Below are 288,358 nucleotides of genomic sequence, written 5' to 3'. Positions count from 1 at the left end.
TTTTTTTTTCAATTTCGCCTTGTAAAAAGTGAAAGTTATAACCTAGAAATTGACTTCTAAAACATTTTATTGACTCATTTCACCTCATTTGTGTTACAAACAAAAGTTTTATGAGAGCAGGTTGAAGAAAGGGTGAACAAAATTTGGCTTCCAAGATCAAAGAGGAGGAGTTGAAGACTGATTTTTGAAGCTTCAACAAGTGTTGCAGCATCATTTCCATACATTTTCAAGCTTCCATTGGCTGCAAGAGGTAGGTTTTTAAACATTTTTTTCCAACTATTTTTGTTTCACAAATTGTCAAACATGAAACTTGAATTTTTTTTCATTATTTAGTTTTTTTTTTTTAATATGTTTATATTATTTCTTGCCGTAGGAACTAGAATGGCATCTACATCTTCCTCCATTGGCAATGAACAAATAATTGCAAAACAAAGAAATGATCCAAATTCTCCCTTATGGAAATATGTGGACATTATAAAACAACTTCCGAGAGGTAGGGGATTCCATTGGAAATGCCATGGATGTGATATTGAACATAATAGTTCATATTATCGGGTGGTAGGCTGTTTGTGTGGAATAAAAGGAAGAGGCATCAAAAAATGCCCAGGAAAAAATGGTAAACCTATACCAGATGAGATAGTGATGAAATATATTAGGGAGCATGAGGCGGCAGAAGAGAGGGAAGCCCGTAGATTGAACCAAACTGCATCAAAGAAAACAAAGGGAATGCAAGGCCCTTCTAATCCCACTATTGTAGTAGAAGACCACCCCTTCTTTGCCACAAATGAACCTTAAAGTGAACCACCCTTGACACATAAAAGAACAAAGAGGTCTTTAGAAACCGCATTCCAAAATGAGAGTAGAGACAATGCTGACGAAGATATAGTAAGGTGCGTTTATGCAAATGGGTTGTCATTCAAGGTTGTTCGCTCCCCATATTGGAAGCAAATGATAAAAAGTGTTAATGAGGCTCCAAAAGGGCATAAGGGCCCCGGTTATGAGAAGGTACCTGGAACATTATTAGAGAAAGAGGTGAAGAGGGTTGAAGATGCATTGAAACCCATAAGGGATTCATGGGTTGAGACAAGTGTAACAATTGTTTCAGATGGGTGGAAAGATGCTAAAAACCGTCCCTTGATCAATGTCATAGCAGTGTCCCCTAAAGGGGCAATGTTTTTGAGAGCTGTGGATTGTGAGGGCCAAATAAAAGATGGCCAATTTATTGCAGAAATTCTCATCTCTGCCATTGAGTCTATGGGATCCCACAATGTTGTCCAAGTCATAACGGACAATGCAAAAAATTGTAGAGCTGCTGGTTTGTTGGTTGAGCAACGCTATGATCACATCTTTTGGACACCTTGTGCGGTACATTCACTCAATCTTATGCTACAAAGGATTGGGCAAAAAATAAAATCGATCAGAGATGTGTATGCAGAGGCTGAGGACATCCAGATGTTAATCACAAACCACCACATGTCTCAAGGGATTTTTAGAACCTATTCGAATTTGGAGCTATTGAAGGTAAGTGAAATAGTAATTTAATTTTACATTTTCTGATTTTTTTTAATTTTCAATGTTCATAATATCATTGTGTAACCTATATTGTGTATTCTTCTTTAAAGTTTGGCTTTATTTTTTAATCATTTGGCATTAATTTGTGTTATAGGTTGCTGAGACCCGTTTCGCATCAAACACAATCGTCTTAAGACGACTTGTGAAAGTTAGAGTGGCACTATGCAATATGGTGATCAGCACCAATTGGACTGTATGGAAGCAAAGTAGCACTAAGAGGGTAGAAAAAATTAGGGATAGAATATTGAGTGAGAAATGGTGGGATCTTGTTACATATATCCTAAGTATCACTGAGCCCATCATGAGCATGATTCGCTATACAGACATGCATAGGCCTTGCATAGGTGAGATTTATGATGGCATTGACTCAAAGCTTGAAAAAATAAAGGTCACTATAAATGAAAAAGAGAATGATCCTCAGGAGAAATTCTTCAAAGAACCGGTAGTTATTGTAGAAAGGTGGAATAAGATGACCACTCCTTTGCACCTTCTTGCCTATGCCTTGACACCTAAGTACTATAGCAATCAGTTTCTTGATAAACCAGTAAGGATTCCACCATGGAGAGATCTAGAAGTATCTGATGGTTACAAGGCAGCATTTCTTAGACTATATCCCGATGATGATTTGCGAGATGTTGTTACAAATGAGTTCATAGAATTCGCAAATGGGAATGGTCTAAGTGTTGATGCACTTCGTCATAGATCCAAGAAGGATGCTCATAGCTGGTGGTACTTCCATGGCACATACTTCCAACACCTACAACCCCTCGCTATAAAAGTTTTATCACAAGTAAGTTTAATTAATTAAAATTTTAAATTTACAAGTTTTAGTTTATTTATAGTTTACTTTGTCTTCATAGGTTGCTAGTAATTTTATTTTTATTAATGTATAACTTTAATTGTTTACTTTATCTTCATAGGTTGCTAGTTCATCTGCTTCAGAAAGAAATCGGAGCACATAATCTTTCATCCACTCTATAAAGCGCAATAGGCTGCTATCAAAAAGAGCAGAGAATTTAGTATATGTGCATTCCAACCTACGTCTTATTTCACACAAACAACATGACTACACACAAGGGGAAACAAAGATATTAGGGCTTTTTCTTCATACCTTTCTTCATCTGATCCATCTTTAATAGCCACATAAACAACTTCCTCAGTATCAGTTTCATCAGATTTATCATCGTTGGATTCCTCATCAGCTACTAGGCATGTCTTTCTGTCTCTCCTTCTGAAGTCTCGGTGTCCTCTGTATTGGTTGTCTTTCTACCCGTTATCTCGGTATTCTCTCTTTTCACTAGATTCTTTGTCAAGGCGGTTAGAAGCCATATGTCCTATTTTATCACAATTGAAACATTTTAAAGGTAGCTTTCCTTTATACTTACCTTGAGAACTAAAACCATTTTCTCATTATGTTGCATGTTCATACCTTTACATAATCCACTTGAAATTTGGGATTATATCTATTGACTTACATAGATACATGATATCTATAGGCCAATCAAGTATAAGAACCCCAATATTGGACTATCAAGTGAACTAAGAGACTTGTACAAGATTCGTTTCATGATTGAATACAATGAAACTATAATTTGATTTGATGCAATTATAGAGATTAAGAAATAAATCAATTTTCTCATATAATATAATATCCCTTAATGACTTATTTGATTTGGATGCTCCTGCTTCTCAACTTCTTGCATTGACACTTGATGACTCGGAAATTGCGCCAACTTATAGTGCAAGTGCAAGTGGCATTGGCTCATCTAATGTCAATGTCAATGAGGAGGAGGAGGAGGAGGATGAATTAGATGATCCATTTGATGATTAAACTTTAAGTTTATATTGTTGAGAGTTGAAACAATGATACTTGAATATTTTGTCATTTTGATATTAAACTTGATGTATATGATGCTATTATGGTATGATCATGATGCTATGATTACAAGTTTATGTTTGTTTTGTTGTTTATATGATGCTATGTGACATGCAAATTTTAATTCATGCTTATAGGCTTCACAAATATCAAAAAAAATATATATATATATATATATAAAATTTACATGTTTTTGTACTAACGAACCCAAACCCCTTTTCAAAATTTTGCCGTACCGGCGTACCGGGTTCTTCGAACCCGAACCCGAACCGGCAACCTAGTTTCTTTTTAGAAACATTTTTTTGTAAATTCTTTAAATGAGCTCTCGATCATTTCATGTTAATACAATCAGTTTTTTACCAATTACTTTTCATAATAGAACTGCTACTAAAATGAATACCAAAATCAGACCTTTTGTCATACCTACTAGCAATAACTCCAAGGTTGTCCCAAGTCTCATGTGCCTCTCTATTACCAATTTCAGCAGTTAGTTGTGGATCCAAATCAACCAGCTCACTAAGCCTCTGCTCAAATTCAGCACCATGCAATATGCATTTAGATTTGTGTTCCCAGTTTATCATCAAACTTTCCAAAATTAACTTCTTCTATAGCATCCTCATGGCATGCATTATGCTCTAAGATTAGGACATCATCAAGATCAAAAGGAAATTTATCCCATACATGATCCTCATCATATTTAGGTGCCAACAACTAGGTCCCAAGTGCTAAAGGGCCAATTGCTTTGTTAAAAAAAAAAAGGTGTTTACTGTGCTCCTCAAAAGTGGTTTGCCTCTCTGAAAAAATCTCTCTCAAAGTCAAAGGGACTGAAATTATAAGTCACTCCTCTCCAAAGGCTTTGAATGGACATCCAACCAGTACTCATCTGGACCAACAACACTGGAAATATTTCAACTCGAACCCAAGGCTGCTGTTTTGTCTTTCCCTTCATGCACAAACTCATCAACAGTAATTGCATGCATCTCAAATGAATCATCCTGTGTTTTATCAACAATAGCTGATTTAGAAAACTCCAAATTAATATACCCACCAAACTCTACACTATCAGGAAGACTCATGCAAAATTCTTCACTTACAGATGTATCCCAAGGCTATTGTTTTGTCTTTCCCTTCATGCACAAACTCATAAACAGTAACAGCATGGATGTCAAATGAATCATCATGGGTTTTATCAACAGTTGCTGATTTAGAAAACTCCAAATTAGTATACCCACCAAGCTTTGCACTGTCAAGAAGACCCATGCACTCTTCACTTGCAGATGTATCAATTGAATCTTCTTGTTCCATTTTCTTTTCAGACTCTTCTTTTGGGCTAAATTCTTCATTTGTTGCAATTTTAAGTTCCTCATGTGTTCTTTGTTGCAGAGTATTTTGCCCATCTTTTGCATACTGGACTTCAAATGTTTGGGTCTTATCACTATCTTAAGATACTCTTTAATGTTTAGGTCCTTCATTAGATTAAGGAGTTATTGCATCATCTCACACACGGGCTTGTCAAATGTGAACATCTTTTAACTCTGTTATGCAACTGCTGAATAGCAACAAATGACCACTACCCAACAGGCTGGCAGAAAAAACTTGCTTAATACCACTGTAGTATGCACCCCTGGTTTTCTTTTAAAGTTCTTTGCTGATTGAAAGTTCATAAGAAAGCAAATGCACTGTTCGCTGATTGTCTCTAATGTTTTTAGATTTCATTAATGATCTCACTGCAATGTTATTTTAAAGCATTCAACAATAGCATAGTGAAAGGGCGATTCACCTGGAAATCTATTGCTTCATCAAATCCATATTTTATAGCATCAAAATATAGATTGATTACAAATATTGCAGACCTGTTAAAAGCAGTTTTGACTGAGATTTGTGATCAGCAACAAACAAGAAGTTTGAGGTCTCATTCATATGCCAAACCAAGGTCTTGGGAGAGTATTTTGAGTCTAATCCAATAGTATATCAACACCATTCACTTGCAGCAATGTGAGATCAGAGTAGAATTTCTCTAATGCTCTCCTAAGTGCAGAGATGCCTTCAGAAAACACTGCTGTAGCAATTCCAGCGTCCTCACACACCAAGGGCAATTCATATAAGAAATTCCAGACACTTTTTCAACTCTCCAAACTGGTTCAGATCTGAATAGAACCCTTAGGTGCCTCAATTAGGATGTCTTGCAGCCTTCAAAACACAGAAAATCACCTTATTGCTACCTCCCTGGACAATTTGGTGCTGGAAAAATAATACTAAACAAAAACCCACATATGACATGAATCCTTATCACCAAGACAATACCCAGAACCATTAAAAATTTCCTCCAAGGGTTTATGAGCATAAATGTGGTTCCCTATGTCTCTTAAAATGGTACTCCTGTATCTGGTATGCATTGTCATCTTTATTATTAATTCATGTATTTAATTTATCAGATATAGCACTAAACAGATAGGGCAGGATGCGTAGCCACCATTATTTACTGAAGATGAGATCCTTGATTTTGAGAGGCAGGCAGTGGAGGATGCGGGTACAGTATAAGCTATAGGATCGGATGACATTAATGAGGTGGAGATGTCATTGTTATCTTCTAGCAGGATAGAGATCCAGCCAAAGCCACAAGCACAATCTTATATGTCGAGCAAGAAGCCACAGTAAACTCCAAAGATTAGAACCTCAACCTCTCCCCAAGTTTTCACAAGATTAGGGAAGAGAAAAATGTAAAATGTTATATTTTGTAATATGTAATTTATGAATTATGATGATGATTTTCAAAGGCAATCATCATAGATTCATAATAGTTGTCAACTATCTATTATATCAGGATTTCGCATGATGATGCGATTTTGTACTCAATTTGTATTCAATTCAATCATATTTAATAGGAAAAATGTAATGTCCCCACTTTAGCAGTTGACCAAGTGTATGTGCGTTAGCCTAGCTCTACATGGTCCCGAGGGCTAACGAAGGGTTTAAGGGGATCCTGGAGTGTTTTGGCCTAGTCATTTCTAGTTTGGGCTAAAATGGAGTTGATTTACTTATTTTCAGGCATACTTACTATTTTTAGTAAATCAGCAGGACACAACGGAGGCTAGCTTTGGTGATTGGATTCGATACTCCTCGGCAAGAGCTTTCCAACGAGCTATCACTCGCGCTATTCGGAGTCCGATTTCTAATATATTTTAATGCCTGAAGTGTTATTAAAGTAACATTTAATTTAATTGTAAAATATTAAAGTGTTACTTTAATATTTATTTTATGGGGATGTATGCAAATCAAAGGGGCACCCAAGGGAGACATAAGTGAATATTTTAATATGTTTTATATTGCACATCTTTTATCCCACATTGTTCAAGTGAGTTGGGTCGAACATTGGAGAAAGAATAAAAGGAAGCTTTTGTGGCTTCACTCGGCAGGTTGAATATGAGAAGAAATTGATGTGTGAGTTCCAGATCCGTTCTTGGCATTAGGGGACGTCTATCCTCTCTTGTGACATTCTTGACATCATTCCTTTGGGGTTTGGCCTTTGGAATCCATTGCTATCAGCTTCATTAGCAGGCAGATTGGGTGCATCTCCAGCTATAGGCAGATTTGGTGTTTTACTCATACCTTCTTCGCTTCTTGTCCAATGCTTATGCCATTCTGAAGGGATGATTTTATGAAGATATTGGACTGATTGAAGACTAATTAATACTGTAGCAGCACTATTCACGCCACTATAGCGCGGCACTATTCATGTTACTGTAGCATGGCACTATTCATGTTACTGTAGCAGCAAGATGGGAAGTCATTGTTGGAACATTATGTCAAAAATGCTGGAGTATTTAGTGAGTTGAAAAATCTGCTATGTATTTGATTTTATTAATTCTGGAAATAATATCATATCAGCAATAGTTCAATCTTCATGTTGCATATTATTGTAATCATAGTTGAACTACTCGCGACTCGGCTCGACTCGCCAAGCCCCTGAAAAAAAAACTCGGCGAAAACTCGGGAAAAACTCGGAAAAACTCGGCGAAAAACTCGGCAACGTAAAAACACGCTTAATTTTAATAAAAAATGCATTTTTTTTGCAAAATTTAATGAGAAGATGCATCCAATGAGTCAATAAATGATAACACAAAAGAAACAAGCTGATTCTAGATATATTTAAATGCAAAGTGTCTACAAAATCGCATCCTCATGAGAAATGCTGATGGCTGGAAGCAAAATAGTAAATAGTTTTTGTAAAACCAAAAGTAAATACAACTTCCTCTTCCCAGCTCTAGCTAAAACTACTTTCAAACTTTCATCATATTTGAAATTTCATCATTCATACTCATAGTTTCAAACTTTCATCATTCATACTCATAGTTTCAAACTTTCAACTCTAAAATGTATAATACCAGGATTTCTTCAATGCTAATTATGTTGTTATATGGAGCCTAATCAAACTCGGAGGTTAAATTTTCCCTACTTCCATCAACGCAATTTCCCCCTATATTTTTTGACGGGGGTTTGGGGGCAGGGCCCCAAGTTGGGGTCAAGGGGCATCGCCGAAGGATCCTGAAATTTGACTAAGTCTGGAAAATTGAAGAATCCTCCAAAAACTAGATTTTGCATTATAACTCCTGGAGGTCCGAAACCACTCTCAAACATCCTGACAGTATATATGGAATATAACTTAAAGTATAAGAAAGAAGAAAGATATAAGGAAATGTCACTTATACTTAAATGTTATATTCCATATATGAATCCTGACGGATAGACCAAAAAACTCGGCGATTACTTGAGGGCATAGTGGGCTCTCAGCGTGGCCCTTCCAAGTGAGTTTCCCCCTTCTCAGCCCAAAACCATATAGAAAAACAAATAATGCATGTATTTTTGGCTGTTTTCTGCTGTTATGCTAACCTAGGCGAGTTTTTCTTTAAAACTCGTCGAGTTTTTGACAAAAACTCGCCAAAAACTCGGCGAGTTTTTGGCAAAAACTCGGCGAGTTTTCCTGGCGAGTAGAAGTCATTACTACTCGCCAGGTCCAAAAACTCGGCGAGTTTTTGTCACTCGCCGAGTTTTCGGCGAGTGTGCCATCTATGATTGTAATTTCCTTCTAGTTCATTTGATGTGATTTCAAATCTATGCAAAGACTTAAAAACAAACAAACATTTCATTTCCGAAGCCATAAAGGGGTTTAAACATTAAACGAAGAAATAAGGAGTTGGATGCAAACTGTTTGACTAAATTCCTATCAGCAGTTGGTTTAGTTTTTGGGCATTCTAGGGTGTCCATTACAAAAAACTTTTGTACTCATTTATGGAATCATTGGGATACACTTTAATAATTTAACATTGAATTTTGCCAAAAAAAAATGTGTCCTAAAGAAATTTAAGCAATTTTTTAAGTTGCCAAGTTTTTTTCCTAGTTTTTCACTTTTTCCTATTGTATATTTTGGTGAGGCAGAGTCAGCCAACTATACTTTTAGTAACATGCTATTTGATGGTAGCTAATCTGATTGTTGTATTTTGTACATCATTTCATGTGTATTTCAAAACTCATTGGTTCACATGTGGAATGATAGTTAAGAAATCTAGAGGAGTGATTCTGAAACTCTGAAATAAGCTTTGTAACTTTTTTATAAGCCTCTATCCCTTTTTGTCATATCCCCTCCTTGATCGTTATGTATATCCTAAATGAAGTAATTATTATTATTAATTAATGTAATAATAACAACGAATTACTATTTGAAATTTATTTATTTATTAAATGTATTATTTAATTAATATCTATTAATATTTATTACTAATGATATTCCTGAAATATTCAAATAAAAATAAATAATAAAACTATAATAATATAAATAAATAAATAAATAACAATAAATATAATATTTATTAAGACAACTAAAATGGAAGGAATCTGAACATAGACAGCGTCCAAGATAATCAAAAGCGATTAATGAACATTGGATCGACATCCAAATTAATACGTCTCCACAATAACATTAAGGATTAATTAGAGTTAATGGCACTAAACTAAAGGAGCGATTTATCTTTGAAGAGGTATATGAATTGTAAAAGGGACACGTCTCTTTTCCATCAGCCACCAGTTTGGGGGAAAGTCACAACCTTTCAACCCCAATGAAGAATTATTAATGAACCACACCAAGCGATAGCCGAGGGGGGAGGATTCACCAACCAGTCGTAGCATCGGAGGTAAAAGAACATGAAATAGAACGCCCAGGTAAGTTATGCTAAACTTTAACCAAATGAAATATTAATGGCACAGAAGGATGATATTGAATCAAACATAAGAAAAAATAATCAGTCATATTATATCAAGAATATATATGTATATATATATTCCTCACTAATAACTTCATAAAATACGTGGTATATATTAACGTGTCACACTAGATTCATAACAACAATGCACAGAGATGTGTTTAATACGTATGCTTAATATATAGGAAGTCTAATAAGGATTGAATGCAGAATATTGGTAGTAATATTAATATAGACTGCAACACATATGACAGTCATTCTTAATTTCTTAAATAGTGGCAGACCAGATCTGACGCATGGTCAGATCTGTCTGTCTTTAGCCCCCACAAGATATAATTATTTCTTTTTAGGTAGGGATGGTATTATTAATTTATATATTTCGTAATAAGAAGATACATAAATATTGTGTCATGTCCCCACTCTAGCTCAGTCTAGCAGAGACATGTGAGTCAGCTTATTATGGGGTCTTGTAGGCTGACAGGGTTGGACAGAGACCCGGTATGGTTATTCAGTGTTGGAGACTTGGTGTTCTAGCAGTTATTGATCAGTTGGGAGACATTCCTTGTTTTTAGGAGGCAGTTCCTACTTTTTAGGAGGTTTGATCATGCCCAAGGTTGGGTCTCCATGAGATGCCTCTTTGGGTTCAGTTTCAAAGAGATTGGGCTTTTTCCTAAATTTTAGGAGCATCCCTAGATTTTAGGGATGAGACTACCAGTGAATCCTTGATTTCCGACTTCAGTCACAGATAGGTGACAGGATGATTTTAGGGTTTGTAATGTCAGTTGGGCATTTTGTGGCTATTTGGGTTATATTTTTAATATTTCCTAAGTTAGCGTTTAATAATTAAATAAGGCTAAGTTGTTAGCCATTTTGGAGTAATAAGGGGATTTTTGGCCTCATCTGGATGCGCATCCTATTGTGTGATAGCTCGTTGGAAAGATCTTGAAATTCTTTAAATCTTTCTCTTTGCTCTCAGGGCAATTTAGTGAGCGGATTTCTGTCTATGAGGAAAAAGGTCATTTTCTAGTAACATGACCACTTTAAAATAAGAAATTATAACATTTCCACTAGACCACGCCACTTGGAGACAATTAGGGTTCGATTTGCAATTGAGAGGGGTTATAAGCGGATAGGAGCTTCATTCTATGATCATCTTTTGCATATTTGACAACTTGTATGAATTTGCTCTGGAGAGCGATTTCTAGACTGGGACGCAAACCCCAGGATTAGGATTGGCTGGGACGTAGCCCTCAGCAATCTTTGGCACCGGACTTATAAGGCATTGTGCGTGGTGATTAAGGACAGAGGCATCAATTCTCAATAGGGTTTCAACGTAGCCTACCATCTTTCCAATGGAGACGTGGTTCATTGCAGCTGGAGGAATGCCATTTGCAGCAAATACACCACGTGGTGTATAGGGTATTGCTTGTATTCACTTCCAGTGTATGTGGGGTTGGAGAACATTCTTCATCTTCCAGTTTGACTTCGAATTTGTATGAGAGCTTGGGAAATACATTGGATTCATTGTTTGGCTTTGTAATTCAGACAAATCTGCCTGGTACGATTTGCAATAATTCTGACTTTTGCTGTATACCTCATTTATTTCAGTATTGCTTCATATTTGCTGTTATCTATTCCTTCCTATGCTATAAAACAATCAAAAACACAAAAACAAACAACCCTTTCTGCACTTCTGTCTAGTTCTGTAAGAAAAACTTCAATAAACAGGAAAACAAAATTAAAAATAAAAAAATTACAGCAGGTTAACAGCAAAGATCTATCAGGGATCTTTCAATGGTATCAGAGCTATGTATTCTGCCAGCCTGTGGGGTTAATCAGACTTTATTTCTATGCATTCGGGTAGAGCGGATATAAATAGGTATTACACACGCAGAAGAGCTCAGTACGAGCGTGAGTTTGGGATAGAACAGGATCCAGTCATGGCTGAGGAACAGGTGGGCGGCAGAAGAAATCAGGATGAGGAAGAGAGAGAGATGATGAGGACTCTTATCACTACTCAGCCCAGCATCGCCCAGGCATTAGATAGGTTACAAGATACCTTGGATCGTTTGGATATGGATGGACACAGAGGTAGGCGTGGTAGGTCACCTTCAGTGGCTGGTAGTCACCGCAGCCATCAGTCCCAATCTTCAGTTGGGAGTTCCCATCATTCCAGCAGGAGCCACCGCCATCGTACACCTACTACGAATAGGCCATTGCTTCCTCAGTTCATACTAGGTGAACAACCAGCGCACGTGGAACCACCGGAGGTTGGGTTCCAGGAGTCAGTTTTAGCAGCCACAGCTGAGTGGAGAGCTCTACCCCCTGAGGTTAGGGACGTTTTCCCTCTTCCCCAGTATTGTGCACAGCGTAGAGATACAACCAGGTTCAGGGGAGATCGTGGTAATAGACCACACCAGCAGCAGCAGAATTATGATTTGAATAGAGCTACTGGGAAGATTACATTGGCCCCATATAATGGCACAAGAGACACTAGCGCACGGGCGTGGGTCCACAAGCTGGACATATATCTTTCATTGAGGCCCATGCCTGAGCGTGAGGCTATTCAGTTTGCTGTATTGCATTTAGAGGGGATTGCCTATGATTGGTGGCACCACGGATTGGTCACCCAGGATCACACCTTAGTTCACTCCTATACTGAGTTCACTGAGCGTCTCATTGCACGGTTTGATCGTAAGGATACAGAACTTTATTACAAGGAGTTGGCTCACCTTAGACAAACCGGTCATGCAGAAGCCTATATTAATGAGTTCCAACGTATTGCAGTGATGGTACCGGATATGCCCCAGAGACGTAGTGTGATGTTGTTCATTCAGGGCTTGCAGGATAGGCTAAAGGGACTAGTGCGTGCTTTCCAACCAGCAACTCTTAAGGAGGCTATTGAGGTGACATTGAGACTAGATACTGTTCCCACTTCTTATCAGGCAGATAAGAAACCATTTAGAGATTCACGGCCTGCACAGAAGGCCAATACGTCCCAGAACAAAGAAGGGACTTCAGCGAAAATCCCTTGGATGAATCAGGAAACGAGGAATGAATTGAGGAGGAAAAAGTTATGTTTTTCCTACAAGGAACCTTGGGAACCAGGACACCGTTGCATGGGTAAAGGAAAGGTTCATTTGATTGAGGTGACTTCTGAGTTAGGAGATGAGGAGGTTCTTGATACTGATATTGAGGAGGATACAGAGGATGTTGAGCAGGTTCAGACACAGTTGGAGCTAGACATCCCTGAGCCATTGGCGTCAGCCAAAGTAGCTATGGCTACTCTCTCCAGTTATCCTAAGTTTCATGCCTTCCGGTTGAAAGGTACACTTAAGGGTAAGTGGGTCACCAGCTTGGTAGACACAGGTGCTACGCATAACTTTATTGATCAGAAATTAGTTGAGAGGCGTGGCTTGCAGTATGAGGAGTTTGGTGGTTTTGGAGTGAAGGTGGCAGATGGTGCAGTTTTGGGTTGCACCAAACGGATTCCACAGCTTAGTATTCAGATGGGGAATTATCCTTTGACTGATGATTTTTATGTGCTTCCTATAGAGGATTATGATGTGGTTTTGGGCATGCAGTGGTTACAGGGTATTGGGCGTTACATTATTGATCACCACCGTATGCAGTTGGAGTTTCTATCTGGAGGGAAGAAAGTGATTTTGAGGGCAGCTTCAGACGGTGGACCTAGGGAAGTGACTTCTTGTAGGATGGAGACTATCCTCAGGCATAATGATGTACTCTGGGCTACGCATTGTTTGGTTAAGTCCAAAACACCCACACCCCAGGATGGCCGTGTGTTTCATGTGGACATTCAGTCAGTGATGGATCGTCATGGTAGAGTATTTGGTGATATACCTCCTGGAGTGCCACCAGATAGAAGTTTTGAGCATGGTATAGAGTTGGAGGAGGAGCAAAGCCAGTGATTACTACCCCATATCGTCATCCTAGAGCTTATAAGGATGAAATTGAGAAGACAATTCATGAACTATTAGATATGGGTTTCATTCAGCCGAGTTCTAGCCCGTTTGCTTCTTCCGTAGTGTTGGTTAAGAAGAAGGATGGGACTCTATGGATGTGTATTGATTACAGAGCCTTGAACAAGAAGACAATAAAAAACAGATATCCTATTCCGCACATAGATGAGTTGTTGGATGAGTTACATGGGGCTGTCTATTTCTCTAAGATTGATCTTCGTTCAGGCTACCATCAGATTCGTGTACGCGCTGAGGATGTACACAAGACTGCTTTCCGTTGTCACTATGGGCATTATGAGTTCCTGGTAATGCCTTTTGGCCTTACCAATGCACTAGCTACTTTCCAGTCCTGTATGAACCATATCTTCAACAAGCAGTTGAGGAAGTCGGTTCTAGTGTTCTTTGATGATATATTGATTTACAGTTGTACTTGGGAGGATCATCTCAGACATCTTGAGGAGGTACTTGGCATAATGGAGGATCAGTCTCTATTTGCTAAGCTTTCCAAATGTGAGTTTGGATTGAGGGAGGTGTTATATTTGGGACATGTGATCAGTGCTGATGGAGTGAAGGTGCATGAGGAGAAGATTCAGGCAGTTCAGAATTGGCCCGTCCCTCAGAACATTACGGAGTTACGTGGATTCCTTGGATTGTGTGTTTATTATAGGAGATTTGTGAAGGGGTTCTCTCAGTTGGCAGCACCTTTGACAGATCTTACAAAAAAGGGGGCCTTCAGATGGACAGAACAAGCGCAGGGGGTCTTTGATAGACTCAAGGAGGTGATGAGCACTTGTCCTGTCTTGGCACTACCTGATTTCTTGCAGCCCTTTGTTCTAGAGTGTGATGCCTCAGGATTTGGTATAGGAGCCGTGTTGATGCAAAACAAACATCCCATTGCCTATGAGAGCAGAAAGTTGCAAAATAATGAGAGGTTGTACTCTACCTACGACAAGGAAATGTTGGCTATCATGCATGCGTTAGCCAAATTCATACAGTATCTTGTTGGCAGCAAATTTGTGGTAAGAACTGATCACAATAGTCTGAAATACTTCCTAAATCAAACAGAGCTTAATGATAGACAACAAAAATGGATTAGCAAAATTCAGGCTTATGACTTCGATATCGAATTCATAAAGGGGAAGAATAATACTGTGGCTGATGCACTCTCTAGGAAACCTTCATTGGCTGCCCTTTGCTCATTGAGCGAGATTTCAGCAGATTGGAAGGCTCAACTCTTAGTTGAGTATTCCAAGGATCAGCATGCTTGTGAGATCATGGATGGTTTGATAGTGGATGACAGATATAGTGTGGTAGATGATATTATCTACTGCAAGGGTAGGGTTTATCTTGTTCCGAGTTCTCAGTTGAAGGAACAAATTTTGCATGCTCTCCATGATACTCCTACAGCAGGACATCCAAGATATGGTAAGACTTACAGGGCGGTTCGTGAGAGATTCTCTTGGAAGGGTCTCAAAGATGATGTTTTATGCCATGTCCGTGAGTGTATGACTTGTCAGCAGAACAAGTTGGAGCATACCTACCCAGCGGGGTTGTTGCAACCCTTACCTATACCGGAACAGAAGTGGACAGGGATCTCAATGGATTCCATTACAGGTCTTCCTCGGGTTCAGGGGAAAGATTGTATTTATGTTGTTGTGGATAGGCTAACAAAGTATGCCCACTTCTTTCCCATTGCACTAGATTTCACAGCATCACAGGTGGCTGAGTTATTTTTCAGGGAGGTATTTAGACTCCATGGTCTTCCCAAGACCATTGTGAGTGACAGGGACAGCAGGTTCATGAGTTCCTTTTGGCAGGAACTTTTCAGGCTTACAGGCACTGAGTTGACACCTAGTACTAGTTACCACCCTCAAACTGATGGACAGACCGAGATAGTCAACAAGTGGGTTGAGGGATATTTGCGTAACTATGTGTCAGGGCAACAAAAAGCATGGGTATGTTGGTTGTATTTGGGCGAGTATTGTTATAATACCACTCACCATATGTCCATTGGCATGACGCCTTTCAGAGCTCTCTATGGATATGAGGCATTATCTTTCACTGATTTGGCAATTACTGATAGTAGAGTTCCTTTGGCTCAGGATTGGTTACAGGAGAACCAGGATGTCATGAGATCTCTCAGGGAGAATTTACAGCAGGCCCAGAATCAGCAAAAGATGTACGCAGACAGGCACAGGATTGAGAGAGCATTTGAGGTGGATGATATGGTCTTTCTGCGCTTACAACCATATCGGCAGAGCACCCTAAAAAGGGGGGGAGCTGAGAAGCTCAAACCACGTTTTTATGGTCCATACAGGGTACTCAGGCGAGTGGGAGAGGTTACATATGAGGTTGAGTTACCACCTGGCAGCAGGATTCATAATGTATTTCATGTATCTTGCCTAAAAAAGGCACTTGGACAGCATATTACAGTTTCACCCGAGTTACCTCCTACGAATGAGGAGGGTAAATTGATTTTGGTTCCTGATGAGATTCTTGAGGTGAGGGAACGACGGCTGAGAAGCCGGGTGATTCGAGAGTATTTGGTTCGATGGAGAGATCTTCCCATAGAGGATGCCACTTGGGAAGGTGAGAGCATTTTACAGCATCCAGCATTACAGTTGCTTGTGGGCAAGCATCTCCGATAGGGGAGGACTGTCATGTCCCCACTCTAGCTCAGTCTAGTAGAGACATGTGAGTCAGCTTATTATGGGGTCTTGTAGGCTGACAGGGTTGGACAGAGACCCGGTATGGTTATTCAGTGTTGGAGACTTGGTGTTCTAGCAGTTATTGATCAGTTGGGAGACATTCCTTGTTTTTAGGAGGCAGTTCCTACTTTTTAGGAGGTTTGATCATGCCCAAGGTTGGGTCTCCATGAGATGCCTCTTTGGGTTCAGTTTCAAAGAGATTGGGCTTTTTTCCTAAATTTTAGGAGCATCCCTAGATTTTAGGGATGAGACTACCAGTGAATCCTTGATTTCCGACTTCAGTCACAGACAGGTGACAGGATGATTTTAGGGTTTGTAATGTCAGTTGGGCATTTTGTGGCTATTTGGGTTATATTTTTAATATTTCCTAAGTTAGCGTTTAATAATTAAATAAGGCTAAGTTGTTAGCCATTTTGGAGTAATAAGGGGATTTTTGGCCTCATCTGGATGCGCATCCTATTGTGTGATAGCTCGTTGGAAAGATCTTGAAATTCTTTAAATCTTTCTCTTTGCTCTCAGGGCAATTTAGTGAGCGGATTTCTGTCTATGAGGAAAAAGGTCATTTTCTAGTAACATGACCACTTTAAAATAAGAAATTATAACATTTCCACTAGACCACGCCACTTGGAGACAATTAGGGTTCGATTTGCAATTGAGAGGATTATAAGGGGATAGGAGCTTCATTCTATGATCATCTTTTGCATATTTGACAACTTGTATGAATTTGCTCTGGAGAGCGATTTCTAGACTGGGACGCAAACCCCAGGATTAGGATTGGCTGGGACGTAGCCCTCAGCAATCTTTGGCACCGGACTTATAAGGCATTGTGCGTGGTGATTAAGGACAGAGGCATCAATTCTCAGTAGGGTTTCAGCGTAGCCTACCATCTTTCCAGTGGAGACGTGGTTCATTGCAGCTGGAGGAATGCCATTTGCAGCAAATACACCACGTGGTGTATAGGGTATTGCTTGTATTCACTTCCAGTGTATGTGGGGTTGGAGAACATTCTTCATCTTCCAGTTTGACTTCGAATTTGTATGAGAGCTTGGGAAATACATTGGATTCATTGTTTGGCTTTGTAATTCAGACAAATCTGCCTGGTACGATTTGCAATAATTCTGACTTTTGCTGTATACCTCATTTATTTCAGTATTGCTTCATATTTGCTGTTATCTATTCCTTCCTATGCTATAAAACAATCAAAAACACAAAAACAAACAACCCTTTCTGCACTTCTGTCTAGTTCTGTAAGAAAAACTTCAATAAACAGGAAAACAAAATTAAAAATAAAAAAATTACAGCAGGTTAACAGCAAAGATCTATCAGGGATCTTTCATATTGGATAAGATAATCCAATTCCTTTATTTATACTCAGGTCTGAAAGGATAATAGATTTATCTATATAATAATTGTCAATAAGATTCTCCAGATCATATCAGAACTGTCATTAAGTTTTGGTGGCATGCACAGTGATGTGTTCAATATGATGAGTAAGATTGGAAGCCCAATAACATTCCTATGCCGAATTTAATAGTAATATAAATCTAGATAACAATAATAATAATATAATTATAATTATTATAATGTTTTATAAAGTTCTGCATCTGCAGTAATATAATGACAATATTTGAGAATAAATAATGTATATAAAACTATATGTATATTAATAATAAATATTAGTATATAAATCAAATGGATTGTTTAAGATTATATCAGGAAGAAGCCTATGTTCTTGTTATCACTAATTGGATTCATGTTAAAGATAGTTTTGTCTCCTAATCAATTTAGTTTAAACCAAAGTATGTCGAGATGGACTAGTGATGTCTGTGGTTCACAAAGGATATATATGTGTGTGGACGTGGTGCCACACACACATATATAGTAATAAATATTTTAATACATGTTAATGAATAGTTCTAGATATATGTTAATGAATATTTGTGAATATACGTTAATGAATAGTCATGAATATATGTTAATTTTTAGATGTTAATGAATTTTCCTGAGAACATGTTAAGGAATATTTTCCAGTGTTCCATGGGCATTGGGGACGGGGGGACGGGGGGACGGGGGGACAAGGGGGACGCGTTTCCGGGACGGGGGGACCAAGGGCCTAAATTTGGGGACGGCGGGGGGACAACGGCGGGGGGGTGGCGGGGTGGTGGTGCTCATATATATACATATAGTACTTGAAAAACTAGTTTTGAAAAGATGTATAACAGTATAACAGTATAAGAATTAGATTTCAAATGAAACTATAGGAAATACCAAGATTAGTAGATTACTTAGATTAGTGATACGTAACTAGTTGCTAAATGCTAATTGCTAAAACTAAAAGTAAATAAAATTTGACAAATGAAATTGTCAAATTGGAGATTTCTCATTTCTATCATATGAATATCGAAAAAGGAAAACGAAAAATATGAATATCTAATGCCATTGCAAAGTCTATAATAATAAAGATGATTACATGATTCATCATTACAATGAGCAGCCAAATACAAATACGTGTAGCAATAGCATTACATAAGAGACGAGTCAAATACAAAATGACAAAACTGAAAAGTGAAAACTCAAACTATAGCTAATGGAGGCCTCTAATCATCTGCAAACTCCTCCTCACTGGAACTGCTGGACTCCTGAGGATCAAGGTCCCTCAAGCTCACACCAACTAGCCCTGCATCTGAAGTGGTAGGATCATCCTCATCAATCTGTGAAGGCTCCTCTGGCTCTACATCCCATCGTGCCGCTGGACTCTCCTTGTACATAAGTGTCTTGCGGTCAATGAGACGCAAAGCACTGTGTACAGCCACAAGCTTCTCTGCTCTCTTAGAGGTAAGTCTGTTCCTCTTAAGAGAGTGGATGAAGCTATATGTAGACCAGTTCCTCTCAGCAGCTGAAGAACTGGAAACCTGGGATAGCAGACGGATGGCTAGAGTGGTGGTCAAAGATTTCGGGCCATGACATTTCCACCACAAAAGTGGGTCCTCCTGTGCCATAGTGTCTATATCCATCTTTGCCGCATCTGAATAACCTCTAAGAGTGGCAAATCTTCCCCACTCAGTGCACATTGTGCCTGCATCTCTGGAATCAAACATCTTCTCTATGCACCTAAAGAAACCCGCCTTCACCTCATCATCCTCAATCGGTGTCATTCTACCCGGTCTAGCCTTGTACCACTTAGGATTCAAGGCAAAGGCAGCCATATGCAAAGGAGTGTTCAACTTGTCCCATCTACTCTGAATGATAGGCCGGATTTGCTCATTGTAGAATGCTAGAGAGGGGTCCTTCACTCGCACAGCAGCCCTCATCTGGCCAAGCATAGAGTCAATGCACTCATACACCTCTCCAAGGTTAGGTGCATCCCCATCCCCATATCTGATCACCTGGAATACTGGAGAAATGATGGAGACAATGTAATTCGCATCAGTCCAAAACACATCACTCTTCACTATCTCCTTCACCCTTCTCCCCTGCTCTGTCTTGGCCTCAGCCCACCTATTCCACTCATTAGTCATAACCATGAGTTGCAATGCCTCTTGCAACTCAATCATTCTCTCCAAGAGAATGAAATAGAATGCATATCTAGTCTCAACTGGTTTCAAGAACTCCTTCGTGAAGGTCCTGAAGAGTGCATGTGAAATGTGGTGGTTGCAGATAAACATCTGCACATCTCTCGCATCAGTGACCACTCCTCTAATCCAGTCAATCTTCCCCATGTCCTTGAGTGCATTGTTCATGGCATGCACACAACATGGGGTCCACCAAATGTGTCTATAGGCTGCCTCAACGAGTCTCCCTGCTGCTCTACACACATAGGCTGCATCTGTCACTACTTGGACCACATTTTGTGGCCCAACCTCCTCAATAGCCTCCCTGAGGACCTGAAACTGGAAATCAGCATCTTTACGATGCCCTGTACAATCAACTGCTCTAAGGAAGTATGGGCCCTCTGCACATGTGACCATGACGTTGATGAGTGGACGATGGCTAATGTTCGTCCACCCATCCATAACTATGTTGCACCTCGATGCCACCCAACATGCCTTCATCTTCTCCATCAAAATATTGATCTTGGAATAGCTTTTATCCAAGATCGAGGTCCTCATTTTCGTCTCCCCTGGTGACACATAAGATGGTCCTCCCTTGGCCACCATATCTATCATCTTCCTATAATAAGGAGACCGTGTAACATGAAATGGAATGCCATTGGCAAAGAAGAAATTGCCAATGGATTCATCTATCTCATCTCTCAGCTGCACATTAAACATATCAGCAATGGGGTTGCTCTGTGGTGTATGCAACTTACGTTTCCCAGCCCTGGCAGCAGTAGAAGTGGAAGTAGATGGAGATCCAAACATCATTCCTCCCGCCTGCGAAGCATGATAAGTATGTGGCACTGGCACATTCTAGCTGTCGTGAAGTGATGCCCTAGCAGACAAAGTAGTAGGCATTGAAATATTTGTGTCATCTGGAACCCCCCAAAGCCTGTTAAACTCAATTCTGTAATGTATATTTTTGGGTTCCTCCAAAAACTTACAATGTTTCACGCCTTTTCCTCTCCAAAATAGAAAGTGTGCATTCACCCTGCTAATGCTACTGAACCATTCTCTATCACAAATATTGCACTTCCACTTCCTTGTTCCCCCACTTCAATGTGATGCAGTGCCTTGTACTGATATTTGTGAAGCAAACTGTTTTAGAGGAGACTTAGGATCAAAATGACCCCTAGCATATGGTGCCAACAACTCTGAAGGGCAACCTGTACTAGCTGCTGCACTTGCCATAGAACTAGATTGGGCTCCAGGATCAGCCCCATGGTCACCCCCCTCATTTTCAGGTTCATATTCTGAATCATTCTCACTATGAGAATGGATTTCCATGTTATCTTCACTCGTGCCTTGGGAGCTTATTGTGAAATTTTCAAATTGACACTGCATTTCACAAAATAAAAATAAAATCAGCCTTGTTTAACAATATATTTTAAAATTTTTTTCCTATTCATCTCAAAATGAGATTTGATGTTGAATCTTGAGGGCAAAATGATGAATCATTTTGCCCTCAAGATTCAACATCAAATCTCATTTTGAGTCTTGAGATGAATAGGGAAAAAAAATTAAAAAAACCAAAAATGACATAGAACAATGAAAATCAGAAAGTAAAACAAAAGAAAAACAAGAAGAAGTTGAAAAACCCTACCTTGTGCTTGAAAAATCTCTCCAAAATGTAGAAGAATCTTCTTCTTCCTCTTTTTCTTGCTTCTTCTAGCTCCTATCACGCTTGTAGTCACTTTTCTCACCCCTTCAATCAATCTTCTTCAAGTATTTCCTCCTCTTCAAGCTGCTGGAAAAAAAATCAGTTTTGCAAAATGAGAGTGAAATCCAAAATAAATATGCTTTTGTGTTGTTTTGGGGGGTAGGGTGGGGCCCACGTCCAATTAGGGTTACCCCTTAACCCCCCCCCAAAAGCACATGTTATAAAAAACTTTAAAAAATAAGCAAAAATGTCTTTTTTCGCGTGGGAACGCGGGAGACGCCTGGGCGTCTCCCCGTCCCTCGAGAGACGCCTGGACGTCTCTTGAGGGACAGGGAGACGCCCAGGCGTCTCCCACGGAGACGCCCAGACGTCCCCCAGGAGATGCCCAGACGTTTCCACGTCTCCCTGGGAGACGCGGAGACGCGGGGACGTCTCCACGTCCCGGCGGCGTTTGGGTGGCGGTGGCGGGACGGCGGGGGACGTCGCGTCCCCGTCCCCGCGTCCCCGAGACGTCTCTGACGGGGGGATGCGCCCAAAAAGGGGGGGAACGCGTCCCCGTGGTTCGCTGATATTTTCTGAATATATGTTACCAAATACATGTTAATATAGGAATATGTAAATGTAGATTATGGAATGAAAATGATAATGAATTATTGAATGTAATTTGAATGATGTGGCTATATGATGGAGGCTATTGGGAAGAAATTCCCTTAGTCTAATGCAGGGGTTATGGTAATCCCTGGTAGGCAGTATATACTGAATATCTATATGCATATATGTTATGGCTTGGTTGACAAAGTTCATCCAAGAAGAGACGGATCTGGCCGGTCCTCTCTGGTAGACTTGGATGATGAAATGCATCATCCAAGGTAAGGAGTCGATCATATATGATGGTCTTCCTTGGTATGGCTTGGGTGTAAGAAATTACATCCAAGATAGGAATGGAATTACCTTCGATGTTTTGGATGGCTTGGGTGTAGGAAATTATATCCAAGACAGGAATCAAATTAACCTTCGATTTCCTGAATGGCTTGGAACCAAGATGGGTTCCAAGAAGGCGAGCTTCACAGCCACCTAAGGACATGTCCCAGTGTTGCACTCGTATCCTTTTTAAGAATTGAAATTAGTGTTAATTAAGTAATTGAGCTTTAATTGCAAATTAGATTAGTTATGTATATATTTTTTGCTGTGTTCTAACAATCTGTTTTGCAGGACAATGATCTCTAACTAGTAGGGACATTACACTTTTCTTCATTTCAATTTTATGATGCAAAATGAAAGTGTACATTAATTGTATAAAAGTGTGTATTATTAAAAAAAACTGCTTCTTTTGGAGTTTTCAGTGTTTTGTTTGACTAAACTCTAGAAGGGTGGTAAAGCAGCTCATGTTGGATTTGAGAAGCAATAAAATGAGAGAAATATTTTCACTTACTATGATATCCATAAAACCCAAATCAACAATGGCATTAATTGTTTGGGTGATGAATTCCATGGGTAGCAATGAAAAGCCACTTTCCTCATTGTAATTGTTGGTGAGCCAAGTAAAAACAGAGGAAACTTGCAGCTTCTACAATGTCCTTTGTGAAGCGCTTTTAAGGTTACGCTCAATGCAGCTGTGAAGTGCTTTTAAGGTTACGCTCAATGGAGTTTTCACATTGTTTGCTTGGCATTTGTCACAGGATACCATTTCCACAAGCCCCTTTATCATGCAAGACGCCTTCTAGCATTTTCTAATAGGAGGATTCCATTGAATATATCCAGCATTAGTTTGTACTATTCAATTAACCAACTGTCCATTCTTTCAATCTCTTCATTCTGCTTCAAGATATTATGTAGCAGCCTAGAAAAAATAATTTCAATTTAGAGGTTTTGGACTCCTTTTTTTCCTCTATTCATGTCAGTTTTTTTCAGCATATAAGCAATTTCCAAGATTGCAAAAAGGGTGGCTTGGTCAAAAGTGGTAGGAGTCACTTTGGGATTAGTATAGGCATGAGGGTCATGATTAAACTTGGGGGACCTTGAGTAGTGTCTTTCCTTAAGGTGTTTTCCACAACAAACGTTATTGGAGTTGCGAATGTGTAGGAGGTGAAAGGCCATGAGTCTGTTATGAAGGAGGTGATAGGCCATGAGGTGGTGAGGTGTGATATGTCTAGAGATGTGGAGCTGAGAGAGATTAATCCCCAAAAATATTAAGGATGAGAATTAAGGAGGGAAAATTCAGCCATTTTCAAGACAAAGATTGACACCTGAAATTATTTTTGAGACAGCTAAGAGTCTAAGACTCTTAGAGGTTTGGAGGAGAAGACATCTAGCCCTAGTAATCTCTTGACTGTGTAGTCCATCACATGGGTGAGATTAAGTTTGTCAATGAAATAATTACCTAGATTACTGCACTAATTCCTGGTATTTACAAGGAGATTAGATTTGTTATCTTCAATGCAGATTCAACTGCTACAGTCCAACATTTTTTCCTTGTTCTTCTTTCCTTGGTGAAGTCCTTCTAAGTTGAGTCCATTAACTATATTTCCTCTTCTGATCTGAGACCCAAGATGGTCTCCAGTAGATAGACATACTTAGCCGACTAAATGTGCTATGGTAGACTTATAGCTATATCAGAATACAAAAACCTAAGGGAAGATGAATAACAAAACAGTTAGACACTGCAATAAGAGATGTGATATGCAATGTTTTAGCTTGCAATAGTTCTATGCAAAATCCAAGAGGTCAATCTTCTTATTGCCTTCCCTATTCTCATGTTCTATCATTATGCAAGCTAACTTACCCCTATTACAAAGAATAATATACATGTAGGAGGGTGAGAAGTAGCTTGGAAGCTTCATGGATATGTGTTGACGTGGCTAAAGTCACGTCGCCACAACTCTATCCAGCCAACGCAGAATAGAATGTTCTTGCCGAGTATCCTATCCTCTCTTGTGTAAGGAAGCCCTAATGTTGCTTTCAATTGATCAAAGGGGACAACCAAAAGGTTCCAAATGTCAGTTCTTGACTGCGGGATAACTCAACGGTCGATGTGTTTTGCTGGGAGCACAAGGGACCTTACGTTTTGCAACAAGCTGGTTTGCATCCTACGATGCTACGATTCTCAAGCTGCGAAATAAAAGCAAAAGAGAAGGGTTTAGGGATCCTAAGGACAGCGATAAGAATGACTAGTGTAGCGGGTAGAGATATTTCCATTAATAGATTCTTATTTCGCCAGAGACACCCTCACAACTAGACAAGAACACTACAATCTCCAAGGGATGAAGGATTTTCAGACCGGAGACACTCATTTAAGAACCCAATTCTGGCGCAGCCTAAGACGAACACCTACAATTGAACTAAGCACAGTTTGGGTTCAGACTAACCATGCACAGTGACCTACAATCAGCAGGTCCCCAATGGTATGAACCTAAAATGCATCAAATACCCCTCCACATTTTGCCATTAAAATCACTGAACTATAATTCTAGCTAGCTGAAAGAAACCATGCAAACAGAAGAAAACAAAGACAACAAACACCATATTCAATGTTCATATATTTGCTTCAACTGCCATTACAACAATTTCAGCAACATTTCTATGCTACTCCTAATTTGAAAATTGCAACTACTTCTAACTCCTAAAAATCTAACTAGAATCTAACTATCTAACCCTTTACAAAAGAAAGGCCTCTGGGTTTTATAGAATTTACAATTCGAACCAGTGGCCAGGATGGATTGCATCCAAGGTCCTCGGTCTGCCTTCTAGAAGCTTGGCAACTTTAACCCATGCCCATTCAATTCTCAGTTATCCCCCCAACCATATTCTCAACTACCTACAATAGTTTGGCTTCAATTTGGTCAATCGAGTAGTTGGAAATAACTGATCGGTGTTCCTTTGTTTTGAATACATTAGGTAGGGCCCACAGGCAGTTGTCTTTTTTACAATAAACAATTTCAGTTTTTCAAACTGATTTTCTGGAATTAATTCCAGCAGTGTATTTCCAAGAATGCACATTTTGCAACATCCTACGTGTTCGTTTGCTTTTTCTCTTCAATCTTGTTGGTGGACTTCAACTCTGTGGTTCAAGTGGTGGCGCGCTTCTCTATGCTTGGTTTTACATTCTCTGCAGTGTGCTCTTGCATCTTTGCTAGTCGGCGTTGATCGCGATTGTGTCTCCAATTTGCATTTCAAGTTGACGTTCTAGCTCTTCTCGATGTCGTTGATTCTACAAGGAATCAATTTCAACCCGGATTAATTACTTCGAAAGATTAAATAAATTGATTTAAAAAATATCAAATTTACGCGATGTCGGGCTTTGTCTTGACGAAGAATGAAGACGAAAGATGTTTGTTTTAAAACAATATAAGTCCCCTCCTTTGTGAGTTTAGGGTTTCTAGCCTAAACATGAGATTTTAGCTCAAGTCAAAGTGCCTTTGCTCATGATTTTCAGTCGAGTTTGGTCTTTTGCAAGACTTTCTTCTTAATGTTTATTTGCCTTTTTACCAAATTTTTGTTTACCCCGTGGGGTGTGTTATTAACATTGCATATCAACAGTCAGATGATAACCATAGGATACAATAGTAACCAGAAACTCAGAGCAAGGCTTTCATTAATGCCAAAATGTCTAGTACAATAATCATTCTCTGCATCAGTGTATCCAACAACAAGTACAAGAGCATATATAAAGACACGGTCGAAGGTTTCGGTTACCACCCGTGGGGAACCGTTGTGCAACAGACAACTACCCTCGACAACACTAACATACTTAACCAACATAGCTTAACAAGTAGTACAAAGCCCATTTTACGACCAACATCATCCCCCCCCTAAGAAAAGTCGTCTCCGATCGACAAGGACAAAAATCCGGAACTAAAACAACAAAATGGGGATGAGTACAATGCAACACAGAAGAAAATCAAGGAGGAGGAGGAGGAAGCGTCCCTGATGAAGAAGGCCTGGACTGCTGCTGCTCAGTAAATTGCCTCAAAGTATGCCGCCAACTGGCGTTCCCGAGATCTCTTGACCATAAACACAGCCTCCAATAGTTTCTTCTCCTTTGCATCCAATGTCTCTTGAGTTGTCCCCAACTGGGTCTCCAACGACAACCGAAATTCCCTCTCCTGAACCAACACAGCATCCAACGCCAACCTGGATTCCCTCTCTCTAGCCAACTTTGCCTCTAGCACCAATCTGGACTCCTTCTCACAAGTCAACTCAGTTTCAATAGACTGCCTCGCCTCCACCGCAGCTAGTCTCTCAACCTCTACAGAAGCACCCCGATGCTGAGCCTGCTACAGGGCTAAGTAAGTATCTCGAAACTGCTGCTCCATCTCCTGCACTAAGGAGTACAGCTGGTAGCTACCCGGAAGCCGTGGAGCCTGCCAAGCACTTACCATCTCCGATGTCTCCATTGCGGGCCATCCCTGAGAAAGAAAACATCGCTCAAACTCCTCACACTGCCCAGTAAGGACCTGCGCTTGCCTGGCTAAGGCTCCTGCAGCAACATCCATCCCGGTTGCCTGCATACTCTCGGCCAACTTATGGCCCTATTCCAATAGTGACTCTCCCACCTGAGTAATGTGTGCCATGTATGCACCCATGGAAGCCAATCCACTGACAACCTCTGGCCCGACCTCAATATCTAATGGAGACCTCACTCCGGAGCGGCCATCCACCCTATCTGAGACATGCACCTCGCCCCCCATGAGCTCCAGACCTGCCCTATCCTCCAACTCCACAACCTCATCGAGAATGTGACAGCGTCCCAATAAAGGAGGAACTCCGAACGGGTGCATAGGCTACATTGCCCACTCACTAAGCCAAGCATCCGTGGCTGCATCCATAGGCTCTCCCAACATCCGGCTACCCTGCCCCACGGCGACACTCTCAATGTGTGGAATCTCCTCCGTTTCCACATGTCAAACTGGCTTTGTCACTCCTCTGGTACTAACTGGCTCCCCTGTATGCACGGTTGAGGCTGGCGCTACCCCTGATGGTGTCTCCTAAGGTGGACTAAGGGTGATGGTCGGCCGTAGTTCCCCAAATGCAGGGCCAGGGGTCCGTGTCCTCGCATCCACAGGCAAAGTACCCGAAAGAAGGGCAAATGAAAAAAGAATCTTCCCTATGGGAGATGCAACCTGTTGTGTGCCAGCTTGCGCCATGCCCCCACAACCGTGTCCCTGCTCTCCCATAGCTAGTCCCAAACTCTCTAACTCCTTGTGCTCTGTACCCTCCGTGTAGAAGGCCTCCTCTGCATCCTCCTCTGAGCTGTCACTTTCCATACCATCGTCCCCATCAGACTCGGAGACTACCACCTGTACTTTTCTTTTCTTTGAAGATGGTAGAATGATGCTGGGCCCAGAGCCCAAGCTATCCAAATGCATCCAATAGCAGACAGGTGGGTGTGTGTCATCCGTTGGTAGCTGTGGTTTAAACTCATTGTCCTCCAATGGGACCTGGTCCATCGTGGCCACAAGCAACAAAGCAATGGCATGGTTCGGCATATAAAAAGTTGTGTCGTAACAAGAGAAATTTGTCCAACTTATCTGCTAAGACAGCTGCATAGTCATACTGTATCCCATTGCGCAGCCCGTCCATGAGAAATATGTGCTTGGTAGAAATGTCTGAGGCACGGCTAGAACCGGTGAGCCTGCTTTTCACCACGTCCATTAAGCAACGCATGTCACCCTCAGTAATGAAGTCCTTCTTCACACCCCTCTTCTTCTATGCGTGAGCTACGTCTTCCCATTCCTTCTGCAAAAGCTGACGACAAACTAAACCCAGCATCTTTTCCCTGTCCTGCTGTGAGGCCCTCTTCCCTACCTCATCGATTTTCGTGGCTCCTATGGCTGGCAGGCCAAAATCCCAAGCAACCTCTATTCTGGAGGACACAGTGAACTTCCTCCCACAATAATCAATCACCGAGCAATGCCCATGGCTATTATAATTCCGAATCATGGCTCTAAGATGCCCTTCGAACTCCTTTATCCGAAAGATTGGCATTCAGATAATCCATTGTATGCCCGCTCTCCTCAAATTCTCCTTCACCGAATAGTTTTCCGTTGTATCACTCCACCATTTTCTACAGTTCAACCCATGTAAACCCTCAAACATCACAGTATTCGTTGTTATCCGCCATGAGGCCTGCTGCAACCTTTGGTCGATGCTTCTTTTTACAAGTACTTTTGTCCATGCCTCCTGCAATCCTTACTCTTGATGGTAAAACCCTTGTCGTCTTGTCCAAGTCTGATAACTGTGCTCTCCACTGGTGCTTCCCCGCGGAATTCATTTCTCCACCAACGGTTATACCGTTACCTTTTCCTACGGTAGTTCGGCTCTGTCTCTATTCTCCTAGAGGCGTTGGCAGAGCTCTTCCTCTATTCCGGCCTTGGCTTCTTTTTATTCTCCCGCGGCTATGTTGTCTTCACAGGGTTGTTGTGGCTTCACGGGGCTGTTGTGGCGGTGGTTTTTGCAGTGGTTAGGGCAGTCCCACCGTACGGTGGTTCCACCATGGCCACTTTGTTCTTTTTCTTTTTTTTTTATTTAATTTTTTTTAATTTTTAATTTTTAAATTTTTTCCACTTAGGACTTGTTGGTGTGGCCGTCGCTTGTGGTACGGCTTCAATTTGGAGCCGTTCACAACCTGGGGCACCTCTTTTCCGTCCAACGTTGTCAGCCAGATCGCCCCGTTGGCCCCGACTTCGCCAATTCGGAAGGGTCCTAGCCATCTCACCTTAAACTTCCCTGGTTTAATCTTGTTTTTGTCGATGTATTTCAAAACTAGCTGTCCTTGGGTGAATTTTGCCCGTTTTAAATGTTTGTCATGCCATACTTTTCTTCTCGCTTGTGCAACCTCCGTGGCCCACTGCGCCACCATTCGATGCTCGTCCAACTTGTTCAAGTTGTAAAGCCTCTCCCGCAGGCTTTCCATGTCTCCGAGTCTATTTTAAATTGCTATTTGCAAACTTTGCACAATGAATTCGACAGGCACCACTGCTTCCTAACCATACATCAGTTGAAATGGAGTTTGACCGGTGGTCACCTTGTAAGTCGTTCTGTAGGCCCATAATACAGAGGGTAACTTCTCCTCCCAGTCTTCCTTTTCTACCCCGCAGGACTTGTAGATTACCAACACCAATATTTTATTAGTGGCCTCAGCCTGCCCATTGGCACATGGGTAGTACGGGCTCGATAATGAGTAGTATTAGTGGCCTCGATAATGGGTAGTATTCCCTCAATATTCTCAAAAAAAATGTTCCATTTTGGATTTATTTTGAGGCTTTTTTTTAATTTATTTTATTTAGATATTTCTTCATTTTGAATTTAATATTGAAATCTCTGTGGATTTTGTGACATCATGTTGACTTTGTTTGACCTTCCATGTGTAGGTTGATTTTCCGAATTTTATTTCTATTTTTTTCAAATTTTGGCGAATTTAGCCAACCTCTCCAAGGTATGGCAGACTTTGTCTAGAACTCCTTCGTGGCCTCTATTAACGTGAAAATTTGACTAAGGCATTCGGGCGGATTTTGATGTTGACTCCTCCATGGCCTCCTTTACCTTGGCAGACTTTAACCTCAGCACCCATGTGACCTCTCCAACCTTGGGCAGACTTCAACCCTTGCTCCTCCATGGTTTCCTTAGGTGGGGCAGACTTTAGACAAGGCTCCTCTTGCTTGACTTAGCATCTTGGGCGGACTTTAGACTACACTCACACCTTGAGCGGACTTCTAGCAAGGTTTGCACATGATTATGGCGGACTTTGGTGTCTTCTCCATCTTGGGCAGACTTCTAGTGCTTCTCCTCATTGGGCGGACTTTGGACTACACTCCCACCTTGAGCGGACTTCAACCTTAGCACCCATGTGACCTCTCCAACCTTGGGCAGACTTCAACCTTAGCCCCTTCATGGTCTCCTTCTAGCTGGGCGGACTTTACCTTGGCCTCTTCATGGTCTCTTCATGGCTGGGCGGACTTTGGCCCTTGGTCTCTTCATGGCCCCTTCAAACTTATTGCGGACTTTGGAGTAAGGCACCCACATGTGACCTCCCTTATGCCTTGGGCGGACTTCAAGCCTTGCACCCATGTGACCTCCTTTGATCTTGGGCGGACTTCAACCCTTGCTCCTCCTTGGTCTCTGTTGACGTGGACGAAATCGCATTGCTGCAAACTTCATACGGCCAACGCAGAATAGAATAGCCGACTGATTATCCTACTCTCTCTTGAGATAAGGAAGTCTCTAATGCTGTTTTCTAAGTTTGATCAAAGGAGACTACCTCAAGGTTTCTTTTGTCAGGTCTTGACTGCGGGATCTCTCAGTGGCTTTATGTGTTTATGCTGGAAACACAAGGGGGACTTACGATTTGCAACAAGCTAGTCTGTTGTGATTCTCGAATTACACAATAAAGAGCAAAAGGAAAGGGTTAGGAGATCTAAAACTAACAACATGGGTATGCGGGTAGACGGATTCCACATAACCAATTCCTGCTTGGCCAGAATGGCTCACAACCTTGCAGGAACGGTGCAATCTTCAAACGAACTTGGAAGATTTTCAGATTGGAGACGCACGGCTAAGCACCCAATTCTGGCGCAGCTCAGACGGACACCTGCAATTGAACTAAGCACAATCGAAGGCTCAGGTTAACCACACAAAAGGATACACAATCAGAATATCCTCAGTGGTATGAGCCCGAATCTATCAAATACCTGCACACCCAAAATAGAAAGATCTATCTAAAATGCTGAAAGAAACCATGCAAACAGGATGAAAACAAGACAATAAACACCAAATCAATGTTCATATATTGATCTCAACTGCCTATTACAACAATTTCTGCAGCATCTCTATGCTACTGCTAAGATCTAACCTATTCTAACTCTAAAATCTAACTATCTAGCAATTTCTAACAATCTAACAATCTCTCAATCTCTAACAATCTAACAATCTAACACTTACAAAAGAAAGGCCTCTGCCTTTTATAGATATTACAATTTTGAATCAGAGGCCAGGATGGACTGCATCCAAGGGTCCTGATCTGTCTTCCAGAAGCTGACAGCTTTGATCCATGCCGAATTAATTCTCAGTTATCCAACCAACAAATATCTCAACTACCTGCCATTATTTGGCTTAAATTCAGGTCTATCCAATCTTCTTGGTGGTTGGGAATAGTTATCCACAAAAATATCTTGCACGGGACCCATAGGCAGTTTACAATAAAGCAATTTCAGCTTTTTAGGAATTGAATTCCTGGAATTAAATCCATCTGTGCACTTTCTGAGAATGCATAAACTTGCAGCATTCAGAGTGTTCTTTTGCCTTTTGCCTTCAATTTCGCCAGTGGACTTCATCTATGTTCAACGACACGATTCCCAATGCTCGGTTGCTCTTGCGTTCCTGCATCTTTTCTTTTCCAATCTTCAGCGCCTGGCCTTGAATTGCAATCCTTCCTCGATTTGCGTTTCAGGTCTCTCTCCTGGTTCTTCGATGACGTCCTGCGATCAACCAATTTCACTTGATTAAATTAATTTGAAAAATTAAATAATCTAATTTTAACAAACATTAAATTTAGTTACGACGTCTGGCTTGAGAAGCTCTTTGCGGGATGTATCTTGAAAATGCTTCTCTTTCTCTTCGATTGTGAAATCTGATCCTTGGTCTTTTACCTCTGCGTGATTTTACCTTTCGAGTGTTGGACGTTTTAAATGGGTTTATGGCGCGATTCTGGAGGTTTGGAGAACTTCTGCAAATTTTAAAATCATAACACTCATGCTTTTCTGGTAAATTTTGGAGAACGGAGGGCACCTTTGAAATTTGCAAAAAATTTCGGACCCTTTGGCGTTTTTGCAAATTTGGAGCATTTGAACTTTTGAATTTTCAAAACCTTTCACTTTTGGCTCATGGGTCCAAAGTCTGAGGACTTAAGGCGAATTTCGGACCTTGCCATCCTTTTGCAAAATAAGTGAACTTCGGACCTAAACATGTTTACAAAATCGGAGTTTGAAGGCGTTTTACAAATTTCTGAGTTTTAAAATTTCGGGGCTGGGGTCCGAAAATGGGTGTCCAAGGCAAACTTCGGATCTGGAGGAGCTTTGTAGGATTTCGCACCTTTATACCTTTTTTTCGATTTCGCCCCATGGTCCGAAAATGGACACTTTAAACGATTTTCGGGGCTTGAAGCGCTTTTGGTAGATTTCGGATCTAAAACGCGTTTTTTTTTTTTTTTGTGTTTCCTAAACTCGACGCACTTTCCATTTACCTCCGAGGGTCCGAAAATGAGGGCGCTTAAGTGGTTTTCGGACCTTGTAACATATTTCGCAAAATCGCGTTTTCACTTTTCGAACCTAAAAACGCGTTTGGAAATTTAGAAGAAACTTCGAATTTCGGCCCTAGGGTCCGAAATTGGTGCTTTAAGTGAAATTCGGACCTGAAGGCACGTTTGCAACATTTCACTTATTCGGACCTCCTGCCAGTTTTATCAAATTTTTCACTTTTTGGCCCAGGGTCCGAAATTGGACAACTTAAGTGATTTTCGGACCTCTGGGGGCATTTTCGCAACTTTTGAACTTTTTCACATTTTGGCCCCAGGGTCCGAAATTGGGCATTTTGGGCGATTTTAAACGTTTCCTCAAGAAGTGCGAGTGACATTTCCATATGTCTTTCTCCTTTCTTATACTTTAAGTTATATTCCATATATACTTTCAGGATGTTTGAGAGTGGTTTCGGCCCTCCAGGAGTTATATTGCAAATTCTAGTTTTTGGAGGTTTCCTCAGTTTTCAGAGTTAGCCAAATTTCAGGATCAGGGAATTCCAGACTTAGCCAAATTTCAGGATCAGGACAGAAAGGCACAAACTGGGGGGTCCCTGTCCAAGACGGGGATGGGTGTGCGATTCGCACAACAGTCTCCTAAGCCTTGGGCGGACTTCAACCCATGCTCTTCCATGACCTCTTTAGCTAGGGCGGACTTTAAGCAAGGCACCCACATAGGCTCCCTTAGGCATGGCGGACTTTGAGTGTTGGCCACCATGGCCTCTTCAACCTATGGCGGACTTTGGAGTTGCTCCATGCAAGGTGGACTTTAGGCAACACTCCCACCTTGAGCGGACTTTGGAGACACCTCCTAGGGCGGACTTTAGGCATCTCTCCCACCTTGAGCGGACTTTGGAGACACCTCCTAGGGCGGACTTTAGGCATCCCTCCTCTTGGGCGGACTTCAAGCATCTCTCCCAACATGGCGGACTTTTGGTCTACCTCCCAACATGGCGGACTTTTAGACATCTCCAACATGGGCGGACGTCTAGACCTTTGCTCTTCAAGGCTGACTTTTGGAGGCTCTCAAGAGGGCGGACTATATATGAAATATAACATTTAAGTATAAGAAAGAGAAAAGACTAATAATGCAAAATCTAGTTTTTGGAGGATTCTCCAATTTTCCAAACTTAGTCAAATTTCAGGATCCAGATGACATTCCAGACTTAGCCAAATTTCAGGACATTTGAGGATTAGGATGATTTTTCGAGCTGATTATCCTTTGAAGGTGCCATGACCCCCTAAAATATAGGAACTTAGCTTTTTGGGTCAATACTTGAAAATTTTGGATTGCGGTTGAAGCAGGTCAGTGGTACAAGTGTAAACCCTAGGTTTGCATCCCGAAAAAGCAAAAAGCCTAAAATCTAGGGATTTAGCTTTTTTAGATCAAAACTTGGAATTTTTGAGTTCCGATCGAAGCTGGCCAATAGTACAAGTGTAAACCCTAGGTTTGCATCCCGGAAAAAGCAAAAAGCCTAAAATCTAGGGATTTAGCTTTTTTAGATCAAAACTTGGAATTTTCGAGATCTGGTCGGAGCTGGTCGATGGTGCAAGTGTAAACCCTAGGTTTGCATTCCGAAAAAGCAAAAAACAGACATCCCTAAAAAATGGGGAAAACTTTCTAAAAATAGCCATACCGGGGATCGGGCTAAAAAGGCCAAAAACAAAACTTCCTAAAAAATAGGAAAAAGCAAAAAAGCAAACTTTCTAAAAATGTCCAAATTCGTACAAATCAATTGCGATCTTCGTCCTTTGGCCTCTCTAAGCATTCTGGTGGTGTTCACACTTCGGAATCACATAACTTGCAAAAACTAACTTTCAGTCGTCAGGGCCTGAAATGCTCTGAACTGGACAAGGCTTGGTGAAACTGCAGCAAAAGGTCACAGGACACTAACAAAACCCTAGAAAGCAGGAAAAGAGAGGGTCCCCATTTGCAATGGGGCGATGTGCGAAAAAGGTCACAACATCTAGCGCCAACCCGAATAAATGTTCCTGAACATTCCTAAGATAAAACCCATTTCAAACTTAGAATCAAAAATTAATTATAGCTAACTTACCCACCGGCTTGGAAGGGCATTCAAAAAGGAAAGAGGAATCCTCAGTTGTATCAAGATCTTTCATCCTTCAATTATAAGTGTGTGCAAATGCGTTCATTCCCATCTCATAAGACCATTATGACTCTTCAATTCCATCATGGCAAGTCGCATAATTTAAGTGCTTTGCCTTAACTCCAAAAGCATCCTTGGATAGAGCCTCGCTGCCAGCGAGCGTCCATAGCCCCGGCAAGGTTATCTCTATAATCTCACGGAGATTGCTCTACTTCTAGCGATTTATACTTTGATTTGAGGGATACACCTATAGAGATTTCCGCACATTGTTGTGCGTTGCACACGCTCCCTGTCGCCGACAGGGTCCCCCTTTCCTGTTTTGAGTTTTCGGTCGTTGTCCTGAGGATCCAAGCAGAGTTTCTCGTGTCTCTTCGAGCGAGTTCGCGACCAATCCATAAACTGATTGACGTTGGAGTAATGGACCAGTGGGTCCTCCTGACGGGTCCAGCTCTCGGGCGTGAATGCCAAGAGCTTTGTTCCAAAATTTTGAAGATTGCCTTGGATGGGCGTAAGATGGTAGGAACTAACGGACCCCGCCAAGCCAGAGCTATAAGGCCGATTGCATAAAGTTTGCTACCCGACCCTTGCAAGGTTTGGGCAAGAGATGATTTTCGCCTCCTAAAAAGATCAAATTCTCGGCCGAGTGCCTTGGTATTCTGATGCCTCCCAAGTCCAGATTTGTGGAGTCTGGCGAAGCTGGGGGAAGGTCCGACATTCTGTACAAGTTTCCAAAATTCTCTAAGGAGCAGATTCCACCCCCCCCCCAAAAATCAATAAAAAACGATTTTCGGACCTCAGGTCCGAGTTTTTTAATGAAGGTGGAATGTTCTGAAAAGGATGCATTAGGTCCGAAAGTCCGAAAGTCAAATAAAAACCATTTTCGGACCCCCAGGTCCGAAGTTTAAAGTAAATCGCGAAATGTTTAAAACGGACCCCAGGTCCGAAGTTTAAAACTCAAAATCTTTATTTTCGGCCCCCCAAAGAAAGCTTAAGCAGAGGGCGAAAAGCAAAAAGGGACGCATAGGGTCCAAAAGCCCGAAAAGGTGCTTAGGCCCCAATTCTCGGACCCCAAGTTCGAAGTTAATGCGACGTCTTTTAGAAACACCCGAAATCACTTAAGGAGCTCATTTTCGGACCCCAGGTCCGAAGTTCGTAAAACACGAAGTGTTATTTTCGACCTCAAGTCCGAGGTTGCGAAAGGTGCGAAGTCTTTTAAGCACGCTGAGGTCCGAAAGCCCGATGAGCATTTGAGTCCGAATTTCGGACCCTTTAGGAGAAGCAAAAGTTAAAACGCGAAGCTCCTTTTCGGACCCCAGATTCGAAGTTTTAACGCAAAGCAAAAGTTTATATCGTGAAGCTCCTTTTCGGACCCCAGATCCGAAGTTTTAACGCAAAGCAAAAGTTAAAGCGCGAAGCTCCTTTTCGGACCCCAGGTCCGAAGTTTTAACGCGAAGCCAAAGTTTATATCGCGAAGCCTATTTTCGGGCCCTAGGTCCGAAATCGCGAAGTTAAAGTGTGCAAGCTTTTAGAGCAAACCCCCGAAGTTTGAACGGGCATCCAGCATAGACGGCAAGTCCTCCGAGTCTTCCAATTCGCCAAAGCTTGAGCGGGCTCCGAAATCTCCAAGGTTTGCCGAGGTTCGAAAGCATTCCCAGCTTCGAAAGTGTCTCCAGCCGGCCTAAACCCCAAGGACTTCCAAAATTCGCCAGCGGGTTGAGATCTCCAAGGTTGCAAATAACGTCCAAGCTCCGAATTTCGTGCAGGCCGAGTGAAGCCAGGTTGAATTCCGAAGCCTCCAAATTTGTCAAAATCCAAAATTGAAGAGAGAATGCAATTCAAAATTTGAAAGAGCTCTCCAAAATCCGAAAACAAGGAGGTAAGACGCCGCATCACCCTCCCCGTCGACCATTTAAATTCAGATTGCCAAGGATTGAACCATTTAAAATTGATAAATTCCCTTTCATCCGCCAAGCCGCGAAAATTTAAATCAAAAGGATAACCGTTGGGATTCAAACTTTGCAGGATCGTCCGTTCACTTCACGTGACGAGGTCGGGTAATCTCTCGCCATCCGCTCCCATCAAGTAAGTACGCTTTAACGCGTATGGTCATTTGAAAATGTGTAAATCAAATAGGTAAATGCGCGAAATTTGATCACAATGCTTGAATTCTTGAAGTCTACATCTCTTTTTTATAAAGTGTTATTCAAACATTCAAAATTTAGAATTCACTCCCGAGGTTTAGCCAGAAACTGCATCTCTTTTCAAATTCAAAATTTCTCATGTTTTGCCTCTATTGAAAATTAATCCAAAATCCGAAAGTGATAATGCTTAGTCGTAAATCTTCAGGAATATGATGCTGTTAAAGTTAATCAAGTTGTTAGCTAAAGTGATATTTAAACTAATCCCGGCCTGCTGAAACACTTCTGTTGTTATCTAACCCGCATTATCGTCCTTGTATCACCTTGTAATCCGCGACCGACTGTGCAGGATAGATGCCTAAATCGGCGGCGGAATCATCAAAAACACCCGCTGCAGCCGAAACTTCACGAGCATCCAAATCAGACATCCCGCGGAAAGTTGAAAGAATGAAGTATCAATATCAGAGGGGAGGATTAAGGGAGTCGAAGGTCCAGAGTGTCTGGGACAACATTGGTGACACCGACCTTGGCCACATTGATATTCAGGACTTCAGGAATCGGGTCTTCTCACCCAACGCATATGGCAGGCCTAGGCAAATGGTGGAAAGTGGCATCGCCCAAGCAGCAGGTTTTCCTCCAGCAATCCAGAACTATGAATTAGTAGTGGAGGCTGCTCGGCATTACGAACCAAAGTCCAGATTAGTGCTTCTGGAAAATATGACTATTGCCGACTTCTCCCCTGAGGCTATCGGTGATGCATTTGATATCCCCTTTACAAATAATCCCATAGCTACAACAATGGACGAAGCACAAGGGGCATATGATATGAATCCGGCCCGATGCAGGGCATTGATCAACGAAGAATGGTTCAAGGAGAAAAGGCCTCCGAACACCAGGATTGTGAAAAAGACCCCCAGAAGTGACTTTCATAATGAACATGGGGACATGGTCACCTTACTCAGTCGAGTCATGGGACTTCCTAAGTCCAGCTACTTTGAAGAGTGGATGTTCTATTTTACAGAGCAGGTCTTTGCCGGAAAGTCTAAGTTTGACTGGGCCCAGATCATAAGCGATAACATCCACGCTCAGCTGATTGAGCTCGAAACAAAGAAGTACTTCACCATGACCTCCTATTTGGTCTATATGTTCGCAAAGAACCAGCCACTGCCAGGGTTAATAATGAAAGGTGAGATCGGGAATGGGCCTGGTCAGGTGAAGGTCTATGATTGCTACCCGCAGCTGCATTACCAGGATATAGCTCAAAGGGAAAAGAACAGCCCGACTTACGCGGTTGGTCAGTACGAACGCGTCAACGATGCCTTCACAATGCGCCTAGTCAAGCTAATGCAAGGAGGGTTACACATAAGGCTCTCAGAGCAAGCTACCACTTTAGTGCAGAGGTATGGGGCCTGGTTCATTCAGTTCCCAAGGTTCTCCTACATCCGAATAGCTGGCTTCGATGGTGCCCCCCTTCGACTTCCGCGATACCCAACCGATAAAGCAATCCTCATGGAGGTGGCAAGCCCCGCCGGCATATTACTACGAGAGAGCAAGCAGGCTGGATTCACATTTCCTATGATCATAGGCAGCCATGATGTCCAATTGAGAACCCCCAACCTAGCAGAGGAGTCCCTTACAGAGCTAGCCTCTTATGGCCTACAGGAACATTTCCCAAGGAAATGTCTTGATCATGACAATTTGGCGAAGAGAGCCTACGGTAGGTGCTACAGAGCAAAGGAGTCAATAGAAGACTATTGGAAAAATTGCTCCAATGACTACGAAGTCAGGTGACGGGAATATTCTAGGTTGAGTGTGCAGCAGATGCGACTCTTTGAGTACCGTCAGGTCCCAGAACAGCTCACAGACTCAAAGAACTGCCTCCAAGTCCGAGAATTCGAGGCAATAAGGCACCTCTTGCCAGGCGTTGATTGGTCTCAAGACCCAATCACGGATTTCGAAGCAGTTATGGTAGCCCCAGCAAGATATACAGATCAATGGTTACATCACCAGATCGAGAGGCTAGTCCATGAGGGGGTCCAGTTTACTTACCATTTGATGGGCAGTCTCCACTCTCAGTCTTCCGAAGACGAAAGGACATCAGCTGAGAAACCAGAGAAAAGAAAGAAAGCTAAGGGCTGCAGAGGGACTCGGACGTCCAAAAGAACAAGAAGGGAGAAGATTCCCATAAGGAGGCCAGAGGCCACTTCATCTTCAAAGGACCCCAGTTCGTCCGACGACGCCATAGAATTGGATTACGTACCTGCTCCGCCTTCCCAGAGCGACATCGATGCATTCGAGGCCAATGATCCTCCTGCACCTGATATACCGGACACCGAGCCAAAAGGCCCCAAGTCGACCAAACTGGGTGACCAAATAAAGGAAGGAGAAATCCCATCCACCCAGGGGGTCGAAGTGCATGAACCTACCCAGCAGAGTCGTCACGAATTGCTACTCCTCAATACAGCCAAGGACGACTCGACCGTCGAAGGGGAACAAAGAACAGACGAAATTCATGAGCTCGAGAGAACCAAGGAGCAACCTTCACAGGAGGATGTCAGACAATTGTTCAGCGAAATAGGGGAGAACTCAGCTACAAGCAAGGAGCTTCCTCCTTCTTTCACCCCTCCGATGGCGGGGCAGCTGCTGATTTGTGGTCAGCCGGTTGAGAGTATAGGAGAACAGGGTGCTAACTTGACCCTATCCTCAACCCAGACGGTGCCTCAAGAGTGGCTGATCGCCAGAGCTCAGCGCAGGGCCACCACCAAGGCACCCATCGATCTAGAGGATATCTTCTCACGAATGGATCAAGCAAAAACTAAAGGGAAGAAGAAACCAAGGGCATACTCTAAGGTAACCAAGGATGAGCAAAGGAACCACACTCTTCATATTGCCACCCCGCCCGTGGACAAGCCAGCAGATCAAATAACACTGGCAGATTATAGCATTACGGCTGTTCCCATCGGACGAGCTACAAAAGAGCAGGAAAAGGAGGAATTTAAAGACTCAGTGCAGAACATACTCAGACAGCTCGACGAAATCACTGCCGAAAAGGGTATGTATCGGGCCCGTGCTGAACAAGCCGAGGGATACCTCGATAAGCTCCTACGGCCATTACACAACCCCTCTGAATCCCATATTCCCCCAATAGCATTGGCACAAATTACCACAACTGAATTTGAAGGAATTCGGGATACCGCAAAGGCCATCAAGGAATGGATGCAGGACATCAAGAAAAAGGGAGAACAGATCCTTAAGGAAGTGAAGGAAATGGCTCTCCATCGAGAGCTCACTCTAGTCAGGCTGTTGGAGGTAAAGAGGGAATCCCTTCACATGCACGAAGTAGCGGCCTCTACCCTTCCCCTCATAAGAGCTCTTTTCTGGACACATACACAGATTCCCACACTGCCTGACATCCTAGATCTCCATGGCATCAGTGTTCTCAAGGAATGGTACTGGACCGTCACCATGAAGAACGACGCCCAAGAAATTATTGACAAAGAAAATGACGCATGTGAGGTAATTCTGGGGAACATGCAAGAACTAGGCAAGACCATCCTCCGATCAATGGTTTCAGGGTGGATAAATGACCTATCCGACAGTGTAATCCGGCCGGACTGGGAAGAAAGGTTGGGAGCAGATAAGGTTTCTTATTCCGTTGAAGACTTGAGTTTTGCTGGTCAGTTCCATTCAGACATATTGTGCTTCGAGCGTAATCGCTCCAGCTGGAAGGACGGTTTAAGGCACGTGGACCAGTATCTCGAGGGCATGCAGTACAAAATTCACCACCCTCCCATGCCACCTTTTAGCCTCCTCTTCCAGTTATGTATCAAATTTCAAGAATATGTTCGCAAGGAACGAGCGGCAGGTCGTGATTTATGGCGGGAATACCTGCATGACGAGGACCAGTTTCTAAAGAAAGAATGTGAAACCAAAATAGAGAAAGTAGTTTCTCAAAAGCGCCCTTTTCCCTCCAAATCTTAAAAAATGCACTTTTGTCCCAAAAAGGTGACAGTTGACTTCTGGTCAACAAATTGTAAAGCTTTTTATGCACCTTTTTTGGATTATTCCAATTGTTGTAATTATCCTTTTTTGGGTAGTTATTACCCCCTTTGGGGTGGTTGTTGATATTTGCCTCCCATTTATGGGTATGGGCAGCCCTACTTTATGAATGAATCTGGGCCGCTTATGAAGATTTAATCCAAGCCATTCATCTTTTTGAGGCCTATTTAAGGGACTGGTTTTCCTTCTTTTGTAAGAAGTTATTGGATTGTTGCGAAAGCTCTAAAGGAATTTGCCAGAATTAATACAATGGATTAAAACTATTTTCAAGTTTCCTTGTGAGTGCATGGTCTCCTTCTTCACTTAATTTTGAAAGCTTTTAATTATGTCTATTCATTTTGCACAGCAGTTTTTTTAATCAAGCATCTGATAGAGCCTTCACAGTCCATACCATTAGAGGATAGCTGATTGCTTTTCCTTTCCGCATGGTTAATCTGGACCATTTTATGATTCAGTTCGATTATCAAATATATATATCATGAATGTAGAAGTTCTAATATCGTATTTGGTAATATGAAAATCTGGTTTCTCCTTTGAAGATTGCACTAAGTTTATGCAAACATTGCGTCTGAATGACTGGTGATGCCTAATTTAGTTTCCTGGAGGTGTTTGTCTGTTTAATTGAATCTGCTGTCCTAGTTAGAATTTACAGTTCTCTCTCCCTCTCCCTATCCTTCCTTTCTTTCCTCCCTATTTTATCTTTTCGGAAAATCTGCAGTCCTGCTAAATCAGCTTCAAATTAACCAACATCACCTGAAAGAAAAACTGTAAAAGGTCCCCGGGAATTTATACATAGAGTTGCCAATTAAACATAAGTCCCCTTGTGTTTCCAGCATAAACACATCAAGCCACTGAGAGATCCCGCAGTCAAGACCTGACAAAAGAAACCTTGAGGTTATCCCCTTTGATCAAAACGTAGAAAATAGCATTAGGGATTCCCTTATTTCAAGAGAGGGTAGGATACTCAGTGAGTTTATTCTATTCTGCGTTGGCCGTATGGAGTTTGCAGCAATGCGACTTGATCCACGTCAACACACACCCAAAAGCGAAGTATTTTGATTTTCTTTCTTTTATTCTTTCTTTTGATATTCTTTTCTTTTCACATATTTCCACACTTCGGCTTGCAAGCAAAGAAGCTTACCATGGGCTTGAGCATTATAGTGGCACTGAAGTAAGACTTTTGACGTATTTCCTTATGTTTTCTTGCCATAACTTCACTGTGGGAGACCAAAATGACTCGGAGGATTCTTTAAGTGTATAGGATATAATGACTGAAAGACTCAGTGTCAAGATACAATTGATGATTCCCTTTCTAGTCAAATGCTCATCCTAGCTTTGAGATACTTTAGAAACAATTAATCTAAAACTTAGAAGTTTTCCACAAAAAGTCATCCAAGGAATACCTCAAACATAACTTAGCGAGGTCAAACCAATGTGTGCACTTAAGCAACATCACCCTTTTGTTAATAGGAATCCTCTTTTATTACTAAACTAACACACGTGGAAGCAGGCGAAAGCAAAACAACTAAGAAAACAAGGACAACTAAACTAAACACACAAAACGAAAGGAAAACTACTCTAACCAAAAAAAATTTAAGCGAACCACACTCAAAAGACCTAAGTATATACCACTCCTAGAATGATTTCTCAAGACGTGTAGGAACAACAAAGCAGCAGTCACAGTCCGAATTTTTGCAAACTTATCTTTAAACTCGGAAAAATATTCTTTCACAGTACAAATTTGAAACTCAAGCAAAACTTTGGAAAAGATTAGTAACTGGGGTAATTCATCCGGACCATGATTAATCCATAAACAAGTTGTCTTTCCTGAATCTCCATAATGAAAATGATATTCTTTGTAGTCAATAGTAGGGAAAGATACAGCCTGGTGGTCTTCATTCGTAGAAAGGAAATCTTGCTCATCATCCATTGATTCATCAGGAGGTCAAAGTTGATGACGAACCATACCACTTGCATCTGAAATATGCAGATCAACATCACGTTCCAAACTGGGTGGAGTGCAGCAGGGATTAGATTCAAAAGGGAATTCGGAAATTTGGAATACTTCATGTGTTGGCCCCTTTTGAATCCCTAACACTGGACTGAGCCCCAACCCGAATTGTTCTTCATCTTCTACCTCTATTATCGTTACTTGTTCATCAGGTAGCGTTCCATTTGCTTCGATTTCATCTAGCAATTCCTCCATGACCGTGCCCTTCGACATCTCTCCAGGCACTCCCTGAGGGCCTTTAGGTGGATGTCCTGCCCGCTGTAAATAGACCAATCGTCCAAGAAAGCTTTGAAGTTTCCTACCGACATCTTGTCGAAGATGTGCAAGATGATGCGGTGAAAAGTCGTCGATGCATTACATAGGCCAAAGGGCATTCAGTTGTATGCATACACACCGTCCTCCACCATGAAGGTAGTTTTCAACTTATCTTCCTCCGCAATGAATATCTAGTTGTACCCAGAGAACCCATCCAAGAAGGAGTATATTTCATGTCCAACCACTTCCTTGAGGATGCTGTAGGTTAAGGGTATGGGAAATGGGTCTTTAATAGTGACAGCGTTCAGACCCCGGAAGTCTACACAGATCCAGATCTGATTGGCCTCTTTCTTGAGGGAAATCACAATGGGAGACACCCATTCGCTTGTCTGCACCTTGAAGATTATGCCCGCTTCCAACATCCGCTCAATTTCGTCATTCACTCGTGTAGCATAATTTTTGTTCATACGGTAAGGCTGCTTCCTTACCGGTTGGGCTCCCAGTACCAATGTTATGCGGTGTACACATAGCTCTGGGGGCAAGCCCTCCAGGTCCTTGTAAGTCCATGCAAAAACATCCTTGTACTCTAGGAAAATTTTGAAGGCTACGGCCTTCAACACTGGGTTCCAGTCATCTTCGGCATGGATGACCTTGGGATCACTTGCCTTTCCTAGATTTGTCTCCTTCAAATTGGCTTCTTGGTATTTAATAGGTGCGCCCTTTGGGAACTGGTGTGCGGGAGTGTCATTCACACAGGCCTCCCCTTCCTTGTATTCCCCGTATTTGGGAGGGAATGTATTTGGTTCTTCCTCAATACTCAATACATTGCACGAGGGTGTAAACAACTCATAATCTTCCAATTGGCAATGGAAGAGGCCATTCATGGAGTCCCTGTCATCCCCCGAGCATGCTTCGAGCTCTAATACCCCTTCGTCAGTGGGCTCCATTTCACGTCGGTCTTCATCCCCACCCAACTGGTCTCCTTCAGATTCGGACTCGGAGGAGGATGCCAACTCCTCGCTCACCATCTGCATACAGAGATCGATCACGTACTTCCTCCCAACGCTTTCCAAGGAGAGCGTATTCCGCTTCCAATTATGGTTTGCCTTTGCTGCAATTAGCCACCCACGTCCGAGAATGGCATCATACCCTTTCTGCTTCAGTAGAATCCGATTATCACCCGCTGGCCCATGAGGGTACCGAGGGGTTTAATCCCATGTTGATCTGCCCCTAGCAGATTGAACGTGGGGAGCCACAATGTAGGCTTTCCTAGTTTTTTCCATGTCTCTTCTGGGAGCACATTTACTCCTAACCCTCCGTCCACAATGGTGTCCGTCAAGGTAGTCTCCAGGATGCCCATTTCTACCACCGCAAGGTGGCGTCCGCTGTTGACTACTAGCAACATAGGGTCAACCGTGGAACTTACAACCTCCTTCGTTTTAGCTTGTGTGGGTACGGAGTTTAAGATAGCCGTTTTCAACTGTGGTATGGTTTCAAGGAGGTCTTGAACCTTCACGAGTACCTATATTTGCAATATTTGTCATAGGATTCTCTCTTCTCCCTTCGTCCGTGACGGACTTGTGGCCTCGTGGTTGTTTTGCCCTTTTGCGGCCATTTCCTTTGTGATCTTGACCCTTGCTTCCCACACTCTCTCGGTCTCTGTGCGAGGATCTGGGTATGCGGCCTTTTGGCCTATGCCCTTGTGATTGCCAACACTTCTGCCTTCGTGGGTTCGATGTTCAAAAGGTTTACTCCTGGCTTTGGGCAATTTGCATCCTCATGGTCCCCTGGCCCACACCATCGGCAGATGTGCTGAGGGGTGGCTTCCTTCGTGCAATCCCTAGCGAAGTGCCCCCACTGATTGCAGGCCCTACATTGGATCATTGGTCGGCCATTGGCGTCATACTGGACACGGCTTCGGGTATTGTTATTGTTGTTGTTGTTCCTTCCACCGCCGTGTCTGTTGTCCTGGTAACCTCCAGATGATGTCATTGTGTTGGTTTGTTGGGTCGTACCCAGTGGTGCAGATGTTGTGGCCTGCTCAATGAACAGCACTTGCATATTTCAAGACTTCATATTGTATGGGAACTCCTTGATGGAGTGTCCCATTACTTGGCAAATTTCAAAAAAAGGCCTTCTTTGGGCATGTACCCTTCGTATGTCCTTCCTCCTTGCACTCTATGCACCACATGTCTCCTTCGGTCCAGCTAGTAGAGCATTTCATCACTTTAAATTCCCTCATCATACGCTCCATGTCCCTCTGCAAGGTCGTCACTTTCTTTTTCGACCCCTCATTACCACTCTTATCAGAGGAAGAGTCATTTTCCTCAGAGGAGGACTTCCCCTTTTTCTTGAACGTTTTGTATCCACTTTCTAAGTCCGTAGCCCTATTGTTTGCATCATCGTATGACGAAGGAGATACTATCTTCATTTTCTTCTTCAAACTGGGTTTTAGGCCTTCTACGAACCACCTCTTCTTGAGTCTGTCAGCCAGCTGACTCTCCATTTTCCCAATTAGCTCCTTCAGGTGCCTTCCGTAGGCACGAACTAATTCATTTTGTCCTTGTTTCGTACTGTATATCTCCGCCACTATTTCATTATCATCCCGGAGTAGGCGGAACTCCTTCTCGAAGGCTCTCTGCAACGTGTCCCATGTGGCCACTGCAGTTTTATCAATATCCGAGTACCAGTCGATGGCAACTCCCCGTAATGTCATTGGAAATTACGTCGTCCATTCGTCTTGGTCTGTGACACCATTGGTCATCCATATGGTTTCGCAGGTTCTGCAGTGCCTTACGGGATCCTCCTTCCCGTCACCGGTGAACTTCGGCAGCTTCTGCCTATTGGCCATTGATGGGGGTCGTGCACCCGCGCCACTCCCCCCCGCGTCGGTGGTGTTTCCTGTTTGAGTGACCGGGGGTACGGTGTTTTGTACCCGCATGCTTGGTGTGATGGGTCCCAAGAGGGGTCCTGTTTGTCTTGTACCTGTGCCTCCTCCACACCTACTGTCGTACAGTTTCCCTCTCCTCCGTTCTCACCCTCGTCCTTTGTTCACTCCCTTCGGTGGTCCTCCGTGCACAGTGTAAGGGATAAATTTCTAAACTGATCCTGGGTCTCTTCAACCAGATTTCTTCGTAGCCTTGTTTCTTCCAAAAATTCTTCATGGCTTCTCACCCTACGGTGTTCTGGCAACACGTAGAAATCTCCTTCCACTTCTGCTCCTGCACTCTCCGTGACACCTCCTTGGTTCCCTTCGGGCAACCCTTCGTCAGGTCGTCCTTCAGCAAGTTGCCTCAGCCTCCATCTACGTTCTACTTGTTGTTCCAGAATCAAGGCTCTCTATGTGGCCTCCCACTCCTCACTTTGTGCCTTCTTATTTCTGTCCTTATTTAATAAGTTGGGCATCAATTCCCGTACATCTTCGTAAATAGCAACAACACATAAAAAATAGAACACTTGTTTATTAATTCATCCCGTCAGATACAATTTATGTCAGTAGTATGACACCATTATTAAAGTATAGAATGTTCTTTATTCCTCCTGGAGGTTCAGGGTTTAATTTCCCCTTCGCCTCTTACCATCACGCCTGCTTCCCAGCAATGATTGTTTTCTTCGTACTGTCGGAGGACCTGTTGGCGTCGCTCCTCACGGGCAATCTCCTCCAGGCGGGTTCATTGTGCCAATGATGCCTGTGCAAGCAACTGGGGGAGGTGGTTCATCAACAGATTCACTGCAGGGCAAACTTCCAGTGCGGTCCACATGGCACTTGTTGGGACTTCAGCCTCCGTGGCCTCTCTTCGGACGTAGGTCTCGATGACCACCTAAAGCAAGATTGAGAATTCCCTCATTGCAGTGTCTTCTCCATCGTAGAGCTCCGTTTGTGTGTCGTCGGCCTCTAGGTTAATCTCACCAACGGTTAGGCCCATCGTGTCCATACGCCATCCACTCCTTCCTTTCCCGAGTATGTCAAGGCAACGGCGCCAGATGTTTACCCCGTGGGGTGTGTTATTAACATTGCATATCAACAGTGAGATGATAACCATAGGATATAATAGTAACTAGAAACTCAGAGCAATGCTTTCATTAATGCCAAAATGTCTAGTACAATAATCATTCTCTGCATCAGTGTATCCAACAACAAGTACAAGAGCATATATAAAGACACGGTCGAGGGTTGCGGTTACCACCCATGGGGAACCGCCATGCAACGGACAACTACCCTCGACGACACTAACATACTTAACCAACGTAGCTTAACAAGTAGTACAAAGCCCATTTTATGACCAACAATTTCGAGCCTAAAAGGCCTTTCAAGAGATTTGCTTTTAGGTTGAAATGCCTTGCACCTTGGTTTTCGGCCGATAGAGGTGAAATGTGAGATTTTATTTTAAATGTTCATTTGCCTCCCTTTTGTTTTTTCAGCTAAATGAATTTTCGGGTCAATGGGGCATTTTTCAAGTTTGGCTGCCCTTTAAAATGTCTTGCTTTTGACAAAATTCGGCCAATTGAGGCCTTTTGCAAGAACTTGGTTTGAAACGCCCTTTGAAGACTTTCGGGCTACCTAGATGAATTGTGCAATGTTGTTCCTTCACCAATTCCGGCCTGGAAGCCGAATTTACAAACTTAAGGTATTTTTCGCTAAAAAGATCATTTTGTAAGTTCAAACTTTGTTCCATTTTTCAGCCTAAAATGGGTGAAATTCATGTTCTTTGCAAGTCACCGGAAAAGGGCCGAGTTTGGAATTTTCAAGTTGGTTGAACGATATTCGGCACTTTTCAAAGAAATGTGTGATTTTACCTTTCCCCCGCAACCTCACATTCGATGGTTTTTGGCCTAAGAAGGGTTGGAGGTTTCTCTCGAGGAATGAAGGCAAAATTGGAAGGGCGATTTCAAAAGTAGATCCGAACCTAATCTTTTCCCCTATTTCACGTTTCGACTCCTTGACAAAACTTGGCCATTTCAAGTAAAACATGTGACTTTCAAATGCTCTTCAATAGATTTTCGAACTTCTACCTCATTTCCCGCAACCTAGGGCCTAACACATTTCAAATTTTCGGGCATATAAGATGTTTGGCGCGATTTTAACTTAGCTATAGGTTTTCGGGCTAAGGAGTCATTTTGTGACTTTTCACTTCATGACTTCGGGCTTCTAACTGAGGAATGAGCAATTTTTACCATTCTGCAAACTCGGCTTATGGGCTGATTTGAGAGGTTTCCTTCATATTTCGGCCTAATAAGCCATTTTGCACGATTTTTGAAGCTTCCTTTGTTCTATTCGACTTTGATATTTTGCTCAATTTCGGCATATGAAACCTATATGGGGTGATTTTAACTTAACGTCTTCTTTCTCCTTTTCGGCTTATAAGAGGACTTTGCGCGATTTTAGTCTTTTATGATTGTCGGGTAATATGACCATTTGGCGTGATTTTCAACACCTTTTTTCATTTTCGGCTTTTGGGCCAATTTTGAAGCTTTTGAGATTTTTGGCATTTTCATGGGTGTTGCAGAGGGTTTGGGTTTCTTAGGTTTTTAGGAGGCACGGGGTACATTCATTTTGGTTTTGCTACCGCCAAAAACCTCTCATCTCTCCTGGGCGATGGGGGTCTCCTATCTCAGATGGGGTATAAGTGCAATATGTACAACAATATGCCACCCTGTCAAACTTTGGTTATATTCCTCCATATTATTGTCACTGCAATCGCATGAGTGAAATAGGTTCTCAGAATAGACACCCTCAGATCTAGGTGGCAAGATTGGAGAGTAGTTAGGCTATCAAGCAACCACCACATGTTCAGTTGGTGATGATTGTTGTGCGTTGCACACACTCCCCGTCACCGTCAGGGTCCCCCTTGTTTCTTTTCTGGTTTTCGTCTTGCCAAGTGTAGGATTTTGAATTTTATCCGCCATTTTGAGGTGGAACGGGTAGTAGTGAAGCAATGATCCTGCAGGAGAATAAGCCTGTCCGTTTCGTCCAGTCCTAAGGAGTTCGTAAGAGCTCAGCAATGGTCCCCTCTAGGATGAGGGGATTGAATCATGAACTCTGCAACCAATAAGTTTTGAGGCGCCTGTTAATTTAAGTTGCAGGGCCAAGCGGTGGATTTGTGGAGAGTCTCGCAACTTTAAATATTCAAAATCAATCCTAGCGAGACTAATTTTCGCGTGAAAATCGGCTAGGTAGACAAGAATGTCATTTGTCCATGGGTTTGCAAAATGGCCTTTTAGGCCGAATTTGGCTTTAACGTCAAACTTTTCATTTTGTCCTCCCAGCCCAAAAAATGGACAAGGGAAAATCGCGCAAGTTAGTGAAGGCATTATTTCTAGAACTTTGCAAAATCGCCTTTCAACCCGAAAATACCAATATGTAAAGAGCGTTAAAGATTAAACATTTGCAAAATCGCTTTTCAACCCAAAAATGCAAGTCAAGAAAGGCGTTTATATTTTAAAGCATTTTCACTTTTCAAAATCGCCCCCCAGCCCGATCATCACTATACATGGGGCATGGCATAATTTTTTATAAACACTTTTCAAAAGGCCTCTCCAGCCCAAAAATCGCAAGTTAGGAGAAAATAGAAAGACAGTAGTTTACCTTAGCAGCTTCCAAAATACCTTGCAGTCCAATATCGTGCAAAAAGGGAAAGGTAGAAAAGTGCTACACTTTGCAAAACCGCCCAAGTCTCCAAAGTTCATTCTATGATTGGGCGATCCGCCAGGTAGGATTCGATTCCCTCCTTTAAATCGTTAATTTATGCAAAATTGGCCATGATTTTTGAAAGTATCAAGCATAGCAAACAAAAGCTAAGAAAATTGATCGTTGAAATAAAATTCAGACAGAGATATTTTGAATATTTTAAAAAAAACTGAACATAGGCACAACTCTTTTCCAAGCACAAAAATTAGCAATTATTGAAACATCCAAGCCCTGGGCTACAAAATTGAGCATTTGCTCGTACCGTCGTAATTGGTCGGAAGTGGCACTTTTTGGAACCCACTCCGAGTAGCAAATTTTAAACAGAACCAGCTTAATTTTCTGTTTTAAATAGCATTTCATTTCCAATTAAACTCTTTTTATTGAAGCGTCATGCTTTTTTCAAATTCGATATTCCCATTGATCATTGGTTTTATGTGCTAACATCATCCTCCGTTTTGGCTAACCCGTTCACTTCCTTTATCTCGTCTCGTAATTCGAGTCCGGTTGTGTAGGATAGATGCCTAGATCAGCAGTTGAATCCTCAAAGACACCTGGTGCAACCGGAACGTCTCAGGTTTCCAAGTATGACATTCCCCACAGAGGCCAGAAAATAAAGTACCAATACCAAAGGGGAGGAGTTAGGGAGTCGAAGGTCCAGAGCATATGGGAGAACGTAGGTGACACTAATTTGGGCCACATAGACATTCAAGATTTCAGGAACAGGGTTTACTCTCCGAAAGCCTATGGCAAGCCCAGGTGGATGATGGAGAGCGGTATTGCTCAGGCAGCAAGTTTCCCTACGACTGTGCAAAATTATGAACTAGTGGTTGAGGCTGCCAGACACTATCAGCCAGAAACCAAAATAGTGGTGCTAGAGGGGATGGTGCTTGCTGATTTCACACCTAACGCCATTGGGGAGGCATTTGATATCCCATTTCTCAATAATCCTGTTGCTACAACTATTGATGAGGCGCAAGTCACTTATGACATGAATCCTGCTAAATGCAAGACATTGATAAACGAAGAATAGTATGTCCGATCATGAAGTGCAACCAAGCTAGGAGGATAGACTGAGAATTGATAAGGTTGCATGCTCCATAGAGGACCTAGAATTTGCCAGTGGGTTGCATACGGACATACTATGTTTTGAGGCTCATCGGCCCGACTGGAATGACGGGTTAAAGCATGTAGATCACCACTTGGAAGGTATGCAATATAAAATACGCCATCCTCCTATACCTGCAAGCATGGTGTTGTTCCAACTATGCATCAGATTTCAGGAATACGTTCGAGCAGAGCGTACAGCAGGTCCAAACATCTGGAAGGAGTATTTGCACAATGAGGATGATTTTTTGGAAAAAGGGTACAAAACAGAGAAGGAGAAAGTGCTTTCCTAAAATATAAGTTTCTTTTTAAATCTTAAAAAGCACTTTTTAGACATAAAGTTCATTCCTAACTACCAAAATAGTTGTAAATCTTGAGCTTCGTGCATGTGCACTTTTTGGAGCAGCTTTTTGGTAGTTATTGTTTCTCCTTTTGTTGTTGTTTACATTTTATCTCCCATTTATGGGTATGGGCAGTTTTGATAGAGGATGAATCTGGCCCACTTGTTTAAGTTTAGTCTTCACCATTCATCCATTTTGGAAACTCTATATAATGGAGTTAGTTTCTCCTTTGTTAGAGGCAGAAAACAAAGATTGTTCCAAAAACTCTGGCGAAATATATATAGAATTTAATGGATGTTAAAGTTGTCTGTTTTACTGTGAGTGCATGGTCCTCTTCTCCATTTATTTCATATTTCTGCAACTATATTTACTTTCAAACAGTTATTTATGCATGTATTTGATGGAAAATCTTGGTTCATACCATTAGGAAATAGTTGATTATTGTTTCCTCTGCATGGTTAGTCTGAGCCCCTTTTGTGCTAAGTTCGGTTATTAGATTTAGATGAATGGGTGTAAGATTCCATCATTTGTATTTAGTAGCTTGAAAATTCATAATCCTTAGATGATTGCACTGGTTTTTACCTAGTTGTGCTAATTAGCTAGCAAAGTAATTCCTAGTTATTTTAAGACTTCCGTCTATATGTTCAAATATGATGTCTTAGTTAAATTAGTTAGTTGTTCTTGTTCACTCTTTATCCTTATCCCTCCCTTTTTTCCTTTTTTATTAAAGAAGCGCATCAGTCAAGCTGAAATAGCATCAGTTAGAAGCAAATCAGATGAGATAGGGCTGTAAGATTTTAGGGAACCTGTACGAAACCAATTATGTCTAACCGTAAGTCCCCTTTGTGTTTCCAGCAAAACACATCAACAACTAAGCTATCCTGCAGTCAAGACCCGACAACCAAAAGATTGAGGTCATCCCCATTGATGAAATTAACACAGCATTAGGGATTTCCTTATCTCAAGAGAGGATAGGATTCTTAGCATTTCTATTTTGCATTGGCTAGATGAAGTCGTAGTTCCACGATTTTAGACACGTCAACAGAATTGGCGCTAGAAGGACGGCTAGCTTGAATGAATTGGATCCTTCTCTCCGGAGAGATTCGAAAGAGTCATGAAGTCCAGCCCAAAACGGGAAAGATTCGCTGGATTTCAATTCTATAGGCGTAAAAATTACCGCAAGGTTGTAGACCCTAGTGAGCCTAGTTCGTCAAACCAGCAATTTGTTGTCCCAGAGAGCACTGTTTTCACGGCCCTAGTTGCTACAACTCCGGTTACCCCTTTGGTTCCACTAATTCAGCCACAAATGACGCGAAATCAACCTGCTCCAAATGGTGCGACCTGGTTGTTGGACAACCCGTCCCCAATAGTTTTCACCAATTACCATGAGATGCCCAAAAGCTCGGATAGGTTTTGTTCGATCTTTCATGTAAATGATTTAAACAAAACAGCAGAGGAGCATATCAAAATATTTGAAGATGCGTTGCATAACAAGCGGATTGAGTATGCAGACGTTTCATGTAGACTCTTCCCTTACTCTTTAGGAGAAGACGCACTTTACTAGTTTATTCACTTACCAGTATCGTCTATTGATTCTTGGGAGAAGCTGAAGACGGATTTTACAAGAAAATATGGTATTCCCACAACTCCCACCGAGATATACAGACAGTAAGTAGAAGTGAAGAGACAGGGCCATAAGCCAACTAGTTCCTTCAATAACAAATTTCACAAGGCCTTCACCCAGTTGCAAGATCCATATGTGTTGAGCGATGCTTCGGCAAGAGAGATTTATTATTCTGCTCTACACCAGAAAGCAGGCCAACATACGAGGCATTTTTGGCAAAGACAGCTCTATCCAATTGGTGTAGGCTACATAATACCAACCAACACTCAAAGTTGCAGTGTGATGAATTTCAAGTGGCACCTAACATATTCCAGCGGGAGGTTGAAAACACAGTATCCCAATCAACGCTTCCTCCTATGGGATTTGAGATAGTTTCGTCACCTAGGTATGATACAGCCCTAGTTCTGGAAACCTACATTCCACCCTTCTTCCCTAATCAAGACGAAAATGAAGTGGCAGACCCAAATCAGCCCGCAGATGTAGATGCTTTCCAGCAGTACCAGCGCGGCAACCGAGGGTATTATAACCAGAGAAATGGGAATCGCCATGAATCACCTAAACTCGGCGAGTCTGAGTCTGAGTCATGCTCGTCGAGTCTCTCGGACTTGGACTCAAACTCGTCCGAGTCTGGCGAGCAGACTCGCCAAACTCGGCGAGTCCCGAGCCCCAAACTCGGCTACTGCCCCTCTCAAGTAAAATGACAAATAAAAACATTTAAAAAAAAAAATTTAAATGAATGGCCTAGTCTTTGTTCACTACAACCTCCGCCCGAGAATGAGAAAAATTAGGGTTACAACATGTCAGCCAATAGAAAAATAACACCCGACACCTTTATTAAATAATAAGGTTTTTTGGCCTCGCAGGGCGCTGCCCCTCGACCCCGCTTTGTATCCTGATAGGTGGCATGCAAGGGGCGCTACCCCTTGACCCCACCTTGGGGGTGCTGCCCCCAAACCACCGTCCAAAAATATGGGGGGAAACTGCGTTGATAGAAGTAGGGAAAATTTAACCTCCAAGTCTGACACTGATTGGATCGACCAGGTAGATATAGAGGTTGAGACTGTAGCCATGGCAGAGGAGGAGCAGAGAGCACGAGTACAGACAGGAGATTCAGAGGCAGATAGTGACACGAATGTTCCTGACGTTGGTGAGCATGGCATGGTGTCACGAGGAGCGGCTATGGCTATCGAATCATCTAGGACCTACCTTAGATGCCTTCGCAGGGGGCCGGGGCTGGAGGGTGCTGTCGTGCAGGCTCCTCTAAGCCATAGGCTTGTAGTTGTATTTACCTTTGGTATTTGTATGAAACATTTGATGATGATCAGATGATGACATGGATTTTTTATTCCATGAGTTTTGTAATATTGTCTACATTTGACAATATTTATATATCTGTGTTTGTTATTTCCTTCAGCTACAATTTGTGTTTATGTTTATGTGATTGATGTATACTTGTGTATGTAATCAAATGAGCTGAGTTTGATGATGTTATTGTGTCTTTAAGGTGTATTCAATAAAGGGTGCCTGAAACAAGTTTTAAATCTTTAAAAATCTCTAAATTTCTTGAGTTTTTCACTTTCCCGAGTCCAACCGAGTCTGGAGCCGAGTTTGACGCCGAGTCTTGAGTTCGAGTCCGATTCGGCCTTGCTGAGTCCGAGTCCCGTTTCTTTGGCTATAACAATAACAATCAGAATAGCAATAGTGGCCCATATACTACTTCCAGGCCTCCAAAGGATATTCAAGTTCCCCCAGACCAAAACGCTAATAATAACCCAGGTTATCCTAGGGCACCGCAATTGTACGCAAGCCAAGGTTAGCCGCAAAAGGCGCATGCTTCCCCTAAGGCACCTATTTTCCCAAACCAACCAACTGCCGCCGCAAACCATAGCCCAAATACTAAACCCTCTCAAATAGAGCAGCCTTCCAGTAATGCAGAAGTTATTAGGCTAGGCCAATTGGTGGTGGATGAATTCAGGAAGGTCAAAATCAGTTTGTCCCTTGTTGAACTAATGAAGGTTTCTGAAGTTAGAGATACGGTCTTGGGCAGCCTTAGAAAGTCATCACCAGCTCAATCCAAGGGAGCCAATGAGAACCCAGGACAAAGGGCTCCACTAGAACAACCTCTGAAAGTCAATAACGAGGTAAGAGAAAGAGGACCCACAAATCCTAGAGGTGCAACGGTGAATTACGTTGCACAGCCGGAATCCTCAGTTGATCAATCCATGGGAAATGGTCTTGGAGTGCATGCACAGGGAAGAGCTCAGGATATTTCAGTAATGAACAATGATACAATCCCAATAGAACCCACTATCAATTTGTTCACGAAAAAGTTGGAACCCCCACCTTTCTTGCTGACACTTAGAATCTTTGGCAAAAATCTACACAATTGTCTCATAGATTCAGGAGCTTCAGGTAATGTTATGCCCTTGTCCGTATGCACTGCTTTAGGCCTAACCCCCACCAAGACTAACCGGAAAGTCACAAAATTAGATAAATCTGAGGTAAATGTGGTGGGTGAGTTAAATAATATCCATATGCAGCTGATGGCAGATCCGTGCATCCAGATGTACATTGATATTCAGGTAGTGGACATTCCAAGAGCATATGGTATGTTGCTCAGCCGAGACAAGACCCGCATCCTTAACGGCTGACTACACTCAAGCTTTACCCATATGTGGCTGCCATGGAGAGGAGTAGCAAACCAAATCTGAATTGAATCTAAACCCAGGCTTAAACTAATGATTATTGAGTATAACCAGACCAATGAGACTCTGTTTTTGGAGTCTGATATGAGAACTTACAGAGCTGACATAAGTTCGACCAATCAAGTGTTATTGGTTCAATGATCGAATCCAATTCTGAATCTGGAAGAAATTGTGGTAAATCATGATGATGTGACATCATCACCGAAGGAAAATGAGTTGTTTAGCACCTTCAGGGACTTTTTTGGCAAATGCGCAGAACAAATACAGCACTTGAACTGCAGAATTTTCATTGAGGACCTGCTTCTACCCAACTAGTGCAAGGTCCACAATGCTGCCCATTCTAAAATAACATGTTCATTATGTAGGGCAGCATTAAACCAAGTATGCAAGAAACACCCAGAGGTGTTAGGAACCCATACATTTAGTCAAGAAGATACTGCTTTGCCCATAATTCCCGGAAAGGAGGTCCCTAAGCAAGAAAAGGATGGAATGCAAAGCCCGGAGACGCCAACCGGTAGGGTGACTGACCCAAATCAGACTTGGACATTAAGGTTTGACGGTTCGAAATCCAAGCGAGGAGCCGGGGCAGGAATAGAATTAATAAGCCCTATTGGCGAAACTTATTTGGCTGCCTACAAACTGCGATTTCATTGCACTAACAACGTAGCAGAGTATGAATCTTTGGTTCATGGACTGTTGTTGGCCATTAAAAAGGGAGCCCGGACACTGCATTGTTTTGGGGATTCAGAGGTAGTAGTCAAACAAGTTAGGAAGCAGTACACATGTCATGATAAAAGACTCAATGTTTATCTCAACCGTGTGTGGGATATAATGGAAAGTTTTGATGCTTTCAACATCAAAGCTATTCTCCGATCACAAAATCAGGTCCCTGATTCATTGGCACAAGCTGCAAGCTCATTGGAACCCCTATCCATGTAGAGTTTAAAGAAATTCACGATTGAGTTGACATCAGTCCTGTCTATTCCGGACAATGTCACTAATTTCCAGGTGTTCGATGATGATAAGCACATCATCGACTTCATCACGAGCTCAAATGTGTTTGCAACACAAATTATTGATGAGGAAGAACCTCAGAAAGTTGAAATCGACATCGAAGGGGTCTTGAATCTCAAGACAAACACTATTCCTAGGGGTATGGTGCAACTGGAAAGGATCTTTGACTGGGATTAGCTCAAGTCTCGTAAGGAAGATAATTCCGAAGGAGGCATCTGTGATAAGATCAACATTGGCATGAAAGAAAATCAGAAGAATGTGCCAATTGGGGAGATATGCACATCTCAGGAAAGAGATGGAATCCTCAAAAATATGAAGGAATTCCCAGATATCATTGCTTGGGGGTATGAGGACCTTAAAACTTATGATACTTCAGTCATAACGCATACTATACCACTGAGGCTAGATTCAAAACCATTTAGACAAAGGGAGCGACCAGTAAACGCCCTACTAGAGCCTTTGATCTATCAAGAAGTAAAAAAGTTGCTGGCTGTTTCTAGTAAGATATTCTACCTCGGTAGCCAACCTAGTTCCAGTAAGAAAAAAGAGCGGTGAAATCCGACTGTGCGTAGACTTCCGCAATTTGAATAGAGCATCAGAAAAGGATAACTACCCACTACCTTCGTTAGATGAGGTCTTGCAAATGGTCAATGGGTCCCAAATGATGTCATTTCTGGACGGATATTCCAAGTACAACCAGGTAATGGTTGAATACAAGGACAGGCTAAAACCTGCATTCACCACCAAGTGGGGAGTGTTTGCTTACAAAAGAATGCATTTTGGTCTGATCAATGCAGGGGCAACATTTCAGCGTGCCATGAACATCGCCTTCAAGGACCTGGCAAGCAGGTGCATAATCATTTATATGGATGACCTGACAGTGTTCTCCAAAAAAAGAGACGACCATGTGAATGATCTGCGGAAAGTTTTTCAGCGCTGCCGCCAGTTTGGGATATCTCTAAATCCCAAAAAATGTATGTTTGGAGTGACCGAAGGTAAACTTCTCGGTCACGTTATTTCAGAAAAGGGGATCTCAATTGATCTTGATAGAATCAAGGCCATACTACAATCAACCTCCCTACAAGCAAGAAAGAACTCAAGTCATACTTCAAGAAGATAAATTTTGCCAGAAAATTTATAACCGGATTTGCAAAGATAGTCTGCCCGCTCAATGACATGCTCAAGAAGGATGCCAAGATAGAATGGACCCCGGTAACCAAGATCAAACAAGCTATTGTCCAAGCACTAGTTTTGGTAAGCCCAGATTATCTAAGGCCATTCTACATTTACTTCTTTGCTTCTGAACACACCTGTGCAGCGATTCTAACTCAGCGAAAGGAGGAAGAAGGGGAACACCCAATAGCATTCATGAGTACTCCGCTGAAAGAAGCTGAGCTGAGGTACCCCAACATCGAGAAGCAGGCTTACGCTTTAGTTAAGGCCATTAAGAAGTTTTGGCATTATATACTAAGGAGTAAGATACATGCCATAGTGTCGGATGTTGCTGTAAAGACATTGTTGATGCAGAATGAGCTGGGCGAAAGGAAGGGTAAGTGGATGACCATCATACAAGAGTATGATATTGAGATCCAACCGATGAAGCTACTAAGAGGTCAAGCTCTGACGCAGACCCTCGCGTAGGAATCCTCAAGAATTGTACACCAGCAGTACCTCCTGGAACAAGTCTCGCCAAACGAATAGTATCATGACATAACGTTTTATCTCCTCAATCAAAAATGTCCATCACACCTCAATCTAGTGAAAAAAAGGGCTTTGAGGATGAAGAGCAGTTGTTTTATGCTGCAAGGAGCTATCCTGTATCGGAGAAATCATGAAGGGATTTGCTTGAGATGTGTAAATAGAGAAGATGCAGGTCACATCATAGAGAAGTTCCACGCTAAGTATGGAACAGGTCATGGGTCACGCTTGGCAACAGCCCATCAAATCCTAAGGGCGGGCTATTATTGGCCCACCCTATTCAAAGACACCCATGAACATGTGAAGACTTGTCATATTTGCCAAGTATCTGCAACCAAGGAGCGAACCCCAGCAATGTCGTTGCGGCCAGTCGTAGAGGTGAAACCATTCGCCCAGTGGGCGCTCGATTTTATCGGTATGATCAACCCACCCTCCTCTGCGTAGCACAGGTAAATTCTAACCACTTCTGATTACTATACAAGGTGGTCTGAGGCCCAATCTTTAAAGCAATGCAATGCTCATGTTGTTATCAAATTTCTAGAAGAGAACATTATTACACACTTTGGTTGTCCTCATGCGTTAGTCTGTGACAACGGTCCTGCATTTGCATCATTAAAATTTTCTAACTGGGCCTTTGATTATGGGATAACTTTAAAGTTTTCATCTAACTACTATCCCCAAGGGAACGGTCTAGCTATGTCCACCAACAAGAACCTGCTGCAGCCTGCAAGTGATCAAAAAACTTCTTGACAAAAACCCAAAAGATTGGCACACCCAACTTAGATTCGCACTTTGGGCAGACCGCACTAGATGTAAGTCGACCATTGGAACTTCACCATACCATTTGGTATATGGGCTTGATCCTATTTTTCCCATACAATTGAGAATTCCAACCCTACAGTTCATGTAAGAATATTTGGTGATTGATAACACTGTAGAGGCCAGGTTGTCTCAACTACTGTATTTGGAAGAGAAAAGAGACAATATCATTGATAACTTTGCCAAGAACCAGGAGGTGGTCAAGCGTTGGTTTGACAGGAGGGCAAAGGTGAAAGCCTTCCATATCTCTGACCTCATTCTCTGCTGGGACAAAGCACATGAGCGGAAAGGAGAGCACGATAAATTTGACAACCTGTGGCTCGGTCCATTCCAAATTTCTGAAATTCTGGGAGAGAATGCATTCCGATTGAGGACCCTAACAGGTGAGGACGTTCCCTTGCCTGTAAACGGTCAATTCCTTAAGCATTACTTCCAGCCTTAGGTTTCTTTTGAAACCTTTCCTGTGTAGATATTAGAGTAGTCTTTTAGCTTCCTCGTTTTAGTTAGTTTGTTTCCTGTTTTGGTTTGAGTTCGCTTTTTGAAGGTCCGGTCTCCTATCAATTTTGAAAGGGAGTTTGTGTTCTTTGTACGACATTGGTGTACAACGTCAGAGTTTGGCAACCTTTCGCTTCTAAGATCTTAGCTTGGGTAGGACACTTAATTGTTGGAGCACCCCATAGAGAGGTCGGATCGATTTAGATAGCCTTTCATCGCAAAATCTTGTTTCTTGTCAAAACCCATCCCCAGCATCATGATTACTGCACAATACATTTTATTAGTTGCATATAATTAGTTGTTTGTCAAAGGGACACTACGTCAATGATAAGATCTGAAGCTCTGCTTCAGCGAGCACTATTACACTCAATCCTATGTAGGCTTGATTGCCTACTATGCCAAAAAAAAAAATAGAAAAGGAAGATCAAGAGTAAAGAAACTTGGAATGCAATCTAATATCAAAAGAAATTTGGCAAAAGGACTGCAGGCATCTCTGCCAATATCGAACAAAATAAAAAATCCTTCTACCGAAAACAGAGCAATCTCTATGAGCTAACAGGCAATAACTCTGTCGAGGCTATGAACGCTTGCTGGCAGTGGGGCTCTATCCAGGTTGCTTTTGAAGTATCGGGCCGCTGGATGACTTGACATAGTGAAACGTTGATGCCTCAACTCTTTTTGAGCTGGAATGAACTTCACTTGCACACACTAGCTAATCCGATAAACGCGTGATTTGATTTGACCCGCAACATTATTTGGTTTTGAAAGACCTTTCTCTATCTTCTCGTCTAATTGTGGTGGTTAATCGAAGATTCTGGGTTCGATCCGGACTAACGTCCCTGAAATGACTGGAAGCATTTCTCCAACAGAGTCACCATTTGTTGTGTGTTGCACACACTCCCCTTCGCCGACAAGGTCCCCCTTGTTTCTTTTTTGGTTTTCGTCTCGCCCGGTGTAGGATTTTGATTTTTATCCACCATTTTGAGGTGCAACAAGTAGCAGTGAAGTAATGATCCTGTAGGAGAGTAAGCCCACCCGTTTCCTCCAATCCTAAGGAGTTCGTAAGAGGTCAGCAATGGTCCCCTCCGGGATGAGGGGATTGAATCATGAAATATGCAGCCATTAAGTTTAGAGGTGCCTGTTAAATTAAGTTGCAGGGCCAAGGGGTGGATTTGTAGAGAGTCTCGAAACTTTAAATATTCAAAATCAATCATAGCGAGACTAATTTTTGCACGAAAAATCGGCTAGGTGGGCAAGAATGTCAGTTGTCCATGGGTTTGCAAAATGGCCATTTAGGCCGAATTTGGCTTTAACGTCAAACTTTTCATTTTGTCCTCCCAGCCCGAAAATGGACAAGGGAAAATCGCGCAAGTTAGTGAAGGCGTTATTTCTAGAACTTTGCGAAATCGCCTTTCAACCCGAAAATACCAGTATGTAAAGGGCGTTAAAGATTACACATTTGCAAAATCGCTTTTCAACCCGAAAATGCAAGTCAAGAAAAATTGCCCCCCAGCCCGAAAAATCGCTATACATGGGGCATGGCATCATTTTTTATAAACACTTTTCAAAAGGCCTCTCCAGCCCGAAAAATGCAAGTTAGGAGAAAATAGAAAGACAGCAGTTTACTCAACAGCTTGCAAAAAACATTGCAGTCCAATATCGTGCAAAAAGGGAAAGGTAGAAAGGTTCTACACTTTGTAAAACCGCCCAAGTCTCCGAAGTTCATTCTACGAATCGGTGATTTGCCAGGTTGGATTCAATTCCCTCCTTTAAATCGTTAATTTATGCAAAATTGGTCATGATTTTTGAAAGTATCAAGCATAGCACGCAAAAGCAAAACTAGCTAGGAAAATTGATCGTTGAAAAAAAATTCAAACATAGAGAAATTTTGAATATTTTAAAAAACCTGAACTTAGGCAAAACTCTTTTCGAAGCACAAAAATTAGCAATCATTGAAACATCCGAGCCCTAAGCTGCAAAATTGAGCATTTGCCCGTACCGTCGTAATTGGTCGGAAGAGGCACTTTTTGGAACCCGCTCCGAGTAGCAAATTTTAAACAAAACCAGCTTAATTTCCTGTTTTAAATAGCATTTCATTTCCAATTAAGCTCTTTTTATTGAAGCGTCATGCTTTTTTTCAAATTTGATATTCCCATTGATCATTAGTTTTTTGTGCTAACATCATCCTCCGTTTTGGCTAACCCGTTCGCTTCCTTTATCTTGCCTCGTAATCCATGTCCGGTTGTGCAGGATAGATGCCTAGATCGGCAGTTGACTCCTCAAAGACACTTGGTGCAACCGGAACGTCTCGGGTTTCACAGTTTGACATTCCCTGCAGAGGCGAGAAAACGAAGTACCAATACCAAAGGGGAGGAGTTAGGGAGTCGAAGGTCCAGAGCATATGGGAGAACGTAGGTGACACTGATTTGGGCCACATAGACATTCAGGATTTAAAGAACAGGGTATACTCTCCAAACGCCTATGGCAAGCCCAGGCGGATGATGGAGAGCAGTATTGCTTAGGCCCCAGGTTTCCCTCTGGCTGTGCAAAATTATGAAATAGTGGTTGAGGCTGCCAGACACTATCAACCAAAAACCAAATTAGTGGTGCTAGAGGGGATGGTGCTAGCTGATTTCACACCTGAAGCCATTGGCAAGGCATTTGATATCCCATTTCCCAATAATCCTGTTGCTACAACTATTGATGAGGCGCAAGTCTATAATGTCCCCTTTTTAGCGCAACATGATATGGGGTGTTGTTAGCCTATTCTGACATGGTCCCGAAGACTAACAAGGACATTGGTGGGATCCTGAGGTGTTTTGGCCTAGGTGTTTTCAGTTTCAGGCCAATCGGTGCTGCTCTGACAGGGTTTCTAGACACTTACTATTTATAGTAAGTTAGTCCCCAAGCAATGACTTGAAATTTTTAGTGTTTCCCTGGTTGGCATAATTATCAGTAAAAATGTTTGAAGGCGACAATGATTTAAAGAGATTATCAACAATGTTTTAATATTTAACGATAAAGTGTAAAGTTAAATTAAATATTTAACTTTATCGTTATATTATAAGGTTGGGAATATAAAGTAATGTTTAAAATATTAAAAGTTCCCTTTAATGTGTACATTGTGGGAAATAATATTTTATTCTAAAATGTATTATCCCACATTTAGGAAATGAAGTGTTTTGCATCCAGGAAGAAGATATAAATGGAGGTTGAGAGCTCTCTTTTGGGGTATGCTGGGATGAGATTAATGTTATGCTATTGGATTTCGTAGAGACCTGATTATTGGGCTTGGAGGACGGAATCCCTCTTTGCTAGCATTCTCTTCGCTGTTGAAAGACACAATCAAGAGGATTAATGGTGTTTTCATTCAAGAAACACATTGGGCTTCATCTGGTGCTCTCGCATGAAGTTTTTACAAGGGTTTGAAAGTGCAGATTTGAAGATAGTGATTTTGCTACAGTACCGTGTGAATAGTGTTTTTGCTACAATACCGCATGAATAGTGTTTTTGCTACAGTACCACGTGAATAGTGTTTTGCTACAATGCCACATGAATAGTGTTTTGCTACGATACCGCGTGAATAGTGTTTTGCTACAGTGCCGCGTGAATAGTAAAAATGCTACAGTGCCGTGAATAGTGCAGCTACAGTGTGTGAACAGTGTTTCAGCAGGTTCTATACTTGTGGAGTTCAGGTTTGAATTTGTTTATTATCATATGGTCTGTAATGTTCTTCAAATCTGATTTGTATGCTTGAAGTTGGAATTAAATAAATACCATCAGCATTAATCTTCTTGTTTTTGGTATTTGATATGTCTGGTTGTTTTTATATTGAATAAACTTTGAAAGCTTTACAATAATATATCAGTTTATCCAATTTATCCTATTGCAAATCAAGAACCAAAAAATCCAATAGTCAGCTTGCAAGCCAACTGTTTGACAAAATTACACTAAGTAAAAAGGACATAAATTTAGTGCCGAACAGGGTGTGCCCATTACAGTGGTATCAGAGCTATAAGTCCTGCCATCCTGTGGAGGTCTTACAGAGACTTTGGAACAGCCGGATAGAGGGAAAAGTGTTTGACGAAATATCAAAACACTAAAATCAGAAATTAATGAATTAAAAAACATGCTAAGCATGTATGTTTAAGCATGCAACAGGGGCCTTATAACTTCCGCCATACCAAAGCAAGACAAAACAGAAATTTGAACTCACAGAGCGAGCAGTCTAGTTCATCCGTGCAGGTGGACATAGAATCCAGTCATATAGACATAGAGGAAATATTCTTTAATCAGGACAGCAGTATGGGTGACCGAGATGATAGGAATACCGTTCCAGATCAGGGGGAGGTAATGTTCAGACAGTTATTGGGTACGTTAGAGCAAGGGCAGCGTATGCAGCAGGAGCAGAATAGGCGAATGTACATGATGTTGCAGCTTATGGCTAGGCAGATGGGCGTCAATATTAATCTAGGTGATGCCAACAATGGAAACAATAACAATGGGGGAAACGATAACAATAGGGGCAATGATAATAATGGAGGCCGAGGCAACAACAATGGCCCTGAGAATAACATTAATGGTAATAATGGACATGGCAACAATGGGAATGAGGCAGATAACTTTAGACACGTTGCACGCCCAGCTTGAACAGCGAGCTCGAGACCTCTTTTACCCACCTTCCCACCTAGGGATCCGGTTCAACCAATGAATGAACCGCAGATTACTGAGTTACAGGGTCAGTTCAGGAGGGACTGGGAGGCCAGTGGACCCAAGTTTCAGGCAGATATTTCCCTCAGAGATTATATGGACTTGAGGATGAGACATATGCCTAGAGCAGGAGGGAGGAATCAGAATTTTGAGCTGAGAAAGAAAGTTGGAAAACTTTCCTTGCCTTATTATGATGCTTCAGGGAAGATGACCGCACGAGCTTGGGTGCAGAAGGTAGATACATACTTGCAGCTTAATCCTATGCCTGAGGAGGAGGCTATCAAGTATGCGACTATGCATTTGGACGGCGTTGCACATGAATGGTAGCATCATGGCATGGTGACTTTGAGGCATAATCAGATTACATCCTATGAGGAATTCATAGAAAGATTGATTGAGAGATTTGACACTAGGGATCCCGAGTTACATTTCAAGGAGCTAGCACAGTTAAAACAGTCAGGTTCAATGGATGCTTACATCGCCGAGTTTCAGCGTTTGTCTGTACTTGTTACTGATATCTCTCCTAGGAGATTGGTGGTGTTATTTTGTGATGGGCTTGCTGATCCATTACGTGGTTGGGTGAAGGGACATGATCCACTCACCTTAGCAGAAGCAACTAAAAAGGCACGAGATTTAGCCCCTTCGGTATACAAAGGAAAATACCATTCAACAGATTCTTCCTACCGCAAGGACAAAGACAAAAAACCATTTCAGAAAGAGTGTAACAAACCCAAAGAAGGATCAAAAGGACTAGACAGTGAAACCTTGAATGAACTTTGAAAGAAGAAACTGTGCTTCCAGTGTAGAGAGCCTTGGGACTTATCTCATAAATGCCCTTTCAAGGCTAAGGCAAATCAAATGGAGTATTTTTCAGCAGAGGAGTCAGAGTCAGAGGGGGAGAATCAGCACTCCGATTCAGATGAGCGTAACACGATAGAGGAGAGCAGCATTCCTAAGGATGATAGATCGTTGGCACGCTTGACAGGGTCCCAAAAGGCAATCACATTTAAGGTCAGGGGTACTATCCAAGGGCAGAAAGTGATATCTCTCATTGACACTAGGGCTACACATAACTTTATAGATACACAGTTGGTAGCCAAGAGAGGTTTACAGACAGAGGAGCATGATGGTTTTAGGGTCATGGTGGCTAATGGCCAAAAGCTATTATGTACTCAGAAGGTTTCAAATCTTCACATTAGATTTGGAGATGGCTATGAGTTGGAGGATGATTTCTACGTTGTGGACATGGGAGATTACGACGTCATCCTCGGTATGACATGGATGGCATCGCTGGTTGAGTTCACTTTCAACCTAGCGAAGTTGGAAATGAGGTTTCAACATGAGGGTAGGACTGTTGTTCTCAGGGGACTTTCAGATGGGAGTTGCAGGGTAGTCTCTTTAAAGAGAATGGAGAGACTTTTTCGACATAATGACATAGAGTGACTTTTTCGACATAATGACATAGAGTGGGCAACAGAGTGCTTAGTTATGCCAACTTCACCGGAGCCTCGGGTGAAGAGTCATCCATCAGATATACAGGAGATTCTTGACAGGCATGCCAAGGTATTCAGTGATATTCCTCACGGGGTTCCTCCTGACAGGGGTGCAAAGCATGTTATTGAGCTCGAGGAGGGAGCCAAACCAGTGATGATCACTCCCTATCGTCATCCTAAGAAACATAAAGATGAGATAGATAAGGCAATTAAAGAGTTGTTGGAAATGGGGCACATCAGGCCTAGCAAAAGCCCCTTTGCTTCAGCTGTAGTTTTGGTAAAGAAGAAGGATGGGACAATGCGCATGTGCATCGATTACAAGGCACTGAATAAGAAAACAATTAAAAACAAGTATCCCATTCCTAGGATTGATGAGCTGATTGATGAGTTGCATGGGGCATGCTTCTTCACCAAAATTGATTTGCGATCCGAATACCATCAGATCAGGATGAGAGCAGAGGACATTGAGAAAACAGCCTTCCGATGTCACTATGGCCACTTTGAGTTTATGGTTATGCCATTTGGACTAACCAATGCACCCGCTACATTTCAGAGTTGTATGAACCAGAGATTCAGGGAGCAGTTGAGGAGATTTGTCTTGATCTTCTTTGATGACATCTTGGTCTTCAGTAAGACCTAGGAGGAACATTCACAGCATTTGGAGGAGGTATTATCTACCCTAGAGAGAGAGTCTTTATATGCCAAGGAGTCTAAGTGTGAGTTTGGTATGACAGAATTACTATACCTTGGGCATATTATTAGTGCAGATGGAGTTCGAGTAGACCCTGAAAAGATTAGAGCTATAGTAGATTGGCCTACTCCCACGAACCTCACACAACTTAAGGGGTTCTTTGGTTTATGCGGGTTTTACAGAAGGTTTGTTAAGGGGTTTTCACAGACTGCAGCACCTTTGACAGACCTCACTAAAAAGGGAGCCTTCGTATGGACAGAAGCAGCGCAGCGATGTTTTGACCACTTCAAACAAGTGATGTCATCTTGTCCGGTTTTAGCTCTACCAGATTTCACGAAGCCATTTGAACTTCAGTGTGATGCTTTAGGTGATGGGATAGGGGCAGTATTGATGCAGGAGAAACATCCCATTGCATTCGAGAGTAGGAAGCTTCGAGGTGTTGAGAGGAGCTATTCTATCTATGACAGGGAGATGTTGGCCATAATGCATGCATTGGCCAAATTCCGATCATACTTAGTAGGTGGACGGTTTGTGATCAAAACTGATCACAATAGCATAAAATATTTCATGAGCCAGCGTGATCTTAATGACAGGCAGCAAAAATGGATCACTAAATTGCAAGCTTATGATTTTGACATAGAGTTTGTCAAAGGGAAGAAGAATGTGGTGGCCGATGCTTTATCCAGGAGACCACATGTTTGCGCTCTAGTTGAGATTTCAGGGGATTGGAGAGATCGGATTATAGCAGAGTATGCAGGGGATACTTGGGCTTCTAGGATAGTTGCAGGTACCATACATGATGATAGGTATATGGTGTTGGATGGGTTGATCAGATTTCAGGATAGGATTTATTTGATTCCTACATCACTGTTCAAGGGGGAAATTTTAAGGGCGTTCCATGATGCGCCTACAGCTGGACACCCTGGGATCTTCAAAACTTACAGGCAAATCCATGAAAGGTTTACTTGGAGGGGACTTAAGGATGATGTGCAGAGATATGTGAAGGAGTGTGCAGTATGTCAGCAAAATAAGGGAGAGCACACTTTTCTTGCAGGGTTGCTTCAGCCTTTGCCCATTCCAGATAGGAAGTGGGAAAGCATATCCATGGACTTCATCACCAGACTACCTAAAGTGCAAAGGCAAAATTGTATATATGTTGTGGTAGACCGCTTGACAAAGTTTGCCCATTTCTTCGCTATACCATCTACTTACACAGCAGCGCAAGTGGCAGACCTCTTTTACAAGGAGATATTCAGATTGCATGGGTTGCCCAGGTTTATAGTGAGTGATCGGTATAGCAGATTTTTGAGTGCTTTTTGGTAGGAGCTCTTTCGGTTGCGTGGCACGGAGCTCACACCCAGCACTAGTTATCATCCACAGACGGACGGTCAGATAGAGATTGCGAATTAGTGGGTTGAGGGTTATCTGCGAAATTATGTGACTGCACAACAGAGGGCCTGGGTGAGATATTTACACATGGGGGAATATTGTTACAACACGACATATCATATGTCTATCAGGATGACACCCTTCATGGCACTTTATGGCTATGAGGCGCCGAGCTTTGTTGACATAGTCTTGGGGGATAGCAGAGTACCCAAAGCCCGAGACTCATTGCAGGATAGTCAGGACATCTTGAGGGCGCTCAAGGAGAATATACAACAAGCACAGAATCAGCAAAAGTTGTATGCCAATCAACATAGGGTGGAGCGTAGTTTTGAGGTTGGTGACATGGTGTATTTGAGACTACAACCATATAGACAGTCATCACTCAAGAAGAGCGGAGCTGAAAAGTTGAAGCCTAGATTTTATGGTCCCTACAGGGTGATTCGCAGAGTGGGTGAAGTCGCCTATGAGCTTGAGCTTCCAGAGGGCAGTCGGGTGCACAATGTGTTTCATGTGTCTAGGCTTAAGAAAGCCATTGGTCAGAGTGTAGTGCCTTCTGCAGATTTACCCCCTTTGGATGAGGAGGGGAAGCTTGTGTTAGTACCCGAAGCTATTCTGGATGTCAAGGAAAGGACACTCAGGAACAGAATCGTTAAGGAATACTTGGTGAAATGGAGAGAACTGCCAGATGAGGATGCTACATGGGAGAATGAGCAGGTATTGCAACATTCAGGACCGAATTTGCTTGAGGACAAGCAATTTCAAGGGGGGCAGACTCTAATGTCCCCTTTTTAGCGCAACATGATATGGGGTGTCGTTAGCCTATTCTGACATGGTCCCGAAGACTAACAAGGACATTGGTGGGATCCTGAGGTGTTTTGGCCTAGGTGTTTTCAATTTCAGGCCAATCGGTGCTTCTCTGATAGGGTTTCTAGACACTTACTATTTATAGTAAGTTTGTCCCCAAGCAATGACTTGAAATTTTTAGTGTTTCCCTGGTTGGCATAATTATCAGTAAAAATGTTTGAAGGCGACAATGATTTAAAGAGATTATCAACAATGTTTTAATATTTAACGATAAAGTGTAAAGTTAAATTAAATATTTAACTTTATCGTTATATTATAAGGTTGGGAATATAAAGTAATGTTTAAAATATTAAAAGTTCCCTTTAATGTGTACATTGTGGGAAATAATATTTTATTCTAAAATGTATTATCCCACATTTAGGAAATGAAGTGTTTTGCATCCAGGAAGAAGATATAAATGGAGGTTGAGAGCTCTCTTTTGGGGTATGTTGGGATGAGATTAATGTTATGCTGTTGGATTTCGTAGAGATCTGATTATTGGGCTTGGAGGACGGAATCCCTCTTTGCTAGCATTCTCTTCGCTGTTGAAAGACACAGTCAGGAGGATTAATGGTGTTTTCATTTAGGAAACACATTGGGCTTCATCTGGTGCTCTCGCATGAAGTTTTTATAGGGGTTTGAAAGTGCAGATTTGAAGATAGTGATTTTGCTATAGTACCGCGTGAATAATGTTTTTGCTACAGTACCACGTGAATAGTGTTTTTGCTACAGTACCACATGAATAGTGTTTTTCTACAATGCCGCGTGAATAGTGTTTTGCTACAATGCCGCGTGAATAGTAAAAATGCTACAGTGCTGTGAATAGTGCAGCTACAGTGTGTGAACAGTGTTTTAGCAGGTTCTATACTTGTGGAGTTCAGGTTTGAATTTGTTTATTATCATATGGTCTATAATGTTCTTCAAATCTGATTTGTATGCTTGAAGTTGGAATTAAATAAATACCATCAGCATTAATCTTCTTGTTTTTGATATTTGATATGTCTAGTTGTTTTTATATTGAATAAACTTTGAAAGCTTTACAATAATATATCAGTTTATCCAATTTATCCTATTGCAAATCAAGAACCAAAAAATCCAATAGTCAGCTGGCAAGCCAACTGTTTGACAAAATTACACTAAGTAAAAAGGACATAAAATTAGTGCCGAACAGGGGGTGCCCATTACAAAGTCACTTATGATATGAATCCTGCTAAATGCAAGACATTGATAAACGAAGAATAGTATGTTCGATAATGAAGTGCAACCAAGCTGGGAGGATAGGCAGAGAATTGATAAGGGTGCATACTCCATAGAGGACCTAGAATTTGCTAGTGGGCTGCATGCGGACATATTAAGTTTTGAGGCTCATCGGTTCGACTGGAAGGATGGGTTGAAGCATGTAGATTGCCACTTGGAGGGTATGCAATATAAAATAAGCCATCCTCATATGCCTCCAAGCATGGTGTTGTTCCAACCATGCATCAGACTTCAAAAATACGCTCGGGCAGAGCGTACAATAGGTCGGGACATCTAGAAGGAGTATTTGCACAACAAGGATGATTTTTTGGAAAAAGGGTCCACAACAGAGGAGAAAGTGCTTTCCTAAAATATAAGTTTCTTTTTAAATCTTAAAAAGCACTTTTTAGACATAAAGTTCATTCCTAACTACCAAAACAGTTGTAAATCTTGAGCTCCGTGCATGTGCACTTTTTGGAGCATCTTTTTTGGGTAGTTATTGATTACCTTTTTGGTAGTTATTGTTTCTCCTTTTGTTGCTGTTGATATTTTGCCTCCCATTTATGGGTATGGGCAGTTTTGATAGAGGATGAATCTGGCCCAGTTGTTTAAGTTTAATCTTGACCATTCATCCATTTTGGAATCTTTATATAAAGGAGTTAGTTTCTCCTTTGTTAGAGGCAGAAAACAAAGATTGTTGCAAAAACTCTAGCAAAATATATACAGAATTTAATGGATGTTAAAGTTGTGTCTGTTTTACTGTGAGTGCATGGTCCTCTTCTCCATTTATTTCATATTTCGGCAACAGTATTTACTTTCATATAGTTATTTATGCATGTATTTGATGGAAAATCTTGGTTCATACCATTAGGAAATAGTTGATTATTGTTTCCTCTGCATGGTTAGTCTGAGCCCCTTTTGTGCTAAGTTTGGTTATTAGATTTAGATGAATGGGTGTAAGAGTCCATCATTTGTATTTAGTAGCTTGAAAATTCAAAATCCTTAGATGATTGCACTGGTTTTCACCTATTTATGCTAATTAGCTGGCAAAGTAATTCCTAGTTATTTTAAGACTTCCGTCTATGTGTTCAAATATGTTGTCTTAATTAAATTAGTTAGTTGTTTTTGTTCACTCTTTATCCTTATCCCTCCCTTTTTCCTTTTTTATTAAAGAAGCCTGCCAGTCAAGCTGAAATAGCATCAATTAGAAGCAAATCAGATTAGATAGGACTGTAAAATTTTAGGGAACCTTTACAAAACCAATTCCGTCTAACCATAAGTCCCCTTTGTGTTTTCAGCAAAACACATCAGCTACTAAGCTATCCTGCAGTCAAGACCTGACAACCAAAACATTGAGGTCATCCCCATTGATCAAATTAACACAGCATTAGGGATTTCCTTATCTCAAGAGAGGATAGGATTCTTAGCATTTCTATTCTGTGTTGGCCAGATGAAGTCGTAGTTCCACGATTTTAGACACGTCAACAATGACCAAGCTGCTGAAAGAGTCATGAAATCCATGTGTGGTTGCTGACAGATTTATGTCCCACATGCTCTTGGATCAATCAACCCTATATGTGGAGTAATGGTCCGCATCATGTGCATCTAGAAAATTAAATGTTGAAAATTATGAGGAAATTGCAATTTTGTGAACTATTTTTCTTGAGAAAGAACTTGAACCACTTTCACAATTTGGAATAAAGGAATCCCTCAGTGACACATTCATCTAACTCTGGTGTCAACTATCTGATCAGTCACTACTAGTACAATGAATTCTAGATTGATATCAACTGGTTATAGAATCTCTATGGTATCAAGAGAGTCCAACAAAGGTGGATGCTAGTGACACGAGGGTTCTATATTGAAAGTATGGTGTTGACTAAGGTAGGAGTTTTATCTCGTACTTGTTTGGTGATAGTGTAGGGCTCAAACCGAAGTCGATGAAGTTTTGTGTGAGTTCCTATAGGTCATTCTATCTGCAAATGTAAGCATTTCTTATCACCAACTTGGATGTTGTGCAATGTATGGTGTTTTCCACACATTGCTTGCATTTAGCATTTGAGTTCTAACTTCTAAAGGATAGTTTGCACCTATTGTTGTACCTACTTAATCTGCTCAATGAATTTGATGAATTTTTCAACTTCCTTTTAAGCTGACCAAGCTGCTGCTAAGGATGGTGGCATGAAATACCCTTTTCACCCCATGTGCACCACTTCCTAGATTTGTATATTTGAAGAAGGTGAACTATCATCCTACTGACTACATTTGTCTGTGGATGGAAGGAAGTATAACCATCCAATTTTGTGTCTACCAGTGAAAAGAGTTAGGGAGTGGATTTTATTACTTGTTTATGAACAGTAAGGTCTTCCTGCCTATTTTCTTACTTTGGTAAAGCAAAATGGATGCCAAGGTGTTGGTTTTTATCATCCTGTTTTTTAATGCATTAAGGTTCAACCCGATTTTGTCTGAGAAACGAAAAGTATTGATATTGTTTAAGAATGACCTTGGAAAAGAATCAGAAATTTTGCTAGCTTTGTGAAATGATTGATAATTTTATATTGTTGAAAAATTACCTTGGCAAAGAATCACAGACTTTGCTAGCTTCTCCAAATGAGTCTTTCCATTTCTCATGCAAACAGACAGGAACCACATGAGACAAATCACTAAATCTGGAAGTATACTTAGAGTCCTCACTCTCCTCTCTATTTCACATGACAAGGATTGATCTCAATCACAACAAGCTCACAGGAAGCCTTCCACATTTATGTTGGAATTTTATTTTATTTTTCTATTTAAAAGTTCCAGGAAAGGGTACTCCCAATTTTAGAAAATAATAAGGGACTATCTCCTCGATGTCCCTATTAGAACATGATTAAATAAGTGATGGTATGAATTTTCCACAGTCCATGAATTATAGAATGAAAAAAAATGGGTTAAACTGTTAAAAAATGGGTTAAACTGTTTGTGTTTTTCATTTTACATTTTGGATCACACTCAGTGGTCCATCATCAGAATGAGATGTCTGTGGAATTTGGTGTGCAGATAAGCGTTATAAAGGGTGCGGATGACAAGAGAAGCATTTAAAAATCCAATCTCTATATGAGGGGATGAACCTCTTTACAATTATTTAAAAGAATATTAAAATATAGTGTTCTATTAATTTTTACAGTAGGCTCAGTTTTGTAAGAAAAATAGGAGAGGGGAGGAGTTGGGAGGAGAGAGAAAGAGAAAGCCATCCCATCTCCAAAATGTCCGACACAAGTGCGAAGGCCCCAAGGCTGAATACCAAGGAACACAGGTAAGTCCTCCATGGAGTAGAATTATGAATCCCAATGTTTCACAGTCAAACTTGATTTGTTCACTAGTCTTCCAAGGAAAGAATTGTCTCTTTACCATTTGGAGCTGAAAACTTTCATGTAGTAGCCTTATGACATCATTGATATATCAGCTAGTCCAGCAGGGTTCTGATTTCCCTTCAATTATGTCTGAGTTTTGGGTTTTGAGTAAATTCCCATGAATCTACAGAGAATATCTTTCAGAGGAAAAATATTGTCCTTTTCAGTCAAAACAGATCATATTTTTCTGGAATATGAAGGATGTCTGTATTGTCTCCTAGGAAAATCAGATTAGCTAAGGTAATAGATGAGAATGTAATAGAACATTTGTGGGACCTGACAGATAAATACAAATCACTGATAAGTAATGAATTGACATTAATTTATGAAATATACCAAACTTATGGTTCATTGTATTTGAATGGTCCAGCTAATTCTATTGCCAATCCTTTTCTTTCTTTCTTTCTTATTTTTCAAAAATGAGGAAAACAGAATGTTCACAAATATGAACCTGATGCAAAATGTTATGGATCACGAGTATACATCGGGTATACTTCATCAAGCCGTACTCATGATAATATGCCTTTAGATAGACTGGCAAAAGTGCCGTATGCCAGTCATTTGCAACAAAGACAAGGTTTCCATCCCCATAACATACACCACCACATGGCACATGCCACGGAACCTGTCAAGAGGACTCAAATTCAGTATAATGTTAATGCATAATAATAATAAACTTCTAAGAGTGTACAATATTTATATGATGAACTCATTCTTTTGTTCTTAGGTAATCATATGTAGAAAGAGAGGCTATTTAAAAAGACCACAATAAGCTAAAATTAGTTAAAACATAGATGCAGAACAATTCTTCAAGCATAAACTAACTTTTGTTGTTTGTGTGATGAGCATAAGAAAAATAACAACAAAATATACCAATAATCATAGAGTTCAAGGGATTTAACCATACAAGCTTTTAGTATCTTGCACATTTCTTTTGGTAAATTTATTAGGAATAAGTATGAATCTCATCTATAAAATTGCCTGTTACCAGGTTCTTCAAACCCTCCACCTAAGATTGTAATGTCCCCAATTGAGATCTTACCTAGTTTACCCTAAAATTACAATTTGATGAGGATGGTTATGTCTAGGAATGCACAATTGCCAGCTTAACCCTTGATGTAGACACAAAATACTCTGATCAGTATATAGACTGCTGTCTTAATTTAATAATGATGAGACTGTAATTCCTTGCTTTTATTGAATGCTTATCTTTCTCCTTTGATGACCTTATTCCATACCAATTAATATTCAAGTCCACTGCAAATGATCTGACGTTATCTCTTCAGATATAAAAATCAGACTCAGACTTTCTCATTCCAATTTTCTGATCCCCTTTGCTATTTGACGAACTTACTTTATGATTGATTGATTTGAACTTATGAACTGGTCTGCTCTTATGAGCACCAATGCTAATTGAATTGCTTTCCTTCTGTTATTTCTGCTTTAGCTGATTTGCTCTCTACTAAATTAATTTTCCTTCCTTGCCCCCTTTTTAAATGACTGGATCTTCCTATTATATCCTTGATAATGGAAAAGGTCATGCCTTATTGTCTTGAAAGGACACACCTATTTGCAATTGCTGCCCTTTTTAAGGAGTCATGACCCTCTCTCTTAACCGCTAACTTTAACCTTAGTTATATTTTAATTAAATATATTTCATTGTAGGAAATCTCTGGGATTGATTACTGGGTCGGCCCTTTTTATGAGGCATCCTTGGTCGACCCTATTTTGAGTCAGCCCTCTCAGCAATGAAATGCTAGTATATCTTATTTTATATAGCCGGCCTCCTTTGCTTATCTGGAAATTTTTCTGTTGTTTTATCCTAGTCGTCCTCTTAAAGTCTTTTATTTAATCGCCTAGGTATTATTAATTGAGGAAATTATTCCCAGTCAGCTCTAAGCTTAGTGTTATCTTAGGTATTAATAAAACCCTACATTAGGTGGGGCATGACAGTCCGCCCTTCCCAAAAATGCTTGTCCTCAAGCAATAGTTTAATGATCATGGAGTCTAATTCATAATCCACCTTTTTCGATGTTATTCTCAATTTCTGTTATTATCACAAACCATATATGTTTTCTCTTAAATTCAAATGTGAGTTATAACCAATAATTGGAAACTGGCAAGGTTTAATTTAAGACAAGTTTTCTCTCATCTTCCAGAGAGAAGGATCAAGGCCATTTTGTATTTGCAAAAACTGATTAGGTTGTCCCAATGTTTGCATCATATCATAGACATCTCTCGAAGTTAAAGAGGAACTTAGAAGCATGACACACATCTATGAACTTAATTACAATGTTCTTTCCTAAATAAACTCATCAGTTTTGGTTTACTCTTGTTATTCTCATGTTCTAGGTCAACTGTAATGTCCCCTTCTCCATAGTGATTTGTTCAGTGGTCCATTGGCCTATTCCGGAGATCCGTAGGCTATTTGGAAAGGAGAATTAGGGTTTCCAACTTTTGTGGAGTTCTGCTCAAGCTTTTTAGGGTTTACCAAGAGGGAATTCTTCAATTCTGTCTATGGTTTCCTTTTGGGTTTTGTTGTCGGGAATAATCATTATGTTATGTTGTTATGTTTATGTTGTCGTCGGTAATAATGAGTTACGGCGGTCAGTTAGTTAGTCGACGGGTAGGTAGTTGGAGTCGCGACGGTTGTGTCGCACCCCTTCGGCTGTCATATATTGTGCCACCTCCGGGTGTTGGAGGACATGTAATGTGGACGACAGATTATAATATGAACATCTTTTGACATTAATGGAAAGCTTATTCTGGTACTTCCTTTGTAATTGCATTGTGCATTGCTGTTCAGTTTCTGTATTCTTCCTGTTTACCCAGTGAGGTAAACATTTGGCGTCGTTGCCGAAATTATTTCGGGAGGGACGGGAATATACTACATGGCACAGGGATAATGGGACAACCATTGCCCGAGGGGACGAGCAGTAACCCTGATGAAGATCACCAAGAATTGTTCGAAGGAGAACGAGCACTCACAAAAGATTTCTCTTGCATCCTTCAAGCGGCCATTGAAACACACGTACGGAAGGAAGCCACCATTGAGGCTGTTCCAGAGGATGCTGTGTGGAGCACGCTTGGTGTAAGCCCGGCGATGAATCGGTTGATAAGCAATTTGCCTAACCTTCTGGCTCAAGCATTTTTGGCTCTTCAAAACCGCAGAGAAGACACCTACCGTGAGAACCGACGACAGCAAATCTTACGAGAATTTCATGAGCGCCAAGATGACGGACGTAGAGAAGACCGACGAAGGACAAATAATCCTTAAATTGTGAAGGGAGAGAAATAAAGAACACTGTTAGAAGCAGAAGAATTATGTTGATTGTATACAAAAGAATGAATTAATAAAGACGTGTTGTGTTTTGGTTTATGTGTTGTGAAACATGAAATTTTACCACAATTAATGCCCAATTTACTGAATAAAGACAGAAATAAGAAATTAGAAACCGACGAGTGGGAGGCTGCGCAGAAGGCTTTGATTCTGGAACAACGTGTAGAACGTAGACGGAGGCTGAGGCAACTTGCCGAAGGACGACCTGCCGAAGGGTTGCCCGAAGGGAACCAAGGAGGTGTCACGGAAGGTGCAGAAGCCGAGGGGAATTTCTACGCGTCGCCAGACTACGGTAGAGCGAGAAGCCTCGAAGAGTTTCTGGAGGAAACTAGGCTACGGAGAGAACTAGTTGAAGAGACTCAAGATCGGTTCAAAAACTTATCTCTCACGCCACAAAGGGAGGATCACCGAAGGGAGCCGGGCACGGGTGACGACGAAGGGGAAGCTAACCGCACGGTAGGTACAAGGCAAAACACCGTACCTTCGGTCACCACCACAGGAGACATCAGCGGCATCGGAGGGAGCAGTGCCGGAGGGCAGACACAGCCACAACCACCTCCAAGTGGACGATTTCCATCAATGGTGACCAAACAAAAGTTGCCCAAATTCAATGGGGATAGCAAAGATGATCCCGCACGGCATTGCCGTACATGCGAAACCATCTGGACAGCCAACGGGGTGACTGACCAGGATGAATGGATGAAGCAGTTTCCCGCCACACTGAGAGGAGTGGCTATTGACTGGTATTCAGACTTGGATAAAACCGGGGTAACCATGTGGGATGAATTGAAGAAAGCATTCGAGAAGGAATTTCGGCTCCTCCGAGATGATAATGTGATAGTCACCGAAATTTATGGAACAAAGCAAGGAAAGAAGGAGACCGTACGGGCATATGGCCGCCGGCTGAAGGAATTAGTCGGAAAGATGGAAAGCCAACCGGCTGATGGCTTAAAGAAGCGGTGGTTTGTCGAGGGTCCGAACCCTAAGCTACGACGAAAGATGAAAATTGTGCCTCCGAAATCCTACGAGGATGCATACAACCGAGCCATGGACTTGGAAAGTGAAAATAAGACAGCCAAAAAGAAGAAGAATAGATCTTCGTCATCCTCGGAAGATGATACGTCGGAAGAAGAGAGTAGCAGTGATGAGAAGCCGAAGAAGAAAGTCACGGCCCTTCAGAAGGATATGGAACGAATGTTAAAAGAGTTTAAGACAATGAAGGGGACCACAGGCAAGGATGATGAACTGTGGTGCACAGATTGTAAGGAGAGCGGCCACGCAAAGGGTGCCTGTCCCAAGAAGGCATTCTGTGACATCTACCAGATCATGGGACACTCTACGAAGGAATGCCCATACAATCTGAAGGCACGTAACCAGCAAGTGCTCTTTGCACATGAGCAGCCCTCCACATCGGATTCAAACAATAATGCATCTTTCGAAGGCTACCGAGGAAACCGACGAGGCGGACGGGGGAATAATAATAATTCCACCAGAAACAGGGTCCAATATGATGCGAAGGGACGCCCGATGATTCAATGTAGGGCCTGCAATCAATGGGGTCATTACGCACGAGAGTGTAATAACAAAGACACCGCTCAAAAGCTATGTCAGTGGTGTGGGTCCGGTGACCATGAAGATGCCGATTGTCCGAAGTCTGGCATAGGGGCCAATCTGATTGATATAGAAGGCAACACACGGGGTAAAGAAGCCATCCTTGCTCTTACCCGAGGGCAGGCAAAGGAAGCCCGATACCCCCATCCCCGCACGGAGAAGCAGAGAATGACGGAGGCAAGGGAGGAAGTAGAAAGGGCTATGAAAGCCCAACGGGGAGAGACACACGAGTCGTCTGGACCCTACTGCACAGACGCGGAGAGGAACATTGTATGGCAGATGCTCCAAATGGAGGTACCTGTGAAACTAGAAGACCTCCTACACACCATACCGCAATTGGGGACGATGTTGTCGGGCACAAAGGTTGATAAACCCAAACCGAGAGACATGGACACTCTCATACTAGGAAGCTCGGCAACAAATCCAGTTGTACTTACCGTCAACAACGGCCGACACCCAGCCGTGGTGGAGATGGGCATCCTGGGCACCATCCTGACAGATACTATAGTAGACGGCGGTTCCGGAGTAAATGTCCTTCCGGAGGACACATGGAAAAAGCTAGGAAAGCCCACTTTGTGGCCACCTACGTTTAATTTGCTAGGTGCAAACCAGCACGGGATTAAACCCCTCGGCATGTTGATGGCACAGCAAGTCACCGTGGGTGCACAACCTTTTGTACTCGACTTCGTGGTCATTCCATTGAAACAGAAAGGGTATGACACCATACTTGGAAGAGGATGGTTGGTGGCAGTGAAAGCAAACCACAACTGGAAACGAAATACACTCTCGATGGAGAGCGGAGGCAAGAAATTCACTATTGATCTCCGGACGCAGTTGGTGAGCGAGGAACTTGCCTCTTCCTCGGGATCTGAATCCGAGAGGGAAAATGACCCACGAGACGAAGGGAGAGAGGGGATGGACCCAGATGCCGAAGGCATATTAAAAATCGAAGGTTGCTGTTCGAAGGATGACACAAATTCACTAAATGGATTGTTCCATTGGTAGCAGGAGGACTATGAGATGTTCTCACCCTCCTGTAACGTATTAAGCGTCGAAGTAGAGGAACCAGAGCAACCGACAAAGGTGTACCTGCCGGAATACAAAGAATATTCCAAGGGAGACGCCCCAAACCCTAGCGACATAGATAATCCGAAGAGTGTTGGCAACGATTGGAACCCTGTGTGGAAGGCCGCAGCCTTCAAAATCTTTATTATTCTTCTTCTTCTTATGTACGGGAAGGAGACCATGGTCACTGTAGAATTTGTGGTTCCAGGTCTTCGGATGGCCATGGAAAATAAACTTGCCACCAATAGGTTCAAATGGAAACCCTACCACGAGAAGCGTGTAGGGGACCCGAGAGGCCGAAAGGACACCCGGGAGTCCGGAGGGGGACCCGAGGGGATGGAAGGGGACTCAAGAGGCCGGGCAGGCGACTCGCCAGGTATAGGACCAAAACAGGAGACTCTCGAGCGAGGAAAACCGAGAAGGATGAAGGGCAATCCTAGAGACATGGGACCCGAGCAGACGACTCTCTAAGACATCTAAATTAGGAGATGAGGGAAAAAAAAAAACGTACGGTCGTATGACAGGCGACCGTACAGTCAAAAAAATAAAAAAAAAATTTTAAAAAGAGAGAGGAAAATGGCCACCGTACGGTGAAACCAACAACGGTGACACCACCGTGCGGTGGAATCACCACCGACGGTGACACCACCGTGCGGTGGAATCACCGACGTTGGCACCACCGGGCGGTGGAACCACCGTGCGGTGGGAGTCACCGAAGGCCGCGCAAGGATAAGACGCCGCACAACCCTGCGCAACAAGAAAGACACCGCACACCGCACAGCCCGACCACCGCACAACACTGAACACCGCCGCACAGCAAGGGTTACGCGCAGCAGCCGCAAAAGGAAAAAGAAAAAAAAAAGAGCCACACAGCCACATAAGGGCAAAACGACCGCCACAGGTAGACCAAGCAGCCGCACGATTGGAGGTGCCAGTGCTGTTATTGACCGTACAGAGAGGTTGTATGCCCGAGGTGCCATCGGGGACATTACCAGATTTAAAATGATTCGCTGGAGTTTGAAGCCAGGACACTAGAAATTCGGAGTGGAAAAGAAGGGTTTTGACATCATAAAATATCACAGAAATGATGCACGCCATGGACTTTCGTGGGGTTCTGAAGGTTGTAAATTGGTGTTGGCAGCGGGGGCGCTGCCCCTCGACCCTGCCCTGTACTGCGACAGGGAGCGCACCTGGGGCGCTGCCCCAAGACCCCGCGAGGGGTGCTACCCCTCGACCCTGCTGGGGTGCTACCCCAGACCCCACGAGGGGCGCTGCCCCTCGACCCCGCTGGGGGCGCTGCCCCTCGACCCCGCTGGGGGCGTTGCCCCCAGACCCCAGTTTATTTTGAGCTACAGAAGACCACAGGAAGTGTTGTGGTTGTTCGTCTTGTGAGAAAGAAGCCTGCAACTAAGCATTGGTGGGGAGGCCATAAGCCGTAGAGGGAGACGGATTTGGAGGTTGGGAACAAACAGAGTTTGAGGGAAGGCATTGCAGGTCCGCACAGTTGTATGACACCAGGGAGTTATTCAGTTCAGTTTTTAGCCTTTGGGGAGTGTGATGAAGGATTTGAGGTGTCTCCTAGCATTTGTGCCAGTGGATTGTGGCCACCTCCAGGCATGACTGGTATGCTTTGAGGAACTCGGAGGATGTCTCGGCTGGACGTGAGGTTGCCGTGGTGGATGCACAGAGGGCTCGGGAGGAGCTGACCACCAGGTTGGAGGCAATAGTCGCGTGAGACTTAGTTTAGCATACCCAGGAGAGCAGCACGGGTGGCTATCGAGGACAAATTGGCTAGGGAGACAGTACCATTTGAGTAGCAGTTGGTGGAAACTGAGACTGAAAAACATGTTTTGCAGACAAGTTTGGGTTAGGCACAGGAGGACTGTGATGGCAAAGGAAGCAATATTGGTGAAATCCACACTTGAGCATCGGATGGTAGCAAAAAAGGGTTTTCAGGCGAGGACGCAGCAAGTGTATAAGATCCGGGCCCGACTGGCGTCAGTAGTTCCTGCCGTTCATCTCTATTTTGTATTAAGTCATCGGAGTCGACTTCTTTTCTTGGGGGGGATGATGTTGTCGGGAATAATCATTATGTTATGTTGTTATGTTTATGTTGTCGTCGGTAATAATGAGTTACAGCGGTCAGTTAGTTAGTCGACGGGTAGGTAGTTGGAGTCGCGAGGGTTGTGTGGCACCCCTTTGGCTGTCATATATTGTACCACCTCCGGGTGTTGGAGGACATGTAATGTGGATGACAGATTATAATATGAACATCTTTTGACATTAATGTAAAGCTTATTCTGGTACTTCCTTTGTAATTGCATTGTGCATTACTGTTCAGTTTCTGTATTATTCCGAAGATCCGTAGGCTATTTGGAAAGGAGAATTAGGGTTTCCAACTTTTGTGGAGTTCTGCTCAAGCTTTTTAGGGTTTACCAAGAGGGAATTCTTCAATTCTGTCTATGGTTTCCTTTTGGGTTTTTCATGAGCTTCAGGGTGGCATAACACGCATTCGATTCTTTGGTGAAGTGAGAACTTACTATTTTTAGTAAGTTAGGGTTTGGTTGTTTGGATGATGTTGTCTTATTGAGCTTTCCAAGCTCTTTCTCTAGGTGCAAAGATCATGTTTTTCGGAGAAGTATTCCATGACTTACTATTTTTAGTAAGTGGTAGTATTGAGCAATTCTATTTTTAGCAGTTTGGACAGGGTCCTGTTCCTGTAGCAGTTCAGTGGTCTCCATTGCGCAGCTTCATCCTAGATTTTGTTGGTAATCACTATTGGAGCATAAGTGATTTAATTAAATATTATTTCCTTATCCTAAGGTTTAACATTTAATTATTTTATTACTGATTAATGATATATTGGGCGACTTAGGAAAAGACATTTTTATATCTAATATCAATGTTATATTTTCCTAAGTTAGGCGTTGAAATTTGAAGATGCATTAAGTTATTGTTGAAGACTTAGGCAAGTTCGAACTTGCTTAATTAATGGTTAAAACGCATCTTGGGCGCCCACCTTGGGAAACAAAATGAAATGTCATTTGGACGCCATATGATAGTGAAATGAAATGAAATTTGGAGACGTGAATTTGAGAGCATTTACATTTGAATTTCAAAGGCAAAAAACTATACATACATGTGCTTGGCCTCCCATTTGGACATATTGAAAATTGCATTGTTATGCTGCCGGTTTGACAATAGAAATATAAGCTTCAAAGTGAGCCTTCCCAGCTAAGTGCAGTTTCGTACTTGCAAGACAGTACCTAGCTGTTTTCCGTGTTCTCTCAATGTTCTTGGTGAATTTGTTGAAGTGTGGGATTGCTGTATTTGCTGTGGTTTGAATTTCAGTGTATTTCCAGGCTGCTGGGAAAGTCATGGCTGAAGCATACTTTCATTCATAAGTCTCTGATTGATCGCCTGCTGCTTTTGGATATTGGTTCTTTGATTTCTATGTCCCAGGCGAAGGAATTTGTAAGTTTCCAGCACTAATCTCTGAGTATTCAATTTAATATTGCAAATCCAAGTTCCCAGCTATGGCGCTTTTCTTTGTGTGGACATTTGGAAGTAAGTTGAGTTAAGTGGGATGTTTGGTGGTCATTTTATTGGTTGTTCTTGGTTAGTATTGATATATTTGCAGTTTGGGTTTGGTGTGGAGTGATTTGGGCGAGTTGTGAGAGTGTTCTATGCAATTTAGTGTGTCTTGGTGTTGTTGGTTATGCGTTTCCAACATGCTGTCAAAAATTACAGATTTCTAGACGTTAGTGTTTGGGTGTGCATTTAGGAATATGAGTAGATTAGTGTATTGGGGAGTGATTTGGAGAGATTTGGGTGATTTTGGGGAGAGATTTGAGTGTGTAATAGCTTCTTGAAGTTGCTGGTCTGCATGTCATTGCTCTTAGAATTTCATAATTTCATGTTGAAGGGCTTTTGGGGAGTTAGCACTTGCTTGGGAATATTTATCAACTTGGACAGCATTACTTCTCAATTCAATCTCTCTAATTCCTATATTTTAAAATTAAGTAGTACTACTACTAACCATTTCTGTTGTGTTGCTTGCCCACTACATAAGTGGAAGAGGTTGGCTTAGTCGCCTTCTTGCTTTGTAATTCAGTTTATGTACTCAGTCCTCCCACTGAATAAGTGGTCAAGTGATAAGTTTTATGCAATTGTCCTCCCGCTGAAATATGCGGTAGAGTGATAGCTTAATGTAATGTCCTCCCGCTGAAATACGCGGTAGAGTGATTGAGTTTCAGTTTCTTGTTATTTCCCTTGGCTGGTTTACCACCAAGAGTTTAGTTTCTATCCTGTTGGATAAGCAGAAGGGGTTGGCTTGCCGCCCGTGCACTGTAATTTCAGTTTGGTTTATGGTGTTAATGATTCCCAGAACATCGTATGCTCTCACCCTCCCAGATTGGGCTCTCGGTGAACAAAAGGTGGAAGGATTCCCTTTCAGTAGTTTGGATTATTTCTCTAACCTTAATGGGTTATGGTGTTTGCTTGTAACTCTTATTGCTAAAAAAAAAATAAAAAAAATTAAGAGGAATATTACATCAACAAAAATAGAATTCATGATGATAGAAATCAGTAATCATAAATATTCATGTAGTAGATACGCCAAACACAAAGTATACACATAAAAACACTAAGCATGCACATGAATATATGCAAACACGAAGTATACACACAAATAGAATTATTGTTAGATGCTTCTCAATGACTAGAATGCATCCATAGATTTATCCTAACACATTTTGGAATCAAGTTGTTTATGCCAAGAAACAACAATTCAACAATAACATGCTAATTGCTAAGTAAACTCAATCTACCATTAATGGTTTTAAGAAATAATGAGCATTTAGTGAATAAGCAAATTATGATATACATTATGACTAGCTAATTATCCTATAACCAATCATTGCTTAGTAAGGTAGGAGACTCGAAAGGATGTCGATAAACTGCCCAACCCAACTAAGCCCCAGAGCACACAACATCCAAGTCATGGCTATTTGCATCACATCCCACAAGGGGCAGAAACGTCCAACCAGAACCAAATCCATCCCTTGGGGTGATCAATTCATCTCTTAGCCGACAAGAGGCGGGAACATCCAACCAAGACCAGATCCATCCCTTGGGTTAATCAATTCATCACTTAGCCCACAAGAGGTAGGAACGTCCAACCAGGACCAGATCCATCCCTTGGGGTAATCAATTCATCGCTTAGCACACAAGAGGCACGAGCATCCAACCAAGACCAGACCCATCCCTTGGGGTAATCAATTCATCACTTAGCCCACAAGAGGCAGGAATGTCCAACCAGGACTAGATCCATCCCTTGCGGTAATCAATTCATCACTTGGCCCACAAGAGGCAAAATGTCCAACCAAGACCAAATCCATCTCTTGGGGTAGTCAATTCATATATCTAATTTTTATTAAGGGTGTTCAACCATAAAGGGTTAGGATAAGGAGGCATAATAGGGTACCCAAGAGATCCTCTATCCTAGGCCTAAGAGAAGGTATACCATCCCTCTTGGCCTCATGTGGCCTTTCGCCATCTCATATGAGATGGTGTACCTAGTGAGGAATCCTATAGCTGTTTCCCCCCCATCTTACCATCCGTTTTCTTCATCTCTTGTTTCTTTATTTGATATCACTTCAATATTATGGTCTTGGCTTCTCTTCCCACATTTATGCCCTGGCTCCCATCTTTCTTTACATTTCAAACACAAGTTTTTCTGCTTAAGGTCCTTTGGATAACAGATGTGCTTGTGCCTCCATTCATCTTTGCATTTGCAACACACCTTTTTCTCCTTGGTTTCATCTTGTTCACAAGTGTGTCCTCATTCCCATTTCTTCTGGCAGCCAAAGCATAGACCCTTCTTCCTTAGTTCCTCTTGTTCATCATGAGGAATGAATGTCCTCTTAAGGTGATCCCTGTCATGGAAGTGCTTATCCCTTGATGTTGTCTTCTTAGAGTGATCTCATCCCTTGGTTTGGGCAGCCTCCAACCGAGTAGCCTTAAGGATCGCTTCTTGGAGAGTAGAGGGATCCAAAGCACTCACTAGTCCTCCGGTTGTATCCGTTAGTCCCTCTATGAATAGGTAGGTGAGCCTTTCTTTAGATATCCTAGGAACCATAACGGCTAACCTTTGGAATTTTGTGATATATTCTTCAAGAATCCCCCTTTGCCCGATCCTTGTAAGTTCCTTGAAATATATTTGGGAATGTGTTTGATCAAAGCTTCCAATAAGTCTTTTCTTGAAGGTATCATAGGTTTTTATATTCTTGTGGTCTTGGGTAACTAGGCCATGATGCCACCAGTCACGTGCCATTCCTTCTAGGTGTAATATGGCGAATGTGATGGCATCCCTTTTTGTCATAGGGCAAAGGGTTAGATATGTTTCTAGTTTTTGTAGCCATGCATGAGCTGTAACTTTTCCTGATCCATCAAAACTTGGGATGGATAATTTCCCTATTTTATTTTGTACACTTAGGTTGGGTCGGTTATCTCCCTTCCAAAGAATACTCTTCATTCCATCCTCACAATATGCTGTGAAAGGAATACTGTTGTGACCATTTCACACATTACCCCATCATAAATGGGGACCCCCTCTTTTTCTTTCAGTTTTAGGTCTTAGATAGGTTTAGTAGCATTCTGATCCTTTAGTTTGAGTGGAGTTGAGTCGGTTAGCTCTTAAGGCATAAGAAATGAACAAATTGTGATGATCATTTCATTTGATCATCAACACCATATCCCTTCAAAATCAAAGATGAAATTATGAGTCTAAGTATGGAGAGGTATCAAACGAGGTGGAATGCTTGAAGAGAGGTAGTCAAGACATAAAGCAATGATGAATGAACCATGTCAAGCACTTAAGATGAATGAAGCATGTCGATGAAACAGCAAAATGGAAGAAATGAAGTCACTTCCAGTGACCCTTCAAATCCCTGACCAGTTTAACTATCACTTCCAGTGACACCTTAGATCTCTGACCTGCCTCCTCAAGCACTACCAGTTGGTGGTCAAATCTCCGACCTGCTTGGTGTCATTTCCAGTTGCCAGTCCAAAGTCCGATCAGGTTGAAAGACCCATATATTTGCAAAGATCAACATTTCTTGAAGTCAATGCTTAAGGGTTTTAAAGTTTAATGAAGTCTAAGATGAATGAAGTTGCTAAGGGTAAGTGGAAACATGTTGAAATGCTAAGTTGCACTCACACTTTAGTGTCACTGCCACTTGATCCTAAAATCTCTGATCTGCCTTATACACTTCCAATTCAATGCGAAATCCACAATCATTGCCAATAGTGCTTCAAAACTGGATCAGCTCATAAACCCTGCCAGTTGGAGATGAAAAGTCCGAACTTATTGCATGACTTCTAGTGAGGGGTGAAAACCACGACCACTGTCAGTGCACCCCCAAATCTCCACTACTGCCAGTAGGGTCCTAAACCTCTGACCATACTAATAGTGCTTCCAATGGGCATTCAAATCCCCGCCCAAGGACATCAATAAGTGATGTCGATGTTGATGAGAAGAGGACAAGTTCAATGTGTCAAACAAAACAAAGGTATGAGTGAATTGATGAGAGGATGCAAGAACTTGAGGTGACTTCCAGTTGCACACTAGATTTGCAAACACTGCCAGTGCCTTATGAAATCCACGATCAGTACCAATGCCTATCCAAAAGCCCGACCCTCTTGATAACACTGCCAGTGATGGGTGAAAAGACCGATCACTTATGACCATTGCAAGTTGTGCCTATGATCCACTAACTTCAAGTTAGAGGAAAATCGCGAACTTCCACTTGGAGGTAAAAATCACGACCTCCCTATGATCACTTCCCATGACCCTTAGAATCCATGACAAAGATGAATAAGGCCTGTGTTTAAAGCGCTGAATGAGATATAAGTAGAGGGGCCTGCTTAGATGATAGACGTTCTATTCAAAATTTTAAAAAACTAAGGCAAGTCGGCCTACCGACATTTGAATTTAAAATGTGTAAATCATTAAATGGGAAGTTGAAAGATCAAGTCAGCTTATGGAAAACAAATACCAAGAGACATCCTCTCAAGATCGATTCTTATTTAAGATGGTTGATCGTTCCATTGAAACAACCATCAATATCATGCGATTTATCTCTGATATTCAGCAGTGACCTTCTTCATTGCAAAGGGAACTTGTGTTTTCAAGCAAGCAATGAATTTCATCAGCAAGAACAGCGATTTCATCTCTCAATCAGGAGCAGCGATACCCTTCATCAGGATCAGCATTAAGACAACGAATCTACCCTCCAAGACAGAAAATTTGCCATCAAGGATAACGATTCTGATCAAGCAAGGCAGCGAATCACAGCAAACTCAATTGGCAATCAGCGAATCTAACATTCAACATCAGTGATTTTCATCTTTGCCACAGCAATATCTAATCAAAATAAGGATAATTTTTCCGAATTAACAGCATATCTGAGATTACCAGTGAGAGAAATATTCATTTGCAGGCCTGAGTTGAGTTGTTGTGATCATGTCTATTTAGAATCAGACCTAAGATTGATGCTAACACAGCTATAGGGCTAGCGTTTTAAAAAGTTGAGTAAATAAAATCTCTTATACATCATGCTTTAAAGCCCTTAATTTGTTCTTGTGCATACCTTGATAAAAGATTCATGATAATTTGATGATTATGACCAAGTATAGTCTGATTTTGACAGCTAGGGTTTTAGGATGAAAGCCTAGGGTTTTAGAAATTTGAGAGGATTTTAATGAATTATCAACCTTAGAGAAGGAAATTGCTAACCTAGTTGATTAATTTCAGCCTTGTAAACATTGATATCATATTAAAACCCTAACTTAGACAATTCTTGCAGGTAGAAAATGGCAACCCCGAAGGCAGGAGCAGTTCCAAGACAAACCCTCATCAAGGAGGACTCGAAGGGAGTGATGCCTGAATCAAAGATCACATCATTGTGGAGCAATGAAGGAGACACCAATCTGGACCAGATTGACATGAAGAAGTTTCCAGGTTCCCTATACACAAGCAAGCCTTCCGGATTTTCAAAGAAAATGATCGAGAGCAGGATAGTACAAGCAATAAACTTCCTTCCGGCTATCCAATGCAATGAGTTGATAGTCAAGTGTGCCAGATACTATGATGCCAGCACAAGAAAGATAGTAGTACCTGATGGCAAAGCACTTGCCTACCTATCCGAGACAGCCACCAGCAAAGCCTTCCACATACCTGATCACAAAGGCATGGTCTACAAGAGCAAAGGAGCACAACAGATCTTTGAGGATGATCCAACAAATGCCTTGGCATAATCAACAAGAATTGGATGTTGAAAAGCAGGCCTACATATCCAAGATGCCCAGCAAGCCTCATAGAATTGATTTTAAAGAAGAGTTTGGTGATTTGATCACTTCGCTCAACCAAGTTATGGGAACTTCTCAAGCATCTCAGTTTGACAATTGGATGTTCTACTTCATGGAAGCATTGTCAACCGGTGTAGAAAAGATCAATTGGGCAAGAATTATAAGTAACAACCTTGATCTACAGTTCAAGAGGCTTGAGGATTCTAAGACATTCTACATGAGTTCATACATCATATATTCACTTGCCAGAGCCCATGAATATGCAGGGTTGATGTATAGAGGCCCAGTTGGAACTGGAACTAGAGAGATAAGAGCATGTGAATCCTACAAACAGCTGCATTACCCTAGCAAGGCGCATTTCAGGAGGGTGAACGATGCTTTCACCATGCACTTGACAAGAACACTACAAGGCGGCATTCTTCAAATATTATCCCAGCTTAAGGAGAGATTAGCAAAGGAAGTCATAGTAGTACAAGACGAGCCTATAGATGATTTGGACAGCTTCCTAAATAGAGCTCAAGAGACGGTTGAAAAGAAGAAAGCCACCAAGTGTTGGAATAGTTGTCATTGATGTCAAAGGCAAGATGTTGAATTACATTGTTGGAAATGTTGTCATTGATGTCAAGTGTTCATGGTGCAAAGATTGATAGACATAACAGTAGTCATCATTATTATTGATGTCGAAGGAAAGAGTCCTATCTGTTCAAGAATTGTAATTAATAGTTATTGATGACATGGTCATTATGAATGAAGGAGATTGTTAGAATATTGAAGTCATAGAAATGTAGCAAGAACAGCTATGCAATTCAGATCACTATTTTGTCATTAATGTTGTTGAAATTGAGCCCCATATGATTCCAATCAACTAAGAGTCAGCAATCAAATTATTTGATCCATATTATATGAGGTTTACACTTGGTAAAGCAGCAGACTATCAGATTCATTATGCAGTGATCATATATTAAGACAGTGATATTATTAATAACAGAAGTCAGCATTAATCAGCGATAATCAAATATATTCCAGACCAACATGCAGCATTGGGACTATTATGTACAGCGATCAATCTGTATCATCCTACACTTTAACTAGAATAGCATGAAGGTCAAGTAAATTATTAGAAGCCATTTATTATGCGATTCATACAAAAACAAAGTTGTTAAGACAAGTCAAAAATGACAAAGTTACCACTTAACTAAAGACTAAAGGTGTGATCCATAAAGAAGTAATACAAATTACAAAGGATAATACGGGGTCTCAAGTTATATAAAATGCCACTCCAAGAGTAGACAAGCCCAAAGATGAGATCACAGCAGATGAGTATGACTTGGAGACTACTGACTTAGGTCTTCCCACCACTGAGTAGGAAATGGAAGATTTGAATGACACGGTGAAGACATTCATGATATGTTGAATGTTAAGGTAGCGAAGAACAAGAAGCTTGAGAGGGAGATGAATGCATTGAGAAATTACCTACAGCAACTCAGAGAACCAATAAAGCAAAATGATCCTGTTGTGACGTTTTCACATGTTGCCCCATCACAAACGAGGACCCTCTCTTTTTGCTAAATAAGCCAAGTCTTTTGCAGTCTGTGTCGCCTCCCAACCCTAAGGAATGAGCCATAAGGTCTTGTTGGTCTGTATTTTGATCTTTGAAAGTAATGAAATGACTATGTAGGGAATGGATTCTTAAGGAATATACAGCCTAGACAGGAAACAGTCTAAAAATTGTCATCAAGTCGAGAATTAGGATTTTGATTTATTGAGAAATGCATTGTGCTTATTGCTTTATCCTTTGAACTTTGCATTTTGCTAACTACGAACTTGATTGATACTTGTATTTCACAACGTTTCCTTGTCTTTTTCAGGTACATTGTGGGGAGTAGGACTTTGGATACTAAAAGGAGAACATCGTTGAGTGGATGATATCATCATCTAAGGAAGAGATTGCAGTGACAAAATAAAGAATGCACATACAAAGGAATGGAATGATGGATATTTGGCTAAGTGTTAGGAAAATCCTGAGAATTAATATGAAGAAATGAAAGAGAAACAACCAAATTTTGGCCAAGTCTGGAAGCATGTATTGTCTATTTTAGGATTTTTATCCTTCAAACTTAGAAATGAGGTTAGTAGCCTAGGGCATTGTGAAATCTGAGTGAAGCATTGAAAAGAGAACCCTTCAAGGAAGCTACCAATAAAATTTAAACGAATTCTAAGGACTTACTATGTTTAGTAAGTCTATTTTTTTAGTAAGTTTCACTACGGCCTGAATTGGCCTAATTTTGCGTTTAAACAAACTTACTATTTTTAGCAGTGTCTATTTTTAGTAAGTGTCATTGTGTCCCAGTTCGCCCTAATTTGGTGTTTGGAAGAACTTACTATTTTTAGTAAGTCTATTTTTGGAAAGTCTATCTCTGGCAACTGGCAAAGCATTGACAGCAGAATGTTTCTAAGCACCCAGTTCTAAATCTGGAAAAGCAAATGAGCAAGTGGGTGATCAAATTTTGACAAAGTCTAGAAATCCTCCTCGAAAAGACCAAGCATGAAGTAATCTATTCTTGGTCACAAATCCCAAGACAAGGAGGAATTTCCAAAATCAAAAAATGCTTCCCTAAGGATTTTTTCAAAAACTCCAAAATTCCTCCATGACCCCTGAAATGCGCCCATCCTCCCTCCTTGGGTGCAAATCCCAAGGTAGGGAAGTGTTGGTGTCTGCTTTATCATCTACCAAAAAATTAGAATAGGATACTCGAAGGTATTCTATCCTATCCTAAAAAATCACTACTGATTCCAAGGTCTATATGTGCGAACAAGCGACTTTGGTGGAATAGCTTCTTGGGTAGTGTATGCTGAAAATCTCAAGGGGGACTTACGTTTAACAACTATCTTGAACTGCTGGACTTAGATGGATATAGCAATTATAGGCTCTTCTTTTTTTTTGGATTTTCTGGGATTTAGACTTTCAAAAGAAAGGGAAAAAGGGATAGGGTTCTAGAAGGCTAATCTAATCCTACGAATTCTGGACACGGTATCAACTAGGTGCTCTCGAGAAACCAAACCTTGCTTCGCCACACTAGGGACAACTACACAAAGTCGGTGCGATCTTCGATGGGTTGTGCTTATGATCGAGATGTTGGGATGCACAGAGGACGGACTCAGACTAACTTTGCACAGTGAAATGGAAATCATCCATTCACCAAAAGTATGAGCGGAGATGCACCATTGATTGACACTTATCAAAATCCTTCATTCAAATTAACAACAATGAAAGCAAATCTAAATTAATTTAACTAAGTGTTGAGGAAATTGAAACCATGCAAATCATTCAAACAATAGGGATTACAAAGCAGCGCACATGCAATATATTATCTGGAATAACCTTAAGCAACAATACATCAAAAACCTCACACCCTCCAAATGACAGGAGGCAACCTTATATAGTTTTTCAAAATAAATGAACGACCGAGATCAAACAGCGATCAAGGGCCAAGATTGAAAGTCCTAAACCCTAATTAGGGTTTCCCAAAATACTATCAGCTTAAATGAATAAGAGAGTGACACGTGGCGCAACTGCTAATTTCACTGAGGTGCGTGTCCACTTTCTTCTTTCAGAGATTCAACGTATCTGGACACAATGAACTTGACCTCCTCCATGGTGACACTTGGCAAACCGCCAATCTGGAAGTCAATGATGTCCACATCATCGGTACATGTGGCAAGAATGCCTTCCCACTCAATTGCTTGGGTAACGAAGTTCTCATCGATGGAGAGGAAGTTTGCAATCTTTGAAAGATCGCCTTTGTCAATCATCCCTGAATCCTTGAAGAAGCTTGCCTGAATCCTGGCTTTCAGGTTCTCTGCTTGTAAATGTTTCTCCCTTAGGCTTTCCTTCTTCTAGATCTCTGACGCCACACGGAATACCTTGCCCAAGATCTCTCAAACACTTTCCTCTGTCTCAAAGCACTTAGTCTCAGATTTCTTCAGAACTTCAATCCGAGTGACCAAGGCATAATACCATGTGCTGAAGTCGTACCTGTCTCCTGTCTGTATGATACCTACATCCACTAAGCTTCTCTTTGACATGCCTTGGATAACCTTCAGATGTGGGAGTGTTTCATTCTGAATTTCATCCACCTCTTCCCAATTGGTGGCTAGATCCCGAATACGATCGATCAATAAAGAAGCTGACTCATGTGCCGATACTAAATTCTCTACCAGTGTGTCAACACGCACCGAAGTGTCTGAAATCCACTCCTTTGCTTGAGTGTACGAGCCCTTCATATCATCATAGTCCTTCATTGATCCCTACTGAAGAGGCTGTGGCGGAGTAACCGGGACCTCACGGTTGAGTGGGCTGGTAAGATGGAGAATGTACTTTCTCCACTACTGGTTCTCTTCTTCAACCTTCTTCCTCTTTTCTTTTTCATAAGCTAGACTCATCTTTAGAACGTTGCAAGAGTCATCAAAATATTCGACCTCTTGGTCCTGGGTGGGCTTACCCAGCTCTATGGTGGTAACCTTGTAATCATCTGTGGTGACATTGTCTCTAGTCTTCCCTTCTTTGGGCACCACTATCTGGACTGTCCTGAATCCTGCACTGACTCTCTGAATTAGGGAAAACTTCCTGGCGGGTTTGGGTGGTTTAGTTATAGTGGGCTCATTCACCTTCTCCAGAAATGTTGCAGTGACCTCTTCGGAGCAAGCCTCCTTGGGAACCTTGGCCTTTATTCTTTCTCTCAGCCAATCCGTAATGGTTGATTGCTCTACAGTGTTCCGGTCAAACTCATCATCTACCTCTCCTAGGTTTGCTGGCATGCCATCCAAGAAGACTGTAGGTGCTTCAGCTTGCTCTCTGTCTGAACTTTGGACAACCTCTTCCACTACTTCCCTAACTGGTTGAGAAGGCACTCTTACTTCCTCATCAATCACGCAGATGTTCATCTCTTGCTCCCCAATTGCATTTAGATTGGGCACAATGGAAGCAGCACTTAGGATGGAGTGGCCTTTGCTGGACTCTTTTCTCTCACCTACAACCCTTTTCCCTGTGACCTTTGTGGAGCTTCCAACCAACTCCTTCCTCTTTGGAGACCCAACACTTTCTGGATTTCGAGCATCACTAGCGGAGGTACAAGGATTGATGGACAGAGTATCATCTACTCCCATCAATTCGTAAGTCAAGGTCACACCTTTGGCCTTCAACTGCCTTGTCTTTTCAGACGTCCACCACCTCGAATACTCAACCACCAACCTCATGAGGTCTGCTAGATCTGATTTCTCTCCCTCTATCCAATCTATTAAAACTAGGGGTTCATTTTTCATTTTTTCAAAGCCCGGCTGCTGAAGTTCTAGGCCTTCTTCTACCTGATCGGCAACTCTGAATACTTTTGTTGCTCTCACCATGCTCAAAGGGATTCTTGAACAGAATCTCTTCCTGATCTTGAAGCTATCGGCTGCATTAGCCCAGTAGTCTTCTAGATCCAGTCTGTGCTCAAACGTTGTTCCTTCGACCTTCTTTATCCTATGGAATGGATCGAAATTCCTCCTTGCTTTGTATTGATAGAAGGGATACCAAGCTAGCTCCTTGTCAGCGGTCGCAACAGCTTGTGATGACGGACATGTTTCCAGCCCATTGCCAATCGTAAGTAAAGACGTTTCTGCCTTCTTTTACTTATCCCTTTGAATCACTATATACTCCTCCAATTGTCTCACAACCTCGAGCAACACCACTCGGTTGGTAGGGTAAGCTGGAAGCTTGTATGGAGGCTTGGAGAATCCCTGAATTCGGAGGTAAGTGAACTTTGGATATTGGATGTACCAATACCCGAACCAATCGATGAAGTCCATAGACTCTTGAGAGAGTCTCTGGTGCAGCCCACCTTGAAGTGTCCGAGTAATGTGCATAAGGAAAGTATCATTCACTCTTTTGAAATGGAATTTCTCTTCCATGTGGAGCTGGGGATAGCAATCATACATTGGGAACTGGTTCTCCTTGTTCCCAACTTCTCCTCTACAAGTGAGACCTTTGTACTTGTAGGTCCTGGCCAAGGAATAAAACATGTAAGAACTCATGAAGAAAGTTCTATTCGTCTCCAGGTTCCTCAATTGGCTGTCTAGGTTGTCACTGATCATCTTGGCCCAGTCTATCATTTTTACTCCATTGATTATTTCATTAATGAAATAATACATCCAGGGTTCGAATGGAGCTCCCTGAGGATTTCCCATTATTCTATTGAGCAGGACGATCATGTCTCTGATGTCTTCCTTGAAGTATGCTCGCACTAGGCTCTTCCTCTGAAGTTTGGAGGTGCCCTTCCTCAACTTGTCTAGCCAGGAATGGTTGACTTTGGCATCATATTCCTCCAGGTGGTCCTAATACAGACTGTCATCTTCGTCCTTTGTCATATACACTGTGTTGTGATACTCTGGGATCCTGAAGGCCTCTCTGATGGCCTCATCACTGATATTCGCCAACACTCTTCCATCAAGTGCAACAATGTCCTTACTAATGGGGTTATAGTGTTTGGCACATTTGACTACTAGTTCATTGCACTGCATGGTGGGGAGGAAGCCAACAGCATGCACGATGCCACTCTTCATCATCTTTCGCGCAATGGTGGTAGGCACAAGGTTGTCCAAACCAAACATTCACTTCTTAAATTCCCTCAGATTGATGTGTCCGAGGTTGGTGTCACTGATGTTCTTCCATTTTGAAGTCATCCTCGACTCTGGAGGAGCATCTTTATCTACTTGAAATTTCATAATGTCTAGGACCTGCAGACAAACAATGAAATTTTAAGTTAGAAAATAATTTGCAAAGTTTCGAAAATAACGGGGCTGCAATATGGTTAAGTGTTGGAAAATTTTCATTTTTATTCCCATACTTAGCCAAAAAAATTGAATATTCACCTCAAAAACCCTCATCTTAAGGCTGGTTGTGGTTACCACCAAGTGTCAAAACTTTCAAAAAATTTCATACTTAGCCAAAAAATGATTTTCTTTCTCCAAAATTTTCGAAAAAATCATTTATTAAATTCTGGAAAATATTCAGAAAATTCATAATTTTAATTTCACCTTCAAATTGGATAGAAGTAAGACTAGAATTTTCTCCAAAACATTCAGAAAAGTTTAGATAATCCTTACTCGTACTAGTTGCCTTTCTCCAAAAAATTCGTGAAACTTTTGTCAAAAAGGTTATCCAACCTCCAGCGATATCAAAAATTTTCTCCAGATGATCTTCAAACTGAAATACTTCACTAAGCTCTGCTTAGTAACTTCGAACTTCTTGGTGTAATAATGAAGTTGATAATGAAGCATTTGTAGACAAGGTTAAATCTTCAAGTAGAAACCCTTAAAATCTTCCAACTCATACTTCCTAATTTTAACTTCATGTTTCCAAGTTTTTTTCTCTTTCAAAAAAAACTTTCCATTTTGATTTAAGTTTGAAAATATCTAATAATCTTCCAATATTCTTTTCCAAAAAAGCTTTCCATTTTTTATTTAAGTTTGAAAATATTCAATAATCCTTAAATATTTTCTTCCAAAAAAAACTTTCTATTTTGGTTTCCAAGTTCGAAATCCTTATGGATTTTGATGACATCACTGGCATCTTGTTGATTTTGTTTGACTTTCGTGTGTAGGCGGACTTTTGAAGACTTACCTTCATCTTCTTCAAGTTTTGGCGGACTTTCCTTACCTCTCCAAGGCATGGCAGAGTTTAGGGGGTCTTCAACATATGGCGGACTTTAGGAGGTGACTTATGTATAGGGCGGAATTTAGACTAGCTATCTCACATGACCTAGGGCGGAGTTTAGAACACATCCCCCTTGGGCGGACTTTAGACAAGGCTCCTATGCACCCCACACACACATGGCAGACTTTTTGCACCCCTTGGGCGGACTTTGGAGGCTTCTCCACCATTTGAAGAACTTGGGCGGACTTTGAACACATCCCCTAGGCGGACTTCCAGAGGTGGTACCAAGGATATGGCAGAGTTTATACAAGGCTCCTACATGGCCTAGGCGGACTTTCCTTGGGTCCCCTTGGGCAGAGTTTGTTGATGGCTCCTCCTCCATGACTTAGCATCTTAGGCGGACTTTGAAGACTTCTCCAACATGGGTGGACTTTGATGAGATCACCCTTATGCTTTGCTAGGATAGGGCGGACTTTAGAGGTGGCACCAAGGAGGGCAGAGTTTTGGGCTCCCTCTCCTTAGTCTTCTTGACCTAAGGCGGACTTTAGGGGGTCCTCCTTCATGGGCGGACTTCTAGCAAGGCTTCTCATAGCCTTCCCAACATGTATGGCAGACTTTGGAATGTGTTGGTGGCACCCCTTGATGGCATCACACACATGGCGGAGTTTGAATGCACCCCTTGATGGCATCACACACATGGCGGAGTTTGAATGCATGTCTGGGATGGCGGACTTTGGAAGGTTCTCTAGTTTGGGCGGACTTTAGACAAGGCTCCTACATGGCCTAGGCGGACTTTGAAGACCACTCTCGAGGCTTCTCCTAGACAATGGCGGACTTTGGAGTGTTGGCCATCATGGCCTCTTCAACACATGGCGGACTTTAGGAGGGTCTTCTCTTCATGGCCTCCCGCATCATGACATCATTTGAACCTACAAAAACCCTTGTTAGCCAGACTTAGAAGAATTCTTAGAAAAATTTCAAAATTTCACAGCTTAATCAAATTTAACCAAATTAACTTGAAATTTGAAATCCATGCCTAGGTGGATCATCTGAAGCAATATGATCCCTAAAATCTAGGGATTTAGCTTTTTAGGTCAAAACTTGGAATTTTTGGATCCCGATCAAGGCAGGTCAGTGGCAGCAGTGTAAACCCTAGGTTCGCATCTTGAAAAAGCAAAAAAAGCCTAAAATCTAGGGATTTAGCTTTTTAGGTCAAAACTTGGAATTTTTAAGTCCCGATCAAAGCTGGTTAGTGGTGTAAGTGTAAACCCTAGGTTCGCATCCCGAAAAAGCAAAAAGCAGGGATCCCTAAAATCTAGGAAAAACTTTCTAAAAATAGCCACACCGGGGATCAGACTGAAAATGCCAAAAACCAAACTTCCTAAAAAATAGGAAAAAGCAAAAAACAAACTTTCTATAAATAGAAAGTTGTCCAAATTCGTCCAAATCAATTGCGATCTTCATCCTTTGGCCTTTCTAAGCACTCTGGTGGTGTTCGTATTTCGGAATCACATAATTTGCAAAAACTAACTTTCAATCGTCAGGGCCTGAAATGCTCAAAACTAGACAAGGTTTGGTGAAATTGCAGTGAAAGGTCATAGGACACTAACAAAACCCTAGAAAGCAGGAAAAGAAAGGGTCTCCATTTGCAATGGGATGATGTGTGAAGAAGGTCACAACAGGAAGATTTTCCTTGTAAGAGGAATTCCTCCTTCACCTCCAAAATGTGCCCAGGACTAGGAGGGCTCAAATCACTAGCAGTGGAGGGTTTTCCAAAAACACAAAATTCCTCCTTCACCTCCAAAATGCACCTAGGGAGGCTCCTGGGGTGCAAAATCCCAGCTGAGGATGATTTTTTCTTCATGACTAAAATTCTTTCCTTCAGGACAAAATTCTTGGAAACGGTAAAAAATTGGCTGTGTTGGAAATTCTTCTTCTCTGGACTCCAAACAGGACAAATTTCCTAGAGAATGGAAAAATGACTAAGTGTTGGAAATTTTCCTCCTCCAAACTTCAAGCATGCCAGGATTCTTGGAAAGTGAAAAAATGGTTAAGTATCGAAGAATTCCTCCTTCAAGTCCAAAATGCACCTAGGCACTCTCATAGCATGGAAATGACAAAATTTCACCAAGTGAGAAAAATCCTTCAGGTCATCCAAAATGCGCCCAAGCCAGGAGAATCCTTCCACCAAAATAGAATTGGTGCCCAAGCACTCATAATTCCTCCTATAACTCAGGAATGCACCCACCTCCAAGAAGGAAAAAAATGATAAATTTTGCTAAGTGTTGACAAATCCTCCTCCAAGATTGATATGCACTCAAGGATTCTGCAAAAGTGTGGAAACTCAAAACTTTGACCGAGTATGGAGAAATTCCTTCTCTAGACTCCAAATGCACCCATCTCCAAAATGGCAAGAAATGACGAAATTTGACTAAGTGTTGGGGAAATTCCTTCTCCAAGTGTCAAGTGGGCCCAACTTCATGAAGTCATGGAATGAACAGAAATTGGCTAAGTATGAAAAATCTCCTCCTATCCTTCTAGGATGCACTCAAATACTCAAGACATGGAAATTTGGCTAAGGCATTGAAAATTCCTATCACTTGTCTCACATGCGCCCAAGGTGGAGAAATGACACGATGCATGGAATTTAATGCTTAAGGAGGCATCTGGCAAGTCAAAGGACAAAAAAGGGGCATCAAATATTCATCTCTCCAATTCGAGGGCATCATTCCAAGGAAGTTCAAAAGTATAAAGGAATTCCACTTTCAAACAATGCTAGTTCAAATACCTCAAGATTCAAGCAAGTACAAATAAGAAGAATTTACAACTATCTTGAATTTCCTCTAGAAACCCAAGATCCCAGTCAAGAAAGAACAAGGAAGAATTCCAGACATTCAAGGAAGACATTCAAAGTTCCTGAGATCCAGTTCAAGTATGAAAGACTTCAAGAATGATAGAATCATCGACAAGGAAAGATATTCCAAGAAGGTGAATTCCCAAGCAAGTACATGGAAGAGAGATAATGATCAAGGAAGGATAATTTAAGAAGAAGCTGATCAAAGTTAGAACCTTGGTCCAAATTATGCAATTTGGGGATATACTCCATCACAATCAGTCAAAATGGAATATTCTTCGTGATGAGTCATTGGGTCCACATGGCGTCCAACATGCTGAGGTGGCACCCCGTCACCTTCTCCGACCAATCAAATGTCTCCCAACCGTCATGACCAAATTCATTGCATCGGCCGCCAAGGAAAGGGATAGTGGGTGTACTATTCTAAGTGATGGGCTATTAAATGCATAATGGACTGGTGGGCTATTTAATGCATAGTGGGTGCCTCATTTGGTGCGATGGGCCATTAAATACATGATGGGTGTGATGCCTTATTAATTGACAGGCCCACTACTTGGCACCACAAAGGGTTCATTTTGGTCAAAACCCTAATTAGGGTTTGCATGGTGTAATCTTGGCCCTTGATTTCAAATCAATCTTGGTCGTTCATTTGTGGGAGCATCTCTATAAAAGGCCCTACCTTCTCATTTGTAATTCATTAGATAGTTAGCTCACTAGAAGTGAAGAGCTCTTGCTCCTTAGAGTAGAAGTAGAGTAGGAGAAGGAGAAGACATTGTTGTAAGACTTGGAGAAATAAAATTTGATTTCATTGAAGATATGTTGGATTCATGTTTATTTCAACGTGTTGAATGGTGTTCTTCCAATTTCTCAATTGTTAGATAAAGTACTTCAATATTAATGAAGAATGCAATGGTGTTTGATGAATTTCCATGGCTCGGAATTTTTGCATCTTATTGATTATAAGTTCAGGTGTAAAATTAACCTGAGCCTTTTATATGGATGCTTAACTTCAATCATTAAATGTGCATTGTTCGTTATGATGGTGTTCATTGTGATATGAAAATTCTTTGCATAACCCTTGGAAGATTGCACCAATTCTTGTGGAGTTGTAGTTGATCTTGGCGAAGCAGAGCTTGGTTTATTTGGAATTTGTCCATTAGAGCACTATCCATTGATATCATTGTCCTTAGGAGTAGATATAGATCCTTCTAACCCTTTCCCCTTTAATTTCAGTCCATTCCAGCTCGGTTCATTCAAAGCAGAAGCATCACAAAATTGCTATATCCAATGATGAAGTTTCAGCCAAAGCAAAGAAGTGAAAGAATTTTCCAAACGTAAGTCCCTTTGTGTTACCAACATATCACAACAACCATTGAGCTTATCCACACGTCAAGACCTAACAAGGAAGAACCTTGGAGTCACCTGTATGATCTTTCACAATCTTAGAATACATACAATTTTGCTCAAGAGAGGATAAGATACCTTGGTATTTTATTCTGTGTTGGTGTGGTCATAAAACACCCATCAACAGATCCTTCAAACATACCTCCACCGTTGCTCCCTCCAACTCAGTTGATAATTTAGAAGAAATGAGGATTTCAACTCATGTGATGAAGAATTGGATAAATAAGTCTTTCAAAAAGGCAAATGCATTCGTGAAAGAACTAGTGAGAATATTTGATAAAGCTTCAAGCATTCTTGACAGGACTCACTTCATCATGGCTTCTTATGATGTTTTCACTTTCACCAAAGATTACACAATCCCGAGACTGCAAGCATTGATGAGCTTACCCAGGCAGACTTTGGTGAATAAAGGAGTATTGAAAAAAGGGTAATCATATGACTTCCAGCGTTGGTATAAGTTGCTCCGAATGAGAAAGATTGTGTTTGAAGATATCAGCAGTGGCTGCTCACAAGTGGAAAATGCAACGTGTGATACATGATAAAATTGTGGCAGTGGCTGAAATCATACTATAAATGGAGATGAATGAAGGAATTCATATAGATGTTGATCAGCTAGTAGAAAGAGTAAGGTTTATTTTGTTTGGGACAGCCGGTCCACCTTCAGAAAGACAATTGGAGGAAATACAATCATTCATGACACTTGCAATAAGACTAAGAATTTTGCACCGGAATGGGAGAAGATCTTTGTTACTGCCTGTTGTGACCTTTTCACACATCGCCCCATTGCTAACGGGGACCCCCTCTTTTCCGGCTTTCTGCGTTGTTAGGTTAGGGTTTTCGCTGCTTAGTGGGCAATTTTGCATTTCCCGTGCCGGAGCCTCGGAGTTTTGATCATGCCTAGTGCCATCTAGGGTTTTTGAAGTTATAGGATCACATTGCAAACGTTGATATTTTAATGATCCTAGGTTTTGTCTAGGTGTTTGACCTTTTGAGTGTTAAAGTGTCTTTAAACACGCGCATCAGTGATTTTAAAGCGCCAAGGTATTGCCAGACCTTTTGGAGTTGTTTTCTCGCTCCTAAGGTATTATTTAAATTGATTTCGCACTTTATTCCACTATTTTCCTAGCGTTTTGCTCATATTTTTGGAAAATTAGTCTAAGTCCAGTCTAAATTTAAAGTCTCGAAGTGATTTTGAGTGGTTAAAATGATAAAATCCTAAGGGAAATCCTTATTCCATGGGTTAAAGGGTCAAATTCCATGCTAGAGGTGCTTTTCCCCTCACATTCCAGACTACCCAACCCATTCCCCCACTCAAAATCCATACTACACATGGGTTTCCCCTGAAATCCATACTGGCTACTATTTTCCCCCACTGTTTATCCATACCCAAATCGATTTTCCCCTGGAAGTGCTAAAATTTGGCTAAGTGTCAGGATTTATCCAGACTGCCATCGATTTTCCACCAGGAGCGCGGACTGGAGTGTGGACTAAAGTGCGGACAACGTTGAGGATGATTCCATGCCTGGGTCGATTTTCCACCAGGATTTTTGTGACAACTAAGTGTGGTTTTTTGTTCGGATTTTCATCCAGACAGAAGTTGATTTTCCCCTGAGAGCATTTTGTCTGGATTTTCATCCAAATAGAGATCGATTTTCCACTAGGAGTATTTTGAAGAGTTTTGAGTCCGGATTTTCATCCAGACTGAGGTCAAAATTCCACCAAGGAGGATTTTTCCAAGTTAAGTGAGTTTGGAGTGTGGATTTTTCAATCCAGACTACCATCGATTTTCCCCTGGGGAGTTTTGTGTGCATTTTTGATGAATTTATGCATGGATTTTTATCCAAGCTAGGATCGATTTTCCCTTATGGGGAATTTTTGGCAATTTTAATAATTTTTAAAGGGATTTTTCAATCCCAACCCAAGTCGATTTTCCCCTGGAGGCTTAATTTGGATTTAAATTGCAATATTTTAATAAATAAGCCCCATTTAATTGCTTTCAAATAATTATTAACGATTATTTAAAATTTAAAAACAAAATTTAAATAACTTGCAATAATCATTTAATATTTTAACCTTCTAGAAGCAAGTTAGGTTTTTGCCAAGCAAGTATTTAAGCAAGTGTTTTATCCCACATTGCTTGTGTGTTGAAAGTAAGAGATAAAAGCAAGTATAAGAGAAGAGACTTAGCATTATTTTATTATTATTTCTGCCAGGTGTCTCCATGAAAGGCGTTTTTTCCAAGTTGGGCGAATTTTTTTAGCAAAGCGTTTTGAAGTGAAGTGTTGGGTTGAGGATTTATTTTCCTCCATTTTTTCCAGCTGGCTAATCTATTCCCCTTTGCTGCCATAAAAGACCAGTTCCAAAATTTTGATTTTTGCTTTGGCGTTTTTTCCAAATTTGACATTTTTTGGTGAAAATTGGCGATTTTATGTTTGGAGACTTGGGCGATATTTTCCTCCATTATTTGCTTGTTGTCCAGACCTCCATTGTTGCAGATCAAGGCTGCCATTAACAACATTTTTCATAATTCCATTTTGGCATAGCTAGGAAAATTTTGATTTTACTTTCGGAGTGATTTGGTGCCACATTTTGGTGATTTTCATGCATTCTTGGTGGTTGCCATCATTTCCATCCTGCTGATTCGCTTCAGATCTGAGGTTTGCTTCAGATTTTGACCTCCATTAATAGCTGCCATTAATTTTCAGACTTAAGTTTTTATTGCCCAGCCAATTCCAACTTAGGCAATTTGCATTTGGAGGTATTTTGTGGAGTTTTCTGTGCATTTTCAGAACCATCTTATCGCTGTTGCAAGTCTGAAAACTCCATTGTTAGGCGGTTGTCCTCAGAAATTTTCATTTCCAGCCACCTAACCATTTTGGCGATTTTGCTTGGAGCTATTTCCTTAGCCATTTTTCATCATTTTTAGGGATTTTTAACTACTTTGCAAGGTGCTGGTAAGTCTAAAGTAACCAATTTTCAAACTTGTCCTCAGTAATTAAATTTTTACCAGCCACACTTATATTCCTGAATATGATTATTTTCATCATTAGAACTGATTTTTATCGAGTTTATGCGCATTTTTGAAGTTTACAACATGTTTTAAAAGTCTGATTTTCAGGTTGTCTTCAGAATTGTTGACCTTCATTGTTGATTGTGGAAGGTGTCTTCAGACATACATTGTGTGAAAACACAATCTTTCACATCTTTCCTTAGTCATCATCAATCTGGTATACTCCTTTGCATTTTAGCTTGCATATTTTCTAAGCATAAGGAGGTATTCATGAATTTTATGGAAGGCTTCCATGCCTTAGTGTTGTCACACTTTGAACTCAATTGTTAAAATTTACCAAGTGTATGGATTATTTTCCTGACTTCATGCTCTAATTAGCTAAATCTTTAGAAAGTCAGGAATTTTATTAAGAACATTATTTATTTTCCTAAAGCCTAACTTCGAGCTTCGTATAGGTGTGATGTCAAAGTCTGGATATAAGGAAAGGAAAGAATTATTGAAGATGTTGGAGACTGGATTTTATCCAGAGCTTAAAATTTCATCCAGATGGAAGGAGATCATAGATACAAACATGCATTTCCTAGATTTCGACCAGATGCAACAATGGATGTTCGGAGTCGGAGATCAAGTTCCTTCCCCAGCATATGCAAATATTATGAAGAGTGGCATTTTCCATGCCGCTGGAATTCCACAGTCTATTCAGTGCAGTGAGCTGATCCTGGAGTGTGCACGATGTTACGATCCACTCACAAGAATGATCAAGACTGCTAAGGGCGTTGTCATCGGTTACCTTGCTAAGGATGCTATTGCAGAGGTGTTCGGAATTCCACGCAGAACAGACATGAAGGATGTGACCAAGGAGGATTATGCAGAAAGATACACGAAGAAGATGGGTGTATGCAAGAATTTAATTAACAAAGAGTGGATGATTGAGCCTAGGTCTCATCATTCCAAGGCTCCCAAGACACTCATGTGCATAGATTTTAAGGAGGAATATAGTGATTGATATTCCTACTCAACAGAGTGATGGGGATGCCGCAGGGAGCAATATTCGATGGATGGATGTTCTACTTCATCCAGGATTGTCTTAGAGGAACACTAATAAATTGGTCCAAGATTATAAGTAACAACCTGGATTTTCAGCTGAAGAATGTAGAGCGGTCCAAGTCATTCGCCATGACTTCTTACCTGGTATACTTGCTTGCACGACTTGTTTCATACAGAGGATTAATATGCAAGGTGAAGTCGGGAATGGGCAAGGACAATTCAAGAGTCATGAGTGCTACCCCCAGCTGAGCATGTATAGAATTGAAGACTATAAGAGAGTGAATGATGCATTCACTATGTACATCACACGGATGCTGCAAGGCAGAATCCACAGAAGATTGTCCAAGGAGGCAACGGAGTTAATAGAAAAGTATGGATCGTGGTATATACAATTTCCCACTTTCATGTACCTCAAGATTCATGGGTTTCAATCCGAACCCTACAAACTTCCTAGGTATCCGACTGACAAAATGATCTTGTTGGAAGTGGTGAGACAGCTTCTAGAGTTTGATGTTATTCAGAGAGAGAAGCACAGGACAGGCATGACATTCCCTATTTCAGTTGGGAAGACGTCAAAGGTTTGCCAGTCCGCCATAGCCGCCAACACTGCAAGTGAGGAGCTTGCATTCTATCGATTTGCTACATACAAGAAAAGAGAAAGATTTGATCCAGACAAAAAGGTCGGAAAGATCAAGGGAGAGAAGTTCATTCACAAAATTGGCATAGAAGATTATTGGGCTAACCTGATGGACGAGCAAGCAGTGAAGAGAAGAATGTGATCCAGAATGTCAGAGGATTTCATGAGGAAGTGTGGACTTTTCCTCATTCCTGATCAGGTATTAGATGACAGAGATCATACACATCCACAGTATGAGAGTGAAATGAAGATGGCAATCCTATTACCAAATTGGTCAGAGTCAGAAGAGATTGACCTGAATATATTGATGAGAGAGGTCTTGAATTTCTCCCGCCTATGGGTGGATATACAGATGAATAAGTTAGTTGACATGGGTGTTCCCTTCACTTATGAAAGGATGAAGCCGGAAGAGTCTACTTCCGAGCATGATTAGAGGACTATTAGTGATGGCAGGATTCATGCAGACGAAGAGAGTCAAGCTCCCAAGAGAAGGAAGAACACGCCAAGAGAAGTGAAAGCCAGAGGGAAGAAGATTGATGAGATGAAGAAGAAGCAGAAGACTATCATTTCGCATATCATTCCTTCACCCCCTCCCAATGTCTCATCAATCAAAGTGATTGAAGTAACAGAACAGAACAAGGAGACTCAGCAATGTTCCAACACAATGATACTACCAGAGAATATTCAGGAGTTCCATGCCACAGCGACATCTGCACCTCCGAATGATAATAATGATCAGTCGGAATCCCCTACTATCTGTTGTGCGAATCCCACACCCATCCCCGTCTTGGACAGGGACCCCCCAGTTTGTGCCTTTCTGTCCTGATCCTGAAATTTGGCTAAGTCTGGAATTCCCTGATCCTGAAATTTGGCTAACTCTGAAAACTGAGGAAACCTCTGAAAACTAGAATTTGCAATATAACTCCTGGAGGGCAGAAACCACTCTCAAACATCCTGAAAGTATATATGGAATATAACTTAAAGTATAAGAAAGGAGAAAGACATATGGAAATGTCACTTATACTTAAATGTTATATTCCATTAAATGATCCTCCGGGGAGATCTGGGCAAACTTGCCCAAGTGCCCAAGCTCGCACTTCTTGAGGAAACGTTTAAAATCGCCCAAAATGCCCAATTTCGGACCCTGGGGCCAAAATGTGAAAAAGTTCAAAAGTTGCGAAAATGCCCCCAGAGATCCGAAAATCACTTAAGTTGTCCAATTTCGGACCCTGGGCCAAAAAGTGAAAAATTTGATAAAACTGGCAGGAGGTCCGAATAAGTGAAATGTTGCAAATGTGCCTTCAGGTCCGAATTTCACTTAAAGCACCAATTTCGGACCCTAGGGCCGAAATTCGAAGTTTCTTCTAAATTTCCAAACGCGTTTTTAGGTTCGAAAAGTGAAAACGCGATTTTGCGAAATATGTTACAAGGTCCGAAAACCACTTAAGCGCCCTCATTTTCGGACCCTCGGAGGTAAATGGAAAGTGCGTCGAGTTTAGGAAACACAAAAAAAAAAAAAAACGCGTTTTAGATCCGAAATCTACCAAAAGCGCTTCAAGCCCCGAAAATCGTTTAAAGTGTCCATTTTCGGACCATGGGGCGAAATCGAAAAAAAGGTATAAAGGTGCGAAATCCTACAAAGCTCCTCCAGATCCGAAGTTTGCCTTGGACACCCATTTTCGGACCCCAGCCCCGAAATTTTAAAACTCAGAAATTTGTAAAACGCCTTCAAACTCCGATTTTGTAAACATGTTTAGGTCCGAAGTTCACTTATTTTGCAAAAGGATGGCAAGGTCCGAAATTCGCCTTAAGTCCTCAGACTTTGGACCCATGAGCCAAAAGTGAAAGGTTTTGAAAATTCAAAAGTTCAAATGCTCCAAATTTGCAAAAACGCCAAAGGGTCCGAAATTTTTTGCAAATTTCAAAGGTGCCCTCCGTTCTCCAAAATTTACCAGAAAAGCATGAGTGTTATGATTTTAAAATTTGCAGAAGTTCTCCAAACCTCCAGAATCGCGCCATAAACCCATTTAAAACGTCCAACACTCGAAAGGTAAAATCACGCAGAGGTAAAAGACCAAGGATCAGATTTCACAATCGAAGAGAAAGAGAAGCATTTTCAAGATACATCCCGCAAAGAGCTTCTCAAGCCAGACGTCGTAACTAAATTTAATGTTTGTTAAAATTAGATTATTTAATTTTTCAAATTAATTTAATCAAGTGAAATTGGTTGATCGCAGGACGTCATCGAAGAACCAGGAGAGAGACCTGAAACGCAAATCGAGGAAGGATTGCAATTCAAGGCCAGGCGCTGAAGATTGGAAAAGAAAAGATGCAGGAACGCAAGAGCAACCGAGCATTGGGAATCGTGTCGTTGAACATAGATGAAGTCCACTGGCGAAATTGAAGGCAAAAGGCAAAAGAACACTCTGAATGCTGCAAGTTTATGCATTCTCAGAAAGTGCACAGATGGATTTAATTCCAGGAATTCAATTCCTAAAAAGCTGAAATTGCTTTATTGTAAACTGCCTATGGGTCCCGTGCAAGATATTTTTGTGGATAACTATTCCCAACCACCAAGAAGATTGGATAGACCTGAATTTAAGCCAAATAATGGCAGGTAGTTGAGATATTTGTTGGTTGGATAACTGAGAATTAATTCGGCATGGATCAAAGCTGTCAGCTTCTGGAAGACAGATCAGGACCCTTGGATGCAGTCCATCCTGGCCTCTGATTCAAAATTGTAATATCTATAAAAGGCAGAGGCCTTTCTTTTGTAAGTGTTAGATTGTTAGATTGTTAGAGATTGAGAGATTGTTAGATTGTTAGAAATTGCTAGATAGTTAGATTTTAGAGTTAGAATAGGTTAGATCTTAGCAGTAGCATAGAGATGCTGCAGAAATTGTTGTAATAGGCAGTTGAGATCAATATATGAACATTGATTTGGTGTTTATTGTCTTGTTTTCATCCTGTTTGCATGGTTTCTTTCAGCATTTTAGATAGATCTTTCTATTTTGGGTGTGCAGGTATTTGATAGATTCGGGCTCATACCACTGAGGATATTCTGATTGTGTATCCTTTTGTGTGGTTAACCTGAGCCTTCGATTGTGCTTAGTTCAATTGCAGGTGTCCGTCTGAGCTGCGCCAGAATTGGGTGCTTAGCCGTGCGTCTCCAATCTGAAAATCTTCCAAGTTCGTTTGAAGATTGCACCGTTCCTGCAAGGTTGTGAGCCATTCTGGCCAAGCAGGAATTGGTTATGTGGAATCCGTCTACCCGCATACCCATGTTGTTAGTTTTAGATCTCCTAACCCTTTCCTTTTGCTCTTTATTGTGTAATTCGAGAATCACAACAGACTAGCTTGTTGCAAATCGTAAGTCCCCCTTGTGTTTCCAGCATAAACACATAAAGCCACTGAGAGATCCCGCAGTCAAGACCTGACAAAAGAAACCTTGAGGTAGTCTCCTTTGATCAAACTTAGAAAACAGCATTAGAGACTTCCTTATCTCAAGAGAGAGTAGGATAATCAGTCGGCTATTCTATTCTGCGTTGGCCGTATGAAGTTTGCAGCAATGCGATTTCGTCCACGTCAACACTATCCTCTTGGAAGTTAGTTTAGGAAATGAGGTATATGATTGGACCAAGAACAACCTTGATGATAATGAGGATGTTATCTCGGCATTCAGAGGACTTGATCGAGAAATATGTCTCGATGATGGTATGGAGATGGTCGCTATTCCTGAATGGTTGATGAGACGTATGGAAAAAAGTAAACAAATCATAGAGGTACAACCTATTGACGAAATTGATGACTACCTAGCTAGGAGTGTTAAGGAGAAGGAGCCCAAGAGAGTGAAGATTTTGTCGCACGTAGCTAGAGATGAGACAAGAATGCCGATTGCACAGATTGTTGTTCCTAGTGCAGGCGTGACAGCGGACATTGCTACTCCTATGGATTTCCAGATCACTTCAGTTGGCCTTGGTCGTACATCCAGGAAGCAAGAATTCCAGGAGATTGGTGAAAACCTCCAGGCAATTGATGCAAGGTTAGACAGAGAGGTTGCGGAGAAAGAAAGGTACAGAGAAGAAAATATTAGACTCAGAGAGTATATTGTAGGGACAAGGTGTGGAAATCCCACCCTTATTTCCCCTATTGCAGTTGACCATGGAATACATTCACACTGTGAAGTAGCGAGAGGTACACACTCAAAAGTGGAAAAGTGGATTGAGAGCACAAGAAAGCAGGCAGATGATTTCCTTACTCAGTTTGTCCATGCATATGATAGGACAACAGGGCTCGTATTCAGAATCCAGTATTTGGAGGGAGTTTGGAAAGAATTCTGGCCTATCCAAGACAAGACTATTCCACGCCTCCAGGCTTTGAAGAAGATTCCTAATTCCACCTTGGTCGGCGAGAGCATTGTGCACAGTGGAGACAGATATGATTTCCATGGCTAGTATTGTGCATTAGCCGTCAAGAAACCAACTTATGAGAACGCCCAGTTGAGTTGTATGGAGATGAAAGGATTAATTCAAGACATTCAGATGAAGATCCTTGCCTCGATTGAGGAATTATTGGGAGTTGATGTTAGTGATGCTAGTGGTTTACACTTAGCCGAATTAAGAGACGATGAAATTTATGTATTTTTGCCAATTGGACTCTTTGAAGAAGAGTCAGATAGATGACTTGGTCTCTTTGTTGATTCATGTTCATAGTTCGCAGAAGCTCATGCCAGAATGGGAGAACACTTTGAATGCTTGCTCGGATTCATTGGATGTGATTGATTTGCAGCAGGATACCTTGCCTAGCATTTCCATGGAGGAGTTAGATTCAGAATTGGCTAGATTCTTGGAGTATGCTAGGAGAGAGAGAGAGATGCAGGGAGGAATCTTCTGGAAGATTCCCTATTTGATGACTAGGTATCTTTTCATTGGGCCATATGTTGGTGGCACCATTTTTTATGTAACCCTAATTAGGGTAATTCTAGGGTTTTGTCGGCACGATCTCGGCCGTTGATCTTAGATCAATTTGGGCCATCCATTTTGTAAGAGACTCTATATATGCCTCCTTGTCTCTCATTTGTAAGAGAGATTTTTGTAGAATTGTTGGTATATGCTACAACTATTTGAATCCTAATCATTGTTCAATTGTTGGTGATTTTACTCTTCAAGTGTTGTATTCTCATTCATGGTTCTCAATTCCTCCAAGTTAGATTAGAATTTATTTTCATGTATGTTAGATTGAGTGGAAGATTTGTTGAATTTGTTTGTGTGGAATCCTTAATCCATACCAATAGCCTCTTGCCACTGGTAAGTGCGCCTTGTGTGGTCAACTGGAATTTGAGTAAGCATAACTTCAACTATCACTCGTCCCTTGACAAGCATCAACTTGGATGGTGTCAACGTTCGATGGTGATAGCCTGAAAATCTTAAAGTATACCTAAGACGATTGCACTAAGCTTGTGTCAATACCTGATTGTGAGACCTTGCCTGGTTTGATTCCACTAGATCCATTCATCATTTCCTACATTCCTAGGCTTAGAATAGATTTGCTGAACCCTATTCCTTTTGCCCTTTTTTAGTAAGCAGTAAATCCAAAGCCATATTGATAAATCTTAAGTTGTCAGCACACCTATTCTACATCATTCATGATAATCCAAACATTTGCGTAAGTCCCCAAGTGAAACACAGCATTCACATCGACCATTGAGTTACCCACTCGTCAAGACCTGACATGTAGAAACCTTGGAATCATTTTAGTTGATCTCATTCTTAGCATTTGAGGTGATTTTGTTCAAGAGAGGGTAAATTATCTTGGTAATTTATTTTGTATTGTTATATGCGTAAAATACACATCAATACTACCGCAAATGAAGTGAGCTTCATGGAGGATCAGTTGAACACTTGAACGTCATGTCTAATGCTCCAATGAACGAGATTGAAAGCATAGTGTACAAATTCGTTGAATTTGCATCAAAAGAAAGAGATAAGGAGAACAAGCTTCTAGAAGAAATATTATTATGATCCCATGTGGCATCTATTTTTCTCATTGGAGAATATTCCTCGAAGTTTGTGCCAAATGGATGTCATATTCCCATTGGCTAATTTTTTATAATTTGCAATAAATTAGGTATTTTGTTGTAACATAACCTAATTAGGGTTTAGGTGGCATGATCTTGGCCCTCGATTTTGATTTAATCTCGGCCATTCATTGTATTTGAGAGGACTATATAAGCTCCACTCATTTCATTTGTAAAGGATCAATTAGAAGAATTAGAAGAATTGTTGCTTTGATGCTGCCAGGAATAATAAAATCATTGAAGTGTTGGTGACTTATTGTGTTCTCCATGATCGTTATATATATATCCTAAATAAGCAGATGATAATTAAATTTATATAAAAATTACCAACGAATGAATATTTGAAATTTATTTATTTATTAAATATTATTATTTAATTAACATTTATTAATAGTTATAACTAATAATATTCTTTAAATGATAAGGATTGGTAAAAAGAATACATACAAAGCAATCATATGATTTCTCCAACAAACAAGAATAGCATTTAGACTAATTGACATTAACATTTAATTGGACAAAATTATGATAAGATCATTTATGTGAAAGCAAGAATTAGTTCCGATCATTCGTAAATAGACAATACCATATGACACGAAACTTATGGAAACTACAGCCCCACTAAAAGACAAAATAATCCCAATAGTATAATGTTTGACTTGTCAAACATTATTAAAACCAATACTAAAATGAATGTGTGGCAATCAAAAATATGAGTCACATATGGAAACGGTGCAAGGAAATACGATTATGACTAATGATAAAAAGTTAACAAACAAAATCACATTCCTAAAGGAACACAACCATTCGATGTGAAGAAACACATTTCTTGTAAAAAGACAAGAATATAATTACAAAAGGGCGTGATTAAAATAACGGATGCAAAGTCGCGTCTATTCATTTCAAGAGGCATGGTCTCACGAAATAGAAGATATATAAAGGAGGATATATCGAATTGATAGAAAAGGGGATATATATAGTTGGTGCCATCGATCAGATCATATGAGAACCGTTATTAGATTATAGGCTTATTCCTAGTGGTATGCAAGGGAATGTTTTAATACGTATGCTTAATCTATTAAGTCCAATAATGTTTTTCAGGGAGAATTTAATACTAATATTAATATTGACTAGAATACGTATGACAATGATTCTCAATTTTCATATGCAGTGGCAGACCAGATCTGACGCACGTCAGATCTGTCTGCCCTCACAGTCATTATGTATAGTATAGTAGGCAATGGGTATTAATAACTTATATAATAGGTAATATATAAATATTTTGATAATATAGTTTAATTTATTAATTTATTTATATTCAAATCAGAAAATAATAATATATTTATATATGATATTGATATCAGCAATATATATATATATATATACTTGACATTCTATCAATAAGATTATGTTTATATATATTTACAAAAGCATAAATTATAAATATACATATTATTATATAATAGATGGTTTTCAATAATTTATATAATAGAATTGAATATGATATAAGAAGGGAATTATACGAAGACAATGGAATACATCAAATAATTTACACGCTGCGAAACAAGTAAGCGGTTGATTTACACGCCACAAGGATATATATGTGTATGGACGTGTGTGCCACACACACACATATATATTTATGATGGTTTTGTCGTATGAATAGTATACCAATCTCCTTGATAGAGTTATAGTAAGATAATGATATTATCTCATGTGTATGTAGCAAAGGATATATGAATGTATGTAGAATATTTATGTATATCTAGGATCAATAAAGAGGATTAAAAAGTATATAAATGTAGACGTAAATTATGAAATGGAAAATGATAATGAATTATAAAATGTAATATGAATAATGTGACTATATGATGGAGGCTATAGGGAGGAAATTCCCTTAGCCTGATGGAGGGGTTATGATAATCCCTGGTAGGCAGTATATACTGAATATCTATTTGCATATATGTATGGCTTGGTTGACAAAGTTCATCCAAGAAGAGACGGATCTGGCCGATCCCCTCAGGTAGACTTGGATGATGAGATGCATCATCCAAGGCCTCATCATCCAAGGCAAGGAATTGACATATGGTCTTCCTTGGATAGCTTGGGTGTAAGAAATTACACCCAAGACAGGAATCGAATTAACCTTCGATTTCCTGGATGGCTTGGGTGTAAGAAATTACATCCAAGATAGGAATCGATTAACCTTCGATTTCCTGGATGGCTTGGGTGTAAGAAATTGCATCCAAGATAGGGATCAAATTAACCTTCGATTCCCTGGATGGCTTGGGTATAAGAAATTATATCCAAGACAAAAATCGAATTAACCTTCGATTTCCTGATATGGCTTGGATCCAAGATGGGTTCCAAGAAGGCGAGCTCCACAGCCGCCTAAGGACATATCCCCGTGATGCACTCGTATCCTTTTTAAGATTTGAAATTAGTGTTAAGTAATTGAACTTTAATTGCAAATTAGATTAGTTATGCATATATTTTGTTGTGTTCTAACAATCTGTTTTGCAGGACAAAGATCTCTAACTAGTAGGGACATGTTGTGACGTATTCACACATCGCCCCCATTGCAAATGGGGACCCCTACTTTTTTGCTTTCTAGGGTTTGCTTCCTAGGTTTTTAGGGTTTGTTTGTTAGCCTTTGCATGCTGAGTGTTGCTAGAGGGATCACTAAGATGGCAGGCTCTACTTGAGCCAGGGTGAAATCCTTTGAAACTACTATTTTTCACCTTGTTTGGGCCAAGCGAAGAGCTAATTGTGAAATAATGTTGAAGAAAGGTCTAAATTGGGCAAAATAGAAAATTTTGCTCCTGACCCTTCCGAAGGGTCCAGGGCGAAATTCTTATGGAGCCTGTCCCTGGAAAGAATCTTGAGCAAACTTCATTTTGATGTCTTCTTGTTGATGATTTAAGGTAGAAAATGCTATGTTAGAATAAATATATTACGTGTCCTTAATCATCTTATGGTTTGTTTTGCAGATGAAAGAAGACCAAGCCAGGGCAAGGACGACCTCTTCCAGTTCAGCATTTCAAGGAAAGGTACACCATCCATCCTGCACATCAAAGACAAAGGAGGTTAAAGCAAGGGTCCGTTGAGGAAGCAGATAGTTTCAAAAGAGTTAATTAAAATTATCTTCTCAGCATCATCAAATTGAACATCTACCAAGTTACAAGTGTCAGACTAGGTGGCATCCCAGTCATCATTCCTCCATTTGGATTGGTCCACCTCAGCGTGTCCAAATTCAATGTACCTAACTCATCGGGGATGACACAAACTTCGATGTACCTACCCCGGTTATCCATTGGTCGAAGATTCCAGAGAAGACACGTGTCCAAATAATGCAATTATTTCATTGGCCAGAATTGAGTTTGTTGTAACAAACCCTAATCAGGGTTTTCATTGTAAAATCTCGGCCATTGATCTCAAATTGATCTAAGCCATTGAATTGTATTGAGGGCGCTATATAAGCCCTGGCTCCTCATTTGTGAAGGCTAATAGTTAGTCAATAGTCAGTAGTGAGGTGAATAGTTAGAAATAGTGAATAATCAGTTGATAGAATAGCAATTAGAGTAGATTAGGAGGACAAGGCAAGAAATTGTTGCCATTGATTGTAAATAAACTCCATTTTCATTAAAGTTATGGTGAAGTGTGTTGTTTCTTTGCAATATGCATGGTCTCTTGTTGAATCATCATTTTAGATGATAGATAATTAAATTGAATGAAAGAAGTTATTGAATGCACTCACGTGGAATCCACCTAGTCCAAACCACTAGCCTTTTGCTGACTGTAAAAGGGCCTTGCGTGGTCAACTGGCATAGAACGAGCTTAATCCCGAGTCATAGCACCTCTGTTATTCACACATTATCTTGAATGGTGATCAGTATCTGATGGTGTACGATTTGGACATATTTGAAACATCCCTTAGAAGATTGCACTGAGTTGGTGTTGAATTGTTCAACCTGATGGTGAGACCCAGCCCAGTAGGATTCCACCTAGTCATTCATCCATCTTCTCACATTCCAGGTCTTAGAGTAGACTTCCCGAACCTTGTATCTTTTGCCATTTCTTTATCTTCCAGTCAGTAAATAGGACTTGTGATTCTAGCAAATCAGACATTCAGGTCATCTAGTGTAAGTCCCCTTGTGATTCTAGCAAATCACATCATACCTCGAAGAGCTTATCCATGAGTATAGAAACTACATAACAAAACCTTGGAGTTTCTCCGATTGATCCTTCTGCGATATCTTCAGCATTCAGAAACTTTGTTCAAGAGAGGATAAGGTACCTTTAGGTATTTTATTTTGTGTTTGGTCGTGTACAAAAGACACATCAATAGGACATTACAAAGCATTTGCTTGTTTCTTCATCCTTTTAAGATAGAATTTAAAACTAAAAGACCAAAAAAAAGATAGAGTAAATTTGCTTCAGTATTTAGATGAATGGAAGACTTATGTGCATGATTGATGGTGAAGATCTTATGTTCACACTACTAGTATTTCATTGATGTGAAGTATCTTGCGTAGTCAACTGAAATCATTTTAGCCAAGCTTAACTTCAATTGCTACTTCTTCATTGATATGCATCGTCTTGATGGTGTCTATGTTCGTAGTGGTGATTTGAATATTATTAGCTATCCTTAGAAGATAGCACTAGCTTTGTGGAGTTGTTCTTTGCATGTCAAAGCAAAGCTTACTTAAGCTTCACTTAAAATCGTCCATTATTCTTACATTCCTAGTGTTAGTCTAGTATTCCTAAACCCTCAACCCTTTTACATTTTTTTATCAAGCGATCATTAGTAGTAGTAGGAAAAGAACTTCATTGCAATATCATTCATAAGAATAGCATTCCTTGTGATTAAGAATCTCATCTCCTAGAAGAACAATTGTGTAAGTCCCCTCGAAAGAGAAGCAAACACATCAACCATTGAAGCTATCCGCACGTCAAGACCTGACATTATTAACCTTGGAGTCGTCTCAAGTGATCCTAACGTTCAGCACTAGAGAGATCTTTGTTCAAGAGAGGATAGAGTATTCAATACTTTATTCTGTGTTCGAGGTGTTATAAAACACACATCAACAAATACTTCTTTCGACTTCAGGGTCCAGTTCTGCATATTCTATGGTAAGTTCCCTCATAGTCAGGTTACTGATCCCTTCATTACCCCTTGCTGATCTCTCCTCGGTTAAGAAAGGGGGTCTATCTGTGCTTGGATTTGATCCAGCCATAGTTTCTTGGTTATTCTCAGATTAGCTGGGGGTGTTTTCCCTCTCATGTCTTTGGTTGGGCTTAAGAGTATTATTGATGTTTTGAAGGGCTTGAAGCAATGCTTGGGTTGTTTGTTCATTTCTTTCCATGAAATCCCTCAATTCATACTCCATTTGTGAGACCTTTGTATTGTTTTGGTGGGTTACCTTCCTCTTTTCCCTTTCTAGAGCCCTAATTGCTCGCTGACTGAGTTGCATTAACTGCTTTCCCTCAGGTTGGCAGGAACATGCTCTGATACCACTTGTAACATCCCCAATTGGGATCTTACTTATTTACCCTACAATTACAATTTGATGAGGATGGTTATGTCTAGGAATGCACAATTGCCAGCTTAACCCTTGATGTAGACACAAAATACTCTGATCAGTATATCGACTGCTGTCTTAATTTAATAATGATGAGACTATAATTCCTTGCCTTTATTGAATGCTTATCTTTCTCCTTTGATGACCTTATTGCATTCCAATTAATATTCAATTCCACTGTAAATGATCTGATGTGATCTCTTCAGATATAAAAATCAAACTTATACTTTCTCATTCCAATATTCTGATCCCCTTCGCTATTTGACAAAATTACTTTATGATTGATTAATTTGAACTTATGAGCTAGTCTTCTCTTATGAGCACCAATGCTGATTGAATTGGTTTCCTTCTGTTATTTCTGCTTTAGTTGATCTGCTCTCTACTAAGTTAATTTTCCTTTCTTGCCCCCTTTTTAAATGGCTGGATCTTCCTTTTATATCCTTGATAATGGAAACGGTCATGCCTTTTTGTCTTGAAAGGAAACACCTATTTGCAATTGCTGCCCTTTTTAAAAAGTCATCACCCTCTCTCTTAACCACTGACTTTAACCGTAGTTATATTTTAATTAAATATATTTCATTGTAGGAAATGCCTGGGATCAATTACTGGGTCGTCCCTTTTTATGAGGCTTGGTCGGCCCTATTCTGAATCGCCCCTCTCAGCAATGAAATGCTAGTATATTTTATTTTATATAGTCAGCCTCCTTTGCTGATCTGGAAATTTTTCGGTTGTTTGATCCTAGTCAGCCTCTTAATGTCTTTTATTTAATCGCCTAGGTATTATTAATTGAGGATTTTATTCTTGGTTGGCTCTAAGCTTAACGTTATGTTAGGTATTAATAAAACCCTAATTTAGGCGGGGCATGACAAGGATGATCTAGGGCTTGCCCATGGTCTACCCCAAGTACCCTGTGGGCACTTCTAATAAGAAACCACTAACTAGGATGAATCCGGGTAGTACCCAAGAGGACCAGCACATACCCAAGAGGGAAAAAAGAAAGTCAACTTAAATTTGTTCAGTTTTCTTAAAACAAAAAAGTATTTCCCAACCTTAGTTTCACTTAAAGTGATCTTTATTCACTTATTTAAAAATTGTAGCCTTCACCATTTAGATTGATTTAATTTTTAAGTTTCACTATTGGTTTTCTGAAGAATGAAGATTTGGTTAGAAATAGTGAGGACTTGGTATTACAAAAAATAGTGATAAAATTGTGAAAATGGTGTGTGCCATGAAGGCTTTTGTGGTTCCAAAGGCCTTAATTTTGACATGATGGCAAGGGCTCTACCCTTTGACCCTACCCAATACAGCTATACAGAATGTGCCAAGGATGCTACCTTTGGACTCCAGAAGAGGTGCTATCCCTCAACCCACTAGGGCCTCTACCCCCAAACCCCTATAGTCGTCATCCCTAAACCTAGGTAGGCTCTGGGTCCCCCAATCCTCAAGACACACCCCCATGTCCCCCAATCTCCTCCTCCTAAGACTCTATTAATATAGATTATTTTTCATAAACTTAAACATTTCAATAGGTTGTGAGTTCTTCTTCAACTAAGCAAAATTGGAGTACTCCATCCACTTAGTTAGGACAAATCGAGTGGGTGCTAAAAATGCAGAGGATTTTATCTTTGTGCACTTCAACTTGCATATTTTTTCACATAAGAAATCTGATTACATCAAGGGGTTAAGGAATTGGAATCTATGTGTCACAACTTAGACACTACTAATGCATAACTTGCTGAAATCCCTATAGATGAGGCAACTTCTACATTTGGCATGGCTATTGGGACTGGCATTGTAGTTGATTGTGGTTTAGACGAAATTGAACCAAATATTGATTTTGATGCTCTTGTTGGAGACCAATATGAATATAATTGAAAATTGATTGTAATCTTCATTGTGTATTGACATTTGACAAATCACTGAATTATGAATTTAGAGTATTTTCTTTTTTGCAAGTTATAAAGTATTTAAATATGTTGTTTATTGCCAATTATGAGTATCATTGTTTTTATAGTTTTTAATATATATATATATATATATACACAAACACAAACCTGTACCCATACTACGGAAAAATAATACTGCCTTACTGGCATCCCAAACCCCAAACCCATACCCATCTCTGTACCAAGACTAAAAACTTAGTAAAAATGTCCTAGAACAACAACATGCTGGAAGTAAATGCCACACTGCCTGTAATTTCTAGAGGCAACATAAGGAGATATATAACAATTTTGCCATATTTTAAAAGTAGGTTCTGATGGAAGGTTGAACATCTAGCTCTTCTAGAATGGTATATCACTGATTGTTCAACTCCTGCCCTGCCAAAATAAATTCTATTTGATACCCAAGTGGATGAAATGACCACCTCCTTTATAGTTAGTCCCAAGAATATTGTTAGAGGTATGATAAAGAATTCATCACTGAAACCTTCTATGGAAGATTCCTGTAGATGAGCACAGCTTCCACCAAGACTCAGCATAGTTTATGACCTTTGACAATGATGACTCTCTAGAAAGAAGATTACTTGGCATTTCCACATCATATCTTTATTGACCTTTGGCACATAAATTTACTTTATCCCTTGAATCCTCATGAACATATTGTTGTGCGTGTCGCACACACACCCCATCTCGTTGACGGGGACCCCTTGTTTCTGCCTGCCCAAACCAATGAAAGAGAAAGAGAGGCTTGTGCTTGAAATCACTCTTCATTCCCGACCCTACAAAGTCCGTCAGAATGTCCCCAAATCTGCCGAAAATAATCCCAAGGGCACACAGCACAATTGAAGTTCAAAAATTTTAAAGCTCAGGCATTTTTGTTCAAGTAAAATCGTTCCTTTTCTATGAAGGGATTTATAAAGCCAAAGATATACCGAGCCAGGATTTTAGGTGTTCGAAGGGCAACCAAAAATGAAGTCGCCATCCCCTCTGAAATTGTCAGCAAAAATACCATTCAAGTCACCAAAGCGCCATTGATGAATCAAAGCAACTATCGGATTTAGGAGTCACGGAATATAGATATCATTTGCCTTCTCCCGCCTTTCATATCACTAAGAAATGCCCTACAATATTGGTGAGTCGAGGCGAATGTATATGAGATTCAAGCTTTTCTTTGTGAAATCGTCTGTCATCGCGCCTTGATTTGCCAACCAAAACCCCCAATAGTGCCAAGGTCAAGATGAAGCAAACAAGGCTAAATTCGTGATTTTTGTCATTCTCCTTCATTCGCCGAGAAAGCCCCGATAGTACTAGGGAGATAATAACGAGAGGTGCTCGATTAAAATAAAGAATGAAATGTTTAAAACAAGGCGTCTTTGTTCAATCAGGCCTTGCATCCTTGAAGAATGCCCCTAAGTAGGAGAGCTGTTAAATATTAGCCCAACAGTTAAAAAAGAGTAACTTTTTCGATGCCAAGGCACAAATAGAAAATCCCCTTTTTTCACTTTCATCCTTAATCACCTAAAAAATCCCCTTAAATGCGAAAATAAGGAGAATGAATGATGAATAATTTTACTAACGTCCACGAGACTGATCAGTCTATGGGACCAATAAATCACAGCCTAGGATAACTTTGTAATCGTTTCCATGTCAAATCTCCTACTTTGAATCTTGACCAAAAAACTAGCAGTCTAATTGATCTTATCCTCACCAAATAAATGATGCATGCTGTCACTTTTCAAGATGCACTCATATTGAGCACAAATATCATCATAAGTTGTGCACTCATTGAGAAAGTGCCATTCGGTCTCAATAGCACCTATCTGGCAAAACAAGCAAATTCTCTCTTCCCATAACTCTTTGGTCCTTTTCCACCTACCCGTTTCACACCTGAGATGATGCAAACCTGTTCTCAATTGAGCCACTAACAGTCTTGCTTTGCCTTTAATAACTTCCCCTAAGTATGCTTTCTCTGTATGGTCCCAATTTGGGTGAAACTCTTTGATGTAGTACTTCTTTTTACGACCAATACAATTATTCTACATGGCATTTTGAAACTTTCCTATGACCAACTTTTTAATTTCCTCATTGGTATTCGGACATTCGTGCAACTTAATGTTCCATTTTTTCGACCACTTATTGTTTTGTTTCATCCAGTTTTCTGCCTACAGTTAAGTCCCTCTTCCATGACGATTTTGGGCGACTGCTAATTATCCATGATTTCCACCTTCTTTAGATAACTTATTAACCCGGTGATCGTCAAAGCCTCCAATGGGAAAGTACCTACTTCCACTAGAAGGATCTCATATGGCAATGATGTTTTAACTTTGAGATTTGTCATAACCCCTCTTTAGACATTGGATTATTGTGATTAAATAAATACGATAATTAAAACATTTATTAAATAACATCTAATAATATTAGAAAATCATCTCATTTATGAGACTTCATGATTTTCCTCTAAGGTTAAAAGACGACAAGTAGGGACTTACGCAATATCGGTTTGAGTGGAGATGATGGGTAGTTTGATAATAGTCATCAGTTATGGTTAGTAGCGATTAAGGAATAATATCGATTATCATAAGGAAGGAGTTAACAGTATCACCAATGTAAATTTATTAAATAATAATATACTAAGAGGAAATAAATCATTAAATATGGATTAATTAAATAAGGTTAACATTAATAAATAATTAAAATATTAATAGATTTAATACATATAAAATAATAAAGGAAAAGTATTATCAAACAAATGATTAAATTGGTAATACATTTGATATATTAAATAATAATGGAAAGTATTATAAAGTAAATGGTTAAAATGTTAATGGGTCTAATAAAGTAAATGATATTATAAGTGAATGGTATTATAAAGTAAACGATTAAAATACCATAAAGAATATAAAAAACAAAGAAATATATTTAATACTAAAGACTACACCCCCTACCCCGCACGAAGTGATGCTAAAGACTATCCTTGCATCCCTTCGCGTGGAAAGGGACCCGTGGAGGGATGCAACCTTTCCCCTCCACGGGATATATAAAAAGGGGAGTTCATTTGCGGCACGGGAAGTAGGTAGAATAGACGGGAATATGCAATGATCTTTAGGAGGAAGAAGACACCGTACATAATAATCAATATACTTGGCGATAAGGAATTAGAAGCTCCCCTAATTACAAATCCTCACCCCAATAATCAAAGGAACCGCAGAATGTAACCCATGAATTGGTGCACTTCAATATACTAGAAAACTACAAATTATCTTATATACAAGCCAGACATTTTCCAATGCCCACTATTCGTAGTGAAGTTGCGATAAGCACAGACGGAGGCACATTACAAGTGAAATACTTGGAGTATCGTTTGTCCAATATCGAGCAAGGGGGGACTCAGCCAATATGATTCCCATAAGAAATATAATGGATTTTGGGAATTACCGTTTATTTACTTCTAATAAAGTGCTCAGGCAAGCAAAGTGGGTGATTCCACCCATCCATAAGATCCTCCGTGCATGTTAAGAAAGAAAAATAGACAGACACAATATCCACACTAATTACAAGAACCAACCAAGTAAAATCTGAAACAGCATTAGCCTATTATAGCAATCATTAGATCACCGCCATTACGAGCCTCGTATCAAATAAGGGGATCAGGTCGGGTCGATCAAAAACAGTGAAACTTACATATACTCTAAAACAATATATCAAGAATATTATATAGTCTCAATTAGTAGCAAATATCATGTGTACATACGTGAAGTAATATCAGGAACACAACCAACATATACATACTGTGAAAGTTAAGATCACATTCATAATAAGATCATAGACGGGCCCAAGGGATTCAATTAGAAAAAGAATAATAGCTCAATTAAGCCTCAGCAAGGAGAATGGATATTCCTCGATATAATATCATATAGAAGAATAGTTTTTGTGGTGACATTAAGAATAGAATTAGGATCAATTAGCAGATATATGGAAAAAGACTTGGAGAGGACCAAATAGCAGATTTATAATCTTAACAAGGATAGAATAAACAAATGAAGATGATTTATGGTCAAATGATAGCAAGTTGAAAGGGAGAACCTTTGCACAAGATAAGTCCTATCCTTGAACTATTCAAATTATTAAGTTAAATATCATAATTAAATGTCATCAGTTTAGATAAATTTTATATTACAATTCTCATATTAAGTTGGAATTATTGTCTCAAGACTAAATTACGGCAAATCCTAAAAGGGGACATTACAAGATTGCTTGTGATTAAGTGCTTTTGAATCCTCTCTAGCTGTCTCCATCCACAGTTTGACATGCTGCCTCCCCAAACTTCACAACCATATAGAACAACTGGCATAACCAACAAACCAAAAAGAGTTTTCTTGGTTTTCCAATCCCACAATTCAGCTTTTTTGCGCCTATTTTGGAGTAGAAACAAAGCTTTCCACGCTCCCTATATCGTTTTCACTCTACAAGTCTCCCAACTAAGCTTATAGTGGAAGTCAATCCCTAGATATTTGTATTCTTTCAGAATTTCCAGCGGGCTGCCATTAAAGAGGAAGGTAATCTGCTTTTCTTTCCTCTTTAGAGAGAAAATCATGATCTTGGTTTTAGTAATGTTCACCTACATCCCTACCTCCTAACAAAAGTTCTCTAGTGCTTTTAAGTGCTCTCTAAGCCCATGAGCTGTTTTAGAAATTAGGATAAGATCATTCGCGTATAGAAGTAATTTCACCACATATTCCGCAAGTTGGATGCCTTCTCCCTTCGTTTTGTTCATCCATGCTTCTAATTCATCAATGTATTGACCAAATAAAGTCGGGGATAGAGGGCATCCCTATTTAACGCCAATATCACTACCAAAACACTCAGACATTCCCTCACTAGTTCTGATTCTAGCTCTAACTTTCTCATAAAGTCTATGCACTGCAGCTCTATACATGTCGGGAACACCCAATTCTTCCATTCTATTCCATAGCTTGTCTCTAGGCATCGTGTCAAAGGCTTTCTTAAAGTCCACAAAACAGCAATATGCTTCTTCCCCTTGATTGTCCCATATTTTCTCTATCAAATGCTGAAGAGTGATGCAGTGATCCATGGTAGAGTGCTTAGATCTGAAACCCGCTTGACCTTTGGCTCTTTTTCCTTCATTTTCTGCCCATCTGTTGATTCTACGCTCTACCATGCTCTCGAAAAATTTGCCTAGAAGGGGGTTGACCATGATAGTGCAGTACTTAGATGGATTATTCTTATCCCCACTTTTAAAAAGGGGAATAACCACACTAGTCGTCCAATCTACCGGAAAACCATCTTGAGTGACACTATTGAAGATACCCTTTATGTGAGGAGCGAGAAGTTCCACTCCCCACTTTAAGAATTCAGCTTGCAGCCCATCAATGTCACTCGCCTTACCACTCGCTAAATTTTTTATTCCCTATTTGATATCCTCAACCATGAATAGCTCCACCGAACTGTTCACAATGGGGGGGAGTTCTTCTCATGTGACTCTCGTAAAGAAGCTTAGCATATTCTAGCCATTGCGCATCTATAATATTGTTCTCAGTTTGCTTTCTCTTTTGTTGTATCTCCTTCCAAAAATCTTTAGGATTGTGTTTACCAAGGTAGATTAACTCTTTCCTCCTTGCGTTTACATATTCTTCTTTTTTTGCTTGAATCAATTTTGCATACTTCTTCTTGTTTTCTTTACTCGACTCTTGCCCCTTTAAAGATCCTTTGGCTGCTTTACATTCTTCACCATACCAAGGATTTATAGGAAAAGTACTTGTGGCCCTCTTTTTATTGCAAGTCTTTTTACATGCTCTCAAAGCCTTGTGGATTATAGAGATCAGTAAACTGCTATGGACATGGTCCCTTTCTTTAATGACCCCTTCATCAGCTACAGTACTGTTTATTTCATGCAATTGCTGCTTAAGAACAGCACTAAAGATGTCCTTGTTTTCCTGATTTAGGAGGATTTAACCTTTTGTAGTTGTCCTTTTTGCATGTGAAGAAGTTGTTCATTCTCATTTTGAGAGCTACTTGGTGCCACATCTAATTTAACAAAAAGAGGCATATGATCGAACTTCATTTCTATGGGGCATCCTCCAATGTTAAACTACAGCACTCTAGACGTAAGGTTTTGCGAACAAATAACATAATCTACCACACTCTGACCATTATATGTTTTGCAAGTGATGTCCCCTGAAGTAGGCCAGCTCCCCATTCCGTTGCAAATAACCATATCATACAAACTACACAACCCCAACAATTCTGCCCCAAAGTGTGAGATATCCCCATTATTATGTTTTGAAGCTCTTTCCCAAAAACAATCCCTCCCTTCTTCCAACCAAAGAGGATTATTTTCTCCTTTCTCACCGGAAGACAAGTAAAATATGAAGCATTTAAAAAGAAAATGAAATCTCTCTTTCATCCCAAATCGTCGAAGTTTCTCCTTCAAATGGCCAAATGACAAATTAAATGAAATGAAGAGGAGACATTTTGAAAGCGACTTTTGGCATTTTCCTTCTAAAATGCCGAAGTTTTCCCTTTAGGCATGAAGTGTTGAGTTAAAGTGAAGTAAAAAGAGGAGGAAATCAAAGGAGTTGGGTGCCAATCACAAGCGTTAGCAAACTTTTTGGCACTTTACCTTCAAAACGCCTAACTTTTTCCTTAGGTTGGCAAAGCAATAAGTTCATTAACTTCATAAAGGGAATTTTTTGGCACTTTTTCTCTCAATAGCCGAAGTTTTCCCGAAGAAGGAAAACATTAAGTGAAATCATTAAAGGAACTTTTTTGGCAATTTTATCCTAAATTGCCTAAATTTTCCCTCCAAAGCGGTGCGATCTTAAGCCAAGAGTGAAATGAAGGGAGGTTCAAATTGTTTTAAAGGTAAATATCTTTCATTTTTTCTCTCTTATTTGCTGAAACAAAGCCCAACGTTACCTTAACAACGTTTAATATTTGTAAAAATTACTTAAATTTTTCAAGGTGATTAATTCTGGTTGGACTTGCTTTTGTAGATCAACGCCGCTGGAAAGAGCCGAAGGAAAACCTAAAACACGGATTGAATATGCGATCGCGATCAAGCCGGAAAGTGAAGGCGAAGCACAAGCATGGTGATAATCAATTCGACTAGATGAAGATGTAGTGCGTACAATCAAAATGATGACCATAGAGAAATGCCTGAAGGAAACAATCACAGCACAAAGGACCAAAAGGATGTTATTTCGAATTTCTAGAAGGCATCTAAAAACCACTCAAAATGCTACCAGAGGCATGCAAATTCAGAAATGCACAACAAAGGATTCCAGAAAGCCAATTTATAAAACTGGACTATTTTAATGTAAACAACTGCCTGTGGGTCCCCCCATTAATGCATTTAAAAAAGGGGGTACACGGATCAATTATTCCTTAGCTACCTGATTGACCAAATTGATGCAGAACAGTGGTTAGTAGCTAAGAAAGTGGTTGAAGGTGGCAGCTGGGAACTTATAAGAAGTTACTAGGCATGGGTTAAAGTTGTCAGGCTTCTAAAAAGCAGATTGCAGCCATTGGATGGGTTAAATCCTGGCCCTTGATTTGAAACGTAAAATCTATTAAAGGCAGGGCCTTTCTTTTGTAAAGGGTTAGAAGGTTACAAAGTTAGACTTTAGATAGTTAGATTTTAAAGGTTAGTTAGATGGTTCAGTAGTTAGAAGATTAGGAGTAGATAGGACTGTTGGAAGAAATTGTTGTAATGTCAATTGAAATCAATATATGAACATTGAAGTATGGTGTGTGTGACTTTGTTTTCTTTTGCTTGCATGGTTTCCCTTCAGCCGGTTAAGTAGAGTTCAGTAATTTTAATGGTGAAATGTGAGGGGTATTTGATTTGATTTTAGGTTCATACCATTGGGGACCTGCTAATTGTAGGTCACCGTGCATGGTTAGTCTGAACCTTACTACTATGCTTGGTTCAACTTTAGGTGTTTGTCTCAAGCTGCGCCAGAATTGGGTGCCTGAATGAATTTATGCAGTCTGAAAATCCTTCATTCCCTTGGAGCTTGCACTATCCCTATGAAGTTGTGAGTATATCTCTAGCAAAGCAGGGGTTAGTTTATGGAAATCTATCTACCTGCAGCACCAACCATTACTACCATTGTACTTAGGATCCCTCAACCCTTCTCTCTTTTTATTTATTTCCCACAGTCTGAGAATCACAGAATCGTTGGATGCAGGCCAGCTTGTTGTAACCACAAGCCCCTTGTGTTACTAGCAAAACACATCAAACTGCTAAGTTATCCCGCCATCAAGACCTGACATTTGGAACATTGAGGTTGTCCCCTTTGATCATTCATAACAGCATTAGGGATTTCCTTATTCAAGAGAGGATAGGATACTTAGCATTCTATTTTATGTTGACCGGAAAGAGTAGTAGTACGACTTTCACCACATCAACACATACCTAAAGGCAAAGCTTAGGCTTCTACCCAACTATTCCTGATCCTCACTATCTTAACTAAATATTTTCCTGGCTTTTTAGTGTCACCTTGTTTTCACCAAAAGATAAAAGCCCTTGTTCTGATCTTTGACGACCAATCTTACAAGAAAGCTATAAAATATTACATAATATAAGATACATAAATTATAGGTGTGGAAAACAAGCATGCAAGTCTCATGATATAATTCAAGTGGAATGGGAAGAAATTAGTTTTGAGAAATTACATATTTACATAATATCATAACTATGTCCCCCAATAGTGCAACATTCAAACAATATATGGTATAAGAGTAGAGAGCAAAAGAATTTCAACAATTGTCCAAGGAGTTGAACTTAACTGGTTAAAATGTTGGGTTCTCATAGTGGAGGCCTGTTGACGTGTATTTTGTACACGACCAAACACAGAATAAAATACCTAAAGGTACCTTATCCTCTCTTGAGCAAAGTTTCCCAACTGCTGAAGATCTCGCCGAAGGATCAGTCGAGGCAACTCCAAGGTTCTTGTATGTAGGTTCTCTACTCGTGGATAAGCTCTTTGTGGTATGATGTGCTTTTGCTGGAATCACAAGGGGACTTACACTTGATGACTTAAACGTCTGATTTGCTGGAATCACAGGTCCTATTAACTAACTGAAAGGCAAACAAATGACAAAAGATGCAGGGTTCAAGAAGTCTACCCTACTATCTAGAATGCGAGAAGATGGATGAATGACTAGGTGGAGTCCTACTGGGCTAGGTCTCACCATTAGGTTGAACAATTCAACACCAACTCAGTGCGATCTTCTAAGGGATGCTTCCAATATGTTCAAATCGTACACCATCTGACAATGATCACCATTCAAGATAATGCATGAACAATAGATGTGTAACGACTTAAGATTAAGCTCATTTTATGCCAGTTGACCACGCAGGGCGCACTTACCATCAGTAAGAGGCTAGTGGTATGGACTAGACAAATTCCACACAGGTGCATTCAACAATTTTCTTCACTCAATCTAATCATCTATAATCAAAAATGAAGATTCAACAAGAGACCATGCACATTGCAAAGAAACAACATATTCCACCATATCTTCAATGAAAAGAAGTCTTTACAATTAAGGCAACAATGTCTTGCCTTCTCTTCTTAATCTACTCTAATTGCTAATCTACTATTCTGGCCTCTATTATTGACTATTAACTATTAGCTATTATTATTGACTAACTATTAGCCTTTACAAATGAGAAGTCAGGGCTTATATAGCGCCCTGAATACAATTCAATGGCTTAGATCAATTTGAGATCAATGGCCAAGATTTTACAATGAAACCCTAATTAGGGTTTGTTGCAACAAACTTAATTTTGACCAATGAAATAATTGCATTATTTGGACACATGTCTTCTCTAGAATATTCGACCAATGGATAGTCGAGGTAGGTACATCGAAGTTAGTGCCATCTTTGATGAGTCAGGTACATTGAATCTGGACATGCTGAAGTGGGCTGGAAAAGGTCGTCCTTGATGAGGCTGGGCTGGAGAAGCGTCCTTGTTGATGTTGGGCTGGAGAAGGTCGTCGTTGTCCTGGCCTGGTCTTCTTTCATCTGCCAAAACAAACCAGAAGATGATTAAGGACACATGATAAATTCATTTCAACATAGCATTTTCAACTTAAATCATCAACAAAAAGATATTAACATGAAGCTAGTTCAAGACTCTTTCCAGGGACAGGCCTTATAAGAATTTCGCCTTGGACCCTCTGGACGGGTCAAGAGCGAATTTTGCATTCCTGGCTCATTTAGACCTCCTTTCAATGTTACCTCATAATTAGCTCCTCGCCTAGCCCCAACAAGGTGAAAAATAACAGTTTCAAAGGATTTTGCCCTGGACCCTCTAGAAGGGTTAGGAGCGATTTTCTTGATTAGGCCTCAATTACCCCATTTTTTCACTCCAATTCATCTTGCAAGGCTTAAATAAACCTCTCTCCAGCCTTTTCATGCCTTAGGAATCAAAATCTTGTCTTGACACGAAGAGGAAATAGTGACTTTGACAAATTTCACTCTGGACCCTTTGGAAGGGTCAGGAGTGAAATTCACCTTTTGCTTGCCTATTCACACTAAATTTCACTTTCTTCACTTCACTTCATCTGGACTCCCCATACTGAATCCACTTCCCAACTTGGCAACATTGGTTTGATCTTCACAAGGCCTAAAAAGTCAAATTCGCTCAAAAACCTAGCCAAGGACAGGACCTATCCAGAATTTCGCTCTGGACCCTTTGGAAGGGTCAGGAGCGAAATTCCAATTTTAGCTCAAAATTCACACTTTTGATGGTCAAACATCTTTCCAAGGCATTCCAAATAGCTTCTCTCACCCTAGTCTAGGCCTGACTTAGCACAAAATTTGGAGAAAAGGATGGTTTTAGTGTTTTTCGCTCTGGACCCTTTGGAAGGGTCAGGAGCAATTTTCAAGTTTTGAGCATGTTCCTCCATCCTTTCAACTTCAATTCACCTCCAAGGCTAGGGACACATTGCCTCACTCCTATCTAGGCCATAAAAATCAAAATTTTAACTTGTCTTGCAAAGAAAGTAGGTCATCCTAGGATTTTCGCTCTGGACCCTTTGGAAGGGTCAGGAGCGATTTTCATCATTTGGCTCAATTCCTTCAAACTTGATAATTATTGACCATTCAAGGACATGCCTAAGGACTTCTCCAATCATGATCCACACTAGATTTGGCATGAAACTAAGGGAAAAGATAGGCTTTACACAATTTCACCCTCGACCCTTTGGAAGGGTTAGGAGCGAATTTCCCTTTCTAGCCCAAAATCATCATTTTTTCAATCCCAATCTTCTTTGCAAGGTGAAATTTCATCTTTTTTCACCTTAGGAACAAAGTTTTAAGCTCAAGCAAGGTTAAAAATATATGCTTGTAAGGAATTTCGCTCTGGACCCTTTGGAAGGGTGAGGAGTGAAATTTCCTTTCTTGGCCAAAACACTCATTCCTTAACTCCTTCAAACGTCCTAAAGGCCACAACATGTTCATTCTCCCTTTCAACATCCCTTGGATATCAAAATTTGGTTGAACAAGGGAGGAAATGAGTCTTAGGTAGATTTTCGCTCTGGACCCTTTGGAAGGGTCAGGAGCGAAAATCTTGAGTTAGGCTTTGATTGCTCATTCTTCAAACTTCAATCTTCTCTGGAGGCAAACATAGATCATTTTCCACCTAAGGAACAAGGTTTCAAGCCCAAACAGGGTAGCAAATGAGGTTTGTAAGGAATTTCGCTCTAGACCCTTTGGAAGGGTCAGGAGCGAAATTCTCTTTTGGGCTAAAATCTTGATCTTCCAAATCATCCCACTCCCTCTCAAGGCAAGAACATACTAATTCCTCCTTCATCATGCCAACGCCTAGCCAAAACAAGGAAGAAAACAAGAGATATAAGGATTTTCGCTCTGGACCCTTTGGAAGGGTCAAGAGCGATTTTCATCTTTTGAGCTTGATTCTTGACTTTTCCAACTCCAATCCTCTTTGAGAGGCAAGCATAGATCCTTTCTCTTGCATCTCCACCAAGATCCTGACTTTGGCTAGAGGGAAAATGAGTGCTTTCAAGAATTTCGCTTTGGACCCTTTGGAAGGGTCAGGAGCAAAATTCACTTTTTAGGCTAGAATCCTTCATTTTTTTTACCTCCAAATACTCTCAAAGGCAAGATCACATCAAGACTCACACACAACGCCTAATAAACCAACGCCCATCCAAAACAAGGAAGGAAAATGAGGGTTATAAGGATTTTCGCTCTCGACCCTTTGGAAGGGTCAGGAGCGAAATTCCTCTCCTAGGCTAGAATCCATCATCCCAAGGTCAAAAATCTCCTCTCCAAGGCAAAGTTGCATAAAACCTTCTCAATTATGCCTCAAAAGTCTACAAACTTGGTCAAGCTAAGGAGAAAAATAGAGGAAATAAGAATTTCGCTCTCGACCCTTTGGAAGGGTCAGGAGCGAAATTCACCTTAGGCCATGATCCTGACTTTATTTTTTTGCATTTCTTCATTCAAACAAGTGCTTTTGCCTTCATCCAAGCCTACGAATGCATTAGTTCTAGGTTTTGGTCAAAGTAGAATGTCTTATGGAGAATTTCGCTCTGGACCCTTTGGAAGGGTTAGGAGCGAAATTCGTTTTGGACCCTTTGGAAGGGTCAGGAGCGAAATTTGACATTTTGGACTCTCCGTCAGGATTATTTTATGGAATATAACATTTAAGTATAACTTTAAGTTATATTCCATATATACTTTCAGGATGTTTGAGAGTGGTTTCGGACCTCCGAGAGTTATATTGCAAAATCTAGTTTTTGGAGGATTCTTCAGTTTTCCAGACTTAGTCAAATTTCAGGATCAGGACATTACAGACTTAGCCAAATTTCAGGATCAGGACATTCCAGACAGCCAAATTTCAGGGCATTTGAAGATCAGGATGACATTTTAGACTTCATCACTCACCAACTCGACCTAGCTCGGACCTTCAAGAATGATATCCACTCACAAAGCAAGACACAATTAGCAACGAGAGCAAAACCAGGCCCTAAGGAAGACTCTCAAAGAAACCCTAATTCTGGGGCCCTATGCACTCACCCTGGCTCAAGCAAAGCCTGTAATCCAACGATCCCCTCGACAGCACTCATCCTGCAAAGGCTAACAGACAAAACCCTAAAAGACCTAGAAAACAAACCTTAGAAAGCAAAAAGCAAGGATCCCCATTTGCAATGGGGCGATGTGTGAATACATCACAACAAGGCCCAAGTTCAATTCCACCTAGGGACACCTAAGTGGAATTCTAAGTTGTGACTCTTGATCTTCCATAAGAGGTGGTTTCTAAATAAAAGTGGATTTCTAAGTAGCGACTCTTGGCCTTCCATAGGTGATTTATAATGTGTTTGTGTGTAAGGAGCTTGTATTGGTTTAATGTTGATGCTTGTGTGAGCAAGATATTTGTAATCAATATTCAATTCAAAACAAGAGTTTCAACAAGACCTATGCATCAAAAATGGTTCATAACAACCGTGAATCATATATAAGCATTCATGCAATTGAACACATCTATCACTATATCCTTGCCACCTTCATTCCCCTTTTTTAATTGAAAAAAGTTACATTGAAAACATCCATGGCTATACCAATGCCACTACATAATCTTGCTCCTACTTTCGCTCTGGAAGGACAGATGCCCTCTCTCTCTTAGGCAAACGGAGGTTAGGATCCACCCCACAAGACAATTTGCCTTTGCCATTTCTCAAGCCCACTCTTAGCAACAACTGCACCTTTACACTACAAATGCCCGAAATCAAGAGATAGAGGGAAATGAATGGCTGTGATGGAATCCCTTACCTGAGCATACCGACCAGCCTATGGATGAGACTGGACATGGGGGTAAATTTGATGATCCTCTACTACCTGCTACTGCTCAATTTATCACCCTAGTGGATTGTTTTATGTTTTCTGATGCTGTGAATAGGAACTCTGCAATTTTGAAATTATGTTATTTTGCTACTTTTGACCATGATGCCTTGGACTTTGTACCGAATTTCAGGCATAAAGTATGTAATATTGTTTTATGTTTCATACAGGCATGTCATATCCAGGGTGTGATGTAATGTTGCCAGATTATATGTATGGTTAGCCTTGCTAGCCTCTCCGCTTGTGTAATAGAAGCCAGCTTTTTACTTAAAAAGGTCACATCTGTGGTCAACAAAGAGTTTAGAGTCAGTAATTATTTCTTTCTATTATTTGAATGAAGGTATTTACTTCTCCCAACAGAAAACTTATTTCTCATTAGAGGCATTTTTTTGCCCCAACTTGAATGATATTCAGCTCAAATTCACCTTTATATTTCATTTGCCTTGTGGTTTTCCCTCATGGGGGTTTTCTACAGGATTCAGTTTTGGCCTTGTTACAAGACTAAAACTCAATATTCAAATGTTAAATTTTGAATGTTCACGACATGAAAAATGAATTCTCTAAGCCTGAATTTATAATGGCTTGTGTAAGGCTGAATATATAAGGATTTCATTCCTAGACCTTTCTGTCAACTGACTTTTAACAGGTAATTCACGTGAGACTGACTTCCAAATCTATTTTCCTTGTCAATAACACATGGCATTTTCTTATATGAAAGAAAGATACTTTCTAGGAGAAATAAACATCAAAAAATGTATCTTGAATCGACAAGATAAGCATCATACCTCAATAGAAGCTTTGCAGAGAAGAATCATACGAGTCAGAATATCCTGCATTTCAAGTACCTCAATTTGAATTTAAAAAAACAAACACCCTTAGTATAAAAACTTCTGGCACATAAAAGAAACGTTGACCTTATATATAGAACACAAATTTTGTCAAGTAAGACTAATAGTGCTTCCTGTGGTAATAGCTGTAAAACATAAAAGAAATGACTGAAAAAAAATGCGAATTATATTTAACAAAGCTCCTCAAAAAAGCCTAGGAGTTTTACAATAATCAGACATCGTGAAATGTGCAACAAGTTAGCGATTAGATGAGAGTTGTATAACCTTAACATGGTAAAACAACATTGTACCAGGTTCAAAGACTTTTAGCATTATTAATTTTAATTGTCAGTATTGTCCAAGCATGTGTCAAGCTTTACTTGCCAAACTCTTGAGGAAAATATCTGTTTACTGCTCTATCAGATAAAACTACTACTTGAGCTAATGACAGAAATAACAATTCATACCAGACAGAAGAGTAAAACTATATCTTAACTGACAAATTTAGTTATTATAGAAGTAGACCAGAAATGATCAGCAAAGGATCAAACTACTTTCCTTGACTACGCTAAGGCTATTTAGAGGACTCAACAGTTACCACTAGTACACAACCATCTATCAACCAACTTCTATAACTACTTGAAAGATTTTAAGAAATGAATATGTGATTGGATACGAATAATATTAACAAAAAAATAATAAAGGCAATGCATGCTGACTATAATATCAAAAGGAGAAAGGAAATGTTAAAACACAGACAGATTGAACTCACTGAACTTATCCTTTGAGGAGATTGCATTCATATCTGTAGAATAAAAATAACAATATACAACAAAAAATCATGTAAAATTAATATGCTCTGTTATGCTTGCCATGGTCTGTGCTGGCCATTGCACTATTGTAGCAGTGTGACAAATTTACTTCTTTTGTTTTTGTCTTCTAACACACCAAAGATTTGTTCTTCATAGCTTATAAACATGATGATCTAATGACTTTAATCTTTTGTTGCTTCCAGTTGTCCACTCCTTGGTTTATCCATTGCTTGGAACATATAGCCACATTGCCTTGATTTTCAATTTTGCTGACATTAAATATAACTCTTGAAAAGTAGGCTTGCTTTGTTGAAGTAGGTTCTTTGAACTTCTTTCTAACTCTTGGTTCTTCTGGCAGCAAATAACCGCTCAACTTTTCAAATGTTAATTTGTCATTTTTATCAATAACTTCTAGAATTTTTATTAGAAATTAATACCCTATAGAGAGACTATTGTCAACAAATTTCTCTTCAAAATTTTCCCAATAACTTCTAGGTTATTCTTAATTTCCTTGAATTTTGTAAGACATTCAATGACAAAATGATCATCTATCATTCATAAATTATGCAATCATTTCTTGAGATGCAATACCCTAGTCTTTTAGTTACTGGATCTGTTCTTCCACACTTCAACTCCAAGACCTCCTTTTATTATTTTTTTTATTATTACAATGTATGTATGTATGTATGCGTATATATAAGCATACACATGTACATATTGTAGATAGAATAACATATATATTAGTTATAAATTACATATTAGTTACTGTTGTCATTTTATGACACCCTTGGTCCATCAGTGAGAACCGATTAGAGATATGTTCCATGGACCAGCGCGGCCCCAGATTGATCAAGGAGAGAAGAATCATGAAGTGTGAAGTGTTGCCTTGTCCGGAGGAAGTTCCTCCCTTGGCCTTTTCTTCTTCCCCAGAACTCCGAAACCCCGAGGTTCCGAAGTTCGTTTCTCTTTGCCCTCTCTTTTCCCTTCTCCGGAACTTTGGAACCCCTAGGTTCCGAAGTTCTTTGCCCTTGTCTCTTTCCTTTTTCCTTTTCTGGAACTCCGGGACCTCAAGGTTCCGAAGTTCTTTGCCTTAACCGCTTATTTCCTGCTTCAGAACTCCGGAACCCTGAGGTTCTGAAGTTCCATTCCTTCCATTAGCCTTTCTCTTTTTTCTCCAGAACTTAGAGGTTCTGAAGTTCCTTGTCCCTTTTCTCCTTCCCTCTTCGGAACTCCGGAACCCCGAGGTTCCGAAGTTCCTAGCCTTCCTTTCCTTCGCCTCTTCTCTTAAGCTTCTCCTTTCCCCGGAACTCCAGAACCCCAAGGTTCTGAGGTCCCCCTTCTCTTTTTCAACCCTTTCCCTCTCTATCCCGGAACTCCGGAACCCCGAGGTTCCAAAGTTTCCTTTGCGCAGTTCCCCCTTCCCCTTTTGCTTCCTCTCTCTAGTTCCTTCGGAACTCCGAAACCTCGAGGTTCCGAAGATCCTTTCCTTCTCTTCTTCTCTCTATCCCGGAACTCCGGAACCCTGAGATTCCAAAGTTCCTTTCTCCTTCCTTTATCTTCCTCACTTCGGGAGTCTGAGCTTCCAAAGTCTCCGGGCTTCCTTCCGACTGGCGACGCTTCTGGATGGCGTGATCGACACTCAAGGCTTTTAATGCTCCGACAATTTTGGTGACTTGAGCACTTTCTTTTGTGGAGCCACAAGAGTGCATCAAAAGTTTTGGCAGGATTTCCATCAAGGGACGTACGAGGCCATGCTTGGTGACTTATGTCATGTTTGACATTGGAAGGTTAGTTAATCCACCTTCTCAGGATTGCCTTTGGTGGTATGGCTAGGTTGCTTGCATGTACAAGCCAAGTGCATGCACTTCCCTGCACTCCCAGACTGACATGCAGGGGTCATGATCACCATTGTAACCCATTTTTCTATATAAGGTTGTTGAGCTCGTAAATGTTTTCAATTTTCTATTCAATGAGCAAGATGTATAATGTTATTGTATCTTTCATGTAATTGTCAATTCACTATATAATAAATCTGATTATTATATTGTATGTTACAGATGGAGAGAGAGCATTAATAAATTTCAATGATCTTCCAACATTCACTGATCGGTATATATATGCATGCAAGCAAAGGGGATCAAGTAATACCTTGACCATCCATGTCTATTAGACATGACCGATCAAGATATTACTTGATCGGGCCTCTTCAAACCATAATCGTAGTTAACTGATACCAATTGGTGTGTGGTATTTAATAATTACAACCGATACTAATCGGTGTTCTGTGCATTATGATTTATAACCGATGTTAATCGGTATTTAAGCATTGGTTAAGAACCTGATATTAATCGGGATTTGTTTGCAAGGTTATATATATATATATATATCGAGGAATACGATCACAGCAAGATCGTATATGTGAATATCAACATAAGTTTAAATGATCATGCATACGATCATCATTATTGGTATAAGAAAAACTGAAAATAACATATAGAAGAGTAATTATAATAATCATCAGACAAAGGAATGATAAATGAAGTCTTATCATAGTCTATCGATGAGATAGATGATTGAATGAGAGACTTCATTTATCTCTCATTCAATCATTTGTCTTACTGAGGCTATCATGTATCAACACTACCTCTTAGCTAGGGAAGATAAATGAAAGACAACATATCTAGCATCACATTTCTCATGATGGTCAGTATTCCTTATGTAGTCTTATAATCTTACTCTCTAAGGGATCATATCACCTAGACATGTGACATGAAGTATCATCAATCATATGATACAAGAAATCACATCACCTAAGCACATGACATGAAGTATCACCTAAACACGTGATACAAAAGTTCATCACATCAACTTGTGATGACAAGATATCACCTAAGCACGTGATATCAGTATTGCAAAGTAAGCAATACTAAGGATAAATACATAAGAGTAATTAAATCCAAATTGTGGTATGTGCACTGACATTTCCAAATGTCTCTACCACAACATAATCATGGCACATCCATGATACACCAGGAATCACACATGATATTTGGTTTGATCACTATAAGATCATCACCTTATAATGTCTACATACAAGTGTTCATTATCTGGGAGATCGACACCTCTTAGAAATGTACACAGGGGGTGGAGCCCATAAAAGTCATACCACGACAAAGAAGTTTACCCATTAAACATCTTAATAAGTATAGGAGTACAAAGCAAATTAAATTTCAATCATACCAAGAACTTTTCTGAAGTGCTCAACTTTCACCTTGGAAAGTGGTTTGGTAAGAATATCTGTTGTTTGATCTCCGGTACAAATGTATTCCAACTGGATCACATTCTTGTCTACCATGTCTCGCACATAATGATATGGAATCTCAATATTTTTGGATTTGTCATGAAACACCGGATTCACTAAAAGTTTTATACAACTTTGGTTGTCGCAATGAATAACTGTAGGTTTCATTGGTTCACCGAATAACCCCACAAGCAACTTCCTAAGCCATACTGCCTCTCGAGCAGCCATGGAGGCTGCAATGTATTCGGCCTCAGTGGAACTCTGTGCTACCGATGACTGTTTTTTGCTAATCTAGGATACCATGGCTGAACCTAAACTGAAACAACATCCTAAAGTGCTTTTCCTGTCAGTTACACTTCCAGCCCAATCTGAATCTGTGAATCCGTGTAAATCTAGTTCAACTCTCTCATATTTGAGACCAAGCTTTAGGGCACCTTGTAGATATCTCATGATATGTTTTACTGCTACCAAGTGTATCTCATTTGGTTCACACATAAACTGACTCAAGGCATTAATAACATAACAAATATCTGGTCTCGTATTTACCAGATACATCAGGGACCGAATCATTTGCCTGTATAGAGTAGGATCCGAGGGTTGTGATTCTGATGCTGCTTCCTTAAGTTTATGAAGGTTTGTTTCCATTGGAGAGGTCATGGGTCTGTAGTTTAGCATTCCAAATCTCTTCAAAATGTCCAAGGTATACTTACCCTGATTTAGTATAATGCCATCAGAATTCTGCCATACTTACAAACCTAGGAAGTAATGAAGGAGTCCCGAGTCCTTCATGTCAAATTCTTTAGCAAGGTCTTTCTTACACTGATCTATGAAGTGATCTTTTCCTATGATTAACAAATCATCAACATATAAAATCAATATCAACATATCACCTTTGTCTTGCTTATAGTAGAGATTTGGATCTGCATCATTCTTTGAGAAGCCTATCCCTGAGAGATAAGTGAATATTCTTTCATACCAGGCCCTAAGAGCCTGTTTAAGCCCATAAAGAGCTTTCTTGAGTTTACATACATGAGATTCTACATCATGAATCTCAAACCCTTCAGGTTGCTCTAGATATACTTCTTGTGCAATCTCTCCATTAAGAAATGTTGTCTTTACATCCATTTGATGTACTTTCCATCTTTTTGTTGCTGCAATGGCTAAGACTGCTCTTACTGAGGTATATCTGGCTACAGGTGCAAAGGTTTCTTCATAGTCAATTTCTTCCTTTTGTAAGAACCCTCTGGCTACAAATCTAGCCTTGTGTTTCTCAATGCTGCCATCTGCAGCATGTTTGATCTTGAAGAGCCATTTGGAGGAGACAACACATTTTCCAGCTGGCCTAGGAACAATCTCCCAAACATCATTTTTCATAATGGAGTGGTATTCCTCAGACATGGCATTCTTCCATACTTGATGTTTAAGTGCATTTGATACATTAGTAGGTTCAACTTTTGAAAGATCATTCATGAGCGCAACATAGTTGGTAAATTTGTTAAGCCTTTTGCTTTCTCTGAAGGTTCCTGAAGGGGCAGCATACTTCTGAGCTTCTTCTACAGTTTAAGTGGCCCATAGTGGTCTTTTCTTGAGATTTTCTCTAGGTGAGTTTTGTATTTCACCTTCATTTTCCTCAAGATTCTCTATCTGAAGCTCAAGGGTAGGATCTTCATCTATGCTAGGGGCAGGAACATTGACTTCAGGTTCCATGGAACTTTGGGCTCTTTTGAAGGCTAAGTCTTCCTCAAAAATTACATCCCTACTAAGTTCAATATGCCTCTGACTAGGTATATAGATTTTGTAAGCCTTGGAGGTTTCACTATGCCCAACAAGTATTCCCCTTTTTTCCAGAAGGCTCTAGTTTTGATCTTTTCTCCTTAGGTACATGAAAATACACAAGGCACCCAAATATCCTAAGATGGCTGTTATCTGGCTTTACTTTAGTAAAAGCTTCCTCAAGAATTTTATCTTCAAGATGAGAGTGAGGACATCTATTTTGTATATACACGGCAGTGTTGGTTGCTTCTGCCCAAAGATTGGTATTGAGGTTCTGATCTAGGATCATAGCTTTGGCAGTTTCTACAATTGTCCTATTTTTCCTCTCAGCTACCCCATTTTGTTGAGGATTATAAGGTATAGTAAGCTCCCTCTTAATCCCAGCATTTTTACAAAAATCTTTAAACAAATCTGAGGTGTATTCCCCCCCATTGTCAGTTCTTAAGGTTTTAACTTTATTTCCTGAGGAGTTTTCTGTTAGAGATTTAAATTCTTTAAACCTATTAAGGATCTCTTCTGATTCTTTACATTTCAAAAGTAGATCCAAGTTTTCCTAGAGTAGTCATCAACAAATATTACATAATACAAGAATCCCCCTAAAGAGGATACAGACATAGGTCCACATACATCAGAGTGGACTAATTCTAAAACATTACTTGTTTTCCTACTACTATTTTGAAAAGAACCTTTAGTATTTTTACCTAGGGCACATCCCTTGCATGCCCCTGAATGATACTGCTTTAACTTGGGTAGACCTATGACAAGGTTTCCCATTGATGATAAAGCTCTAAAATTCAGATGACCTAGTCTTCTATGCCAAACTTCATTAGCATCTGCAACTTCATGGATTAAGACTAGGTTGGGCTCTGTGCACAGCTCATATAAGTAGCCTTGTCTTTGACCAATGGTTTTAGCTTTCTTAATGGATGAATTCCTTGGCCAAGCCAACACTCTGTTGTCCATGAAGGTCACTTTGTACCCATTATCATCTAGTGCTGAGATGGAGACTAGGTTTCTCTTGATGCCTGGTACATATAGTACTCCTTTAAGCTGCAATGATACGCCTGACTTCAGTTTGATGGTGCAAGTTCCAATTCCTCCGACTGGATGTGTAGAGTCATCTCTGATAGTCACTTCCTCATCATTCTACTCTACCATGGAGTCTAGCACTTCTCTAAACCCTGTAATGTGTCTGGATGAGCCACTATCGGTCACCCATGAGTTAACCTTGTTTGATGCTTGGTTTGTAAGTGCTGAGTAGAGTACATACTTCTCGGAGTCATCTCCTCCCTTTGATTTTCTAGTTCTGGCAAATGTGGCTTGTTGTTTAGCTCTTTCCGGACATTTAGCAACATAGTGCCCGAATTTGTCGCACCTGTAACATTGAATATGAGAGAGATCCTTTTGGGAGGTATTCTTGCCTTGACGACCTTTCCTCTTCCTAAATTGTTTCTTCTTGCTTTTCTTATTGGAGTTTGTATTTAGGACTTGGAGATCTTCATCTACATTCTTTTGTTTGATCCCTTTCTTATTTAACCTTGATTCTTCTTGGAGACAGTCTACCCTTAACCTTTCAAACTTCGGATATTTAGCCCTTGCACCAATGCCTTGGACGAAAGTTTCCCATATACTAGGCAACCCATCTAGAGCAATGAGTGTTAATTCTTTGCTTTGGATCTTATATCCAAGGGTTGCTAGCTCATCTCTTAGGGCTGATATCCGCATGAAGTAGGCATTGACTGACTCCCCTTTGATCATAGCTATATGATTTATTTCTCTCTTTAAAGCCAAGGTTCTACTTGCATTGGATATCTCGAATGCATCTTCAAGTGATTTGAACATGTTGTAGGCCGTTCCATGTTTCTTTATGATGGGCATAATATTATTCCTCACCCCATCAACTATGATTTTGATGGCCTTTTCATTTCCCTCTATCCATGTCGCTTTGTCAGGTTCAGTCTCAGGTTCTGTGGTTTCAGCTTTTACAAATGATTCAACTTTATTTTCTCTTAGAATCATCTTGATTTTGAACTTCCATGCTAAGAAATCATCGCCTCCTCCGAGTCTATCTTCGAATCTAATAGTGTTGGCCATTTGGAGAAATGTGATGTTGGATATATTCTTGACTTTAATTTAACACAAAATTGAAAAGCCACAGGTTCGATTTTAACTTGGCTCTGATACCATGTAAATGTTTTCAATTTTCTATTCAATGAGCAAGATGTATAATGTTATTGTATCTTTCATGTAATTGTCAATTCACTATATAATAAATCTGATTATTATATTGTATGTTGCAGATGGAGAGAGAGCACTAATAAATTTCGATGATCTTCCAACATTCACCGATTAGTATATATATGCATGCAAGCAAAGGGGATCAAGTAATACCTTGACTGTTCATGTCTATTAGACATGACCGATCAAGATATTACTTGATCATGCCTCTTCAAACCATAATCGTAGTTAACCGATACCAATCGGTGTGTAGTATTTAATAATTACAACCGATACTAATCGGTGTTCTGTGCATTACAATTTATAACCGATGTTAATCGGTATTTAAGCATTGGTTAGGAACCCGATATTAATCGGGATTTGTTTGCAAGGTTATATATAAATATAAATCGAGGAATACGATCACAACAAGATCATATATGTGAATATCAACATAAGTTTAAATGATCATTCGTACGATCATCATTATTGGTATAAGAAAAACCGAAAATAACATATAGAAGAGTAATTATAATAATCATCAGACAAAGGAATGATAAATGAAGTCTTATCATAGTCTATCGATGAGATAGATGATTGAATGGGAGACTTCATTTATCTCTCATTCAATCATTTATCTTACTGAGGCTATCATGTATCAACAGAGCCTCATTGTAAAGGGTTCTCTCCCTGCTGCCATGAGCTTTCTTATGCTCTTCTCTTCTCTTGAAGACTTGTGATCATTTTTGCATTTTTGCAACTGTAAGATTGGCCTTTGGCCTTCGAATGAATTGAAGTTACATTCTTGCCTTCTTTCAACTTGTGCATGCTATGTATGTTTCCTTACCTTCATCATAAGTGTATGTCTTGTTGTTTTTCTCTCCATATATGTTGTGTTAACTTGTTTTCTGAGTGTGACTTGTGGTAATCCTTCTCCCCTCTTGACACTTAGCAAATTCTAACCTCCATACATGCGTTTGGGTCACTTATGCAATTGAAGTTGTGCATCTCTTGGGTTTTTTAGTTGGTTCCGTGTGCCATTCGGTAGGGAGAGAAACAATCTCTTCTTGGTGCATCACCTCCCTTTATTTCAAGCATTCTCTCTTCCCTTTACCTCTACAAATTGTTAGATTAGGCTTAGGAGTTAGTTTTGAAATGTTGAGTTGGTTCAACACCTGCACCTATTTGAAGAAAGAATCCGACCTTCTTCAGAGATTCAACCCCACGCGCAAGGTCCCACACTTCGGGGTTGTTTCCATGTTTCACAAGGTTGTTGAGTTGATAACTCAGCAAGGGTGCAAACTTTTGTGATAACAGTTACATTGTAGTTTCAGTTAGTGGGTATGATCATGCCTTGTCGGCTAATTCAATTATTTTGGAAGTTGCCAATGATTGGAAATTCTTGGCAACCATCAGCAAGTTAATATAGTTCTTCTACTGCTGAGGAAAGGGGGAACAGCGTATAGAAAGTTAGAAACTAACATTTTTATTCTAGTTTTGTATAAGTGTAGCGAATGAACAAAGAAAACAATTGTTACATCATATGAAAACTCTCTTAGATTACTCTATTCTTCTTGGCTGATTCATTTATGTTTATGAACTTAGTTTAATGTGCTTTAAATAATTGTATATTCATTAGCAAGCACACACTGTGTATATATATACATGTGCATACAAGTATATCTATGTACATATGTCATAAACATATACATACATACACACATGTCTGTGTGTCTGTCACATGCACTTAATTATGATCAAATTCATAATCTTCTAATTAGTGTATATCTACTAAGTATCAATAAATAAATAACATTCACTTGGCAAACTCACATTTTTCTGATTTTGAATGGGAAAAACTGACTCTATCCTCCTAGGCTATGCAATGGAACTTGACTTTAGAAATTAATTTTCTTTAAAATGAACTCAGAATCCACTCTTATGAAAGATCAAAACTTTTAGTAAGGCAAGAACAGATGGATAGTGGTGGATTAACATCTTTCAGTTCACTTTCGACACCTAACCACTGTTTTTAACCTTAAAATAAAAGAATTAGCTGTCTTTGCAAACTCATTCATAAATTTTTGCACTTTATCTTCCTAACAAAATCTCCTTCAACATGCCACTCTCAACTTAAAGATCACCCCCAGCCCATTCACCATAACAGTCTCAAAAAATGTTAAAAAAACCGGCAGATTGGACTGCAGGAACCTACCTTTTGAGTGGATTGGATTAATGTTTATTGAACAAAAAATAACAATGCATAACAAAAAGACATAAAAAAAATGACAGTCTGATGGTCAGTGTGGTCTGTGCTGATTAGCTTGGTCTATGCTGGTCAGTGTGGTCTTTGCACTGCTGTAGCTGCGTGACAAATATACACTTTTTTGTAGTTTTCCTAATAGGGAGACAAAGAGATATGATCTCACCTGTTGTGATCCCCCATATATATTATCTTTGAAGGCATGAAAAATGGGATTGTCAATGAATATGTAGTCAATGCCATCAATATCTGCATGAAAATAACCAACCTCCATATCCTGCGAAATGCAAGTAAACCTTCAGAATTACAATCTAAGATTACACGATCTTTCTCACTACTATTTTCGAATCCATTGCTTCAAAAAACATACCTTGCCAGCTACCTTATAACACTTGTGGACTCTAGTGTCCCATGCTTCAATATAATCACTGTACCGTGGAGCAATGACCTATATAAATGATGCAAAATTAAATAATTAAAAAAGAAGAATTCTAATAGTCGAAAATCAATTCATAGAACTTATATTCTGTCTTATAAAACCATCAGAGGAAATTCCCAAGAATGTGCAAATGCAGAGACAACTCATTATAAAAAGGACATGTAGTAATGCCTACAAACACGCAGGGAAACAAAAACAAGAACCCAAGACAATTAAATTGACATCATAAATAAATAAATTCAAAAGTTATTTTCTAGATTTAGTTGGTCTCATCTCATCTCTGTGACAAGTAATGTGAATTCCCAAGTGGCCTTATATATGGCTTTAAACAGAGTTCCATGGATATCCATATAATCCAGTTCTAGAATTAGGAATAAGATCCATTACAAACAAAAATAATATGTTGAAGTTAGCTTAAAGTGACTCTTTAGACTGCTGTAAGGATATTGTGAGACCTAGCCTGCAAAAAGGTAATACTGGTATTACAAAAACCATCTTCTTAATAAATCAATTTGTATTTATTTTTTCCGGTAATCATCTTGCACATAAGTGTTTGTAGACCTAAAAAAGAAAGAACAAAATAAGAAAACAGTTTTAAGAATGGGTATGAGATTCATTACAAAGTAGATGAATACTTTAAATAATAATTAAATTGAGCTGCTGGAAATTGAACCCTGCAGATAGACTTTATCTTGGAAGCAATACATCTTCTATTATACCCTATTGGGTCCCAAAAGCATTGCTCCAAAATCCTAGAACTCAACTCAACTATCTAGGGAAAGGGTGTCTTATGAGTTAGGAGTCATCCATATATTGTAGAGAGTTAAAGGCTAATTGGTGAGAGTGGGTAATCTCCTCTTCACTTTGGGCTCAGCTTAAACGTAGGAGGGTGTTCCTTGAGTATGCCTTTATAGGCATTCAAATCAAACAGACTGAAAAACTAATGCATTTCACAACAACTATACCCAGCTATGAGCTTAACCTTAATAAATTTCACTAGAATAAGCTCAACTAATTGTAATAAATCTTCTTTATAGCTGATAAATACTTTGCACAAGCATCTGCAGATAAAATCGTATTGCAATCCTTTGAAATAATTTCAATTTTATGTTTCCATAGGCATTGGCAAAGTATAATGTGATATTCCCATCACGTCACATAATGTAAGGCTTCCTTTTGAAAAATATAAATAAATAAGAGACAAAATCATTTATTAAATAAATAATAATGTTATGTTAACAGTGACATTTAATTAAGTTAATTTAAGGTATATTAATATTTTAATAATAATCAAAGTAATTATTATAGGATGAAAGAAATTAAATAATTATTAATTTTAATAGGATTAAATCCATTTAATATATTTTATGATTAATTAAAATACACTTAATAGTCTTTGAGTATTAAAATGCACTTTAAAGGTGCTATGGAATAAGCCCCACCCCGCGGGAAGCGGTAGACGGGAAACGCAGCCCAGGCTGCGTCTACCGCCACACCCCTTCCTTTGGAAGGGAAAAGGTGTGACAGTAGCCGCAGCTTAGGCTACGGACCGTCACCACCATTCCCACAGGGTGGTGCCCATGGGGACACATCTACTCCACGGGTACTTAACCATCAGACGTAGGCTGCAGGGAGGAAAAAAGGAAGGCACGGGAGGATACGGGGGAAGGAAAAAGGGAGACGCTGCGATCAAGGAGGTAAGAGGTCTGTGATATACATATTTGAATATTTAATGATAATTGACATGTAACTAAGGAACATTAATGAATATAAGGTATAAATAGGTGATGTTGGTATTAGGATATCAAGGGATATAAGGAAGGTTCAATGTTTAACAGATATAAATATATTCAAGTAGGCAATGACATGCTGTAAATATATAGATGAATATAGGAATACTTGAGTAGAGTTAAATAGGAACTTATTGTAGGCATAGGTAAGGAAGGGTATTTAAATGTAAGGAAGGTTAATAAAATATAATAATGAATATTTTAATATCTATTAATGAAAATTAATTTAATAAGTATATGAATGTTAGAAATGAATATTAAATATGAATATTAATGAATATCAATAATTCATATTTTTATACGTATATTGACAAATACTATTCTAATACATATGTTGACGAATATAAGTAATGACATTTCATTCATATGTTAAGGAAAGGTTCTTAGATGTTAATAGATACATATGAATAATAGTTAATGAACTTTTGATGAATAAGAGGTAATGGATACAAGGCTATGTACACGTGAATTATGACATAGGGAAATAGTAAATGAAAATGCAAGGAATGTATTATAAAGGTAATCACATGAGGGAGGCTATAGGGAGGAAACTCTCTTAGTCTAAGGGGGGATTATGATAATCCCTAGGGCAGTATATACTGAAAATCAATATGCATATATAGGGCTTAGTTGATTAACATCAACTAAGAAGAGCCGGATCTGGCCGGTCCCCTCTGAGGACTTGGATGATGAAGGCATCACCCAAGGCAAGGAATAGACAAGGGTCTTCCTTGAAGGGCTTGGGAGTAAAAGGTTACACCCAAGACAGGATTCGAACTCGTCTTCGATTTCCTGAAGGGCTTGGAACCAAGGGGTTTCAAGAAGGTGTGCTTCACAGCCACCTAAGGATATACTTTTGTATGGCATTCGTATCCTTTATCAAATAAAAATTATGATTATGTTAATTGAGCATTAAAGTAGATTGCAATTTAGATTACTTTTATATATATATATATATATATCTTTATGTCGTGTTCTAACAATCTGTTTTGTAGGTTAACGATCTCTAACTAGTAGGGACATTACATATAAATACAATGAACATGACTAATTGAATGGTTTAACAATTAGATTTTTCTTGAGGTTTTCCCTTGTTTATGATATTGAATCATGAACAACATTTATGGATTATTGTGCTGTTTCTGGATTACACTCTGAGATTTTTTAGCATCAACACAGTGTGGATTACACTGTTTCTGATGCTAAAAAATGTCACACAGTGTAATCCAGAAACAGCACAATAACTCAGCATGGACTGTGAAAATTTAATGTCTCCAAACATTTATGGATCCTAAAACTAATTCCTATACTAGCTGGTGATTGTTTTTTAATGATTTGAGTGTGAGAAAAGGGTCAAAGCCTTCAAAACCGGTGCCTTATAAGGTTGTAGAGTAGCATTCAACCATCACAAGCAAAACACAATAAATAACAGTAGAAATATGATGCATACAAACAACATCTAGTTAGTGATCCTTCTCTAAACTCACTGGCATTTATTCATAGCAAACAAAAAACTATCAAAACTAACATGATGCAATAAATTCTAGTGCTGCAACACTCTTCAAATATCTGATATAATCACACCAACAACTATGGTGAAAGAAAATTTATGAGGTTACTAATGTTAGGGTTTTCAAAAGTAACATCACCATTTAAAATTTGGTTTTCTTGGAGGACCCCTACTGTTAGAGCAGGTTAGAAGGAATTTCATAAATGCATTCTATTGGATAATTATAGAGCCTACATCCAACATACTTGTAATGTTTATTCAAAATAAACATCTAGATTCGTTTAATCTAAGTTACAATATGGGCCTATAATCCACACGTCCTTGGATAAATGACACTATGATCAGAATAAGAGTTAGTGTATTAGTACTTTTTAGATCCATACTATTTTTCAATTGATTTTGTGTCCATTTTGAGCAATTTTATTATGCTTGTTATGTTTATTCCAAACCATCATTTGTATTTGTCAATATAAGCTACATTGTGAGCCCATATTCCACAAGTCTCAAGATCAACGTCACATCAACAAAATAAGATATTTAAATGACTTGGAAAAAATTAAGAGCAAACATGGGGACATGTCAAACTTTACAAGGGGAGAGACAACCTTTAAATTTTTATATATGTTTGAAAAAAAAATATACAAGGACGCATCCCCTGCCCTACAACTCGGAGTCTTCATCCCCTAGGCATTTATAATACTGTTATACTACTTAAACTGCTGTTATACTACTGCTATCATGATTTATTTATATATTGATATTGCTGTTATCAGTTATTGGCATATCTCTCTCTTTCTCTCTCTCTATTTTATGGGGACAGCGATGTACATACATAGATACATACAAAACAATAACATGTTATGATCCCCCACAAAGCACTTCATAATACTTCTAACCTTTCTTTTGTCGAAGTAACTAAGGTAATTATACTCAATTTATAGTAAAAAAGGATACTCATGTAGTACGAAATGCATGATTATCGTCTTACAATATATTTTAAGTATACAGTAATGAGTGACTACATGGTATGGGATATGCATGTCATTCACTAGATGATAATAATTTTGTAAAGTTAATGTTGAATTACATGTAAATGATTAAACAATATATAATAAAGAAAAGGGTTACATGAGAGAAAGTTGATAAAGTTGAAACATATGAGATAGAATAACATTAGTTTATTCAATTATTAATTTGTTAGATTTCATAAGAAATGTGTATAAATCTAGTCATAGTTTTGATTGGCAAAGTGATTTTTTTATTGAAATTACTTATGAATTTAAATAAAAAGAGGGAGATCTATGAATTAAAAGATGAAAACAATGTAGATGGAGTAAAATAAAATAGAAACATAATGAAGTATGAAATATTCAATGCCAGTAATTCCATTTATTGATTACATGTTTTTTGAGTTGTGATGTGTGTTGGGAAAATGGTGTCTCAACCTTGCATTTACATAAGGTTACTATTTATAGTAAGTTTCCGTTTGAGCATGAATTGGTTCGAAATTTTCCTCAAAGCTTTGGATTGGCTAGATAAGAATGCTAATAAATTTTCATTGCAAGATCATAACTAGGTTTGAATATATTAAAGTTTCCATTTTTGAAAGATGCGATGAAAGTTTTAAATTCAATTTTGTGGGCTTTAGATGCTCTGAAACATCCTGAAAATTTTTTGTAACCGACATAGTAGGTTCCAAGGTGATAGAACACGCTGCGAGCTTTCCAGCGCTTCAAACGGTTTGTTAATCAGACACCCGGTTCACAAGTTATGGCCTCCAAAAGTTTGGTCTCCTAAAATAGGAAATATAAAAATGCATCACACATAAATGAGCTGTAAAAGGGAGGTACACGTGTTGATGTGTGTTTTCACACATCATAGGGCATCTAGGATTGGAGATAAGGTCGGTTCCACTTTAGGGTGGTTCTAGCCCGTGGTTTTATAATACCGTTTGACAGTTTTATGTATTGTATATTCTATATATGAGGTGTGTGAGATGGAGGTTGTGTGTAAAAGTCTTATGGCTATTAAGTTATCTCTAAATCTCTGGTTGGTGATACTCTTGTGAAAAGCTTGCTCTACAAGTATATTGTAATTTGTTATTGATTTCTTAATAATATATTGGGCGGCTTTTGGAGTGTGGGATTTCTCTCCCGAAAGGGTTTTCTCCACTTAAATCATTGTGTTGTGGTATGAATGTTATTTATGTTTACTTTTGTTAAATTTTTGTAATTGTTGTAATGATCTATAAAAAAAATTGCATTACCCTCCTCTCAAGGTTATTGTAGGAAGTTGTTCCTCTACTTAACTTCCTTACAAGTGGTATCAGAGTCTGATCACCTTTGGTTTCAATTGCGGGTTGTTGGGTTTTTTTGAACTAATCTAGATTTGAATGGGAGCTTGTGCAAAAGATACTTTTTGATCTTGTTGCAAGAATTTTCAAATAGCAACTTCATCAAAGGGAATAAAGGTGGAAAAAAATTTTGGAAGTAATTTTGAGATGTGGAAGCTAAAGATAAACAATCTGCTAATAGATCAAGATCTGTGGGATGCTATTGATGTGAATGTCTCGAGACCTTCAAATCCTACTGTGGCTGCTCAATATGATGTTATGGACCGTAAACCCAATGGTCTCATCAAATTGTGTGTGGCAGACTCTGTTCTAATCAATGTCCATGAAGCGACCTTTACAAAGAAGCTATGGACTAAGCTTGGTGAAATGTATCAAGCCAAATCTTTATTGAATCAGATTTTCTTGAGGAAGAAATTGTATTCCTTGAGAATAGAAGAGGATGAACGGATAAGAGACCACCTAGAAGCATTTAATATGTTGGTTACTTTTGTTGTTTTGAAGTCAGAAGATGTAGTGGGTCCCCTGCTTGGTGAAGAGATGCGGAGGAAGGTATCCACCAGTTCGAAGGAAGCCCTAACTGTTCGTAGAAGACCTAAGGAAAAATTGAAGAAGAATGAAAAGCATAATAAATCCAAGTCCAAAGGGAGATCGAAATCTCCTAAAAAAGTCCAAAGTCATTTGCTGGAATTGCGATAAATTATGACACATCCGTAAGGACTGCAAAAAAGAAAAAAAGAAGAAAAAGAAATTTAATTCCGATTCCATTGTCTGAGAAAGAAGATGGCGATGCATTCATTGCAGCTTTGACTACTCATGCAAGTAATGATGCATGGTTAATTGACTCAAGTACATCTTTTCATATGACTTCCAATAGAGATTGGTTTTCTGAATATGAAGAATTTAATGGAAGTAAGGTGTACTTGGGTGATGATTCACATTTAGATATTGTTGGGCGTGGTAAAGTTGGAATCAAGTTTCCTAATGGTAGAATAAAAAGCATTAGCGGTGTGTTGCATACCCCAAGACTAAAAAGAAATTTATTATCTGTGAGCAAACTGATACATGCAGGTGTATAAGTAATCTTTTCTGATGTGGGATGTAAAATGGTTAAGAGCGCTATAATGTTTGCTAGAGGTGTTAGGTTTGGCACTTTGTATAAACTAGAAGCATACACTGTTGGGTGTAATAGCACTTTTGTAAAAAGTAAATCTGTGGATACTTCGTTGGAAGATTTGAGAGTTTCATCTTCAACAGATGGGCATAGCTTTTGGGTACCTAAGGGTTCTTTTTCTTCTGAAGCGAAGTTCCCTGCAGAGAAGACTACGTTATGGCACCAAAGAGTTGGCCACATTCGAGAAAAACGTCTAAGGACCTTGAAAAATAAAAAACTTATTGAAGGTTTGAATGATTGTAATCTTGACTTTGATTTTTGTGAACATTGTATTTATGGAAAATAAAACCACGTTCAGTTTTACTCGAGCTTTCATAAATCTTGTGGTGTTTTGGATCTTATTCATTCTGATGTGTTTGGTCCTGTAAATGTTCCTTCCATCGGAAAATCCACATACTATGTTTCATTTATTGATGATTTTAGTATTAGGACATGAGTATACTTTCTAAAGAGTAAATCTAAATTTTTCAATCGATTTAAAGAATTTAATGCAATGGTTGAGTTGCAAACTAGAAACAAAATAAATGTTTGAGGACTACTAATGGCGGAGAATTTTGCTTTAATGATTTTGATAGATTTTGTAAAGACTGTTGCATTAATGGACAGAAGACAACTCTTTATTTTCCACAGCAGAATGGAGTTGCAGAAAGAATGAACAGGACACTGATGGAGAAGGCTAGGAGTATGCTAAGTGGTATTGATCTAGAAGAAAAGTTTCGGGCTGAAGCTATTGTCACTGCTTGCTACTTGATTAAAAGGTATCCTACATTAGCTCATGTTCATAAAACGCCTATGGAGGTATGGTCGGATCATAAGCCTTCATTAAGACATCTTAGAGTTTTTGATTGCGAGGCATATGCCCATGTGCCAAATGAGAAGTGAACAAAGTTAGAAAACAAGGTTGTGAAATGTATCTTCATCGGATACAGTCATGGTTTGAAAGGATACAAACTTTGGGACCCTGTTGCATTAAAGGTAATTAGGAGTGTTATTTTTAGAGAAATTAAGTCTCCTTCGGTTACATTGCAACCAGAACAGACTAAACAGGAGGATGTGATTCAATTCCCTTCTACAAATGAAAGAGTTGAATCAAGACCCCTAGATAGGCAAAAAATTGAGGAGAGCTCATCTAGCTCTAAATCTTCAAAAGAAGAGGAAAAACCTCCAACACAGCTTGTTCAAAGGTCTACAATACATAGACAACCACCTAAAAGGTATTCACCTAATGATTGGAGATGCATTTTTGCTTTGAATACTAATGTGGATGAACCTAGATCTATAGAAGAGGCATTACGTATGAATGATGCAAAATCCTTAAAGATTGCTATGGAAAAAGAAATGGCAGCTTTGAAGAAAAATGATACATGAGATCTTGTACCATTGCCCAAAGGAGGAAAACCTATTGGTTGTAAATGGGTGTTCAAGAAAAAGATTGGTTTAAATGGAGGTATTGAAAAGTATAAAGCAAGGTTGGTTGAAAAAGGTTACTCTCAGGTTGAGGGTGTTGATTATGGTGAGATATTTTAACCTGTTGCAAAAATAACATCCATTAGATTTTTGCTTTCTATTATTGCTGCTTATGATTTAGAGGTTAAACAAATGGATGTGAAAAATGCTTTCCTTCATGGTGATTTGGAGGATATTTATATGACACAACCAGAGCATTATGTGGTAAAAGGTAAAGGTGATTTGGTCTGTAAATTGAAGAAGTCTTTGTATGGCCTCAAACAGAGTCCCAGGATGTGGTACCAAAAATTTGATACGTATGTGTTGAGTTTGGGATTTGAGAGTTCTAAACCAAATCACTATGTTTATTATAAATCTAATGGTGATCATTTTCTATACATTACATTATATGTTGATGATATGTTATTCATTGGTAAAGGGAAAGGTATGATTTCACAACTAACTTGCTACTAAATTTGAAATGAATGATCTTGGCGCAGCAAAACAAATTCTTGGGATGGAGATTATAAGAGATAGAGTGAACAGAAAGCTATGTCTATGCCAGACTAAGTAAGTAAATTCAATTTTACCAAGGTTCAACATGCAAGATTGTAGACCAGTGTGTGTTCCTTTTACAATTGGAACAAAATTATCTATTTCAAATTGTCCTACATCCCCATCATAAATGGAAGACATGAGCAAAGTGCCTTACTAGAGTGCAATTGGAAATTTGATGTATGTTATGGTTTGTACTAGATCAGACATTGCCCAAGCAGTGGGAGTTCTTCCCACATATATGTCTAATCCTAGTAGAGTTTATTAGGATGCAGTTAAAAGAGTCTTCAAATATTTGAAGGGCACCTCAAAGTATTCTTTGTGTTATCATGGTAATTTGCTAGGAGATGTGATTTCCCTTGATATTCATGGTTATGTGAATTCAAATTGGGCACGTGATATTGATAGAAGAAGATCCACCAGTGCTTATGTGTTTACTTTATTTGATGGTGCAATTAGTTGGATGAGTAAGCAACAGCTTGTGGTTGCTTTATCCACTTACGAAAGCAGAGTATATGGTAGCTACTCATGCTTGTAAAGAAGCCATTTGACTTAACAGATTGTGTTCAGATATTGGAATAAAACAAGGTGTATTGACAATTTATTGTGACAAGCAAAGTGTGATCTACCTAGCTAAAAACTTGACATTTCATACCCGGACTAAGCACATTGATGTTCAGTATCATATTTTTCAAAGATGTTGTCAAAAATGATAGGGTAAAGTTGGTTAAAGTAGAGACTTGATGAATGTTGCAGATTCTTTAACTGAGGCTGAGTACAGAGAAGTTTAGATGGTGTTTGGAGTCTATGGGCCTCATGGCCTCTAGAAATTAATTTATTGTGTAGATACTCCCTTTGCTCTTGCAAGGTGTTCGACAAGTGAGAGAATGTTGGGAAAATGGTGTCTCAACCTTGCATTTACATAAGGTTACTATTTATAGTAAGTTTTCATTTGAACACGAATTGGTTCATGATTTTCCCCAATACTTCGGATTGGCTAGATAAGCATGCTAGTAAATTTTTGTTGCAAGATCATAACTAGGTTTGAAGATATTAAAGTTTTTGCTTTTGAAAGTTGTGATGAAAGTTTTAAATTCAATTTTGAGGGACTTAGAGGCTCCTAAACATCTTGAAAAGTTTTTGTAACCGACGTAGCAGGTTACGAGGTGATAGAGCATGTCGCAAGCTTTCCGACGCTTCCAATGGTTTGCCAATCGGACACCCAATTCACAAGTTATGGCCTTCAAAAGTTTGGTCTCCCAAAATAGGAAATATGAAAATACATCGAACACATAAGTGAGCTGTAAAAGGGAGGTACACGTGCTAATGTGTGTTTTGACACATCATAGGGCATCTAGGATTAGAGATAAGATCGGTTCCACTTTATTGGGAAGTTTTAGTCCATGGTTTTGTAATACCGTTTGACGGTTTCATGTATTGTATCTCATATATATGAGATGTGTGAAATGGAGGTTGTGTGTAAGAGTCTTGTAGCTATTGAGTTACCTATGAATCTCTAGTTGGTGATAATCTTGTAATAAGCTTACTATGCAAGTATATTGTAATCTGTTATTGATTTCTGAATAATATATTGGGCGGCTTTTGGAGTGTGGGGTCTTTCTCCCAAAAGGGTTTTCCCCACATAAATCATTGTGTTGTGATATGAATGTTATTTATGTTTGTTTTTGTTAAGTTTTTGTAACTGTTGTAAGGATCTATAAAAGTTTTTGCATTACCCTCCTCTCAAGATTAGCGTAGGAAGTTCTTCCGCTACTTAACTTTCTTACAATGTGGATGCATCTCTCACTACTAAGGGTAATAACTGAATTATAGGGGGAGAAATGTTATGTGACTTGCTGAATTACAGGGGGAAAATGTTAAGTGACTTTTTTCCCAAGAGAAGATAAAGTTATGAAATAACCCTTTAGAATTTAAAGGGAGATAGAAATAAAAATAATTATGATCCTTTGGTTAAAAGAGAGATTAGAAAAGAATTTTTATAAAAACTCTTACAAAAAATGGAAGAATAATTATATATTAGATAATTATTAAAAGGAAACTCTTGTGAAAGGCTGTGATAGTTTCAAATCCACCCCTTGAAAGGTTTTATAAGTATTCATATGAGACTTGCAAGAGAGCATGGAGATCACTCTGTTGGAAATGTTGTCATTGATGTCAAAGGTGAAAAGACATATTGAGAGATTGTTCTAATATTGTCAGTGATGTCAAACATTCGAGAAAATTGTTATGGCCAAGTGCTTAATCCCTGTGATAGATTTGTTGACTGTGTAGTTCAAGAATGATAATTGTAAATTGACAATCCATGAAAAATTCAAGTGACAAGTCATGATTCATGAGGTTCCATGAGAGGGTAGACATTCTACCACTTGTAGATGGTAATTCGTTGCAAGCATATGACATTCAAGCTATGGAGATGATGACATGGGCAAAGATCCTTTGAATTCATGGTTACCCTAGAATATGTGAAGGAAGAAATCCTAATATGAGGTACAAATCTGAGAGAATTAATCACAAACTAGGACAAGAAGATAATGAACAAAATATTGTATAACACTTAAGAGAAAGGCATGAATAATGCTACCACCATCATCAAGACAGAATAAAAGAAATGGATAGCTATGGGAAGCCAAAGACAAAGTATGTAACAGAGATAATAATCAAGCATCAAAAGGCAAGGTTAATAAATGGAGTCATTTCTATTAAATAATTAAAGAGAATAATATCGGGCCACCAACCTTTGGAAATCACAAAGAAACTTATATATAAATATATTAATCACCAAAGTTAAATGACAATGAAAAATTAATGTGCAGCCATTCCTAGAGGAACAACGATTAAGATTAAATGCAGCTATATTAGGCAAAAGCAATAATACAAAAGCATATAAGGAACAAAAAGAATAAGATAAAAGCATATAAGACAGAAAAAAAAGGAATAAGACAAAAGCATATAGGGCAAAAATAAAATAAGACCAAAAGAGGCAGCGATTAAGTTGAGACAGACAGGTTAGTGAAGAACATAACCATTCAAATAGTTGCATCTTTTCATGAAGGCATAGAGATATAAATAGAGTTTGGGAAAGTGAAATAGATGAGCATGGTAAGAAAAAAAAAGGGAAAAATACCATTTTTACACCTACAGGTCTGCATCTGAAAATATAAGAAGATCATTGTAAGAGGAATAAAAGAGAAAGTGTGGGACAATGGAGAGAAGAGAATAAATATGAAGATCATTCAAGTAGAAGTGCAGCAATAAATATTAATAAGAAGAGAGTTTTATGAGAGCATTGATACACATTAATAGAAGAGATTAATATTAATGCAGTGCATAAGGAATATGTGCAGTCTAAAGAGAGAAGTGTGTTGAAAACAAGATAAATTATTTATACACCAGCAGACTTTATGAGCAGATCTATGAAGATTTCATAAGCATATTAATGAGGAAATTGTGAGTTTAAGAAGAGTTCATGGGAGAATTGTAAGATGAGTATAATCAGATATAAGAGAGAAATATATGCAGATTTAAAGAGAACAGATTTGTGAAGAAAATAAGTATGCTATGTGAAGATATGAAGAATTCAGAAGAAGATTGAATTGTTCATCATCCATTGGAGTAGCAACATACAAAAGGTGGAAACTTGTGTTAGGGGTTGGTAGCTCCAAGAAGAAGAGATTGGAGTCCCTTACTAAGTTTGTGCTTAGCTATGGGGGTTGGTGCCTACAAATTGAGGGGATTTTTCGTCTCGTGGGGGTTGGTGCCTACAAATTTGTAAGAGATTTACATATATAAAGCAATATTTGGCCATGATTTTCTCCCACAAGAGTTTCCACGTAAATCTCGTGTTCCCCTTGTCTTGCGTAATTGTTGCATCTTATTTTGTTGTTATTGTGCAATTGATATGCTTATGATATTTAGTTCGAAAAAGTAAAGATTCTTGTTATTCTGGTTCACCCCACTCTCAGTATAAACTATAACCACATACTCATCACACTCAAGGAAGAAGAAGGTGGCTTGGTGGGCTATGGGCTTGGAGATGAGGGCACACAGTGTGTGTCCAACTCGGGGCACAATGTACACTCAAGATTGTCCTAGCCAAGGCTGTATGTTGAGTAATGACTCTGGAACATGTTGTATGCATGTTGAGTAATTACTCTAGAGTATATTGTGTTGATCCTTGGGATGCATCTATGTTGGCTCTAAATAAAAATTGGTTCCTCCTATAGATGTGCCTAGCTATGAGGCCCAAGACCACTAGAATCTTCTTAGAGTGAGAATGATTGTTCCAAGTGCTCAAGATTCAAATAAATATTGGAAATTGTTGTGACCTTTTCACACATCGCCCCATTGCTAACGGGGACCCCCTCTTTTCCTGCTTTCCGCATGTTTAGGTTAGGATTTTGGCGGCTTAGTGGGCAATTTTGTGTTTCCTGCGCCCGAGTCTCAGAGTTTTGATCATGCCTAGTGTCATTTAGGGTTTTTGAAGTTATAGGATCAAGCATGTAAAGTTGAGATTTTGAATGATTCTAGTTTTGTCCAAGTGTAGACCCTTTTGAGCGTTAATGTGTTTTCTGAACGTCCATGTCGGTGATTTTAAGTGCTAAAGTGTTTCAAGACCTTTTGGAGTTGTTTTCTCGCTCCTAGGAAGTTATTCAAGTTGATTTCGCACTTTATCCCGATAGATTTCCTTGTGTTACACTCATATTTTTGGTAAATTGGCCTTAGTCCAATCGATTTTTATTGAATTTTGAAGTTTCCTAGTGGTTTTGAGTGGAAAAATCATCATTTTCCGGATGAAAATCCATATTCTAAGGGTTAAAAGGTCAAAATTCCATACTAGAGGTACTTTTTCCCTAATATTTTTGACCCATGATTTTCCCCCACTCAAAATCCAAGTTGGACATGGATTTCCCTTCAAATCCAGACTTGACCCATTTTTCCACCACTGTGAATCCACACTAGGGTCGATTTTCCCTTGGATGTTGTAATTTTGGCTAAGTGTTGGGATTTTATCCTGACTGCCCTAGTTTTTCCACTGGGAGTATGGATAAGGTTTCGGATGACGTTTGTATTGATTCCACACCTGGGTCAATTTTCCACCAAGCCTTTTGTGACAAGATTTTGAGGATTTTTGTGCAGATATTCATTCCAGACCCAAGGCGATTTTCACTGAGAGAGATTTTGATATTTTTGAGTCTGGATATTCATCCAGACTAGGGTCAATTTTCCACCAACGGGCTTTTTGTGTTGAAGGACGAAGTTTTAAGTGGAATTTTCATTCCAGACATAGATCGATTTTCCCCTAGACCCTATTTTTTTGCACATTGATGAATTTCAATGGGATTTCTTTATCCCTACTGGGATCAATATATTTTGACGATTTTAAATGATTTTAATAGGATTTTTTCAATCCCTACTTAGATCGATTTTACCCAATTGGCCATTTTGATTTAAGTTTTGAAATATTTTTTTTTAAATGAGCCTCTTTTTAATTGTTTTAAATGAAAAGCAACGATTATTTAAAATAAAAGAAAAACAATTAATGATTTACAATAAGCATTTAATGTTTTCAACCTTCTAGAAGCAAATTGGTTTTTACCAGGCAAGTATAAGAACAAGTTTTTTATCCCACATTGCTTATATGGTGAAAGTTGATGGTGAAAGCAAGTTCAAAAGGGGATACCCCAGCATTATTTTATTACTAAGTTTGTTGAGTGTATCCATGAAAGGGCGATTTCCTCTCCAGCTAGCGATTTTTGGTAGAATGTCCAAGTGAAGTGATTAATTAAAGACTATCCTCATTGCCATTTTTCCAACTTAGCGACATGTTTGGTGGCTGCCATTGATGCCATAGTGCCACGATTTGTTGGAGATAACGCCATTTTGGGTGAAGTTCGCGATTTTTGCTTGGGGCGATTTTTGTGTTTGAGGTTTCCACCTCTAACTTTGGTGATTTCTCCTTGATACCGCCTTTTTTTCTTGCTGTTCTCAGATTTGGGTTGGCAGATTGAAGTACGTTTTGAAGGCATTTTCAGACTTGTGTGAGTTGGCGCCATAGCTGGAGGAGGGCGATTTTGTTTTTCAAGTGTTTTGGTGCCATTTTTTAGTGGATTCCCTTCATGTTTGGTGGTCACCATCACTCCCTACCTGCTGTGATTACTTCAGATCTGAGTTTTAATGCCATTGTTACAGCTGGTGCGACCTTCATTGTTGGCTGTTCATCCATTTTCAGACTTAGATTTTCATTGCCCAGCCAACTCCAACTTTGGCGATTTGCATTTGGGAGCATTTTGGGATCATTTTCAGTCAATTTTCAGACCATTTGAGGGCTGCCACAGGTCTGCAACTTCATTTTGGCTGCTTGTCCTCAGAAAATTAAATTTTTGCCAGCCATACCTATGTTCCTGAATTTGATTGCTTTCGTCATCAAGATTGTTTTTTTATCAAGTTAGTGCATATTTGGGTGATTGCAACATGTTTTGAGAGATCAATTTGTATAGTTGCAGGTTGTCTTCAGATTTGCTGGCAGCCATTGTTGACTTCGGAAGGTGTCCTCAGCCATAATTTTGTGTGAAAACACAACCTTTCACACCTTTCCTTAGTCATTGTTGATCCGGTATACTCCTTTGCACTTCAATTTGAGCATAATTTCTAAGTATCAGGGGGTGTTGATTTTAATGAATTTCACGAGGGTTTCATACCCTAACCTTGTCACATTTTGTATTTAAATAATCGAAATCTATCAAGAGTGTGGATTATTTTCCTGATTTCCATACCCAGAATTAGTCTAAATCATTGGGAAGTCAGCAATTTTGTCAAGAATATTTTTATTTTTCTTAAGTTCTAACTTCAAACTTCGTACAGGTGCGATGTCGAAGTCCGAACTAAAGGAAAGGAAGGAACAATAGAAGATACTTGAGATTGGATTCTATCCTGAATCCAAGATGTCATCCAGATGGAAGAAGATTACAGACACGAACATGCATTTCCTGAACATGAACCAGATGCGACAGCGTATGTTCAGAATTGGAAGCCAGATTCCTTCCCCAGCATATGTGAACATTATGAAGAGTGGTTTTCTCCAGGCCGTTGGATTTGCACAATTCATACAGTGCAGTGAGATTATCCTGGAGTGTGCACAATGTTACGATCCTCGCTCCCAAATGAGTAAAACTCCTAACAGTACCATCATTGCCTACCTTGCTGAGGTGTTTGGAATTCCAAGTGGAGCAGACATAAAGGATATAACTAAAGATGAATATGAAGACCGATATAAGAAGAAGATGGATGCGTGTAAGACCATGGTGAATAAAGAGTGGATGATCGAGCCTAGGCCTCATCATTCCAAGGCTCCCAAGACACTCATGTGCACAGACTTCAAAGAGGAATATAGTGATTTAGTATGCCTGCTTAACCGAGTGATGGGGATGTCACAGGGTGCAATATACTATGGATGGATGTTCTATTTCATCCAGGATTGTCTAAAAGGAACATTAATAAATTGGTCTAGAATCATAAGTGACAATCTGGACTTTCAGCTGAGGAATGCGGAGCAGTCCAAGTCATTCGCCATGACTTCCTACTTGGTATACTGCTTGCACGATTTATTGCATACAAAGGATTGATATGCAGAGGTGAAGTCGGGAATGGACAAGGACAATTCAGGAGTTATGAGTGCTATCCACAGTTGAACATGTATAGAGTTGAAGATTACAAGAGAGTGAATGATGTATGTACATCACGTGGATGCTGCAAGGTGGAGTCCACAGGAGGTTGTCCAAGGAGGCAATGGAGCTGATAGAGAAATATGGATAGTGGTACATTCAGTTTCCCACTTTCACATACCTTAGGATTCATGGGTTTCAATCGGAACCCTACAAGCTTCCTAGGTATTCTTCTGACAAAATGATCTTGTTGGAAGTGGTGAGACAGCTTATGGAGTTTGATTCTATTCAAAAAGAGAAGCACAAGACAGGCATGACATTCCCTATTTCAATTGGGAAAACATTGGAGGTTTGTCAGTTTGCCTTCGCAACCAGCACTGTTAGTGAGGAGCTTGCATTCTATCAATTTGCAGCATATAAGAAAAGAGAAAGGTTTGATCCAGATTAAAAAGTTAGAAGGATCAGGGAAGAGAAGTTCATCCATAAGGTAGACATAGAGGATTATTGGGCCAACCTGATTGACGAGCAAGCAGTGAAGAGACGAATGTGGTTCAAAATGTCAATGAATTTCATGAGGAAGTGTGGATTTTTCCTCATTCCTGATCAGGTGTTAGATGACAAAGATCATACACATCCACAGTATGAAAATGAAATGAAGAAGGCGATCTTATTGCCTAATTGGTCAGAGTTAGAAGAGATAGATTTGAATGTATTGATGAGAGAGGTCTTGAGTTTCTACCGAGCATGGGTAGATATTCAAATGAATAAGTTAGTTGATATGGGTGTTTCCTTCACTTATGAAAATATGAAACAGGAAGAATCCGCTTCACCAAACTATTAGTAGCAATCAAGTACCAATCTGATATATTCTCCCCCTGTGTAAGTAACTCTCCCTCTTTGTGCTCACAACCGGTTAAGTGAGCCCTTTTCTCCTACTTTGCAGGTTCTACCTGTAACCCAGACTACACTTCCTGTCACCCGGTGGCTTAATGACAAATGAGCACATTCTTTTCCTGTTCTATTATATTCTCGAGTAACTTGATTATGACTTTAATAGATAGAAAAATTGAATAGGCACCTTCCCAAAATCACTGACATACTGGTATGGACAAACAACTGCCTGATCTGCCACAGTGGTCAATATGTCTGATATCAATCAGAGGGTATGACTGTGAACTCCCCCTGAACCGCAGATCTCTGGTCTTCTAAGCATGTTAGGTCCAAATCCGCTGCTTCAATCTGCACCTTGTACCAATAAAGGTGAGCATCTGTGAACTCCAGATTATCTACCACTTCCATGATGTCCATCACAATCTTGTGACATCCCCTTCCATGACCACAATACCAACCTACATCGGCAACATGTCACCTATCCAACCGGTTGACTCATCAGGATGTGTACACATGAGATCAATTACTGGTTCAACACATTGCCAAACAATGCTTCTCCAATATTGCCCAAGGAAAATTTCTTCTTTCCAAGCCACCGGAGCCACTGCAGTGTTACCGGAATGAATTGCAACACATGTTCTTCACTACCGGTAACTATCCCTACCGGCAACATGTTGCACATGCCGGTTTACTGTACCAATCCAATATTTATGCCAGTATACTTTGTCCACTGGCCCTCCTTCCGATGTCACATCCCACTTTGACACTTGCAGCAATGATCCATCTCGCCCGTGTGAATGTGTAGCCAATGATACTAATTGCACACACTTTTCATCTCAACTTCTCCCTCATGCCGCTAACTGCCCGTCCTTAATCTTTGTCCTTCTCAACATTGGGGGTGAATGATCTGATCAACATGTAGCTCCCATAAGCATCTACATCTCCTTTAAACTTTAGGAGATATCACCTGTGCATTGAATGCACAGTGCCGACCCATGGTCATGTTCTCTTTCTTCATCCTCCAAACCTGTTTGGACTCCTTCCTCTTCTCATTTGTAGTCTTTGGAGCAGGTCTCATCTTCTTTTACTAATAGGTCTTTGCTTTATCAGGTTCTGCAGTATGACTGGATACATTGCCATAGAAGCATACTGCATTCATCCCAACTAGATGATTGGAAGACCTTCCATCAGATCGGTTTGATCTTCTTCTCAAAGTCATACCATTGTCGCCCGCTACCGGTTTCAACTAACTTCTTGATCTTGCAAGAGCGATTCTCCTTTGGGCATAGCCGTTATGTCGGCTGCCATGTGCATGAATCATCTTCTTCCTACAGTCATTATTTGGCCAAATCCATTGCAGTTATAACATTTATAATTTACATTTCTTGAAGCAGCAAATGGACTCTGGTTAGCATATCCAAGAGTGGGCTTATGCATGTTTCTACATGCTGATGTTCTATGCCCAAATGCATTACATCTTTTACAAACTGAATTGCTATTCCTAGGAAAATAAAATTTTCTATTTCTAGACATCATTTCGCATTCCTCTACCCTATGGCCATATCCTTTACAAGCAAAATAGTAACCGGCAAATGGAGACTTATTACTTACAAATTCATTCTTCCAAACATGAGGTGATCTGACCGGTTTGGCTTCTCCACTCCTACTTCTCTGGGGTGTTGCATCTCTTTGTCTTCCACCGGTGGGGAGTCTCTTAGGCTGCCTTCTTGCATTCTTGTTTCCGGTGAACCTATCTTCTCTCAACTCTCTTTTTCCTTTGGGATCTGCATTACTTCTTCTTGCTGCACCGGTCTTCATTTTTAGCCTCAAGTCCTCACCGGTTGTAGCTAGGTCAACCTTCTTTCTTGGTACACTTTGGATTGTGAAGTTCTGACACTTGTTATCTCCATTAGAGGAGACAAACAGAATGTCCTTGTGAGAGACATCTTCACTTGTGGAGCATTCACCGGCAGCATATCCTAATCCTCCAACATCCTTGGTGTGTTTTTGTTTACTCAACATTTTGTCCAAGGCCTCAGTGCTGCCATCATACCGGATCCTTATCTTGAGCTCATTTTGACACTTCTCAAGGTCTTTCTTGATGTTCTCCATTTCTCCTTTTAGGTCCTGACATTCTTTGTCCTTTGTCTCCACTTCTACCTGGAGTTCCTCACATCTTCTTTCCTTATCATCAAAGACTGATTTCAATTCACCAGTCAATCCTTTTGCCTCTTCTAGTTGAGATGTCAATATGCAGATATTATTATTTGACTCTTCAAGGCATCTTCTCAACTGGTTGCATTCTTCATGAACTGAATCTTTGAACCTCTTAAATTCCTTTCTAACATTTTGCAGCTCTTCTAGTGCACTTACTAGTTCACATTCAAGATCAACTGCGGCTTCATCTTCATCATCACTCCCAAACACATCTTGCCGATAAGAGTGATCTGCATAATTACTTCGTGATGTTTGCCTCTCATCTTCTAATTCTTGAGCCATAAAGAGGTGAGTTTCCTCTTCATCGATTTTGCTGCTGCTAACAGATCTACCTTCATCATTTGCAGACACATGTGCTTCATTTCATTTCTGGTTTCCACAAACCAGTTCTGTAGTGCAAGGTTCATTCCCATAAAGTTTCTTCAATCTTTCCCATAGGATTTTAGCAAATCTGCATTTGTCCACCTGTGAGGAGACATCACCGGATAGCCCACTGAGTATGGCCTCCATAGCTTCATCATTACATTTATTTCTCCTTTCCTCTTCAAGACCGGTGGGAGGACTGACTTTACCAGGGAATCCATTTACCACTGGCATCCATACATCTAACCCAAGGGAGGACAGATAGACTTCCATCCTACGACTCCAAATAGAAAAGTCTGAACCAGTAAACACTGGAGTAGGGGGTGACACTAAACAGACCATTGTGTTCAAATACCAGAATCTACCCAAGCTGGAGAAAGCTTATCAACCGGGAACCTAGGCTCTGATACCAATTGTTGAACACAATGTACCACTGAGAGGGGGGTGAATCAGTGGTATCCAAAACTCTTAACCTTTTAATCCTAAGAGTGAGTTCCGGTTAGCAATGGAAACACTAAGTAAATCTACCAGTGAGATAAAGCAAGACATCACAATGCAATCACACAAAGGCACATCACATGACACCGGTATATACGAGGAAAACCCAAGATGGGAAAAACCTCGGTGAGAAAAGATACTGGAGTCTACTCCTCCAATCCAGCCTCGCAATGAAAATATAATTACAATGTTTAGGGCACCAACCCAAGGAGCACCAACCCCTACACCGAGCTCCAACTCAGTGATTACAAAACATTATATCAAAACATTAGTTATAATCCAGTTACAAATGAATTTTGTAACCTCATAGATATGTCTCTTCACCGATCCACCTCTGCTCTACTCTCTGTCGATTCTCTTCTCACCTTCTCTAACTCTTCCTCTACTCGGCCTCTACCTTGTCTTCTCTCTTCTCACTCTCTTCCTCTGCTCACCTCTAATCACTGCAGCTCCCTTGCCGATTCAAGCTCTATCGGTTGTCTGCCTTTCCACCTAATTACCAATTACTTCCATAGTACCAGTTAAACCCTGCTCAATCCTTGCCTGTTGCTGCTTCTTGCCAGCTGCTGCTTCTTTCCTGTTGCTACTTCTTTCCTGCCAGTTCTAACACTACCGGTTGTCTTGAGTGATGCACTTCTTGCAACTTACCGGAATCTTAGACCTTTGTCGGTTAGTCCCTTGCTAAGCCTTCTTACCGGTTGCACCTCCAAATGCTTAGTTGCTTAACTCTCACAGTTAGGTCAACTCTTTTCTTTCAACAGGCATCACACCTTCTGGCAGCATCCTCCAACAGCACAATTTCATCGATTTTGACTTACATATTTATAAACAAATCTTCCTGTCAAAAACCAATTCAAACTTTAGGCTGTTAGGGTTTATTCATCGACCTCAAGGCAAACCAAATCCAATCAGATATCCTTCCAGAGATCAACCACTTGCAACAAATCAATCTCGCGGCTTCCAATATACGTTTGCTAAGTTTAGCAAACATAGACAGTCTGTCGGAAAGGCACTTGGTCAATCACCATAAATGGTTCAGCAGATTGGATCACCAACCTCATTCTGCACCTGGACATTTTGCATCAATCGATGCCACCCTTCGATCAATTTTGTTCGACCTTACTCGAGCCACACACCTCTGCAACACATCCCATGATTTACAGGGTCTGAATTTAATGTCGACCAACTCTGCAACAACCTCGTCAGTGCACACTCCATCTACTACTGCATGCATGTCCGCTACCTCAACTCCACGTGGCACCTTTGTCGACATCCACCTTAGCTCACTATGTCGATCCAACATGGTTACCGACCAATTACACACAACCGATGTATGCTTCATACTACCCGTCCCTCTTTGCCTACCGGTTCTCTAAACCTATCGATATATCATATTGATCGATTATTGTCCTTACAAATCAGCATGTTCATCTTCATCTGAAGAGAGCCTTTTACTTGTGTACTTTGTAGCATACTAGTAGCCCTGTTTACTGGTGGACACTACATTTGCCTTCATGTCGGTAACATGCATGATAACATCATGCAAGCAGTCTTCAACTATCCTTGCATCAAACTACATCTGCATTCTGGTTGTACTCTCTGTCTGTAGCTGAACCTTTCCTTCTCCTTCATCTGGCAGGTTTCCTCTCTGTCAGTTTGTCAAAGTGACAAACTCATCACTCCTTGTTTGTTCCAGTGGCTCATCTGCTTAATCTGTTGATCATGCACATCATTGATCTCACATGCTAGAGGCTCACACATACCATCCGGTAGGTGGAGGTAGATACACCGTGGTTCACAATCTGCCAATCACCAGTGGGAGAGGAACTATGTCATCTATTGGCCAATGGTGTGACTTCCTTGTTATTGGGATACAATTTCCCTACAATCCTCAGGCAGCATTCCTTCTTCAGTCTTCTCTTTTTCCAGGGACAGCATCATTTACCGATGGGAGTCCTACTAGATGGAATCACACTAGCATACCGGTTTCTTCATTCTCAACAACTTGTATACCGGGGAGTCTACCTTGCATACCTGTTGGCCTCAACTTCACACACTATTGGTTGTCATCCATGATAGTAATACCAGATGACATCAATGACAACACTGCACATACACCTCCCATACTGGTTGCCATCCTATACCGGTTGACATCAATGACAACACAATGCCAATAGAGATGAGACAGGAATGCGGATTGCGCAGGTGGTTGTTCCCATTGCAGGTGTGACGACAAACATTGCTACTCCTATGGATTTCCAGATTACTTCAGTTGCCCTTGGCCGTACTACAAGAGAGCAAGAATTTCAAGAGGTTGGTGATAACCCTAGGGAAATCAGTGTGAGATTGGATAGAGAGATTGAAGAGAAAGAGAAGTACAGAGAAGAGAATATCAGACTTAGAGAGTACATTGCAGGGATAAGGCATGAGAATCCCACCCTTATTTCCCCTTTTGCAATTGATCGTGGACTACATTCACACTATGAGGCAGCAAGAGACACTCTCAGAGGTGGAGAAATGGATTGAAAGTGCAAGAAAATAGGTAGATGATTTCTTTACTCAGTTTGTCCAGGCATATGACAGGACAACAGGGCTCATGTTCAAAATCTAGTATATGGAGGGAGTTTGGGAAGAATTCAGACCTATCCAAGAGAAGACTATTCCACGCCTCAGAGCTTTGAAGAAGATTCCCAAGTCCACATTGATCTTGGAGGACATTGTGCACAATGGAGACAGATATGATTTCCATGGCTGGTATTGTTCATTAGCCATGAAGAAATCAACTTATGAGAGCGCCCAGCTGAGTTGTACAGAGATGGAAGGATCAATTCATGATAGTTAGTTGAAGATCCTTGCCTCAATTGAGGAGTTATTGGGGGTTGATGTTAGTGATGCTAGTGGTTTACACTTAGCCGAATTAAGAGACAAGATGAAACTTATGTATTTTTGTCAGTTGGACCCTTTGAAGAAGAGTCAGATGGATGATTTGGTCTCTTTGTTGATTCATGTTCATAGTTCGCAGAAGCTCATGCCAGATTGGGAGAACACTTTGGATGCTTGCTCGGATGCGTTGGACGTGATTGATTTACAACAAGATACTTTACCTTGCATTTCCATGGAGGAGTTAGATTCTGTATTGGCTAGTTCTTGGAGTTTGCTAGGAGAGAGAGAAAGATGTAGGGAGGAATCTTCTAGAAGATTCCCTATTTGATGACTAGGTATCTTTCTATTGGGCCATATGTTGGTGGCACCATTTTTATGTAAACCCTAATTAGGGCAATTCTAAGGTTTTGTTGGCATGATCTTGGCCCTTGATTTAGTTTTAATCTTGGCCATCCATTTTGTATGAGACTATATATATACCTCATTGTCTCTCATTTGTAAGGCAGAGTTTTTGTAGAATTGTTGGTATATGCTGCAGCTATTTGAATATAAATCATTGTTCGACTTGATGGTGATTTTGTCTTTCAAATGTGGTTTTGCATTCATGGTTCTCAATTCCTCCAAGTTAGATTAGAATTTTAGATTAGAATTTGTTTTCATGTTTATTAGATTGAGTGGAAGATTTGTTGAGTATATTTGTGTGGAATCTTTAATCCATACCAATAGCCTCTTGCCTTTTGGTAAGTGTGCCTTGTGTGGTCAACTGGAATTTTGAGTAAGCTTAACTTCAATTATTATACATCCCTTGATATGTATCAACTTGGATGGTGTCAACGTTTGATGGTAATAGTTTGAAAATCAATAAGTATACCTTAGATGATTGCACTAAGCTCGTGTCAAAACCTGTTTGTGAGACCTTGCCTAGTTCGATTCCACTAAATTTGTTCATCATTTCCTACATTCCTAGGATTAGAATAGATTTCTTGAACCCTATTCCTTTTGCCCCCTTTTTTTAGTAAGTCTTAAGTCTAGAGCTACATTGCCATATCCTAAGTTATCAGCGCACCCATTCCCTATCCATGATCTATGAAGTTGATTCGAACATTTGTGTAAGTCCCCAAGTGAAAACAGCAATTCACATCGACCATTGAGTTACCCACTCATCAAGGCCTGACATGTATAAACCTTGGAATCATTTTAGTTGATCTTACCCTTAGCATCCGAGGTGATTTTGTTCAAGAGAGGGTAAAGTGCTTTGGTATTTTATTCTGAATGTTATGTGCCCAAAACACACATCAACAGAAACCCTTGATGATAAAAGATAATGATAATATAATTTATGAATTTGATGATAATATGATTGATTTATGTGGTTGTGTTGTTCTATTTAGCATGGTAGATATTTCCTTTAGAGTTCTTATTAAATTATTACGTGTTATAGTTCATATTGGTTATTCTTTATTATTTATTCACAATTATTTTAGTAGCATTATATCTTGCAGATGATCTCAGCTCTAATATTTAATCTACTAAATCCATTGCTAATACTTAAATAACTTTGGGAAAAAAGTGTAAATACATCCAATGCTTACTATTGGCATCATAAACACATACATATAGATGGATGTATAAAAACAACCAAGGTGAAACATCACCTACCTCAAAGAGACTAGGAATAAGTAGGAAAAGCAGAGGCTGACTCACAAGCATATAATATTCAATATAAACTATCATCCTAGAGTGCAACACCTTTGTGGCAAACTAACCAAATCCAATTAAGTGGAACCTCATTTTCTTGAGACTAATATTTGACATACAAGTGCCATCCATGATAAATTAGTCATAGATATATAAACAACCTACTGCAATACATATGTCCGCATAACATATATAACACGAGTATGTCTAGTAAGCATACCACAGGTATTTGGAGAAACTTAAGGACTTCCCAACCAGGAACTATTTTGAGCTATCTAAAGCTAAATTCAGCTTCCAGCTCAAGAGCTTTCAAAGTCTACTAAGTTGTTTCAAAGCCATAGAAGCCATCAATTTCTATGATGAAATTTACCTAGCGTGTGATACAAAATCTAAATCACCTGCATCAAGCAAAATAGTCCATTCTTATGATTCCTAAAATGGTAAAGAAAACATTATTTTTATCACAACAATGGACAACAGGAAAATCAAACATAGCAATTTTAAAGTTTCTTTTCCTTAGAAATGTAATGATTGTATTCTTTCAAATGCACTTATTAGTATGTAATCTATTGTACTCATAGAACATTCTCTAGTGATGTATAAACAGTATGCTCTAAAACTATACTCTAGAAAGGAAAATTGAGATAACAATATGCATATGGCAGCCTAGAATTGTTAAAATGAGAGAAGAAATCACAATTATAATAAATTGAAATTCTCATGCTAAACTTTTCTGTTCTTTTTAAATGAAATTGAAAAGCTCCGTATTTTATAATTGTAGAAGCTAGAACATACAAGCCTTACCATCACTCTATGACCTCGGCGAGCCAAAGCTTTAGGCAGTGCACCAACAACATCAGCTAATCCACCTTAATGAAAAATAACTAACCAGCTCTTATTAGCAATTAACGCAGCTTGATACTTAATAAAACATAAGTAGGCTTGGTGAGTGAGCTTTAACGATAATAAATTATGTTCTAGAGGAACAAAATAATATGACAAGTGAATGGAATTCATTTGCAAGAAATTGGAGAAACTGAGTAGGAAAGAAGATCAAAACAAATATCTGGCCCCTCCTATGACCAAACAAAGCCAAGATGAAAAGTATGTTGAATATTATATAAGAAATAGCAAGAGAGAAAGAGTGAGTTTCGTACAGTTCACAGCTCCCAGAAACAAGTAGTCAACATTAGGCAAGTAAACTAATACCTGTTTTGGACCATGGAGCACACTCTGTGCCTACCACAATAATCTTCATCAACTTTCATGTCAATAACAAAATAAATAAAGATTTAAAATTACAAGTAAAAGTATGTAAAAATTCTATCTTAAAAATGGAGAAAAAATGCATAAATTGGCAAATGAATATATATGAAATGCATATATTACAAGAATAGAATGGAGAGTGTTCCTTTGGTTACAATTACAAATATAATAAAATCATTATATATGATGACTAAAATAAATAACAGAAGTAAATGGTGAAAAATGAACTTTAGCAAGGCCTGATAATCCTACAGAAATAATGTCTGTTTTGGAATGACATCCAAATCTTAATGAATCCATCTCAAAGTATAAACATAAAAAGTGTTAAACTCAAATGTTATATTGGATGAAGCATTAAAACTATATCCATGAAATGGTTCTCCCTTCTAGGGAGTATATGGCTTAAAAAATAGTCAAGTAATCCTTCCAGCTTGCCAGAAGATCAGCTTTGCAAATATTTTTCAAAGTACTTCGCTATGTTCCAGTGTGTTGACAGAATAAATCAGAGTAGCACATCAAAAATTTACACTTATGAATACTGTTCAGTTATTTTAGCATCAGAGATTGCATGCACTATGATTTTGACTAAATTAAATCCTATTTACTGTGAAAGGGCTATGAATATGAACCCACACATAGAGTTCCACAAGTTGACAATAAATTCAAAGCTTTCAGCTATGGGGTCAGGTTGCTTACATGACATGTGTATACCACTATCAATTGGTGAGGATAAACTGAAACCAATAGATCAACATCATCTTATTTATGCTACCCACAGTGATGTAAGAATCATGAGATGGCCATTTTCAGTTAGCTATAAAATTAAACAGCATAAACCACTCGGAAAATTCCAGATAGAGTTTTTTCTTCATTCATATAACACTCTCGTAGACTCACATAATTTATTGTGTTGACAGCATGGATCTTGCACTCAAGCAAGCATATCTGGTGTATCGTTAAGTCAAGATCCTACTTGCTTTGAAAAACTATTTCCTACAAAAGAAAACATAATATCTTCCGAATTACCATAGGAATAAAGGGCAGAGAGCACTTGGTATTTCCAAATACAATATTTTAATCAGCAACAATTCTCCATTTTAGGTTCTTCTTGTTCTTTGCTGATGTGATTTACATTGCAATAAAAGAAAGTCAATTTTTCTTATTTTTGTTTGTAATAAAGCTACTTTCTTTAAAAACACTATTTCCAGGAGAAAAAATACATCCATGATGCCTGCCTAAATGAAAGCAGCATATTCAAGTGGTATCTGAATAGGAAAAGAACTCAAAGCACCTAGGTAGTTCTTGAAAAAAAACAATCCATATGCTTCATTTAACTTTCTTTAAAAGTGTCAACGGCCATACAAAAATGATTTTGTGTGATGGGAATTGAAATCTTTTAGACATTATTAAAAATAAAAAATGTGTACCATTCTTGGGCATGAACGTTGCTTTTATTTTTGTCTAGATGTGAGGAATGGCATGTTGAATTATGTTGAAATCTACTATGAAGCATGCATATTCTGAATGAGGAGTTGCAAACCACATTGGAAACCTGTTGAAGTTTGTTTCAACTCTTCTGAGATCTGATGGTGTGCTAAAATTGCTAATGCATTTACATTTGAATGTGAGAAAGGCATTTCATATTAGCACTGAAATCTGCTGCATTGGCATTGAATGGCATTGAAACTTGTCTGAATATTGGGTGTTCAAACTTGCTGAAGTGTGTTCAGAAAGAATCTGCTCTTGTAGGTACCATTCTTGGGCATGAACATTGCTTTTATTTTTGTCTAGATGTGAGGAATGGCATGTTGAATTATGTTGAAATCTACTATGAAGCATGCATATTCTGAATGAGGAGTTGCAAACCACATTGGAAACCTGTTGAAGTTTGTTTCAACTCTTCTGAGATCTGATGGTGTGCTAAAATTGCTAATGCATTTACATTTGAATGCGAGAAAGGCATTTCATATTAGCACTGAAATCTGCTGCATTGACATTGAATGGCATTGAAACTTGTCTGAATATTGGGTGTTCAAACTTGCTGAAGTGTGTTCAGAAAGAATCTGCTCTGGTATGGACCCCACAGAATTTATTATTTCATACTATTTCAAGGAATAGCGTTGAGAGAATGAAGATTATATGCTGGAGATTATTGCTTTCTGGAAAAAGCATGTAAAAGTTTAGAAAGAGAACAAGGCAAACATTTACTTTTGCATGGAAAGTGAAATTTAAAAAAAAAGGGTCTGATGCATTATTACTTCGGCAAATTCATTTTATGTTCCATGGAAACCAAAATTAATGTGCTTTAAATGGGCATTAACTTGAAATGATAGAATCTTCTATTTTTTAACTATGTTACCAAGTACGCCCTTAAGGCATCCTGCAACCATACCAAGTACGTCTGTGTAATGTCCCCTACCTGATCTATTTAAATATAGTAAAATTGATGGATTTTCTTCAATAAGTTATTAACAAGTGCTTGTCTATTTTCCTCATTAGCTGATTAATTTCATTATTCATAATTCTTAATATAGATATCAAACCCTGCTACTACTTCAGTTTTAAGGGAGAAGGGTTTACATATGTTACCAAAGCGCTTAGAGACCAACTACAATAGATTCCCTCAAAGTTTACAGATCCAAGCCCTTACCTATCTTGGGTCTATACCCTCAAGGCTTATTGGTCACTGATCCCCACCGTATCTTGGGACTTAACCTATTGCTTGGATTTAGACTGCCCCTCTTTGGAACATCTCAATCCCATCTTCTTAAATATGGAAAGTAATAACATGATTTAGACTATAAGTATATATATTTCTTATGTATTATGAATACGTATATGAAATTAAGTATGACTATCATACATATTGCAGTCCATATTAGTATTACTATTAATTCTGCATAAGAACATTATTGGGCTTCATATATTAAGGATACTTATTTAACACATCCCCATGCATACCACCAAGAACAAGGATGTTACTGCCTGTAACTTAATAACAGTTCTGATCTGATCTGATCCATGGTGCTCTTACTAGATGCTTTTGATTCCTTTCTTTTATATCTCTCAATGTGAGGGAGAGGTCACACCTCTTCATCATGTATGCCCTTTGGCAAGAGACGCACACTTTCACCATTCCCTTTGATAGAGTGCAACTCTTCATTATTTCTGCCCTTTGAAACGGACACAACCTCTCATAATCAGATCTGCACTTTTTATTTAAATTAGATCTGCACTTCTCATTTCCAAATTATCCCCCCTCTCATATGAGGTTCTCTTCTCCCTTTTATATCTCAGTTGAGGGCGTCACAACTTTTCCTTTCATGTCTTTTGACTTTTTCATTAACTTAATTAATTTTTAATTAATCATATTTAATTATATTATTTTATATTTTAATTTAATTTAAAATATTTTAATTTTATTATTATCATTTATTATTAAATTTTATTTCAAAGTATTACAGTCTGGGTATGGGTTTGCTCGGGAAACGCCTTGGGTACATACCTGGCATCTAGGTATGCCCAAGGTTTGTAGCCAAGCATACCCAAAGGCACTGAGCACCAAAAAGTAACAAAACAAGTTATTTTTTGACCTTTTTTTTGCATCCAAAAACCCTAAAAGCATCATTTCGTCCAATACAATGATCATTTTGCAACCTTTCTATCGTGGGGTTTTTCTCACATCTAACATCTTGTGCAGCTTATCATTGCTGCATCTCAAACCCATTAAGCTCTCCACCCCCAAACCCCCACTAGTTAGTGGGATCTCTTGTCATATAAGAAATTTCAGGTCTGGGAATGGAGACCAGAATCAAGAACTTAGACAACTAAAATCATCACTATTAAATCCAAATTGATAAAAGATAAATATTAAATATTTAGCTATCAATTGGCATTTAATATTTATCTTTTATCACTGCCATTTTGGCATTTGGCATTGATCAATGATTAAGTATCATACTATCAAATGTATTTAGTTTTACAATTGTGTATATTTCTTTAAATTTTTTTGTATATTCTCGTACCTGTACCCATACCAGCAACTTAGTTTTTTAAAGATTTGAGAGGCCAAAACAAATCAGATTTAGCCAAATCTGAATTACATTGTAATTGAGCGATAGAGGAGTTGGCTTCTAAGTTCTAAGTGATTAATAAGGGTTGCACAAGTCTCAAGTTTAAACCTCAATATTTCTCTTTCGCTTCAAGCATAGATTGTGAAATACAAGCAAGCATGTAGCAATCTGCCTTGTTTTGAGAAAGCTTGTGTCAAGTGCATGCATAGTTTATCACTTTAAATCTTTGAAGTGAAATTTTAAAAAAAAAAATTAATAATTTTGATTGGTCTAAAAAATGTAAATTTAATCACTAGTTAAAAGCTAACCCTTGCCTATATTTCCAAGACAGAAACTAAAAACACTTCTATGACAAAAAAAAAATACAAAATAATATGTTTATAAATTTGATACACCTACTTACTAGAACTAGCAAAGAAATAGAAAAAAAAATTGTAGTACAAATCCTATGTATGTATCGAGAAGGTACAGACAAATTAAGTATATTCTTAATACTATATTGAAAATATAGATACAAGTAGACAGTTAGTTTTCTGGGGGCAGTGGAGCTCTGCCGTTAAGTGGTCCAACAAGGCAATACAAGCATCTAACTATAAGTACTACGATTAAAACTCAGAAGGGATTAAGATTTTTTTGCATAGTAGAGTTTTCGAAAACATGCCTTTATTTTTCAAGTAATAAGGGTATTTTTGGAGTGCTATACATTGTGACAGAGATGCATTTTCAGTTGAACCCAACATCCTATGTTTCTATGGACATTACAAACATGCCTAAAAATCTTGTTTTCAGGACAAGGCCCTCAGAGTTTTACACATTGTATCCAATGAATAGAGTGTAAAAAAGTCAAAATGAAGATTTGGACCAACTAGGATACTAAAGGACAATTCACTTCTCAAATTAGCAATTCGCTCAAAAAATGGGTAAAATGGTTAGCATTTTTTGTAGGGGTATATGGTTTGCTTTTCGGTTGTGGTTTTGCATTATGTTGTTCGATGTTGTGTTCAATTTTGGTTTCCTTTTGTTAAGCATTGGTGAGGAGCAAATGAATTTTCTAATGGCAATTTAAGTTGCATAGACTTCTCACCTCTTGACTAATAGGGGAAAAGAGACTAAATTTGATTTTGATCAGTCTTCGACTGATTGTACACTGACGGGTGTGTAAGCACCAAAAGTGTTGTCAAAGTTGTCGGACATCAAGTGAGATGTGCCATAAATGAACTACACAATTATCATCGAGACATGGATCAATGTGGTTGATTACTCGCATGATGTTTCTGAAACTAGAATATAGGTACGGATGATCAAGAGGATGGGTCTACCTAGGGTGATGTTCATCTTCATCTCAAGTTAGGGGTCCAAGTTAGTGGCTATCAATTTAGTAGTCAACATTGAGCATAGGAGGGGTGATTGTGGTTGCAACAGACATTGTCAAAACAAGTTGATCAATACTAGATGTACAAAAAGCCAACAAGTTGTGGCAAGTGTTGGATAGCTTCACAGTCATGATGCTCCAAATCATCTATTGGTGCCCTTTGGATCAGGGGGGATTTTGTTGGGTCTAGTTATCCAAATGGTTTCGTTTTATCTAGTTTTAAATAAATGTAGTGGGGCATGCATCTCATATTGGAGACACCCCCTTTAGCATTAGTAGATTCACTTTCTAATATTTTTAAATGTATATGAGTAGGTCAATGTAATTGTATGAGAATAGTTACATCCCAAAAGGTAGTTGGCTAGTTTTAGAAAATAAGGGATATGTCTTTAGAAAGGCATTTGAAATCAATGTAAATCAAATCCCACTTAATATAATTGTAGAGCATCCATTGATATTATTTGCAATGTAGATTGTAGATTATGTTCTCACAACCTCTAAACGAGTTTCTTCTATTAATGAATAATTTGCAACTATATCAAATACCTTAAAACTTGAGCCATTTGATATTCATATCAATTGCCTTGGGAGTATTGACAACAAGTTTGACTGTCTCAATGGCTTGCAACAAAGAATTATGTTATACAAATACTGGTAGTTGAAGTTTCCATATACAAAGAAGTTAACATTAAAAATGTAGTGTAAACAGCTGGTTTCCATTTTTAATTCCAGCTAAAAGGCAAGCTGCAAAATTCAAGCTAAGTGCACTAGAAGCTCTACATCCAATGGCTCTCTCTCAGCTCTTCATTGTGCAATATTTGGATTATGATTCCACTCCAAGCTAAACAAAAAAAACGTCAATCTTCTCCAATCCTCTCCAAAGCCACCATGAATTTTTTTTTTAAATCCTAATGTTTTGATCTTCACTTTTCAGCTAGTATGTAATGTCCCCTCCTTCATCTTAGGCTTTGGGGGATTTGTCATTAGCCTATTCTACCATAGGCTAATTTGGAGAATTAAATAAGAGAATATTTTTAATTAATTAAATTAAGTTGAGTTTTGTAGATGACTTTATTTAATTAATTTTATAAAGTAACTAAGCTAAAAAATCAAAAATAAAATAAAGTCACTTTATGGGGCCAAAAGGTGATTATTTTAATAAAGGTGAATTTTTAATTTTTAATTTCTCAAAAATTCCCAAGGAAGTTATAAATGAGGAATGAAGGGCTCATTTGCACATCTTGGACATTTTCATTTCTCTCATTTTTAAGTCTGGACTGCAAGTTCAACTACAAACCCTAGAGGTATTTGGCTCGATGAAAGATTTCTTCCTAGTCAAATCTATGGTAAATTCACAGGGGATTCACAATTGTACATAGTTTTCCACGTATAAATTTATGAAGAATTGCAGGCAAATAGTAAATTTATTAGTGGTGTGTGCGAAGAGTGAAAAAAACTAGAAAATATTAGTGTTGTGGATGCATGTGAAGTTAAAAGAATAAATTAAATAGCATATTTTTGGCTCATGGCGACCCATTCGTACCATGCTAATATTGCCCAAGAGGAGCAGGCCTACTCCTAAGCCTATCCTGAAGAGGTCAACACTTTGGAGGAAGGCTTGAGAGCCTTACGTGGCATTTCTAGGCTTGAGAGTCTTATGTGGCATTTCTAGGAAATTCCTTAGCCAACCAATGCATATGAAAAGACTGTTGTACTCATTAAGGAGACCAAAAGGGGTGACGTGGAGCATATAGGAGTCTATTTCATTAGTCAAAATTTGGTCCAGCATTAAGAGGTGGGGTGCCACTTCAAAAAAGGTGCTTAATACAATCATAATATCCAAGGAGAGTATCAAATTAATGTGGGGAGCCATAAATCTTGGTGTAGAGGTTTAAGAGGTGCTCAAATGAATTTTATGTTGTTCAAATGTACAAGTTGTTTGGAAGGTCGGTGCCTTTGTCCCCTTGGTTATTCAGCACCTCCCTCGAAGATTCCAGACATGGCTTAACCGCCTCCCGTGGTTTGTTTAACTCTAGTGTTTCTATCAGGCGTTAATAGGTCGATCTTTTGGCGCAACGCCAAACCTTGGGCCAACAAGTGGTATCAAAGCTCAGGTCACGGGTTTGAGTCCCTCAGTCATGCTAGGGGGGGATTGTTGTTGTAAGGTTGGTACCTTTGTCCCCTTGGTTGTTCAACGTTGCCCTCGGAGATTTGCAACATGGCTTAACCACCTCCCATGGTTTGTTCATCTCTGGTATTTGTATCAAGCGTTAATAGGTCGATCTTTTGGCACAACGGCAAACCTTGGGCCAACAAAAGTCAACATATTTTATATAAAAATACTAAGATTTAATCAAAGATATTACTACTATTTGTAGCCATTGGAAATAATATTTTGTAATAGTTATATGAGTGAAAACATAAAACTATCTGCTAAGTGTTTTTATGAAATAAATTTGATTTGAATGATGATATTCATGACTATGAGGATTGGGAGTGACTTTACAATGAATAAATGATTCATTTCTTCAATACAAATTAAAACAAAAATCAAAAGCAGCAGACCTGCCAACTGTTTGACAAAATATCCAACCATCAAACATTGTGAAATTTGAAAAAAAAAAAAAAAATTGTTTAGAAATTTAGTTCGGGTTATTACAATGGTATCAGAGCTGAGTATCTTGCCAGCCAATGGGAATTTAAGGTATGTAGTTGGCTGAGTGTGTCAAGTTTGTTTATAAATAGATATTAGTTAGCCGAAGGTATAAAATGTGTAGAAATTAGTCGGCTATTTGGTAAATAAATCTATGTTATGTGATTGTTTTTATTGTCCCCAACGAGTAGTTGTTACTTGATAATTCCTAGCAGTTTGTAATCTTAACCAACCGCAAACTACTATTTATGTACTCATTTTGTGTGTGTCAAGAGCTTGTTATCATTGTCATGTACGCATTGTTTATTGGAATGAATGCTCTATCTTTCTAAAAGTGATATTCGTACTTGTTACTTCTATTATCTGTAAGTTAGATTTTTATTTACTCTATGTATCCAATAATATAATCTTACCCAAGTAAACATTTGGCATCGTTGCCGATACGAATTCGAAAAATATAATTCACAAACAGGCAGTATGGCAATAGGCGGTATGGCAATGTAATGGGCCAACCAATAGAGGAACCCGAAGTAACTGAAACTAAAGAGGAAGAGTACACGATAGAAGACGAATTGACACAATACTTGGTGTACTTCTAGGAAATATCTGTCATATCTGTCAACTCATACGATCAAAGGGAAGCTCTCCGATGAGAGGTCCTTGAGAGCGCCATCCAAGATAACCTGACAATGAACAACGGGGTTGACCATCTTCTCCGAAGACTACCAAGGTTGTTGGCATGTAAATTTATTGCCCTTCGAGACCTTCGAGAAGAAAGGGACCAAAAGCAATGTCACTAGCAAATACTACAATGGTACAAGGAAAGGAACTAGAGGGAGGAAGAAGAACGTGATACAAGTAGATGTCATACCTCTGACATTAAATGCCCTTGCGGCCAAACAAAGACCGAACACATACTGCAAGTGGATGAGAAGAGGGAGACAGATCAGAGAGAAAATCTCTCTAGGTTAGAGAGCAAAGTGAACGATGACAATGATTGTGGAGACTCGTTGAGGAATTGGAAAGTCAAACAAGTAAAAGTAGAAGTGTTAGCAAAAGTTGTAGTCGGGAGAGACAGAAACCATTCGAGGAGGAAGGCACAACACATCGTACGAGGAGTGAGTCCGAGGAGATTGCTAGACACCTCCCGATGAAGAAAACGAAGAATTGTCGACCAAGCGAACAACATGTTGATATAGTCAATATCGAACAAAGAGGACGAAGATGAAAACTTTGGGATTGAGTCCGTAGAGAGCAACCAATCCGTACAGTAACACAGTTTGTACAGGACAAAGAGGACGGAAGGAACTTTGAGAATAAGGTTTCTGAGATATTTGAGAATAATCTACACCGCATTGAGAAACTATCTATATCAAAAGAACTGAAAATAGGAGAACTGAGTCGAAGACCCTAAGGAGGGAGTCCAGGAACGATGAGGAAGGTAACTAGGGTGCAAGGGATGCTAAAGGTGGATGTGTAGAGGACTCATACGTGGTCGTGAGTGCAAGTGAAACACTGAAACGTCAAGAGAAAAACAGTCCAATCAGATCTTGGGCACGGGGTACATACCGACAAAGAATGATGGTGACTACCCCGACGAGTCCAAATATTGACAGGCAAAAACTCCCTAAGTTCACAAGGAATGGATCAAAGAACCCCGTATAGCACTGTAAGATGTGGAAACCATCTGGTTAGCAAGCGATCAACTAGATAAAGATTATTGGATGAGAGTGTTTCTTGCAAAACTATGGTGAATAGCCATTGATTGGTTCTCAGAACTAGAGGATGCACACACAAAATCTTGGGAAGTGCAGAAGAAGGCATTCCACGTGGATTTTGAACTCCTAAGAGATGATAATGAAATTGTTGCTGAAATTTATATACCAAACAAGGGACGCACAAGAACTTACGAACTTACAATTATGGCCTCAAGGAGTTGCTAAGTAAAATGGACAATCAGCTAGCTGACGGGTTGAAGAAGAGGTGGTTCATCGAGGGACTAATCCCCTCACTGCGAAAGAAAATGAAAGTAGTACCTTCATCCTTATATGTCGATGCTTACAATCAAGTGATGGACATTGAGAGTGAGAATAAAACATCCTCATGGGGAAAGAAGACAAGCAACGATAAGAGCATGGAGGACAATAGCAGTGATGGTGCAAAGATAATGCAAACCTTGAGATAGGATATGCTACACATGAAGGAACTCAAGGCCAAGGAAAATTCTAAAGAGGCAAAAGATTTGTGGTGCATCAACTATAAGGTAAAAGGCCACACAAAAGCAAAACTATCCAAAGAAGTTGTTTTGTGACATTTGTCAAGTAATGGAACATTCCGTCAAGGAATGCCCTTACAATCTGAAAACAAGCACACAAGTGTTCTTCTCCCAATGAAAACAGTCAACCCCTCCTACCACACTATCGAAACCACAGAACACTGACAGCAATGCATCTCCTAGTGACTATTGAAACCGAAGAGGGAACAATAATCAGTACAATAACAATAACAATGGGCTGAAAAAGTCGTATCCAATATGATTCCAAGAGGAGACCCATGATCCAATGCCAAAAGTGCAATGAAAGGGGTTACTTTGCCAAGGAGTGCCAAAGCAATCAGAACAAGGGAGATATGTTGTGCAAGTGGTGTAGGGTGGGTGATCATGAGGACTTCGACTACCTGAAACAAAAAGGTATCAACTTGTAGAAAGTAGAAGACGAGGAGATTTTGTCATATTACCAAAACACAAACCACAATGCAGTGTACCCAGACCCTCGTATGGATAAGAAAAGACTCTAAGAATCCAAGATTGAAATTGAGGAAGCAATGACCAAGGAAAGGAGAACATCTAATGAAGTATGGTTGGAGTCTAAAAAAACCACATGTCAGTATGGTTGGAGTCTAAAAAAACCACAGTACAAAGGGTGTTGCAGACAACAATTCCCAACAAGGTGATAGACCTCTTGTAGACAATGCCACAACTAAGAGTAGCAATTACCAATACACTCAATAACAAAGGCAACAACAGAAAAGTATAGGAAAGAGTATGGTAGTACTAGGTGGCGAGCAAGTCATCGAGCCTATGCTACTAATGGTAAACATCAAGAAGCAGTCGACCATCATGGAGATGGAGATCATCGGAAGGAAACTTACAAACATAATCATGGATGGAGGATCGAGAGTGAACATACTACTAGAGGAGACATGGAAGTATCTTGGAAGTATCTTGGAAAGTCAGCCATGTGGCCATTGGCATTCCATCTGGTAGTTGTCGATCAACGCGACATCAAGACTCTGGTTATGTTGATGACATAGGAGGTGATGATTCGCATGCAATGATTTCTCTTGAACATTGTTGTCATTTTGTTACAAAACAAGGTGTAAGACGCTCGATAGAGGATGGCTAGTAGCAGCCAAAGTACATCATAACTAGAAGAGGAACACATTGTCCTTTGAGAATAACGGAAGGAAGTTTGTGATTGAGATCAAAAACCAAACAATCAGTGAAGAGTTGGCATCCTCCAATTCAGAATCAAAAGGACAACCAAAGACAAACGAAAGGAGAATAAAACCAAACAATGAAGGACTGCTCAATCTTAAAAACTACTCCAAGGACAAGACAAGTTCTCTCAATGGCCTATTCCACTGGGAGATGGAGGACAATGAAGTATTCCACCCTAAGTGCAACAAGTTGTAGATGACAAAGATGGACAAGGAAGAGAATAAAGCATCAACGAGTGAAACATTCCCACTCGAGTACAAAGAATATAAAGAGGGAGTTGCAAAAGTCAATGACACACTAGGTCACAATTTTGAACAAGACAAGGAGAAAAAATATGAAGAGCAGAAGATGAAGAGAGTAAACTTGGGCAACAAGACAATCCAAAGATAATGCTTGTTGGATATGACTAGAACCCAATCCGAAGGCAGCAGCATTTCATATCTTCATGGAGTACAAGGATACCTTTGCCTAAACATACAAGGACTTGAAAAGCATACCGCCAGAATTGTGCATACACAAAATTCCCCTCTTACTAGGAACACAACCAATAAGGAAGAGGTTGTACAAGATGAACAAAAATTATGCTGCCAAGGCGCGAGAAGAGATAGAGAAAATGTTGGAGGTAGGCATGATATTTAAGGTGGAGAAAAGTGATTGGGTCTCACCAATCGCAATTTCCCTAAAGGAGGCAAATCAAATCAGAATGTGTGAACTTTAGGTGTTTCAATGTTGTAACTATCAAAGACCCATTCCTGATCCCATTCACCGACACTATCCTAGAAGCAATTGTTGACAATGAGATGTACTCGTTTATGGATGGATTGTCTGAGTACAAACAAATAAGTATCGTTGAAGAGAACAAACTAAAGACTACCTTTATAGCAGAGGATGGAGTATACACTTAGAACTGGATTCGTTCAATTTATGCAACACCCCCACAACATTCTAGCGGGTCATTCTACATATCTTTGATAAGATGTCGGTGGGAAATTTCAAAGCCTTCCTAGATGATTGGTCAAAATACAATGGGCAAGACATTCACCTGAAAATACTCAAAGAATGCATGGAGATGTGCAAGAGAGCACAGTTGGCACTAAACCCAAAGAAGTCTAGGTTCATGGTACCCCAAGGAAAGTTGCTTGGCCATATAGTCTGTAAGGAAAGACTCAAGACCAATCCAGAGAAGGTACAGGTCATCATATAGATGGAGGCTCCCAATAATGTCACGGGAGTAAAATCCCCCCTTGGGCATGTTAGTTACTACAAAAGGTTCATCAAGAGCTTTGCCCAAATTTCTTACTCATTGAATATGCTAACAAGGAAGGGACAACCTTTCACATGAGCAGATGAGTACGAAAAGGCCTTCAATGAATTCAAGTCAAGATTGGCCAACACACCTATCCTAGTGTACCCGGATTGGAACAAAGAGTTCCATGTGCACGTAGATGCCTCAAATTATGCCATCAGCACTACACTTGCATAGGTGGGTTTGGAAGGGTTGGATCATCAAGTGTTCTTCACCAATCGATTACTCTCAAAGCTAGGGAGCAACTATAGTACAACTGAAAGAGAGGCACTGGGAATGGTGTATTTGTTTGTGCAGAAGTTTCATCATTATTTGTTAGTCACGCCATTCAAATTTTATGTAGAACACCAAGCCCTCATATACCTGGTGAACAAACCAATCGTTTAGGGACAAGCAACCAGATGGTTGGTCTTGTTGCAGAATTTATGTTCACAATCATTGTACAATTGAGGAAAATCCATGTCATTGTTGACCAGTTGTCAAGAATCAAGTTGGGGGAGTGTTGACGTGTATTTTGTACACAGCCTAACACAGAATAAAATACCCAAGGGTACCTTATCCTCTCTTGAATAAAGCCTTCGAATGCTGAAGATGTCGCGAAAAGGATCAATCGGGATGACTTCAAGGTTCCTGTATGTAGGGTCTCTACGTGTGGATAAGCTCCAGTGGTATGATGTGATTTGCTGGAATCACAAGGGGACTTACATTTGATGATTGAACTTCTGATCTGCTTTGCTGGAACACAGGCTCTTACTAGCTTAGATTTCAAAAAAAATGAAAAAAGGATGAGGGCGAAGAGAGGATCTAATCCTAATACTAAGAATGTAGGAGCAATGATTGATCTTTGATGAAACTCTAACTAGGTCTTGTTTTGAAATCGCAGGACCATCTCCACAAGGCTAGTGCGATCTTCGAAGGGAAGCTTTATGATGTTCAAATCATCACTGCAGGCATAGACACCATCAGGTTGATGCATATCAATGAAGAAGCGACAATTGAAGTTAAGCTTAAGCTGAACGATTCCAGTTGACTACACAAGGCAAGTCTGCAATCAACAAACTGCTAGTAGTATGGATATGCGAATTTCACCATCAATCAAGCACATTTCTTCCACCCATCTAATAACATGAAATCAAATATGAGAAGTATAAAGACCATGCAAATTGTCGAATCAACCCATAAATTTCACCATTTCTTCAATGAAGTTACAAGTTTCTTACAACAACATCTGGGCAACAATCTTTGCCTTCTTTCTCTACTCTACTCTAATTACTATTCTATAAACTAGCTAACTACTCTCTATCTACTAACTGCTTCCAACTATTTTCTAATTCTCTAACTATTGCCTTTACAAAATGAAATGCCAAGGCTTATATAGTGCCCACAATACAATTCGATGGCTTAGATCGATTTGAGATCAATGGCCAAGATTCAACAATAAAAACCCTAATTAGGGTTTGTTACAACCATTACATAACATTTAATGCTTGACCAATGATAAAATTGTATTGCTTGGACACGTCCTCTCTAGAAAAATCGACCAATGGATAGCCAGGGTAGGTACATCGAAGTTTGTGCCACCTTCCATGAGTTAGGTACATTGAATCTGGACATGCTGAGGTGGACCACACTGACTAGAGAAGTGATGACTAGGACGCCACCTCGTCTGACACTTGTAACTTGGTAAATATTCAACTTGATGTTGTTGAGAAGCTAGCTTTAATTAATTCATCTGGAACTATTTGCTTCTTCAACGAACCCTTGTTCTAACTCCTTGTGTCCTTGATGTGCAGGATGATGATGTACCTCGCCTTGGAACGCTGGATTGGAAGAGGTTGCCCTTGATGACGTTAGTCCAAAGAAGGTCGTCCTTGCCGATGCTAGACTGGATGAGGTCGCCCCTGTCCTTGCTTGATCGTCCTTGATCTGGCTTGATTTTCCTTGATGAGATCTCCATTTGATGCCTACACAACATTTCAAAATTAGTAACATGATTTTGCAATGAATAGCATAGATTAAATTAATTTTAGGAAACTTCATGATAAGTCCTTGAATTATCATTTCCTAAAAAACGATTGAGCTATTACAATTCAAAATTCAAAATTCAAAATTTAAGATTATGACGATCAAAATTCGAAATTAAAACAAGGGATCTTGTCATACCTTGCTTGAGAGCTTAACTCTAAAATGCAAAACAAAGGAATTCGCCTAGGTAAAAAAATCGAAATTTGGTGACTTCAACGTGATCTCTCTCAAGCTAGCAACTTCGCCACCTTTGGGGGAGGGTCTTCAACGTCTTTGATGTAGCCTTAGCAATTTCGCACAACTCAAACTCGCACTCCTCTTTGAAGATGTTTCGCACCACTTTGATGAAGTTCGCACCCTATATCTTCTTGATGAAATTCGCACTTCTCCTTTGTATTCTCCAAATCGCATGCGAAAGAGGATAAAATGATGATTTGAAATTGAAATAAACAGCTCCCTTTATAGGCGCTCACCTTCATATTGACCCTAGGCCGACTTTGGTGAATAAGGCAAATTTAAAATAAACTTAAAGGCCGACTTTTGTAAAATGAAACAAATTTTAAATCAAGCGCCCCATTTTTATTTTTAATTAATTAATTTAATGCCTATAATTTTAAATAAACTCGATTTTTTAAAAGGCAAAAATTAATTAACAAATGCTCATGCGAAAATTTTAAATGCTATTTAATTGAATTTTCAAATTTATTGATCTTTAGCATTTAAAATAAAATCCAAAGAATGTTTTAGCGCCAAAATTTTGAAAAGGTGGAAAGATACAAACCTATCGCTTTGGTCCCTGACTGAGGGACAGGAGCGAGTTATCACCTTGATCTTGATTCTCTTGCTTTTCATGTTCAAAACCTCCATCTTCGCATTGAAACTGGCATATTTGTCAAAAACCTTGAGCTTGATCGTCTTGATTGTGTGAATGAGTGCCCTCTAAGGTGGATATCGCCCTGGTCCCTTGGTGAGGGACAGGAGCGAACTTTATGTTTCCTCCTTGACCTTTGCATCTTCGATCACCAATCTTCATTATTAGGCAAGCAATGACGTTACCCTTTCACTTTATGCATATTCTACTTGTCGTTAACAAGGCATATTCAATGTTTAAATGGTTTTCGCCCTGGTCCCTTGGTGAGGGACAGGAGCGAACTTTATGCTCTAGCCAACATTTACTATCTTTCAACCTTTGCTTCTTGTTCATTGCCTTCCAAATGATATTTTCGACCTTGTGTAACCTGGCTTTGTCATGATTTTGAAGGAAAACGAGTGATTTAATGAAAATCGCCCTGGTCCTTGCGTGAAGGACAGGAGCGATTTTGTCTCCTTGGTTGAATTTGATCATCTTTTGACGTTTGATTTTCTCGCATATCATCTTCTTAAGATACCTTAAACCCTGTGCAACCTTGTACATCCTTGACTTGGCGTGATTTTTGAAGGAATTGGCTAGTATAATGAATATCGCCCTGGTCCCCGACTGAGGGACAGGAGCGAATTTGGACATCCTGGGCTCAACCTTGTTTGTATCAACTTGCAATCGCTTTCACCATGTAGAATGAGGTCCTTTGATCCCTCTTGGACACTTGAAACTTGATAAACCTTCAAAACCCAAACCTTCATAGAAATTTCGCTCTGGTCCCTGATTGAGGGACAGGAGCGAATTTGGGCATTTGGTGCAATTTGCTCAACTTTGGCAGTCTTTGTAACTTTGTTCTTCGTCGAGACACCTCAAAACGTCCTTGCCTCCTTGTATCCTGACTTGTAATGGTTTGAACTTGAGTGGAAGGCAAGATAATCATCATTTCGCCCTGGTCCCTGTCTGAGGGACAGGAGCGAATTTGATGTTCTAGGCTCAATCACACTTTACCACCTTCAAAAATTATCTTCAACGGTCTTGTTGTGCACCTTTTCCTTCATCCTTAGCCTGGAGTTCATTCAAACTTGGCGAGAAATTGACTTAAGGCAAAAATCGCTCTGGTCCCTGACTGAGGGACAGGAGCGCCTAGGCCAATTTGAGTCTCCTGTTGATGTCTTGTAATCTTCAATTTGTCTTCAACGGATTCATTTCACCCTCCTTTCTTGCCTTAAACTCAATGTTTATTTGATCTTTGCCCAAAACATGCCTCATGAGGAATTTCGCTCTGGTCCCTGGGAGAGGGACGGGAGCTAACACTGGATTTCGCCCTGGTCCCTGACTGAGGGACAGGAGCGATTTAGCTTCTAGGTTCAATTTTCCTCATGTTTGTGCCTTCAAATTATATTCAACTGATGAGGCATATCTCCTTTGATCTTTTCAAATCGTCAAGTTGTTCAAATCCTGCAAGGACAAGGCAACGTTTGATTTTGAGCTCCGGTCCTTCACTGAGGAACAGGAGCGATTTTTACTCCTGGTACATTTTCATGCTTGTGAAATTCTTCAAATTATATTCAACGGAAAGATCATGCCTCCCTTTACCACTTCCAATTCGAAATTCGTCTTGATCCTGCAGAGACAGTAAGATTTTTGAAAACAAGCTCCGATCCTTGACTGAGGGACAGGAGCAATTTTACTCCTACAGGCCAAAATATCAAGATTTCGGGATTATAATCACTTCACAAGGCAAAAACAAGTCATTTCCAATGCTCGGGATCAATTATCAAAATTTTCAAAAATTGGTCAAAATTACTCAATCGGACAAAAATCAAAATCTCATCATCAACACTTACACAAATTCATTCAAAATTCCAATTGAAAATAGACCAACTCACTTAGCCTCTGGTGAATTTACTTTATTCAAAATTACATCCTATGAGAGGAAGCTCAAAAAGCTCTCAAGACTGACTGGATTCTGGCCTGAAAACACAGTAACGGAAACCCTAAGGCTTGACCCTAATCCAGACAACTGACATACTACCAAAACCCTAAAAAGCAAAGCGAAAGGCGAGCAAAAACGAGCAAAAAGAGGGGGTCCCCATTTGCAATGGGGCGATGTGTGAAAACGTCACAACAAGGAGCCACCTAACGATGTCAATGAGGACTTTCTAGATGCTCACCTATTCTAGATTGCAGTACTGCCACAATGTTATGAAAACATCATAGAGTACTGTTGACGTGTATTTTGTACACAATCAAACACAGAATAAAATACCTAAGGGTACCTTATCCTCTCTTGAATAAAGCCTCTGATTGCTGAAGATGTCGCGAAAAAGGATCAATCAGGATGACTCCAAGGTTCTTTGATGTAGGGTCTCTACGTGTGGATAAGCACCAATGGTCGTTGTGAATGTTGTTTCATCAAGGGGCCTTACGTTTTTCGAGCTGCAGGAACAAAATTTCCTGAAACTAACAAGTTCTCAAAAAGATCAAAAGGTAGGGTTTGCAAGGGATGAATTCTAATCTAATCCTAAGAATGACTCAATGTAGGCTAGACTTGGTAAGATTTTACCAATTTCAATATTGCCAAGAAATAACAACTCAACTAAAATTGATGCGATCTTCTAAGGTGACCAATGATTTTCCAATTCATCAAGAATCATAGACACTACCATGAAGGTACATATCAATAGTTCAATGATGATTGGAGGTTTAAGCAATCCAAATATCTCCAGTTGACCACACAAGGCGTTCTTACAATCAGTAAGAAGCTAGTGGTTTGGAACGTGAATCTCACAAAAGATCAAGCCCAACACTTAGTCCCTCAAACTTAAATACTTCTTCGACTGAGAATGATTCAAGAAAGTGAACAACCATGAAAATAGCCACAAGAATTGCAATAAAACACCATAACTTCAATATTTTATTGATCTCAAAGCCAAAATAGACAACAATTGTTTGAAATTCTTTCTTCAAAGCTCAATCTTGCTACAAAATAACTTTCTTCTCTCTAAAATCTGATTTCTAATCTCTCATATCTTCTTTCTAATTTCTAATTACAAAATGAAAATGAGTGAGGGTATATATAGCATCCTCAATTACAATGAACGGCCCAGATCAAAAGAAGATCAACGGCTGAGATTCTGACACCTAAACCCTAATTAGGGTTTATTACAAAAAGTACCCTTTTTATTGAACAATATTAAATGCATAGCCAAATATTTAATTGGCACAAAAATCTAGGAAACATAGACCAATGATAATTAAGGTGCCACATCATCTACAACAACCTCTCTTCTAGAACCTTATTCCCTTTCCAATGCTCCTTATTAGCATATGCAATGAATCTGGACACAATTCCTTCAATCTCAACAATAGGAATCTCGGGAAGATTCCTCATTCGTTCCTCCAAGTGGATAACCTGATCAAAGGCCTTGAGAAGAGCTGCATCCCATCCAGGTTCGAGTTCTTTGATTTTCTCAATCAAGAGCATAGTAGCGAACATTTGATCCCTTTGCTCATCTGTGATAACATTCTCATCTTTGCAAAAGATGACCTTGACCTTTTCTTCCAACTCTTGAAGATCCACATCTGTCTCAACTTCAATTCTCCTGGCAAGAAAAGTACATAACACCTCAAACACCTTATCCTGAATTGGATGGATGACTTCTTCAACTTGATTGCATTTGGTGCTGATGTCTTCGAAAAGAACTTCCTTCATCTGGAGTAGAGTTGACCACTGGAGTAAATTATCACCTCCTCCATCCATTATCTTTTCTTGTGCTAAGATCTTCCTTGGTGTTTGCCTAATTACTTGAAGAACAGGAATGACAACATCTTTAGTGTGAGCAAAGGCGGCTACTGTTATCATTAGGTTGTGGATGATCTCAAGGACCTGGATAGCTCGGTGGATTGTCTGCATCATTCTGGTTGCGAATTCAATGGCAACTGTGTGGGATTTGTCAATCCAAGAGCTCATAAGCTGAACCAAGCTCTTGACTCTCTCTGCCTCGCCAACTGATTCAAGGGGAAGTGCCTGCACAGGTGACACTGCTGGATCCTGACGTCCCAAGGGCTGATTGAGATGGCTAAAGTAGCCTCTCCAAGCACCGACCTCTCGCTCAAGCTTTCTATTCTTTTCCATTTCTTCCTTAAGCTTGTCTTTAAGTGCCTCAAATGAATCGGTTGCCTCATCCAATGTCTGCTCAGCGGTGAGTGGACCAAGTTCAAAGGTTTCTACATCATATTCTTCTGCAAGGATCTCACCTTCATACTTGTCCACTGCTGGTGTAGCTATCTGCAACTTCCTGGACCCTGTCTCATCTCTGATCATTTTGGACATCTTGGTGGCCTTATTCTTTTCTGTTATTTCCTGAGAATTTCCTACAAGGCTCTCGAAGTCAATTACATTATCTTCATCCTCAATCACAATTACCCTTGTTAGTCTCTCCTTCAACCAATCTGGAATGGCAGATTTTGTTTCTCTAACTTGTATCTCTTTAGGTAATGGCTCTTCTTTTCAAATAGGAGATGTCACTTCATCATCATTCTTGTCTTCATGTAGCTCATTGACTTGGGTAGATTGACTTGATGAACGTTGAGATGCCTGCCCTTTGTCATGTCCCCACTCTAGCTCAGTCTAGCAGAGACATGTGAGTCAACTTATTATGGGGTCTTGTAGGCTGACAGGGTTGGACAGAGACCCGGTATGGTTATTCAGTGTTGGAGACTTGGTGTTCTAGCAGTTATTGATCAGTTGGGAAACATTCCTTGTTTTTAGGAGGCAGTTCCTACTTTTTAGGAGGTTTGATCATGCCCAAGGTTGGGTCTCCATGAGATGCCTCTTTGGGTTCAGTTTCAGAGAGATTGGGCTTGTTTCCTAAATTTTAGGAGCATCCCTAGATTTTAGGGATGAGACTACCAGTGAATCCTTGATTTCCAACTTCAGTCACAGACAGGTGACAGGATGATTTTAGGGTTTGTAATGTCAGTTGGGCATTTTGTGGCTATTTGGGTTATATTTTTAATATTTCCTAAGTTAGCGTTTAATAATTAAATAAGGCTAAGTTGTTAGCCATTTTGGAGTAATAAGGGGATTTTTGGCCTCATCTGGATGCGCATCCTATTGTGTGATAGCTCGTTGGAAAGATCTTGAAATTCTTTAAATCTTTCTCTTTGGTCTCTGAGCAATTCAGTGAGCGGATTTCTGTCTATGAGGAAAAAGGTCATTTTCTAGTAACATGACCACTTTAAAATAAGAAATTATAACATTTCCACTAGACCACGCCACTTGGAGACAATTAGGGTTCGATTTGCAATTGAGAGGGGTTATAAGGGGATAGGAGCTTCATTCTATGATCATCTTTTGCATATTTGACAACTTGTATGAATTTGCTCTGGAGAGCGATTTCTAGACTGGGACGCAAACCCCAGGATTAGGATTGGCTGGGACGTAGCCCTCAGCAATCTTTGGCACCGGACTTATAAGGCATTGTGCGTGGTGATTAAGGACAGAGGCATCAATTCTCAGTAGGGTTTCAGCGTAGCCTACCATCTTTCCAGTGGAGACGTGGTTCATTGCAGCTGGAGGAATGCCATTTGCAGCAAATACACCACGTGGTGTATAGGGTATTGCTTGTATTCACTTCCAGTGTATGTGGGGTTGGAGAACATTCTTCATCTTCCAGTTTGACTTCGAATTTGTATGAGAGCTTGGGAAATACATTGGATTCATTGTTTGGCTTTGTAATTCAGACAAATCTGCCTGGTACGATTTGCAATAATTCTGACTTTTGCTGTATACCTCATTTATTTCAGTATTGCTTCATATTTGCTGTTATCTATTCCTTCCTATGCTATAAAAAATTCAAAAACACAAAAACAAACAACCCTTTCTGCACTTCTGTCTAGTTCTGTAAGAAAAACTTAAATAAACAGGAAAACAAAATTAAAAATAAAAAAATTACAGCAGGCTAACAGCAAAGATCTATCAGGGATCTTTCAGTGGTATCAGAGCCATGTATTCTGCCCGCCTGTGGGGTTAATCAGACTTTATTTCTATGCATTCGGGTAGAGCGGATATAAATAGGTATTACACACGCAGAAGAGCTCAGTACGAGCGTGAGTTTGGGATAGAACAGAATCCAGTCATGGCTGAGGAACAGGTGGGCGGCAGAAGAAATCAGGATGAGGAAGAGAGAGAGATGATGAGGACTCTTATCACTACTCAGCCCAGGATCGCCCAGGCATTAGATAGGTTACAAGATACCTTGGATCGTTTGGATATGGATGGACACAGAGGTAGGCGTGGTAGGTCACCTTCAGTGGCTGGTAGTCACCGCAGCCATCAGTCCCAATCTTCAGTTGGGAGTTCTCATCATTCCAGCAGGAGGCACCGCCATCGTACACCTACTACGAATAGGCCATTGCTTCCTCAGTTCATACCAGGTGAACAACCAGCACAAGTGGAACCACCGGATGTTGGGTTCCAGGAGTCAGTTTTAGCAGCCACAGCTGAGTGGAGAGCTCTACCCCCTGAGGTTAGGGACGTTTTCCCTCTTCCCCAGTATTGTGCACAGCGTAGAGATACAACCAGGTTCAGGGGAGATCGTGGTAATAGACCACACCAGCAGCAGCAGAATTATGATTTGAATAGAGCTACTGGGAAGATTACATTGGCCCCATATAATGGCACAGGAGACACTAGCGCACGGGCGTGGGTCCACAAGCTGGACATATATCTTTCATTGAGGCCCATGCCTGAGCATGAGGCTATTCAGTTTGCTGTATTGCATTTAGAGGGGATTGCCTATGATTGGTGGCACCATGGATTGGTCACCCAAGATCACACCTTAGTTCACTCCTATACTGAGTTCACTGAGCGTCTCATTGCACGGTTTGACCATAAGGATACAGAACTTTATTACAAGGAGTTGGCTCACCTTAGACAAACCGGTCATGCAGAAGCCTATATTAATGAGTTCCAACGTATTGCAGTGATGGTACCGGATATGCCCCAGAGACGTAGTGTGATGTTGTTCATTGAGGGCTTGCAGGATAGGCTAAAGGGACTAGTGCGTGCTTTCCAACCAGCAACTCTTAAGGAGGCTATTGAGGTGACATTGAGACTAGATACTGTTCCCACTTCTTATCAGGCAGATAAGAAACCATTTAGAGATTCACGGCCTGCACAGAAGGCCAATACGTCCCAGAACAAAGAAGGGACTTCAGCGAAAACCCCTTGGATGAATCAGGAAACGAGGAATGAATTGAGGAGGAAAAAGTTATGTTTTTCTTGCAAGGAACCTTGGGAACCAGGACACCGTTGCATGGGTAAAGGAAAGGTTCATTTGATTGAGGTGACTTCTGAGTTAGGAGATGAGGAGGTTCTTGATACTGATATTGAGGATGATACAGAGGATGTTGAGCAGGTTCAGACACAGTTGGAGCTAGACATCCCTGAGCTGTTGGCGTCAGCCAAAGTAGCTATGGCTACTCTCTCCAGTTATCCTAAGTTTCATGCCTTCCGGTTGAAAGGTACACTTAAGGGTAAGCGGGTCACCAGCTTGGTAGACACAGGTGCTACGCATAACTTTATTGATCAGAAATTAGTTGAGAGGCGTGGCTTGCAGTATGACGAGTTTGGTGATTTTGGAGTGAAGGTGGCAGATGGTGCAGTTTTGGGTTGCACCAAACGGATTCCACAGCTTAGTATTCAGATGGGGAATTATACTTTGACTGATGATTTTTATGTGCTTCCTATAGAGGATTATGATGTGGTTTTGGGCATGCAATGGTTACAGGGTATTGGGCGTTACATTATTGATCACCACCGTATGTAGTTGGAGTTTCTGTCTGGAGGGAAGAAAGTGATTTTGAGGGCAGCTTCAGATGGTGGACCTAGGGAAGTGACTTCTCGCAAGATGGAGACTATCCTCAGGCATAATGATGTACTCTGGGCTACGCATTGTTTGGTTAAGTCCAAAACACCCACACCTCGGGATGGCCGTGTGTTTCATGTGGACATTCAGTCAGTGATGGATCGTCATGGTAGAGTATTTGGTGATATACCTCCTGGAGTGCCACCAGATAGAGGTTTTGAGCATGGTATAGAGTTGGAGGAGGGAGCAAAGCCAGTGATTACTACCCCATATCGTCATCCTAGAGCTTATAAGGATGAAATTGAGAAGACAATTCATGAACTATTAGATATGGGTTTCATTCGGCCGAGTTCTAGCCCGTTTGCTTCTTCTGTAGTGTTGGTTAAGAAGAAGGATGGGACTCTACGGATGTGTATTGATTACAGAGCCTTGAACAAGAAGACAATAAAAAACAGATATCCTATTCCGTGCATAGATGAGTTGTTGGATGAGTTACATGGGGCTATCTATTTCTCTAAGATTGATCTTCGTTCAGGCTACCATCAGATTCGTGTACGTGCTGAGGATTCGTGTACGTGCTGAGGATGTACACAAGACTGCTTTTCGTTGTCACTATGGGTATTATGAGTTCCTGGTAATGCCTTTTGGCCTTACCAATGCACCAGCTACTTTCCAGTCCTGTATGAACCATATCTTCAACAAGCAGTTGAGGAAGTCGGTTCTAGTGTTCTTTGATGATATATTGATTTACAGTTGTACTTGGGAGGATCATCTCAGACATCTTGAGGAGGTACTTGGCATAATGGAGGATCAGTCTCTATTTGCTAAGCTTTCCAAATGTGAGTTTGGATTGAGGGAGGTGTTATATTTGGGACATGTGATCAGTGCTGATGGAATGAAGGTGCATGAGGAGAAGATTCAGGCAGTTCAGAATTGGCCCGTCCCTCAGAACATTACGGAGTTACGTGGATTCCTTGGATTCTGTGCTTATTATAGGAGATTTGTGAAGGGATTCTCTCAGTTGGCAGCACCTTTGACAGATCTTACAAAAAAGGGGGCCTTCAGATGGACAGAACAAGCGCAGGGGGTCTTTGATAGACTCAAGGAGGTGATGAGCACTTGTCCTGTCTTGGCACTACCTGATTTCTCGCAGCCCTTTGTTCTAGAGTGTGATGCCTCAGGATTTGGTATAGGAGCCGTGTTGATGCAGAACAAACATCCCATTGCCTATGAGAGCAGAAAGTTGCAAAATAATGAGAGGTTGTACTCTACCTACGACAAGGAAATGTTGGCTATCATGCATGCGTTAGCCAAATTCAAACAGTATCTTGTTGGCAGCAAATTTGTGGTAAGAACTGATCACAATAGTCTGAAATACTTCCTAAATCAAAGAGAGCTTAATGATAGACAACAAAAATGGATTAGCGAAATTCAGGCTTATGACTTCGATATCGAATTCATAAAGGGGAAGAATAATACTGTGGCTGATGCACTCTCTAGGAAACCTTCATTGGCTGCCCTTTGCTCATTGAGCGAGATTTCAGCAGATTGGAAGGCTCAACTCTTAGTTGAGTATTCCAAGAATCAGCATGCTTGTGAGATCATGGATGGTTTGATAGTGGATGACAGATATAGTGTGGTAGATGATATTATCTACTACAAGGGTAGGGTTTATCTTGTTCCGAGTTCTCAGTTGAAGGAACAAATTTTGCATGCTCTCCATGATACTCCTACAGCAGGACATCCAGGATATGGTAAGACTTACAGGGCGGTTCGTGAGAGATTCTCTTGGAAGGGTCTCAAAGATGATGTTTTATGCCATGTCCGTGAGTGTATGACTTGTCAGCAGAACAAGTCGCAGCATACCTACCCAGCGGGGTTGTTGCAACCCTTACCTATACCGGAACAGAAGTGGACAGGGATCTCAATGGATTTCATTACAGGTCTTCCTCGGGTTCAAGGGAAAGATTGTATTTATGTTGTTGTGAATAGGCTAACAAACTATGCCCACTTCTTTCCCATTGCACTGGATTTCACAGCATCACAGGTGGCTGAGTTATTTTTCAGGGAGGTATTTAGACTCCATGGTCTTCCCAAGACCATTGTGAGTGACAAGGACAGCAGGTTCATGAGTTCCTTTTGGCAGGAACTTTTCAGGCTTACAGGCACTGAGTTGACACCTAGTACTAGTTACCACCCTCAAACTGATGGACAGACCGAGATAGTCAACAAGTGGGTTGAGGGATATTTGCATAATTATGTGTCAGGGCAACAAAAACATGGGTACATTGGTTGTATTTGGGCGAGTATTGTTATAATACCACTCACCATATGTCCATTGACATGACGCCTTTCAGAGCTCTCTATGGATATGAGGCATTATCTTTCACTGATTTGGCAGTTAGTGATAGTAGAGTTCCTTTGGCTCAGGATTGGTTACAAGAGAACCAGGATGTCATGAGATCTCTCAGGGAGAATTTACAGCAAGCCCAGAATCAGCAAAAGATGTACGCAGACAGGCACAGGATTGAGAGAGCATTTGAGGTGGATGATATGGTCTTTCTGCGCTTACAACCATATCGGCAGAGCACCCTAAAAAGGGGGGGAGCTGAGAAGCTCAAACCACGTTTTTATGGTCCATACAGGGTACTCAGGCGAGTGGGAGAGGTTGCATATGAGGTTGAGTTACCACCTGGCAGCAGGATTCATAATGTATTTCATGTATCTTGCCTGAAAAAGGCACTTGGACAGCATATTACAGTTTCACCCGAGTTACCTCCTATGGATGAGGAGAGTAAATTAATTTTGGTTCCTGATGAGATTCTTGAGGTGAGGGAACGACGGCTGAGAAGCCGGGTGATTCGAGAGTATTTGGTTCGATGGAGAGATCTTCCCATAGAGGATGCCACCTGGGAAGGTGAGAGCATTTTACAGCATCCAGCATTACAGTTGCTTGTGGGCAAGCATCTCCGAGAGGGGAGGACTGTCATGTCCCCACTCTAGCTCAGTCTAGCAGAGACATGTGAGTCAACTTATTATGGGGTCTTGTAGGCTGACAGGGTTGGACAGAGACCCGGTATGGTTATTCAGTGTTGGAGACTTGGTGTTCTAACAGTTATTGATTAGTTGGGAGACATTCCTTGTTTTTAGGAGGCAGTTCCTACTTTTTAGGAGGTTTGATCATGCCCAAGGTTGGGTCTCCATGAGATGCCTCTTTGGGTTCAGTTTCAGAGAGATTGGGCTTGTTTCCTAAATTTTAGGAGCATCCCTAGATTTTAGGGATGAGACTACCAGTGAATCCTTGATTTCAGACTTCAGTCACAGACAGGCGACAAGATGATTTTAGGGTTTGTAATGTCAGTTGGGCATTTTGTGGCTATTTGGGTTATATTTTTAATATTTCCTAAGTTAGCGTTTAATAATTAAATAAGGCTAAGTTGTTAGCCATTTTGGAGTAATAAGGGGATTTTTGGCCTCATCTGGATGCGCATCCTATTGTGTGATAGCTCGTTGGAAAGATCTTGAAATTCTTTAAATCTTTCTCTTTGGTCTCTGAGCAATTCAGTGAGCGGATTTCTGTCTATGAGGAAAAAGGTCATTTTCTAGTAACATGACCACTTTAAAATAAGAAATTATAACATTTCCACTAGACCACGCCACTTGGAGACAATTAGGGTTCGATTTGCAATTGAGAGGGGTTATAAGGGGATAGGAGCTTCATTCTATCAGGATCTTTTGCATATTTGACAACTTGTATGAATTTGCTCTGGAGAGCGATTTCTAGACTGGGACGCAAACCCCAGGATTAGGATTGGCTGGGACGTAGCCCTCAACAATCTTTGGCACCGGACTTATAAGGCATTGTGCGTGGTGATTAAGGACAGAGGCATCAATTCTCAGTAGGGTTTCAGCGTAGCCTACCATCTTTCCAGTGGAGACGTGGTTCATTGCAGCTGGAGGAATGCCATTTGCAGCAAATACACCACGTGGTGTATAGGGTATTGCTTGTATTCACTTCCAGTGTATGTGGGGTTGGAGAACATTCTTCATCTTCCAGTTTGACTTCGAATTTGTATGAGAGCTTGGGAAATACATTGGATTCATTGTTTGGCTTTGTAATTCAGACAAATCTGCCTGGTACGATTTGCAATAATTCTGACTTTTGTTGTATACCTCATTTATTTCAGTATTGCTTCATATTTGCTGTTATCTATTCCTTCATATGCTATAAAACAATCAAAAACACAAAAACAAACAACCCTTTCTGCACTTCTGTCTAGTTCTGTAAGAAAAACTTAAATAAACAGGAAAACAAAATTAAAAATAAAAAAATTACAGCAGGTTAACAGCAAAGATCTATCAGGGATCTTTCACCCTTCCTCGTGTTTATCATTCTGTACTATTGACTCCATAGATTCCTCGATTTCAGGTACCTTCTTTTCTTGTCCTTCACTTGTCCCCTTTTCACGTCGAGAAGATGTACCGGATGAGCGATCTCGATTGGCCTCTTGCTTCTTCTTGGAGGGTTCCCTTTTCTCAGGTCTCTCTTTCCTCTTCGCGCCTCTAGGATGAGGATTGCCTTCACTTGCGCTTCTGGGATGAGGATTGCCCTCGCTTGTGCTTCTAGGATGAGGATGGCCTTCACTTGGGCTTGCTCCTCCTTCTCCCGGCCTTTCCTCCAAAGTAAAAGTCATTGGTATGTTCTACTCTCTCAACTTTTGATGTTGTACATCTACCCATCTGCGAGTACAAGACAAAACTAGAGCCATCAAAGCTTTTAAGTCCACAACCTCAGGCTCGTTCCAATCTATCTTCACTGCCTTGTCCTCTCTATCATAGGATGACTGGAGATGCCTGCCACTGTCCTGAGCTTGATCGGCCACTCTGTAAACTTTGCATCTCCTGATAAAATCTAAAGGTAATCTGGAATGCATCTTTGTTTTCACTTCTAGATCACTTGAGAGATTCATCCAAAAGTCCTCTACCTGACATTCATGCTTGTACTTTCTACCAACTGTCTCCTCTATATACCCATAAGGATCAAAATTCTCCCTCAAGGAAAAGAATGAAAATGAATATAAGGCCAACTCCCTTTCTGCATCATCTAAGGCCGGAGCATTAGGACATACCTCAACTGAATTCCCTAGTATGATAGGCACAGGAATTCCATTTCCATGCCTGTGTCTGAATGCCTTCGCATAAGCTGCCAACTGCCTAGTCACCTCAAGTAGTACTATCCTGTCTGTCGGATATCTCGGCAACATATAGGGAGGTGAAGGACACCCATGAACTCTGATATATGTAAACTTTTGGAATTGGATGAACCAAGCACCATACCTCTTTACAAGCTCTTGTGCATCTTGAGATAGCCGATTGTGAATCCCGCCTTGCAATGTCCTGGTGATGTTCATCGTGAAGGTATCATTGACTAACTTGTAGTCACTTCCTGGTGGATGATGCAAATGAACATAAGACTCACACACTCTAACTTCCCCAGGTCCTCTCCCAATCACTCCTCTGTGAGGTAGCCCTACATATTCGAAACTCCTGATCAAGGCATATATGATGTATGAGCTCATGTGGAAGGACTTGGTAGCCTTCAGTCTCCTTAACTGCACGTCCAAGCAATGGCTAATAATTCTAGCCCAATGAATCGTTCCTTTTCCTTGAACTATTACTTGGATGAAGTAGAACATCCACTTCTCAAAATAGAAGGCCTGAGGAGCCCCTGTAACTCGATTGAGCAAAGTTATTAAATCTCTGTACTCCTCCTGGAAGTCAATCCTATGTGGTGTGTTGGGAATCTTGCTCAGGCGAGGACAACTTTTGAGTAACCAATTCTTATTGATGATGCTCAAGCAAGTGGCTCCTTCTAAGCTTTTGTAAATCATATCTTTATGTTCTGGAAGATGGAGAGCTTCACTTATAGCCTCTTCTGAAAGGTAAGCCAAAGTGTTCCCCTCCTTGGACATGATTGATCTTGATTGTGGGTCGTAATGGCGAGCACACTCGATCATCAACTCATGGCACTGGATTGCTGGAGGGAAACTGGCCGCCTTGATGATGCCACTTTCAATTATTCTCCTTGCGACAGGTGATGGTTTTCCAATGTAAGGGACCTCTCGAAACTTCTTCATACTGAAGTTTCCCAAGTTGGTATCTCCAATGTTGCTCCACTTTGACACGATCTTGGTCTCCAATTCTTCATTCCTTTGATCTTCCTTCATGAGAGCTGGACGACTAGTGGATGCTCCCGCCTTTGGGGTCGCCATTGTGACACCTACACAACATTTCATAATGAGTAATATATTTTGCAACGTAGAAATATAGAGTAGAAAGGAGATTCAAGATTTTAATTAGGAAACTTCATGATAAATCTTGAGTTATCATTTCCTAATTAACTACGCAATTTTCAAAACTTGAAGCTCAAAATTCAAAACTTCAACATTGAGACTAGGATGATCTCGCCATACCTCCACTTGAGAATTAACTCTAAAAAATGATGCAAAAATAAGGTGAATTTGCTAGGCAAAAATGTAGATCAAGACTCCCTTTAGCAAAATGCGCCTCCCCTTTAGTCCTCACGAGCATCAACTCCACCACCTTTAGTCTTCAATATTTGAGAAAAACTCGCTCCACCTAAACCAGATTTCGCACTTCTTCCTTGCTCTTCCAAATCGCACTTGAAATGATGAGTGAATGATGGATTAAAATCGCTCAACACACCCCCATTATATAGGCGTTCACCACTTCATTTTCCCATAGGCCGACTTGACAAAATAGGCCAAAAATAAACAAAAATTAAAAAAGAAAGAGGCCGACTTAGCAAAAATATTAAAAATGATACCTTAGGCGCTCTGTTTTTTTTTAATTTTAATTTAATAATAATTAATTTTAAATGGCCTTAATAATAATAAAAATCGATTTTCCAAGGCTTAAAAAAAAAATTATTAAATACCAATATATCTTTATTAAATGCCAATTTAGTTTTAGGAAATCTTGTTCCTGCAGCTCGGAAAACGTAAGGCCCCTTGATGAAACAGCATTCACAACGACCACTGGTGCTTATCCACACGTAGAGACCCTACATCAAAGAACCTTGGAGTCATCCTGATTGATCCTTTTTCGCGACATCTTCAGCAATCAGAGGCTTTATTCAAGAGAGGATAAGGTACCCTTAGGTATTTTACTCTATGTTTGATTGTGTACAAAATACACGTCAACAGAATTCGCAATATTGAAATTGGTAGAATCTTACCAAGTCTAGCCTACATTGAGTCATTCTTAGGATTAGATTAGAATTCATCCCTTGCAAACCCTACCTTTTGATCTTTTTGAGAACTTGTTAGTTTTAGGAAATCTTATTCCTGCAGCTCGATTTGTTTGAAGTAAGCGCTCAAGCCTGGGGAAAATAATGGATATCAATAACATCGCTCTGGTCCCTTGGAGAGGGACAGGAGCGCCCATGCATTTTAGACCTTGCATTTCTTTTTTTCACGTTCAAAACCTCACCTTTGGCGTTCAAAATGGCATTTTTATTGGGAACTTTGAGTTTAATTCATTCGTTCTTCAGGAGGAGCATACCTTAAGACATTTTCACCCTGGTCCCTTGGAGAGGGACAGGAGCGATCTCACCCTTTGTCCTTGGTCCTTATCTTTCAAACCGCCAATTCAAGTTTGGAGGTAAACAATGATCCCTTTCGTCCCTTCAGTGCATGTTCAACTTGTTTTCTCAAGGCAAAATAGACTCTCCAAAGATTTTCGCCCTGGTCCTCCAATGAAAGACAGGTGTGATTTTTACATTTCAGCCTAAGATTGTCAATTCTTGGGGGCAATTCCTTGTTCATCATCTTTCGAAAGAAATTTCTCACTTTGCACAACCTTGTCTTGGCATGATTCTAGAGGGGATTTGTTGATTTTATGAAAATCGCCTTTGTCCTCCAGTGAAGGACAGGAGCGCCTTCTAGTTCATTACACAAACTCTTGATCACATCAACCTCCAACTATCTTCATAGCATAAAACATCATGCCCCACTCCTCCTTGAGTCCTGGAAACAAGAAATAGTATTTCAAACGTTAAGTGTTTAGGCATACTTGAAAATTTCGCTCTAGTCCCTTGGTGAGGGACAGGAGCGCCCTAGCCCATTTTCATCGAATTTTGTGGTCCTTGCAACTCCATTCTTCCTTGAAGCATTTTTTAAATATCACTCCAATCTTATGCCTTGACCTGGATTCGTCCCAATTTGGGGAGGAAGGCTTGTTAATGTGTTTTTCGCCCTGGTCTTTTGGTGAGGGACAGGAGCGCCTTGGCAATTATGAGCTCACTTATGTTTTGCTAATTTTCAAAATTATCTTCAATGGACCGATTATGCCTCCCTTCATTCATCTCAAACATGAAACTTGCTTTGCCTTTGCCAGAGATTTGTCTTGAGAGAAAATCGCTCTAGTCCCTTAGAGAGGGACAGGAGCGCCTATTGCCATTTGGGTCGATTCTCTTCTTTGTGGCCTACTCAAGTTATATTCAACGGGCAAAACATACTTCCCTTGACCTCTTCAAATCGCGAAATCACTTAAATCTTGCAAGGATAATGCAAATTTGGAATTCAAGCTCTGGTCCTTCAGTGAGGGACAGGAGCGCCCTTTGTCTTCAAGGCCAAATCTTTTCACTTTTCATCTCAAATTTCCTTTGCTGGGGAAGATATCATCTTTTTACAATCCATGAACGAGAGCCCAAATCCAGAAAAGGTCCAAGGAGGTGTGTACAAAGAAAATCGCTCTGATCCCTTGGTGAGGGACAGGAGTGAATTCATCTTGCTAGACAAAAAGTTGAACCTTTCATTGCTTTTAACTAAGTCTGGATACTCCATTATGCTCATTTCATTCTTCCTTGTACCCTTGATGCTTCAATTTGACCAATCAAGGCCAAGAATGACCCTGATAAACCATTTCGCCCTAGTCCTTCAGTGGAGGACAGGAGCAATTTGTCTTAATCCTTCAAATTTCATTATTTTCAAACCCTCAAAATCCTCAAAATCTTCAATTCACGTCCAATTATCTCCCCTGGAGACCCTGCACAAAACAACTAAAGGAAGTTAGAGACAAATATGCACTAAATAACATTTTCGCCTTGGTCCCTGGGAGAGGGACAGGAGCGATTTCACCTTTCCAAGCTAAAATATCCACAATTTAAATCCTCAATCACTTCACCAAGCATGGTTAGGTCATCTTCAAGGCCGGGAACTAGTTAGCAAGCCTTCTAAAAACAAGAAATTGCACTTAGAATAAAATTCACCCTGAGCCTCTAGTGAAGGACAGGAGCGATTTCTCTGTTTCGGGCATCATCTTGCCTCCAGAATTTGATCAAAATTTACCTAGGCAAAAATGTACAATTCCATCTTCAAAATGCTAACACTTAGACAAAATTTGAATTTTCCCTCAAAAACCCTGACTAGACCTAACTTGAGACCTATCTAACTTCCTGACAGACTCGTCTTATTTCAAAAAATCTCAATCTTGGAGAGGATGCTTAATAACCTTCAAAAATTTGACTGGACTCGGCTCAAAAAAGACCCAAAAGGAACTCCCAGGATTTAACCCTGGCCCAGACAGACAACTCACTTACTCAAAATCCTAGAAGCAGAGAGAAGAACAGGCAAAACAAAAGCAAAAAGAGGGGGTCCCCATTTTAATGGGGCGATGTGTGAAATGGTCACAACAAGTACCTGTCCACCTCTACTTTCTTGAGAGAGATGCCGCCAAGTGAGAGGAGGAAACTCGATCTAAAGAGTAAAACCTTTCAACTTATAAATGGTTTGCTGTATAAAATAGGTCATGATCATGTGTGGCAATTCGCGAAGATGTGTCATGCAAGAGGAGATACCTGGAGTATTGAAGGAAGCACATGAAGGCCTTAAGATACCTGGAGTTGTTCAAGACATATGACGGGTGATAAGAGTAAATTTCTTACTTTCAAACAAGTGAATGAAGGGAAAGTGAAATTTGGGAACACTACTAAGGCAAATATATAAGGAAATGACACTCTTAGTTTGGATAAAGGAAAAACAAAAACCGAGAATGTTCTATATGTTAAAGGGTTGAAGCAAAACCTCCCAAGTGTGAATCAAATGTGTCACCAAGGGCACACTCTCACATTTCATATTCTGGAGGATGTGATGTGAAATCAAGAAGGATGGGAAATTGATAGCAGATGCATATAGGACAGCAAATAATCTCTACATCATAAATGAAATCAAAAGCAACAAATGAAATCAAATGGGAAAAATGTTATATTCATGGCATCTCATTGTATATTACATATTCAATCAATCAATCTTACATTGTTGAAGCAATCTATTTTTGCCATTTTCTCCTCTTGTGGAAGATATTTTGATCTAGCAGTTGATCCTAGGGTATTTGGAGTTCATCATTAACTCCTACATGATCTTCATTATTCTTTAAGTAGAGAAGAGCAATGGCATACATTTTCTCACCCCTATGAGTTATAGCATTTTGAGTTCGAGAATACTTTCTAATAAATCCACTACTTTAATTGGTATATGAAGTGTTTGCCTTGTAATAATTTTATTGGATTGCAATTGATTTATAACCACACTTGCATTTGCATTTGAGTGATGATGTTCGTTATCCATAGCATGCTCTACCTTGGCTCTTGCTTTGCAAAGTCTTTCTTTCTTAATACATGGGTTTGAGTACATAGCCCTCTTTGCTTGGACTCATGTAATGGCCAATACTTCATTATGTCTTTCTATATATCAATTATATTGACGCTTGCCTTTTGTTTTGAATAGCCAACATCATCATGACCCAAGTCCACATCATTTACAAAGTAATCCCATTTCATTCTAGTTTCTATGGCAATCCCTTGCAAGGTGTCCTCGTCAACTACATTGCTAGCACTGTATAATAGGGTGGCCTTTAGAGTTTGTATCAAATTTGTCTTCCCTCTCTTTGATTTCAATAACCACCCAAAAACGCATTCCTGTTATTTTGTCGCTTTGGAGTGCTTAGCGAGGTGGACTACTCTTTGTGTAAAGAGTACTTGTGTTCTTATTAAATTATAGGGGCAATCTTTAATTGAGTGACCCACAACTTAGTGTGTATTAAAAAATAGCTTTTTAAAGCAATTAGATTTGGTTTGACCTAGTTTACAATCCATACACCAAAGTCATTTACCTTTTTTGTGTTGTTCAATTCTTTCATCATTCTCTGCATGTCTCTCCAAAGAACCTATAATAATCTGAATTCATTGCCACTTTAATCAAAATCTCTTTTGTTTTCTTCAAACAACCAAAAGTCTTGCTTTCAATTTCTATGCCCATGGGCCGATTGTGTGCTTCCTCATATGATGGAGGAACTATCTTCCTTTTCTTTTGAAGTGAGGGTATTAATACTTCAATAAACCATCATTTCTTGGGTCCATCCACTAATTCCATTCCAATTAGCTAAGTAACTCCTTGATCCTCCTAATATAATCTCAAACGTTCTTGTGATTACCCTATCAAGTATTATAGATTTCCATGAGGATCTCATTATCATCCCTTGATAATTTACTCTTGTTCAAAATTCAAACTCTTTCTTTGGTCTCTTCCCCATCAATTTCTTAGTATCCAGAAGGTTTGTATATCAATCTATCACCACTCCTTGTAGTGTGCCTAGAAAACATGTTAACTAATATCTATGGTCAATTTTCCTTTTGTTATCCACATACTCATTACAAGTTGTACGACGTCTTAAAGGATCTTCAAATCCAACTCAAAATTTTGGCAATTTCTACCTCTTAAATAGGACTTGTTAGAGGGTCACCATTATTTGATGTGAGTGCAATGCCTAAAGCCTTCTCCTTAGGAAGTTCTAGTCATGATGTACCTTTGCTCCTTAAACAATTTCAAACACGTCCCAACCCTCAACCCTCCCACAAGATTCGATAGTCTAGACACTACTAGTTCCACCTTCAAACTCTCTTCTTCTTGTTCTAACCTTCAATCTAGGTGTCTTAGGCTTAGTTTTGTCTTTGATATGAGATTCTTCAATGCCTCTAATATATTTATATGTTTTGCACTCTTCGTGCACTAAAAAGTTTTTTGCCTCCATTTCACTCTTGGGGGCTTTAGTTATTTCTTCTAACCAAAACTTGCTTTGTAAGGTCAATGCATGCTTCTTCAAGTAAGGGAAGCTATCTAGCTATCTCCACCCATTCTTCCTCCATATGGTTGTTCACATTGAGTTGAATGTTTTGATGTCTTTGCTCCCAACTACGGCTTTTACTTACACTCACTCCTACTATTTCAAGTTAGGCTTCAACTTTGAATATGCATTGATAGAGTCCATTTGGCTACCTGTTGACGCGTATTTTGTACACTGCCTAACACAGAATAAAATACCCAAGGGTACCTTATCCTCTCTTGAATAAAGCCTCCGAATGCTGAAGATGTCGCGAAAAGGATCAATCGGGATGACTTCAAGGTTCCTGTATGTAGGGTCTCTACGTGTGGATAAGCTCCAGTGGTATGATGTGATTTGCTGGAATCACAAGGGGACTTACATTTGATGATTAAACTTCTGATCTGCTTTGCTGGAACACAGGCTCTTACTAGCTTAGATTTGAAAAATGGAAAAAGGATGAGGGCGAAGAGAAGATCTAATCCTAATACTAAGAATGTAGGAGCAATGATTGATCTTTGATGAAACTCTAACTAGGTCTTGTTTTGACATCGCAGGACCATCTCCACAAGGCTAGTGCAATCTTCGAAGGGAAGCTTTATGATGTTCAAATCATCACTGCAGGCATAGACACCATCAGGTTGATGCATATCAATGAAGAAGCGACAATTGAAGTTAAGCTTAAGCTAAATGATTCCAGTTGACTACGCAAGGCAAGTCTGCAATCAACAAACTACTAGTAGTATGGATATACGAATTTCACCATCAATCAAGCATATTTCTTCCACTCATCTAATAACATGAAATCAAATATGAGAAGTATAAAGACCATGCAAATTGTCGAATCGACCCATAAATTTCACCATTTCTTCAATGAAGTTTCAAGTCTTTTACAACAACATCTTGGCAACAATCTTTGCCTTCTCTCTCTACTCTAGTCTAATTACTATTCTATCAACTAGCTAACTACTCTCTATTTGCTAATTCCTTCCAACTATTTCTATCTTATTTCTAACTACTTTTACAAAATGAAATGTCAGGGCTTATATAGTGCCCACAATACAATTCAATGGCTTAGATCAATTCGAGATCAATGGCCAAGATTCAACAATAAAAACCCTAATTAGGGTTTGTTACAACCATTACATAACATTTAATGCTTGACCAATGGTAAAATTGTATTGCTTGGACACATGTCCTCTCTAGAAAAATCGACCAATGGATAGCCGGGGTAGGTACATCAGAGTTTGTGCCACCTTCCATGAGTTAGGTACATTGAATCTGGACATGCTGAGATGGACCTCACTGATTGGAGAAGTGATGACTAGGATACCACCTCGTCTGACACTTGTAACTTGGCAAATATTCAACTTGATGTTGTTGAGAAGCTAGCTTTAATTAATTCATTTGGAACTATCTGCTTCTTCAACGAACCCTTGTTCTAACTCCTTGTGTCCTTGATGTGCAGGATGATGATGTACCTCGCCTTGGAACGCTGGATTGGAAGAGGTTGCCCTTGATGACGTTAGTCCAAAGAAGGTCATCCTTGCCGATGCTAGACTGGATGAGGTCGCCCCTGTCCTTGCTTGATCATCCTTGATCTGGCTTGATTTTCCTTGATGTGATCTCCATTTGATGCCTACACAACATTTCAAAATTAGTAACATGATTTTGCAATGAATAGCATAGATTAAATTAATTTTAGGAAACTTCATGATAAGTCCTTGAATTATCATTTCCTAAAAAACGATCGAGCCACTTTGAAATTCAAAATTTCAAAATTCAAAATTTGAAGGCTATGACGATCAAAAATTCGAAATCAAAACAACAAATTCATACCGCCATACCTCACTTGAGAGCTTAACTCTAGAATGCAAAACAAGGAATTTGCTTAGGCAAAAATCGAAATTTGATGGCTTCAACGTAGTCTCTCTTCAAATGAACGTCCACCTAGCACTTCGCCACCTTTTGGGGGGTCTTTGACGTAGCCTTGGCAAGTTCGCTCACTCCAATCTCAAGTTCGCACTCCTTTGGATAATATTTGCACCTTGCTTGGAATGGAAATTCGCACTACTCCTTATCTTCTCCAAAATCGCATGTGAAAGATGATTGAATGATGATGTGAAAATGAAAATTTCACCTCCCCTTTATAGGCGCTTACCCCCCTTCATTACCTTAGGCCGACATTTGCAAAATGAGGTAATTTAAAACAATTTTTAAATAAAACCAAGGCCGACTTTTATAAAATAAAAGAATTTAAATTCCAAGCGCCCCATTTTTATTAATAATTAATTAATTTAATGCCCTCGTTTTAATTAATTCGATTTTTTAAAATAGGCAAAATTAATTAATTAAATATCCAAGCGCAATTTTTAAATGCTATCAATTGATTTATCGATTTTTCTAGCATTTAATAAAATTTAAAAATTGTTTTAACGCCAAAATTTAGAGGAGGGAAAGATACAAACCTATCGCTCTGGTCCCTGACTGAGGGACAGGAGCGAATTATCATTTTGGCCTTGATTCTTTTGCTTTTTACGTTCAGAACCTCCATCTCCACGTTGAAACTGGCAATTTTGCTAAGAACCTTGAGCTTGATCGTCTTGATTGTGTGAATGAGTTCTAAGGTGGATATCGCCCTTGTCCCTAACTGAGGGACAGGAGCGAACTTTATGTTTTCTCCTTGACCTTTGCATCTTCAATCCTCAATCTTCATCATGAGGGAGAAACAACGTTAGTCTTTCGTTCCATGCTTGTTTCACTTGTCTAACATGACATTTTGATGCTTAAATGGATTATCGCCCTGGTCCCTTGGTGAGGGACAGGAGCGATCCCTATGTTCTAGCCAAGATTCTTCGTTCTTAACCTTAACCTCTCGTTTGTCGCCTTCAAAATGATACCTTTGATCTTGTGTACCTTGGTTTTGACGTGATCTTGAAGGATAATGAGTGATTATGTGAAAATCGCTCTGGTCCCTAGGTGAGGGACAGGAGCGATGTTGTTTCCTTGGCTCAATCAATCACCATTTAACATTTGATTTCTTTGCATATCATCTTCTTAAGACACCTTAGACCTTTTGCAACCTTGTATATCCTTGACTTGGCGTGATTTTTGAATGAACTGGCTAATAAAATGAATATCGCCCTGGTCCCTGGCTGAGGGACAGGAGCGAACTTGATGTTCTAAGCTCAATCACACTTTGCTAACTTTCAAATTTATCTTCAACAGTCTTGTTGTGTCCCCTTTCATTCATCTTTGGCCTGGAGTTCATTCAAACTTGGAGAGAAATTGACCTAAGGCAAAAATCGCTCTGGTCCTTGACTGAGGGACAGGAGTGCCTAGGCCTATTTGAGTCTCCTGTTGATGTTTTGTAATCTTCAATTTGTCTTCAACAGGTTCATTTCACCCTCCTTTCTTGCCTTCAAACTCAAAACTTGCTTGCTTTTGCCTGAATTTTGCCCTATGAAGAATTTCGCTCTGGTCCCTAGGAGAGGGACGGGAGCTATCACTGAATTCGCCCTGGTCCCTGACTGAGGGACAGGAGCGATTTTGCATTTTTGGTCCATTCTCCTTCACGAAGGCACTTCCAAATTATATTCAACTGATAAAACATATCTCCTTTGATCTTTTCAAATCGTCAAGTTGTTCAAATCCTGCAAGGACAAGATGAAATTCTTCAAATTATATTCAACGGAAAGATCATGCCTCCCTTTATCACTTCCAATTCGAAATTTGTCTTGATCCTGCGAGGACAGTAAGATTTTGAGAAACGAGCTCCGGTCCTTCACTGAGGGACAGGAGCGATTTTGCTCCTACAGGCCAAAATATCAAGATTTTATGGGTTTAATCACTTCACAAGGCAAAAACAAGTCATTTCCAATGCTCGGGATCAAATATCAAAATTTTCAAAATTTGGTCAAAATCACTCAATCGGACAAAAATCAAAAAATCTCATCATTCACACTTAGACAAATTTAGACTCTGCATTCAAAATTCCGACTGATCTTAGACAAATTTACCTGACCTCTGGCGAATTCACTTTATTCAAAATTTGCATCCTACGAAAGGAAGCTCAAAAGCTCTCAAGATTGACTGGATTCTGGCCTGAAAACGTCAAAATGGGAAAACCCTAAGGCTTGACCCTAATCCAGACAACTGACATACTACCAAAACCCTAAAAAGCAAAGCGAAAGGCGAGCAAAAACGAGCAAAAAGAGGGGGTCCCCATTTGCAATGGGGCGATGTGTGAAAACGTCACAACACTACCTCTCACAATCGTCTTCTTCATTCTCTTTGCTACATCAGCTTTAGAGATTGCATGATCTCTTGGTCCTAACCACATTGTGGTCTTTTCCTACCTTTATTGGGGTCTAAGTGCATTAATTTGTTAAATGTGACCCAACTTCTTTAAGGCAATGACACCAATATTTACCCATATATATAATAAAACAAATACTTGCATAGAAGAATATAAATAACAATTTAAAATAAGTATATCTTTACTCATATGAAGTTCTTACACCAAAGTAGGCTAGGTATGATCATTGAAGGATCAAACTACTTTCCTTGACTACGAGAAACCTATTTAAATAACCCCACACCAAGTAGAACACAACTGTTGACATCTCCTAACAACTATTTGAAATTCAACAAGTGAATAATACATGGTCACAACTATATTAACATAAAATAACAAGGCAATTTTGCACTAATTATGGTAACCATTGGATATTTTAAATAGGCTTCTCATACATAGGGAAGGTAATTTGATCTTAATAGTTGCTCCCTAGTCTACATTTTGTAGAAGCACTACTCTAAATTAAATAAGCAATGATTGATATTGGTCTGTCATCTCTTGGTATGTGTTGATGTTTAGGTTTGCACTCTCCTACAAACCTACACTCGTATGAATATCATACATGGGAAGCCTACAAACGTTTGACACAATTTGCAAGACAACCTAAAAGATTAAGAAGCTAGCTCTTCATCAACTTTCCAATGAGCTCTTTTCAGACCACTTTGTAAGGAAAAGGAAGAAAGAACTAAAAATGAAAACCTATTTTAATAAGGTAATGTGCCAACTAAGATCTTTCTATTTGCATAAGAACAATTGCACAAGATTTAATGAAAAATTGCGCAAGATTTAATAGTCAACAAGACCAAAAGGCATAACAACAACAATGAAGGTTAATAGTATGTACAGTTACTAATCCATGGAAGGACAGAGGTTGCTTGAGAGGATCAACAAACCCAAGAAACATAAATCAAGAATGCAGATATGAACAAAAAGAAGACACAAACTTACATGAAAAAACACAATAGGCACAATAAATACTATTTTAGTCAATTGCAGAGATACACTAACAAATAAATACAAAAGGCAGATGGCATAATTATACAAATCATCAGGATTTGAACAGTGACATAAAACATTTGCCCAAAGGCCCAAATGCATAGACTGACAAAGTTTTGCTAGTCAAGTCTCCCTCCTTTGTTCAAATGAACAAGTTACAAATATAGAGAAACCCTAGAAAGAAGGAACAAAAGAAAGATTGACTAGTTCCCAAGAAATGGAGAGAGCTGAAAGGAATAAATCTCCACGATCTTCTTGAACTACTATATGATGAACGCTGATCTAAATTATTGCTAGTATTGCTAGAAGTTAAAAATATCACTTAAATGCTATAAAACAGCCCACTGAAGAAGGTAGAGGATTGGAAATAGATGTTAAAACTGTCCAACAAGCTGCTCATAATTGCTTTTCTCTACATGCAAAATCTCCAAGCTTTCTTATCTATGTGGCTGCCACATTATCCTTTGTGTTGTTTCCTTCCTTTCAATCATGAGTTTATAATGTAATATTTACATCAAACAATGCACGGGGGCTTTTTACTCACTTTACTTTAGTTAAAATAAGTAGATACTCTTACTAATAATTCATTTTAGATTTCTAGGGGCAATGAAATATGTGAGTTTTGTTTTCAAACTACTACTACTTAGCCATTTGTTGATATGTTCCTTGCACAAAACACAAAAGTGTCATCCATGTTTTTAAGTTACCCACATAATTATCCAAGATGTTGCACTATATTAAGTATGCTCAATGCATTTCTATGCCTACACAATGTTATTATTTGTATTTCATAATATTGCATAACATCTTATAATTTTGACTTTCAAGTTTCATTATATATACCCTCATTTTTTTATGGTTGCATAATATATATTAACAAATATTGGCTATGCAAAGAGAATCAACTTTCACCAATTTTATTTATGATTTCAAAGGGGCCCACAATTGACAAGTCACCCAAGTCGAATCAATAGCACATGGCTTTTCTAGCAGGTTTGAGAGGCCTTTGAGGTGATGCACAAATTGTCAAATTCTTCCTCAGTAGAGCCATTTTTGTGAGCATGTTACTCTCAATCTTCTTTAGAAAGAGATCATTTTCAGAATTTTGATCTTGTGTTTCTCATTTTGTCTTGGCAATCATATGGCATGCTTGGAAATTACATCTGGAAGTGCTTGAATCATTGACTCCTCTGAATGATCCTTTCCTCATGGCTCCTCTCTGAAAACTACTCCTTACTGCAATGTAATGTCGCCTCCTTAGCCAGTTTTGCTTACAAGGTTAGTCTATCAATGGTCCTCGTTGACTACCAAGTTGGATAGAGGACCCACGCAGGATGGTCTCCATAAAAATGTGTTAGAAGGTTCTTTTTTTTTGTTTTGCCAAAGCATTAAAATAATCACTCCAGTTAATCTACATCGAATTTCATAATCTCTCCTTGGGTCGCCTAAAACATATTTATAATATAAAGTTTCCCCCTTCCTAAATTCATATTTCTAGAGAGAGAGTGAAAGGGGAAGTGAGAGATAAATGAGTGACTTCAGTGGAAAAGGCATATAACATAAGGTGAGTGCTCATAAAGGAAAGAATTGAAAAGTGATCATTATTAAATTCATAAAATCTGATTTAGGGTGATAAGGTTTTAACCCTAATTAGGGTGTAACTTGGAGAAGTATTAAAAGGCAAACTTAGGGGGAAAGTTATTACGTTGATAATATTTTCTCCTTCTCGCCTCCTTTGAGGAGCTTGTGATTCTAAGGACCAAACGCCCATTTTAAACCCAATCCCACAACCGGCATATCAGCCTCAGCAGCCCACCAGCCAACTGGTACTTCATCCAAGACCACCTATAGCCCAAATCCTCCCTAAGCAGCCTATCTATCTGCAAAATACCACTGTGTCATCAAGAACCCAAGAGGAGAAGGATGAGATGCGGGAACTGACTGACCAAATGAAAAGGCTGTCCTCTGAAGTTACTCATCTACGAAATCAGAATAATCAGTTGCAAAGTAATCAGAGGAACCAACACCAGGGCCAATATCAGAATCAAGGATATCAAAGACCCGCAAGGACATGGAACACCCGTCCCAACAACGGAGGAGTGCCTACTCCGCTCGACAATCCGCCAGCATCGGAAAACAGGCCAACGGACATGGTATTTTTGGCAGAGGCAGCGCTTTCTAACTGGTGCAGGTTACACAACACTAATCAGCACTCAGAGTTACAATGCGACGAATTTCAGGTTGCTGCCAGCATATTCCAACGAGAGGTGGAAAACACAATGCCTCAACCAGTGCTCCCTCCCTCTGGATTTGAAATAGTGCCGTCACCAAGGTACGACACTGCACTTGTTCTAGAAACCTACATTCCCCCATTCTTCTTCCCCAATCAGGATGAAAACGAGGTGGCTGACCCGAATCAGCCCGTCGATGTAAATGCATTTCAGCAGTACCAGCGCGCAAATCGGGGGTATTATAACAATAACAACCAAAACAGCAACAGCAGCCCCTACACCACTTCCACACCTCCCAAAGACATCCAGGTCCCTCCAGATCAGAATGCTAGTAATAACCCAAGTTATCCAAAGGCATCGCAACAGTACGCGAGCCAAGGGCAGCCCCAGAAAACCCTACCCCAGCCAAGGATGCTCATTCCGCAGAACCAGCCAATTACTGTCACAAATCCAGGCTCTAGTGATAGGTCATCCAGCAACATAGAAATTGCTAAGCTTGGCCAGTTGGTGGCAGATGAGTTCAAAAAAATGAAAGTCAACTTACCCTTTTTTGAACTAATGAAAGTCTCCGAAGTCAGGGACATGGTCTTGAATAGTCTTAAGGAACCCACACCTACTCAGTCCAAAGGGATGGACGATCACCCTGGACAAAGGATAGTACAAGGACAACCCCAGAAGATCAGTGGTGAGGTGAGAGGACCAACAACTCCCAGGGATGCGACAGTGAATTATTCTGCACCACCTGAGTTCCAAAATGATCCACCTATGGAGGCCGGCTTTGGAGCACGTGCACGGGGAAGGACTCAGGATATCTCAATCATGAACAATGATACCATACCATCAGAGCCTACAATAAGCTTGTTCACCGAAAAGCTAGAACCCCCCCCTTTTTTAGTAACTCTCCGAATCTTTGGTAAGAACTTGCACAATTGCCTCATTGACTCGGGAGCTTCAGCAAATGTTATGCCCTTGTCAGTATGCAGTACTTTAGGCTTGACCCCCACCAAGACTAGCCGAAAGGTTACCCAGTTGGACAAATCTGAAGTAACTGTAGTGGGCGAGCTAAACAACATACACATGCAACTAACAGCTGATCCACGTATTCAGATGTACATCGACATTCAAGTGGTGGACATCCCAGGGGCCTATGGCATGTTACTCAGCCGAGATTGGACCCGCGTCCTCAACGGCTGGCTGCATTCTAGTTTCACTCACATGTGGCTACCATGGAGAGGGGTAGCAAATCAGATCCGGATTGAGTCCGAACCTCGGCTCAAGCTGATGATTACGGAATATAATCAGGCTAATGAAACCCTATTCTTAGAATCAGACCTGGGCACATATAGGGCAGACGTCGGGTCGATGAACGAAGTCCTGTTGGTACAATGCTCAAACCCAGTCCAAAATTTCGGACAGATTGCGGAGAGTTATGATAAGGAGGCCCCATCGCCAGAAGAAGGGGAGTTATTTAGCAGCCTCAGGGAATTCTTCTGTAAATGTGAAAGACCAGCGTCCCAGCTTAACTATCAAGATTCTATTGCAAATCTGCTCCTAACCGATTGGTGCAGAGTTCACAATGCTGCCCATTCAGAAACAACTTGTTCACTATGCAGGGCAGCGTTGAGTCAGGCATGCAAGAGGCATTCAGAGGTGCTACAAACTCATACTCTCAGACCGGAGGCCACCACACCCCCTGAGCGGCAAAAGTATGGAATTACAGGTTCGGCAACCGCGACCAGCAAGGTTACCAGCCCAAATCACACTTGGACCTTAAGGTTCGATGGCTCTAAATCCAAGAGAGGGGCTGGAGCAGGGGTAGAACTGATAAGCCCCACTGGTGAAACCTATTTAGCTTCCTACAGACTACAGTTTCACTGCACCAACAATATAGCAGAATATGAGTCTTTAATTCACGGTTTGCTATTAGCCACTAAAAAGGGAGCCCAGATCCTGCATTGTTTCGGAGATTCCGAAGTAGTAGTCAGGCAAGTTCGAAGGCAATACACTTGCCACGACAAGAAACTCAGGCTTTACCGTAATCGTGTGTGGGACATAATGGAAAGCTTCGATGCTTTTAACATCAAGACCATATTCAGGTCACAAAACCAGGTCGCTGATTCGTTGGCCCAGGCCGCAAGCACGCTTGAGCCACTATCAATGCAAAGTTTGAAGAAATTTACAGTAGAGTTAGCCTCAGTTCCATCAGTCCCAGACAACATTACCAATTTTCAGGTGTTTAATGATGACAAACACATCATCGACTTCATTACAAGCTCAGATGTATTTGCAACTCAGATCATAGATGAGGAAGAACCCCAAGAAGCCGAGATTGACATAGAGGGGGTCTTAAATCTCAGAACAAATACGATTCCCAAAGGTATGGTGCAGTTAGAACGAATTTTCGACTGGGACCAGCTCAAGTCTCGCAAAGAGGGCACTGCAGAAGGAGGTGCCTGTGATAAAATCAATATCGGCACGCAAGAAAATCAAAAGAATGTGCTGATTGGCAAAGTGTGTACGCCCCAAGAAAGAGACGGAATCCTCAAAAATATGAGGGAATTCCCAGATATCATCGCTTGGGGGTATGAGGATCTCAAAACCTATGATACATCTGTAATAACTCATACCATACCCCTCAAGCCAGATTCAAAACCTTTCAGGCAGAAACAGCGTCCAGTGAATGCCCTCCTCGAACCATTAATATATCAAGAGGTAAAGAAGTTGCTGACTGCTCGCATCGTCTTTCCAGTACGACATTCTACCTGGGTCGCTAATCTAGTCCCAGTAAGAAAGAAGAGCGGGGAAATCAGACTGTGTGTCGATTTCCGTAATCTAAACAGAGCATCAGAAAAGGATAACTACCCGCTGCCCTCCCTTGATGAAGTCCTGCAAACAGTCAACGGAGCCCAGATGATGTCCTTCTTGGACGGTTACTCTGGGTACAACCAAGTAATGGTCGAATACGAGGACCGACTTAAGACTGCGTTTACCACTAAGTGGGGGATATTTGCTTATCGGAGAATGCCCTTTGGTTTGATCAACGCAGGGGCTACATTTCAACGCGCCATGGACATTGCATTCAAAGACCTTGTAGGTCGCTGCATCATTGTCTATATGGACGACTTGACCGTTTTCTCCAAACAAAGGGCAGATCATGTGAATGATTTGCGAAAGGTTTTCCAACGCTGTCGTCGATTCGGGATATCCTTAAACCCAAGGAAATGTATGTTCGGAGTGACCGAAGGTAAGCTCCTCGGCCATGTTATCTCAGAAAAGGGCATAGCAATTGACCCTGATAGGATCAAGGCCATACTGCAAATCAACCTCCCTGCAAGTAAAAAGGAACTTAAGTCATATTTCGGAAAGATAAATTTTGTTCGGAAATTCATAACTGGGTTTGCTGAAATAGTTCGCCCTCTCAACGATATGTTGAAAAAGGACGCCAAGATAGAATGGACCCCAATAACCAAAAGGGCGTTCGAAGAGATCAAGCAAGCAATCGTCCAAGCGCCGGTTCTGGTAAGCCCTGACTACCTAAGGCCCTTTTACATTTATTCCTTCGCCTCCGAGCACACCTGTGCAGCAATCTTAACTCAGCGAAGGGAGGAAAAGGGTGAGCACCCGATAGCATTCATGAGTACTCCGTTGAAGGAGGCTGAACTAAGATACCCAAACATTGAAAAGCAGGCCTATGCGCTAGTCAAAGCCATCAGGAAGTTCCGGCACTATATACTTAGGAGTAAGATATATGCCATAGTACCAGATGTCGCAGTGAAGACATTATTGATGCAAAATGAGCTAGGCGAAAGGAGAGGCAAATGGGTGACCATCATCCAGGAATATGACGTTGAAATCCAGCCTATGAAGCTATTGCGAGGTCAGGCCTTGACACAAACCCTCGCGTCTGAATGCTCAGGAATTGTACATCAACAGTATTTGATTGAACAGGTCTCCCCAGACAGGTGGTACGATGACATAATTTTCTACCTTCTTAATCAGAGATGCCCAGCACACCTCAACCCAGTGCAGAAAAGGGCACTAAGGATGAAGAGTAGCCGTTTCATGCTGCAAGGTGCCGTCTTATACCGTAGGAATCATGAGGGCATTTACCTGAGGTGCGTAAATGAGGATGAAGCACGCCAGATTATAGAGCAGTTCCATACCAAGTTCGGAACCGGCCACGGATCAGGCCTAGCAACGGCTCACCAAATCCTCAGGGCAGGCTATTATTGGCCTTCCTTATTTCGTGACACCCACGAACATGTAAAGAAATGTCATGTGTGCCAAGTATCCGCAGCAAGGGAGCGCACCCCAGCTATGCCACTCCAACCAGTCATAGAGGTAAGACCATTTGGCCAATGGGCGCTCGACTTCATAGGTACAATCAACCCACCCTCCTCTGCGCAACACAGGTACATTCTAACCGCTTCTGATTATTGTACAAGGTGGTCTGAAGCTCAATCGTTGAAACAATGCAATGCTGATGCTGTTATTAAATTTTTAGAGGAGAATATTATTACACGTTTTGGCTGTCCTCATGCTCTAGTCTGTGATAATGGTTCTGCTTTCACGTCATTAAAATTTTCAAATTGGGCCTTCAATTACGGGATCACTTTAAAATTTTCATCTAATTACTATCCCCAAGGTAATGGTTTGGCGGAATCCACAAACAAAAACCTCCTGAGTGTGATTAAAAGACTCTTAGACAAGAACCCGAGAGATTGGCATACCCAACTCCGATTTGCCCTTTGGGCAGACCGTACCCGATGCAAGGCTGCCATTGGAACTTCTCCATACCACTTAGTATATGGTCTTGACCCCATCTTCCCGATACAATTGAGAATACCAACTTTGCAGTTCATGAGCAAATACCTAGGAATCGATAACGCTGCGGAAGCCAGGTTATCCCAGCTGTTATACTTAGATGAAAAAAGAGACGACGCTATAAATAATTTTGCCAAACACCAAGAAGTAGTCAAGCGTTGGTTCGACAGACGGGCAAAAGTAAAGGCCTTTCGCATTTCCGATCTTGTTCTTTGTTGGGACAAAGCTCATGAAAGAAAGGGAGAGCACGACAAATTTGATAATCTGTGGCTCGGTCCTTTTCAAATTTCAGAAATTTTGGGAGAAAATGCATTCCGACTCAGGACCCTAACAGGCGAGGACGTTCCCTTGCCCGTGAATGGTCAATTCCTCAAGCATTATTTCCAGCCATAGGCTTCCCCAAGCTTTTTTCATTGTGAATAGCGGCTCCGTTTTCCTTCCTTGTCTTAGCTTAGTTTCCTGTTTTCCTGCTCCGTTTTAGGACCCCTGTCATTTTCCTGAAGGAGGCCTTCGCCATGTACAAACGCTGGTGCGACGCCAGATTACTGTTACCATCTGCTTTTGGAATCCAAGTTCGGGGAGACTTTTGATTAATGGAGCACCCCATGATCCGTCCGGTTAGATCTAGACGACCTTTCTCTACAAAATCTTGTCCTAGTCAAAACCTATCCACAATATCGCGATTACTGCACAGATACACATAAAAAAAAAACTGCATACAATCAGTTGCTAATCAAAGGGACGCTATATCGATGAAAGGTCTGCGGCTACGCTTCAGCGACCACTGTTATGCTCAATCCCGCGTAGGCTTCATTGCCTACTATTCCCAAAAAAAAAAAACAAAAAAAAAACTGATCAAGCGCTCTGAAATCAAGCGTTAAGCGTAAAATTGGCAAAAGGGAATGCAGGCATCTCTGCCGGTATAAAAAGAAAAAGGGGTAAAACCTTCTTGCCGGAAACAGAGCAATCTCTGTGAGCTAACAGGCGATAACTCCGCCGGGGCTATGGACGCTTGCTGGCAGCGGGGCTCTATCCAGGTTGCTTTTGGAGTATTAGCCCGTTGGATATCTCGACGCAGTGAAACATTGATGCCACAACTTTTTCTAGGCCGGAATGAACCCCATTTGCACACACTAGTTGATCCGACCTGCGTGTGATTTGATTTGACTATTCACATTATCTTATTTTGAAAGATTCTTCTCCTTCTCTCCTCTCAGTCGTGGTGGTTAACCAGAGATCCTAGGTTCGATCCGAACTTGCGTTCCCGAAATGACTGGGAGCATTTCTCCAGCAGAGTCGCCATTTGTTGTGCGTTGCACACGCCCCCTGTCGCCGACAGGGTCCCCCTTTCCAGTTTTGAGTTTTTTGATCGTCATCCCGAGAATCGAATCAGAGTTTCTCGTGTCTCCTCGAGCGAGTTCGTGATCAGCCCGTAAGCTGATCAACGTTGGAGTAATGAACCAATGAGCCCTTTTGACTGATCTGGCTTTCGGGCGTAAATACCGAGAGTTTGTTCCAAAATTTCAAAACTTAACATAATGCATCTCCTTTTCGGACCTCAGGTCCGAACTTGGCGAAAGTCAAGTTAAGGTAAAAAAAAAAAAAAAAACGTTATGCGCTCCTCTTTTTGGATTTAAGTGTCCGAAAGTGAAAATTCAAAATTTAAAAGCGTAAGGTGGAATACCATTTTCGGACCCCAGGTCCGAAATGTCCAAAGTCAAGTTAAAACATTGTGCAAACATCCATTTCGGACCTCAGGTCCGAACTCCAACAAAGTGAAGTTTTAAAACACTGTTCAAAAAACCGCGTTTTCGGACCCCCGCGTCCGAACGAAAAAGGGCGAAGTTAAAGTTTTAATAACACACGAAATGCATACTTCGGACCCTAAGCTCCGAAAAGGGCGAAGTTAAAGTTTTAAAAACACACGAAATGCATACTTCGGACCCTAAGCTCCGAAAAGGGCGAAGTTAAAGTTTTAAAAACACACGAAATGCATACTTCGGACCCTAAGCTCCGAAAAGGGTGAAGTTAAAGTTTTTAAAAGCAACATCAAAAACAACGTTTCGGACCCCCGCATCCGAATGACAAAGGGCGAAGTTAAAGTTTTAAAAACACACGAAATACATTCTTCGGACCCTAAGCTCCGAAAGGGAAAGTGTGGTGTTTCAAAAACAACATCGAGACGCACTTCGGACCCCCGCGTCCGAATGACCAAGGGCGAAGTAAGTTTTAAAGGCATTTCTCCAGCATCGAAATACATTCTTCGGACCCTAAGCTCCGAATGAAAAGGGCGAACTGAGGTTTTAAAAATGCAGCGCATGGCACACTTCGGACCCCCGCGTCCGAACGAAAAAGGCGAAAGGTAAGTTTTTAAAAAAAAAAAAAACGCATATCAAACATTCTTCGGACCCTAAGCTCCGAAAGGGAAAGTGTGGTGTTTCTAAAACAACATGCATGCTTCGGACCCCCGCGTCCGAATGAAAAGGGAGTGTTAAGGCTTTAAAAGCAACCATATCAAACACGCATACTTCGGGCCCCTGCGTTCGAGCTTCAACAAGGTCGGGCAAGCAGCGTTTTCGGACCCTAAGCGTCCGAAATTCCAAGATGAAAGTTTAAAAACGAAGTCCAAAAAGCAAGCAGAACATTAAACGCAGAAGGCACAGTGTGTAACGCGGAGGTCAGGACGAGCACACCCGCGAAGGTTAGATTCGAGAACCTCCAATTCAAAATTCGAAAGGAACTCTTAAATCCGAAAACAAGGAGGTAAGACACTGCATCATCCTCCCATCAACCATTTAAAATTCAGGTTGCTAGGCACAGAACCATGTGAAATTGATAAATCCTCTTTCATCCTCCAAACCGCGAAAATTTAAACAGGAAGGATAACCGTTGGGATTCAAATTTTGCAGGATCATCCGCTCGCCCCGCGCAACAAGGTCGGGCAATCACCCATCATTCGCTCCGATCAGGTAAGTACGCCTTATCGCGTACGGTCATTTAAAATGTGTGAATCAAATACGCAAATACGCAAAATTTGAAATGCTTAGAGTCTGCATCTCCATCATTCGAGCATCCAAAATTTAGGACTTATTCCCGGAGTTTGGCCGAAAACTGCATCTCTTTTCAAAATTCTCATGTTCTGCCTTTGTTAAAATTAATCCAAAAAATTCGAGAGTAAGAATGCTTAGTCATAAATCTTCAGGAATATGATGCTGTAGAAGTTAATCAGATTGTTAGCCCAGAGTGACATTTAAGCTAATCTCGGTCTGTTGAAACACTTCTGTTATTTTCTAACCCGCATCGTCATTCTCGTGTCACCTTGTAATCCGTGTCTGGCTGTGCAGGATAAATGCCTAAATCAGCGGCAGAATCATCAAAAACACCCGCTGCAGCAGAAACCTCACGAGCATCCAAATCAGACATCCCACGGAAAGTTGAAAGAATGAAGTATCAGTATCAGAGGGGAGGGTTAAGAGAGTCAAAGGTCCAGAGTATCTGGGACAACATTGGTGACACCGACCTTGGCCACATTGATATTCAGGATTTCAGGGATCGGGTCTTCTCACCCAATGCATATGGCAGGCCTAGGCAAATGCTGGAAAGTGGCATCGCCCAAGCAGCAGGTTTTCCTCCAGCAATCCAGAACTATGAGTTAGTAGTGGAAGCTGCTCGGCATTACGAGCCAAAGTCCAGATTAGTGCTTCTGGAAGATATCACTATTGCCGACTTCTCCCCTGAGGCTATCGGCGATGCATTTGATATCCCCTTTCCAAATAATCCCATAGCTACAACAATGGACGAGGCACAGGGGGCGTATGATATGAACCCAGCTCGATGTAGGGCACTAATTAACGAAGAATGGTTCAAAGAAAAAAGGCCTTCAAGCACCAGGATTGTGAAAAAGACCCCCAGAAGTGACTTTCATAATGAACATGGTGATATGGTCACCTTACTTAGCCGAGTCATGGGACTCCCTAAGTCCAACTACTTTGAAGAATGGATGTTCTATTTTACAGAACAGGTCTTTGCCGGAAAGTCTAAGTTTGACTGGGCTCAGATCATAAGTGATAACATCCACGCTCAGCTGATTGATCTTGAGACAAAGAAGTATTTCACCATGACCTCCTATTTGGTCTATATGTTCGCAAAGAACCAGCCACTGCCAGGATTAATAATGAAAGGTGAGATCGGGAATGGGCCTGGTCAGGTAAAGGTTTATGATTGCTACCCGCAGCTGCACTACCAGGATATAGCTCAAAGGGAAAAGAGCAGCCCGGCTTACGCGGTTGGACAGTACGAACGTGTCAACGACGCCTTCACAATGCGCCTAGTCAGGCTAATGCAGGGAGGGTTACACATAAGGCTCTCGGAGCAAGCTACCATTTTAGTGCAGAGGTATGGGGCCTGGTTTATTCAGTTCCCAAGATTCTCCTACATCCGAATTGCTGGCTTCGAAGGTGCCCCCCTTCGACTTCCGCGGTACCCAACCGATAAAGTAGTCCTCATGGAAGTGGCAAGGCAATCACGCCCTGCCGGCGTATTATTACGAGAAAGCAAGCAGGCTGGATTCGCATTTCCAATGATCATAGGCAACCATGATGTCCAATTGAGAACTCCCACCCTAGCAGAAGAATCCCTTGCAGAGCTAGCTTCTTATGGCCTACAGGAACATTTCCCAAGAAAATGTTTCGATCATGACAATTTGGCAAAGAGAGCTTACGGTAGGCGCTACAGAGCAAAGGAGTCAATTGAAGATTACTGGAAAAATTGCTCCGATGACTACGAAGTCAGGCGACGGGAATATTCTAGATTGAGTGTGCAGCAAATGCGACTCTTTGAGTACCGTCGGGTCCCGGATCAGCTCACAGACTCGGGGAATTGTCTCCAAGTCCGGGAATTCGAAGCAGTGAGGCATCTCTTGCCAGGCGTTGATTGGTCTCAAGACCCAATCACGGATTTCGAAGCAGTCATGGCAGCCCCGGCGAGATACACAGATCAATGGTTACAGCACCAGATCGAGAGGCTAGTCCATGAAGGGGTCCAGTTTACTTACCATCTGATGGGCAATTTCGACTCTCAGTCTTCCGAAGATGAAAGGACATCAGCTGAAAAACCAGAGAAAAGGAAGAAAACTAAGGCTTGCAGAGGGACTCGGACGTCCAAGAGAACAAGGAGGGAGAAGATTCCCATAAGAAGGCCAGAGACCACTTCATCTTCAGACCCCAGTTCGCCTGATGGTGCCATAGATTTGGATTGCATACCTGCTCCGCCTTCCCAGAGCGACATAGAGGCATTCCAAGCCAATGATCCTCCTGCTCCAGATATGCCGGACACCGAGCAAAAGGGTCCCAATCCGACTAAGCTGGGTGCCCAGATGGAGGAAGGAGAAATCCCATCCACCCAGGGGATCGAAGTGCATGAACCTACCCAGCAGAGCCGCCATGAATTACTACTCCTCCATGCAGCCAAGGACGACTCAACTGTCGAAGGGGAACAAAGAACAGACAAGATCCATGAGCTCGAGGGAACCAAGGAGCCACCATCACAGGAAGATATCAGACAATTATTCAGTGAGATAGGGGAGAACTCAGATGCAAACAAAGAGCTTCCTCCTTCTTCCACCCCTCCGATGGCGGGACAGCTGTTAATTTGTGATCAGCCAGTTGAAAGTATGGGAGCACAAGGTGCTAACTTAACCCTATCCTCAACCCAGACAGTGCCTCAAGAATGGCTGATCGCCAGGGCTCAGCGTAGGGCCGCCACCAAGGCGCCCATCGACCTTGAAGACATCTTCTCGCGAATGGATCAAACAAAAGCAAAAGGGAAGAAGAAACCGAGAACATACTCTAAGATAACCAAGGATGGGCAAAGGAACCGCACTCTTCATATTGCTACCCCGCCCGTAAACAAGCTAGCAGATCAAATAACCCTGGCAGATTATAGCATTACGACTGTCCCCATCGGACGAGCTACAAAAGAGCAAGAAAAAGAGGAATTTAAGGACTCGGTACAAAACATACTCAGACAGCTCGAGGAAATCACGGCTGAAAAGGACATGTATCGAGCCCGTGCTGAACAAGCCGAGGGATACATCGATAAGCTCCTACGGCCACTACACAACCCCTCTGAATCCCATATTCCCCCAACGGCATTGGCGCAGAGGACCACAACTGAATTTGAAGGAATCCGGGATACCGCAAAGGCTGTTAAGGAATGGATGCAAGACATCAAGAAAAAAGGAGAACAGATCCTCAAAGAAGTAAAGGAAATGGCTCTCCATCGAGAGCTCACTCTCGTCAGGTTGTTAGAAGTAAAGAGAGAATCCCTCCACATGCATGAAGTAGCGGCCTCTACCCTTCCCCTCCTAAGAGCTCTTTTCTGGACACATACACAAATTCCCACACTGCCTGACATCTTGAGTCCCCATAGCATCAGTGTTCTCAAGGAATGGTATTGGACCGTCACCATGAAGAACGATGCCCAGGAAATTATTGATAAAGAAAATGACGCGTGTGAGGCGATTCTGGGGAACATGCAAGAACTAGGCAAGACCATCCTCCGATCAATGGTTTCAGGGTGGATAAATGACCTGTCCGACAGTGTAATCCGGCCGGATTGGGAGGTAAGATTGGGAGCAGATAAGGCTTCTTATTCCATTGAAGACTTAAGTTTTGCTGGTCAGTTCCATTCAGACATATTATGCTTCGAGCGTAATCGCTCCAGCTGGAAGGACGGTTTAAGGCACGTGGACCAGTATCTCGAAGGCATGCAATACAAAATTCGCCACCCTCCCATGCCACCTTTTAATCCCCTCTTCCAATTATGCATCAAGTTTCAGGAATATGTCCGCGAGGAACGAGCAGCAGGTCGTGATTTATGGCGAGAATACCTGCATGGCGAAGACCAGTTTCTGCAAAAGGAATGTGAAACCAGAATAGAGAAAGCAGTTTCTCAAAAATGCTTTTTTCCCTCCAAGTCTTAAAAAGTGCACTTTTGTCCCAAAAGGGTGACAGTTGACTTTTGGTCAACATATTGTAAAGTTTTTTTTGTGCACCTCCCCTTTTTGGATTATTTCAAAGTTGTAATTATCCTTTGGTAGTTATTGCTCCTTTTGAGTAGTTGTAGATATTTATCTCCCTATTTATGAGTGTGGGTCCCTCTTTTTGTAAGGATGAATCTGGGCCACTTGTTTAGATTAGATCTTGGTCATTCATCCATTTTTGGAAACCTACTTAAGGGGACTGGTTTTCCTTCATTTAGGAGGAAGTTCTTGAATTGTTGCGAAAGCTCTGAAGAAATTTTGCAGGAATTAATACAATGGATTGAAATTACCTTCAAATTTCCTTGTGAGTGCATGGTCTCCTTCTTCATTTAAATTAGAAAGCTTTTAATTATGTCTGTTCATTTTACACAGCAGTTCTTACCAAGCATCTGATAGAATCTCCACAGTCCATACCATTAGAGGATAGCTGATTGCTTTTTTTCCTTTCTGCATGGTTAATCTGGGCTATTTTATGATTCAGTTCGATTATCAAAAGCACACATATCATGAATATAGAAGTTCTAATATTGTATTTGGTAATATGAAAATCTGGTTTCTCCTTTGAAGATTGCACTAAGTTTATGCAAACATTGTGTCTGAATGACTGATGATGCTTAACCTGGTTTCCTGGAGGTGTCTGTCTGCTTGGGTAAATCTGTTGTCCTAGTTAATATTTACTGTTCTCTCTCGCTACCCTTCCTTTCTTTCCTCCCAATTTTATCCTTTTTTTAGAAATCCAGTCTTGCTAAATCAGCTTCAAATAAATCAACATCACCTGAAAGAAAACCAAAAGAGGTCCCTGGGAATTCGCATATGAAATTACTAATCAAACGTAAGCCCCCTTGTGTTTCCAGCATAAACACATAAAGCCACTGAGAGATCCCGCAGTCAAGACCTGACAAAAGAAACCTTGAGGTAGTCTCCTTTGATCAAACTTAGAAAACAGCATTAGAGACTTCCTTATCTCAAGAGAGAGTAGGATAATCAGTCGGCTATTCTATTCTGCGTTGGCCGTATGGAGTTTGCAGCAATGCGATTTCAGACACGTCAACAGAATTGGCGCTAGAAGGAGGGCTCCGAGCAGTCTAGCTCAAAGATCATATTAGACAACTCACGCTGGAACGAATTGGGTCCTTTTCTCCTAAAAGGTTCGAAAGAGTCCAAAAATCAAGCCCAGAACGGGAGAGATTTACTGGTTTTCAGTGCTATAGACGCAAGGGTTATTGCCAACCTTCAGACCCCAGTGAGTCCAGCTCGGCGAATCAGCAGTCTGCCGTTCCAGGGAGTTCAGTTTTTACGGTTCCAGTGGTTACAAATCTAGTTCCCACTACAACACAGATAACTCAGCCACGAATGGCGCACAATCCACCTGCTCCAAATGGTGCCACATGGTTGGTAGACAACCCGTCACCGCTAATTTTCCCGGCTTATCATGATATGCCCAAGAGCCCAGACAGATTCTGTTCCGTTTTTCATCCAAATGACCCAAACAGGACAGCGGAAGAGCATATCAAAATATTTGAGGATGCGTTGCGCAATAGGCGAATTGAATACGCGGATGTTGCATGCAGGCTTTTTCCTTATTCATTGGGGGAAGACGCATTTTACTGGTTCATACATTTACCGGTATCCTCCATCGACTCTTGGGAAAAGTTGAAGGCAGCCTTTACAGGAAAATATGGCATCCCTATAACCCCCACGGAGCTGTACAGGCAATTTGTGGAAGTCAAGAGACAGGAACACGAGCCTATAAGTTCTTTCAACAATAGGTTCCATAAGGCCTTCACTCGATTACAGGATCCGTATGTGGTGAGTGACGCTTCGGCAAGGGAAATCTACTATTCAGCGCTGGATTATTTAACAGCCATGTTCGTCCGACAATCACACCCTGCGCCAACTACACTGACTGAGGCCTATGCTAAGGCCATGGAAATTAGTAAGGGGCTAGGCCAAAATATCGCCGGGCCCTTGATGCAATTAGGCCCCCCTGCTGCATCCAGCCAACTCCAGGGAATTACTCAAGCTTTGACCCACCAAACGCCCATTTTAAACCCAATCCCACAACCGGCATATCAGCCTCAGCAGCCCACCAGCCAACTGGTACTTCATCCAGGACCACCTATAGCCCAAATCCTCCCTAAGCAGCCTATCTATCTGCAAAATACCACTGTGTCATCAAGAACCCAAGAGGAGAAGGATGAGATGCGGGAACTGACTGACCAAATGAAAAGGCTGTCCTCTGAAGTTACTCATCTACGAAATCAGAATAATCAGTTGCAAAGTAATCAGAGGAACCAACACCAGGGCCAATATCAGAATCAAGGATATCAAAGACCCGCAAGGACATGGAACACCCGTCCCAACAACGGAGGAGTGCCTACTCCGCTCGACAATCCGCCAGCATCGGAAAACAGGCCAACGGACATGGTATTTTTGGCAGAGGCAGCGCTTTCTAACTGGTGCAGGTTACACAACACTAATCAGCACTCAGAGTTACAATGCGACGAATTTCAGGTTGCTGCCAGCATATTCCAACGAGAGGTGGAAAACACAATGCCTCAACCAGTGCTCCCTCCCTCTGGATTTGAAATAGTGCCGTCACCAAGGTACGACACTGCACTTGTTCTAGAAACCTACATTCCCCCATTCTTCTTCCCCAATCAGGATGAAAACGAGGTGGCTGACCCGAATCAGCCCGTCGATGTAAATGCATTTCAGCAGTACCAGCGCGCAAATCGGGGGTATTATAACAATAACAACCAAAACAGCAACAGCAGCCCCTACACCACTTCCACACCTCCCAAAGACATCCAGGTCCCTCCAGATCAGAATGCTAGTAATAACCCAAGTTATCCAAAGGCATCGCAACAGTACGCGAGCCAAGGGCAGCCCCAGAAAACCCTACCCCAGCCAAGGATGCTCATTCCGCAGAACCAGCCAATTACTGTCACAAATCCAGGCTCTAGTGATAGGTCATCCAGCAACATAGAAATTGCTAAGCTTGGCCAGTTGGTGGCAGATGAGTTCAAAAAAATGAAAGTCAACTTACCCTTTTTTGAACTAATGAAAGTCTCCGAAGTCAGGGACATGGTCTTGAATAGTCTTAAGGAACCCACACCTACTCAGTCCAAAGGGATGGACGATCACCCTGGACAAAGGATAGTACAAGGACAACCCCAGAAGATCAGTGGTGAGGTGAGAGGACCAACAACTCCCAGGGATGCGACAGTGAATTATTCTGCACCACCTGAGTTCCAAAATGATCCACCTATGGAGGCCGGCTTTGGAGCACGTGCACGGGGAAGGACTCAGGATATCTCAATCATGAACAATGATACCATACCATCAGAGCCTACAATAAGCTTGTTCACCGAAAAGCTAGAACCCCCCCCTTTTTTAGTAACTCTCCGAATCTTTGGTAAGAACTTGCACAATTGCCTCATTGACTCGGGAGCTTCAGCAAATGTTATGCCCTTGTCAGTATGCAGTACTTTAGGCTTGACCCCCACCAAGACTAGCCGAAAGGTTACCCAGTTGGACAAATCTGAAGTAACTGTAGTGGGCGAGCTAAACAACATACACATGCAACTAACAGCTGATCCACGTATTCAGATGTACATCGACATTCAAGTGGTGGACATCCCAGGGGCCTATGGCATGTTACTCAGCCGAGATTGGACCCGCGTCCTCAACGGCTGGCTGCATTCTAGTTTCACTCACATGTGGCTACCATGGAGAGGGGTAGCAAATCAGATCCGGATTGAGTCCGAACCTCGGCTCAAGCTGATGATTACGGAATATAATCAGGCTAATGAAACCCTATTCTTAGAATCAGACCTGGGCACATATAGGGCAGACGTCGGGTCGATGAACGAAGTCCTGTTGGTACAATGCTCAAACCCAGTCCAAAATTTCGGACAGATTGCGGAGAGTTATGATAAGGAGGCCCCATCGCCAGAAGAAGGGGAGTTATTTAGCAGCCTCAGGGAATTCTTCTGTAAATGTGAAAGACCAGCGTCCCAGCTTAACTATCAAGATTCTATTGCAAATCTGCTCCTAACCGATTGGTGCAGAGTTCACAATGCTGCCCATTCAGAAACAACTTGTTCACTATGCAGGGCAGCGTTGAGTCAGGCATGCAAGAGGCATTCAGAGGTGCTACAAACTCATACTCTCAGACCGGAGGCCACCACACCCCCTGAGCGGCAAAAGTATGGAATTACAGGTTCGGCAACCGCGACCAGCAAGGTTACCAGCCCAAATCACACTTGGACCTTAAGGTTCGATGGCTCTAAATCCAAGAGAGGGGCTGGAGCAGGGGTAGAACTGATAAGCCCCACTGGTGAAACCTATTTAGCTTCCTACAGACTACAGTTTCACTGCACCAACAATATAGCAGAATATGAGTCTTTAATTCACGGTTTGCTATTAGCCACTAAAAAGGGAGCCCAGATCCTGCATTGTTTCGGAGATTCCGAAGTAGTAGTCAGGCAAGTTCGAAGGCAATACACTTGCCACGACAAGAAACTCAGGCTTTACCGTAATCGTGTGTGGGACATAATGGAAAGCTTCGATGCTTTTAACATCAAGACCATATTCAGGTCACAAAACCAGGTCGCTGATTCGTTGGCCCAGGCCGCAAGCACGCTTGAGCCACTATCAATGCAAAGTTTGAAGAAATTTACAGTAGAGTTAGCCTCAGTTCCATCAGTCCCAGACAACATTACCAATTTTCAGGTGTTTAATGATGACAAACACATCATCGACTTCATTACAAGCTCAGATGTATTTGCAACTCAGATCATAGATGAGGAAGAACCCCAAGAAGCCGAGATTGACATAGAGGGGGTCTTAAATCTCAGAACAAATACGATTCCCAAAGGTATGGTGCAGTTAGAACGAATTTTCGACTGGGACCAGCTCAAGTCTCGCAAAGAGGGCACTGCAGAAGGAGGTGCCTGTGATAAAATCAATATCGGCACGCAAGAAAATCAAAAGAATGTGCTGATTGGCAAAGTGTGTACGCCCCAAGAAAGAGACGGAATCCTCAAAAATATGAGGGAATTCCCAGATATCATCGCTTGGGGGTATGAGGATCTCAAAACCTATGATACATCTGTAATAACTCATACCATACCCCTCAAGCCAGATTCAAAACCTTTCAGGCAGAAACAGCGTCCAGTGAATGCCCTCCTCGAACCATTAATATATCAAGAGGTAAAGAAGTTGCTGACTGCTCGCATCGTCTTTCCAGTACGACATTCTACCTGGGTCGCTAATCTAGTCCCAGTAAGAAAGAAGAGCGGGGAAATCAGACTGTGTGTCGATTTCCGTAATCTAAACAGAGCATCAGAAAAGGATAACTACCCGCTGCCCTCCCTTGATGAAGTCCTGCAAACAGTCAACGGAGCCCAGATGATGTCCTTCTTGGACGGTTACTCTGGGTACAACCAAGTAATGGTCGAATACGAGGACCGACTTAAGACTGCGTTTACCACTAAGTGGGGGATATTTGCTTATCGGAGAATGCCCTTTGGTTTGATCAACGCAGGGGCTACATTTCAACGCGCCATGGACATTGCATTCAAAGACCTTGTAGGTCGCTGCATCATTGTCTATATGGACGACTTGACCGTTTTCTCCAAACAAAGGGCAGATCATGTGAATGATTTGCGAAAGGTTTTCCAACGCTGTCGTCGATTCGGGATATCCTTAAACCCAAGGAAATGTATGTTCGGAGTGACCGAAGGTAAGCTCCTCGGCCATGTTATCTCAGAAAAGGGCATAGCAATTGACCCTGATAGGATCAAGGCCATACTGCAAATCAACCTCCCTGCAAGTAAAAAGGAACTTAAGTCATATTTCGGAAAGATAAATTTTGTTCGGAAATTCATAACTGGGTTTGCTGAAATAGTTCGCCCTCTCAACGATATGTTGAAAAAGGACGCCAAGATAGAATGGACCCCAATAACCAAAAGGGCGTTCGAAGAGATCAAGCAAGCAATCGTCCAAGCGCCGGTTCTGGTAAGCCCTGACTACCTAAGGCCCTTTTACATTTATTCCTTCGCCTCCGAGCACACCTGTGCAGCAATCTTAACTCAGCGAAGGGAGGAAAAGGGTGAGCACCCGATAGCATTCATGAGTACTCCGTTGAAGGAGGCTGAACTAAGATACCCAAACATTGAAAAGCAGGCCTATGCGCTAGTCAAAGCCATCAGGAAGTTCCGGCACTATATACTTAGGAGTAAGATATATGCCATAGTACCAGATGTCGCAGTGAAGACATTATTGATGCAAAATGAGCTAGGCGAAAGGAGAGGCAAATGGGTGACCATCATCCAGGAATATGACGTTGAAATCCAGCCTATGAAGCTATTGCGAGGTCAGGCCTTGACACAAACCCTCGCGTCTGAATGCTCAGGAATTGTACATCAACAGTATTTGATTGAACAGGTCTCCCCAAACAGGTGGTACGATGACATAATTTTCTACCTTCTTAATCAGAGATGCCCAGCACACCTCAACCCAGTGCAAAAAAGGGCACTAAGGATGAAGAGTAGCCGTTTCATGCTGCAAGGTGCCGTCTTATACCGTAGGAATCATGAGGGCATTTACCTGAGGTGCGTAAATGAGGATGAAGCACGCCAGATTATAGAGCAGTTCCATACCAAGTTCGGAACCGGCCACGGATCAGGCCTAGCAACGGCTCACCAAATCCTCAGGGCAGGCTATTATTGGCCTTCCTTATTTCGTGACACCCACGAACATGTAAAGAAATGTCATGTGTGCCAAGTATCCGCAGCAAGGGAGCGCACCCCAACTATGCCACTCCAACCAGTCATAGAGGTAAGACCATTTGGCCAATGGGCGCTCGACTTCATAGGTACAATCAACCCACCCTCCTCTGCGCAACACAGGTACATTCTAACCGCTTCTGATTATTGTACAAGGTGGTCTGAAGCTCAATCGTTGAAACAATGCAATGCTGATGCTGTTATTAAATTTTTAGAGGAGAATATTATTACACGTTTTGGCTGTCCTCATGCTCTAGTCTGTGATAATGGTTCTGCTTTCACGTCATTAAAATTTTCAAATTGGGCCTTCAATTACGGGATCACTTTAAAATTTTCATCTAATTACTATCCCCAAGGTAATGGTTTGGCGGAATCCACAAACAAAAACCTCCTGAGTGTGATTAAAAGACTCTTAGACAAGAACCCGAGAGATTGGCATACCCAACTCCGATTTGCCCTTTGGGCAGACCGTACCCGATGCAAGGCTGCCATTGGAACTTCTCCATACCACTTAGTATATGGTCTTGACCCCATCTTCCCGATACAATTGAGAATACCAACTTTGCAGTTCATGAGCAAATACCTAGGAATCGATAACGCTGCGGAAGCCAGGTTATCCCAGCTGTTATACTTAGATGAAAAAAGAGACGACGCTATAAATAATTTTGCCAAACACCAAGAAGTAGTCAAGCGTTGGTTCGACAGACGGGCAAAAGTAAAGGCCTTTCGCATTTCCGATCTTGTTCTTTGTTGGGACAAAGCTCATGAAAGAAAGGGAGAGCACGACAAATTTGATAATCTGTGGCTCGGTCCTTTTCAAATTTCAGAAATTTTGGGAGAAAATGCATTCCGACTCAGGACCCTAACAGGCGAGGACGTTCCCTTGCCCGTGAATGGTCAATTCCTCAAGCATTATTTCCAGCCATAGGCTTCCCCAAGCTTTTTTCATTGTGAATAGCGGCTCCGTTTTCCTTCCTTGTCTTAGCTTAGTTTCCTGTTTTCCTGCTCCGTTTTAGGACCCCTGTCATTTTCCTGAAGGAGGCCTTCGCCATGTACAAACGCTGGTGCGACGCCAGATTACTGTTACCATCTGCTTTTGGAATCCAAGTTCGGGGAGACTTTTGATTAATGGAGCACCCCATGATCCGTCCGGTTAGATCTAGACGACCTTTCTCTACAAAATCTTGTCCTAGTCAAAACCTATCCACAATATCGCGATTACTGCACAGATACACATAAAAAAAAAACTGCATACAATCAGTTGCTAATCAAAGGGACGCTATATCGATGAAAGGTCTGCGGCTACGCTTCAGCGACCACTGTTATGCTCAATCCCGCGTAGGCTTCATTGCCTACTATTCCCAAAAAAAAAAAACAAAAAAAAAACTGATCAAGCGCTCTGAAATCAAGCGTTAAGCGTAAAATTGGCAAAAGGGAATGCAGGCATCTCTGCCGGTATAAAAAGAAAAAGGGGTAAAACCTTCTTGCCGGAAACAGAGCAATCTCTGTGAGCTAACAGGCGATAACTCCGCCGGGGCTATGGACGCTTGCTGGCAGCGGGGCTCTATCCAGGTTGCTTTTGGAGTATTAGCCCGTTGGATATCTCGACGCAGTGAAACATTGATGCCACAACTTTTTCTAGGCCGGAATGAACCCCATTTGCACACACTAGTTGATCCGACCTGCGTGTGATTTGATTTGACTATTCACATTATCTTATTTTGAAAGATTCTTCTCCTTCTCTCCTCTCAGTCGTGGTGGTTAACCAGAGATCCTAGGTTCGATCCGAACTTGCGTTCCCGAAATGACTGGGAGCATTTCTCCAGCAGAGTCGCCATTTGTTGTGCGTTGCACACGCCCCCTGTCGCCGACAGGGTCCCCCTTTCCAGTTTTGAGTTTTTTGATCGTCATCCCGAGAATCGAATCAGAGTTTCTCGTGTCTCCTCGAGCGAGTTCGTGATCAGCCCGTAAGCTGATCAACGTTGGAGTAATGAACCAATGAGCCCTTTTGACTGATCTGGCTTTCGGGCGTAAATACCGAGAGTTTGTTCCAAAATTTCAAAACTTAACATAATGCATCTCCTTTTCGGACCTCAGGTCCGAACTTGGCGAAAGTCAAGTTAAGGTAAAAAAAAAAAAAAAAACGTTATGCGCTCCTCTTTTTGGATTTAAGTGTCCGAAAGTGAAAATTCAAAATTTAAAAGCGTAAGGTGGAATACCATTTTCGGACCCCAGGTCCGAAATGTCCAAAGTCAAGTTAAAACATTGTGCAAACATCCATTTCGGACCTCAGGTCCGAACTCCAACAAAGTGAAGTTTTAAAACACTGTTCAAAAAACCGCGTTTTCGGACCCCCGCGTCCGAACGAAAAAGGGCGAAGTTAAAGTTTTAATAACACACGAAATGCATACTTCGGACCCTAAGCTCCGAAAAGGGCGAAGTTAAAGTTTTAAAAACACACGAAATGCATACTTCGGACCCTAAGCTCCGAAAAGGGCGAAGTTAAAGTTTTAAAAACACACGAAATGCATACTTCGGACCCTAAGCTCCGAAAAGGGTGAAGTTAAAGTTTTTAAAAGCAACATCAAAAACAACGTTTCGGACCCCCGCATCCGAATGACAAAGGGCGAAGTTAAAGTTTTAAAAACACACGAAATACATTCTTCGGACCCTAAGCTCCGAAAGGGAAAGTGTGGTGTTTCAAAAACAACATCGAGACGCACTTCGGACCCCCGCGTCCGAATGACCAAGGGCGAAGTAAGTTTTAAAGGCATTTCTCCAGCATCGAAATACATTCTTCGGACCCTAAGCTCCGAATGAAAAGGGCGAACTGAGGTTTTAAAAATGCAGCGCATGGCACACTTCGGACCCCCGCGTCCGAACGAAAAAGGCGAAAGGTAAGTTTTTAAAAAAAAAAAAAACGCATATCAAACATTCTTCGGACCCTAAGCTCCGAAAGGGAAAGTGTGGTGTTTCTAAAACAACATGCATGCTTCGGACCCCCGCGTCCGAATGAAAAGGGAGTGTTAAGGCTTTAAAAGCAACCATATCAAACACGCATACTTCGGGCCCCTGCGTTCGAGCTTCAACAAGGTCGGGCAAGCAGCGTTTTCGGACCCTAAGCGTCCGAAATTCCAAGATGAAAGTTTAAAAACGAAGTCCAAAAAGCAAGCAGAACATTAAACGCAGAAGGCACAGTGTGTAACGCGGAGGTCAGGACGAGCACACCCGCGAAGGTTAGATTCGAGAACCTCCAATTCAAAATTCGAAAGGAACTCTTAAATCCGAAAACAAGGAGGTAAGACACTGCATCATCCTCCCATCAACCATTTAAAATTCAGGTTGCTAGGCACAGAACCATGTGAAATTGATAAATCCTCTTTCATCCTCCAAACCGCGAAAATTTAAACAGGAAGGATAACCGTTGGGATTCAAATTTTGCAGGATCATCCGCTCGCCCCGCGCAACAAGGTCGGGCAATCACCCATCATTCGCTCCGATCAGGTAAGTACGCCTTATCGCGTACGGTCATTTAAAATGTGTGAATCAAATACGCAAATACGCAAAATTTGAAATGCTTAGAGTCTGCATCTCCATCATTCGAGCATCCAAAATTTAGGACTTATTCCCGGAGTTTGGCCGAAAACTGCATCTCTTTTCAAAATTCTCATGTTCTGCCTTTGTTAAAATTAATCCAAAAAATTCGAGAGTAAGAATGCTTAGTCATAAATCTTCAGGAATATGATGCTGTAGAAGTTAATCAGATTGTTAGCCCAGAGTGACATTTAAGCTAATCTCGGTCTGTTGAAACACTTCTGTTATTTTCTAACCCGCATCGTCATTCTCGTGTCACCTTGTAATCCGTGTCTGGCTGTGCAGGATAAATGCCTAAATCAGCGGCAGAATCATCAAAAACACCCGCTGCAGCAGAAACCTCACGAGCATCCAAATCAGACATCCCACGGAAAGTTGAAAGAATGAAGTATCAGTATCAGAGGGGAGGGTTAAGAGAGTCAAAGGTCCAGAGTATCTGGGACAACATTGGTGACACCGACCTTGGCCACATTGATATTCAGGATTTCAGGGATCGGGTCTTCTCACCCAATGCATATGGCAGGCCTAGGCAAATGCTGGAAAGTGGCATCGCCCAAGCAGCAGGTTTTCCTCCAGCAATCCAGAACTATGAGTTAGTAGTGGAAGCTGCTCGGCATTACGAGCCAAAGTCCAGATTAGTGCTTCTGGAAGATATCACTATTGCCGACTTCTCCCCTGAGGCTATCGGCGATGCATTTGATATCCCCTTTCCAAATAATCCCATAGCTACAACAATGGACGAGGCACAGGGGGCGTATGATATGAACCCAGCTCGATGTAGGGCACTAATTAACGAAGAATGGTTCAAAGAAAAAAGGCCTTCAAGCACCAGGATTGTGAAAAAGACCCCCAGAAGTGACTTTCATAATGAACATGGTGATATGGTCACCTTACTTAGCCGAGTCATGGGACTCCCTAAGTCCAACTACTTTGAAGAATGGATGTTCTATTTTACAGAACAGGTCTTTGCCGGAAAGTCTAAGTTTGACTGGGCTCAGATCATAAGTGATAACATCCACGCTCAGCTGATTGATCTTGAGACAAAGAAGTATTTCACCATGACCTCCTATTTGGTCTATATGTTCGCAAAGAACCAGCCACTGCCAGGATTAATAATGAAAGGTGAGATCGGGAATGGGCCTGGTCAGGTAAAGGTTTATGATTGCTACCCGCAGCTGCACTACCAGGATATAGCTCAAAGGGAAAAGAGCAGCCCGGCTTACGCGGTTGGACAGTACGAACGTGTCAACGACGCCTTCACAATGCGCCTAGTCAGGCTAATGCAGGGAGGGTTACACATAAGGCTCTCGGAGCAAGCTACCATTTTAGTGCAGAGGTATGGGGCCTGGTTTATTCAGTTCCCAAGATTCTCCTACATCCGAATTGCTGGCTTCGAAGGTGCCCCCCTTCGACTTCCGCGGTACCCAACCGATAAAGTAGTCCTCATGGAAGTGGCAAGGCAATCACGCCCTGCCGGCGTATTATTACGAGAAAGCAAGCAGGCTGGATTCGCATTTCCAATGATCATAGGCAACCATGATGTCCAATTGAGAACTCCCACCCTAGCAGAAGAATCCCTTGCAGAGCTAGCTTCTTATGGCCTACAGGAACATTTCCCAAGAAAATGTTTCGATCATGACAATTTGGCAAAGAGAGCTTACGGTAGGCGCTACAGAGCAAAGGAGTCAATTGAAGATTACTGGAAAAATTGCTCCGATGACTACGAAGTCAGGCGACGGGAATATTCTAGATTGAGTGTGCAGCAAATGCGACTCTTTGAGTACCGTCGGGTCCCGGATCAGCTCACAGACTCGGGGAATTGTCTCCAAGTCCGGGAATTCGAAGCAGTGAGGCATCTCTTGCCAGGCGTTGATTGGTCTCAAGACCCAATCACGGATTTCGAAGCAGTCATGGCAGCCCCGGCGAGATACACAGATCAATGGTTACAGCACCAGATCGAGAGGCTAGTCCATGAAGGGGTCCAGTTTACTTACCATCTGATGGGCAATTTCGACTCTCAGTCTTCCGAAGATGAAAGGACATCAGCTGAAAAACCAGAGAAAAGGAAGAAAACTAAGGCTTGCAGAGGGACTCGGACGTCCAAGAGAACAAGGAGGGAGAAGATTCCCATAAGAAGGCCAGAGACCACTTCATCTTCAGACCCCAGTTCGCCTGATGGTGCCATAGATTTGGATTGCATACCTGCTCCGCCTTCCCAGAGCGACATAGAGGCATTCCAAGCCAATGATCCTCCTGCTCCAGATATGCCGGACACCGAGCAAAAGGGTCCCAATCCGACTAAGCTGGGTGCCCAGATGGAGGAAGGAGAAATCCCATCCACCCAGGGGATCGAAGTGCATGAACCTACCCAGCAGAGCCGCCATGAATTACTACTCCTCCATGCAGCCAAGGACGACTCAACTGTCGAAGGGGAACAAAGAACAGACAAGATCCATGAGCTCGAGGGAACCAAGGAGCCACCATCACAGGAAGATATCAGACAATTATTCAGTGAGATAGGGGAGAACTCAGATGCAAACAAAGAGCTTCCTCCTTCTTCCACCCCTCCGATGGCGGGACAGCTGTTAATTTGTGATCAGCCAGTTGAAAGTATGGGAGCACAAGGTGCTAACTTAACCCTATCCTCAACCCAGACAGTGCCTCAAGAATGGCTGATCGCCAGGGCTCAGCGTAGGGCCGCCACCAAGGCGCCCATCGACCTTGAAGACATCTTCTCGCGAATGGATCAAACAAAAGCAAAAGGGAAGAAGAAACCGAGAACATACTCTAAGATAACCAAGGATGGGCAAAGGAACCGCACTCTTCATATTGCTACCCCGCCCGTAAACAAGCTAGCAGATCAAATAACCCTGGCAGATTATAGCATTACGACTGTCCCCATCGGACGAGCTACAAAAGAGCAAGAAAAAGAGGAATTTAAGGACTCGGTACAAAACATACTCAGACAGCTCGAGGAAATCACGGCTGAAAAGGACATGTATCGAGCCCGTGCTGAACAAGCCGAGGGATACATCGATAAGCTCCTACGGCCACTACACAACCCCTCTGAATCCCATATTCCCCCAACGGCATTGGCGCAGAGGACCACAACTGAATTTGAAGGAATCCGGGATACCGCAAAGGCTGTTAAGGAATGGGTGCAAGACATCAAGAAAAAAGGAGAACAGATCCTCAAAGAAGTAAAGGAAATGGCTCTCCATCGAGAGCTCACTCTCGTCAGGTTGTTAGAAGTAAAGAGAGAATCCCTCCACATGCATGAAGTAGCGGCCTCTACCCTTCCCCTCCTAAGAGCTCTTTTCTGGACACATACACAAATTCCCACACTGCCTGACATCTTGAGTCCCCATAGCATCAGTGTTCTCAAGGAATGGTATTGGACCGTCACCATGAAGAACGATGCCCAGGAAATTATTGATAAAGAAAATGACGCGTGTGAGGCGATTCTGGGGAACATGCAAGAACTAGGCAAGACCATCCTCCGATCAATGGTTTCAGGGTGGATAAATGACCTGTCCGACAGTGTAATCCGGCCGGATTGGGAGGTAAGATTGGGAGCAGATAAGGCTTCTTATTCCATTGAAGACTTAAGTTTTGCTGGTCAGTTCCATTCAGACATATTATGCTTCGAGCGTAATCGCTCCAGCTGGAAGGACGGTTTAAGGCACGTGGACCAGTATCTCGAAGGCATGCAATACAAAATTCGCCACCCTCCCATGCCACCTTTTAATCCCCTCTTCCAATTATGCATCAAGTTTCAGGAATATGTCCGCGAGGAACGAGCAGCAGGTCGTGATTTATGGCGAGAATACCTGCATGGCGAAGACCAGTTTCTGCAAAAGGAATGTGAAACCAGAATAGAGAAAGCAGTTTCTCAAAAATGCTTTTTTCCCTCCAAGTCTTAAAAAGTGCACTTTTGTCCCAAAAGGGTGACAGTTGACTTTTGGTCAACATATTGTAAAGTTTTTTTTGTGCACCTCCCCTTTTTGGATTATTTCAAAGTTGTAATTATCCTTTGGTAGTTATTGCTCCTTTTGAGTAGTTGTAGATATTTATCTCCCTATTTATGAGTGTGGGTCCCTCTTTTTGTAAGGATGAATCTGGGCCACTTGTTTAGATTAGATCTTGGTCATTCATCCATTTTTGGAAACCTATTTAAGGGGACTGGTTTTCCTTCATTTAGGAGGAAGTTCTTGAATTGTTGCGAAAGCTCTGAAGAAATTTTGCAGGAATTAATACAATGGATTGAAATTACCTTCAAATTTCCTTGTGAGTGCATGGTCTCCTTCTTCATTTAAATTAGAAAGCTTTTAATTATGTCTGTTCATTTTACACAGCAGTTCTTACCAAGCATCTGATAGAATCTCCACAGTCCATACCATTAGAGGATAGCTGATTGCTTTTTTTCCTTTCTGCATGGTTAATCTGGGCTATTTTATGATTCAGTTCGATTATCAAAAGCACACATATCATGAATATAGAAGTTCTAATATTGTATTTGGTAATATGAAAATCTGGTTTCTCCTTTGAAGATTGCACTAAGTTTATGCAAACATTGTGTCTGAATGACTGATGATGCTTAACCTGGTTTCCTGGAGGTGTCTGTCTGCTTGGGTAAATCTGTTGTCCTAGTTAATATTTACTGTTCTCTCTCGCTACCCTTCCTTTCTTTCCTCCCAATTTTATCCTTTTTTTAGAAATCCAGTCTTGCTAAATCAGCTTCAAATAAATCAACATCACCTGAAAGAAAACCAAAAGAGGTCCCTGGGAATTCGCATATGAAATTACTAATCAAACGTAAGCCCCCTTGTGTTTCCAGCATAAACACATAAAGCCACTGAGAGATCCCGCAGTCAAGACCTGACAAAAGAAACCTTGAGGTAGTCTCCTTTGATCAAACTTAGAAAACAGCATTAGAGACTTCCTTATCTCAAGAGAGAGTAGGATAATCAGTCGGCTATTCTATTCTGCGTTGGCCGTATGGAGTTTGCAGCAATGCGATTTCAGACACGTCAACACAAAGGAGTTGTGACAGCAGTTGTAGTGAGGTGGTTGGCTGCTTGGCAGGCCGAACCACTCTTCTTCTCTTTGCAAGAGCAATACTAACACAACTTCCTTCTAATTAGTTCTCTGCTACCACACAATCAGCCCCATACAGCAGACAAAATCTGAAAGGTTGCAGCAATGAAAGGAATATCAAAACACAAACCTACAGCAGGCCATACCATTTGAGGAATTTGGAGTGTACAATAAACCCCAACTCAAAGGGAAACCTTAGTCTATACACTCTAACAATATCGCCATCAGCAAACTATCGTATGACAGCAATTTGGACAGAAAGGAATCAGATTTCTAATCTCTGTGAGTCTTTTTCTAAGTAAGCACCTTATTTTCTAGTGATCTCCTTAGTTGTGTGCTACATCTAGAGTTCAACTTTACCTCCTCAAAACTATCAGATATGTTGGTAGTGGTTTAAGGATTTCACTTGCTTGTAATAGAACTATTATCAAAAGATTGTTGTATTCAATTTCAATAAAATGCTGACATAAGTATTGAGCTTAAATGTGATTTCAAATTAGTTTTCAATCTATTTCTTGTTATTAGAAGAAGGCATTTATCTTCTTTCTTTCAAAAACTTCAAACAAAAAACAATTACATCTTCTGCAACTTTTGTCTAGCTCTGAAAGATCACATTCAAAGAAAAGACATATAGTATTATTAATTTAATTAAAAAACAAGCAGGTGTTCTTCCTCTACTACTCAGAAAACTCAATGTCCTAGAGAGGGTGGGACATTACATGAAATCACATCTTCTATCTATGCTCTGGATTATCCATCTTCCGACTCTTTTGGTGATATCCATCCTACATAGACAAGTAAGTTTTATTGCTATTACAAACTTCAAGATCTAATCGTACTTTCATGAGACTCAATCATTCACCCTTCTCACTCTTTCTCTGAAGTTTTATGGATTTCCTTTAAGATCCTTAGTTGGCACTCAGACTCTTCTCACTTGATTACCATCACATTCATTTCCACTTGAAAACACATCATCATTTATTCTTTCACTCATTCCTTGAAGGATCTCACTTAGATGGAGATCAAATTGATAGACCCATTCAGGAACCTTGGATTCTACACAAATATACTGGAAGATTAGCCCCTTGTTATGCAAATGCAACATTTTACCTTATTGAACATGATTCTGAAATCTGCACTGAAACTTGGCATGTCTTACAAACTAAGAACTAGAAAGGTCATTTGGCTTTGGAAAAGTGATCAGGAAATCAGACTTCAATAACAGCTTTGGGAATTTGATATTGAAAGGCTTGCCATGAGGAAGACTCGGACCTAGGAAACAGATTGGGATTCTGATCAAACTTGGCATTGGATAGCATTAAGGGCATTCAGATCCCAAACTCAAACCTTGAAGGCAAATTGGAAGTCTGCAGAACTCGAACCTTGGATAAGTTTATGATTACATGCCTTTGATAAACTTGGACATGAAACTTGGATGTTGGAAGCAATATAGGACTAAGGAAATTCGGACCTTGAAAAAGTTTTAGGAATAATCCTATTCCTCTTCCCAAGCCCGAGTTTAGGACTTGCAGTGTATCTAAAAGCTAAGACTTGGGGGCTGGAATACATATGGAAATTTCGGATTAGGAACATTTTTAGGATAATCTAATTTTGTTTCCTATGTCCGAATTTGAGTGATGGATCAGTTTTCCCAAGCAAAACTCAGGGCTAGTGTTGTGACCTAATCACACACCACCCCATTCCAAATTGGAAGCCCCTACCTTTTAGGTCCTCTTGGTCTTTTGGTTTTGGTTCTTTGGGTCTTTCGTTGCAATCTCTTCGGTCTCCCCGGCCTGCAAGTGTTTTGAAGAAATTTGATCGTCTACAAGTCATTTGAGCGAATTTGGCTAAGTCTAGTCTATTTTAGGGTTTTTGCCCTTCAAACTTAGGTTTGAAGTCTTTTCCTTAGGGTTTTTGGAAATCTGAACGTTGCAATCAAATCAGAGCCCTTCAAGGAAGCTACCAATAAAATTGAGCGAATTCTAAGCACTTACTATTTTTAGTAAGTCTATTTTTAGTAAGTTTCACTGTGTCCCGGACTATCTTTATTTGGCCAAAAAAATTACTATTTTTAGCAGTTTCTATTTTTAGTAAGTGTCACCTTGTCCCAATTTGCCCAGATATGATGTTTTGAAGTACTTACTATTTTTAGCAAGTCTATTTTTGGCAGGTCCACCTGAGGCAATGGTCACGACACTGAAGGCGGGGCATTCCTAAAAATTTGTCTAAATCCAGAAAGATGAAAAAGCAAACAGTTGATCAAAGAAATGGCTAAGCGTGAAATTCTTTCCTAAAGTGGAAAAAGCATTGAAAATCTAAGGCAGAGAAATCCACTTCAAATCCAACAATGGCATCCCTATCTGGAAAGATGAAAAAATGGCTAAGTCATTGAAGAACATCTAAAGAATCCTCCACCATCCAAAAATTACACTCAAGTATAGAAGGGGGGCACCAAATAGACCTCAAGGAGGAATTTCCTCCTTGGGCATAATTTCCTCCATAATTGCAAAATCCCACCTAAACATGTGCAAGGGCGCCAAAACAGGGGTGTGGAGGAATTCTCTCCTCCATGCAAAAATCCTCCACATGGTATGAATTCCACCCAAGTTGGAATCATGGCACCAAAATGGCCTAAGCGAGGAGTTGTCCTTCCAAATCAAAGTTGCTGCATGGGGAGGTTTTAGCTCCCAAGACCAAAAAGAGAGCACTAGAATAAGGAGAAGGAGGAATTTCCTCCCAAACATACTTTTCTAGCAACACATGGATTCAGCTCCCAAATAAGGAAGTAGATCATTAGATGAGAGGTGTGGAGGAATTTTCCTCCAAGGTTGGAATTCCTCCACCTAGTGAAAAATGCGCTCCAGTTAGAGGATGGGCGCCAAACAAGTATGAAGGAGGAATTTCCAAGACAAAGTTAAAATCCTTCACATCATGGTAAATGCGCTCCAAATCAAGGATAGGGCGCCAAAATGAGCTTCAAGAGGAAGTTTCCTTCCTAGTTAGAATTCCTCCACAAGGTGAAAATGAATCCCAAGGATAAAAAATTTGAGAAAAGAATTAAAGGCAAGGAAGAAATTCAAAATTCCTTTCTTAAAAAAGAAGAATTTTGTCAGAGATGAAGAAATTCCAAGGCATTGAAAAATTGGCCAAGAGAGAATTTTCTCTCCTGAATTCTAGAGCTCAGAACGGAAAAAATTGCTAAAAAAAAGGAAAAGTGATTGATTGATCAGAAATCTCCCTCCGAACAAGATGAATTCAAAAACACAAAAAAATCTTCCAGGATAAAAAAATCTCTCTAGGAATTTTCTCTCTCCAAAAATCTAGATGGACAAGATTTCCTTCCAAGTGGACAAAATCAACAAAATTCTATCAAGAAAGGAAAATCTTTCAAAATATCCCTTTGAATCAAAAAAGGAAAGATTTTCACAATCAGTGAGTTGGCGACATGCAAAGGGAATATTCCGCGTTTATGACACATAACTTAAGAAATTATGGAAATGTCCATTTTCGAACTCAACCTTAACGACGAGACCTGTTTGCATGGCGAGTTGTCAAGGGAAACATGAGGCATTTTAAATACAATTGCTAAGTTTAACATCTTGCCAACTTGGCAACTTGGTAAGGAAATTATATTTAAACGAAGGATTGAAATTCATTTCTCATGCAGGTTTTTGGAGAAATTTGAAGTTGGAGAGAGGTGGAGAAAAGTCGGAGGCAAAGAATTTATTATTTTTCCAGAAGTTCTTGTTCGCGGAGGTTCTATTTTATTCCAAATTGAGAATTTACACACTGGAATTCCTCCATCAATTTATTAAATTCCTTGTGATGATTTTAATGTTAATTTATTTTGGTTTGTAGGAATGGTGGAATCCAACAAGGTTGCGGCTACTTCTCGGCAAGCACAGATTAAGAACGAGCTCAAAGGATTCCTTCTAGAGTCTAGGATTATTTCAAAGTGGAAGGAAATCAGCGACACCAAATTAGGAACTTTCCAGCTAGGAGCATTCTGGAACAGAATCTTTGGAACAGCAGGACGTGCTCCATCAGCCCTTTCCATCAAGTTTGTCAAGAGTGGGATTGTCTCAACCATCGGCTTCCCTCCAACCATTCAGTGTCCAGAACTGATTTTGGAGTGCACAAAGCATTATAATCCTAAATGAAGGGCAATTTTGGCATCTGGTGGCAAGCTTCTATCCAACTTGACAGTCGATGCAATTGGAGAGACATTCGGGATTCCTGCATTCCAATCCATGACTTATATAACCAAGGATAGAGCTGCGATGACATATGATGTTGGCATGGAAAGATGTGCTCGAATAGTCAACAAGGTCTAGATGTAGAGGTCGAGGCCACATATTTCCAAAATGCCCAAGCAAATCACCAGCTTTGACCTTAAGCAAGAGTATGTTGACCACGTGATGATGTTAAGTAGGATTATGGGATGTCCACATGCCTTCATATTTGAAACATGGATGTTTTTCTTCATCAGTGAAGTAATGGAAGGCAATGGGATAGTGGATTGGGCAATATTGATCAGCCATTATGTGCATGAGCAGCTGAGGAATTTGAAGGAGAAGCGAACCCAATCTTTTTACATGAGTTCATATGTTATCTATTCACTGGCAAGAATGGGAAAATTTGACGCCTTGCCAAGAAAGGGAGCCATGGGATGCAGACCAGGTCAATTGAAGGTTCACGAATGCTATCCACAGTTACATCTCTACAGCACTACATCTTTTAAGTTAAGCAACGACACTTTCACCATGCATTTAACCAGATTATTACAAGGTGAACCCCATACAAGGTTGTCGCCGGTAGCCAAAGCGTTGATACAAAAGTACAGAGCTTGGTATATTCAATTTCCAAAGTTTACCTATATCCGGGTTTAAGGATTCTCTTTTCTACCGCATAAGCTACCAAGGTATCCAATAGACAAAATGGTGTTGTTGGAGCTCACCAAACAATTGACCGCCTACGACAAAATTCAGAAGAAGAAGAAGCTATCAATTGAATTTCCTACTGTCATAGGTGATTATATAGAAATGTGTCGGACATTGGCAACGGCTGAGAGTTCTTTGGATGAATTGGCATTTTATCACTTGACATCCCATACAACCAAATCCTACTTTGATCTGTACAACAAAATAAGGATGGTTGCCGAAGTGAAGTTCAAGCACAAATTCCACCTAGAGGACTACTGAGCTAACGCTAGATGTTCTCCAGGTTGTCCCTTGACATGATAAGACTTTGTGAAATAATTCAGGTGTCGGATCAGGTCAAGGAGGATGGGAATCTAGTTCAACCAAAATTTGAAATTTGAAGGATAGGCCCATTCAAGCTCTGGATTGGTTGGAACCAGAAATTGATGATCTAGATGGTTTGACTAGACCAGTCCTAAAATTCACTAGACATTGGGTTGATCAGCACATTGCAAGGCTCGAGGACTATATAAAGGGATGACCTCTTCATTTGTAAAGGAGAGGAGAGATTGTCTGAGATTGTTGCAATAAGCTATTGAAGTAATAAACTGTGATGCATTGTTCTTTGATGGTGTACACTTGTTTTATTTCATAACTTGCATGGTTTCACTTTCCTCGTTTCGTATAGATTTATTTCAAGTATTTAGATGAATGAGGTTGATTGCAGTGTGTTAAGGAGAAGATCACTAGCTCATATCTTTTGTTGGTAGCTGATTGTTATTAACAGCGCAAGGTTGGACTAGGCTATTTTATGTGTGCATTTAATCCAAATTATTGAATGGATATTGTTCTCTGATGGCATTCATTGATGATTTGAAATCTTTCAAACACAACCCTTGAAGATTGCACCTGCTTCATGTAGTTGTCTCAACGTGGTGAAGTGGAGTGTGATTGATCCTATCCTATACATTGCTATCTACTAAGTTCCTAGATTTAGAGTAGCTTTCCTTAAACCCTTCCTCATTTACTTTCAGCATTATTTCAATCGAAAAGTCCTAAAACAAGAACCATTCATAGCCAAATCATTCGTGTAAAATCTCCCTAAAAGTTATAAATTTGTTTAAATCTTCTTCAAAGTGTGTAACTCCCCTTGGATTACCAACAACATCAACCACATGAGCCTATATCCATAAAGTCACTAGTACGCAATCAGAACCTTGGAGTCATCGTATGGTATTCCTACAATCTTAGCATACATTTAACTTTGATCAAGAGAGGATAAGGTAGCCATTGGGAAACTTTATTTTGTGTTGGGCGTGGTCACAAAACGCACGTCAATAGGTAGCATAGGTTTTAGGATTTAAGACTTATTCCTAATTTTGATGCAAACACTGAGTTTGAGGGTGACTTGGTCATAAGTTCAGTGATAGGAAGGTTTTTAAGATTTAAGACTTATTCCTGATTTGTGTTCAAACACCGCATTTTAGGGAGAGAAACTTAAGCTGAGGCGCAAAATTAAGTGATAGGAAGACTTGTAGGATTAAGGCCTTATTTCTGATTTTAGTGCTACCACTGATTTTGTCTTTGAAACTTGGACATAGCAAAGTTTTTGGGAATTCGTAAAGTCCTTCCTAATGCTGAATTTGGGAGGTGAAGTTTGTCCTTAATATGTTGAAACTTCAGGGTTAGGAATCAGATTGAGATTTTCCCAAAATCTCTCCCATCTCCGAGTTTGTTCTTTTATGACTTTATTTCTTCTCCATCCTTATTCATTTCCACTTTTCCAAACTCTTGTTTGAGGTGAGGTTTGATCTTTGAGTTCCTCTCTTAACTCCATTCATATCTCACTTGATTCCAATGTTGCTAAACGACCTTTGGATTTAAGGGGGCATGGCATTGGTCCTTTGCTCATTCCACAATAGGTTGGGGGTTTGACCTTGGTTTAAACCTGAATCCCTGATTCCTTCCCCACTTATCACAACACTACAAGCCTCCTATGCTCCTTATCTCACCTCAGTGATTGTATGATGCATTTTGATCTAGCCTCTCTCATTCTAGAAATCTTTACAAGACAGTTGTTGCAAAATTCCAGCAAAGCAAGCAAAACAAAAGGGGGTCCCTGTCGGAGATAGGATGTGTGTGTGCAACACAACACATGCCATCCCATTCCATGTAGCATGTTCTCCCTGTTAATACATGATAGCTTCGGTAAGATAAATGATTGAATGAGAGATAAATGAAGTCTCTCATTCAATCATTTATCCTATCGATAAACTACGAGGAAAAAAAAAATACTTCAAGCTATTGTTCCTTCATTTGATAATCATTCTTCATTTGTATATGTTCAATCTACTAAGTTCGATCAATGCTCAAACTATTGATAATCAAAAAAATACTTCAAGCTATTGTTCCTTCATTTGATAATCATTCTTCATTTGTATATGTTCAATCTACTAAGTTCGATCGATGCTCAAACTATTGATAATCATATCATAGCATAGTATACCGATTAATATCGGTTTGCATTATAACTGTGATCACCGATTATTATCGGGCTAACCATGTATTCCGATTTATATCGGTTGATTTATTAAACAGTGAACAAATAATGGTTATCGAGATTAACCGATTGTTATCGGGTGGCAAAGCATACACCGATTGGTATCGAATTATTAATTAAGCGACCACCGATTGGTATCGGGTAACAAGCCACGTAGACACCGATTGGTATCGGATAATAAGTTAAGTATGCACCGATTAGTATTGGGTTGTTGATTAAAGTATACACCGATTGGTAATTGTAAACAATGAGTCAAAGGGTGCGATCAAGTAATGTCTTGATCGATCATGTCTAAAAGACATGACCGGTCAAGGCATTGCTTGATCCTCCCCACTTGCATATACATATCAATCGATATTTGTGAAAAGGACATCGAAATCAATAAATGCTCCTCTCACCTGCCATAGAAAAGAAGATAGTCAGATTTATCATATAAATAGATAATACATAGATCAAGAAAATTAAAAACTAGAATATAACTTGCATATTGAATTGAGAATTGAACATCATTTACATGGTATCAGAGCTATAGTTAAATCGAACCTGAGGCTGTTCAATTTTGTGGAAAATTCAAAACAAGCATATATTCAACATCACAATTCTTCTAATGGCTAGCACTATCAGATTTGAAGATAGACTCGGAGGAGGTGATGACTTCTCCGCATGGAAGTTCAAAATTCAGATGATTCTAAAAGAAAATAAAGTCGAATCATTTGTAAAAACTGAAACTGCAGAACCTGAGACTGAACCTGACAAAACAACTTGGAGAGAGGGAAATGAAAAGGCCATCAAAATCATAGTTGATGGGGTGAGAAATAATATTATGCTCATCATAAGGAAACATGAAACAGCCTACAACATGTTCAAAGCACTCGAAGATGCATTTGAGATATCTAATGCTAGTAGAACCTTGGCTTTAAAAAGAGAAATAAATCACATAGCCATGATCAAAGGAGAATCAGTCAATGCCTACCTCATGCGAATATCAGCCCTAAGGGATGAACTGGCAACTCTTGGATATGAGATCCAAAGCAAAGAATTAAGAATCATTGCTCTAGATGGGTTGCCTAGCACATGGGAAACATTCATCCAAGGCATCAATGCGAGGGATGAATTTCCAAAATTCGATAGGCTAAAGGCTGACTGTCTCCAAGAGGAATCAAGGCAAAATAAGAAAGGGATCAAGCAAAAGAATATAGATGAAGATCTCCAAGCTCTAAATACAAACTCAAACAAGAAAAGCAAGCAGAAACAATTTAGAAAGAGAAAAGGTCGTCACGGCAAGAACACCTTCAAGAAGGACCCTTCACAGATTCAATGTTACAGATGTGACAAATTTGGGCACTATGTTGCCAAATGTCCAAAAAGAGCCAAACAACAAGCCACATTTGCCAAAACAAGAAAATCTAAAAGGGAAGAAGACCCCGAGAAGTATGTACTCTATTCAGCACTCACAAACCAAGCATCAAACAAAGTTAACTCCTGGGTGATCGACAATGGCTCATCCAGACACATTACAGGATTCAGAGAAGTGCTAGACTCCATGAAAGAGGAGAATGATGAGGAAGTAACTATCGGAGATGACTCCACACATCCAGTCAGAGGAGTTGGAACCTGCACCATCAAACTAAAGTCAAGTGTATCATTACAACTTAAAGGAGTACTATATGTCCCAAGCATCAAGAGAAACCCAGTCTCAGTATCAACACTAGAGGACAATGGATACAGAGTGACCTTCATGAACAACAGAGTATTGGCTTGGCCAAAGAATTCATCCATCAAGAAAGCTAAAACTATTGGTCAAAGACAAGGCTACTTGTACGAGCTATGCACAGAGCCCAATTTAGTCCTAATCCATGAAACTACAGATGCTAATGAAGTCTGGCATAGAAGACTAGGCCACCTAAATTTTAGAGCTTTATCATCAATGGGAGACCTTGTCACAGGCCTACCTAAGTTAAAGCGATATCATTCAGGGGCATGCAAAGGATGTGCCCTAGGTAAAAATACTAAGGGTGCTTTTCAAAATAGTACTAGGAAAACAAGTAAAATTTTAGAGTTAGTTCATTCTGATGTATGTGGACCCATGTCCGTACCTTCTTTGGGGGGATTTTTGTATTATGTAATATTTGTTGATGACTACTCTAGGAAAACTTGGATCTACTTTCTGAAATATAAAGAATCAAAAGAGATCCTCAATAGGTTTATAGAATTCAAATCACTAACAGAGAACTACTCAGGAAATAAAATTAAAACCGTAAGAACTGATAATGGGGGGGAATACACATCAGAATTATTTAAAGATTTTTGTAAAAATTCAGGAATTAAGAGGGAGTTAACAATACCTTATAATCCTCAACAAAATGGGGTAGCTGAGAGGAAAAATAGGACAATCATTGAAGCTGCCAAAGCTATGATTCTTGATTAGAATCTAAATGTCAATCTTTGGGCAGAAGCAACTAGTACTATTGTATATATTCAAAACATATGTCCTCACTCCCATCTTGAAGATAAGACCCCTGAGGAAGTCTTTACTAAATCAAAACCAGATATCAGCCATCTTAGGATATTTGGATGCCATGTCTATATTCATGTACCTAGGGAGAAAAGATTAAAATTAGAGCCTTCTGGAAAAAGGGGAATCCTTGTAGGATATAGTGAAACCTCCAAGGCCTACGAGATCTATATACCTAGTCAAAAGAATATTAAACTAAGTAGGGATATGATCTTTGAAGAAGACTTAGCCTTCAAGAGAGCCCAAAGCTCACTAGAGCCTGAAGTCTATATCCCTACCCCTAGCATAGATGAAGATCCTAGTCCTGAGCTTCAGAGGGAGAATCCTGAGGAAACTATAGGTGAAACTCAAAACCCACCTAGAGAAAACCTCAAGAAAAGACCACTATGGGCCACCAAGACTGTAGCAGAAGCTCAGAAGTTTCTTGCTCCTTCAGGAACCTTCAGGGAAACCAAAAGGCCTAATAAATTCACTAGCTATGTTGCCCTTATGAATGATCTCTCTAAAGCCGAACCAAACAATGTATCAGATGCACTTGAACATCAAGTATGGAAGGATGCCATGTCTGAAGAGTATCAGTCCATTATGAAGAATGATGTTTGGGAGATTGTTCCTAGGCCAGCTAAGAAATCTGTTGTTTCATCTAAATGACTTTTCAAGATCAAACATGTTGCAGATGGCAGTATTGAAAAACACAAGGCCAGATTTGTAGCTAGAGGGTTCTCACAAAGGGAAGGAATAGATTATGAAGAAACTTTTGCACCTGTTGCCAGGTATACATCAGTAAGAGCTGTATTAGCCATTGCAACAGCAAAGGGGTGGAAGGTACACCAGATGGATGTTAAGACAGCATTTCTAAATGGTGAGATCTCAGAAGAAGTCTACCTAGAGAAACCTGAAGGGTTTGAAATTCATGATGCAAAGTCTCATGTGTGTGGACTCAAGAAAGCTCTCTATGGGCTTAAACAGGCTCCTAGGGCCTAGTATGAAAGAATTGACACCTATCTCTTAGGACTAGGCTTCTCTAAGAATGATGCAAATCCTAATCTCTACTACAAAAGAAATAAAGGTGATATGCTAATATTGATTTTATATGTTGATGACTTATTAATCACAGGAAATGATCACCTTATAGATCAATGCAAGAAAGATCTATCCAAATAATTTGATATGAAGGACTTGGGACTCCTTCATTACTTCCTAGGATTGGAAGTATGGCAAAATTTTGACAACATTATACTAAACCAAGGAAAGTATACCTTGGACATTTTGAAGAGATTCGGAATGCTAAATTGTAGGCCCATGACCTCTCCTATGGAAACCAATTTACATAAACTTAAAGAAGCAGCAGCAGAGTCACAACCCACTGACCCTACTCAATACAGACAGATGATTGGGTCCCTGGTGTACCTGGTAAATACAAGGCCAGATATCTGTTATGCAGTTAATGCTCAAAGTCAGTTTATGTGTGAACCTAAGGAGATACACCTGGTTGCAGTAAAACACATTATGAGATACTTACAAGGTACCCTAAAACTTAGTCTCAAATATGAGAAAGTTGATATAGACCTACATGGATTTACAAATTCAGATTGGGCTGGAAGTGTGACTGATAGAAAAAGCACTTCAGGGTGTTGCTTCAATCTAGGTTCAACCATGATATCTTGGATCAGCAGAAAGCAGCCTTCTATAGCTCAAAGCTCCACCGAGGCCGAATACATTGCAGCTTCTACGGCTGCTCGAGAGGCAGTATGGCTTAGGAAGTTGCTTGTGGGGTTGTTTGGAGAGCCTATGAAACCCACTGTTATACATTGTGACAATCAAAGCTGCATAAAACTTCCAGTAAATCCAGTGTTCCATGACAGATCCAAGCATATTGAGATTCCATACCACTATGTGCAAGATATGGTAGACAGGAATATGATCCAATTAGAATATGTTTGTACAGGAGATCAAACTGCAGATGTTCTGACCAAACCTCTTTCCAGAGTGAAGGTTGATCACTTCAGAAAAGGTTTAGGTATGATAGAAAGGTAATTTGCTTTGTAATCTGTATTTGCATATCAATAAGATGTTTAATATGTAAACTTCTTTGTCATGATAAGACATTTTGGATTTTATCCCCTGGGTTCACATCTAAGAGGTGACAATCTCTCAAGATAATGAACACTTGTATGTAGACATTATAAGGTGACGATCTTACGATGTCCAAACCAGTTATCATGTTGGATCTCTGGTGTGTCATGGATGTGCCATGATTGTGTTGTGATAAAACATTTGTATAAGATGTTAGTGTACATACCACAACTTGGATAAGATGAGAATTTAATCTTTCTCATATGATTATCCTTAAGTATTGCATGTTTAGGCAATACTGATATCACATGCTTAGGTGATATCCTGTCATCACAAGATTGACGTGATGGACATTTGTATCACGTGTTTAGGTGATACTTCATACAATGTGATTAGGTGATATGATTTTCTAGAGAGACAGATTGTGTAAAGAATACTAACCATCATTTGAATTGTGATGCTTGATATATTGTTTTTCATTTATCTTACCTAGCTATGAGGGAGTGTTAATGCATGATAGCTTCGGTAAGATAAATGATTGAATGAGAGATAAATGAAGTCTCTCATTCAATCATTTAACCTATCAATAAACTATGAGAAAAAAAAAAACTTCAAGCTATTGTTCCTTCATTTGATGATCATTCTTCATTTGTATATGTTCAATCTACTTAGTTCGATCAATGCTCAAACTATCAATAATCATATCATAGCATAGTATACCAATTAATATCGATTTGCATTATAACTGTGATCACCGATTATTATCGGGCTAACCATGTATTCCGATTTATATCGGTTGATTTATTAAACAGTGAACAAATAATGGTTATCGGGATTAACCAATTGTTATCGGGTGGCAAAGCATACACCGATTGGTATCGGGTAACAAGCCATGTAGACACCGATTGGTATCGGGTAATAAGTTAAGTATGCACCAATTAGTATCGGGTTGTTGATTAAAGTATACACCGATTAATAATTGTAAACAATGAATCAAAGGGTGCGATCAAGTAATGTCTTGATCGGTCATGTCTAAAAGACATGACCGGTCAAGGCATTGCTTGATCCTCCCCACTTGCATATACATATCAATCGATATTTGTGAGAAGGACATCGAAATCAATAAATGCTCCTCTCACCTGCCAAAGAAAAGAAGATAGTCAGATTTATCATATAAATAGATAATACATAGATCAAGAAAATTAAAAACTAGAATATAACTTGCATATTGAATTGAGAATTGAACATCATTTACACTCCCTACTTCAAACAAATGATTAGAGATAGCAGTTGTTTGTACCTCATTCGCCCCCTCTAAAGAACATAAACTATGCTCTACACTCCCCAACAAAGAATATTCCAAAGTGAGTGTGGTAATGGAGGACATGAGACAATATTGAATTAAGACGAATTTCTCTATTGTCATGGATGGGTGGACCAATATTAGACATTGGCCACTTATCAACATCATAGTCACATGTTCAGTTGCCTCATATTTTCTTAGAGCCATTGATTGTTTTGGGAAACGCAAGGATGCTGAATTTCAGTTTTATATTTTGAGAGATGCCATAGAGGAGATTGGAGCAGCCAATGTTGTGCAGGTGGTTACTGATTTGATGCGTGTGCAAATTAGTCATTTTGATGGTTGAGGGTGCTTACAAGGACATCTTTTGGACCCCTTCTTGTGTTCATGCATTGAACAATGCATTGAAAGACATAGGGAAGATGGATTGGGTGCAGCAGGTAGTTGTAGAGGCTAGAGATATTTAGATGTTTATTTGCAACCGTCATGCCTCACCTGCTCTCTTAAAGACATTTCAAAGAAGGAATTCTTCAAGCCCATAGAGATAAGGTATGCCAGCTATTATTTTTTGTTAGAGAGGATATTCGAGGTGTAGGAGGCTCTATAGTTGATGATGGTTAATTCAGAAGCATCAAACAAAAAAAAATTGATGATGATTGGCAGTCCAATGTGAGGTAAAAAAATTGTTATTAATATTTTTTATTAACTTTCTAACTTTTATTTTATTAATACATTTTAAATTTATAATTTGATTGCTGATTTTAATTTTCTAAATTCTAACTTGGTTTTTTTTTTCATATTTTTGTTTTTAAATATAATAGCCCCATTTCACTAGCTGTGGATGTCATTAGATATGCTGATACAGCCACTCTAAGTGGCCATGCAGAGAAATTAGTGGTCGTGCATAGTGTTTTGCGACTCCAGGATCACCAAATTTTAGAGTATTGACAGAGTCCAGCATTGCGGTGGGGTGTTGATCCATAGGACGTCGCTTGAATTGATGAGGAGGAGACACAGGAAGGATTGGTTGGAGTTCCATTAGATGAGCCAGCCTCTCAAAGTGATAGCGATTCAAGCTCTAATTTTGATGCAATGTTGGCAGATACCAATTAGAGGCAGCCATCATACTTTCCATTACTATTATTTTGACATTTGTGACTTTGTCATTTTGACATTTGTATTGCAAACTTGTTACCTTTCAGCATTGTGGTGTATCAAGTATTACTATTTTTCAATTTTATATCATATGCACATTGATTGTTTGACATGAATTATGGAAGCTATTAAGTAGTACTATTAATTTGTTCAACTCTCATCACTCATGTGAACTCTATTGTTGTGTTTTACTAAGTACTTTTAATTCTATAATGTATATGTGAATATGAATATCTGAAATTTCCATATATATATATATACATATATCCATCCCCCATTGTCCACAAAAAATGGCCTATAAAAAATCCCGTCCCTGAAACACATCCCCCCACCCCCTGTCCCGGAAACTCAGTGGAACATAGGTGATTTCCACTTCTCTATACTGATATGATCTCTGGCACTTCTTGCACTTGCAATGGATATTGATCCTTTTGAGATGGAAGGTGCGGACCAATTTGGAGATATGAAAAAAAGCTGAAGCTGCACAATTATTTGAGCCACATCATATGTTGCATATCTTCTAATTGACCTGCATTTACTTGTGCAATGCCTAAATGTGCTTCACCATATATATTGTGTCGTCGCTACTTTGACTCCCAGCACCATTTATATACTAGAATGTCATCCAGTGACCATAAAAGCTGTGTAATCTGTTGGATGATTATTGATCAATGATGTGTAAGCACGCTTTCATGCCCAGGTGATCATTGAAACAGACACTTCAAATGTTGCCATTGCTTATTTTAATCAGCGTGTACAGCTATGCACAATGAAAGCAAACGTTTTGAATTGGAGTGCATTAAAAATGCACAGCAGCATCTATTAAAATATTCTGTTTACATTGCAATTGGTAGTGTTATCATTTGGCAGTAAACATGGTTCTCTTACAAAAATGTATTATAGAACGAGTTTGATTTTCCTACAAGAATTTATGATACTAAGTAAAATGAATAAATTGAACAAAAAACTCAGTGACAACTTTTTGTTTACTATTATTCATTTAAAGTACTGTCAATAGAAATTCTAGCATCCTTGAATATTATATATGTATTTGACTATTCCAATCCACAGGCCCTAAAGCATTTTCATGGCTTCAACAATGTATTTCATGTTATGTGAGAAAAGACTATAGTCAGCATACTTTAAGAGCTTTACCTTACGTTCTATTCTCTATGATGAAATACTCAAAAAGAATTTTATAACGGGCACAAAAAATGTCACTGAAAAACAATCTAAGAAACTGATCAACCATTGGAGTACCTGTTGACAAAAATATATTTTCTGGCTTGGATTGTCAGCTCAGACAATATTTGCATAATACATTCAGCTTAATACCTTCTCCTGGCAGCTTCTTTGTGTTTCAAGAAATAAAACTAAATTATGACAATCAAAAGTTCAATCTCAATGCATGCTAAATACAGTGTGAAAAAGAAACTCTCAAAAACATACTCAAAAAATGGTTATAATAAGCACATTCATTTTCACCCATTAAACTTAAAGCTTCATCCTTCTTGACTCAGTCTTTCAAACATTCATCGTGAAACTGCACAATTGATTTCTTATTCAAGAACAAAAGGCTCCTGGCAAAAATATTTTTCTGTGATGTAATATCTGCTAGAATTTATCCAGTGTCACTTGTTGTTGAGAGTGTCATTTTGCATAATCTATAACATTGACCATGGCTCTGGTGAAATGGTAATCTTGCTGCACTCTAATCAAATGTTATTTGATTTTAAAAACTTTCCCAATAAAATAATGATTAAAAAGAAATCTTCCTACATGTTTGGAATTTTAGAGCTTCCTAAGCTGTCCCCAGGTAAAGTCCATGATTAAAATCATATATTGTACCCAACGATAGTCCACAGTGAACAATTAACTTATCTTTTGCTAATATAAGTGTGATACTGCTTTAAGATTGTTACTATAAATTTTAAAATTGTTATGATCCATCTCTGGAAAAGATACCAAACTGCTCCTATATCCCTGATGCCTAATCTGAAATACTGAAGATTGTGATCAATTTCAATTTTTCTATTTTTTTAGGACAATTTATGGTTCCCCCAAACACCCACTATTTTAATTAGTAGCTAATCGGCTCGGCAAATCAACTACAAGGTTTGCACTCTTACCAATGTAATTAAGGAAACCAATTCCCACTGACTAGAGCACATATCATAAAAACCTTATAAATAGGGATCTACTGATAAAAGAAACTCAATCAAAATTTAAAAAGATTAATTGTATACCTTCTCATGATGTCGATCTTGCAAATCCAACAACTTCCTACTCTGCTTTACACTAGCTTGAAAGGCCGCCTCTCTAGCATCATCTTCGTTCTTTGCATTTCCATTATGTGATTTCATCATAAACCTCCCCCTATAAGAAAACCCATTAGACCTAATGACTGGAATACCTGAAGGAGCTTGGGCTGTTCTATAAATGAATAACTTTGTGCAGACATCTGCTGCTGAACAAGTGTCAGGCCTTAAAACTTTAGCAGGACTCAAGGACAATAAATCAGATCTTATTTTATGACCTGAAGTCCGATGGAAAGAACAACAAGGCTTGACCAAAAGTCTTTGGTCTAAATATGGGGAAACTTGTGAAGAAAGAGGAATTGCAGAGAAAATTGAGATAGAATTGTGTGGACTTAAAGAAACTGGGTTACCCATCAATTTCAGTAGGAATGTTTAAAATTCTAAGACTGAGGTGACATAATCATTCGTGTGACCTGCAGGCAAAAAGTAATTAAATTTTAATTATTGTGTATAAAATCAATTCCAATGCACTTAATTTCACGGCTAAGATGCTTGAATTGACACAAAACGAATCACATAAGACATTTCTTCACATATTGAACACACCCTCCATAACCTTTACCGGTACTGTAACAAACTAATCCACAACTGACGGATCACAATTTGATATTAATAAACAAAAAGTAAACCTCTAAGTGACGGATCACAATTTCAATTTGATCACATATTGAAATGAAGCCCTGATCTGAACAGAGGTTAAACCCTGTCAACTAAGAAGAGTTATATGTTATTTTACTTGTTTTTTCAAGAGACCATCATCCAAATGTTCTTGTTATCTTGAGCAGCTTCCTAGCATTGTTAAAGTTGCTTCGACTTTGAGATAACATTTCTGGTTTAATTGCGAGCAGAGGCAGAGACATTCTAAGAACAATCTATGCCAATCATTCCTCAAAGGTTATCCCTGGAGAGAGTGAAAACTTAACAAGCAGTGGTAATTTGTCTGAATCGAATCTCTCCAACATAACTTGAAATGTAGCTGAGTTTGGAAAAGCTCTTGGTGGTCACTGAGTCATCAAGAAGCTACAAATCAATAACCAAATCCTTCTTGTTATAGACAACAAGAGTGTAAAATTGAACTTGAAGAAAGAACCATCCTGCCATATGCGTAATTTATTATCAATAGATTTCTATACTCGACACAAATTCCACTGTTCCCCCAGGAGGCAAACTCAAAATTGAAAGATATGGATATCATAATCAATTAAACCTAACAAACTGAACACAAATTCAGTTCAAAGAGGAAAGCTATTCAAACATGGGTAGTTAAATCAGATTAACAAATTGAAACCAGATTCAGATTTATTTTGACAACAAAATATAGGCCAAGTGATCTGCTATGCAGATATTCAAAACAAGTTCAAATACACTGAAAACAAATACACGTATGATCAGAACAAAAACGGAAAAGCCAAAATGCAGTACAGGTTTTATTGTAGGACAAGACACATGAGCTATACTACGAGAACAATAAGAAACAGGTACTTTGATCAGAATAACAGTTCCAAAACCTGGAAAGGGTTTGATTCCAAAAGAGTAATATGAGGAAAAAAGAAAAGGGATAAGAGTGACAATTTGAAATCCAACCATGTTGAATTCCAACAGAGAACACTATAGACATCAGAAGAGTAATACAGTTATACAAATATTAAACTTGAAGCCCACCAAATACATGGGGAAATTTTATAGGTGTAAATGCCAAGTGACCAAGAAATAAGCAAATCCCAACATAATATGAATCCTGACCAAAAGCAGCTTACCAGATTATGTTCTAGCAGAAAGTTGGAGGCTTACCACTGAACTTGTCCAGGTTCAAAAGCAGGCGAGCTCATGGACCATACACTAAAATGAAAATTTCAGTGCAATTTGTAAGCTGGAATTCAGTACTATCAATCCAGAAATGAATTAAGAAAAGGCCTGGGCAAATGGACTTGTTAAGAGGTATTTCATGTTCAAATCCCCAAGAAATGTTTATTGTTGAAATTTGGTAAATTACCTTGTCCAACAATGGATGCCATATAATCCACACGCGAAATTTTCCAATGCCAAATCCTAGGAAAAGGCAGCGAAATCAGAATAACATACTGAAATCTAATGTTGATTAAAGATAGTTACAAGAAAGTGAAACCTCGGACTCATACTCAGTTCAAAAATTTGGCAAAGTCGGACATCAAAAAAATTAAATAGTAAATGAAAAAAAAATATGGGTTTTTTTTTAAATTGATTTTCCATTGTTTTGACAGATTTGGCCGAGCCTGCGAGTTGAGGCTGCAGAGTTTTTGTGAATGACTCAGACTTGGATCTGCAAGTCCTCGCCCAGATGTGTGAGACCGTCATGGCTGATTGGGACTCAGATCTACAAGCCCTCACTGAGATTTTCCAAGTCTCAACACACTGAGTGAAACCCAAAGAATAGATTATGTGAGAAAAGACAAACAGGGACATGATTTTTTTCGTATCCTTTAAATATATACTCAATGTTAAGGTTATAGGAAAGAAATAATATGAGCATATGCTAAATTAAATTTATATTTAAATTGAAGACCTACTCCAGCAAGCCATGAACTAGTGATATGGTGAAGTGGGAGAAGCTGAGTACAGGGTACACAAAAATTCTGATAGAATAGATGCTATCTGTCTGGCCTTGATAGTGCATTCCCTCCTTGTCAAAAGATATGAGCTCAAGTGGTACATCATTAAGGCTTTTATGGTGGAGACCAGAATTTAAATTGAGCAAACTACCACGTCCAATTCTATGCCCGTTTGTAGTAGAAACCCATGTCCAAATCTCCAAGAGATAAATTACATGCTGAGTATGTAAAATGTTGTGTCTAATATGTAGAAATGTTCAGAGTCTAAATTGGGTGGACTGTTACAGCTAATTCTGGGTCTCCCATAGGAGAAAGGTGACATACTCATATGTACAAATGTTGATAGTCCAATTTGGGTTTAAGTATAACATCCATAAGACAGGGCAATGTGCCCGTGCTAGGTAAATTTGACCAAATGCAACGACTTCCAGTAAGGAAAATCTTACTAATAAAAAAATATTTAAATATATATACTCCAAGTACTGCCCTCAGAGGAATTAAACAAATTGTAAAAAAATAAGAAAAAGATGCTCACTGAAGGACGTGAGAAATATGGCAATAAGAAGAATTAAAACATAAAACAGATTCCACAGGAAAAACAAAAAGTAAAGGTTCAGGCACAACGATCCTGAATTACATTAAAACGAAATACCTTGAATGCATCAGGAACTTATGACAATGCAGCCAGTGTAATCAAATGGGCAGTAAGCAGCGGCTTATACCCAACATTTTCAATTCAACTTGACCAATAATTTGAGGCCTCATAGTAATTCCACCCAAGGAAATATTTACAACAACAAAAATGGACGCAAACTATTGGATTTCAAAACTGATATGCAAACATGGAGTAAATTCATTTTCTGGCATTGTAAATCACCCTAAGAAAATATAGAGCGAGATCAAGAGCAGTCTTAACGACAGGAACCTCCCTTTAGCTTAAAAAATGAACAAATATGAAATCCTCACCTGGACAGAATTATCAAGTTGCGTAATTAGGCCAGCGTTTTGAATAAATTGAATGAATATATTGATTAAATTGCAATCCACACAGCAGGAACAACCATAGGCTGTACAGAATGCCATAAGGCTTACTAGGCCATGTGGGCAAGAGAGGAAAAGGTGGTCTCCTTGAATGGTGTTATGTGGAGCTCAAGCTTGGAATTTAAACGTTAACATTGTTATTGTTATGCATGTCTGGAAGGGTAAAAGTGATCGAGCTGTTTATGGCGTGTATAAAGCGCGGGAAGAGTACGACAAAAGATTCGTAATGTTTTCAATATGCTTTTGAAGGTTAAAGGTTGGTAGGTTTTTTTTTCGTATTGATCATAGCAGAATAAATACAATGTTAAAGGTTTTCCTTCCTAATTTTTGTTGGTTAACAAAATTCAACAAGGTAAAGAAATCGGATTTAGGATAAATCAATCTGACTATATAAACAAACATAGATTAATTTAGTTTTAATAAAATTATATAATTAGTGTGTTAATGTGTTTTGAAAGTTATGGTAAGGTATGGAAAGTAAATATAAGAAAGAAATGTATTTAGTAATGTGATTGAAGAATGAGTATAATATGATATGGTTTTGAAATTCGGATGTTTGCATTATGGAGGTTGGTCTAGAATCAAGTTTAAGTTCATATTAAAAAAATGATCTTGCAATTTGTATAGTCTTTCTTTCTAGTTCATCTAATTCATCTTTACTCTCTCTTTTGTTTCTAATATCTAAGACTAGAGATATTTTAAAAGATTGTTCTTGTGTCTTGAGGAGGGTCAAAATTAAAAATTAGGTGAGAGATCAAAGATAGCAATATGTAGCCATGCAAATGCTCCTAGGATGAATGTGTAGACCTAGATTTGTTATAGTGCAACAATCAAAGTATTTCCTTTCTTAAAGGTGAATGATATTATGGATGCAATTGAATCTCTCTAACTAAAAATCAATATCAATAAATCATGCAAATATTGATATGTTTATCTAATAATGAAAAGAATGGGTAAGAGTTATCCGAAATTTCAATTTGAATTTAAAAAGTTAGAGGTCAAATCCATCAATGTGGGGTTGATTCTTCTAACTATGGACTTGACCAATCAAACTCTAAGAGAAAAATAATTCAAATATTATTAGTATGCTTCCAACAAATATAAGAAGATGTCAATTTGGGTTAAGGCTCAAACTTGTGATTAAAATAGTAAACAATAAGTCATTATGGTGAAAAAAAAAAAAGGTAGAATCGAGGTGGGAATGAAATTTTTAGAGATAAGTGAGTGAATGGGTATCATAAATGAAGAATACATGAGAATGCTAACAAATGTGGAAAATATATGGATAAAGGATGAGGAAATGTGTGTAAATGGAAGAGTAATTACATGGGAGAAAGAGTCCAACTTTACAATAAATGGTGTCAATAGTCAATTTATAAATAGATTATATCACTCTTCTCAAAATGGGCATAAACTAAATGGAAAATGGCATGGGTATGCAAATTTTACAATTATATTTTATTGTCACTTTGAGGTATATGTAGATCCTAGAATGATCATGCATCTCTAAGTGTGTAGCACTCACAAAAATGCACATAATGTCAATATTTATATATAAAAGGATACAAAGGGAACATATGTTAAGTAATGTGCCCTACAAAATGTTATAATGCAGGTGTAGCTTTTTTACATACTCTCAACGGCAACCTACAAAATAGAGGAAAAAGATTCAATTAGTACCTTATGTAATGCAAGTAGCAACAAATGCAAATTTAATCTCACTGTGAATAATCATAAGATAGAGAGGAGAAAGTCCACCTAAATGGGAACTAGTAATGATCTTCTTCACTTGGTGGATGATGGGTGACAAGGTGTTGAAGTGCATGGCATGTTACTATAAGAAACCTACAATATTAAATAAACCAAAAAATAGGAATATGCAAAAATGAGATAAAAAAATGCTTTTATTATTATCTTTGTAGTGTCGTTTCGAGGGGGAAACCTTCAAATAAAGCAAAAAATTCAGTTTCAAATATCCAAGATGTCTTATGTTTGGGAAATCATTATATATATATATATATATATATATATATATATATATATATATATATATATATATATATATATATATATATATATATATATATATATATATATATATATATACATCCTAAACTTGCACCCCGTTAAAATTCTAATTGCATTAGGTCCCTACCTTAGCATTTGTGCCCCTTGGCCTGATTGGACCTGATTGGACCTGATTATGCTCATGCCCCTCGCGTATTGCGCCATTTTTTACTTTTTCCATACATTTGGCACCTTGTCCTAGTCCCAAAATAGGGTAGGACCAAGGCATGGCACCTTGGTCCTCCTCATTTTGGGGCCCTCAAAAACCCAATTTAGCATTTCAAATTCCAGTGGCATTCCTAGCTCCATGTCGGCTCATGTTGGAAAATTAATCAATTTTCCCGATAGGCAATTATAAAAGGATGCTTTTCCCTCTCTTTTGAACATCCGGCAATCACATCCACACATAATGAAATTCAATTTGACATCAAGCAATTGAGAAACAACTAAAAAAATAGTGATCTATAGATCTGGGATTTTTGTGTGCATCGACTGGATCTAAGCAGTATAAGCCGAGTCGGATTTGATCTTCGAAAAAGCTCCTAAAAATCCAGGACCATGGCACATCACAACGATCCTCTGAACTTTTCGTAAACCAAAGGGGGATGATTTGTCTCTACAAATAAAGCTTATCCTGAAGATCACAACTCTATACATGTTTCCTACACACATAAACAAGGGGAAATAGTTTGGGAATAGGGGTTTGCCTAATTCAAACCTTGATTTGGAATCAACCTTGAATGAAATGTTGCAAATACTGAAATAAAACAATGGAAGGATATACCTCAGATTTGGAATTATTGATAATGATGCTTTGTTTCTTGAATATAATTGCATATGTTGTATGAAAGTGGCATGAACATGACAAAACCCTAATCACACACACATGCTTGCAAATGAATGATGTCAAGTTGCTCCACAATAGATAGATGAAGAATATGTAGCCTTCAAGACCTCTATAAATGCTTGATGATGAATGCTTCAATGCTTCAATGCTTGATTGCTTGATTATAGTGCTCCCAATTTCATCTATCATGGATGCATATCCAAATGAGAGGGGAAGACCTCCTTATATACTTCTCTGTCATCAATTATGTTAATTTTCTTACATAGGTTGACATGAAGTAAGATTTCTCGCTCACATTTAAGATGGGGAAAAGGGTTTGAAATGGGCCCCAATTAGGGAGGACTATGGCGTGGCACCATGGTCCTAGTGAGGACCAAGGCACCACGCCCCGGTCCTACCCCATATTTGGGCCAGGGTTAAGGTGCAATGCAAGGTAGAATGTGGTATTGATGCCAATTTTGCATGATACAACCATAAATGGGTCCCAATTAAGCATAGGGATGAGAACACTAAGGTGAGGGCCCCAAATGTGGTCAAAATTGCAAAGGGTGCAATTTTAGGATGCTACAAAACTTAACCTCGACAATTGAGGAGGTCTACGTGTGCTAGGTGGCAATAGGAAAGGCTTGGAAATTCATTATTAGATTTCAATTGTATTTGTGCTTTGATTGCTAACAATGATAAGTCTAGGAATATTAGAGAAGCTATGTGTATATATGATGAAGGTTCACTAAAGAAAGCCATAGAAGAAGATATTGTTGCATTAAAGAAAAATAACACAAGGGATTTGGATCCTTTGCCCAAAGGATGAAAAACCTATTGGATACAAATGGGTGTTAAAAAAGAAATGTGTTTCAAATGTTAGTGTTGAGAAGTGAATATGCTAGAATTGGAAAATAAAATATTGTAAAACCAAATAAGATTCAACCACATAAAACCTAGCTCTACAATCAAACCACCATACACAAATAAAGAACCTAAAATCATGCAAAACATCAAATTGGAAAAATTATACCATTCATCTCCATTGATCTTGCTTGATATTATGGTTATGTTTGCTCTCAAATTTTATATTGTGCACAAGAGCTCAATAGAGAATGGATTGCAGTTGTGTATGCAATATGAGAGTATCTAGACACTTGATTGATTGATTCCTATATGAAAGAGTAGAGAAAGGATCCTCTTTTATAGAGAACACCCTAAAAATGGAGGGTTAGGATTAAGAGGTGGAGGGATAAGAGGTCAGCTCAAATTAGAGGGTAGGTATAGAAAATAGGAATATATTAGAGAGCTGGTTAAAGGTAAATTAAGACATGAATGACAGTTGTTATGGAGGGAAAAATTTAATGAATTAATTAAATAAAAAAAGATTTATTTAAATAATAGAAGAGATGGGACTAATAAAATATTCATTTAATTTTGGCAAAGGATGATTTAAATAAATACAAATATTTATTTAAATGGGGAAAGTCTAGAAGAGGATTAGTGAATTAATTAAATAAATAAAAATCTATTTAATTAATAGAAGGCTTTGGATAACATAATTAAATAAATAAAATGTTTGTTTAATTAGGCTAGGACGATTTTAGTCGTCTACAAAAAGTATTAAGCATGACTGGTCACAAAGGAGTATTCTCAGGTGGAGGATATTGATTATGTTGAAATAGTATCTTCTATAGCCGAGCTGACATCCATTCGATTCCTTTCATCACATGCAACAACTTATGACTTGGAAGTTGATCAGATGGATGTGAAGACGACATTCCTTCATGGTGATTTGAAGGAAAAAATTTACATGTCATAGCCAGAGCATTCATGATCAAAGGTAAATAGAATATAGTTTGTAAGTTGAAGAAATTTCTATATAGTCTGAAACAGTCTCCTAAATGTGGTACCAAAAGTTTGATACTATATACGGTGAAAATTGATGATGAAAACAATAATATTGAAAGACTAACAAAGATCCAACCACAAAACCCTATCCTAGCAATGAAAACCATCCACCATACACAAATGAAGATACCTAAGATCATGCAAATCAACAAAATAAAGCAAGATATACCCTTCACATGTCTAGTAGGGTTTCAATCTCCATTTCTTCCTATCTCCATTGATCTTGTTTGATATATTTGCTCTCAGATTTTATGTGTGCACAAGAGCTCAACAAAGAACAGAAATGTGGTTGATACCTTGATTACAAGAAGGCTTGATTGCATAAGATTGATTGTGTCATTACAGTTGATAATGAAGGAGAGTATCCTCTTATATAGAGAACATTGTACGAAATGGAGGGATAAGATTAAGAGGTGTAAAGATAAATGGTCGGCTAGGATTAAAGGGTAGGTAGAGGAAATAATTAAATGATAAAGGGGGTAGGTAAGAGAAGAATTAAGAGATGAATGACATGTGTCATGGATAAAAAAGGCTAATGAAAAAAGGCTAGAAAGTGATAAAGTGAATTAAATAAATAAATAAAGATTTATTTTATTAATAAAAGAATTAGGATCAAATAATTAAATAAACACAAATATTTATTTAATTAAATAGGACAATTTTAGGTGTCTACATTTTGGCCCTCTTTGAGACAATGCATCTTGTCGACGTTGGCTCAAAGAAGAAAAACTGATACAAAGTTGCACCAAGATGGGAATGATATGCCCCCTTGAGAGATTGGATGAAAATATTTGAAAAGATCGTAGACAATCTCTCGATAAGAAAGAAAGGCTAGAAATGACTTACAAGATAGGGTGACAAAGTCACGCAGGAAAAAGATTGACTCAAGAGGAATCAACAAAATCGTGTATATGTCTTAAAAGGCCAAAATATATAGTTTTGTGATGAACATACGCTACCAATTGGATAAGTTACTGAGAGGATTCACTCGAACAGGTGCCCTAAAACAAGTAGGTTTGCTAAGCTAAATATAGGATAAGTCGTCGAATTGATAAAATCTGGCGAGTGCTCTAGCAAGATAGGATATAATACAATGTGACAAACATATACACTAGGATGCAACACCATGTGATAGACATAAGCACTAGGATAGAAGTAGCACTATGTGGTAAACATGAGTACCACTAGGATTGACATGATTTATTTCATTGGATGTAGGAGTACTTACCCAAGATTGAGTCTAGAGAGAGATTCTCTATGACCTAATGGTTACAAATAGATTTGATTGCTGAGGACCACATCATGATCAAGATGATGGGATTGAGACACATTATGTATATGCCTATGATTTGGGCAAACACAGGATTGATAACTACTTTGGTGAAAAGATGGTCCCGCAGGGTCTACAAGAGGGGATAGACGAGATGATCCAGGGCCTAGTCCTTTGGGAGCTCAAATTCCTTCAAAGACAGTTGGCTTTGAGGGAGGGTCTTCATCGTAGCTCCCTTAGATCCCATTTTGTATCATTTTTTTATGATGATGTAGGCACCTTTGGGTAATTTTGTAGCCATATATGATATTGACATCATTGTATCATGACAAGTTTATTATTTTGATTCATATATATATATGAGAGATGATCCATCCTTTTGGTAGCTATATGCATGTGTACTATGTGTTTGTGATTATATATGATGATGCAGTTTATATATACATGTTCTTATAATGATTTTATGATGCTTATGATGATGATTATGATATGGATGCAAAATATGTACATGATGAGATGCATTATTTTTTGTTCTTTTATGTTTTATATGCCATGCATGATGTAAATGTGGATGTACCATAGATAGATGTATGACATGCTATGATTATTTACATGATGAGAATGCAAATATATATATGATATGCTAATCAGTGGTGTGTGCAGGATGTGATGCGATTGTAATATCTATATGTATGCATATAATGCTAATATGTGGTAATGCAGGTGAATGAAATGCAAATATTTTTGGCGTTTCATTATACTCAGTCATGTGATAGCGGGCTACATGGACTCAGGAAGGACAATGGAGGTCAACCAAGAAAGGGGGATGGAAGGTAGAAGATATGGAAGTGAAAGAGCTCGTGTGCTATTTTCATCATTGCGCTTTATTATGGCAAATAGGTTATGACAATCGAGGTATAGGTTCGAACCAGAAAGTCATTATACCCATTTGCATGGAGATCAGACAGTCGCAAACAAGGAATGCCCCAGTTCACACTAGACTTACAATGTCTTCATATCCTTGGACAAGTCATAGCATTAATAAGAGACAATCCAATGACATCAAAACAATAAGTGAACATATCCCATCCTCGCCTTTCTATTCAAAGACATCCTAGAGATAGAATCTCTAGTTAGAGACATCCTAGAAAAGCTAAAGGACATGCCACCAAAAGATAAAATCAAAAGAAAAACCAAGACTTGACACCAACACACAATGAAATCTTCAAGTTACTTGTGTTTCTTGCCACATATGTTAACATGTTGGATTTGGTCACAATGTTGTCATCTTGATAAAGGACAAATCGTGCTGAAAAACCATGTTGTTGCCAAAGTCTGCTGAAAGATTTCATTTGTTGAAAGCCCACTAATGATTGCGTCTCATCTGAAACTGACTAAATCTATGAAAATGATACTTTATTGTGAAGAAGAATGAAACTTTATTACAGATCGGCGATGAAAATGACTTATGATTGTAGATTGTGCGTGAAAAGAAGGAAGAACAAAAAGACGATGCTCCTCAAAACATGTGATGCTCAAGTTACCATTTCCATCACTAGATTTAGAATTTTTCCCCAGTTATAGATTGGACCTAATTTATTATGGAAGGAAAGGGTGAAAAGGGAGGTTTATTATGAATGGCTAACCAATCTTACGTAGATCAATAACAAGCTATGATGGGAATGGGTAAATTTATTGTGGATGGATAGGTTGAGTGTGTGCAAGGTGAAAGGATGAGATTGAATCCTGAAGGAGGGAGGATCAATGTCTCTACACATGGCATCAGTAACCCGGTTTTTACCATGGTACTTTCCCAGGAAGACACCGAAGTGGTTTCAACCATTGGACGAATTTATTTCTCTTTACTTTTTTTTATTTTTTCAATTTTTTTTATGTCACAAGGTGCCTTTTTGCCAGGTTTCCACCAAGTAATGATTTTTTTTAATTATTTTTCTGGTTTTTTTTGGTTTTTTTTGGTTTTTTTTGGTTTTTTTTGGTTTTTTTTGTATTTTTGATTTTTTTTTTTGTATTTTTGACAATGGGATGATATGAAAAACTGTGTAAAACCTGCAAAAGGTGCATGTTGTTGATAGAATCCTCCATAGGTTCTCCATATGGTGTTGAGAGTTGATATGCACCTAATCCATAGACTGTTGTGATGACGTAAGGACCAAACCAATTTGGTTCGAACTTGCCCTTCTTCTCTCTATCTTGTTGATTCTTAAGATTTTCTCTGAGAACTAAGTCACCCACCTCAAATATGAGAGGCTTTACCTTATAATTGTAGCTTCGATGTTCCTTGACTGAATAATATATTTCTCCCTTGATTGTCTTCTTTGATGAAGGAACTAAGGTAGAATTACTAATGCGTAGACTACGTTAGCCCATATGTGTGTCACCTAAAGAAGTTTGGGCATCCCAGCAACAAAGTCCTTTGAGGAAGTTCCATTAAAGGTCCATTGATGTGATGTATCACCAAAAAAGGATGGATGTGTGGAACAAGTGGATGAGTTATGAAGCCTTATGATTGCGAAAAGAAGTGAAAGTAGGATAGCATGATGGAGACTTAGGATCAACAAGAATTCTTTTTGACTTGAAATTTTAGAACTTTTGCCCCTAGTTATTTTGGTATTAGGGGAGATCAACTCTTGTTTTTTTTCCTTCATAGTATTTTTATCCTTGACTTTGATTTTTGCAGAGTCCAATATCTTTTGATTTTGATTTGGACTAGAGGACTTTTCTTTATTTTTGACTTTTAGATTTTTCCTTTCAAGGCTTGGTTTTTGATCCCTAGTTAGAAGAGGTTTTGTGATTCTTGTTGATCCAAGTCTACGAGAGGAGTGGAAATGGAATGAGTGGATGAAATGGTAAGGCTATAGTATTTCTCAAGAGGGTTGGCAATATATTCAATAGATTTTTTGTTGGAACCACTCTTAGGACTATTGATATCAAGAGTTGCTTGGACCACTAGAGGAGATTTGCATTTAGACTTAGTAGCCACAACACTAGGTGGTTCACACCCAATTCCTTGATATTGAAAGTTATTTATAGGTTGTTCCTGTCGACTAAATGTCTTAGGAGATAATGGGAGTTGATCAACATGAAAGATCTATACTCATCACATCCCATGTCTTTAACCTTGGATTTTTCTTTGAGCTCTGGTTTCTTTGATGTAGAAGCTTTCAAGGACTTTGGATCCACATATGTTGATGATGGAGTTGCTTCTCTATTAATTGGAATTATTATCTTTGATCTTGGTTGCAAGTTATTGAAATATATGAACAAATTTGGATCACCTTTTATTGTTACTTAAACTCCATTGTGTGGGAACTTGATACATTGATGATATATTGAAGGAACGACTCTCATTTCATCAATCCATGGACGTCCCAAGAGTATATTATATGTGAGCTCTAGATCAAGGACTTGACATACCACATCCTTTGTAACTAGCCCAACTCTGAGAGGTAAGGTGACTGTGCCCTTGGATGAGCGCTCTTCATCATCATATGCCTTAATGGTGATTGCATGTGTAGAATTTACAGCCTTTTCATAATATCCCAATTGCTCAATAGTCTTCCATGTACAAATGTTCAGATTTGATCCTCCACCTATCAAGACTCGTTTTATTCAATTTTTATGGAGAGAGGCTTCAATATGTAGAGGTGCATTATGAGGTTGGGTTACAAATGCATCATCGACTTCTGTGAATGTGAGGCTATGCGGAATGGAAAGGTATCCCACCATGGCTTGAAATTGGTCCACGTTCAAATCAGTGGGTACAGAAGTCTCTCTTAATACTTTGTCAAGAATGGCCTTATGTGAAGGGGATATATGCAAAATCTCAAGGATGAAAATGAAGGTGGGTGTCTTCCCTAACTGATCTACGAGGTCATACTCATTCTTCGTAGATGATGAGGTTGTGATCTTGGGTCGAACGCCTTGCAAGGTCACTTTACCTCAATGGGTTGTGACATTACATTCAGAGGTTTCATCTTTAGAAAATGAAGAAGATGGTCCAATGCCTTTTAAAAAAACTTTACTCCTTTGGGTAGAACCCTCATGAGCTTTGTCCTTTATGATAATGGTTGAAACATGATTATCCATTAAAATATGATTAATAGTAGAATCATAATCATAGGGTGTCTTGGTATAATTATCTTGATTATTTATAGTCTTGGATTTTCCTTTATCATATTTAGGAAATGGCTCCTTAAACATCGCATGTTCCTCATTGGAGGTATGACCATCCACTTCTATGTCACCTTTGTCAATGAGATCTTGTATGATATTCTTCAATCTGTGAGAATTGCTAGTTAAATGCCCTTTGCTCTTGTGATACTCACAATATTCATCATCATTCCACCAATTTGGTTTTACTTTAAGCTCATATGGTGGATTATCTAGTAGTGTTATTAGCTTGTTTGCATCTAACTTATTGAATGTTGTTTCAATTGGTTCTCCCAACAGAGTGTATTTCCTTCAAGTTTTTGACTGCCTTTGATTGTTCACTTGACTATTTGTATTAGATGAGCTTGCACCGATAAAAGTCATTTTGGGTTTTACAACATTTGCATCTACTATCCCATCATTATCTGTTTTCGTATTCTTGTTCCAAAAGCGAGGTTTGTCTTTCCCATTTGATTCCTCTTTGTTCTCTTTGAATATTTTTATGATACCTTGTTCAATAAGGAATTTTTTTGTTGCCATTCCTTTCTAAATGAACTCTTTGAAGGTAAACAAACAAGATTTTCTTATCTCATATCTAGTATCCTTGTTGACATTTTGAGTGAACATTTCTACCATTTCTTTTTGTGGGATATCACAAGAGAATCAACTAGCAAGACCTCTCCATCACTGTAAGGATGAAGAAAAAGATTCCCCATTTTTCTACTTAGTATTGCACAAGGTAGCTACTGACACATCTGTTTCAATGTTGCATGAGAAGAGTTATATGAAAGCTTCTGTTAGATCACTCCATGACTTAATTCTAGTGGAAGTTGGGAGAGCCATTCAATTTCTTGTTCACCTAAGCTTTGTGGGAACAATATCATCATGCTCCCGCTACCTCAATGCAAGATGTGAAAAATTGTCTTATGTGTGCCTTAGGATCCCCTTTCCCTTTGTATTTGTCAAGCTTTGGTGTCATAAAATGTGGGGGAAATGGAGGCATCGAAATACTTCTATCAAATGGGTAGGGACATATATCTTTCATTGTGTATTGTTGCTTTGGTGTATTCATGTCCGCCATTTATTTTTGTAAATCCTTGATTTGTTGTTGCAAGTCATTCTTGGGTGGTGTCTTTTCTCTTTGAACAAGTCCCATGTTTGAGCCACCAGGTGGAGGAGGAGGGATATAATGCATATATGGATGGTATTGATCATAGATGTGTTCATATGGAGGAGGAACATAGTTATAGCTTAGATATGGACCATTTGGTATGGTGTTGTAATGAGGAGAACTAGGTCTAGGTCAATACATGTCATGACCATGAGAATGGGAGGTATCATAAGAGTGATCTTGAGTATTGCCCCCAAATCTGACGCAGGGTCTCCTTGTGTCATGATTTTAAATGTTTTCTTGGGTGTAATTGTATGCATTGGTATGATCTTGGGTATCATCATGATCATGTGTAGTGGTAGTTATCCTCCATGGAAAAGGACGACTATAGGGTTGTTCATGAGAGTTCCTAGTAAAATTTGCATGAGCATAGGTATTGGGAACTTCCGGTTTTTGAAATAAGGATGAAGGTGACTCAGGCATGGAATGCTCTCTCCTGTTACCACCATGATGTCTTCTAAGCTAATACTTGGATCATCCTCCAAAATTGTGACATATCTAAATCATAGGGTAATCTTGTTTCACTTTGTGCCTTAACTTGGAAGAAATATTGTCTATCATTTTTCATGATTTCTTGAACCAATTTGTTAAAATGGGGATCCATGATAGTTTCCTTAACTTCTGCAGAATCCATGGATGCATTGCCATTGTCATCATCATTTCCATTGTTGTTCTCATTGTTGTCATTGTCATTGTCTGGTCTATTACTGCGATTGTAAAATTCATCTCCATCAAACTCATAGGTACTCATGTTTAAAGATCTTAGAACTTCTTTGGCTTCCCTTCTAGACCTTTGTAAATGGGTTTAAACCATGGACTAAAGTCTTGACCAAAATGAAAGGTAGGATGAGAATTGAAAGACTATGGAAGACCAAGAGGTGTATGAAGTATAGATGAATCTAACGTAAACTTGCAATGTCCAAGAGTGTAAGACCAAAGTATGTACGTTTCTAGAGTAAGGTGTGGCTTCCCAAGAGATGATGGATCTCTTGATGAGGTAAGTTGACCTTGACTCAAGAAGACCAAATGAGACCCTCAGATGAAAGATCTTGATATGGGAATCACCTAGTGTTGTGTTGTAGTATGTTTGCAAAGTGTAATGAGGACAAGCAAGTAACCTTTTGAATCAAATTTAAAAAAGATGTATGAGGGCAATGCAAGTGAAGGAAAATGATTGACTATGTGTGACCAAGATAGGTTGATTGAAGAATGAAGCCCTAAAGGAAGCAACCTTAGAAGCTCTTTGAGTCTGAAAAACTTAAGTCCTTTTTCTCATGACAATTTTCTTGTAATTTCTCAGCTGTAAACACAGACGCATTTTTCCTAAACTCAAACGTGATTTCTGATCCCAGACACAATTACAGTAAACACAGATGCAATTTTTGGTGATAATGACAATTTTTAGCTTGAAGTTCACAAACACGATTTTGCTCTACACAGACGCAGAAATCCAACAAAGACGCAATTTTTGACAACACAAACACAATTTTATAGTTTTTTTTGGGTAAATGTGATAGTATATCTCTCTTATACCCAAATGTGATTTTTTCTTTGCACAGACATGATTTCCCAACATAGACGTGGTTTAAACTGATACAAACGCGATCTGAAAATGTTTTGCAATTTTGTCCAATTGTAAAGTTGTTGAATGTGACCAAATCTCAACGTTTCAACTTTTAGGGGCAAGAAAACATAGAAAAATAGTGAAGACCCAATGTCTGAATGTGTTTTTGTCCAAAAATGATAAAGTGTTTCAATTTCAAGTGTGATTGTGAAATGTCCTTATTTGTTTTGCATACACTTGGAAAACATGGCAGACACAATGTTTGTTTAAAAATGTTTGATTGATTCTTTGATAATGATTGCAAGCACAAATCCCAAGGCTAGCCAGGACAATAGTTGTTGGATCTCACTTGGTTTCCCAACTACGCTTATTCAAAGTGGAGACTTAGATGCTTGACCCCATTGATTCCCCTCCACGACACTCACTTCTCTGGGGCAGCCAAGCACCAATCCCCATGAAAACTCCTCGTGGTGAACTTTGTATCTCTACTAAGAACCGTGAAAATGTGAGACACCATCAGAGGTCTAACCTCCTCATGTACCAACAACTAGAAGGTTTTTGGCTTCTAGCATAAAAGGTTTCTAGTAAGCGCATCTGTTTGGCTATAATCAGCAGCGTGTTACACTCCGTTGAATGGAAGGTCTCCCAGCCTATAGAGGTTACACTCTATAGGGTTTATGGGGAGTCATAACGCCATTATAGCAGCGTGTAACACCCGTTTCTTGCAACTTTCGTCACAAACTCTTTTATTTATAGTAGCTTGGAAGAGCTTGGCTTTAGCCCTTTACCACAAACTATTGAAAGACTAACAAAGATCCAACCATAAAACTCTATCCTGAAAATGAAAAGCATCCACCATTCACAAATGAAGATACCTAAGATCATGCAAATTAACAAAATAAAGCAAGATATACCCTTCACATGTCTAGTAGGGTTTCAATCTCCATTTCTTCCTTTCTCCATTGATCTTGTTTGATATATTTGCTCTCAGATTTTATGTGTGCACAAGAGCTCAACAAAGAACAAAAATGTGGTTGATACCTTGATTGCATAAGATTGATTGTGTCATTAGGGTTGATAATGAAGGAGAGTATCCTCTTATATAGAGAACAATGTACGAAATGGGGGGATAGGATTAAGAGGTGTAAAGATAAATGGTCGGCTAGGATTAAAAGGCAGGTATAGGAAATAATTAAATGATAAACAGGGTAAGTAAGAGAAGAATTAAGAGATGAATGACATGTGTCATGGATAGAAAAGGCTAATGAATTAATTAAATAAATAAAAATTTATTTACTTAATAGAGGAAGTGGGATCAATTAAATAAATATAATATTTATTTAATTAGGAAGGGGTAATTTAAATAAATAAAAATATTTATTTAATTAAACATGACAATTTTAGGTGTCTACAGATACCTATGTGTTGAGTTTCAGGTTTTAGAGGTCAAATTCTAACCATTGTGTTTATTTTAAATATGTTAATTGTTGCATTCTCACTATTATTTTATACATAGATGATATGTTGTTTATTGGCTATGGCAAAAGCATGATTTTTTACTTGAAATATTCGCTACCAACACAATTTGAAATGAAAGATCTAGATGCAGCTAGGTACATTTTGGAAATAGAGATCAAAAGAGATAGATCCAATTAAAAGCTCTAGTTGAGCCATAGTATGTGAGCTATGTGTTGGAGAGATTCAACATGTCGGCTTGTAGATCCTTATTAGTTCTTGTTTTACAAGGAACAAATTTATCTATTGAGGATTGTCCAAGATATTCTACTTAGATGGAGGACATGACCAAAGTTGCTTATGCAAGTGTTGTAGGTGGTTTGATGTATGGTATGCTTTGTACAAGACCAAACATTTCCCAACCAATGGGAAACCTATATATTTTTGGCTAATCCTATATGGGTGTATCAAGATGTGGTGAAGAGTGTTCAGATATTTATAGGATACATCTAAGTATTCATTGTGTTTTCATGTATATCATACTTGATATTGATATTCATTGTGTATTCATGGATATGTAGATTTATATTAGGTAGGTGACATTGACAGAAAAGGATACGTTAGTGGTTAGATGTTGACAATGTTTAGCAGTGCTATTAGTTGGATGAGTAAGTGACAAGTTGTAGTTGTTTTGTCTACTACAAAGGTAGAGTACATGGCAATTAATCATTGTTGTAAGGAAGCCATTTTTATTTTATGTATGTGTTCATACATTGGTTTTGATGGAGGATAGCATACTATTTGTTGTGATAGTCAGAGCGCCATTTTTCTTGGAAAGAATCCTACCTTCCTTGACAAAACAAAGCATATTGATGTATAGTTTCACTTTGTGATATGGTAGAAGATGGAAAGGTGAAGTTGGAGAAGGTGTGAATGCAATGACAAAGCTAGTGAGCAAAGAGAAGTTCAATTTGTTGTTCTAGTTCCATGGGCCTTAGGCCAGAGAAAACTTAAAGAAACCCCTCCGTTGGACAAGGTGTAAAAACCTGGTGAAAGTTGTATAATTCCAAAGAAAATTTTAATTTTACTGGTGAATTTTTACGGTTTACGAAGAAAAATAATAATCTCCATTGGCAAATTAGCCGTGATCGCTCAAAGTTTGTGAAAAATCCTGGCGAATTGTACTGTTTTTAAAACCCAAAAAATAATTGCATGGGTGAATGGTAATGTTTTTAAAACCAAAAAAATATTTGCATTGGCGATTTCAACCTATTTTCAAACCATAAAAATAAAATATTGGCAATTTCAAACTGTTTTCAAACCATAAACAAAAAAAATTGGCAATTTCAAGCTATTTTCAAATCATAAAAATAAAATATTGGCGATTTCAAGCTATTTTCAAATCATAAAAAAAAGATATTGGCGATTTCAAGATATTAACTTTAAGTAATTAAAACACGTGGCACATAGTCGTCAACTCTCTGCCAGGAAGACTAGCCATTAGAAAATCTCACGACCCAACGACAAGCCCTTACAACTCTCTCTATCTCCAACTCGCAAGCTGAAAATGTAAGCCTTCGTGACCTCGAGATCTAGCGACTGAGGGAAACTGAACTGGCACTCACCAATTCTCGACCACAAATGTTAAGTCATCGTCACCGCAACGACTTGGAGATAGTGGTAACTTTAACCCTTGTCGCGTACTCGCCAACATAAAACTGTTTATCTATTAACCGCTAGCACCTCACTCGCAAGCTCGCGACTAGATCAGGTCTTTAGACATTTAACTTCACGAGCTGGCGATAACCATTAAACTTAACCACAAATTGTCTAGTCGCTAGCTCGTGACCTAAAAATGCTAACATTAAATAAACATGAGAGCTAGTGGCAACTGTATGAAATGAGTTACTCGCTAACTCTCGCAACTATAATGTATGACATCAGACCAACTCGAGACCTTGCGACCAAAGCAATTTCACTAACAATCTCCAGCTCGGTAACATAAAACATTAACACCCAAAAAGCTAGAGACCTCGTAATATAAACCCAAACCAACTTGTTGTCAGCTAGCGGCTTGATCACGTCTTCAGACATTTTACCTCACGAGCTGGCGATAACCATAAAACTTAACCACAAACTATCTGGTCGCTAGCTCGCAACCTAAATTTTTTAAGGCTTGGATGTTGAATCGTTCCTGAGGGACTAGTTTGAAGGTTTCTCTTGAGTCGAGGTTGATTAGACAAGTGAGGACGATGATTTCAGAGGCATAAAAGGATTTGATAGCTTCTGAGTTAGAGATGCGAGATCACGGATTTCTCTAAGAAATAAGAGCTCAGGTTGCATGTTGTTAGGGATTCTAAAGCAGAATTTGTCCAATCAAGGAGGAATAAAATCATAACAAAATCATTCACAATAGATGAGCCTTAGCAGGATGCAGTGGATTTGATAACCATGACTTCTAGAGTCTACAGTCATGTTGAAAAACACCAAAATGATGATTTTTCACGTGAATGAGCATCACCAAATGAAGTGTGAAAATGTTATAAATACAATGGAGTGGTGACTTAATTGGTAGAAGAGAAACTCGGAAAAGAAACCTTTTTCATTTTCTGAGAGTGGTTTTTTCCTTAGAAAGGAAGATGATGTTTGAGTAGGATCGTGCATGGACTTGTTGTGTGCTCTGTGATACCAGATGGGTGTTTTTTTGTTTTCTTCTATGTGCGTTTGTTTATTGTCAGAGGGGTTGTGAAAGTGAGAAGGATTGCTAGAGGGGGTGTGAAAGCCTTTTCTTGTCAAGAAAGGCCAAGCATGGCACATCCTCTGCTTCTACTCTGTCATAGGATGGCAAGGGGTTTGAAGAAGGAGCCTGCAAAAGAATGAAAGAAGGATTTGTTTGGGTGGGGAGTGGCAGCCAGTCATCTTTGTGATGACATGGAAGCTGCAACCCCTCCCCAACATATTACATTTACCCTAAAGCTCTTGTTTCCAGTTTCCCTGATTGTGGGCATGAAGGCTCGGGCTCCTCTTTCCATTGTCTCTGTTCCTGGGCATGAAGGCTTCCTCCTCTATTTGGAAACAATCTATTGGATAGAACATAACATCTCACATTCCATCGAAAGGCATCAGAGTGATAATGGCATGGCTCAAACAGTTTTGCAAGTTGTATAGTCATTGGGGTTCCTTTTTTGGTTCCAATAGTGATTCTAGACTCTAGGTGAAGGAAGCAAGTTGTATACTGTATAGTCATTTACAGAGCAAATGAAAAGCATTTAGTGTCAATCTTTGTGCAAGTTCTTGAAGGAGTTAAAAATTTATTTTGTGTATAATTCTATCTCTTTCAAATGATCAGAATCATGAAATTTAACTTTTTCCATTTGTTGCATTGTTATGTGTATGTAATTTTTCATTTAATGCTTCCTAATCCTATTATGCCCAGGAATGCAAAATTTATGTTAGTCTGGAATCACATTAAGGATTCACCTCATTGTAATTGGTGGGCAGATTATAGACATAGTCATAGAAGTTAGAACACCTCCATATATATTACATAAACATCCATAGCATATAAAATCATAAGAGTATTAAGAATGAAAGTATTAAACATCACAATAGATAGGAATACAACATAATTAGTAAAACATCAAGACAACAGACCAGTGCCTTATCCTAGGGCATAGAGTCACTTACAATTCAAAGACAACCTGATAATAAACTTAAATAAGATTCATTTGCAGATAAATAGGAATGAAATTATGAATAATGCCATAATTGCCATTACATACACAACCTAGATTCATATGTAAACTGAAAAACCCTTGACCATTCAATTCACAGTGAAAATATAAATTCAACACAAAGACAATTATGTGAAGATCTCAAACTGCAAATGATATTGATATTATATTCATAATGATATCAGAAAGTAAATTCACAATGCGATTCAACTATGCACTTATCAAATTCTTGAACAGTTGAGCTATTATAAATTTATAACTATATAAGAGTTTTCAAGTTCAACATCAATAAAAGTGGCCAACTGGCCATCCCTCTCTACCTATCAAAAAGAAAAAGTGGCCATCCCTCTCAAATTAATCTTGGAAGCCTTTTATAAGATGAGGATTCAACAAGCTTAGGATTACTGTGAGGAATCTTGGGTAGCAACCTCAACCTGTGATTTCTTCTTTGGCTTGCCACCTGTCCACCTCTTTGTTTGTTAGCCAACTGAATGCCTTTACCTCTTCCAACTTTGCAACTAAATATGTCCATCTAGCATCTATAACTTCCCTGGACTCAACAATAAACTTTGCATGGCCAACCTCAACCTTGAACAGTGAATCAAGCATATCTTTAAGGAAATCAGCATCAACTTGTTCATTTACATGCTTGATTATTTCTTCTTGCTCCAGAATCAAATAAAATTCACTGGACCAATCAGAAACTAATTTCAAATCTCCATTAGTACCATAAATTGAAGGCACCAATTTACTAAAACCTTCCCCAAATGTTTGCAAATTTTCATTTATAAACACATCCTTCCCTGTGAAAAATGCATAAGCTGCATTCATTACCACCACCATGTCTTTAGTGTCACTGATCTTGGGAGGGAACTCATCACTATATATCATTGCAGTATCTAGCTTATCCATTAATCTACTTCTTCCTGACCAAACATTGAACAAAGGTCCAAGAAAAGCGACAACCTCAGAGGATGTTTTACTTGCCTCTTTCAAAGAAATGTGCAAATCATGCACTACCATCAATTTTCCTTTCAATACATTAATCCCGTGTTTTAGAATTCCTGACACAACAGAGATAGCCTTGGCATTTTGTTCCTTTTCAAGCTTTTCAATTTTCCTTGTGTATTCCTCCATTTTTGTTGTCACATCAGCTGGTATTTCTTGTACTTGTTTTATAATCTGTATTGGAGGGGGCTCATTTGCAATTTTTTCTTTCAAATCCACTAACTCTTCCTCCATAGTGCCCTTCTTCATCAGTGTCTCTTCATATTTTTTAGACAATGCAATCAATTGGGTATATGTTTCTGTGTATCTTCTTGACAAATCCTCTATTTTTGATAAATTCATGAAAGAAACTTGAGTAAAAAATGAGGCAATCTCCATGTCAGTTGTGTTTTGCAAGTTCAAGATCATTCTGTCAGCTTTCTTTTCTACTTGGATATTTAGAAGGTGGGGCTTTTGAATGGAAGGGGCCAAAGACCAAGCAGCAAGTGTCTTTGACTTAGGATTAAATCCTGATCCTCTTATTACATCTCCAATTTCAAATTTAGTTTTAAACATTGGGTCCTCTTGCTTCCTAATCTGATCAATAATAAAAGTAGATTGGATATCCTAGTCAAGCATCATAATCATACCGGTACTCTAAATCAATTGTCTTGCCCGTTCCACAGATATTTGCTCCCTGTCAGGATCATATTCCTGCAGTGCCTTGATGATCTCTTGTTTCTTTTCTTCATTTGCTTCCTCTATGATTAGATTTTGTCTTAATTGTTTTTGTTTCAATCTTGTCAAAAAAAATTTAAATTCATCTGACTTAATAAAGTCATCGTATTTCATGAACTCATTTGACAACATCACACACTCATCAAAGCCTTGAGCAAGGGCTTCGTTTGTTTCTCCCTGTTCTTCATTTTGCCCTGCTTCTTTGAGATGTGTCCTTATTTGATGAAAGTATTGTCCTTGTTCTGTAACAATTGCTCTAGCAGGGTCTCTCCTCACAATTCTACTGACCTCATTGGTTTTTTGTTTCTTTGCAGCTGGGGTAGATTGAACTTCATCCCCACTCTCTACATCATCAACAAACACACTAAGTGGCCTCTTGCCATGTGAATAATGTCCATCTTGGGGGTCTTGCTGTTGAGCAACCACTTCTGAATCTGGAATTTGAGGCATTTGTTCCATCAGAGTTTCATATAAACTCAGCATTTTGTTAATCCTCTCCAAGTACGGGCTATCAAGGCAAAAACCTGAGATACTAGGGTCAGCAGCCTTCAATTCTGCTTCAACTCTCATCAAATTTTTCCATTTTCTTCTCCTTTCTTGTACTTCATCTTTTCTCAGCAAATTTCTAACCACATCTTCATCATCCAATGGTTCATGGTCCTTTATTGTGGCCTAAGGTGTCATTTTTGGCATTGCAACTTTAATAAATTGTTTCGGATCACAGAATCTAGACACAACATTAACCAACCTATATTATTTAAGGAAATTGTTTACTTCATCAAAGGAACTCCTACCAATGGTAAGATCAGACGCAACCCAAAGCGTAGGAAGAAGAGAACCCTTCATGTGTTTATCAAGGTATTCTTTTTCAACTAGGGTCAATTTCCAAATAAACTCCATAAAAGCAATCCTAATTGGAACAAATTTTGGTAAAATATGGGGAGGCTGAGGACACCCATAGACTCTGATCACAGTAAAGTTATCAAAAAAATAAAAGTCCCCCCAGTTATGTGAAATAGACCAGTTTGGAACAAACTGGTAAAGTCTCAAAACTCTCCTAACATTAATTGACAATCGTTCCCTATTTATTCCTAGCATTTCCATAATTGGCGAAACAATCCAATTTTCAAAGAAAAGGAAAGAAGAATGGGGAGAACTACTATCCCAAACCTGGGTCCATCTTTATATTGGCATCAAGACACTGAATTCTTCTTTGAAAAGCTCCAATTCTTTATCCACGAACTCAACAGTATAGAACAACATTAAATGCATCAGCAATGAATAATGCTTGAATGTAGGGCTGGGTGCACCACTCTGAATTTCAACTAGAGCATTATGAATGTGTTCAATCACATAGCCCACATAATTGTAATCTTTGTTAACATTTGGGTGTTGAATGTCCATAGCCATCATCAGTAATTCAGCTGACACTGTTGAATCTCCATCAAAACCTAACACTCTGCATAATCCATAGATTGTACAATGCATATAATGGTGGAAAGGTGTGATGTCAAATAGTGGTTCGATACTCTTTGGAATTATAATCGGCTTCCTATTCACCTTAGGCATGTATCTGGGGATTGCATGCTTCTTGATAATGCCTTTGTATTTGTCATAATCCTCTGCAATCCGCTCTAAATCTATATTTGTACATGCAGCACCAATAATCTGGAAAGCTTCAACAAAGCTAGCTCTGTTAATTGAAATTAGGGCAGACTGGTTCTTTCTTCTGATTACCCTAGATACTGGGCAATAGCATTTGGCCAACTCTTTGATCAAATCCACATCAACATACACATCTGGCACAATTAACTTTGCCATATTTAAATCCCAAGGGTTTGACATCGGGACACCCTTAACCCTATTATTCCAAAAATAATTAAACAGAGAAGAACCAGTCATATCAATCGTGGTAGGGTTTCTGCATTGGCTCCATAAATCTTTCCATGCCAAATCATTTGTATTCAAAGCAACGGAAGTCCTTGGCATCAAATCTACAAATTCTTCTTTGTATTTCTTAACCATCTTATCCTCGGTGGCACTGGCCTTGGAACCTCTAGGTCCTCCTGCTCCACTTGTCGTGGCCTTGGGCTTGGGCTTGGAAGCTCCAATTCCACTCGTCGCCTGGCTCATTTTAGTTGCAGGAGAAAAACTTAACCAATTTTCTGAAATTTTCCCACACCCAACAATCTGAATTCTCCAACGTTGTTGCAGAGCTCAATTCACTAGATTACCTTGAAGATAGAATGCATTAATGCAATTATACAAAATCTTGGCTTGACCATGCAATTTATGGTATTTGGGCGCTGTCATATCTCTCAAGTCTCATTAATTGCCACACTTGCATGAAATAGCTACTGTGGCATTAATTCAAATTTCAAACTTCAAAGCTGAAGTACTCAAGCGAAATTTGAATTCATGCCCTTCTATTTGATTGCGATTGCCATTCAAAACTTTTACAGAACCTGACAAACAAGTCCACGTGTTAGCTAGTTAGCGACAATGCTACCAAATCCTCTTAATCGCAAGCTCGCAACCCCTTTTAGGAATCCTCAAAGAATCTCGCGAGTGAGCGATAGCCGTTGATCTTCATCAAGCCCTTCAGTCGCAACCTTGCAAAAATAGTTGTAATGTTCTTTCTTTACCTGCGAGCTAGCGACCATTGCAAATCTAACAAACAACTTATTTCATCGCAAGCTCGCAACTCGAAACTTAACTTGACTTAAACCCTAGCGATCCCACGACAACAAGACACTTAACCGTCGTCGCATGCTCACAACACTTTTTGACTTAAGACTTACAAACCCGCGAGCATGTGATGACCACAAAATCATACCAAAATACATGTTGCCAGATCGCAACTTAAAATGCTAAACAACTTCAAAACCTACCAGCAAGCAATGGAACCAAGTTGTGATACCAACCACATCACGTGATCGCAAATTAAAATGACTTAACTACGAACACGTCACAACCCTGCGATAACATAAAATCACACCCAGTCGCAACCTCACAACATAAAATGGTATTTCGGTGTCGTCACTTCTCTCAGGTCTCATTAATTTCCATTTGCGGTTTGCCACACTTGCATGAACTAGCTAGTGTGGCATTAATGCAATTATACAAATGTCAAAATCTCGGCTCGATCATGCAATTTATGGTATTTGGGTGTCGTCACTTCTCTCAAGTATCATTAATATTAATTGCCACACTTGCATGAACTAGTAGTAGCTACTGTGGCATTTGATTGGCGATTGACATTCAAAACTTTTACAGAACCCAGCAAACAAGTCCATGTGTCAATCCCCATCTTTAATCGCACACTCGCAACTGGTTATAACAATTTGGAAAGGAACCGACGAGTTAGCGACAATGCTACCAAATCCTCTGAATCACAAGCTCGCAACCCCTTTACGAATCCTCAAAGAATCTTGCGAGTGAGTGATATCCATTGATCTTCATCAAGCCCTTCAGTCACAACCTCGCAACAACATTTGTAATATTCTTTCTTTACTTAAGAGCTGGCGACCACTGCAAATCTAACAAAACAACTTATTTCATCGCAAGCTTGCAACTTTCGGAACTTAACTTGACTTAAAACCTTGCGATCCCACAACAACAAGACACTTAACCACCATCGCATGCTCACAACACTTTTTGACTTAAGACTTACAAACCCAAGAGCATGCGATGACCACAAAATCAAACCAAAACTTACTTGTCGCCAAATCGCAACATAAAATGCTAAACAACTTCAAAACCTGCGAGAAAGCGACGAAATCAACTAAGCTGCCATACCAACCACATCACATGATCGCAAATTAAAATGACTTAACCGCAAACACCTCGTGACCTTGTGATAACATAAAATCACACTCAGTCGCAACCTCACAACATAAAATGGTCAAGTGCAAAACATCTTGCGAGGTAGCGACAACTAAAATCTCCCAGTACTCGCAAGCTCACGACTTAAAATGACTTGATGATAAAGGACCTGTGAGCTAGCGATAACCATAAAATCTCAAAAAAATTTATCTATTGACCGTAGTGACCCAGTGAGTACCAACAAAAATTGATGTTTTATGTTAATTTACCTTCATAAACAGGTGCGAGCAGTGGCACACAGACCATTAATGACTTAGTACTTACTTGCTAACTCTCGCGGCTATAATGCATGGCATCAAACCAATTCGAGACCTCACAACCAAAGCAATTTCATTAACAATCTCCAGCTCGCTAACATAAAATGCTAACACTCAAAAAACTAGAGACCTCGCAATTTAAACCCAAACCAACACTCACTAAGTCGCCACTTAAATTGTTAAACATGAAATTTATCTACGAGTTAGAGATGAAACATTAAACATGTCTAACCAACCATTTGACCACACTTGACGTTGACAAGGACAAATAAAGAGAGGACAACTCAGATTTTCAATGCACGACAACTTTGGTTTACTAGCCAACTAAGACAAAAAACAAACACAAAACCCTAATCGGCATGAACATCATGCTAAGCATTTAATATAGAACAGTAGAAAGGTTCTAGTAGTAACAATTATGCAATATGAATAATTTTATGGATCTTGTGACACAAATTGTTGCATTTCATGTTCAACATAATGTGGAACCAAATACCAATTTACTAATAATTCAATTGTTTACTAATAATTCAAATTCACAATTAAAAATAGGAAATAAGTATCTGTTCTGATTGACAAATTCAAGGAATACAATATCAAAAATCATCAATGACAACTATAGTATTGCAATTTTGCAAATTTAAATTGTAATATGACTCAAGAACTATAGTATAATTATAAATACCTATAAACTGACTGCTAATTCACTTCAGTGACTCACTCTGAGGCTTCCATATCCCAAATGGAAACTAACTAGTACTAACAGGTTCATCTTCATTCTGAGTTGGGAATTCAAAAATGTCTTCGTCTTCATGCTGACTCTGAGTCTGCGATCCATCATATTCATTTGTCTCGGCACTAGCACTAGCAGTAACACCACCAACTTTTAAAGTGTTGCACACCCCTCGTCTTTCACACATGGAATTCCAAATTGCCAGTGCCCTATCATATGGAAAATCTCTAACATTATACTAGGTTACAAACAACCTCAAGCAAGTATCCAAATTATTCTCTAATTTGTTTCCGATCTTTGATTTCAAAAGCCCTAATGCACTGAAAACTCTCTCATCTTCCACTGACCCCAATATCATTGTTTGACATAAATTAACAAGTTTCAAATATTTTGGTATTGCAATACGCAATGCTTCACTTTGATCTATCCTTTTCCAAAGCCTTGTGATTGATCCAGGTTCAAATGGATTCTCCAATTTAACCAACTGTTGTTTCATAACCAATGCAAATTGTTTACATTGTTTTCTAAGATGATCTGAATTTAAAATTCCTTCTATTGGTTGTCCATTGCAATATGCATCTTTTGAAAATGTCAATAAATTCCTCTAGTTTTTTATGATACATCTTTGTGTCATTTGGATTATCTCCAATTGAATGCCAAAATTGAGGATACACACAACCCATGGCTTCAAGTATTTCTTCTCAAGGGAATCTTTCACGAATCTCAGTTGAAAGTTCATATGCAATAGACTTCAAATTATCACTAACAGATTTAACAATCCTGTCAAAATCTTCCTTTTTAACTGGTAGTGCTCTGCCTTGCTTGCCTGTCTTAGATTGGTGCATTGGTATCTGAAATCCTTTTACAAAGACACATAGCTCATTTTTTGTATTGAAATGTAAAAAAATTTCAGCATGATTCAAATCTGTAATTATCTGCCACCTAAAAAAATTTGGGCTTCACCCTGTTAGATTTGAATATAGACCATCCAGGCTCAAGCATGTCATTTTACGTAGAGTGCTATACTCATTGATATACATAGTTGTGTCGTGGGATTTCTTAACAAGTTTGTTCATTGAATCCAGCATGGGGAGAAGACTAG

The 288,358-nt window shown here is 39.8% G+C and overlaps 1 protein-coding gene across 9 annotated transcripts; it reads right to left on the bottom strand.

Annotated features, from left to right (window-relative positions):
- Positions 1-74,127: 74,127 nt before the first annotated feature.
- On the bottom strand, positions 74,128-262,691 carry LOC131048511 (granule-bound starch synthase 2, chloroplastic/amyloplastic). 9 transcript variants are annotated; one of them, XM_057982471.2, is made up of 11 exons: positions 262,411-262,660; positions 260,850-260,905; positions 260,648-260,770; positions 259,593-259,860; positions 258,785-259,269; positions 171,178-171,229; positions 170,773-170,837; positions 144,843-144,920; positions 144,639-144,749; positions 134,065-134,109; positions 74,128-74,377 (listed from the first exon to the last, which is right to left on the bottom strand). In XM_057982471.2, exons 5-11 carry the CDS (start codon positions 259,208-259,210, stop codon positions 74,159-74,161), a joined length of 996 nt encoding a protein of 331 aa, XP_057838454.1. In that variant the 5' UTR covers positions 259,211-259,269; positions 259,593-259,860; positions 260,648-260,770; positions 260,850-260,905; positions 262,411-262,660; the 3' UTR covers positions 74,128-74,158. The 9 variants fall into 9 exon arrangements, with proteins under 9 accessions (XP_057838454.1, XP_057838457.1, XP_057838455.1 ...); XM_057982474.2 differs by lacking the exon at positions 259,593-259,860; XM_057982472.2 differs by lacking the exon at positions 259,593-259,860 and having other exon boundaries at positions 260,614-260,695.
- Positions 262,692-288,358: the final 25,667 nt, after the last annotated feature.

Source organism: Cryptomeria japonica, chromosome 2 (assembly GCF_030272615.1).
Source record: "Cryptomeria japonica chromosome 2, Sugi_1.0, whole genome shotgun sequence".
In the NCBI taxonomy this organism is placed as follows: domain Eukaryota; kingdom Viridiplantae; phylum Streptophyta; class Pinopsida; order Cupressales; family Cupressaceae; genus Cryptomeria; species Cryptomeria japonica.
This window is presented reverse-complemented; position numbering and strand designations above follow the sequence as displayed.

Bases quoted from the DNA above. Each gene is read 5' to 3' on its own strand.
- LOC131048511 (XM_057982470.2), bottom strand. From the start codon at position 259,210: ATGGGTAACCCAGTTTCTTTAAGTCCACACAATTCTATCTCAATTTTC. The intron at 144,750-144,842 runs GTATGTTTTTTG...TGCATTTCGCAG, and splicing joins GTTATAAGGTAGCTGGCAAG to GATATGGAGGTTGGTTATTT. The intron at 134,110-144,638 runs GTGAGATCATAT...CTTGAAATGCAG, and splicing joins TATATGGGGGATCACAACAG to GATATTCTGACTCGTATGAT.